At 34.9% G+C, this 288358-nt stretch overlaps 2 pseudogenes; one reads left to right on the top strand and one right to left on the bottom strand.

Annotated features, from left to right (window-relative positions):
- Positions 1-5605: 5605 nt before the first annotated feature.
- Positions 5606-25423, bottom strand: LOC143388126 (testis-expressed protein 9-like; annotated as a pseudogene).
- A 59097-nt stretch (positions 25424-84520) lies between these two features.
- On the top strand, positions 84521-274259 carry LOC143639974 (lipase member I-like; annotated as a pseudogene).
- Positions 274260-288358: the final 14099 nt, after the last annotated feature.

Here is a 288358-nt window from a genome sequence, read left to right as displayed (position 1 = left end):
ATATATGAGGAACTTATATACTGTTTTCCATAATGGCTCTGATAATTTATATTCCCACCAACAGTGTGCAAGTTTTTCTTTTCTCCACACCCTTGCTCAGTACTTGTTGTTATTAGTCTTTTTGGTAAACTCCATTCTAACTAGAGCAAAGTAGTATCTTGTGGTTTTTATTCACATTTCCATGATCATTAATGATATTGAGCATTTTTTCATATACTTGGCTTATATGTGTTCTTTGGGAAACATCTAATTATGTCTTGCCCATTTGTAAAGTGGGATTTTTTGTATTGTTATTAAATTGAGTTCCATATGTATTTTAGATATTATCAGATGTATACTTTGCAAAAAAAATATTGACATTCTGTAGATGTCTCTTCACTGTTGACTGTTTATTGTATAGAAAGCTTTTAGTGTATTCTAAGTTCATTTAACTCATTGCTTGTGTTTTTGAGGTCATATCCAATAAAATAATTGGCCATCACTAACCAGATCAATGTCTAGAAGCTTTTCCACTGTTTTCTTTTAGTAGTTTCTTAATTTTAGGTATTACATTTAAGCCTTTGATCCATTTTGAATTAATTGTTGTATATATTGAGAGATAAGGGTCTGACATTTCTCTGCATGTGGATATCTGACTTTCCTAGTACCAGTATTTTGAAGAGACCGTCCTCTCCCCATCATGTATTCTTGGCATCTTTGTTGAAAACCATTTGGTTGTAAATGCATTAATTTATTTGTGCTATTTTTTTTACCTTGGTCTATGTGTCTGTTTTTATGCCAGTACCATGCTGTTTTGGTTAATATAACTTTGTAATATGTTTTGAAATCAGGCATTATATGCCTCTGCCCCCCGTCCTTATGTTGGCTATTTGGGGTCTTTTGTATTTACACATGAATTTTAGGATTTTTTCCTATATCTGTGAAGAATATAATGGGTGTTTTGAGGTGGACTTCATTGATATGTCTCTTTGGGTGGTATAAACATTTTAATAATATTTGTTCTTCTGTGAACATGGAACATCTTTCATTTTTTTTCAATTTTTTTCATTCAATATTCTGTAGCTTTCAGAACAGATATCTTTCACCTCCTTTGTTACATTTACCTTTTTTTTCTTTGTTTGTGGTAACTTTTGTAAAAAAGGATTGCTTTTTTTTCCAGATACTTTGCTATTAGTGTATTGAAATGCTACTGATTTATTATGTTGACTGTTGTATCCAATAACATTACTGAATTTATTTGATCTAACAGATATTTGGTATAGTCCTTAGGGTCTTTATATATAAATCATTTGCAAATAAGGATAATTTTTCCTTTTCAATTCTTTCTCTTGCCTAATAAAATGCCCTAGCCTAGGACCCCCACTGGTATTTTGAATAAAAGTAGCACAAATGAGCTTCCTTGTCTTTTTCCAGAGTTTAGAGGAAAAGCTCAACTTTTCCATTTGGTATGATGTTAGCTATTTTGTCATATGATTTTGATTGTGCTGAGGAACATTCCCTCTATACCTAGTTTCTTCAGCATTTTTATCATAAAGGGATATTGAATTTTATCAAGTATTTTTTATGCATCTGTTGAAAGTTTTTGTTCTTCATTCCACTAGGGTGATATGTTTATATGTTGAATCATTTTGTATTCCTGGAATGATTTCCACTTGATCATGGTGAATAATGTTTATGTACTATTCAATTTGATATTTTGTTGATTTTTACATTTGGTTATGACTTTTCTTATTTTGGTATCAGAGTGATGCTGGTCACTCTGAGTTGAGTTTGGAAGAATTCCTTTTCTTTTCCTTTCTATTTTTAGGAACAGTGAGAAGAATTCCTATCCTTTAAATGATTGGTATGATTCAGCAGTGAAACCATCAGTGCTTTTCTTTGAAGACACTCATTATTGGTCTGTTAAGATTTTGTTTCTTCATAATTGCTTTAGTCAGCTTTTTCATCACGGTGACCAAAACACCTGACAAGAATAAGTAGAGGAAGAAAAGTTTATCTTGGTGGAATCCTACATGATCCCCTTAATTCTAGCATCTTGCATTCCTGCAGAACCACACAGTTGATGCCAAGGTCTCCTGCCGTCTTGAGCAGCAGTCTCTAAGGACTATGGCTGTAAGCAGCCTGAGTGGCTGAGCAAGGTGAAACTACTTCCTGTCCCACCCCAACCCTGCAAGCAGGGTTCTCGCAGGGTTTCTTCTCAAAAGAACTTTTGCATCCTTGAGCCTGACATGGTTGTCATCTTGTCAATTTCTGAGATGTCCTCAGAACATCAGTCTTTCCTATTGTTTCTGAGTAATTACCAGTGTCTCTTTAATAACCACACCTTCCTTAGCCCCAGTTTTACTCACACTTCTCTGACCAAGTTTTTCAAATCTTTGCTTTCTGCTCCTAATTATCACAGTAAACTTGGTTAAAAGCTTCCAGTAATATCCATGCCACTGCCTGAATGCTGTGCTGCCTTGAAATTTCCTCCATCAGATTAATTAGTCCATTATTTTAAATTCAGCCTCACAAAGAGTCTTAGAACATGGGCAAAATGTAGACAACTTCTTTAGACTGTAGTTTAATTTCCAGTAGAATCGTTCTCTGAAACCTCATGAGCCCAATCTTTACTCTCCACTGTCCTGTGGACATTCTAGTCTTATGAAACCCCACCAGATTCACCCATTAGGTTTGCATCTCCAAACTTTAGCAAATTCCACCCTCCAAGAACTAGCTCCAAATGCTTCCAAACCATGTGACCAGGTTAGTCACATCAATGACCCTACTTCTCAATACCGATTTCTGTTTTAATCAGTATTTTTGGCTGCTATAACCAAAAGAGCTGACAAGAACAATTTGAGAGAAGGAAAATTTTATTTGGCTGATGGTTTCAGAGGTCTCAGTCCATAGATGGCTGGTTCTGTAGCTCTGGGTCTAAGAAGAGGTTGGACATCATGGCAGAGAGTATGGTGAAGGAAAGCAACTCAGAACATGGCAATTAGGAAGCAGAGAATATAAACCCCAAAGGCCCAGTGACCTGTCTCCTCCTCCCAGTTAATCCATATCAGAGGATTAAGCCATTATACCTCTCATAATCCAATTGCTTCATCTCTGAACAATGGGAACACCTCATATCTAAACCATAACAATAATTCAATCATAGTAGGTTGTGTGCATCCAGAAATTTATTTCTTGTAAGTTATCCAACTTGGTGGCATATAACTGTATTAGTCTCATGATCCTTTTTAATGTCTTTTTCATCTGATTTTGAATCTTTTATTCATCTTTAGTCTTGTTCAAGTTTAGATAACTGTAATCTTTTCCAAAACCAACCTTTTTTTTCATTAATTTTTTGCACAGGTTGATTATCCATTATCTGAAATGCTTTGGACCAGAATATTTTCATATATAATATCTTGGAGGTGAAACCCTATCCTAAACATGAAATACATTTTATATTCCATATGCACATACCCTGAAGGCAATTTCTTACAGTATTTTTAACATAACTATGTTTTAACTACAACCTGTCACATTAAGTGTTTTTCATTTGTGGCATCAGGTCAGACAAAATGTCTTGGATTTTGGAGGATTGATGATTTCGGATTTTTAGAGTAGGGATATCCAACCTGGCTCATTTTCCTAGTTCCAGTTTCCCTTATGTCTGATCTTTATTATTTCCTTTCTTGTACTAATTTTGAATTGAGCTTGTTTTTTCTAATTCCTTGAGGTGCAATTTTGGTGTTTTGAACTATTTCCTTTTGAAATATGCATTTATTGCTTTGAACTTCCCTTAGAAATACTTTAGTTTTCATTTTTCCTCTCAAATTCAAGATTTACCTTTTCCTCACTGATTGCTGGTTATTCAGGAGCATATTGTTTAAATTCCGTGTATTTGTAAAGTTTCTGAAGTTCCTTCTGTTACCAATTTATAGTTTTATACCATTGTGGTTTAAAAAAAATACTTGATGTAATTTTATTAAAATTTGTTCTGTGGACTAATGTGATCTATCCTGAAGAATGTTTTAAGTGCACTTAAAAATACATATTTTGTTCTTGGATGGAATTTTGTTTTTTAGAACTGAAACTCAAGTTCAATTTTTAATTTTTCTCTCAATTTATCCATTGTTGAATGTGGGTCATTGAGGTCCTATACCATCTTTCCCTTCAGATCATTTAATAAAAACTGCTATATGTATTTAGGTACATACATATTTGACAGTTTCTTATTAATGCTCTTGATATTACATAATGACCTTTAATCTAGTTTGTGTTTAATGTGTACTTTGACATAACTATCCTAGTTCTCTCTGTATGAAATATGTTTTTGCCATCCCTTTACTTTGTGTACATCCTGAGTCTTATAGGAAGTGTACGGGTAGATTTTGTTATTTATCCATTTAGCTCCTCTTATTTGGAAAATTTAATCCATTAACATTCCAGATGATTATCATCAGCATTTACTACTACTATTTTGTGATTCTGCTTTGTTGATCTTCCATTCTTAGGGCCTTTGTGGCTGAGTAATTTTCTCTAATTGTGTTTTTGTTTTGTTTTGGTTTGGTTTTTTAATTAATTTTTTATTTATATATGACAGCAGAATGCATTACAATTCTTATTACACATATAAAGCACAATTTTTCTTTTTTCCCCCAAGTGGTGGTGCAGGGGATTGAACACAGGGCCTTGTACTTGCTAGGCAAGCACTCTACCAACTGAGCTATATCCCCAGACTCTAAAGCACAGTTTTCATATCTCTGGTTGTATACAAATATTCACACCAATTTTTGTTTTCATCTATGTAATAATGTCCATCACATTCCATTATCATAATTGTATGATTTGATTCTTTTTAGTGTACTACAGGCTTTTGCTTTGTGGTTATTAAAGAGACTTGCACATATTAATAAAACAGGTTATTATGTTAAACTGATTACTTTGATCACATAAAATTGCTGTATATTTCCACTTTATATATTTGATGTCAGATTACATCTTTGTGCCTATATACATCTCAGGCTTAACAAATTAATACTTTTAATTCTGCCAGTAAACCTTCTTCGTACTAAACATATGTAATTTATATGTTCCACCATTACAGTCCTCATTGGTTCTGGTGGTATTAGGAGCACTTATAGCAGGCCCACTTCAGTAAAACCCAACACTGGGCAGATGTCCCCTTGACTCCTAGTGCCATTTAGGAATTCATAGTCCCTGCAAGACAGAAGTCTGCTAGCCAGCGCAGCAGACTTAGATTATGTACAAACCTCATCAGTAGGCAGACAGACCTCAGTGCCTGTAGGTTTCGGGTGCCAAATATTACACCTGTGGGAAGGATCACTGGAGAGTCCTCTTCTACCATTTGCTCCATCTCTCAGGATGTAAAATATTTTTAAGTGCAGTTGTAAAATATCAAAAAGGTCATAAAAATTAAAAATGGTCATAAGAAATAGATTAAAAAATTCTTGCTGCTTTATTTTATACAATATTTCCTTTTTCATTAATAATTACATATGAGAAAAAGTTTTATATCCCCACATCTAAGTTAGGAAATCTTTGAAGATTTTTTTGAAATTAAAAATTTTAACTTTTTAAGTTATAGAGACTAATTGAAGTAGATCATTCATGAATTGTCCCATTCAAGTGCCTTCATAAATTCTTCTTCGGTGAAAGATAGCATCTTGGCAGCTTCAATGTGCATCTGTTTAAAAAGAAATCAATATTGTCAGACGGATATCCAAATATAAGTTTGAAAAACATGCATTCTAATAAGCAAATATTTGAAAAGCCTTTCTTATCCCAACAGTAATACTGAACCAACCTACCATTAAAATTCAATATTGTAAAATGCCTTATAAAAGAAAGTGGGAGTACTTTAAGGTTTGAAAAGTAAAATAGTCATCTAAATAGTTATTGTTATTGTTATTCTATATTTGGCAAATATTTGTACCAGTCCCATTTCCCATGTAACTAATTTACTTGCATGCTACATTATACAAGCTTATGTATAACAGATTTTATTTAGATAAAAATTTGTCTAAGGATACCAAAATGAAACAAAGTAAAACTCTAATACAAAGGTCCAGATAATATCTATAATCCTTCATTGATACTCACCTTCTGCCTTTTTAAAACATCAATTAATTTTAATTGTTTCTTAAACCCTATCATTAATTCTCCATTTTGTTTTTCTAGCTTCTTGTTTTCTGATTTTAACATTTCAATTTTTTTGTGTTCTTCATTTGCTATATCCTACAAAAGAAAAATTTCTAGTATGTAATCTTTATATTTTTTAAGTAAATTATTTTATTTCACATCAGTAATAAAAATTATTTTTAACTGAAATATACATGTTCATAAAATTTTCTTTGTATTACCAAATTACTGGAATTTGATAGCTTTAAATCATGATCAGGTCATAGTAAAAACTTGTATTGAATGAACTCTGGACAGGTAACAAATATTTGAACCCCAAAAATACATTTCAAGACATAGATGAATAATCACTACTAAGCAAAATATGATCTTTAAAGGATATACTGGTTGAAGACCTCATTCACCTAGTTTTTCCAGAATGTACTTAACCAGTTCATGGGTTCACAGGGATAGACCTCAAACAAAAACGGTAGTCTTGTTGGACTAACAGTACTGCCAGGATGGTACAAATTTCTATGTGGGAATCCTTTAAAAAGCCCTTGAAATCTGCATACATACATACATACATCTTTATAGGATAAGGTTCTTGGGAACCTGTTTAAGGGAACAGGTATAGTCTAAAACCTTAGTAGAGAATTCATGCACTGCTCATAAGGGAGACTACATCATAGTAAAATTGTCTTACACAATGCAAAAGAGAATCAGTGAACATAATCTCTCTGTATTTGAAATACTGAAATGTTTGCTCTTTCATATAATAATAAAATGATACCAAAAGGAAATCACTGATACTTTTAATTTTGCCAGTAAACCTTCTTCATACTAAACATTACATGATTTATATAGTCCTCCTTGACTGTGGTGGTATTGGGGGCACTAAGAGCAGACCCGCTGCAGATGTCCCAACACTGGGCAGATGTCCCAACATGTCTTCAACACATGAGCCTTTGAGGGACATTCAGGATCCAAACTTTATAGCACATTCAAACTACCAGTGGGTCAAAGAAGATATAACTATGGAAATTAGAAAATCAATACACCAAAATGTATAGGCTAGAGTATAAACATTGCTAATACTAATAATGTAATGCTTATATTAAGAATGAAGAAGATCCCAAACCAACCTAACTTAATAATTAAGGAACCAGAAATATCTCAAAGCTAGCAGAAATGGAGAATAATAAACATGAGATCATAAATAAGAGAATAAAAAAATCAAATGAAACAGTTGGTGCTTTGGAAAGATTAACAAATTAATGAACCTTCAGGTAGACTGATGAAGAAAAGATAAAGAGGATTCAAATACCTAAAATCAGAAATGAAAGAGGGGGCAATACAACCAATTTTACAGAAATAGAAAGTATCATAAAAATACTATGAACAGTGTAGCTAACATTTGGATAGCCAAAATGAAATTAAAAATTCTAGAAACTCAGCCTACCAAAACTGAATAATATAAATTCTGAATAGACCTATAATTAGTAAGGATACTGAATGAGTATCAAAACCCTTCTGATAAATAAAAGTCCAGAACTGTCTGGCTTCACTTGTGAATTCTACCAAACATTTAGAGAAGAATTAACACCATCTATCCTTAAATACTTCCCTAGAATTGAATAGAACACTTCTGTATTCTACAGAAAACTCTAAGCCAACATCCCTGATCACATTAAAAGAATTATACATGGTGACCAAATAGAATTTATTGCTAGAATGCAAGGATAATTAAACATTCAAAAATCAATGTTAACATACCATATTAACAGAATGGAGAAACCCCATACTGTCATCTGAATTGATGCCAAAAAAGTATTTGACAAGATTCAAAAGCTCGTGATTAAAAAATTAAAAACCCGGGAAGAAGGAAACTATCTCTACATAACAGAAGGCTATATGTGAAAAGACCACATCTGATATCATACCCAATGGTGAAAAGCCCCAAGGCTATGATCAGGAACAAGAGAAAGGCACCGATTTATGTCCCTTCTGCTTTACATAGTACTATAAGTTGTAACTTGACCAATTAGTACAGAAGAAGAAAGACATCCAAATTGTAAAGGAATAAGTAACATTGCTTTTCATAAACAACACATTCTATATGTAGAAAACCATAAGGAAAAACTATCATAATCGATAAATTCAGTAAAGTCAGAAATGAATTGTTTCTATACACTAACAATGAACATTCCAAAAAAGAAATTTAGAAAACAATTCCATTTAAAATACCATCAAAAAGAATAAAATACAAAGGAATAAACTTAAAATAGAAGGTAAAAAACTTACATGCTGGAAGAAACTAAAGACAAATACATGGGAAAAAAATCATGTGTTTATGGATTGAAAGGCTCAATATATTGTTAAGATGTCAGTAGCAACCCAAAGAGATCTACAGATTAAATTCAGTTTTTATCAAAATCACAGTAGTGGTTTTTGTAGAAATAGAAAAATCTTTCTTTACATTCGTAGGACACCTTAAGGAACCCCAAATAGCCAAATTAATCTTGAAAGAGAACAAAGATAAAGGTCTCACATTTCTTGATTTCAAATCTTACTACAAAGGTACAATATTAGAACAATGTGGTGCTGGCATCAAGACAGACATACGGATCAATAGAATAGAATAAATCTTAGAAACAAATGCTCATATATATATGGTCAAGAGATTTAAAAAAAAAGAAGAAGATGGGAAAAGATAATCTCTTTAACAGAGTGGTGCTGGGGAACTGAATATGCACATGCAAAAGAATTCTTTCCTGATCTCATGCTATGCAAAAATTAACTCAAGTGAATCAAAGACTTAAGAATAAGAGCTAATGCTATAAAACTCTTAGAAATCCAGGAGGAAAAGATCATATCATGGGATGTGGCAAGGATTTCTTGGCTATGTGACATTAAAAGTATAATAATATTTTCATTAAAGTATTGTAATATATTTCTCTGAAGAATACATATGAAGGGCTAAAAAGCACATGAAATGATGTTCCGCATCTTTTATAAATAATTAGGAAAATTAAAATCAAAACCACAATGAAATAAAGCCTCAAACCCATTAGGATGACTACTATTTAAAAAAAGAAAAAAAAAGTAGATGATAGGAAGTATTGGCAAGGATCTGGGGAAACTGGGAAATTTGTACACTCTAAGTGGGAATGTAAAATGATACAACTGCTATCAAAAACAATAGCAGTTCCTAAAAAAATTCAAAGATAATTTTCTCTGATCCTGTAATTCCACTTAAAAGAATTGAAAGCAGTTTCAGATATTTGTAGACCTTGTTCATAGCAGTATTATTAAGGACAGCCAAAAACTTGGACACAACCCAAGTTTTCATTGACACATGAACACACAAAATGTGATATTATAAATATAATGGATTATTTTTGCACCTTAGAAAGCAATCAGATTCTGACTCATGCTACATGGGTCAACTTTGAGTACCTACGTCAAATGAAGTTGATTAGTTACAGGAAGACAAATACTACTGTATGATTTCATTCATGTGAGGAAGAGTCAGAAAGCAGAATGTTGCTTGCAAAGGGCTGGGCAAGAGGGAACTACAGGGTTTGTTTTTGCAAGATGTAGAGAGTTCTGGTTATTGGTTGTACAACTATATGAATATATATAACAATATTTTATTTTAAATTTAAAATGTTTACAAGGGTAATTTTCATTTGTAGTTTGCCATAATTTAAGTGTTTAAATTTACTTAGTGGCAAAAAGGAAAGGATAGTGTAAAGAAAGTATACTGCTAAAAGGTTTACATTATTCATAAAATTCTATATTACCTGATAAGTTAAAGATGTATATAATGAATGCTAAAATGCACACACAGAAGTGGAGATGAGACAAAAAGGGAGATCATTTTTTAAAATTAATTTTAAAAAAGAACATAAGGAATAAAAACAAACAGCTAGTTAATAGATTTCATTCCAACCATATTAATAATCACATTAAATGCAAAGGTGTAAGTACTCTAATTAAAAAGTTAGAGACTGTCAGATTTTAAAAACAAGCCAGGCATGGTGGCATGCCTATAATTCCAGCAGCTTGGGAGGCTGAGGTCCTAAGCAACTTAGCAAGACCCCATCTCACTTAACTGCTGAGCCACATCCCAAGCCCTATTTTTTATTTTATTTAAAGACAGGGTCTCACTGAGTTGCTTAGAACCTGCCTATGCTGAGCTGGCTTTGAACTCGTCATCTTTTGCCTCAGTCTCCCGAGCCACTGAGTTTACAGGCCTGCAGATTTTCACAAATTTAACCTAATATTATATAAAGGGGATAACAATACATCTCAAGTGAGGTTCATCCCAGGAATATGTTTGTCTTAATATTTGAGAATCAACCAATGTTATTCGTCACATTAATAGGCTAAAAGAAAAATATATTATTATCTCAAAAGAACAAGAAAAAGGAAACTGAAAAGAAATCCTGTATGCCTTCCTGTTGAGATCTTCCAGGGAACTTTGGTCAGTTTTTCTATAGGCCATAAGTTAAAAATGTTTTTATTTTGCCAGGCACGGTGGCACAACAGCCAGTGGCTGGGAAAACTGAGGCAGGAGGATGTTGAGTTCAAAGCCAGCCTCAGCAAAAGTGAGGTGGGAAGCAACTCAGTGAGACCCTGTCTCTAAATAAAATACAAAATAGGTCTTGGGAAGTGGCTCAGTGGTTGAGTGCACACAAGTTCAATCCCCGGTACCCACCCCCACCCCTGAAAATTTTTTTATTTTGAAAGGGTTAGATGAATTTAAAAAAGAAAGCCAGTGGAGACTACACAAAAAGGAACCATACATAGCCTACAAAAGCTAAAATATTTCCTAGTTGGCATTTTACATACTCTGTACAGAAAATCCTAAGGCTTCAAGAATAAGTGAGTCTAGCATAATTGCAGATGTATACAATGTACTGAAGTTAAATAGTATTTTTCTATTTTAGTAACAAAGATAAATTTGAATTTAAAAAGTATTTATAGTGACATCAAAAATATGAAATACTAAGTGATAAGTTGACAAAAAATACACAAGACCTACATATTAATATGTATAAAATATCGCTTAGAGGAATTGATGGCCTAAAATAAAGATATTCTCTATTTGTGATTTAAGACACAATATTGTCCAATTTCCCAGAATTTATCTATGGATTAATGCAATGCCAATCAAAATTTCAACAGGAATTGTTGTGGAAACTGTTAAGGTGGTTCTAAAATTTATAAGAAAAGGACCCAGAATAACCAAGCAATTTATAAAAAGAAGAATAAAGATGGAGGACTCACTGATATCAAGACTTATATAGCTCTAATCAAAACAATGATTAGCATAAAGGCAGGCATTCAGACCAATTAAATAAATATTCCAGAATAGATCCATACCTATCTGAGCAATAGATTTTCAACAAAAGTTTCAGGACAATTCAATGATAAAAGAATTATCTTTTAAACAAACAGTGCTGGAATAAATACCAAAAAAAGCAAAAAAAAACCCCAAAAAAACCTTATGCCTTTTATCTTGCATCATAAGGAAAAACCCCAAACATAAAAGCTAAAATATGAAAGCTAAAAGATACTCAACTTCTATAAGAAAACAAGTATGTTACCTTAGGTTTAACAATATAACTTAGACATTCAACAGGAAAAAAGTGTATGACTATATAAAAAATTATACATGAATGTTCATAGCAGTTTTTGTAAAATAGGCCAAAATTAGAAACAACCCACTTGTCCAACAGTTAATGGATGAACAAATACTGGTATATTTATACCATGGGTAAAAAAAGTTATTAAATTAACTATTTTCACAGGAAACAACATGGATGAATCTCAAAATAATTGTCCTGAATAAAAGAAGTCACATTGGAAAAAAATTTAAAAGAACATAAAATTCTAGAAAATGTAAAAACAAGTTACCTTGGAATGGAGGATTGTAAAGGGACACAAACTTTCAGGGGTGACAGATATATATAATGGGTGATTATTTCATAGGTATACAGTCAAAATTCAATAATTTTACACTAAGTATGTACAGGTTTTTGTAAATTATATTACAGTAGGTATATTAAAATAGACATATTTAGTTAAAAGAGGCAAAAAAATAGTTCTGGGAGTTAGCTAAAGCATAATTTTAAGGGAAACTACCATTAAATGCTTTAGAAAAGAAGAATTTAAAATCAATGATCTAAGCCTTCAACTTAAGAAGTTAGAAATAGAAGAACAAATTAAAACCAAAGCAAGTGGACAAAAGGATACAATAAAGAGAATTCAGTGAAATAGCAAACAAATTATAAAGAAAATAAAGGCAAAAGTTGAGTCTTTGGAAAGAGTAATTGATAAATCATTAACAAGATGGATCAATAAAAAATAAAAACACAGGTCAATCTTATATTATGGTAAGTGAAAGAAGCCAATGAAATCAGACCAGTGCAGTCTCTGAGGGGCCTAGAAACAGAAACAAGAGCACTTTCTGGGGAAATATAAATATTCTATAAAGTGGCTCGTTATACAGATAAGTAGGACTATGATGGTTTGGATGTGAGGTGTCCCCAAAAGGCTCACATGTGAAACAATGCAAGAAGATTCAGAGAAGAAATGATCGGGTTAGGAAAGCCTTAATTCGATCATTGAATTAATCATCTGATGGGATTAATTGAGCGGTAACTGAAGGCAGGTGGGATGTGGCTTCAGGGTATATATTTCTATCTGGTAAGTGGAGTCTCTGTGCTTCCTGGTCATCATGTAAGCTGTGTGCCTCCACCATACTCTTCCACCATGTTGTTCTGCCTCATCTTGATCCCCAAGGAGTGGAGCCAGCTGTCTATGGATTGAGACCTCTGAAACCATGAGCCCCTAAATAAACTTTTCCTCTCTACAGTTGGTCTGGTCAGTCACAGCAGTGAAAAAGCTGACCAAAACAAGAAGCCCAAACTCAGTGAACTATACATGTGCAATCTGCATTTTATTGTATGTAAATTATCTCATTAAAAAATTCACTCAGCTCTGTCCTTCCAACTCTACTCTTTTGTGTCTTTGAAGAATTACACACATATATATTCACTATCTCCACTTCCTCACCTGCATTCATTTTTCATTTCCCATTAAATCTGTCTTCTTCCCTTATCATTCTACCAAAATATTTCTCGGTGATCAATTGGTGTGGTTAAGTACTGAATACTATTGAGTACTGAATACTCCTTAGAAATACTAGACTATTTCAAGGCTCAATCTGGCCTTGCTTTTCTCTTTCTCTCACTTATTCTGTATTCCTATTCAATGCAGACTTCTCTAAGTTTTAAAACATTTCCTCTTGGATTCCTCAGAATAACTTCAAACTTTATAATTTTCTTCCCCAGAATTGTTCCAGTGTTTCTTAATTCAGTGAATAGTACTATCCTCCCTTAAGCTTTCCTTTCCCACAGACTATATCCAGTCTATCACTAAGCCCTATTGCATTGAACCCAGGGGCATTTAACCACTGAGCCACATCCCCAGCTCTTTTTATTTTGAGACAGGGTCTTGCTAACTTGCTTAGGGCCTCACTAATTTGCTGAGGCTGACTTTGAACTTGTGATCATCCCACCTCAGCCTCCTGAGGTGCTGGGATTACAGGCATGCACTACTGAGCCTGGCTCCTAAATGTATTTGAGAACTTAACCCCTCCCATTTCTACCACTATCACTTTAGTCCAAACTACATCATCATTTATCACACTTACTCTTAACCAATCTATCTGCATCCATTCTGGCCTGCTTGCCAGATTCTCTTCCCTACAAAGAATAACTGTATAGTAGTTTTGCACTGCTCTTTGGATGAAAAATAAAATCCTTAACCCTGGCCTAAAGGATCTAGATGACGTCACCCTTTAAAGCTTCACTTTGTATCACTCCCTTCACATCGAATTTGCCTTTCATTAACTTGTCCTCTTTTCTTGTCAGAGAACCATTTTTACTTAGTATTCCTTCTGTCCATAATTATCTCCCTGGACACTTAACTCCTATATAGTATTCAGATCTTAGCTTACCCACAGAATTTCTCACAGTTGCCCCTTAATTTTGCTTGATGGGTTATCTAAACATCCAACTTCTCCACTAAAAGCTGCAAGACTTCAAAGAATATATTCAATTTTTATCTCCCTTCCATCTTTCAGCTTCTAATAAAGATCTGGCCAGTACAGTACTTATCAGGCCCTAATATTTCTAAATGAATTAATGATGAATCAGAAATTATTTCTTTGTAAATGAAGTAACATGGACTTTGGTGTCACATTATAAAAGGATTTCAAGTAATCATCAAATCAAATGTCCTGTTTTTAAGTGGAATTCCAGTTAAACCATTACTTTTAACATTCCTTCCTTCAGTGTGACTTTAGCAATGACCATTTGCTAGACCCTGAGGACATGATAGTGATTAGGACTAAGGTCCCTTCATTCATACAACACCTGGTTTAAATTAACTGACTTTTCATTTCAAAAGTTACTCTTACTTTAAAACCAAATTTGTTTCCTAATTTCTGTTAAGAATAAGTTTGTCATTATTTTTAAAAACAGATCTTTGGTTTCTGATGACTACAAAGTAATCTTGTCCTGTTTTATGGAAACATTAATATTTCCCTGTTATATTTTTTAAACATATAGACCTGAATAATTTTAATTGACTATTTAACAATAATTATATGTTTAATCAAAATGAGAGGCAAAGTAAAAAGAATTAAATTGAAAGAAAAAAACCTGCTCTCTCTCACACACAAAAACACATACAGATTAGACTCTAAGAGAATTACTATATAATCCTGAAACATCCCTCAAAGATAAATGTTAGGCAAAATAATTTTTAAAAAATCAAAGTATGAGCTGGGGCTGTAGCTTAGTGGCAGAGAGCTTGCCTAGCACTGGGTTCGATCCTCAGCACCACATAAAAATAAATAAAATAAAGGCATTCTGTCCATCTACAACTACAAAAAAATTTTTTTTTAAATCAAAAGTATAAGACACATAGTTTTTTGGAATTCTGAAATAAGTTACATTTTAAAAATCTGGCCACAAGTGTCTACATTATAGTACATAATAAGCAATATATTCACAAATATTATTCCAGGAATTTAAATCAATCAATCATATGCAGATCTGGGGTCAGAAGTTTATATGGTGAATGCATCCAAGTTGTTTTTATAGTGTTGATGGTTTTAGAATGAGCTAGTCACATAACAAGTCTTCATCACCTGAATTTTCAAGATGGCCAGATACAATGAGGAGAGCCATCTACTGGAAACCAATTTTTCTTTCTACTATTCTACTGTGGGCTAATATAAAGATCAAATCTGTAACCAGAATTGCAAATCCTGAATCACTCATGGTTACTCTTCCTTTTATTTTCTTCAAAATCCTTTTAAAATGCAAATTGGAAATATTCTAATATGCTAATTATTAAGTCCATAGAGATTACTTAATTTGCTCATCTGATACCGTCATTAATGGCCCATGAACATGAAATAGTTTGATCAAAATAGGATAAACAATCTCACAGATGATATTGTTAAAACTGTAGTCACTGTCATGTATTTGCCTCTGTTAAACATGTTGGAGGACTAATCAAGGCCAGTTCCAGTTTATTCCTATTGTTACTAATATAATCCAAAATGTATTATCTGCATATGAAATGAAGGTGGTTCCTAATTTCATCACATGTCATTGTTAAATTATTAAATATTGTTCTAAGGGAAGAGATTCTAATGGAGTATCGACTTTTGTTCTTTCAGGTTGACACAGAACAAAAAACTAACAGCCAGTATTTACAGAATGTACAGATATCTTCATATACATCAATACTTGAACCTTCATTAATTTAACAGCTACTTAAGGCATTGAATGTTAATCCTATGCCAAGCATTGGCTAGACCTTGGAGATGGGATCTTTCTAATAGCTCTGTGACAGTAGTTATTGAACTATGGTTTCAGAACCAGCAGCAGTATCTCCTGGGAAACTCTTTAAAGTTCCAAATTCTCAGGCCTCACCCTAGACCTACTGAGTCAGAAACTCCAAGGCTGAGGCCAAGCAATCTGTGTTTTAACAAACTCTTCAGGTGATCCTGATACATGCTCAAGTTTGAGAGCTACTGCCAAGTTATTGAGAGCTACTGCCAAGTTAAACAGCCCCTTGCTTTCTATACTAGAAAATTGAGGCTCAGAAAAGAATATAACCAACATGAGACATGAAACACACTTTTTTTCCCCACTCCTTATCCTGAGCTCAGAAAAGTGTCTGGCATATAATATGGGCACCCATAAAGATCTTTTGGATAAAGAAGTGAATGAATCCTCTAAAGAACTGTGGTATCATCCAATTAGGTAAGAGACCCAGCATATAATCCTAACTTGCTGAAAAAGAAAGATGTTGATTATAACATCAAGAATTGTAAGTCTAAAACTATTATTTTTGATGCTTGCATAAGAGGAAGTTACCAAAAGTGATCACTACCAAAACGATTTAATCTTTCCATACCTTGTTGTTTTGTCTTAATTACTTAACTCCAGTTTATACGTTTCTGCTTCTTCTAGGGCTCTATTCAAGCGGACTTCTGTGGTGCTTTGGGTAGAGGCAGCCTGTTTTTGTAGTTATTATCTTTTATTTTCTAATTCCTGCATAGTAAAAAAGATAATTTCCCTTTTTATATTTTCCACTTTTTCATTCCCCAAATTTTCCTGCAAATCCCTGCAGCCCCCCTCCACCTACCCCACTCCCACCCCCTCACAACCACAGCTAGTAGATGGGCTCTAAGTATTAGAGTTCTCAGGGAATTCTTGCCTCAAACTGGTATTAGAAAAATATATCCTAAAAATGTAATTGTGAACTAAATTCTTACTTTGTTTGGAATTTTCTCCCTTTATTGACCTACAACATTATAACACAGTCCGTATTTTTTATAAGCAACCTTTTAAAACTATAGAGTTTTTTCAGAAGCCTCCCCAAAGGCCAATGTAAGACATACACTCTCACACAAACACTGTTTTTGTGTAAAACTGGCAAAATGTGTCATTTAAGAAAATTTGCCAAATGCAAGACATTCTGTATTAGTCCTACAGGAAAATCTCAATTTTGAGCAGAAACAATAATTTATGAATGATGGTTTTCCATGTCCTAGATTAGACTTATATTTCTGCAAATAACCTAGGATATTCCATTGCATACAGTCAAGAGGCCAACATGAAGAACATAAAGAAACATGAACATACTGGTAACTTCAAACTCCACCAGAACTTGGTCCCTATCAGCAAGCCTCATCTCTCACAGATGTTACCTTCAGTAAAATCAACAGTACTTGGATTACTCCCAAACAGCCATATGTTTCCAGCCTCTGATCCTGATCCCTTAACCTACTCATTAAGACTCAGAGTTGTTCATTAGGACTTTCCCTCCTCCAGGAAGCCTCCTATCTCTAACCCTCACTATCCACCCAGGTTGCATTGGTTGCCTTTCCTTAGAGCCTCTAGGACTTCTTAATACACACTTATTACAGCACCTGCTACATGACACTAAACTGTCCCTTTGCTTTATTTCCTTCATTCCTTTATAAACTAGGTCCTTGAGGACAGAAACTGTCTTTATTTATTTCCAGCACTTCAGTGGTATATAAAAGGGACTAATGACATCTTTGAACTTATAAATACTTAACCCACTCTTTTTGTAGCCCCTTCAACATAAGGCCTAGTCTAGACCCTTACTGAAAGCAGAGACCCAATAAATACTGTAGAACTGAAATGATACAATAAAAACATAGTCTGTATTCTTTCATGATTTTTTTCTCCTGGATATATCGCTATATCATCTTTGAATACTGATCTTCTTGGCTTTGAGTAATTAAGGGGGAAAACAAAACAACACATGTTGTTTTTTATGTAGGTTTCTAAACAAATCAAACTGTGTGTGGATACCATCTGCTGTCACAGTCTTCTTCACAGCTTTGTGGGTGGCAGCTACGCTAAAAACTTATATGATTTATTTCATTGTTCACATGGAAAAGAAAAAGAAGTTCATTAGCTGCAAAGTCCACGGTTCTTGCTACCTAATTTCAGCCTTCTCTCACAGACCAGGGGAACCTCCTTCCTGCTGGTGATTTTGGAACCTACTTTGCAGAAAAATAAAAACATGCTTCATTACATGATGTTTCCCTACCAATTCTTTAATCAATACTGTCCCCTTCTGGGGAGACATGAAGAAGAAAAAGGATAAAGGACAGTGAGGAGAATAGTAAAGCAGGAAATAATTTTTTTTTCTACATACATAAAGCCACTAAAGAAAGGAAAACCTAATTGAAAACATTTCTGTGTTCAGTCATACTCTAGTATCGTTTACTAAATACAGACAAGATACTACTGGCATCCTAAAAATAGACAAAATTAATCTGTTACCCTCCAAAAAGCAGTTTATATACTGCTGAACGAAAGTTTTATTAAAAATCCCAAGTCTTGAATTTCATGTCTTAAAGAAAATAAAGCTAGATAGCGGGTTGGGGTTGTGGCTCAAAGGTAGAGTGCTCGCCTAGCATGCATGAGGCATTGGATTTGACCCTCAGCATCACATAAAAATAAATAGAGGTATTGTGTCCACCTATAACTAAAAAATAAATATTTTAAAAAGCTAGGTAGTATAAAGAAAATAAAATTTAGCTTTAAAACCCAATGCTAGGAGCTTCAAGAGGAAATAATTTACCACCCTCTCATAATTCTTATATCACTCATAAAAGACAGTGGGAACATGAGAGAGGTGCATGTATCAGCTACAGCACAATGCAGTTAATGCTGGGAAAGTGACAAAAGTTCCACAGTAATTTAGGTGAGAAAAATCAGATAAGGATAAATAACTGATCAGATCAAGTTTCAGAAACAAATGACGAAGGTAGAATAAGAATAGACTTGGAATGAAAATCCTGGCAGCTGTGGAAGATGTAGCAATGATGTAGGGTGGGAGGAGATGTGAGATCTAAACAGGTATTAAATAGAGAAAAAGAGAGAGATCATATGACTTGTTTGTATATTTATGAAAAAGAATCCAATAAATTTTAATTTTGCAAGACAAAGGCAGGATAATGGCAAGATGCAAAATCCTTGAATAGGAGGGTATGGGATCCACATACAATTAAAGGATCGGCTTTAAACAGAAGAGGTAGTAATCCATTATAACAGGGAGTACAATATATGGGTATAGAAGCAAAGAGGCTGGTAGATTTCATGATAGGATGATGAAGTTGTCTTTTGATTTTCATTTTCATAATAAAACAGAGGGCAAAGTCATGAACTCAGAGGCTGGAAAGGGTGTTGGAAAGTTGAAGAAAGAAGACCAACCAATAATAACCATCTCTGAAAGGGGGAAAAATGTATTAGAAAATGCAGTATGCTTGAGATTTAAATAAATAAATTTAATGTAGGATTAATTAAAAATAAGACAAATCATCAATATCAAGAATGAAAGGTGTCATTATTGTAAGTCATATAAGTATTTTAAATTATATTATAAATAAAGGAATATTATGAACAAATTTGTCAATGTGTTTTATTACTTAGATGAAATGGACAAGTTTCTTGAAAAATAAAGATTACCAAAGCTGATTCAAAAAGCAATATGAAGGTAGAATAGACATATGCATTAAATAAATTGAATTGGTAACTACAATACTTCCAAAAAGAAAACTCCACATGGTTTTACCTATAAATTTTATCTGATGAATTATATCAAACACATAGGTCACTCTAACAAAACAGAATCCAGAAATAGACCCACAACTATATGCAGTCAATGCATTTTCTACACAGATGACATGGTAACCAAAGGGGGACAAATTGAAAAAAAATTAAACATTGACTTTAACCCTCATACCATAAAATTAATTTGAAAGATAGGACATTATATAATTTTTATTTTACATTATACACACAAATGTGTGCACACACACTCAAAAATTGTAGGAGAAAATCCTCATGACCTTAGGGTGGACAGAGCTTTCTGAAGAGAATTAAAAAAGAGAGAGAGAGAGAGAGAGAGAAAATAATGTATAAAGTGCATCAAAATTTAAAACTGCTGTCTTTGGAAACATACTGTTAGGAAAATTCAAGTCAAGTCAGACTAGGACATTTTATTCACAATACATATACTTCTAACCAAGGGATTATATATAAAGAGGCATAAGGAACTCCTACAACCCAGTGTTTTTCAAACAGGAAAAACGGGTTCAATAGATACATAACAAAAAAAAAATATGAATAACCAATAAGCATATGAAAAGATGTTAAACATTAACAGAAAGGAAATAAAAAACTGCAATGACAAAGTACTTCACCTTTAGTAGAGCTAAAATTATTAAGACTGAAAATATCAAGTGTTGATGAGGAGACAGAGGAACTGAACTCATACTGTTAGTGAGAATGCAAAATTCAATTATCACTTTGGAAAACTATTTGACAGTTTCTTAAAAAATTTAATATGTAATTTCTATAAGACTCAGAACATTTATCCAACATTCTGATGCTGGATATGAATTCACAAAATATGAATCTACACAAAATACTTGCATATGAAAATCCAATGGCTTTATTTTTAATAAACTGGAAAAAATTTAATGCCCACATAAACTAGTGAACATATAAACAAAATATGGCATATCTTCAAATAAATACTACTCATCAACACAAAGAAATGAACCACAAAACATGTTATAATACTGATGTATTTAAAAAACATTAAGAACAAAAATAGCCAGATACAAAAATTGCATATTTATGATTCCATCTATATGAAATTTTAGAACAGAGAAAACAAAACTGTAGTGAAAGAATGCAGATCTTTGGTTGCCTGGGGCCCTGGTTAGAAATTAGAAGTTTCTATGGGGAAGCGGTACAAAGGACATTTGAAGGAGAGTGACAAATTTTCTCTATCTTGATTGTGATGGTTACAAGGATATGTTAATTCATCAAAATTCATTGACCAGGTGCACTGGCCCTTTCCTGGGAGGCTGAGGCAAAAGGATTACAAGTTTGGGGCCAGTATCAACAACTTAGCAAGACTCTATCTCAAAATAAAAAATAAAAAAAAAAGAACTGGGGGATGTAGCTCACTGGTAAAGCGCCCCCTAGGTTCAATTCCCAGTGCAAAGAATAAAATAACTTCATTGAACTGTATTTTTAAAAGTCTTATTGTATTTAATTTATTCCCCAATAAAGTTAATTTTTTAAAAAGATCAATAACAGGAAAAGTCTAATGCTTTTTGTTTTTATAATTTAGAAAATAATCCATCTGTCACTATCAGCTGCTAAAATAACTTAATACACAATTTAAAAATAGTTGATCTCATTTGTGGGGAGAATATAGACTTTGGAATCAAACAAAACAGTTTGAATTCTGTTTGCTTAACCACTCGGACTCAGTTCCCCTACTATGTAACATTAAAAAAAATTGTTCCTCTTTTTTCTCAAAGGAAAGGGTATAAGCAATGCTGCCTTTAAGAATATTTATTTGATAGAGTCCAGGATATAATGGATGACAAAGAGAGAATGGACATAAAATGACCTATTAAGAGGTTCAAAAATAGTGTAGTAATTGCTTGAACCAAGTGGTGACAAGAAACTGAAAAAGATGCATGAAGACATTTAGAAGAAATAATGCATAGGATAGGATATGAGAACAAAGAAAATATATGTAACCAAAGTTTCAATATTACTTGAGACTAAAATAGTGATAAGGCTAGTACTTGGGTGTGTGGTGACAAATGATAAATGGCAAATTAAAACACAGAATAGCTGGGCACAGTGTCACATGCTTGTAATCCCAGTAACAGGAGGCTAAGGCAGGAGGATCATAAGTTTGAGGCCAGCCTGGGCAACTTAGTGACCCTTCCTAAAAAGGGTTGGAGATATAGCTCATTGTAAAGTGCCTCTGGGTTCCATTCCCAGTACTGAAATAAATAAAAAGATAGACAAAAAAAAAATGGCTCAGGGTATGTCTTGGTGGTAGAGTACTTGCCTAGCACACATAAGGCCCTGGGTTCAATGTCCTATACTATCAAAAAAACCAAGTTGATCTCTCAGTCACAGCTTTTTTTTAGATTAATCATCTGTATTTCTTAAACTGACAGAAGTAAAATATGAACTTTACATTTTCTAATAACTACTTTGAGGAGGTTAAAAAGAAAAAGGCAAAATTAATTTTAATAATGTATTTCACTTAACCACGTATATCTAAAGTATTATTTCAACATGTGACCAATATAAAAAAAAGATTGACTACATTCTACTATCATGTGTAACTAATACGAATAAAAAAAGATTGAGATATTTTAAATTATTCATTCTTCTTTTATAATGTCTTTAAAATCTGATGTTTGTTTTATACTATAGCACACCACAATTTAGACTAGCTATGAATATTAAATGGCTGTCTTTTTTAATATTTATTTTTTAGTTGTAGTTGAACATAATACTTTTATTTTATGTATTTATTTTTATGTGGTGCTGAGGATTGAACCCAGGGCCTTGCACATGCTAGGCGAGCACTCTACCACTAAGTGACAACCCCAGCTCATAAATGGTTATCTTTTTGGACAGTACAGACTTAAACTATTAGATACTATAATCAATTTTTATTACTAAATATGTGGGTATACTGTGGTACATCCATTCACCATTTACACTACTCAGCAATGAAAGGAATGGGCAACATGGATAAATTTCAAATGCTTTATGGTAAGTGGAAAAAATAAGACTCAAAGGATATAGTTTGTGTGATTCTACTTACATAATATATACTGGAAAAGGCCAAACTATCAGTGATTTTCCAGGGCTGGGATTAGGGGAAGGACTCGACTAAATTCACAAGGAATTTCGGGGGTAATGGAATTGGTCTATGTCATTGATTATGGTAATGATTAAACAACTGTGTGCATTTATCAAAACTCACAAAACTGTATACTAAAAAACAAATTTACTTTATATGAACTATGCCTAAATAAATCTGATACTAAAATTATTACCAAAGATAATGTCAATTATACCAAAATAAAATGCCTAAAAATAGGCTCTCATACAAATATACTAAAGAGAATCATAATAATGTAGTAATGAAGGAGGAATATTTTCTTACTAAAATCTCAGTACATGCTATATTATTATTTTTATCATCATTAAGTTTTACAAAATAATCCTATATATAGTATTGTTGAATTTTTATTATCACAATGGTAAATTAATAGAAAAAAAATAAGTAGGAGTTCATTTAAAATATATTCTTTCCTTAGATATGACACTATAAGTTTAAACAACCAAAATGTTAGATAAAACTTCATGCTTTAAAGGATACCTTAAGGAATGTAAAAGACAACCCACAGGGGCTGGGGGCTTTAGCTCAGTGGTAAAGCGCTTGCCTCACATGTCTGAGGAACTGGGTTTGATCCTCAGCACCACATGAAAATAAATAAAGATACTGTGTGTTCATCTACAACTGAATAAATATTTTAAAAAATACATAGAGAGTAGTAGCAACATTATTTAAAAAAAAAGACAACCCACATACTTAGAGAAATATGTGCCTATTATATATCTGATAAGGGACATACTGCTGTATATAGACTTACAGCTATATATATCCTATTAAAGAACTGTTATTACCAATAATAAAAAAAACAGTTTTAAAAATGGGCAAACAATGTGAACAGCCATTTCTCCCAAAGAAGAGATACAAAGAGAAAATAAGCACATAAAAAGATGTTCAACATCATCATTTATTAGCGAAATGCAAAAACATAATAAGGTAACTACTTCACACCAGAAGAATAGTTACAATAAAAAACATACTGTAACAGGTTTTGGCGAGAATGTGAAGAAACTGGACCCCTCCTTCCACCTCTTGGTGGGATATAAAATAGTGTAGCCAGTTTAGGAAACTGAATAGTTCCTCAAAACATTAAACATAATGTCACTAGATAACTCAGCAATTTCACTACTAGCTATATAGCCGAAAGAAGTGAAAACATATCATCACATAAACCTTGTACGTGAATGTTCATAGCAGCATTATTCAAAATAATCCAAATGTCTAAATGATGAGCGAGTTACGGCTATATGATGGGAATATTACTGGCCAACAAAAAGGAATACTGATTGATGTTACAACATGGATCAACCTTAAAAACTAGTCAGTATTAAAAAGCACATATAAGTCCAAGTATATGAAATTTCTAGAATAGACAAATCTATTGAGACAGATAATAAATTAGTGGTTGCCTAGGGCTCAAAGCATTTGGGGAAAGAGAGGTCAGGTATGGTAATCAAAGGGTACAAAAGTATTTTTTTTTAGGTTATGAAAATGACCTAAATTGACTGTGGTTGTAGTTGTGTAATTCTATAAATATACTAAGCTACTAAATTATGTTCTTTAGAGGGCTGGAGTTGTAGCCTTGCAAGTGTCAGGCACTGAGTTCAATCCTAGCATCACATAAAAACAAAGGCATTGAGTCAATCTACAACTAAAAAAAATTAAATGGATGAAATATATAGTATTTAGGTTGTTTTTGGTAAATACTAATAACTGAATAACCAAAAGTGGTGTTTATACAAATGTTACTTTAGTAGTTTTAATGTACCTTTGGCATTAAGTTAGGAAAAATAGCAAAATCATTACCCTTTCTATTAAAGTCAACTGTTGTTCTAATCCATCACATTTTTTATTTGCTTCTTCAAAAAGATTTTTATATTTTTCTATTTGGGAATGTTGCTTATTAATTGTTCGTTGCTGTCTCACACAATCTTCTTCAAGGTTTTTTACTTGAGACTTTAAATCCTGCAATTAATCTTCCTAGTTACAAAATTAGAGATAGGGTGATAAAATGTACATGAGTTCATATCCAAACAAAGCAGAAAACAAAAGAGGAACTTCAGAATATGATCTTTGATGAGATATTTATAGCCATTTAATGAAGAAAAAAGTATATTCCATTTTCATCTTATAAAATGCAAGTCAGATAGCTTATTTGTGTTTAACAGCTTACCTTGTAAGTCTGAAAAAGAATTCTAATTAGTACACTTTTAAAACTTCTTTTGCTTTGTGATAATTCAACATCTTGGAATAAAGTTCTGTATTTATAGATAATTTTTAGATCAAAATGTAACTGAACAATAGCTAAAAATAAAGCCATTAAAATATAATTGAAACTGCCCCCAAATGTCTTTGAATGTTAGAGCATTTATTTTATGAAGTTTTAAAATCTTACCTTTTTATTGCATTCACATACAACATTATCCAATTCCTCCTGCATAACATGGAGTTTGGCTTTTAGAAATCTGATCTGTGCCTCTGTGGATTTAAATGATTGCACTTACTGTCTTGCTGAATTAATATATCAGCAGTTTTAAGACATACTGCTACTTTAAGAGGGAAAAATGCCCAAAATAGCTCAAAACAGGTAGATCCCTGTTAAGGGATACTAAAGTCATTAAATACTCCGAAGGCAAAGATGAATGAGATAAATCCCTCTCAACAGAAAGGAATGACAGGGAACTATTCACATCTCATTAGAACTGAGTTTAGAAGGAGGAAGAAAAATCTCTCCAGAGGATCTAACCTGCTCCTAGACTCTCATAAGTTTGCAGACTGAATTTATACTCAGTAAGGTGGTCCACAATAAACAGAATTTACAGGGGTCTCAGGACAGTAATGTCTTAAAGTGACTGACATAAACAAACACAAATCCTCTCTAGCAAAAGTCAGCTTTAAATCTTTTAAAGTAGCCTGTGCTCCCAAACTACCTTTTAATCTTTTACTTCAATACATAACCCAGCCATTCTAAGCAATCATCTAGAGTAAGGGAAAATTCTTCCACTTAGGTCAAAGATACTAAAAAAGGAAGATACTGAGAGTGGCAGGATAATTCAGCAATAAGAAAAAAGTGACATTTAAGATAAAGGTCATTTGTCCTAGTTCTCTGTTTATGGGAGCAGGAACATGTGGGCATGGGCGACTGTCTGCCCATGGTCTGGGCATCACTTTCTCGAAAGCATCTTAAGAGAGACTGATGTCATGTATAACTAAAAAGAAATTAAAAATTAAATTTGTGGTTAAAAAAAGAGACAGAGAGACTGAAGGGCAACTGACTTATGATTTCACTTACCTTCCCTACCACAATTACCCCTGAAAAGTTTGATTAGACCAATAAATTTAATAAATTTAATAATTGGACCAATAAATTTAATAAATAAATAAATTTAATAAATATCTCCACTATGACTGACCAGTTTGCAGTTCAATATCATTACACATACAAACTTGTAATTTTCCAAAGAATCAAGACAATATTATGATTATATAACAAAACTGCTAAATTTCAAATGACTGGAGGGCTAAGTGTGTGCCTGAATTCAGGACTAATTGTACTTGTTATAGTTCAGCATTAACTGTTCATACATACTCATTTGTCTTATTTATTGTTTCAATAACATAGCTGGCTCCCCTTATGTTATTTAACAACTTTAGAGCCACTCCAACACCTGGAGACTAAACAATATGCTACTGAATGAACAATGGGTTGCAGAAGACATAAAGGAGGAGATTAAAAAATTCTTAGAGGTAAATTAGAACATAGACATAACACATGGAAATCTCTGGGACACCATGAATGCAGTACGAAGAGGAGAGTTCATTGCACAGAGTTCATTCCTTAAAAAAGAAAAAGTCAACAAATAAATGACCTCACATTACATATCAAAGCCTTAGAAAAAGAAGAAAACATCAACAGCAAAAGCAGTAAAAGGCAAGAAATAATTAAAATTAGAGATGAAATTAAAACAAAAGAAACAATTGAAAAAATTGACAAAACAAAAAGTTGGTTCTTTGAAAAAATAAATAAAATTGACAGACCCTTAGCTACGCTAATGAAGAGAGAAAACTCAAATTACCAACATACGTGATGAAAAAGGTAATATCACAACAGACACTACAGAAAAACAGAGGATAATTAGAAACTATTTTGAAAACTTATACTCCAATAAAATAGAAGACATTGAAGGCATCGACAAATTTCTTAAGTCATAGGATGTGCCTGGATTGAACCAAGAAGATATACATAATTTAAACAGATGATTACTGGTATTATAATGCTTTTAGATGATCTAAACATAGTATTATTCTTACAGTGGTATTCAAAGGATTAATTAATAAAGAAAATTATATTAGAAAACTGATTATTGTACCTGATGATACATCGCTAATTCATTTATCCTCTGCATATATTGATTTAACAAGTAATAAATAAACTATAACAATAAATGAAAAGCAGGGAAACTTTCTTAATATTTTAGTCATGAGCTATGCAACACTTTCAGTTGAAAAGTGCTCAATAAACCCAAAACAACACTATAGTCAGTTTTACTTTTCATAATAGAAAATACTGAACATATACAGAAGTAGAAAGATAAGTTCATGAAATTATCACAAATGTCAACCCATCTTCAACATTTATGGACTCACAGTCAATGTTATTTCATCTATAATTCCACTAATTCCTCCCATCACCACATCCCATTAGATTGTCCTGAAACAAATCCAAGGCATCACAATAAATAGTTTAAATGCACTAAATGTTCCCCCAAATCATGTTTTGTTTTTTTCATACTAGGGATTGAACCCAGGATGCTTCAACACTGGGCCACATCCCCAACCCTTGTGTATTTTTTTTATTTTGAAACAGGGTCCTAATTGTTTAGTGCCTTACTAAGTTGCTAAGGCTGGCTTTAAAACTTGCAATCCCCCTAAACTACTAGAATTACAGACATAGGCCACTGCACCTGGCCCAAATCATTTTTTTTTCTAAGTAACTGTGATATGAAGAAAAAAAATGACAAAAGAAAATCTGCCTGTTCCAATGTCTTTACTCACACCTGAGAAAATGTCATCATCTTCAGGTAAGCCCTCTTCCTCCAGTTGCCCTTCAATTTTGCTAATGGTTTTCAAAAGAGAAAAGTCTGAGAAATCCTCTGGAATGGCAACATCATCAGCAATTTGTATATCCGAGTATTTCAATTTAACACTAAAATATAAAAAATATATATGTATGCATGTAGATAAAATGTGCATGTGTGTGTGTGGGATGTGTGGAGGTGTGTGTATATAAAGATAGAAATGCAGAAAGGAGATATGGTCTTGCCCAAATAACAGATCAAAATTATTACAAATGTCAAATTCATGATGCAATCTATGATTGAGACTTTCAAGGACTATATAAGACTTTTGATCTTTATAAAGCACACAAGCTAAGAGATGGCTTTACGAAGATAGTTGGTCTAGACGTTGCCTCCAAACAAATGAACATAAAAACTAAGTACTGAATTTGGCCACCTATATCAAATTCAGCCTGTGGCTTTTAATTTTACATGCTTCTGCAGAAGTAGTATAAAAATTGACATTGCCTGGCTATAATTCTACCAGCAAAGAATAATACTTCTTGAGAAAAAAATTATAGAATGAACAGTATTGGCTTGATCATCTCAACTTTTTTCTCCCACCTACAGAATCACATTGTAACCAGAATCAAAGTTTATCAAAAAGCTGGATTTTTTGTTTATTTCATGAAGTTGAAGAATAACTATGAAATAAATGGCCTTTACAAAGGCACTGAGTCAGGGGCAAGGCCTAACACACAAACACATCATCAAGTCCATGGTTCCAAAAGGCATTGGAATCCTGCCTAGAAAAATAATCCTTTCTTTAAAAAAAAAGTATATGTAAAATCTAAAAACAAGTTATCCTTTTTCAGTGATATAACATATGCTGGATATGTTCTTTTCTTCAGTATTTTTGTATCTCTCTTCTCACCCCTTTCAATTTAATTTTTCTCTCTTTTTAATAAAACTGACAAAGTTATTTAAGCCATTAAAAGACAAGAATCAAAGAGTTTGCCCGAATTCTAATATGATTGTCAGTTTGGGTAACAGATATATAAATATCATAACTTGCTAAAAATTAGATTGGTTGTTACAATTTAACCTCTTTCTTTACTACAAAGTTTCCTTTCCTAGACAGCCTTTGGGGTGCCTTTTTATGCTCCTAAGGATCATCTTGCATTCATTTCACCAAAACCAACAGAAGGTAAATTATAACGTACTACAGTCTTAGAGAATGCCAAGTCATTCTTATCTAAACATACATAATAATGTATGGCATTCTGTTAAACACTCAAAAAATGTTTCTCTTCAGATCATATATTTTCCCTTTTACAAAGTATTCATTAATTGCCACAAAACATTTGTGTAGAAAATGTTTTCAAATTATCAAATATGAATAAGATACATGTAGCTGTAACTTTATATATTTTTGGTATATATTCTATAAAACTAATAAAGAATGTAATACTTTTAAAATTGCACTATACCTTAAATTTGTTTTAATTCCTTTATTTGCAGAGTGCAGTTTGTTTTGAACCTTGTTTACAGAATCAATATTTTTGGTCTTTGGCTAAATGAAAAGAATTGAAATTATTGATTAGTCTAATCATTTGCCAGGGAAACCAATTTTTTAACACATTGAATTGCTGTTTTTCTACAAAAACATGCTAGCTATTTTCATGAAATTAATTCAATTGTATTTTCAAGAATCCCACAATTATGTACCTGGAAAAGACCTCTATATTATCTGGACCAAAGATTCAGCAATAAAATGAGTCCCAAAGATTCAACGATATTTAGCATAGTTAGTGGAATATTATATTTGGATGCTTTGTCTCAAGAAACCTAGTTTTCACTAATGAATGATTCTTTACATAGGCCTTTGTTGGCCTTCAAGTAAGTATGAGGTTCCCTTGGCCCCGATATTCATGGTAGGGAACTTGTAGATCCCAAGATACCCAGTACCTGAAAGAGTGATCTCTACACTGCAGATATTTAAATAAATGAATAAACCATTAAAATCACCTTCTTTGTATACGAGTATCTTTTGCTTTCAGGTTTTCTATTAGATTATGCTTCAGAGAGAAAACTGAAAAGCCTCAGGTTACAAACTCATTCCACTTGGAATTTCCACTGTCCTCCAAATTGTTCAATGAAATTATGAGGCAAAATGATTAATTTCATAAGCAACACTTCATGAATGCATCCCTTCTGAGTATCAAGATTCATACTCTACCTCCTCCGAGTTATACCCCATTTCTGTATGTTTAGGTATGTTAAGTATATTCTATTTCTATCAAGTTTTAGCCCTTCTCTGTATGTTTAAAAACTTAAATTCTACAGAATGTAATTGCATTCACAGAAAGTTTGATTTCATACCTTACTTTCTGAATGCAGATGAACTATTTCTTCAGACGATAAGAGACCTCTACACAAAAGCAAATATTACACATTAATAATAGATGATACTAATCTGAGACAATGAAATTCATCATAAATTATATTTGAAAGGAAAATACACAACTTTTGGTATAATTCTAGTTATCTACATGTTAATTTATTTTTAACAAATTATATAGAATTATAAATTTCTATAATTGATTTTATTTATTATATCTTTAGAACTATGTTCTGCTTTAATTCTAGTTATACACATATTAATTTATTTTGAATGAGTATCATTAGAAAAAAAGTGCTTTTTTGCTCCATCATATAGGTGCTGGCACCAACTTCCTTAACATGAGCCCCAAAGTGAAAGAAATAAAACCAAGAATCAATAGGTGAGTTGCCATTAAACTAAAAATGTTTTGTTCAGCCAAGGAAATGATTAAGAGCATGAAGAGAGAACCTACAGAATGGAAGTAAATCTTGACTAGCTACCCCTCCAATTAATAGGGGATTAATATCCAGAATTTACAAACAATTCAAAAAACTTAAACCTAAATAAATAAATAACACAATCAATAAATGGGCAAGACAACCAAACAGAAATTTCTCAATAGAAGCAGCACAAAAGGCCAATAAATAAGTGAAAAAAAATGTTCAACATCTCTAGCAATCAGGGAAATGTAAATTAAAACTATACTAAGATTTCTTCTCACTCCCATCAGAAAGTCAAAGAGCAAGAATGTGAACAACAATGAATGCTGATGAGGTTGTGGGGGGAAAGGAACACTTGCACATTTTTGGTGGGACTGCAGACTAGTACAACCACTCCAAAAAGCAGTAGAGAGATTCCTCAAACAACAATAGGGATGGAACCAACATAAGGCCCTGCTATCCCACTCCTGGGTATTTTACCAAAAGATCTAAAATTGGCATACTACAGCAACACAGCCACAACAGTATTTATAGTAGCACAGTTCACAATGGCTAAATTACGGAGTCAACCCAGATGTCCATCGATAGATGAATAGATAAGAAACTGTGGTGTATATATGTGATTAAGTTCTACCCAGCCATTAAAAAGAATGAAATTATTTGCTGGTTAAGGTATGGAAATGGAGAATATCATGTTAGATGAGATTAGTCAAACTCAGAAATTCAAAGTTGAATTTGAATTTGCAGAAGCTAGAGTAAAATAAAGGAAAGGGGGAGGGAAGGATGAGATTACATAAAGAACCAATCAAATACGAATTACCAGAAGAGTGAAAGAAGTCTGATAGAGGAAGGAGAAAGGGAGAGGAGAGGGAGATCAGCAAGGAAAAGTGGAGGATGGTGAATCAAAACTGATTTGCATGCATGTGTGAGTTTGTTGGGATGAACCCAACTACTACATATAACCGCAAAGCTCTACTTTATTTAAAAAAGGAAGAAGGAGAAGGAGAATGAGAAGAAGAATAAGGTGCTTTGGTTACATAATTCACCTTTGAGAAGATACATTATAATACCAATATTTGTATAGATAAAGGTAGCCCAAATTTTAAAGGATAGAAATTATAATCACAGAGGGATTATTCATTTTACAAAATGATACATACACACAGAGCTCGCCCAGACCCCCAAACCCAGTATTGGGTACTGAACCTAGAGGCACTCTGCCACTGAGCTATATCCCCAGATCTTCTGGGAGACAAGGTCTTGCTAAAATGCAGTGGCTGGACATGAACTTGTGATCCTCCTGCCTCAGCCTCCCAAGTCACTGGGATTCAGGAGTGTGCCCTCACAGTGGGCACCACAGGATTTTTTGGTTTGGTTTGGTGAGTACATTCAATGTTATTCTTCTAGTGCATTTAAATATTGATCAGTGTCTTTTTACTTATTACACTGTGAGAGAGCAGGAATCACATCTCCCTTTTTTTAGAGGGGGTACCAGGGATTGAACTCCTAGGCATTTAAGCACTGAGCCACACCCCCAGCCCTATTTTATATTTTATTAGATTCAGGATCTCACTGAGTTGCTTAGAACCTTGCTTTTGCTGAGGCCGGCTTTGAACTCATGATCCTCCTGCCTCAGCCTCCCATGCCGCTGGGATTACAGGCGTGTGCCACAATGCCCAGGCGAGATCTCCCTTTTCCACTACTCAATGACTAGTACTTGGCACAGTAACTCACTTATAAGTTCTTATATTGGCACTAAAATATATTTTGAATGAGCTAATACATTCAAAATATAATTCATTTTTATGCACATTTTATTTGGGGTTTTAAACTACAATCTACAGGCTGAATTAATCCATACCCATTCATTACATGTTGTCTATGCCATCTTCCTTGTACAATAGCAAAACTGAATAGTTCAACAAAGACTGTATGACTCACAAATCCAGAAATATTTACTATTTAGTCTATTATAGAGAAAGTTCACCTACCCTTCAATTTTCTAGAGCATCCACACTAATACCTCTGAAAATATACAACAGTATCTATCATTGTTATGAAATAAATTCCATCATATTACCTTAGAACTCCTTGCCATAAAAAGACACATAAAATTACTTTCCATCAGAGGCCACTACTGAGCTGGTCATGCATAGATTTTTTTTCAATATTAAACACAAAATATATTTAGATAATATTGACCTTTTAACTACTTACTAAAAATACCTTAGGGGAAAAAAGTTTACAAAATGTCTTAAAATTACAGAGAATAAAGATTCCCACATATGACATGAAAATACTTTCAATTACACAAATTTTGACTGTCCTCTTTAATCACTCTAATTTGGAATTGCTTACAATTTCTTCAGTACTTTTTCTGCACCTTCCATTCCACCCTAACCCCTCCCGGCTACCCCAAACACATACACATACCTATTGGCCAAATGATATTTAATATTAATAGTTTTATGTTTCCCTGAGGATTTAGTGTTATTACTTTGTTTGTATATTTCCATGGAAAATGAACTACAATAGTATTCTGCTTACTTTTGTACATTTTTCCTTGAAAGGTTTCTTCATAATGTGATTGAAATTATTTGTGTTGTAAATTTTACTTCCAGCAAACTGGTGGATATGTATATTTACTTTAGGAAAAATTAAATCCTGATTTCCTACCTTATTTTCTGCAAGAGTAATCCTAGGTATTCAAGAACTGTTATACATTGTTTGATTATAATTTTTAGGTGGGTTATTATTGTTTTGACATGAAAATGGATGGTCTCTTTATTTATCTCCCATTTTTCAATGATTCCCAATTAATCAAGTGCCATTTTTTACATGGTAAAAGTCATCTGTTCAAACAGTAGTATTAAGGAAAAAAATCCATCTGGTAAACAGGCATTTTCATCACTTTGCACTTAAGGAAAATCTTGGTAAAAGAAAAATCAACAGATTCATTTTCATGCTTATGCAGTCTTTCATTTCCTTCAACAGAAACTAGGAAGTCATCTGTTTTTACCATCATTTCAATCCTTTAGTGGATACAGGCCAAATTTGTAACTCAAATTTTGGAATTTTAAAAACTTTAAATATGTTTTTTCATAAGATATCACAGATCATTATATATAAGAATAAATGATTTCAAATTACATATACATACATATATATAAAATATATTCATTGATTTACCAAAAAAAATTACAAAAGCAACACATAAGATATTAAATTCTTGGGAACCGGGTCAGTTCTGTTTTTTCACTACTGTACTACTGGTATCCAGATATGACACTAACAGTGTTCAAACATTTTTTTTTTCAGATGGAGATACAATTTACACATGATAAAATATATCCATCTTGGGTATACAGTTCAATAGACTTTAACCAACCTACATAGTTACATAACCATCACAGCCACAAAGATGGAGAATATTTCCATCATCCCAAAAAGGTCCCATGTGCCCCTTGGTAGTTAGTCTCATTAAGCCCCAGACAATCACTAATCTGTTTTATATCCCTATAGTTTTTCCTTTTCCAGAATACCAAATATAGTCATGATCCTTGTTATAGTTTAGATGTGACATGTCCCCTAAAAGCTCATATGTAAGACAATGAAAGAATATTTAAGGTGAAATGATTGTTAAGACAAATTTTAACCTAATCAGTACATTAATCCCCTGATAGGGATTAACTGAGTGGTTACTGTAGGTAGATAGGGCATGGCTAGAGGAGGTAGGCATTGCAGGCATGCCTTTGGGGTATATATTTGAGATCTGGGGAGTGGAATATCTCTGCTTTCTGGGCATCATACGAGCCACTTTCCACCATAATGTTCTGCCTCATCTCCAATATGGAGGAATGGGACTAGGGACTAAGCCGTCTAGGGACTAAGCCCCAAATAAACTTTTCTCCTCTAAAATTGTTCTTACCAAATCTTTTAGTCAGAGCAGTGGAAAAAGATGACTAAAGCAAACCCCTTCAGGATGTTTTGGTCAATAATGGACTGAAAACACAATGGCATTCCCACAGGATTATAATGAAGTTGAAAAATTCCTATTGCCTATTAAAGTCATACTCTGAGATTTTACAGTAATGAAATTACCTCTGCATTCCTGCCATTAAATAATGTATGACTATAAATGGAAACAGATTTTATATGTTTTTGAGTCTGGTATCTATTCACTTAACAACCATATCATTGTATCAGTAGTTCATTTCTGTTTATAGTTAAGTAGCATTCTAGCACATGGATGTACCAAATTTGTTTATCCATTCACAACGTGATGGATATTTGTTTCATTTTGGGCAATTATGAATAAAGCTTCTCTTAAGATTCGCATGCAGGTTTTTTTCTTGGATTTATGTATTCTGTTCTCTAGAGTAAATATTTAGAAGACAAGTGCTGGGTATTGTACCTAGGGCTTTCTACCACTGAGCTGTATCCTCAGCCCTTTAAAAAACAATTACATTTTCAGACAAGGGCTCCTTAAGTTGGCCAGGCTGCCCTCAAACTTGCAATCCTCCTGCCTCAACCTCCAAACAGCTGAGATCATAGAAGTAGATCACAATGCTCTGCTTATCTTATAATTTTCCTGTTAAATTTAGTCATAAATATTTTATAGTTCTCTTAGTTTCTTGGCACATAAAAAGTTCATATGAAATTCAAGAGAAAAATTTTGATATATATTATTTTACTAATTTATTTTTTATCTCATCTTCATGTGCAATTTTAAAAGAAAAAGGTATTATACAGTATGTGAGAACAGGTTTAGATATATCAACTGTAGTTCAGTTCTCAGGGAAAGGATGTACTTTCTCTGTGTCACTGGACAAGCTGCTGAACCTCTCTAAAATGAATATTTTTAAATGAGGACAATAGTATCTATTTGCAAATAATACTTCAAGAGTTACATGACAGGGCTGGGGCTATAGCTCAGTTGACAAGGTGCTTGCTTTGCATGCACAAGGCCCTGGGTTCAATCCCCAGCACTACCAAAAGAAAAAAAGAAGAAGAGTTACATGACAAAGTAGGTAAAGTGCTTGCCTTTAATCTGACTAGCTAAGCCCATAATAATCATTTTACGTATTATTCTTCAAATTATAAACTTTCAATATTTGCACGCAAAAATATTTTATATAATAAAAGATTCACATAGATCCCTAAATTTGAAAATCAATCAATGGCATTTGAGAATTTGAGTCACTTACCTTGTATTAAAATCACCTTTCTCTTCATATGATTTATTTTGTATTGAAAAAGACCTGGCTCGTACCTCTTGCTGATCTCTCTAGTTAAATGAGTAAAGATGTGTCACAGGTTATAATAAAAATTCCAACAAACTAGGATATATTCAAATGCCTCTCTGAGCATTAATCATTTCAGAGCTGTCCATGTTTTTTTAGGATACCAAAGTATGGAATTTAACATCCTATGGTATGAAAATAGAGTCCGTTATATTATGGCTTCACTTTTCATTTATTCTTCAGTAAAACAGTCAATCTAAACAGAAAACTACAAATGGCAAGGCCCCTATATGTGCGATTCTTGTTTCCCCTCAACTACATTAGAGTCTTCCATCTTAAGTAGCATGCAATGGAAATTAGAGATAAAAGAAATGGAAAAAAATCCATTTAACTGGTAGAAAACTTGTCGCAAATCAGGTAATAATTTCATATTGAGATCACCATGAAAATGCTAAAAATGAAGTATCAGGAATAAAAACCTTTGGCAAATATATATCAAGAAATAAAAGTTGAGTAAGCAATTTAGTATGGCAAAAGTTATATTTGGTAAGTTTCTGTGGTGGGGGTGTGTGAAAATGTCCCTTTCCATTTCCCAAAATTTCTTCAGTATTTCTTCCCTGCTCCTTTTTGGGGAAAAAAAGTTCTTTTTAGAAAACTCTGAAAAGAAAGCAATCCTTCTGTACAAGTATGCCCCTGCTCTTCATATGCTGGCAAAACTAAAAAAGAAAAATATTTTTTTGTGAAATATTTAATTACAAATGCAACTGGCAAATCTGTAACCATTATCTATTACTTCAAATGTTATAATACACTTCTTATTCCTAAACTAATAAATAATGGATTTGTATAGGGCATTAAAATATTGCTAGATTTCTTTCCCTTCCTCCATCAACTCCATTTTTGAAGCCAGGGAGAAGGGGATTAAAGGAAGAATTATACTTAAATTTGGGTAAGAAGTGGTAAGTCTGAAAGCAGCTACTTTGCTCCTCTAAGGAGGGCTACTCCATCCTATCAATTAAAAATAGGAATGCTGATGCTTAAGGAGGAAGGTTTAAAGTAGGAATATCCAATCTGGTACCAGAATGATGAATAATATGCTTAGATATAACCTCACAGCATTTTTCCTATATATAAATGCAATTCAAATCTAGACCCAAGAATCCCAGTGGGGCTAGATTCAATGGCAAAATTTAAGAAACAAATTCTCAACTGAATATTTTTAATAATGGTTACAACTTTACTATAGAGATCACTTATTTCTATCCTTACTGAATTATTAGTGTTAATTCTACATAGCTACTCTCAAATACTAATTTTTTGGAACTAGAAAAGATTGTTAAATATTAGTGTTCTTGTTAAGGACTGGAGCATCTAAATGGAAAACACTCATGACTTTTAGAAAATGTATGATTACCCAAATACATGTACACATACCTATTCTTGTGCAAATATATTCACATTCAGTTTGTGATCATTCATTGAGTTGAATATAATCCTTTGGCTCCTTTTTTGAGCATATGCTATACATCATATTAAAAAGTTAAATGAGCACTAACCTGAAATTATTAATAAATATATATCTACTTACTATTACTTCCTCAGCTTGTCGAACCAGGTCAGCTGTTTTTGCCTCCAATTCTGCATTTAAACGCCTAAAAAGAGAAAATAAGTCAATAACTGGGTTATATTGTAATTCTAATGAAATTTGAAAAATTTAACTTCAGCAATTATACTTTAGAAAATGACCTAATCAACAAATGTTAGAACATATACATGACATTTATACCCTAAAATGATCACAGCAATTGGAACTTATCCCCAACCCTCTGTGATTCTCCCTCCTTTGTGGTAGAAACTTAAACACACTAAGTACTGGCCTTTCTGTAGCTCTTACTCCAGGTGAAATAATATATCTAATAAATTCAGGAAGAATAAAGTGGGAAAACTAACAGAGTTTAACTAGTCATCCTCTTGGGCATAGCCTATCTTTAAAGAATACAAATTACAAACTTGCTGCTTTAGAGATCCGCCCTGCTCCATCTGAGGATGGGTGTGGACCGGGTAGAGGAGGCTGGCTCTGGTCTGAAGTGCTGCTGTGATTGGGGAGATAAATCTCAGGGTTAGTGAGCAGACTAAACATGGCTTACAACTCAGCCACATACTGCAATATCAACTTCATCAGAAATAAAAGGAATTAATAAAGGACCTCCCCTTGCAACTCCTTTTTCCCATCAGTCTATTAGAAATTTAGCAAAGAACAGAAAGACTATTTACTTGGTCCAATCAATACCACAAGAATGACAATATCATTGAAGAAAATTGTTTTTAAAGGAAAAAATGTTCATAATCCTACTACCACCATCATCCAGTTTTAATATTCCTTTCCAATTTTCATCTATGGTATACATACAATTTTGTATGTATACCATACCACTGAGCCACAACCCTAGGCCAATAGTGTGGTATTTTAAGAAAGGTGTTTTAAGCCACAACCCTAGCCCAATACTGTGCTGTTTTCCCACAGCAAGACAGAGGGAATATGTTTATCTCTACATAAGTTTTAGCATTGAAATGGCTCACAATATTCCAATGAATTTCAGTTAGCATGTGCTAAATTCTGCTCAATGAGTTCAAGTCCCTTTTTTACTATTACAGATAAACACCACAATAAACACCTTCAAAACCATATGACCTTTTTCTCCTTTTGAAAAGGGCACAGTTCTAGACCTGTAGGCTCTTTTTAAACTATATGAGGGAGATATGTGGAGGAATTTTTCTTATTTATGTCAATCAGAAGTAACAACCACTTATAACCATAGCTCTCAGGAAATAGGAGGGGGTAGTACCATATTCTTTCTTAAAACAGTTTGATTTTTAAAATGGATACAATACCTTTATTTTATTTGTTTATTTTTATGAAGTGCTAGGATCAAACCCAGCACCTCACATGTACTAGGCAAGTGCTCTACCACTGAGCCACAATCCTACCCCAATAGTGTGGTGTTTTAAGAAATACTTTTATATCTTGAGATTACATGGTCAAAAGAAAAAATATCTAAGACATCAAGTTGCATTTAAGGTGCCATTATCTGATTTTTCCAATTTTCCTAATAAGAATCAGAAGGACTTAAATAGAAGCTTCAACCAATATAACTGATAGAGATGACTGAGACTACACTTCTATTCCAATCTATGAAAATGCCAGATAACATGTAATGAAGGAACTATTGCAAAGCTCAAACTCAGAAGGGGAATATGCCCACATACTAAGAATAAGGCAGCAATTCAAAGTGAGAGCAGTAAAAAGGAATAGAAGCCCAAAGAGCTGAGCATGAGTCATGAAGGGCTACACCTGTAAACACATGCTACAGAAACTCCACTCATAACCTTACGTGAGTAGAGATGAAGGTAGAGGCATGGAGGAAAAAGATTACCATGTGAATAAGTGGAACACACATAAGTGGAGTCATCTTATACAGGTGGTTCAGGCACACTCTGTCAATATTTTAATACAGAAGAAAGCTGCCCTGGAATGAAAGAAAACTCTTAGCTATCAAAAGTAAATTCAAGACCACCCTATAGGGATATTTTCTCATCTAGAATACATGGAACAGGACTCGCTCAGAAAGCAAACCCTGCTAAAGATGACTTCAAAGAGAAAAAAAAATCACATAAACAAGCCACCAAAGAGATGCAAAAATTAAAAGGAAAATCTTGTACCATAAGAACAAGAGATAATGAAACAATCTAAAAAAGGACTTTAATTAGAATTTTAATTTGAGGGGTGGGGAAGAAAGAATAGAAATCATTGAGGAAGACCCAGAAAATATTACAAAAGAATACTGAATTTGGGAAAGAAATAAATAGAAATTAAAAGATAGAATGGACATTACACAATAACAAAAGGAATCAAAACTTAAACAGGTAATAAAGTTTACTAAACAAAAATGGCCACGATTCTAAGATTTTTTTAAAACTATAATTATTTTAATATACCTCTAACAGAAACCAAGAAAGCTAGTACAAAATATGGTGATGATGAAAACTAAACTAAAATGAATAGTAAATAAAATTTCTAACTGTCCTTCCAAGAACACAAGGCACATTTACAAAAAGTGAACATGTATATGGCCACAAGTCTCAAAACAGTTTTAAAAATCAGTATCAAAAGCATTCTTTGACCATAGTGCCACTTATAATAAACTTCAGTTAAAAAAAGTAAACAAACAACTGTACATAAATTAAAACAACACTCCTAAATAATTACTACAAAAATAATAAAATATTTAAAAATAACCACAAAAGAAATTATACAGGTGTGTGTGTGTGTATTCATATGTGTATATGCATATATATACATATACAAAAAATAGGTTCTGGAATAGTTAAGGTGTAGTGAAACAAAATTTACAAAACCAAATATATTTATTAAAGAACAAAATAAATGAGCTCAACAAGTAAATTCACCACAATAAGAATAATTTATATTTCTATAAGGACAAATATAAAAACAGATGAGCAAGAAAATTATAGCTAGTTCTCTGAAAATACCAATAAAATACATAAGTCTCTTGGCAAGATGGATAGAAAAGGATGTATATATGGTCATAGATATAGTCAAGATTTACTAGTATACAATAAACTTGTGCCAATATATTTTAAAGCATATATGAACACTTTTCTAGAAAACTATCAAGTGAAATTTATTTTAGAAGCAACAGTACATCTAAATAGATGCATAATCATTAAGAAAACTAAATTCATAATCAAAAATATTTTTTTAATTGGGCTTCTCAAAATTAATAGCCAGAATAAGGAAGCTTTTTCTATTCTATACTACATTGCCCTAAACACAGGGGAGGTAAAAGACAATATATGAGAAATTATAAAAGGGACAAAACTATCTTAATTTGCATATGACCATCTTCATCAAAACTTCATGGGACTCTATAGAATGAAAAAGTTCAGCAGGGGAAGATCTCTGTCTACATTAGATATAATACAACATGCAAAAATCACTAATATTCTTACATATATAAGCCACTAGAAAAATGTCATTTTTAAAAAATCAAAACAACCAAAATTGTAAGGCACCCTGAAATTATATGCTAGATTTGTATGTAGTAAAGTGATAAATTATTAAATGAACCTAAAAACCATGTAAATGGAGATGTATCATTTTCATAAAAGATTCAATACATAACAATGTTAATTCCCTGAAAATACATAAATCCTATGTAATTGGGATTTATAAGGTGGAGGGCTTGTTCTATCAGCTATCATAATCTTGTTTTGTTCTCTGGTTTTATAATAGAGGCATGAAGTTTGGAGAATCTACCAACTGGAGTGATTAGCATGGTCCTTGGTCTAGCCTTTCCAATAGAGATTATTTCCTCCAACTATGTGACAGGAGCTTAAATGTAGCAGATTCTGGATTGAGGTCACTGGGAAATGCTGTGTTCTGCTAATTGAATATATATACCAATATGCTTAATACCAAGACAACAGATGTCAAAATACTGTTATAAACTTGCCTATAAGGATTGCCAAACATTTTACATTTATGCATGGCCCAGAAATGCTCTAGAAGTTTTAGGCAGAACCAGGGAGTTGCTCCCTTCACATGCCTCAGATTTGCATACCTTGAAGAATAGATAACAGAACAAGCAACTGGCCACTTTTACTATTAAAAAACGCCTACTAAAACAGAATATTTCCTATAGATTTCTGACTTTAATGAGGACTATATATCCTTAAGGACACACCAGAGCCAGCTGTAAAAACATTCTCAAATAACTAAAACAAATTAACCTTATCAAATTAGGTATTTAATACTATCTAGTGAATGGCAATGAAAATAACCATTTTGATTCCAGCACCAGCTGATAACTGTATATGGACAACATACTCAGCTGTTTAAGTACACTCTTGTTGAACTAAGACAACAAGGCACTTTTTAACAGGAAGAGAAGGATTGATCTTTCTACCTGCTGTACAAGTTGCCTTGTGTCTACTTCATCTAAAAACTATACACTCCAGTTTTGACTTTTTTATAGTTTTTTGGTTATACATGATTGGTAACTGTTTAAAACTCTGAAGACATTCCAGATTGTTTTTAATTTTTTAATTATTTTAAACTGAAAAGTTGTTATACTTTTTTTGTAAGGGTACATATGATGGCAAATAAAATGGACATAAATTTCGGCTTCAGTGGAATTTTCAGTCCAGTGAAGTAGAAATTTTATAAAAGTTAACAAGTGAATTCACTGTAACATTATAATTGGTAAGAAAATCAATAATACAATAAATAAAGAACAATAGGGTGATCTGTATAGCATGGTTAGAAAGGTATTTGGGGCATTATAGGTGGAAGGCATGTAAGACTGCCTGTAAGGAAAAGAAAAAAATTTGAGGAAATAAAGGCCAGTGAAACTGGAGAGTTTTAGGCCAAAAGAGACACTGACATACAGACAAGAGGTAGCTGGAGATAAAGAGAGGTAGAGGAAGGGACATCAAACAAAAGGATAGGAAGGACCAGATATGGCAAAGCTTTTGAAGTGCAAAAGGAAACCGCCGAGCTTACAGCAATGGAATGACATGATGAAAATAAAAGATTATACCCTAGCTGGTGGGTGAAAACTGAGGCATGGTGAGAGGAATGGGACAGGACCAATGAGTAGCAATGACACCTAAAACAGATAAGGGAAATCCTCCACTCACTCCACCAAATGTAGGTAAGAACATAATTCTTGTTGCCCTGAGAAATATGCTTTCAATTCAGAAAATGAGCCTAAAAGAAATTTACACAACTGTTAACTCTAGGAACTCGAAGTCAAGCGAAACACCCTACGCTAGAAACAACGTGGCAACTCCCGCTATCCTAACCACTTTCAACAACTCCCTCCCACCAACTAACGCGTTCACTGGGGCTCAATCTCCGCCCACTTCAGTAAGACCCTGGCGGGTTACTAAGGTGGAGGACCAGAGAGGGGGCAGGTGAGCGAGTTGATGGGAAGGGAATGCTGGACGGGGTGGTCCCGAAAGTTCTCCCTTCAACAGTAAAAAATACTCGTCAGCAGCCTCGTTTCGATCAAAGAAGAAAACTGCACCGCCGAATTTCTTACTTATATTCTTCCTCCCTGGCGAGGAGATCCTGTCGAGGTGTGGCAGGTTTCTGCCCACGCGGCGGCAGCGGAGTTTCCGGAACTACGGTCTCTGTAAAAGAGGCAGAGACTTTCAGACCCCAAGTTCACGGAGGATGGACGTCCTCATTCCTGCAGCCCATTCACCAGCCAGAGGTCTAGAAATAAACTGACCCGGAGACCAAGACTTCCACCCGCTATCTTTCAAGCGACCGCGACACCGTTACCGAGGCGAGGACACATCTTCCCGCGACAGTTTCACAAAGCCCGGCGCCTCCCGCGGGAGCGCCCACCCCTCCCTACTGCACCGCTCTAATGTTACCCGGGTGCCAAGCTCGGGCCGTGGGCGGGGCCGGCGCTCTGCACCTAAGCAGTTACCTACCAGAGAGCCGGCTCTGCCCTGGGAACCCAGAAACTGACTCGGTGCTTTGATCGACAGCAAGCGAAAGTTCTCAATTTGTAGGGTGGAAGGTCCATTTCTGATACAGCCAGCAACTAAAGCCTGTTGTGTTTTACAGCCAGTCCCACTCCCCCTACCTTTGGTTAAAAGACACTTTTCAGTAGAATTCTGAAGTCCAGATTTCTAGCTTTTACTTACTGTGGTTAAGGGCTCAGGCTCTCAAATCAGTCAGCCCAGGTTTACATCCTGGTTCGGCCACTTACTAGTTGACTTACTAGTTGTATGGCCTTTGATAAATCACTCTGTATCTCAGCTACTCATTGATAAATGGGAGAAAGAACAGTGCTCACCTCATAGAGTTATAAAGATCAAATTAACTCATTTAATGTTAGATTATGTATAGAGCAGTTTTTAATAATTCCAGTTAAAATTGAGAGTCCAGAAGCCCTTCATATTTACCGTCGACTGATTTGCAAGGGCGCCAAGACCCTTCATTGTGAATACTAGTCAAAAAACGGAGGACAACTGGATATCCACATGCAAAAAAAAGAATGAAACTGGGCCTGTAACTCATATATGTACAAAAATTAACTCGAAATGGCTAACAGATCTAAACTTCAGAGCAAAATATAAAGTTATTCAACGAAATCATAGGTATAAATAACCTTTATGACCTTAAATTACTTATGGATTCATTGATATTATGTCAAAAGTAAAAACAAAAAATGAAAATAGATTAACTGAACATCATCAAAATTAAGAACTTTTTGTTTCAAAAGATAGCATAGAGTAAAAACACAAACCACAGAAAGGAAGGAAATTTTGCAAATATATATCTGATAAGAGACGTGTCTAGAATATATAACAATCTGTTAAAATAATAAAACTAAAAAGATTAAACAAAAGTAAAACAAAAAATAAATGGATAAAAGATTTTCACTAGTTACTTCTCCAAAGAAGACATACAAATAACTAAAAATCACATTAAAAGAGGCTTGCTATTATAAACCTCTAAAAGTACTAATAAAGAAAAAAGAAAATTCACAAATTACAACTGTTCTGTATTCTTCCATGTGATGGTCACTCAAGAGGACACATAGGAGAAATCACGAAAACAAAGTATTATATTCAAAGACCTAAAAAGTGAGGCATGTCATGCCACACAGGGGTATATGGGGAAACCTCAGGTGGTGAAGAGGAAGAAAACATGATTGAGGGGATGACCTAAATTATAGCCTTTATTGGAGTTTCCACTGGAAAGGCAAGGCAAGGAAGCATAAATAGATGCAGTTTGAATAATTTTAGAAAGCTTTGCGGTATAGTCATATTTGCCTAGACTTGGCCCTAGGATGGTTAAAGCAAAAGAATTAAGTCCTCCTAGATACAGGAGCCAGGTGTCTAGATTGCTTAGCTTTTAGGTCAGAAGCATGCTTCTGGCTAAGCCCTTTGTTGTCTTTAAGAATTGACTTCCCCTAGGGTGGGTATCTCTCCCCAGTTAGAGAAGATTTTAAGATATCAAAAATTAAAATATACAGAAAATTTAAAAATATTAATATAATGCCAACATTATGAATGGGATAGGGTCAATCATCTCGTGAACTTTAAAAGGATAATAAAGGAATATTATGATCAACTCTATAACCCAAATTCAGTAAATTAAAAAAAATGGATCAATTTCTTGATACAAACTACCCAAACTCATACGGGAGAAATAATCTGAGTAGGCAAGTAAGTTAGTAAACTTTCAGAAAAGCACTAGGCCTAGAGATGTTTACTTTAGTTTTACCAAATACTTAAGGAAGAAATTATAACAATTCTGCCAATCTCTTCCAGAAAACAGAAGCAGAAGCAACCTCTACCTCAGAAGGGAACTTTTAACCCATCTTATGAGTACCAAAAGCTGTTAAAGACATTGGAAGAGGAGAAAATAAAGAACTGACATCTTTCATAAACATAAATGCAAAAAATTTTCAACAAAATATTAGCAATTAGAATCCAACAATGTATTTTTTAAGAAAGAATTACAACATGACATAGTGGGACTTGATTTCAAGTATGGAAAGATGTTCAGTATTCTAGAATCAATAATTATAATTCAGCAATGTAAAACATCAAGAGGATAAAGAAGAAAAAAAATCATATGTTCATATAAATGGGTGCTGAAAAAGACTTTGACAGACTACTGGAGCTACTGGGGTAGAAAATCTCAGCAAACTAGGAATAGAGGGGAATGTCCTCAACTCAATAAAGAACATTGTTATGGTTTAAATGCGAGGTGTTCCTCAGTAGCTCAAGTGTGAGACCATGCAATTCAGAGAAGAAATGATTGGGTTAAGAAACTCTTAACTCAACCAGTGAAATTAATCACCTGATGCAATTAATTGGATGGTAAGGGAAGGCAGGTGGGGTGTGGCTGAAGGAGATGGAATATTGGGGGCATGGCTTTGGGTTATATGTTTGTATCTGGTGAGTGGAGTTGCTCTGCTCTCTGATCATCATGTGAGCTGTTTCCCTCTGCCACACTCATCTGTCATGATGTTCTGCTATACCTCGAGCCCAGAGGAATGAAGTCGGCTATCCACAGATTGAAACCTCTGAAACCATGAGCACCCAAATAAACCTTTCCTTCTCTACAGTTGTTCTGGTCAGTCCTTTTAGTCACAGCAGTGAAAAAGCTAACTAAAACAAACATCTAAAAAAAAAACCCTACAGCTAATGTCAGACTTATTGGTAAGAAACTATTCACTTTCCTCTAAGATCAAGAATAACACAAGGATGTCTGCCCTCACCATTCTTATTTAAGATAATACCTGAAGTCCTAGATAATGTAAAATGTCAAGAAAAGGAAATAAAAAGTATACAGAATAAAAGGTAAAAAAATAAACTATTTTTCCCCGGTAACATGAGTATCTATGGAAAAAAGAATCAAGCACAACAACAAAACTAACAAACAAACCCTGCTGGAACTAATAAGTAAAATTGATAAATAAAATTTGATACATACACATATGTATATACACTATACACACACACAATGGACTATTATTTGCCTTAAAAAGGAATGAAGGCATGATACATGCCACAATATAGAGTTATGCAAAGTGAAATAAGCCAGATACAAAAAGACAAATATTATATGTGTCCTTTTATATCAGGTACCTAGATCTGGCAAACTTATATATAGAGAAAATGGAATAAAGTTTATTGAAGATAGGAGATAACAAAATGGAAAGTACAGAACTTCGCTGAGGACAGTGAAAAAGTTCTGGAAATGGATAGTGATGGATAATTGCACAACACTGTGAATGTATCTAACGCCACCAAGTTTTACATTTTAAAATGGCTCTAATGCTAAAAAGTTTTTAACCACAAAATATTCCAATAGAGGGGAATCATACAAAATACCACATTATTACTCCTCACTTATCAAGGTCATTCAAGACAAAGAAAGGTCATTCAAGTCTGAGAAACTCTTAAAACCCAGAGGAGGCCACAGAGCATAAAATTATATTCCTGAAAGAGTCCTAAAACAAAAAAGGAAATTAGATAAAAACCAAGAAAATCTGAATAAATTATATACTTTTGTTAATAATAATATATTAAAAGTGGTTCATTAATTGCAACAAATGTAACTATATTAAGGTAAGATGTTAATAACAGGGGAAACTGGGTTTAGGGTATATGGGCACTCACTAGTAAATTCTCAATTTTTCTGTAAATGAGAATACTTCTAAAAAGAAAGCCTACTTTAAAAATGAATTAAAAGTGTTTCTGCTGTAACAGAATTATAATCTAGATGATTTGGGGCACCTTCTTATTGTAAAATAACTATATTTTACATTTATCACACACACACACACACACACACACACACACACACACACAAACACTGCTAAACTTGAAGGAAAACATCCATGTGTCCTACTGACTTCTCCTCCAGATCTCCACCCACCCTCCCCCGCAATAAATGAAAATAATCTTTGGAGTAGGAAACTAAGAATAAAAGGAATAATGTAAATAAATGTCCATAGAAAAACTGTGTTCATAAGCAAGGCTATGTCAACAGTAATATAAACAAGCTAAGCCAGGTACAGTGATGCACATCTGTAATCCCAGTGGCTCAGGAGAATGAGAGTTCAAAGCCAGCCTCAGCAAAAGCAAGGTGTTAAGCAACTCAGTGAGACCCTATCTCTAAATAAAATACAAAATAGTTATGGGGATGTGGCTCAGAGGTTGAGTGTCCCTGGGTTCAATCCCTGGTACCAAACAAAAGAAAAAAAAAGTTGAATCTGAAACCTTGATCTAAGCTGTAAACTGCAATTTTCCAAAATTTAGGAAAGTAACAAATGCATAAATTCAAGCAGTATACTGTATCACAAGGAGTATAACTTTAAAAGTCTATTCCTAGATCTAGGATAAACTCCAAAACACAAAAAGAAATATGTGATTTTTAAAGCATCTGGAGAGATAAGAAGACAGACACTATCTATTGGAATACAAATAGAAGGAGGAGGAGGAGGAAGAAGGGGAGGAGGAGGAGAAATAGAAGAGGAAAAGGAGGAGGAGAAATTTAGACCAAAACCATATGGTTTAATAGTAATGGAATTCAGAAAGACAATAAAATAATGAGTGAAATCCCACAATAATAATAAGAATTTGGATCAAGTATTATAGGTGATTAACTATCCATTAATCAGAAATGATTGGCTGCCTTCTATCTAGTTTCATAGGTGGAGATAAACTTTACCTTCTTGGTAGATAGGGTAGGAGCTATTCATAAAAGGGATAAGCCTGGGTAAGAGAAAGGAAGCATCCTACTTCAGGAAACAGGGAACAGAGGGTGAATATTGCTATGCATTTAACAAAAGGGTGATATCTAAAGTAATAACAATAAAAAACACCTAAGCCACATGATTTAAAAATAGGAGGTGATCTAAATAGATATTTCTCAGAATAAGACATACAAATGGCCAACAGGTATATGAAAAAATACTCAACATTAGAGAAATGCAAATTCAAACCACAATGAGATATCACCTCGAATATGAATGGCTTTTATGAAAAAGACTGAAGATTACAAGTGCTGGTGAGGATGTGAAGAAAAGGGAACACTTGCACGCTATTGGTGGGAATGTAAATTAGTATAGCTTATGGAAAACAAGGTTCCTCAAAAAAATAAAATAGAGCTACCATATCTAGTAATCACACTGCTTGGTATATAACCAAAGGAAATGAAATCAGAATGTTGAGGAAACATCTGCACTCCCACACTATTTGCAGCACTATTTACAATAGACAAAAAATGGAAACAACCTAAGGCCCATAAACTGATGAACGAATAAAGGAAATGTGGTATATATACTATTCAGCTCTAAAAAATGAAATCCTGTCATTTGTGGCAACATGGATGAAACAGGTGATCACTGTGTTAAGTGAAATAAGCCAAGCCCAGAAAGACAAGTAGTGTATGATCGTACTCACATGTGGAATCCAAAAATGTTGATCTCATAGAAGTTGAGAGTAGAATAGTGGTTACCAGATGCTGGGGAAAGTAGAGGGAAGGATGAAGAAAGGTTAATCGATGAATGATAAGTTATAGTTAGGTGGAAATTCTGGTGTGCTGGTGTGCATGGTAGGGTGACTGTGGAGAACAATGATAATACATTTCAAAAGCTAGAAAAAAGGATTTGGGAAGTTTTCACCACAAAGAAATGACAAATGTTGGAGGAGATGGACTTGTCAAAACTGATCTTAAAATTATGCAATATACACATGTAATGAAACATTACGTGGTACCCCACTAATGTGTATGATTTTGTTTTATATGTCAGTTAAAATAAATTTAAAAGAAAAGAAAATTTAGATAATAAAAAGAATGTTCCATTATTAGCTGTTTTCCCTAGAATTTTCTTTCACATCTCTAACATCTAACACCCTTTCTGCATTTTTTTTTTAGTTTTTGTTTGTTTGTAGTACTGGGGGTTGAGCCCAGGGATACTCTACCACTGAGCTATATTGCCAGCCCTTTTTATTTTGAAACAGAATCTCACTAAATTTGCATGGAGCCTCTGAGACTCCTGCCTCAGCCTCCTCAATAGCTGGGACTACAGGTTCACACCACCATTTCCACCTACAATATCTTCCTTTATGCAGCCATAATCACATTACTTCTGCTGCTTGTCTAAATGTTAGTGTAAGATGACTTCCACCTTCAAATATATTAAAATTTGAAAAAAAAATGTATCTTAGAATTTAAATATAGAAGAAACAAATAAGATTTAAATTCTAGTCAATGAACCTTTTACTGTTATGTAATAATCTATCTCCAATAAAGCTTTTTTGGTTGGCCTATTGTATCTGTTAGAAATATACTAACTTAGCATCTTTTTGATTATTGATTTTCCTGGTATATGCGTCATTTTACCTCTAAGATCATCCCTGCTTTGAAAATTCAAGGGCTCTAGAGAGCCAGTGCTGGTGTTCAGAGAGTCCACAATGCTTGTAGCAAATTAGCAGAACAGTCACAGTTCCTTAAACATAAGACTCCTTTTTAAATACACAAGAAATGCCACTAGCGGCCCCCAGAAATGCTGGAGGAATGCTGCAAAAATGGCTTATGTCCTTTGGAAGCAGGTGGAACAAAAGCCAGTGAAATCTGAATATTAATGGAAGAATCATTCTTTGACCTAAGGAGATAATTCAGGCTACATACACACAGTGTATACAGATGTTTTAACAATTCCACTAAAATTTTAGCCTCAGTTATCACAAATCTTATACTTCACTACAAGAACACATTTATTTTGTAATATAGACTCTCATTGACTTAGTATGATGTTATATTCTAATAAATCCATCTTAAGTTGAAAATATTGTTAAGCTGAAAATGTATTGAATATCCCTAACCTATCAAATATCATATTTAGCTTAGCCTACCTTAAATATACTCAGACCACTTATATTAGCCTGAAGTTGAAGAAAATCATCTAACACAAAGTCTATTTTATAACAGAGTGTTAAATACTTCATCTAGTATTTTGAAGTCTGTACTTAAAGTGAAAACTGGAATGGTTATATGGGTGCACTTTAGCATCATCATAAAGTTGAAAAGTTGTTAATTTGAACAGTCTAGTTGGGGACTCTCTGGATTTATAACACTAAAAATAAAAGGAAACAAATATGAGGTTATCCATCTAAAATACAATGGAAAAACTGGGCAACAGGTAGAGAGAAATAAGGCCTCTGGGTCTTGCAAGAAAAAGTTCCTTACTAGCCTCAAGTAGGATATTCAAGGTAAAGTCGAATAACTAGAGGCCATGTTATAGGGAGATGGTAGAAGGCAGTCACTGTGCCAAATATGGTTAAGCATTTCTTTTGAATCAGTCCATATTCCATAATTTCAGGCCTGATTAACTAAATTACCTCAAGCTAATCTTTTTACATATGTCACTTTAAATTTTTATTGTATCAGCTCATTTACTTGAATTTTTAAATTTTTGTTAAATTTTTATAATAAATAACTTTAAATCATATTTTAATCATAACTAAAAATTTCTTTTAGTATTTTCTTCCTTATAAAATAATATTATCTTAAATGTCTTCAAGGAAAATAACCAAAATCAAACAACATGTACATGAGTTTAATTATGCCAAGTTTGTATTTTTAAAGTTTTATATTTCTCAGTTGAGGATGAACTAATAAATCAAATATACATCAAAACACATAAATTTGTTATAAAAAGATAAAAAGAAAAAGCAATGCCAATCCAATCAGGATAATAGGAGAAACTTAAATTTGAATTAATATTAGTTTCTAACACTAACCCTCAGAAAACTTGGAAAGGAACCACCATTTGACTCAGTTATCTCCTCCTCAGCATATACCTGAAGGACTTAAAATCAGCAAACTATAGTGACTCAGCTACATGAATGTTTATAGCAGCTTAATTCACAATAGCTAAGCTATGTAACCAACCTAGGTGCCCTTCAATAGATGAATGGATAAAGAAAATGTAGTATATATACACAATAGAATATTACTCGGCCATAAATAAGAATGAAATTATGTCATTTGCAGGCAAATGGATGGAACTGGAAACTATCATGCTAAGTGAAATAAGCCAATCCCCTCAAACCAAAGGCTCAATGATCTCTCTGATATGTGGATGATGACTCAAAATAGGCACAAGGTGGGGAGACTCACTGGATTGGACAGAGTGGCATGGGGGAAGGGAGGAGAAGGTGGAAATTGAAGAGATAGTGGAATGAATCAGACAGAACTTTCCTTCGTTCATATATGAACATATATGAGCAATGTAACTCAACATCATTTACAGCCACAAAAATGGGAAGTTATACTCCATGTATGTATGATATGTTGAAATACATTCTACTGTCATGTATAACTAAAAAAAAATGAAATTACCCAAAAAGAACTTATTTTTAAATTTTCTACTGTGACAACAAACATGCTTGTTTTTTCCCAATAATCTGATACAGAGTGTCACATAGTGAGAATACTGAAACAAGAGAGATACTAAACAAGGATAGAAGTGCCATCAGCCACTGCATTGTCTTACATCAGTATAAACCTATTTAAATAGCAAAGCTTGAAATGGAAAAGCAGTAATTAATGTCTGGGTGTGACTTTATCTAACACTTTGTTACTTAACACTTCCACCTTCTCCTCTTTGGAATTCCTTTTAAACCTATGCACATATCAACTTCCTGGGAATGAAGTTCATTCCCCAAAGCATGAAAATTGCTGCTTTTTCAATCTTGTCCACTTTAGTATAGCTTTAAGCTCACCTATAGGAATGCCTTCAGATGAAGAGCTTCCTCAAGTACTTCTTATGTATTTTTTCCTACTTAAGCACTAAAAAAGATGACAATGGTCTATTGCGGGAGCCATCAGCCAAGGAGGTATGACAATTTCCTTGCCAGTATACCCCCATGTTTCTTTAGTCGAAGTACTCATGAAAATAGGACATTTTGCAGCGACATTGCATGTAAGGTGACCTTGCTCAAGGACCAGGGCAGATCCGTGTTTAGGGTGTTCCCTGTTTAGCATAATGCGAGATTAGGGCGTTCCCTGTTTAGAATAGGGCGTATCCTGCTGCCTGAGTTCCTCTTGAGTTCTTAGGGTCAGACAATATATTTGGAAGACAGAAGCCCATGAGGTGTGGATTAGGGCAGAGAACGTGGATTTCCCCAGAACGTGTTTGTAGATGGCCGGTGTGAGTTCCAGAATAAAGAATTGCTGTTTGAATCTACAAGCTGTGTGGAGGCTCGTGATTTGTGCAGAGCCAGAGATTGCGGCATCTGGTGGCTCGTACGTGGAAAGCCCGAAGCTTGGGGGTAAGTGAAATTGCTCACCCCTGTGGGAAGGCGAGAGAATGGGTGACCATTTCAAAAAACAATGTGTTCTTCTTTTGATTTATTTTGTTTTTCTTTCAAGCTGCCTATCCCTAGAAATTTCTCAGGCAAACTGGAAAAAATGGTTGACTAAAGGTTTGAAGTTTGTGGGCCCTGAGGAAGAGAAAATTGATACAACGATTTTTTATTTCGTTTTTGTTTCATTCAGTTTCGGTTTTGTTTTGTGTTATCTTATTGGGTTGCGTTATCTTTATAGTAGATTAAAACAAACTGAAAAGATGTTAAGTAAATTGTTAGAGGTTCAGAACATGGAGAAAGACATTTTAGATCAAGCAAAAGAGAAGATCTCTCGAGCTAGTCAGACAGAGGAAGAAAATTTAAAGGAAAAGGGGTTGTTAGGAAAAAGGCCACAACAGGAGGCTGTTACTAACTCCGTTTTATCACAAGAGGGTGTAATTCAACCAACAGCCCCACTGATAGAGACAGCTGAGTGACCCTCAAACCCCGTAGTTGATAATTGAGATCCTGAGAGAGGACCTCAAAGATTAGCATGCCCTGTACTTGAACAGGTAGAAGGGCAGTGAATTCATCGTGCTTTAGATTTTAAAACAGTGAAGCAGTTAAAGGAGGGTGTAACAACCTATGGTCTCCAAGCTCCCTTCAGGGTAAGCATGGTCGAGTCCATTACTAACTTGGACATGACGCCAGCAGATTGGGCTAGCATGTGTAAATCTGTGTTAAATGGAGGACAATATTTGTTATGGAAGGTTGCCAATGAGGAATTTTGCACAGAGACAGCTAGGCGAAATGCAGCAGCCGGTTACCCTCAATGAAATCTAGAAATGTTGCTAGGGAAAGGACCTTATGAGGGTCAGTGGCAACAAATTGAATATGATCCTGCTATATATGCACAAATTGCTGCAGACGCAGTTAGGGCATGGAAGGCTTTACAAGGACATGGAGATTTACAAGGTCAGCTATCTAAGGTAATACAGAGAGCTAATGAACCTTACGCTGACTTTGTAGATAGGCTAATTAAAATGGCTGCCAAAATTTTGGGGGATATGGAACAAGCAATGCCATTAATAAAACAACTGGCTTATGACCAAGCAAATCGTTGCTGCAGAGAGGTTATTAGACCATGGAGACATGAAAATTTAAACACATATATTAAATTATGTAGAGATATTAATGAACAAGGGCAAGTCTTGGCAGCTGCAGTACAACAGGCTTTAGATGCCAGGCCAAAAACATGCTATGATTGTGAACAAACAGGACATTTTAAAAGGAGTTGCCCCATTGGAGGAGGGTTTAACATAACTAGGTATCAAAGAAATAGAATACCGGGTATTTGCCCACAATGTCGTAGAGGGAGACATTGGGATAATGAATGCCGTTCTCAAACCACAATAGAGGGTACTCCCTTAGCAAAAAACGGACAAGGACCAGGTATTTACCCACGATATCGAGGAGAAAGGCATCAGGCTCCATTGCCAAAAAACGGACAGCGGGGCCCAATGCTCTGGGACCCACAACCACAAATATATGGGGCAGTGGAGGAACCCAGCAACACCATCAAGGTAGTGCCCAGGATACATTGTCCATTAAATACCTCATCAGACAACCCTGAGGGAGCGCAGGGTTGGACATCTGCGCCTCTGCCAGAGCAGTACTAACTCCAGAGATGGGAGTTCAAATCATTCCCACAGGAATAAAAGGACCTCTTCCCCAAGGGACAGTAGGCTTATTATTGGGACGTAGTTCATCTACATTAAAAGGACTTATGATTAGTCCTGGGGTAATTGATCCCGATTATGTAGGTGAAATAAAAATTATAGCTAGATCTCCAAGAGGTACATCAGTAATTTCACCTGGAGATAGAATAGCACAGTTGTTAATAAGACCCGGCCTACATAATAAATTTCCTAGTCATAGTGTAAAAAGAGGTTCCAGGGGATTAGGCTCCACAGGTGTAGATTGGGCTATGCTGTCTTTAAATTTATATTCTCGCCCAATGTTAAAACTAAATATTCAAGGACACGACTTTAATGGGCTACTGGACACAGGTGCTAACCTTAGCATCATATCTAGTCGGAATGGCCAAAACATTGGCCATTACAACAAGCCACTCAAACGTTTCAAGGCCTAGGAGTGGCTACTAATCCCTATAGAAGTGCAATGGTATTAGATTGGAAGGATCCTGAAGAATGCGAGGGAACTATACAGACATATGAATTGGATCATCTTCCTATAAATTTATGGGGACGAGATGTCCTAGATCAATTAGTTTTGACGTTAACAAATAACATCAATCCTAATGCACCCACTACTAGGGCTAGACAAGGTTTTAGGAAAGAAAAAAGATTAGGAAAACAAGGACAAGTTATAGCAGCACCAATTCAAATAGATCAAGGAACAAACAGACATGGGTTGGATTTTCAGTAAGGGCCACTGAGACAATAAAAATTACTTGGAAATCAGAAAGACCAGTGTGGGTTCCTCAGTGGCCCCTGACTAAAGAAAAGATACAAGTAGCCCATGATCTGGTCAAACAACAATTAGCGGAAGGACATATACAACCTTCCATATCTCCCCATAATACTCCCATGTTTGTCATTAAAAAGAAATCTGGTAAATGGAGATTATTGCAAGATTTAAGAGCCATTAATAATGACATGGTTATTATGGGACCTGCTCAATCAGGAATTCCTCAATTGTCTGCTTTGCCAAAAACCTGGCATGTTTTAGCCATAGATATTAAAGATTGTTTTTTTTTTTCAATTCCAATTCATCCCGAGGATAGTCCACGTTTTGCGTTTACTATCCCTGCATTAAATCATGGAGGTCCTGATCAGAGATATGAATGGGAAGTACTCCCTCAAGGGATGGCTAACAGTCCAACTATGTGTCAAATATATGTTAACAAAGCAATCCAGCCACTTAGAAATCAAAATCCTGAACTACAAATATTTCACTATATGGATGATGTATTATTGGCACATAAAGATAAAAACATATTGCTGGAATGTTATGCCACACTTACAAACTTATTAAAAAATTATAATCTAGAGATAGCAATAGATAAAGTACAATTAAATTTTTCAATTAATAATTTAGGAGTTCTATTATCCTCAACCATGGTCCATCCACCAAAAATCCAAATATGAGTAGATCAACTCAAATCACTTAATGACTTTCAAAAGTTATTGGGAGACATAAATTGGATAAGGCCTTATCTAGGCATACCAACAGGAGAGTTGGGACCTTTATTTGATATTCTAAAAGGTCCATCAGATCCAAACTCACCTCGCATGTTAACTCCTAAAGCAAGAAAGGCATTAAAAATTATTGAAACATATATGGAAAATATACATTTGGATAGAATTGATATAAGTTTGCCTTTATTATTCATTGTACTACCAACAAAAAATATTCCTACAGGAGTATTTTGGCAAGAAGGTCCATTATTGTGGATACATTTATCTTATTCTCCTAACACTTTTCTTACTAGGTATCCTGAGGCTGTAGGACAATTAATACTCAAAGTAATAAAAGCAGCAAAGGGAGTGTATGGAATTTCTCCCAATAAAATTATTACTCCATATAGTATGGATCAAATTGATAAGTTAGCTAATGAGTTAAATACTTGGGCAATAATCATGTGTAAATCTAATGTTTCATTTGATAATCACTTATCATCTGATCCTTTGTTGTCTTTTTGGTCTAAGCATCCTGTAGTTTTTCCAAAAATGACAAGAAAAACCCCTATCATGAATGCTCCAAATATATTCACTGATGGGTCAAATAATGGTACAGCAGCAGTAGTTACCCCTGATCAAAATTTTACATTTTTAGTACCCAAACAATCAGCTCAAAAGGTAGAGCTTAATGCAGTTTCACAAGCCTTTTTGATGTTTAGAGATTCTGTATTTAATTTATTTTCTGATAGTCAGTATGTAGTTAATGCTATAGTATCTCTTGAAGATGCTGGTAGGATTTCCCCTTCTTCTACTGTTTTCTCTTTGTTTTCCACTATACAAAGTCTAATCTGGGACAGAAAAGATCCATTCTTTATGGGACATATTAGGGCACATACAGGATTGCCTGGAGCCCTTCGTTTGGGCAATGATTTAGCAGATAAAACTACACATGACATACATATTTTCTCTACGTAGAAGAAGCTACGAATTTTTATAAAAATTCCATGTTAATGCTAATACTTTACAAAAGCATTTTAAAATAACTAAGGAACAAGCCAGACATATAATAAAACAATGTCAAAATTGTGTGATCTTTTTACCACAAGTTAATCTTGGAGTCAATCCTAGAGGACTGATACCTAACCATATTTGGCAGATGGACGTCACACACTTGCCAGAATTTGGAAAATTAAAATATTTACATGTTACAGTTGATACCTCTTCCAGATTTTTGATGGGCTCCCTTCATGCCGGAGAAAAAAACTAAAGATGTTAGAGCTCATTGCTTACAAAATTTTGCCACTGTGGGTGTTCCTAAACAGTTAAAAAACGATAACAGTCCTGGCTATACCTCTACCTCTTTTAAACAATTTTGCTCATCGTTTGGTATTACTCATATAACAGGAATCCCATATAATCCACAGGGACAAGGCATAGTTGAAAGAGCTCATCAAACTATTAAAACGTATTTATTAAAGCAAAAAGAGGGAATTGGAAAGGGGTATATATCCCCCAAAGATAAACTTAAAATAACCCTTTTTACTCTAAACTTTTTAAATTTGGATTCATCAGGACTTAGTGCTGCGGAAAGGCATATGTATCCCAAAAGTGTACATAAGCCTAAAGTACTTTGGAAAGATATTCTAACAGGATAATGGAAAGGTCCTGATCCAGTGATTGTCTGGAGTCAGGGCTCTGTTTGTGTTTTTCCATAGGGAGAACAGCAACCGATTTGGATTCCAGAAAGACTAACTAAAATGATTTCTACAGATCGAAAAGAAGATGATTTGACTCAAATCCATAACAGCTGATATCCAGAACTCCAGCTTGGCCATTCTTACATCTGTGACAGTGATTAACCAGGATGCTTTTTTCAATATCTATTTTATTATTGCATTTTTCCCACATCATAAGGTTCTATTTTATTTATTTATTTATTTATTTATTTATTTTTTTTTTTTTGAGCTCATACAAACCTAGGTTAATGTTTTTCTGATCAGTTTTATTTTTTGACTGGAGTTTTTAAACATTGCAATGGAGATTTCACCTAGGTAAAGCTACAAGGCCTTTATTATTGTCTTATTTGTTGTACTTTTGTGTTTTGTGTTGTATGTCTGTGTATGCGTATGTCCATATTTCATATATAAGGAGCGCTCATGAAAAATGGATCCAAATTATTATTTTTTTTATTCACATGATTTAAATGGCTTAATTTAAATTAGGTAAACAGCTGTTAAGGATTGTTTTTAAAGGTGGTTAACAGATCTGTTTCTTTACTAATTTAAATCAGGTAAACAGCTGTTAAGGATTGTTTTTAAAGGAGGTTAACTGATCTGTTTGTTTACTTTCACCTTTCCTTTTCAATATATTTAATAATTCTTTTCAGGATAATTTCTCTTTAACATCATTGCCAGAATTTCTATCTTCATCCCAATGAATATAACTCAACAAGTATGCTCAATCAAGGAGTCAACTTACTTTGAGAGGAAACGGACTTTGGGAGGAGACAGACATATTGATAGATTCCTCCTCTTTGAACTGCTTGCAGAACTTGCCTGGACAATGTAACTATCGTTTAGTGCAGCAAATTGTGGTAATGCTGGCATATCTTTGCTGATGGTGTCACCAGTGATGCAATTTTTATTTCCTTGCCAGTGCACCACATGTTAATTGTGGTAATGCTGGCATATCTTTGCTGATGGTGTCACCAGTGATGCAATTTTTCCAAAGGAACTGTCAATTGGCTTGGTGTTGTGGCATTTCTGTATCCTCCTCCCTTCTGCTAGTGATGGTCTAAATTTGGGGGCCAATGGCTATATGCTGGACCGGTAGTCAGTGACGGGTATAATCCAATTGCAGTGGTATCAACCTAAGAAAGGAGGCTGATGCCTAAAGGTCAGTTTTCCGATGACGGGTAAGTACCATATGTTGAACTGGACAACCTACCAGGCACGGTCCTTAAGCCACATTACTTGTTGTTTATTAATCAGAAGGGGGGAGATGCTGGGAGCCATCAGCCAAGTAGGTATGACAATTTCCTTGCCAGCGTACCCCCATGTTTCTTTAGTGGAAGGACTCATGGAAATAGGACATTTTGCAGCGACATTGCATGTAAGGTGACCTTGCTCAAGGACCAGGGCAGATCCGTGTTTAGGGTGTTCCCGGTTTAGCATAATGCGAGATTAGGGCATTCCCCGTTTAGAATAGGGCATATCCTGCTGCCTGAGTTCCTCTTGAGTTCTTAGGGTCAGACAATATATTTGGGAGACAGAAGCCCATGAGGTGTGGATTAGGGCAGAAAACGTGGATTTCCCCAGAACGTGTTTGTAGATGGCCGGTGTGAGTTGGGGAATAAAGAATTGCTGTTTGAATCTGCAAGCTGTGTGGAGGCTTGTGATTTGTGCCCAGCCAGAGACTGCAGCAGTCTATAAAATACCTTCTTATCAAAGGTACATTCTTGGACATAGAGGAACAAGAAGCAAGAGTTTTGGTACTTTATACTTGGTACTTTAGTTGGAATAACATTTGAATTAAAGGAATACATGATGTCAAATACTACACAGTGCACTTTTGTCTTTCACACAAGGTATTATTAATCTAATATTGGTGCCTCATTTGAAAATCACTTTATAAAACCAGAATTTTTTAGAGCTCAATATTTCAATAACTATTAAGTCTGTTTAAGACATTTATTGAAACTAAGGATAATAACCTCAGGTAAGGTCTAATTTCTTTACATAGTCAAAGATCTACAGATCATTCAAGTGTGAGCCTGTGTTGGTTTTAATCCTCTGCTTGTGACATAGTTTTGGCTTTTTGTTTGTTTTGTACAGGGGATGGAACCCAGAGGCACTTTACCACTGAACCACATTCTCAGTCCTTTTTATTTTTTATTAAGGTCTCACTAAGTTGCTAAGGGTCTCACTAAGTTGCTAAGGTGGGCCTTGAGCATATAAACCTATCTCAGCCTTCTGAGTCTTTAGGATTATAGGAATGTGCTACTGTAGCCAGCTGTGACATAATTTTTTATATTTACAGGGAATTATACACCTCAATTTTTTGAGGGCAAACTGAGAAGCTTTTTGCCTATACTCTGATATTTCCTTGTTATGGTTTACAATGAGAATGTCCCCCAAAACCTCACATGTTGAAGGCTTGGTCCACATGCAGCAAGGTCCATACGTGGGGCTTTGGAAAGTAAAGTCTGAGTTCATCAGTGGATTAATTCCTCAATAGTTGAATGGACTACTGGGAGATGGTGAAAACTCAGGTGGGGAGTGTTTGAAGGAAGCAAGACACAGGGGTGTGCTCTTGGGGTCTGTATCCTGTCCCTGTCCCTTCCCCACACCTCTTTTTGCTTCCTGGCTCTCATGAGTTGAGCAGCTTTCCTCTGACGCACCCTTATGTCATGATGTTCTGCCTCACTGCATGTCCAAAGCAATGGAAGCAGCCAACCGTGAACAGAAACTGTGAGCCAAAATAAATCTTTCCTCCTCCAAGTTGTTTTTCTCAGGTATTTCTCACAGTGACACAAGGCTGACTAACACATTCCTTCAAAGTGCAAATCTGGCACAGGGACTTATGAAAATCCAGGTAAGGAACACCTAACTCTCAACCCAAAGAAGGAGAAAGGGAAGTTTCCTAGAGGAGATAATGTCTTAACTGATTCTTGACAAATGAGCAGATGTTCTTCAAATAAAAAAGAGAGGACCAGGTTTCAGTTTTTGAGTTAATTTACCGCCCCAATCATTTTGCAGATAACTATAAATTCTAACCACATACATTCACACACACACACACATACACAAGTGAGCACTAAAGAGTGATTAAAAGCAAGCAATTTATGAAAGAAAATGATACCTGAGTAAAGGGAATAGCATGGGGTGTTTCCCATTTTTATAACTTTTAGTGTGAGATCAATCTGCAATTGGCAAAACATGGGGTGCCTAAAACTCTGATATAAAACTCTTAGACTTTCTGAAACAAGAGAGCAGATATTGGCATGACTGGACAAGAGAATGGGAAAGCCACAAATTTTGTTTAAAGTTTACCCAGATCTCCAGTAAACTACCAAATTACACATGCATGGTCAGATTTCAAGCAGCTCAGCCAATTATGAATATCAGAAGTGAGATGTTTTCCAAGAGATAAAGTTTGCAGATTGAGTCTGACCAACTTAATTACATCATAAAATAAGTCACTGAAAAAAAAAAAACACAAGACAGACCTTAAACTACACTAAGAACTATAGTAGCAAAAACAGCATGGTATTAGCACCAAAATAGACCTGTAGACCAATGGTACAGAATAGAGGTCACAGAGACTAACCCACATAACTACAGTTATCTTATATTAAAGTCACCAAAAATATACATTTGAGAAAATATAGCCTCTTCAATAAATGGTGCTGGGAAAACTGGAAATCTACATGTAGCAAAATGAAATTAAACCTCTATCTCTCACCATGCACAAAACTCAATTAAAAGTGGATAAAGGACCTAGGAATTAAACCAGAGACTTTGTGCCTAATGGAAGAAAAGTAGGCACAAATCTCCATCATGTCAGATTAGACCCCATCTTCCTTAATAAGATTCCTATAGAGCAAGAATTATAACCAAGAATCAATAAATGGGATGGATTCAAACTAAAAAGCTTCTTCTCAGCAAAAGAAACAATCAGTTAGGTGAATAGAGAGCCTACAGCTTGGGAGCAGATCTTTAACACAAACACATCAGATAGAGCACTAATCTCTAGAATACATAAGGCACTCAAAAACCTTAACACTGAAAAAGCAAATAACCCAATCAATAAATGGGCCAACTGAACAGACACTTCGCAGAAGAGAATATACAAATAATAAACAAACATATGAAAAAAAATGTTCAACTTCTCTAGCAATTAGAGTAATGCCAATCAAAACTTCAGTATAGCATCTCACTCCAGTATAGCAGCTATCAAGAATGTAAACAACAATAAGTGTTGGTGAGGTTGTGGGGGAAAAGGCACATTCATACATTGCTGGTGGGACTGCAAATTGGTGCAGCCAATCTGGAAAGCAGTATGGAGATTTCTTGGAAAATTTGGAATGGAACCACCATTTGATCCAGCTAATCCACTCCTCAGTTTATATCTAAAGGACAGCATACTACAGGGACACAGCCATATCAATGCTTATAGCAGCACAATTCATAATAGGTAAATTGTGGAATCAACCCAGATACCCTCCAGTAGATGAATGGATAGGGAGACTTTGGAACAGTACTCAGCATTAAAAGAAAATAAAATCATGACATTTGCAGGTAAATGGATGGAGTTGGAGAACATAACGCTAAGTGATGTTAGCCAATTCCAAAAAACCAAAGGCCAAATATATTCTTTGATATGAGGATGCTGATTCATAAGGGTGATGTGGGTGGAAGCATGGGAGAAATGGAGGAACTTTAGATAGGGCAAAGGGGAGAAAGGGAAAGAAAGGAGGAAAGAGGGTAGAAAAGATGGGGAAAGAGCTAGACATCATTACCCTAAATACATGTATGAAGACATGAATGGTGTGAAAATACTTTGTGTACAATCAGTGACTTAAAAAATTGTGCTCTATGTGTAATATGAAATGAATTGCATTCTGCCATCATGTATAACAAACTAGAATAAATAATTTCATTAAAAAAAGAACTCAAGACAACTCCGAGTCTATACATTAGTATTTAGGTAATCCAAGATATAATACAAATTTACTTAACAGAAGAATAAATGTGAAAATGTGGTGCACTGTCAAAACAAAAATTCATAAACAGAGACTGACCTTGAGATTACTCGGATGCTGGAATTAGAAAACAAAGAATTTAAAGTATGTATCTGCTCTTTTAACCACTCACTCCTTTTCCCAACTCTCAATTTCTATACATCCAGTGGGAGAAAATTTATAAGCTTTCCTAGGAATATCTGCATTTACAATATTACCACTAATGTTTGGGGAAAAGTAAAATGATTCAAATAGAGAGATAGATCAGTAAACAGAAAAACAAATAAGATTTATCTATCTAGATAAACATTTTATCTAGATAGAGATATGGGGGATGGGGTCTAGGAGTTATTTTGAACAGGGACAAAAAGTACTACTAATGAAAAAAAGATTTAGCCTTTCTAAAATTCTGCTTTTGAGGTTCCAAGTATATTCTTAATTTTAAAGACAAGAAGAAAGCAAAGTTTTTTTATTAGTCTTTATATACACTTTATAATGTATATTTTCCTAGTGATTTTTTTTCTAATGACCTGTTTAGCTAAATATCCAATGATGATCATGTTCTACCTAACGTGGTAATGTTAGGGCACATATATACAATTCTTCCATTTAAAGTGGATTATTTAGTGGTTTTAGTATATTCACAGAGTTTTCATAGCCATAACCACAATTTTAGAGCATTCTCATTATCCTAGAAAGCCCACATCCATTAGTACTCATTTCCGTTTTCATTCAACTTTCCAGCTCCATAGCAACCACTAACCTATGTTTTGTATCTTAGCTGTCTTATTACCTGCCCTCTTATTTTGTTAGGTTTGAGTTATTCTTTTTCTAGTTTCTTGGAAGCTTTAAAAAATTGATATTTAGCTTTCTAATATGAAGATTCAAGCCTATCCATCTTCTCTGAGTTGTACTTTAACAACTTCAGACAATCTTAAGGAACATACTCAGTATCAAGCATTTCAGATATCTTCTAATTTCTGCAACAATTCCATCTCTATTCAATGATATGTGTATATATTTGGAGGGAAATAGTGATGCTGGGGATTGACCCCAGGGCTCTATGCATACTAGGTAAGCATTCTACCACCAAGCTACACTTCCAGCCCTAATCCAGAATTATTCAACATTATTTTTATAAATCTCTCTGAATTTTTTTCCTCTTTATCATAGAGTTTTCTTTACACAGTTTTCTATCTCCTGCTATGTTGCCATTCTATGTTTTCTTGCTTCAATATCTTTTTGGAAAAGCAAGTTGGAACATTATATGGCATCTGGATCCTTGCAAGTTAAATTGTTACACTTGGAAGAAGATTAAAATCATTTTTCTAAGTACTATGGCTAATTTTCTCGTCTTTCTCATCTGTCTGAATGTTTGGAGTTAAGTAACTTGGGAGTTTACTCTATTGGAATGTATGTATCCTGCTAAATATTGAAAAACAACAGCTGAGGAATTCCATTTTCTCTCTAGGAGCTGCCATTCTGGGTACAACTGCAGGGAATTTCTGGAATAGTCTCCTTAAAAAACCACATTTGTTGGACTGTAGCGGACTGTCTAGTATGTGTGAAGCACTGGGTTTGCTCTTTAGCACCACATACAAATAAAATAAAGGCATTCTCTCCAACAACAAAAAAAGAATATTTTATAAAAACCGCATTTGTCCTTATGGATTCTATTTCAGTCCCAACATAACCTTTTGCTTATATTCTTTCTTTCTTTTTTTAAAGTACTTTACAGTCTGTTTGGGAATTGATTACACTGTGCCTGTATTTAGGTGTGTTTATTTCTGCCACTCCCCAACACCAACCTTTCTGCTTCACAACAAAACCTTCCCTTTCTTTCTTTTTAACTAAATACTAAAGTCTCTGAACCATAATATTTGCCTTTACTTATTTTCTTGACCACAGATGGGTGGATAGAAGTTTGTCATTGCAAGTAAAACAAATGGCCATTGAGAAGACAAGTATTCTAAAGTGTTTACTTCTTAAAATCAGTTATCTGGATATAGCATTTTCTAAAATGAGCAGAGGCAACTATGCGTAGCTCATTTATTTATTGTCTATGTAAATTTTTCACTTTACCTCTCTGAGCTTTAGTTTCCTAATCTGAAAAGTGGGGAAAATAACACTTCCTCTCTTACAAAGATATCGTGAAAGGTAAGAGTAATGAATATGAAGTTTGAGGAGAGCGCCTGGAATATACAGGTTATTATTATGGGATCACAAGAGAAGTAACAACTGAAGACCAAGTTAAGTGAAGAGAATTGGGTGATATTTTAGTCCCAAGTTGAAGTTCTTGTTTGAACTTTAAAAACTCAATAATCTAGGCTTCATCAAAGTAATTAGCAAAAAGCTGAAACTGTGTCAATGTAGTAGAAATATCTCACATTTCAAAAACAAACACAGTTGATGAGAAAATTTGAGACACAGCCACATGATAAACTGGGAAATCAATATGAGCTCATTACTCAAAAAAAGAACCATCTTTTCCACTTCTATCTCTGAAATCATCAGCAGTTTTGCTTATCAGCAGCTCTCATGTGCACCTGGAATTAACATTAAAGATCTCTTATTAAAGTGAAATTTTTGTATTTGTGGTTACCTTTTTATGTAATTTATACTAATTTTTCTCTTTTGTGTGTCCTTATTCATTTATGACTTTTTATAAACTCAACCTTTTAAATTTATTTTTAAATAATAGTTGCTTATATTATTTTTCTCTTTAGATTATCAGGAGGCAATGGGACTATTGCATGCTCTTTCCTCTTCCTTGTATTTCTTCTCTTTCTTTCTTTAGCATTTTTCCTGGAGTACAAGCCCTCAGTAAAGCACTTGCACCTAAATCCATGCTTCCTATTCTAATTTAAAAAACCTCAGCAATGACACATTGGTATCAGGTACAAGCGAGAAATCAGAATCTCAGAATGATATATAGGAGTTGAATCACTTACTTGCCAGCTGTCAACGAGTATCCCATGGATGATGATAGGTAGAGCAATGATAGTTTCTGAGAACTTCTAGTATGATCAAGCAGTAAAATTGTTAAGACTATTTATGTTTTGTAAATCACATCAACATTGACTGGAAGGGGATGCACTGACTTTGCAATATCCTGGCATTTTGGAAGTATAGTAATAATTGTAAGCATTATGGAATTATGTTGCTATTGTGGAATTACATCAATGATTTGAAGACAAAAAAATAGGCCAAGTGTTATGATTTGGATATGAGTTGTCTCCCAAAAGCTTATATGTAAGCAAGAATAAGCAGAGGTAAAATGTTTAGATCATGAAAGCTGTAACCTAATCAGTGGATTAATCTACTAATAGGGATTAACTAAGTAGTAACTGTAGGCAGGTAGGTTGTGGTTGGAGCAGGTGGGTCATTGGGGCTCTGCCTTTGGGGTATATATTTTGTCCTTGATGAGTGGAGCTCTTTCTCTGGTTCCTGGCTGTTTGTCCTTAGCTGCTTTTCTCCACCACACCCTTTCACTATGATGTTTTGTTTCATCTTAGATCTAGAGCTGTGGAGTTGGCTGACTATTGACTGAACCTCTGAAACTGTGGGCCAAAATAACCTTTTTCTCCTCTATGCTATTCTTGTCAGGTCTGCTGGTGACAGCAATGCAAAAGCTCACTAAAACACTAGCGTAATTATTCATCAACTCAAAGCAAAGTATAAATTCTAAAGATCCTCATTGGTAGCATTTAAAGAAAATTTCATCTCAGGATTTATTCTTTTTAAATTTTTTTTAGTTGTACTTGAACACAGTACCTTTATTTCACTTATTTATTTTTATGTGGTGCTGAGGATCGAACCCAGGGTTGTGCACATGCGAGGCAAGTGCTCTACCATGAGCCCCAGCACCAGCCCCAGAACCTACTCTTAAGAGTAGGAATTTTAAATTTTAAATTTTAAAACTGGGTTCTCCAAGTTCTAAATGCTAAAGTCAGGGTGCTGAGAAGGGAGGAGTAAGACACTGAAGTTTGGGTGAGGATTCTGAATAGATCCACTTCAGAACTTTGAATTTCAGGTATGACTGAACCCTCTGGGTTAGAAATGTCCAACTCATTCTTGTTAGAATGAGGCTACATTGCTGGTTAGCCAGCTCCTTGCTACCCCCAGCATAAAAACCAGCTTCGTGCCCTGCCCATAGGAGAGCCACAACTGAGGCAGTGGGCCACCTCATATCTATTTGCCCCCTGTGTGGAAACCAGCCTGATACTCTATACTGCCGTCATACAAACTCCTGCCGCTGAGACACCAAGGAACTTACAGACATCACTGATAGTGGTTATTTCTGAAGAAACCTCACAGAGACAATGCAGTTAACCACTGAAAAGTCTTAACAATTTTGCTGCTCAGCATACTAGGAACAATCAATACTCTACTTACTATCACCAATTGGATACTCATTGACAGCAGGCCACTGGGTGATTCAAGTCCTGGATATCATTCTTAGAGGCATCTGATTTCTATCTCATACCTGATACTAATGTGTCATTGCTAGGGTTTTCTAAGATCAGAATATGAAACAGGGATTTATGTGCAGGTGGTTCACTGAGGGATTGTAATTCAAGGAAAAAAAACTAAAAATAGATTGCCAAGAACCAGAATCAAAACCAATGCATCTTACCAAAGTGACACCCTATATTGCCAGGTGGCCAGCACCTTTCCACGGCACTTTGGCCTGCTCAGAGGGATCAGCCTCTGAAGAACTTAAAGTCTGAAATAATTAGTGAAGAAAAGACAGAGTAAGAATTATAGTTTTAAAGGATGGAGCAACTGATAGGTTCAGCCCACACAGGAGCTGGAGATGGACAATTAGAAAATGGCTCCTGTGTTTTATTTAAGGGGGTGCATCAAAAGCAGGGATAAGGTTTCAGGGGTGGAGTCTTGCTTTATGATGTCAGTCATATCCCATAAGCCTTTTTGGGATATGTAGGCTTGACAGGCTGACAGGCATTTTGGCAGATTACATTCATCTCTGAGAGGCTGTGTGGCTGCAGCTGTGTGGTCATCTTATCTCCTGTGCTATGTGGGACCAGGCAGAGCAGAATAGGAATTTACATGTATTTGGGCAATCTTAACCTGGGGGATCGCCACAAGAAGGCCCCAATACCAGACTTTCCCACTTACTGGCTAATGCTGAAAAGGTTCTCACTTGTAGTTCATGAATGGCTTTCGACAATCCTAAGACTCACCTGCAAGTGAAAGTCTTTCCCTATGAAAGCTACTCTTTCCCCTATGAAAGTTGGAAAAGGGTACTGTTCCACCAGATGCACAAATATATACAGAGGAAACAAGAAACATAGAAAGCATGATACCAACAAAGAAACTCAATAATTCTCTAGTAACTAGCCTCCCAAAAATGGAAATTTATGAACAGCCTGGAAAGGAATTTGAAAAAAAATGATCTTAATGAAATTCAGTAAGATAAAAGAAAAGGGGCTATAGCTTAGTGGTAGAGCACCCAGAGGCACTGGGTTCAATCCTCAGCACCACACACACAAAATAAATAAATAAATAAATAAAGACATTGTGTCCATCTGCAACTAAAAAAAATTTTTAAAAAAGATAAAAGAAAATACAAATAATTCGGTGAAATCAAGAAAACAATTCATTATGTAAATGAGACATTCAAGTTAGATATCATAATAAAAAACCAGACAGAAATCTTAAAAACAAAGAATCCAGTGAGTGAAATTTTAAAAATAAAATTGAGACCTTCAAGAGCAGACTAAGTAAAACAGAAGAAAGAATTTCTGAATTGAAAAGAAGGCTTAAAAAAACCCAAAGAAAAAAGAGGAAAAGAATGGAAAAGACCCCTCCCCCCCAAAAAAGTCTACATATCCCAAAAAGGCTTATGGGATATGATTAAGCAAAACAAATATTCACATTATGGGAGCTCCAGAGGGGACATGGAGAAAGGCATTTAAAGCTTGTTTAAGAAAATAATAACTGAAAATTTATCAAGTCTTAAAGATGCAGACATGCAAATTCATGACACTCAAAGAGCTCAGTAGATTCAACTCAAGGACTTGGATGTAGCTCAATGGTACAGCACTTGCTTAGCAAGCTCAAGGTCCTTGGTTTGATCCCTGTCACTGAGAAAACAAAAAAATTGACAGAACAAAATATATTCAACTCAAAAAGGTCCTCTCTTATGCACAAAACTGACAAAAGTCAAAGACAAAAAGAGAATATGGAAGTAACTTACAGAGGAATACCAATTAAACTATCAGAAGATTTCTGAGCTGGAAAGATTGAGATGATATATTGAAAATGTTGAAAGAAAAAATCAACTGCCAGTCAAGAATACTATACCCAGAAAACTTATCCTTCATCCATAATAAAGAAATAAAGCTTTTCCCAGATAAGCAAAAGCTGAGAGAACTCATCACCGCTAGACTTGCCTTACAAGAAATGCTTAAGGGAATACATCAATCATAAATGACAAAATAATATTCACTTTCATGAAAACAAATGAAAGTATAAAGCTCACAGAAGGAACTAATCAACTTCAGAGTACTCGATTTCTATAATGAACATATAAAAATCTCTCAAATCCCTAGCATAAAGATTAAAAGTCATTGGTGAATAATAATCATAGCAATATTAAGGAGCATAAAATATAAAAATACATAAATTAGGACAACAAAATTATAAGTTGTGAGAAGGGGTGTAAAAATCTAGAGTACATGTGTGCAACCAAAGTTAAGGTATCAGACTTTTAAAGGTCTATTATAATAGTGGCACATGGTGGTGCATACCTGTAGTCCCAGCGGCTCAGGAGGCTGAGGGAAGAGAATCACAAGTTCAAAGTCAGTCTCAGCAAAAAGCAAGGCACTAAGTAACTTAGTGAGACCCTTTCTCTAAATAAAATACAAAATGGGGCTGGGGATGTGTCTCAGTGGCTGAGTGCCCCTGAGTTCAATTCCCAGTACCCCTGCCTAAAAAATAAATCTATTATAAGATTTTTATGTAAGTCTTAGAGTAGGCACGAAGAAAAAAGTAACAGCAGATACACAAATAAGAAAAATGAATCAAATCAAAGCTTAGCACTACAGAAAATCACCAAACCATAAAAGTAAACAAGAAGGAAGGAACAAAGAACTCCAAAACAATGCAAAAATAATAAATAAAATGGCAGGGACAACCCCTTACCTAATTGTTAGGGTATCTGGTGGAAATAACCACAAGAGACACATCTCTGAGTCAAGTAAAGGTTTATTGACAAAGAATATCTGCCAGGCTGCCCTTCTGCAAGGCACAGCAGCCTGCTGGGAAAAACTTCTTAAATATAGTCATGTACAATGGAGGGTTAAAAAATAACCCATCTGGTTCTGTGACTGTTACTTGACATCTTTGTTGTGGTTTTGGTAGTTAGGGACTCTTTGGGGGCTGGGCCTAATAGGAAGGTCATGCCTGGGTGGGCAGGTGTTGGTTTTCAAAATGGAGTTACTTTGGCCTAAGGACCTAACACTATTACTGAACATAAATTATTAAAATCTCGAATTAAAAAAATATAGAATGGATTACAAAATTAAGACCTAGTGAAATTCTGCCCACACCAGAATTATTTCACATGTAAGGACACAAATAGGCTGAGAAAAATGGGATGGAAAAAGATATCCTAGGCAAATGGAAACTAAAAGAGAACAGGGGTAGCGAAGGGCTATGGAAAATAATATTCCTATAATACATTCCCCATGGAAAAAAACCAGAAAGATGGTACAGCTCTGGAGGGAAATTAGCCAAGCATTGACCTCTCCAAGTAAATCCTTTCCCCAAAACAAAAGGCCCTGAAGGAAGGGGGCAGATGCTGGATGCTAGGCTGAAAACTTTGACCTTCCCCCATTGCAAATTAGTCCTAAATGGAGGCACAGAAAAATATTAAACCTCTGGGAAACAATGAATCCTAGAGAAAGAAAAGCAATGGGTGAGATTTGGATATTCATTCCTCAGAATCTGGGATCCTGTCTCTTCATATAACAAAGAGTTTCAACCCATTTACAACTGCCTTCTTGAGTTAAAGTTTTAACCTGCACAACTAGCCCCTGGCTATCCAAATGGCACGTCCACAGTTTCCAATGATTAAAGCACTCTGATTGTACCTCTCTGTAATTGAAAGCCATTTTTCACATCTAGAAAATAAGCCCCTACAGTGCTGAGTCCACAAATAAATAAATGGCTTCACTGAATCTGTTGAGGTCTGCATCCATCATGGATGCAGTACTATGGTTAGGATCTGAATTGTCCTCCAAGGTTCATATTAACGATTTAGTCTCCAGCTTGGTGCTATTACAGATAGTGAAAACATTAAGAGGTGGGGCCTAGAAGAGGCCTTCAGGTCATTGAGAATATACCTTTGAAGGGAATTATGGTGCCCCAGTTCCTTGCTCTCTCTCTTTCACTTCCTGACTATGAAATAAATAATTTTGCTCTTTTGTGCACTCCCACCATGATGGGATGCCTCAACCAAAGCAATGAGTCTAAACAATTAGGGACCAAAACTTCCAAAACTGAGCAAAGCTAAACCCTTTCTCCTTGTAAGTTGATTGCCTCAGATATTTGTTACGATGTTAGAAAGCTGAGTAACACAACCAGCCAAAACAATTTTAACAATGTTACTACAGTAATTAAGATGGTAAGTACCAACAAACATGTACATACATAGATCAATGGGAAAGAAAAGAGAATTCAGAAGTAGATCCACCTTTTTGGTAAAACTGAAAAATAATTAAATGGAGAAAATACAGACTTTAAAAAATATTTCTGGAGCAAATATATATATATATATATATATATATATATATATATATATATATATATTCCAAAACCTCTTCCACATAGCTCGGTACAATTGGGAGATGTTAGAAACACCTAGTGGGTGGAGCCTAGTGGGCAATTTTAGGTTTATATATATATATATATATATATATATATATATATATATATATATATATATGTGTTTTAACCTGCACAACTAACATATGATATGTATATAATATTTTATAAATACATATTTATATATAAATAACATAATATTTTATATATACATATTTGTATTTGTGTTATATAACATATGCATATGTATGTTATATGTGCAGAGATGCATATTACATATATTATATAGAAATAAATATATATATGACCCAAAATCCCCCACTAGGCTCCACTCTCAAAGTTTCTAACACCTCTCAATTGTAAGGAGCTATGTGGAGGAGACTTTGGAATTGATTTGTGGGAGGAATTTTGAGAAGTTTGGAGAAGGGGCCTAAAGAAAGCCTAGAATGCTGGAAGAAAAGTTTAATGGGCAATTCTAGTGAGGGCTCAGAAAATCAGACAAGAAATGTGGGTAGTAAAGGCTATGCTCATGAGGTTTCAAATAGAAATAAAGAATCTTGGAAAATGGACTAAAGGCTACTATTTTTTATACCCTAGTAAAGATTTTAACTGTATTACATCCATGCCCTGAGACATTGTGTGACACTGAGTGTAAAGATGATGGACTAATGTATCTGGTGGAGGAAATTTCAAGGCAGCACAGCATCCCGGGGTACTGCATGAGTATTACTGGATGTTTTTAGCTAAATTAATAGTAAGAATAGGAGCAAAGACCAGAGAGGAAATTTTTGAAAAATTTACAGCTTGATGACAAAAAGAATGTGTTTAAAGTTGCCAAACAGAGTGGTGATAATCATTGTTCAAAAGAGGATAATTGCTTTGCAGCAGGACAATAGGAAAGATACCCTGAAGTGATCTCAGGAATCAAGATCCTACTCATTGCAGGCTCAAAAAGGTATAAAAATGCATATTTGTTTCAAAGAGTTCCCAGGACAAAGTCTTTTGAGAAGAAAGCCCCAGTTTACTAAGGAATGCCTAGGGACATTTTTGCTGGCAAGGGACTCAGAGGCCAAGGCAGCTATGTTTCAAGCAGGTCCTGGTACAACTCATACTGGTGGCAGGACTTTTGTCATCTAGGTGATGCAGACATGCAGTTTGCAAAAGATATAGGCTTTTCCCTCCAAGCAGGCAAGAGTTCCCTAGCAAGATGCTGGCCACCCTGTGATATACACCAACTACACAACTGCACATTGGAGTCCATGATGTCTCTGGACTGGTGGTACTCAGATAAAGATAAAAATCAATGTTTGCAAATATGAAAAAAATAGATCCTAAATTGAGGTAGGGCATTAAATAAAATACTTGATGTTGAATCTCTAAAATCTAAATAGCTATATTTTTTTAAGATATAATATTTTGAAATCACACTTAAATCTGTATTAGTTGATGCTAATATTTCTAAACTGTAAAGTAAGTATGAATCATTGGCATTTGAGTGTGTAGTACTTTTCCCATATCTTTTTAGCATTTTTATTAAAAGCATAACAATTGAGTGACAACTGAACCAAGTATAAATTCATTGTTCAATGAGACTGAAAAAAACATTTTTCACAAAAATGGCAAAAATTTGGAACCAATCTAAATGTCTAATCAGGAAATTAATTAAATAAATTATGATATATTAGAAACATTTTACATTTGGATGTAAAAACCTCCAAAGAACAGTTAAGAATACATTCTGCATCCTTCAATAAAGATACTTGTCTATAAGTTTTTGTTTTGAATCTGTGATTACAGCAGGAAAACAACTTTCAGATAACTAAAGGGCTGATAAGTGAAAGAAAAATAATATGTATTCATCATGGCACCAACGAAACTTCAGAAAAAGAATATATTGGGTGGAAGTTAGAAGAAAAAGGATTTCTACTCAAATAAGAATTCGCTAGTAGTTAACACTGCCCAGAAATGAAGTAAAGTATTTTTGTGAAAAAAGCACTTCATTCAGCAACAAGTGACAATGTCAACACAGAGACTGGATGACCCCTTGTTAGGTACGACTGTCCTCAGAGATTTTTAATATTCCATTCACCCTGATACTTGACTTTCTCTTCTTAAGGGAACCTGGCTGCCAGGGAACCATTTATATTTTCTTATTATACTTGGAGTTTTGGATTATTGGAGACCTTGTGTTCATGGCTAGACACTCAGACAGGAGTAAGAGAATCACCTTAGTATTTTGTGCAAATGGTAAATCTAAATTCACAAAACATAGAGGTAGAGATTTATGACTCAGGATAAATCAATACATTTCAGTCTAAAAATGTTGACTTAAATGTTCAGACTATTAGCAGGCTCTAGTAAGACCATGAAATAGATATTATCGTATATATTCAATTCTGGCATCTTAAACCTCTCAAATGTAAGCCAGTGACCATCAAGAAGTGATCAAGAACTGAGTATAAAGCTCAGTGGTACATTGCCTGTCTAGAATACACAAGGCCCTTGGTTCAATCCCCAGAACCTTAAACTAAAAGGAGAAGGAGAGGAAAATTTATTATATATTATTAAAACAAAAGGAAACAACAATTTTTCCTTCAGCTAAATTCTGAGAGAGTGCAGAAACAGGAAAAAAGAGCCAATGTATAATACTTTTGCATCCCTAATTTTACTGAGTAATCTCCTAGTGTGGTTAAAGAAAAATTTAAAATGTGCTATCATTAAATTGGGGAAATGGGTAAATAGGGAGAAAGAAATGCGGGTGTTTTGCTGTACTTTTGGAACCCCGAATCTTTTGTCCTATCTCCCTGATAAGTCATTTCAGACTCTAAATCACATATCTCAGGTGTTTTGGTTTGAAAATATGGTTCTGTTGTGCACAATGAGATTTCTGGGTCACAAGACTCAGGACTTAATCTCTCTTTCAACACTAATTAGCTCATGCACTAACCTTGAGAAGGTAGTTTAATCTTTCCAAGCCTTCATTTTTCCATATGTAATATGAAGAAACAGATTATATGATTCTAAATTCCCTTACCATATTAGCATTTGTATTTCTATAAAGATGATACTCATTGATACATAGGAGAGAAAATATACTCATCTAGCAAAGAAATAAGGGCCTTAAAAAGCCAGCTGTCTTCCATGATGCTTTCCACACTGACTTAAGTCAATTTGATTATTCCTGATTATCAGATTCTAATGGAAGTTTCCAATGGCTAGAGAAGGTGATGACTATCAATCTCTGCTTGTGTAGTCTATGATGTAGATTTTATAATGAAATCAAGTTTTAGACCAAATTCTGCCACACAAATTCACTGTGTTTTTGTTTTTTTAGTAAGAAGGAACATATGACTATCGTGTAATCTTCCTAAAGCCTCACCTTTCTCTCCTTTTAAGCACCGGAATTTATGTGAACAGGAGGACATGGGTTCATATTTTCCAATAGGAACAGGAGTCAGCAGAGCTGAATCCTCTCTATGCAGATAACTGTGGCCGTTGGGGTATGAATGTCTCCCAGGGTGCATTGTGAATCCTTTGGCTCAAAGCCCAGTTTTAATGGCATTTCTTAGAGCTTCCCTGAAAATTGGTGTTTGTTTTTCAAATACAAAAAGGTCAACCAGGACAAAGTGCTAGTGGGAGATCTGCCACATGGAGTGAGTCAGGGTCTGAAGGCAAAACAAACTGGGCTGCTACCCCATATATCTTTTCCATTTGAGCGTAGCAATTTGTTTCTGAGCATCACACCAAATCCTCGCCCCACAACAACATGCCTTTATATTTTCTGGTCTACTGGCTGCACCTTGTCAGTCACATGTCATTTGGAAACCAATGACAGAACCACAGGGGCCCCGCAACAGATGTTGGATCACACACCTGCACTCCATTGCTCCAGGCCCAGTTCCCTGCTGGCTCCTACTCATTGGCCTCTCTGTTCTTCACCATGGTCATGAATTCCACTCAGTCAAAAATGGCACTTGCTGGTTCAGTCATGATGAGCAACAGGAGATCTAAAGGTTCTCCAGGGATTTCTGGTGATGGGATTCTCAAAAACTTCATGGTATTGGCCTAGCCATATTTCAAGAATGAAGAAGTTGACACTGTGGGTTTTGATTCATTCAGGTGCTATTAAGTGTTGAGGAATCTCCTTTCAGTAAAAGCTCTCAAGATGGCATGCAGGCAAGGTTCCCAAGGAGTGGCGAAAGGTCACAAGAATCCAGGCCCATTGAGGTCTAAAATATGAGGTTCCTGTGAGTTTTGGCTCTCAACTATAGCTGAGAAGGCTTTAACAGCAAAATCATGTGAAATCCTGGCTGAGATTCCCAGTGCTGTGGAGAAAGCCACCCTCGGCCTAGATCTCAGTTTCCAAAGGCTCCTCTAATGCCTGGCCTTCTAAAATCCCAACACAATTCATGGCAATAGTTCTCTGAGATCAGTTCCAGAACTCAGCCTCTAATGGCATCACACCAGAGTTCAAGCTGAGGTGGACCCAGTCATCTTTTCCAACCACCACACAAAAGACCACTATTCTAACAAAAACACTCCCACATGGCCCTCATCTTCTTCCATACAGACACTCATCATACCATTCTGGCTGGGGGTTTCTATAGGTTGAGCAGCCTTAGAAGGTGTGCAAAGAAAGCTCTCATGCCCATCAAATGCCAAATGTCATGGTGGTCTGGACATCCTCCCTGAGAAATAGGATAGATTAAATGGGCCTGTAGTTAATACTGCTCTGCTTGTCAAATTAGACACCTCCTGCCTGCCAGGGGTAGATTCTTTATGTGTACTGGACTCATGAAAAAACCTAAACACCTGTGTGCTAGTTACTGGAGGGCTTGCAACAACTCATTTGACCCAGAGGATCCCTGTTCTGACTTTATAGGGTTCAGGAGCCTGACCACAGGAAGGCAAGAGACTTCATCCAATAGTACACTTCTTTTTCATCCTTTTAGATTGAGATGGACACATGGGATTTTTCTTGAGTTTCCTGGGGTGCTGAGAATGTAATTCACAGCCACAAACAGGGCCAAGTGTCTGATTCAGACACAGCTTTTACAAAGCACTTTACTTAAAAGGCACAGATTAGGCCTCTTCATTTCCATTTGAAACTGTTTTCTTGAGGAGTCCCAAAGGAGTGCCCTAAGGCAAACACCGCCCTGACATTCAGGGGAACAGAACAATAGGGAAGAAAGAAGCCTGGAGAAAACTTTTCTTTAATTGAACACTGTGGCACTGACAGCTCCTGATCATGCAACTTGGGTTACTATCTATCCAAGCAGGGATTCTCCAGAGAGATCCTTAGAAGTCGTGCTAATTTTTGAGTTTTCTGAGATGCTTGGCATGCCCTTCAGCAATCCAGTCCATGGCCATGTCACAGAGCTTGAATGTGGTACACATCTTGGACACAAAACCTCGAACCCCTTCAGAGAGTGGGCAAAATTCATGAAAAATACAGGAACTTAGGATCTTGGTAGGTGTTGCCCATCTGCAAGGCAAGCAGCAGTCCATTCATAAATTGGCCATGAGGAGTCGTGCAAAGATTTCCACTAGACAGGACACATTTACGGCTGCATTCTTCTCTCTACTCTCTTTAACCACAAACCCAGTGGCATCCACTGACATAAAAAGGCTCACTAGTTAACAGTTCATTTCAAACCAACAACAACAAGAAAAAAGAAAAAAAAGTTTTTTCTTCATGTTCTCAGAACATGAGACAAAACGACAAATTGAAACACACACCCACTGAGACACACAAACCACCCCTGTATTTGGTCTGCATCTATCCACTCTGTCCTCTAACTGGTGGGTGAAAATATGTTCCTCAGCAGTGGCCTGTCCTGTCTCAGCTCTGGTCTCCTTGGCCATCTCTGTGTAGTTGTCAGGAGCCAGCAATGAGCCAACACTTCTTTCTCAGGAAAGGCCCCTGTTGAGACCATTCAAGGCATTTGGCTATCCACACATCACTAGGTACCAACAAAGAATGACTCTGGCCTTGGTACAGACAATCAAGTGAGCCCACTGGGAGTGGAACTGCCTCTGGATGCCTCGCCTCCTGGATCCCAAGTTCAGAGAGTTCCATCACCAAGGAAGTGAGGTGAGGTCACTTCCTTCAGGGAAGTGAATGAGGTCACTGCCTTGGCAACCACTTTGTCCTAACAGTTGTTTCCAAGGGTCCCATGAGATGGAGGCTGCCCCACCTTCCTGTGACATTTTCACAAGACATAAACGTCTATATACCCTAGGAGCCCGGGATCAGCAATCCACACAGAACTGATTGTGTCCATCTTCCCTGCATTGAGAAGACAGAGTCTGATTCAGCCTCATCCCTTCATCCTGACTGGGTTGTTGGCTATGGAAGATGACTTTAGACCTCACAGGTCCTACCTAGTTGCCTACATTTGCTCCAGGGATCATTTCTGCATCTACCTTTGAGCTTCTCAGCAGCTGTAGGATTCCCTACATACCTGTATGGCAAGATCAACTCAGGACCTGCTGTTATGTGAAAATAGATTGAGGGAACAGAGTATGGTTAAGGGACATATCATGTTCGATTTGGGTTAGGAGTCATTCTGCTGGATGAGTACAGGTAATGGGCAACTGGGATATTGATACGAATGTAAGGTGAAATGTAAGTATGAAAATAGAAAACTAGGTTAGATCTGAAGCACACAAGTTTGTTGGGCCCTTGATTTGGATACATAGTTTGAATCCTCTAAATCCATAGACAATGGCTTAAGATCTTGTACCTGGGACTACTGAATGTAAAAGAGAACTTACAGTGAAATAGAGAGAGTAGGCAGGATTCCAGTGTAGGGTAAGGAAGAAGAGTGAGTTTAGGATTTGGACCAAAGGCCCTTTTTGCAATCCAATGAATTTCTATTAAAGTGTAAATGGGAATGTCAGCACATGAACTTTGTGTCATAATGTATAAGAAAAGCTGCTTCCTTACCCCAAACCAGACATCATTGTATAACCTTGTGTGTATCAGCATATACAAGTTTAGAGGAGGACTTTTGCATCTTTTCTTTTTTACTTCCCATGTGCAACATGGCTTATTTTTCATAAGCAAATTTCTATGCTTGTTAATCCTCTCACACATCTCAGAATTTACTAGCAGGGATCCATGACAATCTAGAAACCAACGCATCAAATATGGTTGTTAAAGACTTTTTGGGAACACCCAAATTTATTGTAGTAATTTCTACATTGAAAAACTATTGTTACCTTTAAACAAAACTATTCATTGCAATAAATTTGAAATAGTTCTTTAATATCGCAGAACAGAAAATTGGTGGCATTATTCATTGAATGCCAATATTTTCAAATAACACCCTAGTGGTATTTGACAAAATGGATAGATAATTAAAATAAAGTGTGAAATGAGTCCCAGAAACAACTAATTATAGTGAAATTTATTATTAGCTTATTTCAAATACTAGTGCACCCTTTCGCTTTTTTTCCCCAAAAGTTAATTTGTTTAACCTTTTGGTATGATATTTTACTTCATTTATATAACATGATAAATAGTATGTTTTTTTTTCATATGCACTCTCTGATGCATCCTGAATATATTTGCATACCCCAACACCTTAGCGGATTTCTATATACATTATTCACTAGAGAAACAGTAGTTACTTCTGAAATCGATATTGTCCTTTTCAAATGAGGTCTTGCAGGTTTTTTTTAATATCTGAAATAATTAGGATGAACTTACTTCTAATTAGCATATAGTAAATTTCTGATAAATATTTGTGAAAAGGATGAAGAAATAATACGAGAATATATATAATCTGTACAATATGATATGTGGTATTTCATGTTTTCAGCTACAACTTATTGAATATTATAACAATCTTACTATGTGGGTAAGATGTGGGTATGATGAACCAATAATAAATAAAAATTGCATGCTGCATTGTTAGTAATTCACCAAACAATTTTTTTCGAAAACATACACTCTGATGTGTGGTTTTTATCCATTATTATATTATGAATGAATGAAGTTAAGTAAATGAATAATTGGAACTACATACTTGCTTAGGGTGCCTATAATTCATTGTTAAAAAACCTTTATCTATATAAAATTTTAATACTGTATCTCACATTGTGATTTCATGGAATTTTGATAAAATGTGCATTAATAATGCTGAAGTGTTTTATTGAATCTTATATCAGTTTATGAAATAAACATGCTATATGTGACTTCCTCAATTCTAAGTGTCTTATGTTTTAAGAAACTGTATGGACAATTCATATTAAAGTTAACATACTAATATCAATAGCAGAAGCACCACAGGAAAAAAGAAAACAAAGAATTGGGAGATCCCACCATTATAGAAGTAATTTTCTCAGCATCTTTTCAATGTACCATTATTGATACCAAAATTAATGAGCAACCTCTTCTCGTGCTGAGTGTGCATGATGCTATTATATAAAATGAAAACAATTGCAAATGTTTCAGATATGCATTTTACAACAGTATCTCACTGTGTTTGACCACAGCAAATACCTTCTCAGTGTTCAAATGGGTAAACATTTTTTAAAAAATTCAAGTAAAATTTATGTTAAACAATAACAACTATTTTTTCATAAGGAAACTGTCAATTTTTAGAGAGAGAAAGAGAGGGAGAGAGAGAGAGAGAGAGAGAGAGAGAGAGAGAGAGAGAATTTTTTAATATTTATTTTTTAGTTTTCGGTGGACACAACATCTTTGTTTGTATGTGGTGCTGAGGATCGAACCCAGGCCACACTCATGCCAGGTGAGTGAACAACCACTTGAGCCATATCCCCAGAATCCTGTCAATGCTTTTTTGAAAAAACATGACAATAAACTGTGCCCTATGACATAAAGAAAAGCAATATTTCTTCATTTTATTCCTTGAATATGCCAAGCATTCTTTGGCAAAATGCCACATATATATTTTTTTAATTTCACAGTTGTGAAGTACATGTGATTTTCTCTAAATTGCTACTTATTTAATATAAATTTGTTGAGAAATTATTTCTGCATGTGCTGATTGGTGAAATATAGTGAGGAATGGAAGTCATTTAAAACTCTATGAATTGCAATCTCAGAATGGTAGGAGGAAGCTGTATATAATCATCAGAAACATATTGAGTAATATTAATTTATTCCAGATATTTATTTCCCTTAGTATCCACTTTTCACATAAACTAGTGCTTTTAAATTGAGCTATTAAATATCATAGGAAAAGCCATCAGAACAATCAGAATAAGAAATTTTAAAGAGAATCAATCAAATCTAAACATCTGGTTGAAACAACTAGCCAATTGTTGAATCTTAGCTTTTGACTTTACTAAATTTCCTCCTATTTTTTTGATGATGACTAAGAGAAAGGTACTACTATTAAGAGCATGAACAGAACAATTTATGGCAATTTGTTTTTCTGAAACATATAAAATTGACTTGCTAACTCAGAATACAATCTATTGAGTATATTTTTATGGTAAAAAATGTATAACTACACAACATGAAGATTGTCCTTTTGAAAAAAAAAAAGAATGTGATGGTGAAAACCAATTTGGGAAGGTAGTATTGAATATTTTATAACAAAGAAAAAGCAGGGATATTTAAAATAGTTTTGATTTTTAGACTCATGTAAAAAAATAAAAGGTAGTGTCCAGTCTTGATGTGGTGGTACACACCTGTAATCTCAAAAATCATAGTGTCTGAGGCAGAAGGATCAAAACTTCAAGGCCAGCCTTGGTAACTGAGACCAGGTCTCAAAATAAAATAATGAAGAATTGTGAATATATGTGAGTAATAAATCACCCCTGCGTTCAATCCCCAGGACTATATAAAAGAGTAGTTTCCAAAATTTTCACCCAAATCAGTAGCCTCCACTCTATCTGCAACTACGTAAAGTTCTAAAAGGCAACTAAATTTAGCAATACCTACTACTAGTTGTCTGATATTGATCATAATTTTGAAATATATACATAGAAGACCCTTCACAAAGTATTAAGGATTCCCATTATTTTCTCCAATTGCAATGAGAGAGGGAGGAAAAACAATTTAGCTTATGGGGCCATTTCTTTCTCTTAAGGTCAAAGAGTCAAATATTAAAAGGCTTTAGTGTTTAATTGGTTATTATTTATGTAATCATAATGATATGTGTTCTGTGATTTCCTGCTTAATCTACATTGGACACTTTATTTTTTCTGAGTATCAGCATCTGTACATACCACTACACCCCACTCTATTATTTAATTGTTACAAGTCCCTGTGTTCATGCTTCATCAGTTAGTTATTCTCTTTTAAAAATAATTATGTTTTGCATTCTTTGTCTACATAAAATTTATCAAGTTTAAAAACCAGTAGGAATTTTCACAGATTTGACTTTAAAATAGTTTTCATCGCAAAACACACACCAGAAGTAAGAATGATTTCTTTGTCTAATTTATTAGCCTTTCTGACATCCAATATCAGGACATGAATGCTGCTCATGGAGGGATGTTCTTCCCATCAAGAACAATCAATACTTCTTTCTTCTATCCCATCAAATGTTAAAAAAATTGCACATTTTACTGTATTTCTTATGCAGAATTTGACTTTCCATTATTTGTGTTTATTGGGATTTTACTTTCTTTTTCCTCAATTTGCTTTTTCTGTATTTTCTAATATTCATTTTTGTGTGAGTGTGGTGAGGAAAATAGATCACTAGAATCTTCTAACTTTTGCTACATTCAGTCACTTGACTACTCACTAGCTAATATTTCTATTAAAACATCATTTTGAAGGTAGGACTGAGGTATGCTAACAAAACCATTTTCAAAGTCTACTGAAGAATCAGCATAACTTTCTTCAGCTCTGTAGTTACAGCCACTGTTTCGTCCACAAATTCAGCTCCCTTTGTTTTATATTTCTTCTATATTGAGTAACTCTCTTTGAAATGAGGTACAGAAAATAGCTTTTTAGAATTTTATCATTTATGAAAATCTATTTTTATTTATCATTAAAGGAAAGTCTGCTTCAGTTTAGAATACCAGATTGAATACTAGTTTTCCTTTAAATCATGAGGTTATTCTGTATTTATCATCTATAATCCATCATTAGTGATAAATACTTGGGTTCTATTCTTGCTTTCTTGAAGCTGACCATGGTTTTTCTTTTCAGGATATTCTCTTTTTTTTTTTTTTTAAGCGTAGCTACTTGAGAAATTCTGGAGATATATTTAGCATGTTTAAATTTTATTTTCTTGAATATAGCATTCAATCAAAGTGGAATATTTTCAGACCTGATTTTCTTTCCAGTATATACTTATAGGAAACTGGGCAAAATATGGAAAATACTATGTTTATTTTTCAGACACCAAAAAGTGGCATAGCAGGGGAGTAAAACAATAGCAACAAGTGCAGACTGGTGAAGTGAACTATAACTATATTTTTAAAAATTGTTCTTAATAAGTGCAGTTTGATAAAATGCTGTTAAAACTTTTGGGTAAAGGGGAAGTAAAAATAATCAAAGTATACCAGTGTAAGGAAAAACTTGAAGTCCGGCACCTGAAAGCAGTTTGTGTGGGAAACTTTATGTCACTTTGCTGAATTCATTTATTAGCTCTAATAGTTTCTTTGTAGACCCTTTTGGGTCTTCTAGGTATAGAATCATGTCATCTGCAAATAGTGATAATTTGAGTTCTTCTTTTCCTATTTTTATGCCTTTAATTTCTTTCATCTGTCTAATTGCTCTGGCCAGTGATTCGAGAACTATGTTGAACAGAAGTGGTGAGAGAGGGCATCCCTGTCTTGTTCCAGATTTTAGAGGGAATGCCTTCAGTTTTTCTCCATTCAGAATGATGCTAGCCTGAGGCTTAGCATAGATTGCTTTTACAATATTGAGGTATGTTCCTGTTATGAAGGGCTGTTTCTAAGTTTATAATAAGTATCTTTTGCTTCCCCTTGATCCTGGAGCTTTCCTGTTTGGGTCAACCCCAGTGGCAGATTGGAGAAATAGCAGGTTCCAAAATTAGAACCCAACGTTGCATTTAGATGTTAGGAAACTTCAGAGATCTCCAAATTGTTGGATTTCGTTTTTGCTTAAATGCCATAAGCTGAGCATAAGATGAGATGTAAAGAGGGACTCGACTTTTCTTTTAGTCATACAATGCATAAGCTGCCCTGGAATCTGGCGACGTTAATTAAAGTCATCGAAGTTGTCTTTTATGTTTCCTTATATGCTAAAGGTCCTCACTTCCCCACCATTATGTATATCACCAGTGCTCTCATGTCCCTCTAATACCTCCCTAGCTGTTACTATGTTCTCTTAGTATTATATACTAGTTAAATTTGCTGGATCTTAATCTTTGGCATTTTATTTTTTTGTACCAGAGATTGAACCCAGCTTAACCACTGAGCATATTACCATAGATAAAGATAAAAATATAGATAGATATATTTTTTAATTTATAGAGAGGGTCTCATTAAGTTTCTTAGGACCTCACTAAATTGCTGAGGCTGAATCTTTGGCATCATAATTCTTAATGTCAGACTCAATTATTTTATTGTTATGCTAACCATTTTGCTGATTTCTTCCAAGTGTTAACTGTGTTAATTTCTTGTGCCTTAAGCCAAAGAATTTCAATCTTTCTTGGCAACAGGGTTTTATAATTGTAGTCCTGAATTTTCTGAGCTTGCTACCTTTTTTTCATTCTAGTGACTCCCTGGGTATTAGACTGCATATTGATAATGGACTTAGAATTTCAACTTTCACCAGTGCCCCAAAGATCTACAGATCTAAAGAATCCTGGGACTCATAGCTTTATGTTGCAAGCCACCCTGACTCAAGTCATACCAGCTGAGGCAGTGTGCTCTTTAGGTTTTACCAGTTAGCATCAGCTGCTCGCAGGCATGATAACCCCAAATGAGAATAAATCCTCACCCTGACCAGAAGGGTCATATATGATGTGAATTCTTGTCTTCTGATGATCCTTCTTACATGTTATGCTCCAGCCACCTGGCTTCCTTAAATACTCCAAGTCTACTCGCACACATATCACCGTGGCTTACTGCTCACATCCTCCATATCTTTACTCACTTTCAGCCTCCTCAGCGGGAAGCACAAACTACTGAAAAGTTCAGCTACCACCTTAGCTAGGTGTGCTCTGCTCCCTGTTCCACTTGCTCCACAGCACTTATCTTGAATATTATATTTTTATTTGTCTCATACTTTCCTTCCACTAGAAAGTATATTCCACTACAAGGATTTTTGCTCTATTTTTTTTAAAGACTTATTTATGCACTAATAACATAAAGAACTATGACTGGCCCATAGTAAACTGGTGACTGGTAAATATATAAAATCAATAAAATATAATCTCACAAAGAATTAATTTGAAAAACTATCATGATAGAAACTCATATCTGAAAAATAGCTTTTATTTTATTTTCAATTTAAAAATTAGAGTACTTTTCAATAGATTTTGTAAGCAATTTTGTTTTAAGTGATTGTTGCCTACATGATTATATACACTTTGTGATTCTTGGGTACTTTTCTTCTTAGGTTTAGGTATCCAAGAGCCATTGGGACATATAGATTTTTATCCAAATGGAGGAAAAAAACAACCTGGATGTCCTAAGTCAATTTTTTCAGGTATATGAAATAGTATTTGCAAATGAACTATGCATGATTGGATATGGTGAAAGAAAATAATTTATTTTTTCTTTTTTAATCTTTGGGCAATAGTTTGATTTAATCTTTTTTCCCCAAGATTCAGCATAGTTATTGATCATAAATACTTTAATTTGACCCTGAGTCATTCATAAAGATTGCCAGTAGTCATATCATTTGGTTATGAATGAGACCTATTATGTAATGTTTCCAGTGATTTTAGTTCATCATTTTAAATGTTAGGAAAACTTTTAAGTTATTGAGAAAGCACCATGTAGCTAAAGTATCATGTAACACACATTTGATCTCAAAATTCAATATTCACCATCACCATTTTATTGTACAAACAAATATTCTCAATTCTTGATTGTCTTATATAGAGAGATAGATGAACAGCTGCTACAGGTGTGGAATTTGGCTCATCTTAGAGCCATGGTGATAAATATTCTTAGGTTCACAGCAATAATGAGTAAGACATAACACAGGGCCAAAAGCTGCTGAAGATAGACGAGTTTGGTCAAAGGGAGAGGATGCTAGACCTTGGGATAGGAAAGAGAGATCATAAAGTTTCAAGGTCATCTGCTTCCATAGGTATTTCTAATGCTGGATGGAAATCTTAGAGGTAGAGAATTAGAAGGGAGAGATATATACTAGTTATTAAATATGCTAGCTTTTTGTTTTTACAACCTGCTTCTATTGAAATTAAACATCCTTGCTGTATTAGTAATTACTTTATGAAAAATATTATTAATTTTCCTGCAAAAGATATGCTAAAGTTAAGTTTTTAATGGTACTGTTTGTTAAGGGGCTTGAGATATAACTAAATTGTAGTCAACAATTTCATATTTATGAGGTGCACAGAATTTAGTAGAACTTAATCTTCAGTTTTTCTTTAATTAATCTCAGTTTAATACATCTATAGTTCTTTTGCTTTTTTTCCCTAAAGGATTGGAATATATTAAGTGTGACCACCAGTGAGCAATTCACTTGTTCATGGCAACTTTGGAAACAAACTGCATTTTTGTTTCATTTCCTTGTTCTTCATACAGAGATTACAAGGCTAGCTTATGTGTGGACTGTGGCAGCTGTAAGGAAAACTCATGTCCTAGGCTAGGTAAGAGGAATTGGTATAGTTACTGTAATTCCTTTTGAAAATGAATACCCTAATTATTAGTATTTTCTGCTGAATTTAAATCATAAAATCAATTATTTGTGTTATATGTTAATTTGCTAACATTTTATGGAAAATTCACCTGTGGAGATGTGGTACTGTCAGAATAAATATTTTATTTACTACTAAATTTTAAAAGATAATTAATGAGAGAAATGGATCAACTGCCTTCATGTACTTAATATAGAGGGCAGATTTCAATGCTCTCATTATGACCCATGTTCTTGATAGCCAAATGGATCTAACTATTTATCATCAAATTATATTTATATTTAAATAAAGAAACTTGCCCATTCTTTGCAGCCCTGAGAATTTGTTTTTAATGTGAAGTTTCAGGAGCAAGTGAAGAGGTGTGAACTACAGATAGATTTCCATTTGGTATCAGCAAGTAGTCATGAATCCTACATGGTTCAGACCTTCAAAATCAATAAAACTTGGTAAGAGCATTTAGGCATTGCAGCTTCTGAAAATTAAAGTCTTCCAGTGGAAAATTATAAGGCAAAAAGAATGCATGTGAAAATAGAATGTTAGAATTTCAGGGACTGTTCAGTGTTTTCCAAAGAAAATACTAGAGCCTAGCATATAAACGTCCAGTCAGTATCAAGGAAAAATATTCCAGAAATGTTTCTAAAACCAAAGGAGCTCTAAGAGTAAGTAGTGATTACAAAGGCTGAATCCAATCATATGCAACCAGTTTTCTTTAGCAGAACTAAGATATATGGAAAATCTCTAGGCAGGTATGCATTACACAAAATTGTTATTATCCTAGTTCACGTCTGCCCACATGACATCATGTGGGTTCATTTTCTGCAGAGCTCTTTTTGGATTGTTTTTTTGGTCTTATTGTTTTTTCATATTTGACCCAGATTGGTTAAGAGCGTAAGTGGGGGCTGGGGTTGTGGCTCAGCGGTAGAGCGCTCATCTAGCACATTCGAGGCCCTGGGTTCAATCCTCAGCACCACATAAAGATAAATAAATAAAGATATTGTGTCCAACCAAAAAATAAATGTTAAAAATAGAGAGCATAAGTAGGAACTAAAGTTAAATGTGTGAAATCTCCACTAAGCATTCTTTCTACTTCATTCAAATCTCCATGTTAGAGGTAGGAGTTGAGGAACAAAGAAGCATTTGAAATATGTATGTGCATATATATTTAATAAATATTTAAATTTTATAAATATGGAAATCTGTTATATATAATACAATTCTATATGCATATGTGTACATTTATTAAATATGTTATCTACTATGTGACTGTGTATAGATGCCCTTTATGCTATTAACATATTTATATTGTATATCATATATATACATGCATATCATATGTGTATGTATGTATGCATGTGTATATAGGAAAACTGAGGGCTATACCCAAAGAACTAAATTATATGTTCATTTACTACATTGTATTCTGCAGAACTTACTAAAGAGTTACAAGTACAATTATGAATTCATAATATAGTAGTAAAACCTATTATAAATAGACTATAAGTCTTGTGACATGTTAAATTCTGATTAGACTGTTAGAGAGTGGATTTATTGATGAATCCTGAATTTGAGTTATTATTGTAGTTGAAATAAGTAGAATACTATACTTTTTTTTTAGTTGTCAGTGGACCTTTTTATTTATTTATTTATATGCAATGCTGAAGATCAAACCCAGGGCCTCACACATGCAAGGCAAGTACTGTACCACTGAGACCAGCTCCAGTTACCAATACCACATCATTTGAAAAATGTTTTTTAAATTATTAAAATCTATGGCTGTGATTATTGCAATGATTATGCTTATTAATTCTTTAGTTATATTTTAGTGATTTGAAATATGCATGTTATTTGATAGAAGTTCAATATCCAATGTTCTGTTTCTTAAATCTTAGGTTATGAAGCTGAGCTATGGAAAATTGGCTTAAAAGGAAGAGTGGAAGGATGGCCTCATAGGACCATTGTGTATTTGGATACTAGTAGTACAAGTCCATTTTGTAGTAAGTTGTTAACATTTTTAATAAATGAAAAAATATTATTTTTTTGTATTCCTTTAAAAAAATTTTTTTTGCACCAAGGATTGAACTCAGGGGCATTAACCACTAAGCCACATCCCCAGTCCTTTTTTATGTTTTATTTTGAGACAGGGTCTTCCTGAGTTGCTGAGGGCCTCACTAAATTGCAGGGGCTGGCTTTGAATTCAAGATCCTCCTGCCTCAGCCTCCCAAGCTGCTGGGATTATAGGCATGTGCCACCGTGGCTGCTGTAGTCCTTTTTATTTTATTGAAAATATGCTTTGCACTCTCCCAAATTCCATCACTTTAAAAAATTTGTTACAGATAGTTGAACAAATTTGACTAAGGACTTTATTTTTTTAGATAAGTTGATCAGATGCTTGTATAATATTTTCCCAAAGAAATGATCCTAGCCTCCTTCAAAATAACATTATTTGTTTTCCAGAAATCATTTCAGCATATAAATCTTAGGAAGCCTAAGACTTTTGTATATATTATTTATACCAAATTAAGACTTAAAGTGTATACATCTGAAAATGGCAAATAAGTAATAATCTCCCTAATATATTTAGAGTTAAATGAGAGAAAATGTGTAGAACAGGAGAGAATGTTATGCCAGTTGTATTACATAATTAACTTAAAGAGGACCCATGTAAGATAGCACAATTATTTTCTTTAGAGATAAAAAGCTGAAAGTGATTTATAAAGAAATCACTTTATATGGATATTATGAGGTTAGTTTCTAGTTAGTGGCATTGACTTTGGTGTCTGAGGAATTTAGGAGGGCCAGTTACTGTTAAGGTTTTGAAGTTGTACTCACTGTAAGTTCAAGACATTATTATTCTTTAAACCTTAATTGTATGTCCTGTTATACTGAATTGAGTCTGTCCACTAATGAATTAAAATTTTTATTTATTAATTTTAGATTTGCAAATAGAAGAACTAATACAGAGCTACACATCTTTTATCCAATTTCCCTCCATGGTAACATTTTATAATACTATAGGTAATATAATTTCATTAGCAGTATATGGATGTTTGTATAGTCCATCTTCTTTATTCAGATCTTTTCCTAAATTGTGTATATATGTGCGTGTGTGTGTGTGTGTGTATGTATAATATGTATACAGATTAGTCACATGTGTATGGTATGTCTCTACCACTACAGTTAAGATACTTAGCAGTTCATCACCCCAAGGATTCCTTATGTTGTGCTTTTATAACCATATATGCTATTTCCCAGCTGTCTCTGACTTCTGACATCCATTAAAATATATTTCTAAAGTTTTGTCATTTCAAAAATGTTATATAAAAGGAATTATTTAGTATGTGATTTTGTTGTTGACTCTTCTTCATGCAACATAACCTGAAAGGTCATTCATGTAACATGTAAGAATAATTCGTTCCTTTTCTTCTGTGAGTAGTATTCCAGAGTATGTAGGCACTATAGATTGACCGTTGAGCTGTTAAAAGAGCATAGAGGATGAATTTAGTTTTTGGCTATTACAAATAATGCTATTAAGAATTTTGTGTACAAAGTTTTGTGTGAATATGTTTTCATTTTTGTCACAAGGCTCAGGAGTGTAATTGTTGTATCATAAACTAATTGCTTGCTTAAGTTTATAAGAAACTGACAATTGTTTTCCAAAATGGCTATATCATTTTGTATTCCCCTGAGCAAACTATGTGTGATCTCTTTTCTCTGATTCCCACTTGGCTTTGTCATTATTTTTGAAATCTTACCGATTCTGATGAGCATATACTGACACCACATTTGACTTTAACTTGCGTTGCCTGACATGTGATTATATTGAATATCTCTTTATAAGTCCTTTTTAGGTGAAGAGTGTGTTCACTCCTTTTTGGCATTTTCCAATTGGATTATTTTTTTAACTATTGAGTTTGAGATTTCTTTACATATTGTAGAAATTATTACTTATTAGTTATTTGGTCTGAAAATATTTTCTCAGGTTCTGCAACTCGTCTTCACAGTTTTTTACTGTTTCATGTTAGTTATACATGACATTAAGATTCATTTTTACATAATTAAAAAAACATGGAATGTAAGTTACTAAAATTCTGTCTCCAGTATTTCCCCTTCCTCTTGCAGTTCCTTTCCTCTACTCTATTGACTTTTCTGCTGTTTATTTTCTAGGTTTCTTTTTGTTGTTGTTGTTAGTGTTTTGTGGAGATACCTGATGGTGAGATTAACGGTGATATATTCATATATAGGCATAGAAAAGTTAGGTTAGATTCATTCCTTTATTCTTCCTTTATCCTGTCTCTTCTTCCTCCCCCTTAGTCTCCTCCACCTAGCTTACCCATCTTTCTTTTATTTGATGGGATCCCCCCACTGTTTCCCACTCTCTCTTCCTTTCTTTCTCTCATTTTTTCCTCCTTACTTTGGGCTTGATTTCACATATGAGGGAAAACATTGGGCCTTTCACTTTCTGAGTGTAGCTTATTTCTTTTAGCATCATAGTCTCCGGTTCCATCCATTTACCAGCAAATGCTGTAATTTTATTCATTTTTATGGCTGAGTAAAACTCCATCGTGTATGTGTACCACATTTTCTTTATCTACTCATCTGTTGAAGCTGAAATATGGTTGGTTTCATATTTCAGCTGTTGTGAATTGTCCTTCTGTAAACATTGATGTGGCTGAGTCACCATAGTATGCTGATTTTAGTTCTTTTGAATATGTGCTGAGGAGTGGTATAGCTGGATCATATGGTTATTCCATTCCTAGATTTTGGGAAATCTCCATACTGCTTTCCATACTTGTTGCACTAGTTTGCAGTCCCATCAACAATGCATGAGTGTACTTTTTCTCTCATATCCTCACCAACACTTACTGTTATTTGTATTCTTGATAATTGCTATTTTGACTAGAGTGAGATGAAGTCTCACCATAGTTTTGATTTGTATTTCCTTGATTACTAGCAATGTTGAACATTTAAAAATAGATTTTTTTGGCCAATAGTATTTTTTCTTTTGTGAGGTGTGTGTTCAGTTCATCTGCCTACTTATAAATTAGGTTATTTGTTTTTGGTGTCAAGTTTTTGAGTTCTTTATATATATTCTTAATATTAATACCCTACCAGAGGTGTGGGTGACAAAGATCTTTATTGTGTAGGCATTCTTATTACTTTCCTTTGCTGTATAGAAGCTTTTTAATTCAATGTGATCTTACTTATTGGTTTTTAAGTTTATTTCTTCCTTTTTAAGGGGCTTGCTAAGCAGGTAGTTCCTATGCCAACATGTTACAGTGTTGGGTCTACATTTTCTTTGAACAGTTGGAGAGTTAAAGACCTAATTCTGAGGTCTTTGATCCACTTTTAATTGACTTATATGCAGGGTGAGAGATAGAGGCCAAGTTTCATTCTTCTACATATAGGATTCTAGTTTTCCTAGCTCCATTTGTTAAAAAGGCTAACTTTTCTCCAGTGTATATTTTTAGCAACTTTCTTTTGTTTAAGATAACTGTATCTACATGGATTTGTCTCTGTGTCCATTCTGTTCCATTCATTTTCATGTCTGTCTGGGTTGTCAGCACCATGCTGTTTTGTTACTATAGCTCTCTAGTGTATTTCAAAGTCTGGTATTGTGATGTCTACAGCATCATATTTTTTTTCAGGATTTCTTTGGCTGTTCTACATCTCTTATTTTTCCAAATGGATTTTAGAATTGCTTTTTCTAATTCTGTAAGAATATCATTGGCACTTCAATGGAGATTGCATTGAATCTTTATATAATGCTTTTGGTAGTATGGCGATTTTAATAATATTGATTCTGCAGATCCAAGAACAAGATGTAAAGTTCTTTTGGATATGTACTGAGGAGTGGTATAGCTGGATCATATGGTAATTTCATGATATTTACATCTCTTGCATTAGAAATTTTTATATTCTAAAGTCTTCTTCAGTTTTTTTCTTCAGTTTTCTATAGTTTTCACTGTAGAGATCCTTTACATCTTTTGTTAGATTCATTTCCATGTATTTTATTTTATTTTCTGAGGTTAATGTGGATGGGATAGTTTTTCCAATTTCTTTTTCAGTGGGTTATTATTGGGTTTATTATGTGTGTTGATCTTTTATCCTGCTGCTTTACTAAAACTTTTTATTAGCTCTAGAAGTCTTCTGGCTGTAATTTGTCTTTTCATCCTTTTCACAGTCACTTGCAGAGCAAAATGTTTACTCTGATAAGGAATGAATTCTATATGGATGCTTGATATAAATTTATGTTCTTCTTTTGCTGTTTGGAATGTATATAGTGCTGTTATGTTTTCCTGAATATATTATATATCATATTTACTTCTTTTATTTTTGCTTTATATGTAAAAATTTATCTTACCCCCATGGACTATTTTATTAGATTATATTCACAGCAATAATTTACCTCACAGATTCTTTGAATCTTGTCTTTTTATCTATCTTTAATACTTTATTCTGTGGTATTTTGCTTCCATTTATTTAATACTCAATATTAATTATAAATATCATTATTGCATTAACTATTCAATTTTATTTCCCAATTTTTTTTTATGTTTGTGTCTGGAGTTCTCCTGATCCTGCATTTCTTCCTTTCAGTGTTAACTTTTTCCTGACATATACCCTATCAGTGACTTTTCGCTAGTTGTCTCTACCAGTTTTCCTTTTTTTTCCCTTGAAAATATTCTTATTTTTTTCTCACTTAGAAATGAAAACATAGTTTGAGATAAGTTCTACATCAACATTTTTGTTCAGCTTATTGAAAATATTAATTCTCTTATGTTCATTCAAGCTGCTGCTTTTTTTTGGTTTTATGAACCTAATTATTTCCTGAAGATAATCTATCACTTTTCTCTTATTGTATTTATTAATTTATTTTGTTTTGGTGTTATTTTTCAATATTGATGCTCCCTTCAAGTATGGATTAATTGTTAATGAAAAAATCTGTGCTCTTTTAAATCAGAAATTCATGTGTTTCATATATATAGAAAATGCTCAGCACCCAGCTGTTTTTCAAAATTCTCTCTCAGAGCACATTGGACTCCTTTTTTCTAGAACTATATCATTACAATACTAGAGGACTCTTATGTAAATTGTTTGGGGTTCTTCATTAAATGACTTGTATTAATTTAAATTTCATGTTATCATTATTTTATTAACCTTAATACCTGCTGGGTTTGTACCTCAGTGGTACAATGCCTGTCTTGCCTTGGGTTCAATCCTTAGAACCTCAAAAAGATGTAAAGAAATGATTTAAAAAAAAGATTCATACAGGCACAGAACCAGGAGGTGTAATTTCCCCTTTGATCACTTCAATGATGAGGCAGGAAATTGAGGTCCCTGGATCTCTATAGGGACCTGCATTTCAGCTCTGTCACTTAGTACCAGGTCTCTTTTTCCTTTGTGGAGGTTGACACTTCAGCCTCACTTTCCTTCATTCACCCAGTTCTCAGGTCCCAGGGCTTCAACCCTTATGGCCTTGAATGTTTTTTTCTTCATTTGTACTTCCTCCTTTTGGGCTTGATTTTGTATTAAAATATATATTGCTCACCTACCACTTCTACATACTTATAGTAGGATGGTGGCTTATTCTGTAACATTTTAATATACGATGCTACCAGAAATTACCTGAGCCAATTTATGGGTGAGGTGGGTGAAAATCCTCTGCCTGAAGCTGGGCATAAACTTCAGAATAAGAAGTGTTCCTTTACATCTCTTGCATTAGAAATTTACAGGATGCAGTCATAAATGCGTTACTTTATTTGAGGTAATACTAAGCACAATGAATGATGTTACTTCTGGCTATTTAGTCGAAACAATTACCAGGAGCATTTATAACTTTTGTCTATCTCACAGGAAAATTTACAGATTTCACTTTATGTTTGAATATGTATATTGTCTTCTAGGGAAGACTCAAGATAACTGGCAGAGTCAGGGCTTCCTGTGTAATCCTGAAACTGTTCAGAATATAGGGGTGATTTCAGTAGTTTTGCCTCTGGAAGGTATACCATACTAAATTTTCATGAGGGCATTTTGAATAGGACCTACTGTGAACTTGCCCTACTACAGTTATTTAATTTAATAGAGTCATTTAATTTAATCTTTCAGCAGCCCCAAAAATTGGGGGTGATGGTAGTCAAGCAGATATAGCTTGGACTATTAATCAGATAATTAAGAAACCTTATCATATTTCCTTAGAAATATTATTGAAAAGTACAAATTGTTTAATTGGCCTAAATTTTGAATGTTGTTCATTTTTTGATTTGCAGATTAATTAGAATTTATTAGGTATTTGGCCAAATCCTAACCACAACCAAAACTAGGTTCTTATTCTTTGTTTTTAAGACTAGTCAAAAGTTGACAAACAAGTCAGGTGCAGTGGTACACACCTGAAATCTGAGCAGCTCAATAGCTAAGACAGGAGGATTTTGAGTTCAAAGCCAGAGTCAGCAATGACAAGGCTCTAAGGAATTCATTGAGAGACTCTGGCTCTAAACAAAATACAAAATAGGACTAGGGATATGACTCAGTGGTTGAGTGCCTCTGAGTTCAATTCCTGGTATTCCCTCCCTCAAAGAAAGAAAAAGCTGAGAAACAAGCAAAATATATTACTTAAGAACAAAAAGAGAGCTTCTAATGAATATCATTTAACATATATAATATAGGACTAAATTAAATAATATATATCTCTGTGTATTTGTATATGTACCAAAATTAAAGTTTAAAAATAGTGTGAATGGCCTTTTATATTTTTATTTTGTAGCTTATTATTTTGTTCTCAGTATAGTTGCTGTGGGTGAAGCTATGAGTGATGGCTACATTTCATTTAGATTATTAAACCAACTTGGAACCATTGAAAATCCAAGGCTCTATGAGTAAGTACCATTTCATGTTTTCTTCTTTCATACATTAAATGTTTGCTATCTTGAGTATCCAGTTTAGAAGATAGTCCAAACAGAGTAAATTTCTATCCAAAGAGTATTAAAATGTTAGATATTACAAGGATCCCATGTGTCAACTTTGGATTCTTTCATTTTAAAGAGGAAGATATTGAATATGAGGCTGAATAGCTAATTAATATTATAGAACTGGTTACTAACTCAGTTACAAGAGTACAAGAAGAAATGTTTTGTTTTCTCTCTGTCTTTTCATTCTTTTTTTTAAAAGTTGGATGTGGGCATGATACCTTATTTATTTTTATGTAGTGCTGAGAATTGAACCCAGTGCCTCACATATGCTAGGCAAGTACTCTACTGCTGAGCTATGACTTCAGCCTCATCTTTCCATTCTTAATTCCAGTATTCTTCCTAACAATTTTGCCTTCCCAATTTCTCCAGTTTTCATGCAACATCATGTTTACAGTGGCAAAAGTGAAGGTCCAGTGGCATCAGTTAATAACCAAGTGATGCCATTTTAGTATTTCAGAAAACCATGCTCAGCCACAAATTTCCTAAATAATAGGAGAGGGATGTTTTTCTTTAATCTTCTATTTAGCTTCTTATGCACGTGCAATTGTATATACATTTCTAATGTTATCTAATCATCTCAAAGCCAACTATCATGTGGGTTTCTTGAATTCCTGTGTGTTTAATAAATTCTTAAAGTAGGAAATTTATTTTCTCTCAAAAGTATGACAAATAGGTACATGTTAGAGTTGAAATTATGACTTTCAATATAGTGTGTTGGACTTCTGAAAAGCAATTAAAAAACAGAGTTGCTTTCAAAAGACTCACAGTTACCATGTCAGGTGATTAAATAAAAGATAAATTTTATTTTGCTATGGCTGCACTTATAATAGTTTGTTTTAACTTTTGAATGGCTATTGATGATATTGGAGCTTCAGGGGGTTTAGTTGGTATCTCAAACATTTGCTCCTGTCACATTTTAGGTAGTCCTAGTACCTGAATTGGCAAATTGATTAAGTCTAATGTGTGAGGGACCTCGGACCTGAGTATACAGTGATATATAGATTTATTCAGCCATTAACTATGAACTAGGAAAAAGTTTCTGCCAATTTTATTTGCACAACAATAGCAGTGTCTTTAATATTATTGTATTATTAACATTTAATTAAAATAAGAATAACATTAAAATATAAAAGGAGACACACTTTACAACTGATACAATGTTTAAGACAAAATATTTTAGACCATGCACTACACAAAAAAAATGATTTAAAAAAGTTCATGTTGATAAAAATCACTAAAAACCTCCATACTGAAGAAAAGTAAAGACCTTCCATCATGGGAAGCAATGATCATCCTCAGGAATAATATTCTTGGTTGAGAGTCAGGCAGTTTTTAAAAACTTTTGAGAAAAATAAATTTTTTAATATTAAAAACTCTAACATTAATTTTCTAAAGTTAGTAAAAGCATTGCAGATAATTTAATGGTAAAATGAATGTAGTAGGGCTGGGGATGTGGCTCAAGTGGTAGCGTGCTCACCTGGCATGTGCCGGGCACTGGGTTCCATCCTCAGCACCACATACTAATAAAAATAAAGATGTTGTGTCCACTGAAAACTAAAAAATAAATATAAAAATTTCTCTCTCTCTCTGTCTCTAGAAAAAAATAAATGTAATAATAATGCAAGAGTACCAATTATTCTTGTTCTTTTCCTTTTTTAAAGCTTTCTGTATTCACTTAAAAAGAAGATAAAAGAAATCAAATTAGAATTTTAATCCAGATTTTTTACTTTCATCAAGCCCAGGTCTTTTATTATAAAAAGCTTTAAAGCGTTATTTACCTAATTTTGAACATTGGTCAAATGTGTTGTCATTGTATATATATTATTGCAAAATAGTTGACTACTTTTTTGTAACATTGTATGTAATTCTAATTTGAGTATGTATATTTACGCATATTCATATAGTCAATTATTTAGTCTTATCAGAAATATGCTTTTTTAGCTTTTGTATGAATTTACTTATCTAACACATTATTCATCACAAATCTTATTCAGACATTTTACAGAGTACTAAAACTCAAACTGAAATAGTTTTATTGTTCACAAGGAAGTCACAGAATACTGGAAGACAAAGCCATAATTGCATCTCTGAGAATTCAGTTTTATGATAGAATATCACTAAGTTACTGTTAAAGCACAGAGGAGAAGCAAGGGAGCATTTGAAAATAAGGTGATGGACTCCAAAAACAGGGAGAAGTTATTTTCAAAGATAGGGAGATGGGAAAACACATAATTTAAGAATAGTGCACAGAGTAGAGTTCCCAAGCAGTTGCTTTGAATTTTTCTGGAAAGCAAACTTATGTCTTGATTTACTTTGCAAACATATGGAACACCATGGAGAAATGTAAAATATGGGAACATTCCATGGTAAAATCTGCCCATCTAACCCTGAATAATGGCTTTATTGTTTATATATTAATTATTATTGGGGATTTGAATTACTTTTTAGATGCTCTGGGAGTCACAGAATGTTAATGATCTTTTATTTGCCTTTCCAAAATTGAAACAGGAATATTTCCTCACTGTAGAAACTGTGTCATTTTATAGACTGGAGAATGAGAATTGCCTATAATTGTATCACCCAAGAATATTCACACTTAACCATTTTTAAAAAAAATAATCATTCCACCCCTTCTTTCTCCTCTTTTCCCCCTTTCTTTTGCTTTTCCTTCTCTGTCTTCTTCTGAGCCTCTTTTTTTTTTTGGTGGTTGTTGTTTTTGCTCATGACCCTGTGGATATATTTTTTTATTTAGCAAAATGTGTATCTTACCGAAAATGTGGTCTGCATCCTGATTGTTATACTTAGTGATATAGTGTGGACACATTTCCCTTGTGACTAAAAATCACTTAGATCTTATGAGACCAAAAGTATGAATATGCCAATGCAGGACTTTAAACAGGAAATACCAGTAATACAAGTTCAGATTGTAACAATTCCCTAGATGGATGAGCAGTAGGTAGATTAGAGGGAACGAGATTGGTGCCAAGAGTCCACAGATAGAGCTACTGCCATATTCCAATAAAAGATGAGGGGGCGTGGATCAAGCCAGTGGGCATGAAAAAGAAGTGTGAGAATCTAGAGGTTTTAAGGCTTACAAATAGTTATGTGGTGTGTTTTTATGTTTAAATGAACGTGAAAATCAAGAAAAGAAATCTATTTAGAGTAACTTCGTGTGTGGAGCTTGGTGATTATTTAAAAAGTGGAGTGCTATTCCATAGTGAGGTAAGACTTATTTGGGGATGATCCAATTTAATCATTAAATTAAAAAATGTTGAGAATTTTCATAGCCCAGGAACAATGCTAGGGATGGGAAAGAAACTCTTGGACAAATTGGATCTCTGCCCTTATATGATTTCAGCATATTGGTTTTAAATTAATGATAGAAAGAACACAAGTAGGTCCATCATCCCTATTTTCAAACAATTTTATGTACATTGAGTCAGGCCCTCTGCTAAGTGTTTAGAATATTGCAATGAGCAAAACAGAGTTGATCCTCTCCTCATTAAGCTTGCAGCATAGTGAGGAATAGAAGGATAGACAAATTATAAATAAGATAAAAGTAAAATCTGTCCAGAAAAAATATCTTGAGACAAATTTATACTCATGTATGGAAACTTAAAGTAGGGAACATGAATTAGTGGGGTCATTAAAACATTTTTGTGGGTATTTTTCATTAGTTGAGATCTAAATGATGAATAGGTCACGGCCCCTGCTGAATTCTAGGCTGGGGACCCACAAATGCAAAGAACTTGATGCAGAAAGCAGCACAAGCCACTCTGAGACCTGACAGGAGCTCTGTGTTTCAGAATAGAGGTAGAACAAATGAGAGGGGCGGGGAGGGAGAAAGATGAGAGAGAGAGAGCTCCCAGATATCGCAGGAACAAGAATGCATAGGCCATGCTCCAGAATTTGTAATAAATTCACTGGACAAATGAAAATCACTGAAATGTTTTCATTGGGAAGTTTGACTAGGGCCAAGACTGTATTTTTATTTTGGAAAAACAATAGACCACATTGGTTAGAGAGGAAATTGGAGAGGGGATTGAGTGCTATTGCAAGTATATATATAGGCAAGATACAGTGGTCTCCTGGGTAAGATGATTTGCAACGGAGATAGAAAAATGAGATTGGATTCAAAGATTAAAGATATTTTTTAGGTATGATTCATATTAAGCATTTATGATACACTAGATGTGGGGATTGGCAGGAGAATGGTATTAGTGATGAATCCTGATTTTTGGGATAAGGCAATAGATGGTAGTATGAATTTACTTATCCAACACATTAATTTACTTTTCCAACACCATAAAGATAATAATGCCCTTTAATATCATTAGGAAATTTATGTTTTTGTTTAGATTTTATTTTCTTTTTGTGGTCAGGGGAAGGTGTTGGGGAAGATGATTCATTTAGATTTGAAACTTCTAAGCCTTAGGCATCCTTGTGATATTCAAATGTCAAAGTGAAAACTGGTGGATATATGTTTCTGGACTCTCAATTTGAGGTTGCTACTTGGTGATCATGAGCAACCTGTCAGCATTTAAAACCACTGGGGTGGATGCAAATTGGTGGGAAATTAACATGTTCCTATATGGATATGTTGAATTTGAAGTATTGAGATCCAGAAAACTTCTTGGAAAAACATTAGGGAGATATTCAATGACATATTCTGTGAAAGAGGAGGAGGTGGCTCTGCTGGGAGGGAGCTGGGATAAACCTTAAGGATAATGATGGCATCCTTCTTTGGGACTAGCTGTTGTAAAGGAATAAAACAGGAGGGCAATAAAAATAAGATATGGTAGGAAATGTTTGTTCTTCAGTGTTTCTGTATGAGATTGTCACCTTGGTTTAAAGCAAGTCTTTCTTCTCTCAAAAGAGGAGCTTCTTTTAATAGAATTACTTACTTACTTACTTGATTAATTAATTAATGTTTTTACAGATTTTATTTCAATAGACTTTAAAAAACAATTTTCTCCCTTCTCTTCTTTCCTTTCTTCTCCTTAACTTTGTTTCTTTTCTTTTCCTCTCCTTCCCTTCCTTCTCTCATTCTTCTGCCCTGTTCCCTTTTTCCTCCATTTTGATCCTCCTCCCCCTCATATGCTGCCTCCAGTTTTTCTTTTTTTTTTTTTTTTGCTCTTAGTTTTATCTAAAGAGACAAAATGCAGTGGAGTAGGTTGAGTCTCTTTGCAGACAGGTAAATCCATGCTAATGCAAACAATTCCAGGGACACGGAAATGAAGAATTGGCAGAGAAGCACCAGTGAGGCTGTTGACATCCCACGTGCTTGTTAATCAGCTGTGTGACTTTAAGAAAGGCACCTGGATGCTCTGCTACTCACTTTTCTCATATATATAATAGTAATGCTCAGAATTCCTAATAAAAAGAGTTGTTGAAATAGTCATATAAGGTCTAATATGTGGAGCATTGTTAGAATTCTGGGTAAATCATGAGTGCTGAGGTAATTGTACTCACTAAATATTACCCTTAATTTTTCTTTTGAATTAGTTGAGACCTAAATGATGAATGGGTCATGGCTTTTATAGATTATCACTTTAAGTATGAAATCTTTGATAAGATTGCATAGAACAGTAGGGTTATTATTTGAACTTCTAATCTGTTTAAGGAATTGTAATATTGAAGTGTCCAAAGAAAGAAATGTAAAACAAATAATCTTAAATGTATAATCTAGGCACTCACTCAGAAAAACAAGATATATCACTTTTTAAAAAAATTTATTTATTTGCTCTTATCAGTTATACATGACAGCAGAATGCTCTTCCATTCATTATACACAAATGGAGCACAGTTTTTTACACCTCTGGTTGTACCCAAAGTAGGGTCACACTATTTGTGTAATCATACATGCACATAGGGTAATGATGTCCATCTCATATCACCATCTTTCCTATCCCTGTGTCCCCTTCCCTCCTCCTCTTTGCCCAATCTAAAGTTTCTCCATTAATCCCTACCCCTGCACCCCATTATGTATAAGCATCTACTTATCAGAGAAAAACATTTAGCCTTTGTTTGTTTTTTTTGGGGGGATTTGATTACTTGGCTTAGCATCATGATATTCTCTAACTCCACCATTTATCTGCAAATGCCATAATTTTATTCTCTATTATTGCTGAGTAATACTCCATTGTGTATATATACCACAGTTTCTTTATTAATTCATCTATTGAAGGACATCTAGGTTGGTTCCACAGTTTAGCTATTGTGAATTGGGCTGCTATAAACATTGATTTGGCTATGTTACTGTAGTGTGCTGCTGTTAAGTCCTTTGGGTATAAAACTATCCAAGGAGTGGGATAGCTGGGTAAAATGGTGGTTCCATTCCAAGGTTTTTAAGGAATCTCCATATTGCTTTCCAGATTGACTGCACCAGCAGATTGGCTGCACCAGCAATGTTTTATTGTACCTTTTCCCCCACATCCTCGCCAACTCTTATTGTTATTTATATTCTTGATAACTGCCATTCTGACTAGAGTGAGACAGGATATCTCACTTTTTTTTCCTCAAAAGTATTCCCCCAATATATCTGTGGTAATGTATTTATTATTATTATTTTATTAGGTTTATAGTAAATTACTGTTTAGATTATTTTAATAAATATTTAACAAGTATTTTATTTGGCCTTTTCCATATCAAATTGTTTTCTAAATCCTGCTTCATTAGGATTATACTGATTTTAGACATAATGTATGTTTAAAATCATTAATATGCAATTTTTTTATTTAGGAAGAGCAAACCATTTTATAGACTTCAAGAAGTCAATATTCTTGCTCAATTTTTCACTGATGTTGTAAATATTTCAAGCATTGGTTTGACATATTTTCAGACCTCAGATATACAATGTTCCACATGCAACTACAGGATTCAGAGTCTCATGTTAAAATCACTCACGTACCCAGAAAGGTAAGACCACTCAATTTTTATTTCAATGTGTCATCTTTAACTTGAAAATCCCTTGTTAAGTAATGTTGTAAATATTCATGTATAAATATTCAAGTATCTGTTTATTGTTGATTTCAGACTATATTATATACATAGATATTAGAGTGTTAAAAAGGTATGAAATAGATTTTTTTTTGGCTTGGATAAAATTTATTTTGAAATTGCATTACCTAAGCAAAGAAAATGCACACACAGTCACTTCCTGAGAAACAATAAACATGAAAAAGTGAGACAATGTGTGCCTTAGAGGTTTATCTATAGTTTCTTATTAATAATACATTTTCACAGAGTGGTTGAGAGCTGTTCTTTAGGTGGTGTCCAGTGATTGAAAACTATGATGAAACACAGGGTCACAGCAAATGCAGGCCATCATGACTTCTAGCCATTCATTCTTTCTCCCAATTTTATTAACCTTTGGTTGGGGAAAGAAGAAAGTCCATTTTCATTTGATGCCCCTAAGATTCTGGAGATAACTGGAGATTCAACACAAGAACAGAGTGAGACTATGGGATGCATACCACAACAGCATGAAGAGAAGCTGACGCTACACACTTTAGTTTTATAGTCATTATAGTCATCTCTCTTGTTTGTCACTTATGTCACTGTTGCCTCCATTCCTATTGAAATGTGACACCATCATGACCATCTGGGGTATATTGTCTTGGGAATCATCAGCTTAGCAGTAGTTTGCTTCAGCCCACTGACTATTCTTGATTTCTTATACTCACAACCACAGAGAACTCCTTGTCTTTGTGGTGGTGATGAAAATGTTCACCAAAGAATTCATATCTTCATCAATAACACTCTTGTGAAGGTATTAGGAACATTGAGGAGCTCCTTTGTGAGTTGGTCACCTGTCATTTGCATGTGTGAGTGTTTCCAACAGTAAGCATCATCTGAGAGCCAGTAGAAAAGCCATGTGTGGATTGCTGGAAATCTCCTTTCTTTACTTGTCTATGATGCTTTCTCTTCATTTATCTTTATGTACTTGTGTATTTATATATTTGATTTCCCAATTACCTTCCAATGAATGTTGACAATAGTAAATATGAATTTGTGGAGAGTAAAAATAAAAATGATAAGAATACAGATTTACATGAAATCTATATCAACAGAGAGGAATTGGGAAAATTCTCTGAAATATAGGTCATTTTATAACTTTGGGGGTAATATTTAGACACTAAAATGTCAACAAAATGCCATTATAATGACAAAAACTAAGGATTATTTTATTGTCATTTGTCTTGGGTTGAAATGTCTGCAAAAAATATATGGACATTTTTAGCAGGAACATTTTGCTTTATCATTCTCTACCAAAGTACAAGGTAATGATGGTGGTGAGACCATGGCTTGAATGACTAAAACTGTAAATATTTAAATCTTCAGCCAATCTCCGTATTTACTTTGTTAAAGATACAAGGTCTCCACTAAACACAAGCATAGAAATTGTATTTGCAGTCCCCAAAGCTGGGCTTAGAAGAGGTCAGAGTTGTTACAGCATCTCCTCTGTTCATACCTTTCTGAGTATAAAGATGGAAGATATAAATGCAGAAGTCTGGCGATTGTAATTTTGCATTTTGTCTATAGACTTTAAGGGATTCATATTGTCCAGGAATAGTCTTTTTTATTTGGTATCATAAATGGAAAGAAAATGAAGAATTTTCTTTTCAGTCCAGAAGAAGCACCCAATATAAATCCTGACAAGATACCAGGTGTTTAACAAGAATATTTGCATACAGAACAGCACACAAGCTCAAGATGAGCAAAAGAAATTTTGTTGCAAGCATGCATACAATAAAAGAAACCACTCAGACTCCATTCTTTGTGAGCATGGGTAAATATGGGGGTATACAGTCCACTTACTGTTTAAACTGAAATGAACAGAAAACATAAGAACATAGGTTCTAATACAGTGTTGAAAACATAAGAAAGAAAAATTTACAGCCAAGCTTTAGAAATAAGTTTACTTTAAAAATATTTATCAAGGAAATTACATAAAGTATTGCTCAGGGTTCTCACGATATTTAAGAAAACAAATTCAGGAAAAAACAAGTGAAGAATGATATGATGAGACAAATAATAGTGGTTAAAAGAGATTTGGCTGAGATAACTGAAATCAATGTCAAAATTGGTATTGGTATTGCAAACAGTAAAGAAACGTTCAATAATGTAGAAAATACATTATAATCTACTGAATAAGGAGATGTAAATAATTGAGAAAATCGGATAATATGAACACGGGAAAATAATTGAAATGCAAAGTGAATACCTGATGTCACTAAAGAGGAGACAGAAGAGAAGAACTCCATAAAATAAATAAATAAATAAAATAAATCTCCCTTCAGTAGAAGAAAAGAAGATAAAGATCTCAAATGGAAAGGCTGAACTAAAAAGCAGGAAACCAAGAGGCCAACATTTAGACTATTCTTATAAAATTTATTTTAAAATTTTGATGATAAAGAGAATTTTTCAAATATTCAAAGAAATCTTCAGGGAGTAGAAAATTCAATGTTTCAGCAAAGAGAGTTTTTATTAAATGCATGTGCAGGTTTAATGTGAAGCCAATAAAAAATATAATATTTGAATCTTCTAACCAATCTGAAATTAGAAATATCAAGATGAGCCAAGAAAGCTTGAGTAATTAGTATAATTTTTATAACTTTAAGTGTGAAGCAGTAAAGAGTTTATCGTTGCTTCCATGCAGCAATAATTTAAAAAGTCTGAAATTGGCAGATGAATTTAAATGTAGTTTAATGAATAAATGGAAACCCCCCAAATCTTATGGATGTTGAGGATAGCAGTGAAATAATGACACTATACCAAATGATTGACAAGTAAAAAGTTTGACATTTTCTTATTACACATCAAAATTAGTTCCAAATATAGTAAAGTATTAAATGTAAACTGGTAAACAAAGAACAGAAAGAAATTTAGAACATGTTTGTGTTTGCACTAAATTAAAGCTGAGATAGAAAACAAAAAAAATGTTAATCAGTTTGCCTATATAAAAATTTAAAAAACAAGTATGTATATGTCAAAGATACCATTAACAAAAATAAAATAAGCTTAGAAAATTTTATAATGTATATGATATTGGATGACTTTAAACTATATTTAATAATTTTTACAAAACCTATTAAAATGCATCTTAGTTGGAGTATGGAGTAAAGGACCTTAAAATTATTTAAAACCCAATTTCTCAGTCTATCTTCATTTATCATAGCCTAGATTCTTTGTCTTACACTCCACATCCAGTTTTGGTATTCCTTGTCCCTACCTTCTAATCATTCTCAGAATTCATCCATTCTTCCTATCTTCACTGCTGCAAACTCTATTAACCTGGACTCTAGAAATATTTTAATAGCCTCTTACCTGTTCTCTTTACCTTAGTCAAATATCCTATAATTTATTTTTTTCTTTTCCTTCACCACCATCCCATTTTTCTCCTTTTCTTGGTTGGGTATTAGGGTTGAACTCAAGGATGTTTTACCACTGAGCTACATCCTCAGCCCTTTTTCATTTTGAAACAGGGTCTCATTAAGTTGCTGTGGTTTTCACTAAGATTTTTGAGGCTGGCCTTGAACTTTCTATCCTTCGGCTTTGTTCTCCCCAGTTTCTGGGGTTCTAGATGTGCATCACTGTGCCTGGCCTATAGTTTGTTTTTAAAACAGTGCCCAGAGTGATCCTGTGAATGGTGACTTAGGTTCTGTTAAACTGACTCACTTAGCTCTTCTCAAAGGCTTTCTTGATGTCTTTGGATACCCTGGACTAATACTCCTTACTGTAACTTCTCCCTCCATGCTATTCCCCTGGTTGGTACCTCTACCTGGAAATTTCTGCTGCTTGATATGCCCCTGGCTAACTTTCTTGTCTCCAAAATTTTTCTCAAACATGGTTTTCTCAATGAAGCCTACCTTACCATTCTGTTCACAGTGTACCCAGCAGTCTTACCACTCCTAACCTACTTCTTTATCATTGTAGCACTCGTTATTTATGGTGAACTCTATACTTATTCCTTATTTTTGTTGTTTGTTTCTCCCTGTTAGTCTGTAAGAATCTTGAGGGAACTGATTTTATCTCTTCTGCTAAAAATATTTCAAGTGCCTTAAAATGTGCTCTGGACATATTGGTCACTAAATGAATGGTTATTGGATGAAGAAATGCAGATGTATATTGTCATAGAACAACTTTAAAAGTTGAAGTAACAAATGGTTAATAGTCATTTTAGAATTAAGGCAAGGAAACATAGCATATTTTTCTCAAGTTGGCAAAACAAAGTCTGTTATTGAATTCATACTGAAATTGCCTTCCTGTTTTACTGCTGGTAGGTATGTAAGCTTTTACACATATTCCAGAAAAAAATTAGTAAAATATATCAAGAACTCCCAAATGTTAATATATCATTTCGTTTTTAAGAATTTACATTTCAGAGACTTGGGTTGGTGTTTATGAGCATCACCTCTGCAGTCAGAGTGTCTGGGTTTGATCATTTAATTACTATTTTTCTCATCTTGAACAAATGAATTAATCATCTGTGCTTTAGTGTCCTTATCTGAAAATAGGAATAATAATATTTTACTTTGTAGAATTAAGAAGGTTGAATAGTATAAAGGAAATCTATAATAGATACAATATTTTAGATATTTAAACTATTGCCTGGCTATAGTAAGTGCTATGTAAATGTTTGTTAAAGAAAATATCAGAAATATATATAAGTATTTCTATATAAGAAATGTATGCACAGTTTGATTTACAATACTAAAATAGAAATAAATTTACTGCATTTGGTGGGATAATTGATACATTTATTATGGAATATCTATAGTATGAAATGTTAGGTAGTCATCAAAATGGGCCAATTAACACAGTATATTGTTTAATGATTTAAGTTTTTCAAATATAATCAATGTATTCCACAATTAGGAAAAAATTAATAAAATATATTTTTTTCTCTTGGGGGGACTTGATGAAAATAATTTAAATATATACTAATATAATAATTCTGCAAATTTAGTCTAAATATTTTTCTTATTTCATGTTAAATTCTCTGGTTACTTAAAAGTAGTTTCATATAGTTCAATAGTTTCAAGACTCTTTTGGAAATATACATAAGGCTTAAATTTAATGAAGGGCAAACATTTGAAGAAGAAGAGTCAAGAAGCTGTCTTTAATTTAGAAAATAGCCTCAGAAAGCCAATTTATAGTTACATACTTTGTGGTGAAATAGAGATTTCATATTTGTCCTTTAAACTTCATGCCCAAAACACCAAAGTACTCAGAAATTGTGGGAATTGGTACTCCAGATCTCTGAGGTGTATAAAAGTAGCAACTTTTGCAAAATCTCTGAAGTACATTTTTCCAAAATGTGTTCATACAATCCAAACCTTTCTATCCTCACTATCCACTTCCCCCCACCCCTGGTTCTCAAATGATGTGATCCAGTTCCAGGGGATTGTGGAGAGGTGGCTCAGATAAAGCACCCCAGTGTCAGTAGTGTGAGGCACATATACATGTGTTTTAGTAAGCTTTTTGCTGCTGGAAATAAAAGCCTCAAGCAATACAATTGAAGAAAAGGAAAACTTTGTGGGCTCAGGGATTCAGGGATCTCAATCCATAGACAGCAGGCTCCAAATCTCAGGCTCAAGGTGAGGTAGAACATCATGGCAGACAATTTTGGCAGAGAGAAGCAGAACTCACTCACATGATGATAAGAAAACAGAGAAAGACTCCACTTGCCAGATACAAATATATACCCCAAGGCCCAATAGCCCCAAAGCCCAACCTTCTCCAGCGACACCCCATCTGCCTTTAGCCACCATTTAATCCCATCAGGTGATTAATTCACTGATTGGATTAAGGCTCTCGTGACCCAATCATTTCTTCTGCGAATCTTCTTGCAATGTCTCATGCAAGAGCTTTTGGGGGACACCTCACATCCAATCCATAACAGTGCATTTCTGTATGGAGTGTAAGGCACACCTCAACAAAAAGAATCTAACAGGTTTAGGAGGCCTGAAATGGATGCTCTTCACATGTACCAGTACAATCATTACTAAATAAAAAGAAAATTAAGTCTAATTATTTTAAGAAATACAATTTAATAATCATATTAAGGGAAAGGGCATTTTATTTATATTTTACTTCTAATACTATTTGGTTTAAATCATTTTTTTCCTGTAGTTACATTACATAAGATTTTTTTTTACACCAAGTGCATTGGCACTTGCCTGTCATCTGAACCACACAGCTGGTTGAGATGGGAAGACTGTGTGCCCAAGGCTAGCCTGGGCCACTGGTGAGACCCACATCTCAAAAAAAAACAAAAAACAAAAAACAAAGAAACTAAAAAACCAAAAATAAAATTAATGATTTTTAAAATTATGAATAATTGCATAAAATGATAGAAAATAAGAAGTTCCACTGAACTATTGCACAGCAGGGTGACTATAAATAATGACAGTATTCTATATATTTCAAAAATCTGAAGAAATGATTTTGAATATTTCTATCATAAAGAAATGATGTTTGAGAGCCAGGCACAGTGGTGCATACCTGTAATCCCAGCAACTGGAGAGCTGAGGCAGGAGGTCCTCAAGTTTGAGACCTGTCTCAGCAACTTATTGAAACCCTATTTAAGTTAGTGAGACACTGTCTCCAAAAATAATCAATAAAAAGGGTTGGAGGATATGGTTCAGTGGTTAAACACCCCTGGGTTCAATCTCCTTTTCCTTTAAGAAATGATGTTTGTGGAGACAGACATGTTGATCCTGATTTAAACATTACATAGTTTACATATGTTTACACACAGTACTCCATGAAACAATTTTCATGGTTTTGTTTCTGTTAAAAGAACTTAATTTAAATTTAAAAAATAAAATAAAAAAGTCTCTCGTTAATTTGCCTGGAAGTTATTATGAAATAGTTTATGGTAGTAATTGTGTAATTGCACAGTGTAATCAACAATTTTAAGGTGGTAATCCTGAAAACTGAAGCATGTATATTTTAACTAAGTATTTTAAAACTATTATATTATTGCATAAATATTAAATCCTCAATTAAAATCTCAATAAAATTTTATTAAAAGTATATTACATATGTAGATAAGTGTGTTTAATAATCAGTCCTTCTGGTTCATAAAATAATTGCTTTTCTTACTATATTTGTCTTGTAATTTGTTCCATACATTTTCAGTTACATAATATGTGTAAAGTATATATTTTGTCCGTAGTGGATACTCCATCTTTTCTTCTAATTTTCTTCCTTTAACTGTTCAGTCCACAATTTACCTTTCCATACACGTCCTTGCATCTGTAAATACATAGTTCAATCAGCATACAGACCAAGATAAAAATTATATGAAACATATTTTCCCATTGTTGAAACTATCGATAAAATGATTTCCAACCCTATTCCCAATACTTCTGTTAATAGGTTTTATTGCATAACCATATAAATTCTCCTAGCTTCTTGTAAATATTGCAATTATTAGAACACTCTTGACTTCTTATCAAGGCTCTATTCTCACTTCTACCACTCTGGTAACTGCAGTGCTATGCATTCTAATCCAAGAGAGTTTGGGGTGATATAGGAAGACTGAGCAAAACTAAGAAATTTGGAAAAAGAAATCTTTCATTGATCGAAATTGCATGTCATAAGTAAGAATTTATCTTCAGAGTTATTTATCCCAACTTTAGTTTAACCTCTTCCTGCAGAAAATTGAAGTGACTTTTAGTTTTATCCAAGGTGTAGGTTTTAGACAACACACGTGATTTAAATGCAATATATTGTGCAACAAAGATGGATAATTTTAAATATTTGAGCACTAAAGATACATTTTTTGAGAATTTTTATATGATTGAACTGCTTTATTGGTAAATAATCATGTGAACATTTGTATATAATATGCTAAATTGCAGATGCTATTTTTTGTGATATTTAACACAAGTCTTTGGATTTATTTTGTTTTATTTAGCAAGGAGACAGAAATTCACTAGTGGAAAGAATATATCTAAGCTTTGTTAGCTACTTAATATATTCTAATATTCACTGCAGAACTTTTGAAAGTTTTAATTATATCATCCTTCAAATAAAAGATAACAATTATTAATATTTTGTCATATTAAGCATATAAGTATATGCATGCATGCTACAATTAAACCATGCATTTAATTTTTTATATTATGGTAGAAGTAGGGTCTATTTGTGAAATCATGCAGTCTATTTATTACTGCAATAGAGTCAGGTATTCACTGTTCCTGGGGACATCAACATGAACACAATGTATCCAAACTGTGCTGCACTGTGGACCAGGCTATCAGCCATTTTTTTCTTTCTAACTACAAGTTAATGGCTACATTGTATTTCACCTTTTGTGAAATATTTAACCTTATATTTCATTATTTTCAGATCCTTCATTTTTTACAATGTGCTATTATGATATACAATGAATGTATGTACATATATAACTATTTGCATTATAAGCAATTTTCTTCTTAAGTATTCATAGTTGAGAGATTAAGAAGGAGAAACATTTTCAAATTTTTCATTTCACCCCATAATGCTCATACCTTTATTCAGACTGTTGGAGAACCTACAGGTAGTCCCTGTTCTCCCAGTGTATTTCCTTCTTTAAGGTCACTTATTATAGTTGATAAAGGAAACAGAAGAGGCAACACAGATAACCACCATTATATTTGATTCATTATCAAATACTGTGTAAAATTAATTCACAGGTTAAGAAGTAGAGTGAAGTTATTGGGATATGCCCCAGTGTAAAAAAAATGCTCTGGTTTGTAATTTTAAATTTAATGTGAAATCTAAACCAGGGATAGAATATGAAAATTCACTACGTTTATGAAATTTGGAAGCAGTTGTTTCTACTCAGGAAAAAGATACCTAAAATACATTTTGTGGGTGTGTAGCAAAGCTTAACATTCCCTGCTGGCCGGAGATTGCTAACAGATGCTTAGATGAAAGTATGCTGTAAGTTTAATTACCTAGATAATTGCTATAACCCATCTAGTGGATTTTTCTATTTAGATCTGTCCATATAGATAATGTGCAATTAATGAGAATTAACACTGCCAAATTATTGTAAATGTGAGTTATAAAAATGTGATGCCTTATGGTCTAGATTAAACTGCAGGCACTCAACAATAATTATTTCTGTAATGAGTGTGATAGAGACTACAAGCACTCTTTCCTTCCAGACAGTTAAGTAGGACCTTAGAATTTAGGGAGTGAAGAATATACATGGCAGATGTGACCTGGGATGCCTTCTGGAGAATACTTGGGCTATGTGTCCCCCAAAACTCATGCTCCCAAAAGAGAGTACAGAAATCATTAGACGTGAAATGATTAGATCACAAGAGTCATAACCTAATTGGTAGATTAATCCATTTGATGGATTAATGGGAAGTAATTTAGGCAGATAGTGAAGGAAGTAGGTCATTGGGGGCATTCCTTTATAGTTTATGTTTTTTCCCCTGGCACCTCTCCCCCCCAGGACCACCAATCTTTCCTGACTCTACTTTCTGTCTTGAACTGAGCTGCTTTCCTCTATCACACCCTTCTGCTATGATTTCTGCCTCAACTTTGGCCCAGAGCTATGGAGTAGGCCAACCATGAACTGAGGCTTTGAAACTAAGCCAAAATAAACTTTTCCTCCCCTAAGTTGTTCTTGTCAGGTATGTTGGTCACAGAAATACAAAGTTGACTAAAACAGTCACAAAAACTCCCTGGTACTGCCCCTTGGTTTTCCACCCCATTCGCCATCCATCCCCACCCACTGACAACCAATCTGGTCTTGCCTTTTCCAGATATAAACAAAATATGTTATATTATGTAAATGGAATTGTATAATATGTTATCTTTTAGGTGTGGCTTCTTTCATTTAGCTGCTTAAAATTTATCCATATTGCTGCTCCCATCAATGGAATGTGTAGATGAATAGTGTTCCATTGGTGCAAATAGACCATAGTTCATTTATTCATTTACCAGGTAGAGGTCATAAGGCTTCCTTGAAGTTTTTGTTGTCTATTAATAAAACTGCCAAAAATATTTGCATGTAAGCTTTAATGTGAAAGTAGTTTTTGTTTCTCTTGGATAGCTATCTCAAAAATGGATTGCTGGGTGTTATGTAAGTGTGTATTTAACTTTATAAGAAACTCAGTGATTTTCCAGAGTGACTATATACCCAGAAGTTTTATTCCTCTCCTGCACCCAAACTGTATTTTATCAGTTTGTTGTGTTGTTTTGCTTACTTGTTGGTTTCATTTTAGCCCTGCAAATGGATGTCTAGAGGCATGTTGCCATTTTAAATTTGCATTTCTCAAATGAAAAAAATGACTTTGGTGATGTCTGACATTTAATTGAGGGTATTTACATATTAATTTAATGCAATAAGTGATATGGCTGGTTTTAATTCTATTATCTTGCTGTTTTTCTATTTATTTTTCCACCTGTTGTTTCATTTTTCCTTATTATCCGTCTTCCTTTAGATGAATTGAGTAGTTTTATGGTACCATTTTATCTCTTTGTGGGTTGTTAGACATGTATCTTTGTTTTATCATTTTGATATTTTTAGGGGTTTGCATTATAATATCTTGTTCATTATAGTTTATCTTCAAGTGGATTTTATCATTTCACATGTACACAGTAGCATACTTCCAATTTCTCACCCAGCTTTTATGCTGTTGTTGGAAAACATTTTCCTATACATATGCTAAAAACCTCCATTATACATTGTATCATTGTTGTTTGAACAATCAATTGAAGAGATATAAGTAGCTGGGAAAAATCACATATAGTTACCCACAGAGTTTCCATATCCGGTCCCTTCAGACCCCTATGTAAGCACACGCTTTTATCTGGTATAATTCTTCTTCCAAATTGAAGTAGCTTCTTTAACATACTTTTATACTACAGGTGTCCAGGTGGTAAGTGACTTAAGTTTGGGGTGTCTGAAAACATCTTGATGTTGCCTTCATTCTGAAAAATCATTTGAGTACAGAATTTACATTCATTATTTTAACATTTTTATACAATGCAGCATCTACCAAACATTGATCCTAATGAGAAACCTATTGCTCTCCTTTCTTTTGTTTCCCCTGGTGCTAAGGATTAAACCCAGATCCTTGTGCATGCTAAACAAGTGCTCTCCCACTGAGATACAGGCTCATCCCTGCTTGCTAATTCTTGATTAACTGTCAGACATTGTGCATTTAGTCATGTGGATTTTCTATATTTGTGTTCCTATACATTTTCTTGAGGTTTATTTTCAAGCTGCTGTTAAGTTATCTGCAGTCAAGTATTCATTTCTGGTCCTCTTTTCAACATGTAATTAGGCAGCCAGATCTGGCCAAGTGCTCAGTCTAGGTTCAATAACTTGCACTACTTTAAAAAAGACTTCTTTGTGTGCTTTATCTTGTGCCCTTGGATCATTGGTTTTTCCCACTTGGCAGGTAGGAACTGGCACTATTTTTGTTCCTGTCTTAGTGTTTAGAATCTTATCCTAAGTAAAACAAAAAAGTCTCAAAAAAGAGATTTTTTAACTGAAAAAAATACATTCCTTTCTTATAATTTAGTGTGATATATATGGATTAAAATATATGGATGAAAATTAAAAACTATGTTGTATTTAAATTTTAGGGGCTATTTATTTCAGGACTTCTTCCATTACATTCATTAAAGTTTATACTCTGTCAAGGTAATATGCTCATTTCTGTGAATTTATGGTCAGAAAAACATTGGAAATGTAATGGTATACTTTTTGAGATTAAAAAAGTAAACACAATATTCTTCTCAAAGTAGTTTCACATAGATCATACATTATCTTCTAAATTATGGTGTTTTTCATTTCATATTGTTTGGACAGAAGGAACTATTGATAATAAAATAAAAAGGTAGTTATATGTTTTGGTGAAATTTAACTTTGGAAGGCATTGCAAACCTGCTTAAGCTTTTTTAATGCTTTCAGAGGCTTTATGAAGTGTGGGATCTTTAATAATGGTGTGTATTTACTATGTTAACAATAGAATACATATCAATGGTCATAAGATTGTGCATTTTCATTCTATTGTAAAAAAGAGACAAAAACATACTTGCCTTCATATTATATTATAGATATGAAACAGAAAAAATTATTAAATGACAAAGGTAATATTTCTAATTACATGTTTACTGAACTTGATAAATTTAAAATGAGATGAGTCTAGGAAATTCAGTGCATTGAAAGTACATTCAGTGATAAGAATAGATGACAAGTTATCATAATTGTATATACATTTGTATGGGGAATTAAAAATCATTCATCTACTTATTTCTTAATGGAGAAGAATATAATATCAGCTTTCTCAATTATATGCCATTATTCTAAATATAGATGTGCACATTTTACTCTCTGATGGCTTACCAAAAAACTACTTTGCCAACATCTAAAAGATCTTCCACATTGAAACATTATTATTTCACATTTACTGTTAGAGTATTAAAATGGAATTTCAAATTGCCTTTATTAGTTCAAATGGAAAATACTGTACTATCCTTTATCAACTTCCAGAAATGAAGATGAACATCTATCTTTTATGACTTTTGTGACTTCTAAGCATGTGTAGAAATTTAATTTATTTATTAAAAAATGAATGATTTAAACATAAAATGCTCTTGAGTGTTTACAAAATGTGTTCAGTGGTATCTTAACCAACCTGGGAGGACCCTGGGAGCCATGGACCTTCTGAGTGAGAGCTGTCCATGCCACATTAAGATGAGCTGCCACCACCTCTGCAGTCCCTTTTCTTTAACTGGTGATGGTTGCTGATACAGATTTTTAAAAATTTATTTTTACTATTTTACTTTGTCTTTTGTTGAGATTTTACCACCTTTATTCATTTTAGCTGATCACTTTTTTGATAGTTTTTCAAGACATTAAAAGGAAAGTTTATAGCTTGACAAGATGCCTTATCTTGCATTTGAAGATACACTCTTCACGTAGTATACATATAATCTTTCCAAGAGAGATTGTATTGTTATGTCCATTTTAATGGGTGGCAAAGAAAAAAAAGGGACTGATTGAAGAATTTAGGCAAAATTTGCCTATACAATTAACTTCACTCTTCTTTTGAGGTAGTCATGAGAGTGGCCTGGCCACTTAGTGAATACAGGTTAAGCTATTTCAGTGTCCAACTATGTCTCCCATACAATGTGAACTTTCCAGTAAAGCAAAAAGTACATATGCTGAAACGGAGAATTTCTTCTTCATCAGTGTTATATCTTCTTCATCCCTACATGACTAAAAGAGATGTAATGTCTTTGAGTCTGTAGGTTTGTTGGAAATCTGTGCATTTGGAGAGCTAGTTAGTTACAGGCATAAACTATCCTAATACTTCTAAAAAAGGGAAATAAAATTTGTTCTTTTACTAATCAATATCTTTCTCTCTTTTTTTTTCTATTTTACAGACCACCACTCTGCAGGTATAATTTTACACTTAAAGAGGGAAAAGAAATATTTCTTAAACTATGTGCATGTACAGCAAAGAATATTTAAACTCCTTCTCCCATCAACTATAAACTTATTTGTGAATTAAAGAACTTTTAAATTAGAAAAATACCGTCATTCTTTCTTTTAGAATGCATTGTTCAATCAGATGCTTTGAGTTCTTAAGTAAAATTTTAAGAATCAAGAATATTAAAAATAAAAATGCATATGAAAAAATGTTCTGAATAGATTCTAAAGCAGTTTATTTCTCTTTACCTCATCTACTTCCTAAATCATATACTTACCATTGAATGTTTACCTCATATGTTAAAACATTTTCTAAAGGAAAAATGGTGAAGAACTTAGTGGGTTTCTTCTAATCAATATCATTGTACAACTCTGATTGCAATAATAAATTAATTTTTTAAAAAAATTATAAATTTGGGCTAATGTAATCTTTGTAAATATAAATACTTGGTACTTTTGGTAAAGTTTTGCAAATAAAGTATTTGCTAGTATGGAACATAGTAAATAAATAACATATAGGCCTCTAAAATTATGTTTAAATCCTGTGTTCATTATTTATTAATGTTGAAATCCTGAGTAAGTTAATTTATTTTAACATGTCTCAATCATCTAAGGAAATTTTGTGAAGATTGACTTAATAAAGAACTTCGAATAGTGTATGTCTATAATAATAAGAATGATGATAGCTATTACATATATTTATCATTGTGTTCTTGGAAAATATTAATTAGTTTAATATTACAAAAACTCATGAAGTTAGTCTTGTTTTCTCCATAGATGAAGAAACTAAGGCCTAGAAATGTTCACTGACTTACTGAGGATCACACATAGAACCAGAATTCAAACCTAAGAAGTTTGGGTTTATAGTTTTTTTGTTTGTTAGTTTCTTCAAAGTTTGATGAGTTTTAACCATATTAGTAGCCATATTTATTAATTATCACATTCAAAATAATAATATGAACATGGTTGAAATTTTCCAACTTATCTGTTCAGTTCAAGAATTTATGGGCAAGGTTCCCTCTCACTTGTGTTTCAATGCCCTGTCTTTTATGTTTTCCTCTGAAGCAGACTATCACCAATAGTCAGTATCTATAGTATTTATTGTCTACTTCAATGGTTTGCATATGCAGTGTTCTCCAATAAACTCAGGTAATAGACAATGAGGAATGGCCAGAAGTGAAAGGATTTGATTATGTGAACAGTGACCTAATCAGTGGATTAATCCATTTGATGGATTAATACTTTAAAAGGACTACTTACTGGGTGATAACTGGGGCATGACAGGAGGAAGTAGGGCTCTGAGGCATGCTATTAGGGATTACATCTAGTCCCTTGGGTTCAAGTTTCTCTCTCTGTCTGCTTCCTGGCTGCTATGAGGTAAGCAGCTTTCTTTCACCAGTCCCTTCTGCCATGATGCTCTGCCTTACCTGGGCCACAGTGCAATAAAGTTGGTCAACCATGGACTTAACCTCTGTAACTGTGAACACAAAACTAATTTTTCATCCTCTAATTTGTTATTGTCTCGTGTCTTAGACACAGCAATGAAAAGTTAACTAACATACCTCCTGTATTAGTTTTTCATAGATTCCAGAACAAAATACCGTATATTGAGGGGTTGAAGCAACAGAAATGTATTTTCTCAGCATTCTGGAGCCTAGGATTGCAGGATCAAGAGTTGGCAGGTTTGGTTTCTTGTGAGGCCTCTCTCCTTGAAATGCAGATAAATTCCTTCTTGTTGTGTCTTTTTAAGGCCTTTCTTATGTGCATATTTATCCTGTGTCTCTGTATCCAAATTTTCTCTTGTTGTAAGGTTGCCTGCCAGAATGGATTAAGGTCTACCCCAATGGCCTCATTTTAAATTAATCATTACTATAAAGGTCCTATCCTTAAATATAGTCACATTTGGAAGTAGTGAGAACTAGGGTTTTAACATATGAATTGAAAGGGTGTACACTTGAGTATGTAACACTTGCCATGAACCCTTAATTACACACTTGAAGGTGAACTGGGGCCATTGTGGGGTGCCCACCCGGAAAATACTGAGTGTGAAGTCCTTGAGGTATCAGTTACATGCTCTAGGAAGAAACACAAAGATGCTTCACTGTTTACCTACGGTTTTAAGAAGTGTTGCCTGCACCTCTACTAAATGACTGTACTTCAGGATAACAGCTCCTTTGATTTTTGCTGTCGTCCTTCACTCCATAGGCCCATGACTATAGTCCACAGAGATAACTTCTCTCTCCTTTCTGACACTGACATGTCTACTCACAGCCTTTCCACATTCTTAAGCAAACCCACAAACTCTTATGTAATTTTATTTTTTATAATGATACTCTCCATTAATTTTTGAGATATTCCTAGAAGCTTTTGAATCTCACAATGATATTAGAATAATTTAAAATAAAATAAAAATACTATAGATATGCTTCTAGGGATACCAGAAATGTTCCTGATTGCTTACAGTCTCTGGGCATTAGGAAAAACAGTAGCCTACTTTTCTCATAGGATATTGGACCACTTTATCTTCATAATGAAACTTCCATCCACAAGTGATTCAGTCTTCCAAGGATAACTCAAAGATGAAGATGTTTACAGATTTTCACATTGCCATGCCTTCTAACTTTTTTCAGGGTAAAAAATTGGCTTGAATAAAGAGCCTCTGGAGTTTGCATTTATGGTAGTAAGGGAAATAAATTCCAGTGACCCCTAAGTTTATAGCACCCAAACAGATAATGTACTCATATACCCCCCCAATAAATTTGCAAAACCTGTAGATTACAAAATGAATGTGAGGAGGAAAAAATTGCACTTTTGGGGGGACCATAGTGAAGCACAGGTATTCTAAAAAAATATCTGGAACAACAAATGAACAAGTGGCCATTATGTACAAAATATATTATGCCAGATTGCCTTGATGACATGATGCTCTAGGTCAGATCCAGAAACGTGCAAAGAGACTAGGTGATTTAATTCTCTATTCCTTAGATGCCTACTCAACCCAGGTCACAGAACTTGACAAAATACTACCTTTTAAAATCTCTCAAGAAGGCAGTTTGATTATATTTTTGTTAATGTTTTAATATAAAGTTATTTAACCTAATTAAATAAGACCTATTTTATTAATGGGACTTATTTTAATTGAATTATAAACTTCATATAAAAATGTCATTGATAAAGCGATCTTTGTTACTTTGGCTTTGAGGCTTTGATTTTTGCTCTTTTAAAAAACAACACTTCAAAACATTAAAAAGAATAATGTTACCTAGATGGCTATGTAAGGTTTCTAAGTTACTGAAAAATCACTTAAATGTGTGTTGCCAATATATACTAGGTATAATTATATTCGTGTATGTATAATTATAGTAATAGAATTGTCATGGCTTATAATATTTTTGGCTTTTGCATTAATCCTGTTATTTCACATTATTACAACAATAATAGCAAAAACACAACGAGTATTTACTGTGTTAGTTTTCCATTGCTGCGACAAAATACCTGAGAAAATAAAAGGAGGAAAGACTTTTTGTAGCTCGTGTTTGAGAGGTTTCAGCTGGCTCTGTTGTTTTTGAGCCTGATGGAAGGCAGAACATAATGTTGAGCATATGTACTTGGAAAGTTCTAAACATCTCATGGTGACTGGGAAGCAAGAAAAGAGAGGAGAAGAAGAGACTGGATCCCAATATCCCCTTTGAAAACATGCACCAATGACCTAATTTCTTTGCATTAGTCCTTGTATCTTGAAAACTTCCACCACCTCCCAAATGGGGCCATCAACTTGGGACCAAGCCTAAACACATGATCCTTTGGGGGACATTGAAGATTCAAACCAAAACACTTTCTGTGTACCAATTTGTACGTTAAGTCCTTACTTGGAACATCTCATGGATCCTTATAAATGCCCTATAGAGCATCTTCAGGTACTCAGAGGAGACAAAAAGGAAAAAAAAATCCTTTGAATGATTGAAAATACTGGAAAAAAATTGTTGTGTTTTGATTGTTATATATTAAGTAAATAATGAGCATTGTATAAATTCATGAATGAATAAATTAATAAATGGATGAACAAAAAGACAAATCCTCTACAAACAGCATATAGGACAACAGGGAGTTTTAAGTAATAGTGATGTGGCTGCTGTTTGCCAAGTGACAAGAATTTGCTGAATGTGACCATTTTGGCAAATTGACCGTCACTCATGCTGTTTTTCTGTTTGTGCTTTTAGGTTCTTAGGATTAAGACACTGCTAAAAATTCCCCAGTACTTGAGTCCTGCCCAAGATAAATATGACTTGCTTTTTCAAGTGACCTAATCATTGTTAGAGAACATTAAGGAATGGTTCTGGAGTTATGAGGTGTAGGACTGCAAAGCACAGATAACATTTTCATTCATAATTTTTTCCCTGTGAACATGTGGGATATGAAAAAAGAAGAAAATCTAGTAGATGAACAGCTGGTCATGCAGATGGTGTTGACAAACTGAATTTGGATTTCTGTATCATGGTTTAAGTTTTTGGAATGCTAGACTCTTGGCTTAAGGTAGAATTTTATCTCACAAGGACATGAAAGAATGTATTTGCATTCAGGCTAACAGTCATGATTAAAGTGCTTTAAATGGAACACAACATTGCAGAAAGTGTTTGAAGATTCAAAGCAACCAATCACTCACCCAGATTCACTAGGATTCTATTGAATACTCTTCTATGTTTCTTTGGTCCTCATTAGCACATTCCAGTTCTTAGCTTGGATTTGTCCTAACATCTTTCTTCTCAGTTGGGACCTTTCCTTTGCTGTTGTTGTGGATAATTTATCTGTCCCAAGCCTAATACTACATTTACCTTTGCTTCCTGCCCTATTTACTAGATATTTTTGTCCATGTCTGTGTTCTGGCCTGGATATTACAAATCTCTGCTAATTTTTCTGTATCCATCATGAGAATGTGAGCTTCCTGAGAGTAGGAAGTTTTAGATTGCATATATTTGTATTGTTAGGCCTCAGTGAATGGCTGGCTTATTATAAAGGCACCATAAATATTTGTTCGATGACAAATGCAAAATGAAATAAACAAAGCAGGAAGTTTTTCTTTCTTTTTTTTTTTTAATTTAGTAGGGAAAGAGTGGGCAGACACTAGCCATTAGAGGGTATTTAAAAGAACAAGATGTTAAAAGTAGTTCTGGTTGGAGGTCAGAGAGCTCTCATTGTACAGCAAATTGAAGACAATCTGTCTTAAAGACTTTTCTAAGAATGTAGTAAAACCAGATTTCAGTATTAGTTGATCTTAGAACAAAGATAATATTTAATAATAATTTGCCTTGGTATTTTGATAAGGATTGCATTGAATATGTACACTGTTTTGGGTAAGTATGGACATTTTTTTCATCCCTGTGCAAGATTTTTTTATTAGTTGTTCAAAACATTACAAAGCACTTGACATATCATATTTCATACATTTGATTCAAGCAGATTATGAACTCCCATTTTTACCCTGTATACATATTGCAGATTCACATCGGTTCCTCATCCACTTTTTTACATACTGCCATACTAGTGTCTGTTGTATTCTGCTGCCCTTCCTATCCTCTCCTATCCCCCCTCCCCTCACCTCCCCTCCCCTCTCCTCCCATCTTCTCTCTCTACCAAGGACATTCTTCACACATCTAGGACAAAAATCCTAAAATTCATGTGGAAGCACAGAAGACCCTGAAAAAACAGGGCCTGTGTGGGAAATGGGAAATGGGTGCTAACAGGAGTGATTGAATGAGACAGTGATGGAATGAGACAGTGTTGATGGTTTTACATGTTTGTTGAATATACTATCAACTACTAATTATAGGCTTTAAAAGAATGGACTGTGGGACATGTAAACTTTGTCTCAATAAAAGTATGGCATTAAAAAAATAAAAAATAAAAAAAATAATAATTTGCATTTAGAACTGAAAATTTAAAAATTATCCTGCATATATTAGTTAAGTAGTAAAGCACCAGTTAACATCTAAACACATAAAGAATGATAAACATCAGGTATCTCCTTCATAGTATTTCGGGAATAGAGATGATTGAAAGCAAGTACACAAAATTTACTGCAGATAAAAATTCTGAAATCACTGGACCTTTATCAGTTGAACTTGTCATACTGCAACATAATTTGTACTTTCCAATATTTAGTAAAGTTGTTTTACTCTTTATGACTTGGTAGAAGAAAGGTTCAATTGGAAAAATGTCTGTGGAAAAAGTTTTCAAGATGAAAATTGTTGAAGTGAATGAAGAATGGGGACTAGGGAAAGACTTAGCAGTAGAGCATGTGCCCTGGGTTCCAACACCAGCACCTCATAAAGAAAGAAAGAGAGGAAGAAAGATGAATAAAGACTAGAAAATGGGCTTGTTCTTAGCAGAACATTCTTTGAGACAGGGGCATGGGGGACCAAAAAGGGAATATTAGAATTTTTTAAAAATATATTGTAATTTAAAAATATTTTTTTTAAGTTGGTGATGGGCCTTTATTTTATTTGCTTAATTATATGCGGTGCTGGGAATCAAACCCAGTTCCTCACAAAACTGAGGCAAGTGCTCTACCACTGAGTTACAACTCCAGTCCCTAGAATATATTGTATTTTAATGATCTTAGTAAATATATTCTTCCAACTACACGACCCAGGACAATGCACCCAGCTCAGAAGAAACTTTATTACAAAAGAGAAGATTCAGTTTCACAAAATTAATGTAGTGCCTATCTTATTTCGTCCTCATTTCCCCATAATTGCCCTAAAAGTAACATTTAATTGATACTTGTAGATTTTATTATAGTTTTTAATATAAGGTAAAAAAAAATTTGAAAGCATTTCAAGGTTATGAAATGCTCCATTCACCCTTCTCTCCCTTCTCATAGAACAAGTCAAGAAAAGAGAGAATCTAGTTTTAAAAATCTCTGCAATCCAGGAAAATTAATCATAATCTTCCAAATTTCAAGAGAAGAATTTAAGCAATCAAACAAAAATAGGACTTCAAGATGAACAATATTGCCAGCAGTGTAAGCAGGTAAGAGACTGATGAACTACCTTAAGATTTATTTTCCAGTCAAAGGAATATTGTTATTTATCTACCAGCAAATAGTTGCTTTATGACATCAAGATAATTTCCACTGTGCATCACATTCACCCTGTTTATTTTACTTTGTACTCCTTCTAAAGCCACAAATCTAGGAAAATAGATTTAGGGCAGGGTTTAAGATGATTTGGTATGAAGTCAAAGTTAAGTAGTATACCTTCTGAACTATAAAGGAAGGAGTGTATGGGATGTGGCAAGAAAAATTTGGGCCAACTCTGGGACAATGTGACATAGAATGAGTAACGGAGGAGCCTTTAAATGCCTGCTCATTCTTTCATCAAATATACAATAAATGCTTATTATGTATTTGGTGGCTGCCTGGAGACATACCCATGAACAAAAGACACTAAATTTTTCACCTATGGAACTTGGGTTTTAGTGAATAAAGCAGAGAATGAATAAATTAACAAAAATACAATTTCAGAGGCTGATAGAGCAATGAGAGAAATCTGTTAGTAAATTTGTGATATTAGAGGAATAGAGTGGAGATGGTGAGGGAAATTCCTTTTGAGAAGGTAGTTTGAGAACAGAAGTTTGGAGGCCATGACAGAGCCACTACGATGAAGATCAAGGGCATAACACTTCAGACAGAGGGTATAGCAAGTATAAGCAGAGGAGATAAGAAAGTGTGTTGGGGGAACAAGATCAGCATAGCTGGAATATTAGCAACCCAGAAGCATGATTGTAGCAGTTGAGTCTGGTAACATACTGGTCATGTTAGCAGTTTGGATTTTATCCTAAGTAGGATTGAGGCAGGATGGTATCACATTAATGAAAACGTCCTTGGTAGCCAGGTAAGGTTGGAAGCAGGCAGCCATTGAGAATGGCTCCTAATGTCATAATATGGATTTAAATTTAACTAGATTGGGTGGAATGGGAAACAGGAAGATTTTGTGGGGAAATAGTGGGCTAGGAATAATAATTCAATTTTGGAAATTTAAGATTTGAGATGACTAACAAAAAAAGATCCAATGGAGATATCAAGTGAGTCTTCAGAAATATCAGGTGTGGTATAAGACAAGCAAAGTTAAATACTCAGGATTTTCTTCAGCTCATCTCATCTACACTAAAAAGTACAAAATATTTGGCATGCAGTGGACATTTCAACACTGGTTCCTGACAACTTGAAACAAAGACATGAACGAAAGAAATTAAACTCTGAGGGTGAGCAAGAAGAAACCATTTTCTTATATAGTTGACAACAGCCATACTAGAGATTTAGTAAATATGAAAATCAAAACAAATCTATACTCTTGCATAAGTATTCTGAAATAAAGAAGGGTGAAACCATATTAAAATTGGAGAAATAGATGAAAATTTTATATATGAAATATTTATTATGAAAAACCAATAATATTTTAGAGAGTATCTATACTGAGTTTTCCAAAACAAGAACACGCAGAGGGTAAGGAATGGATGAAAAATAGGGGGAAAAATCCAATGCACTGATATGAAAATGGAAACTGACAGAGATGTTAAAAGATTAGGAGAGTTATGGAAATATGTTAAGGAAATTGAAAATCAATAGCAGTTTTAGCCAAAAAGTAATAGGTACTACAAAATATATCATGAATGATATTTCAGAAATTTGAGACATGCTTTTAAAATGAAAAGGAAATATTGAAATGATAAATGATAAGTAGGAATGACAAAGACAAAAATTCCAATTTAAAGATAATTGATATTTCTGAACACAGTCAGAGTAGAATAGAAAACCATATATTTAAAATATAATTAAAAATACTAAAATATAAAGTAGTTTGACATAAAACATTAAGTGGTGTGGTAAAATTAATTAAACTTGAACAATTAATCATATCCATGCTATTCCTTTAAATATTAAGAGTAAAGAAAATAAACAGAAATTAAGTCAATAATTACTAAAAACATAATTGTGTTTAGCAAATTTTACACTACAGTCCAAATCCAAAGATAACCAGAAACAATCGAAGTTGAAGAAGGGAATTAGATGTAAAGATTGTTCTGTGGGAATGAAATATGTAAGACAAACATGTCATATTTATATATAAAATATAAATATATAAATATATGATGGAGGTGCAACACAAGAAAATCTCAATACTGAAGAATGAAAAGATTTCAGAATATAGAGATCACTATCAGAAAAAAAAAGTGTTGGTGGTGAGGGTTTCCTCCAATGAAATATGCATTTACCTAATTTTAAGTAAACATAAAATCAAAAAATGTACTTGAGCAAGTGGTATAATTAGTGACGTAACATAAAAATTAATTTAAATCTGGCTTTATAATTTCAGATGGTGTCAAGAAAGAAGGCTAATTGTTGAGACATGGAGAAGGGGAATTAACAGAACATTAATTTGCTCATAAGATCCAGAGGGAAACTATAAGTGAGATTTTGGAAATATAAATCCAAATAATTTTTTTGAATATTAAAAACATGAATAAGAAAGAGGAAAAAAGTGGACATTGTTTTTTCTTGATCTAATTGCTTTATCCACAAATCTGCTAACACATATCTCTCTGGCTATTCTGGGAAGATGGACTTGATATTATTCTGACTGCAGGATTCCAAAATCTCTATTTTTTTTCCTGATTTAATAAATATCTTGTACTTATTTTCAGTTCCCACTTTCTCTCTCTTTCTCTCTCTCTCTCTCTCTCTCTCTCTCTCTCTCTCTCTCTTTTGTTGTTTTCTCTCTCTGTCTCTCTCTACTGTGTTTGCACAAATCCTCAGAGAATTAATTCTTCTGGGAGGAAAAAAAATACCTGAAAGCCAAATTGTTCACAAGGAAGCAGATTTTGTCTACCACTGGTCACAAACTTATGGTGAAGCAAAGGAACTCTAAACCCCAGCTACTTGCTTATAATTCTCAGAAGAATAGGCAGAAAAAAAAACATGAAATGTTAACTCACTCCCCTGAAACCAAACAAAAACCATAGCCCATTTAGTAATAAAATGTAAACAAGAGAAATTGTTGAAAAACATAATACAAGATAGTTTAAAACAATATGACAACAGTAAGAACAAACATGTTTGGGAAAGAAGTAAAAACAGATCCAATTTAATGATGAAGAATCAATGCTTACACAAGTAGCATGCAAATGACCCAAAGTCATGGGATGTGAAATGATGAATAAAATTACTAGAAATGGATAAATAAATGACCCATAATTATAGAGGCATAAAATACTCTTTTCAGAAATTTTCAGATCCAAGGGTTCCCAAATGCATATAATGCATTTGGATATAGTGAACATGTGTCTATATATATACTTAGTACTTTAAAACACATAACAAACATTTTCTAGTATTTTAGGAAGTTTTACAACATTACCTTCCTGGTCAATTGGTGGTTATTAGGCTATAGGACTAAAGTCTTGATAAATATTCCAAAGATAAAATATTCACAATGAATTTTTAAACTATGATGACATGAACTAAAAATTTGTAATATAGAAAGATGCTGTTTTCACTTAGAAATTTAAAAGTGTTCTACCAAGGAACTAAATGTCAAAGAAGATATTGGAAAAGTTAGTAACATTATTAGAAAGTAATATGTATAAGAATATTATATAACTGAAGTGACCAGTGGTTCTCAATCAATTTCAACTCTAAAATTTATTAAGATAAAAAAATAATCCCATAAAAAAGCAAAAGAATAGCAACAAATAAAACTGTCAACTTATTTGGCAATACTCAAGGAGGATAAGAACACACATATGCTAGATACATTTAAAACTAGAAAAAAGGCATAATAAAATAAATGAGATATATTTTGATAAAAATATTTTCAACACAAATGAAACAGATGCCTTTCTACTGATAAAAATTACTAAATTTTTATGTAAAAAAGTCACAATTAGGCAGATGAATCACTTTATAAAAAAAATCAGATACTTATTAGTATTTGACCCAAAAAAGCCTTTGATCTAGAATTCTTTCCAACACTGAAAGAAGAAAAAAAGTTACACATTTCATAAAGAGTTCTAGAATATGATCAGGTGAAGTGTTTCACAAGTGAATCAAGCATATTTATATCGAAGGCTAACCAAGGGAAAACACATTTCCATTTTATTAGGAAATCTGTATTGACGATAGAAAATCAAATGATTATTTTGTTTGTTTATACCACAAAATGTATTTTATAAAATCTGTATTTTTAAGATAGGGTTGTTGTAACAAACTACCACAAAGTAGTACAATTGAAATTTATTCCTTTAAAGTTCTGGAGGCTGGGCTTCCAAAATCAAGTGTGGTGGAGGTTGGTTCCTTCCAGAGGGTTGCATGGAGAGTCTATCCCATGCCTGTGTTCTGGCTGTTGGTGTTTTAAGGAAATCATGGTGTTTCTTGGCTTGTATGTGTATCCTTCCACTGTCTGCCTGTCTTACATGGTGCTTTCTCTGCCTATGTCTGTGTGTGTTCTTTTTTAAGGGTCCTGTCTGGGATTTAGGGCCCAAAAATAATCCAGTGTGACCCCATTCGAACAAATTACATCTAGAAATAAATAAGTCCAAATAAGATTTTTGGTGAACAAGATTTTATACAGACATTATTCAGTAATGAAAAAAGAAAAAAATCGAAACTTCCATTTCTCAGAAAATGGATTTTCTCAGAAAATCCTCATTAAACGAGGATTTTAATATTTTTACTGAAAGTATTAAATATTTTTTTTAAAAGTTTCTTAGGATGATAAAATATATACCTTTAACATTTTCCACATTAATTAAGCATCAGTTATCCTTGAAATCAGAATCACGGTAAGGAATCTTATTATCACTGTAGTTTTTTTTTTTTTTTTTTATCTTGGTAATTTTTCCCAAAGCAATACACGTGAAATAAATATGTATAAATTCAATATACTTTAATAATGTGTATACATAATTATCCTCTGCAAACAATGCTAACACTGTGTCCTCCTTTTTCAAGTGATTTTTGTTTTCAGATGATAATACTCAATAGAATCAGTTGCCCTTAATTATGAATGGTAGGATATAAGAGAATGTTTAGAAATTAATATTTGCTTTATAGAATTAGTTAGAAAACTATACATAGTAAGAGAGATATAATTTATATTGTAAATAAATTATAGCATACCTGATATGTTATTTTTATGTAATATCAGTCGTTTTTTCTGTTTATAAAAATAATCATAGTGAATGACTAAAAGTAAAGCTCAAAAATCACAAAGTCCTTTTACTACCAGTATTTCTCTTTCTCTCAGTTCACAGAATATTTCCAAACAGTGTCTAGATGTAAAATTATGCATTAATTTTTTTGTATCAGCTTTGCTGATAATTTTGAAGAATCTAAAACTTTGTTGTCCTTGCAAACTAGCAAGTTAGTCTGCTACATTCTCATGCAAGAAGAGATTTTCGTTCAGAGGAAAAAAAAGACTATGTTACTCAGAGCAATTGTGCAGCCAGACTGTCCAACTCCCAGAAATCCTGTTCTCCCAGTGCAACACAGAGCTGCCAGCATGTTGTATCATAGCAGAGCCATTCCAAGCTTAGGAAACCAAAACCATTGTTTATGGGCAGTTCACTTGGCTGAACTTTTTCCCAGAGAGAGAATTCATCTATAATACACTGGACAATAAACAATATTTTCCTTTGCTCCAGAAGGAGGCACTTAAAAATACATATATAATATATATGTATATGTAGAGAAATATACATATACACACATATATATGTACATATGTGTATGTATACACACACACATATATATATATATATATTATGTGTATACCTCAAACAAATCTCCAGAACAAGGAGTCACTTTTAAATTTGCAAAATGCACAGAAATTCAAGAGACACAAGAATTGCTGTTCTACAAAATCCTGTTGTTTATTAAAAAAGCATTTTTCCCTGCATAATATACCTTCAGTATACTATCATATTCTGAAATAATTATAAGAATTATCCCAGATTTGAGATTCAGAAGGATATGGTGAATTTAATTTTATTTAGTACCACTTTAAATAGTAGTGATTGTAATAACTACAAATAAAATCATAAAAATAATGCTAATAATATTGCTATTATTAAGGAGACAATCACAAATTATTTTATTCTGCAATCCTAGTGTCATAATGAGCACAGGGATTATTTTCTACTGTAAAATTAATAGACAACAAAGAATGACATGAGAATAAATGTTTAAATAACAAATCTCAATTTAAATGGTAAATTTCAAATGTATGTAGAATAAGTGGAATTGTTTTCCCTTAAATGCTAGAATTCCAACAACATTAGAATCCCAAAATCAGCCAGGAAAGCTCTGTAACAGGAGATACCAACTGTTCTGGTGTAGGGAGCACTCAAGATTAAAGTCAATCCATCATCAAGGATACAAAGCAAAGGATGAGAAACCTAATCCATGATCATTTTTGCATCTGGCCTGAAGAGCCAAAGTCTCCAGAAACAGAACTGTTTTAAACACATCATTAAATAGATCATAAGTACTCTCCCCACTTCCTCAGTACAATTCTTGGCTCTATCCCTTACCATCCTGTACCTTTGTTCTGACTACTTAAACCTTCTGTGCCTTAATTTCCCCATCCAGAAATGGTGATATCAATCATAGCTTCTTCACTGGGTTAATGTAAGGGTTAAATAATTGAAAGTCTGGCATGTACTCAAAGAATACACAGAAATATAATAACTATTAAAATAATTAAAACCAGGGCAAAGTGTTTCCTTAAATATTACTTTGTTATTCAGAGTAAAAAACAACAACAGCAAACACCCATCATGGAAAGACTTGTGAATATTCAAGTATAGAGAGGACAATTTTTCTGAGGGATAATTATGGAAGAAATTTCACTTTGATTTTAACATGTATGGTAATGTCCTTATTTACTAATATCCTATGTTCACTCTGTTCTCTTCCTATGTAGCCAAGCCAGTCCAATATTATTCTCCAAAAGGTGACTGCCTCTCCAGATTCTAGTTTATCTACACACCCCATTTTACCATTGGTTCATTTCTCTTTTAAAATGCATTGACATCAGTTCAAGGTGATATAATTTATACAGAGTGCGAATACATGCTGCATGAGCATTCTTAGAGATCATGTATGTTTCAATCCATAAATTCAGAAGGGCATGTAATGTCCATTTTCTTCAAGCCCTTTAAAACCCCTTAATATCTATTTTAAGACCCTGTTCACCTGAACTGTCAGGAAAATTAGCCTTAGTCTGTTTTTAGAAGCTGCCTCCTCGGTTGTTCGACAGGTATTGGGGTGTCATCAATCGGGTGTTTCAGAAAGTGTCTTAAATGCATAGAAAGGAAGCTTATTGGGATATTCCCAACATATGTAAGATCGAAGCCCAAAGGACTGGGCAGAATCAGAGGTTAACAGAAGCCAGTCATACAAATGGCCTCAGCCAACTCTAGGGGATTTATTTTTAGTAGGTCCCCAAACCTCTCAAATTGGGGCAAAGTGTCCGGGCCTTTATAGCTCCATGGTGATCAGTTCTTGGATGTGGGATATTTTTGGAAAAACTTAGATGGGGAGAATTTACTCAAACTTGAGTTTTATTGCCAATACGCATCTGTCAAAACTCCCAAAAACTGAGGAAGGATGCTTTAATCACTTAGAATCCATTCAATTGCAGACCACAGCCTTGTTAAATGGAGGCCAAGCATGGAGGATGAATGGTGTGGCTGGCACTTGGTGCTTGATTATCTGTCACACAAGCTGCAGCTGGCCTCCTTTGTCAATTTCTTTCTGGCTTGTTTTGTCCACTAGTTCACTGCTGCTTTTTATCATACTTGGAAATGAAAAAATCTCACGAGTCTGTTTGTGGCTTCTTCTAGCTAGACAAATTCTTGTGGCTGCTTTTCTGGTATCTTTATACTTTGTAGGATGTTTTTAGGAAACTGTGCTCATGTCCCACTGCTTACCAAGGGGACTTTCTGTTTACTTTTCCTCTGAACCATGGGAAAGAAATGTAGGGATAGAGGGGTGGGAATTTTTTTTCCAGTTCAGGGAAAATCTTTTCCCCTTTACATTTGTGTACATTTTATTCTTTCTGACTGAGCCACCATCCTTCTCATTCTCTCAGAGAATTAAGATTCCAGAAAACAAAATCGAGCAAGTTGCAAGTTACAAGTTACTATTCTTTTCCAACAAAACTTTTCGTTCTATCCTATAAAGCAATGAGCCCAGAACAGATTTTCTTCTGGAATTGGGAAGAGGGTCTCGGGGAAATACTGGAAGAAAAAAAACTTTTAATTCTTAAAAGTTAAGATTGAAAAAAGATTGCCACTGTATTTTTACTATGGAGTATAAAAATGTAAAGAAGGAAACAGCTTTAAGACAGCTGAAGGAAAGACAGTCCACAGAACATTATAGCCCTATCATATAATCCATTTAGTTATGATTTCTGCTTTATAATTCATTTCCTTATAGAAAGGGACCAAGTGATTTCATTAATATATTCACACAATCTAAGAAGTACTTAGCATATAAAAAAGCCTCTGTGAGATTTGAAAATGACCTGAGTGTTCAAATAGCATTGTCATCCCCTGGTAAGTTTCACTGCTTGTCTAAATAAAAACTAAGTTCTTTGTCTTTTTCAGGTATAATAACATATATGCATATATATATTTGCATAATAACACTTGCACTTGTACTTAGAAATTATTTTTTATATCATTTACCTCCTGAGTTAGGTCTCATGCATTAGCTCTTTAAACCCACAGGATCTGTGCCATTCTATTAGAGATATCTGCTGATGAATTGATTATTTAATCTGGGGGTGACATTCATAGTTACTCTAATATAGATGGTGGTCTAGGTTATCACATTCTGTGATATATGCCACTTTCATTTCAATCTGTATTGAATTTTTACTTTTTTAAACAAGAAAAGTGATTTTTAATTTTTAAAAATATGTCCATTTAGCTAGCTAAATAATGAGCTGGATTAAAACCTTTAATTCCATTAAGCATCTACCTAGACTGAACTATATCAGGTCATTTTCAAACCTCACAGAGGCTTTTTTATATGCTAAGTACTTCTTAGATTGTGTGAATATATTAATGAAAACACTTGGTCCCTTTCTATAACTGAACTATACATTATCAAAAGCTGGCATATTAGCAAGGTAGTTTTACTATGTTAAAACTTTCTTTTTTCATACTATTTTGAGTTGGATTCTAGTGGGTTTATGGTAAGGTTAAGATTTGACCAGTAAAAAAAATAATATCTTGCCACAAGAGGGCAGCCTTTCAACATAAATTGTTTCTGAGTTTGTAGGCATCTCCTGGTATTTGAAGTTTTTTTTTTTTTTTTTTTTTTTTTTTTTTTTTTTTTTTTTTTTTTTTTTTTAATCTGCAAACTAAATTATGATAAATGATACAAGATGTTTAGGTAAATAATTCGTGTATGTTGTGCCTTTTATTATGTCTAGTTGACATAAGAAAAAGTTGACATAAGAAAACCAAAGTTGGTGTAGAAGATGGATTTCCTTAGCTTTTCCTGTTTAAAATACCAAGGTAGCAAGTTACTGTCTGAGGCTGAGTATGTCAAAATTCTCACATAGCTATATTCAAATCTACATCTGATCTACTCAAAATTCCAATCAAGTGAAGACAACTTGGAAGAACCAGAACAATGTATGAACCCAGAGAAAATGAATGACTCTGAATTAAATGGTTCTAATTTCCAAACTCACAAGTATAACAAGTACATTAATGCTATTTGAAGCTGTTTGTAAAGAGTAAATCACAAGATGTCTTGATCTCTAGGACATCTTACATGGGTACTCTTAGATCTGCAGATCTGATCCTCTTTCCACTGGTGATTGCTCACGGCAGAGCTGAGCCACCTGTATAAGGTTATTCCCACTTCCCAGGAACACCTCGCAGTACTGTACTGCCTGATACTCACCTTTCCCCAATTTAGTTTTCTGTAGTTACTAAATTGGAAAGTGCTCATGTGGTGCTCAGTTCAGAAGTCCACAAGCTGATTTGATGTAAATTAAACCATAAGAACTACTAGCAGCTGCTGGCAGAGAACATTGAAAAGCCCTCAGCCTCTGTGAGGTTTGAAAATGACCCCAGTCTTCAGCCTTACTAATGTTCCAATCTGCAACTGGGTTCACCTGTGGGCTCTTCTCTCTTCCCCCTGTCCAGAGTTGGTCATGAACCAAGGCAGTATTTAAGGAGGTCTACCGTTCAAGCCTTAGTTCCTCAACATGTCCGATGAACTCAGTCTAGTTGTGTTTATGGGGATATCCCCTTGTGTGTGTGTGTGTATTTTAATCTATCATATTCTATCCAGAAATTACTTCCATCTTCTGGTAAGTAAGCTTCTTGTCAAATCTATGTTTCTGAGTTTGTTTTGTTTCTTGTTTTAGTAGTCCAGTTATTCTCAATGTCTAAATGACTCAGAATGCATCTCTCTCTGTTTCTTCTGAGTTTCAAAACATAAACTTTCTTAATTCCACCTTTCTTTCTTAAATGAGAACTCTGCTTTCTTTTTGCCATTTGTACTCTACCAGGAGTACCAATCTCTGCCTGGATTTCCCAGTGGTGACTACTCTAAATGTCCTTTTGTGGGACTTTGATTCCTGTAACATAAATTTTCATCTTTCACATCACCAATCATCCTTTTCTCTTGCTCTGTTACTTCCTAGTAGCAAGGATAATCTTTATAAGACACAGAAGGTAAGTCAGTTTCAGTGTGTATCCACAATATGCTAAATCCAAACTCCTCCCTATTGACCCATCTGTGTTGATTTGTTCCACCAGTTTCTGATGCTCCTGTCCCGGGAGCTGAGCAATTGGTCCTAGAAGTGATACAAGCTGTGCAACAGACCTGCCTTATATATGGTGTTGCAGGAAATGGGGCAGGGCCTAATATTTTTATTTCTGAAAAATTTCAATAGTGGATGGAGTTTGAAGGCATTTTACTTGTTTTTCTTTTTGTATAGTATGTTAAGATTAAGAAAATATTTTCTTAATTATTGCAAGTGAAAATGTAGATGTCTTTAGTCTTCTAGACCAAGTAAGGGCTCCCAAGAGAGTTTGGAAATTTGCTGAGAACTCTAAGGAACATATTTTTTCCTGGAAAGAAAACTAAATTACATGGCTTTCTATTCTGTTTTAATTTAATCATGTATTTTAATATATATTGCAGCTTCAAAGCAGGATGTTATTTCAAAATATGATACTGAGAAAATAAAAAGATTTTATTCTGAGAAAATAAAAAGATTTTATTCTGACTTCTTATTCTAAAGGAAGCTAAGAATAAAGCAAAATTAAAAAGACTAAAAAGACCATTGTCTGCTGATGTAGTAGAATTACAATTACATGTGTTTTTTATTTGGGTATGAATGATAATACCTGAGGTAAAAGAAAAAATGATCAATTTTTTTTTAACCAGACATTTGAGGTTTAAAGCCTTGGTCAGGAGCTGAAGCATTTTGGAATTGTATATGAGTAGAAATTGTCCTGCTCATTGATTCTGAGTTAAATTACTAGGGAGATCAAAAACACAGGGGAATGGCTTAGATATCTAGTGATACCTGATCTCACCTCAGTCTAAGCTTCGAATTGGGGGAGTGCATTGTTGGCTGGGGGTTCTGGGAATCCAAGAATACTGATAAAAAGCAAGGTTCTAATGTACCCATAGTCCAGCTTGTGTAGAAGCCAGAGAAATAGTTGTGAGCTCTTGGAAGCTCATTGGCGACAGATGATCTCTTTGCAAGTCCCGAATGACATATGTGCATTATCAAGATTCTGTGGACTGGAACCAGTAAGGTGTGTTCCACAGAGCTGAAGAGGCCTTGTGTGGAGCTGCAGACAAGATTTTTGTTATCAACTAATAATTGAAGACTCAGATTAGTCCCTTTTTGTTATTAACATGGTTTTGGCATCCCACCCATCATGACAGCTTAACAATGTAGAACAGCCCCTCCCTAACCCCTGAAATCTGGAGTCAATACTGGGAAGAGAGCAGGGGAAGTCCTTAATTCACAATTTAATTTTGCCACCAATTGGCTACATGAGACATAAATGCACCAACCACTGTCATACAATTGTTGGCAACTTAAAATTGCAGCTTTTTAACTATGGTGAATAATTTTGCAATAAAGTAATTCTTGCCTTTATAAACTTACAAAATGACTGAAAACACCACAGCATATCAAAACAGGTATAAATGTTCATCACATTATGTTATTTATACCAATGATTCTTATCATATATAAAGCTAATCTTCATATGGGATTGGAATTTAAACTAGTGAGATTTAAGAGTCTATATTTTGCCTCCTTTAATAATGATCCTAGTAATTCACCAGTTTTGTTCTAAAATTTAAATATTTTAATGCATTTTTGAGGTTCATTAAATTCACTTTATTCTAAGAGAGAAGCTTATTAAATGCTTCTTTGCAAGAACTAAAAGGTTAAAGTACAAATTAATAGGGATTTGGATAGTTTATCAGTATGATAATATACAATGGCATTGAAAATTTGTGTACAATGGAAAACACTCAAATCTAACTAGACCATTTTTACCATAGACCATTTTTGATTCAACCTAGAAAAAAAAACTGATTGAAGCCAAAAGGACAATATTTTAAAAGGTCTATTAATACATGATAATACAAAACATTATACCTCGTTAATTAGCATTTCATAAATTGAACATAACTAGATAAATTTAGCATCTTATTACTGAAGGATTTTTTAGTAGAGCAGAGTCCCAAAGAAGTATCTATGAACCAGATATTTTTGACATTTAGTTTTTAATATCTGAAGATTGTTAAATTAAAAATTAAACCATTCTCTTCCTACATTGTAACAGGATTTATTTCTAAGTGATTAAGTTCTAAGTGGTTGAGAATTTTGTGGAATAATGTAGTTTCATTGTTGGAACCGTATTTCTTTGGTTTTTAGACTACTTTTGTTTCTAACTTAGAGCAAATTACCATATTGTTTGCTGCTGTGTATCTGGATCTAGAATATTACTGAAACCAATCAATCAGTTACATGTTGGTCAAATAAATAGATATCTTATACTGAACTAGTAATAGAGTGGTCAGGTTTAAAGTCAAGACTGGCTTTTACATAGAAAATAAGTTTGGAAAAATCAAACATGGTGCCTATGATTGGGTAAGTACAAGTTTAAAAGCCAGATTCACATTCAACATTAATGATGAATAGAAGTCATGATTGTGAATACTCTTTTCTTGACCTAATCTGTGAGGTTTAAATATTAAGGGTTTTATATTAAGTCTAGTATTATTCATAAGTTTTGATGTGGATGCATTCATTCCAAGGACAGAATATTTTTATTCCTGTTTCACTAAGCATTTTATTAGCAATGGATGCTGAATTTTGCCAATGACTTTTTCTGTGCCACTGTAACAGAACCTGACACCAGGTAACAGAAAAGAAGTTCATTTGGCTCATAAATCTGGTAGTTGAAAAGTCCAAAATGCGTAGAAATGTTATCCTGCTGTACTACAGCATGACAGATGGCACATGGCAGCAGCAGGTGAGAGAAGGAGAAAGGGAAAGAGTGGGAGAGCCATGTTACATGATGAGAGAGGAAGCAAGACAGCAGGGAGGGGCATATATATCCCTGTTTTATAACAATCTGATCTCACAGGAGCTAATCAATTCCTGGGAGTGCTAATCAAACTTGAGGAAAGTAACCCAGTTTCTCAAGGAAGACAAATCAATTCATTCTTGAAAGGATAAATTTACCATAAATATCCCTTTAAAGCCCTCACCCACTCAATGCTGGATATTTAGGCCTTGAGAAGAGTTTTAGTAGCATCATACCAGTGTGTGGCTATGGAATTGATCATGTGGTTTCCTTTATTGTATTGATATAATGAATCATATTGATAGCTTTTTAAAATAAAACATTTAACTCAAGTTATCCAAACAATTAACATTTTGACATATTCAATTAATTTATCATTTTTAAAGTAAAAACTTATCATGAGATCTAACACCACATTTTAAAATATAGAGTATTTTTTTTTCCTGTAGGCATAGTTTGCTATACCTGTTGTATAGTGATTCTACATTTCCCCCACCCCCAGATTCTGGAAATCAGCCTTCTATTCTGACGATGACATTGGTCAGAATGATTTCTTATATATCACACCAACAGCACAGCAATAAAATCAAAGAAAAAGAAATGCGGCAACATTAAATGAAAAAGCTTCTTCCTGGGAAAGGAAATAATGAAGACTGATAAGGCAACCTACAAAATGGGAAGAAAATATTTGCAAACTGCATATCTAATAAAGGGGTAATATCCAAAATCTACAATAAATTCCTATAATTTAAAAAGAAAAAAATAAACTGATTATGCAGTAGGCAAAGGAATTGAATAGACAATCCAAATGAGGCAAATATATGGTCAACAATTATATGAACAGATGCTCAACATCACTCTCTCTACTCAGGTAAATGCAAATGAAAACTGCAATAAGTGAACACCTCTCACCTGTTAGAAGATGCATACACCTGAGATAAGGGTTAGAAAGGATGTGTAAAAAAAATGGGATACTTGTAGGTACAAATATAAATGGTACAGTGCCTTGGAAAATAGTATGTATATTCCTTGAAAAGTTAAAAATTCAATGATCTAGCAATCACACATCTGCGTTCTTATCTGAAAGAATTGAAAATAGTATCTTAGTGCCATATGCACCTCTAAATTTCTTGCCATATTATTCACAATGGCAGAAAATGTAGAAATAAGCCATGTCTTCTGTCAGATGAACAAATAAAGGACACATGATATGAACACTCAATGGACTGTTGTTTAGCTTTAAAAATGGAGAAAGCCAGGCAACGTGAAACAATGTGTATGGACCTGGAGGACAACTGTACTGAAGTGAACAGTGCTGCCTGCTTTCACTTATGTGGGGTTTATACATCTATAGAAGCACACAATGGAATGGTGGTAATTTTTTTTCCCTCACTAGGGAATTTAACTTGGGGACACTTAACCACTGAGTCACATCCCCAGCCTTATTTTGTATTTTAATTAAAGACACTGTCTTACTGAGTTGCTTAGCACCCTGCCTATTGCTGAGGCTGACTTTGAACTTGTGATCCTTCTGCCTCAGCCTCCCAAGCCACTGGTATTACAGACATGCACCACTGCTCTGGGATGGAGATAGATTTTAAATTAAAAATGAATATTGCATTGCTTGGATTTGTAAGGTTTTAGCATCAGGATAATTCTGACTTCATAAGACAAGTTTGGAACTGTCCCCCTCTTTATTTCTGAAGAGGATAACATTTTTATTCTTTTAATCTGGAGAACAAATTTATTTTAAAAATAGATCTCAGCAAAAATAAAATATCCAAACAGGTCATTATTTAAAAAGAAAAAAAGATAGCAGAAGTTTGATTTTTGTCTTTCCTGAAAAATACAAAATTATCACTGTAATAAATTGTGAGTTATCATTTATCTGTATTTGAGTTGTTCATTTTCCATAAAAGAAAGAAAGAAAAAGAAATTGGGCAACATTAAACTAAAAAGCTAAATTATAAAGGACAATTTTGAATCATAGATTGAGGTTGTGCCTAATATTTAGACATATGGGTTTTATTCTTACCTCCAAATAAATACATCCTTAAGGAATGAAAATAAAATCGAGCATTTGCTTAATATAATTTGGAAGATAAAGTTATGCTCAGAAAGTGTGTTCCAAAGTAATATATTCTATACCATCACTTTTCTTAATGTTTTAGATTTAAAAAATTGTTTAAGATACTGGTATTTGAAAATAACAAATTATACTGATTATATACTGAGAAAAGCCATTATTCCATTATTTTCAACCCAAAGCAGAAGAAACATTCAAGGCAAATGACATTTGGTGATTAAGAAATGATTTTCTATTTGTAAAGTTGTAAAGAAACAGTATGAAAGAAAACTTGAGGCCAATCTGTAAAATTATGGTTGACCAGAAGCACTGACTGAACTTCCAAGAATACAAGAGAAAATAAGTTAAAGGTCCTCTTACTACAACTAGATTTGGCACAAAAATAAAAGCAGTAGTTATATAACCAGTTAGGGCTGAGTTTGTTACTTACAACTCACCTAGTAGCCCACTAGGTACTTTTCATAATAACCATATGTGTTTCATAAAATTTCCTCCCTAGCATGTTGTATTGAGTCAGTCTTATTCACAAGTTAGTTAATTTTTTTATTCATATTATTCAAATCAATTGTCCATAATACCCAGCAAGTAAGAATTATCCAAATTTACATCAAAACTTTTGATATTTGGCATTCTTTGATAACCAAAGTTGATGACCAAAACCATAGTCCTGATTAAATGCAGTGCATACTCAATATCTTAGTTCACTTTTGTATTTTCAGAAGTAGCTGTTGTTTACTTTGGCCACTTGAGATACAGATGTTATCTTAGTACTTAGATACTAAATATGTCTTTTGTTCAAACTTGACTGATCTTTGATTATGGAATATAAACTTTATGCCTCGAAACATTCTAAACTCTATTAGCTAATAGTGATGTCTCTATGAAACTTTGCATTTTCCTCCATTAACATAATGCATCTAGCAGTAACTACTCTTCAGCCATGGAGTTGGTGATTTAGGGAAATACCCAAATAAGGTAGCAAGAAATTGTCTGACTAAAAATTTTCTTTCTTAAAGCTTGATGGGAATTTATTCCAAAATATGTGTGTGTGTGTGTGTGTGTGTGTGTGTGTGTGTGTGTGTGTGTCTCATTTCCCCAAGCCTCTGAGTAAAATCAACAGTGCATGAAGAAGCAGCATTCTCGGGCTGGGGATGTAGCTCAAGCAGTAGCGCGCTTGCCTGCCATGCGTGCTGCCTGGGTTCGATCCTCAGCACCACATACAAACAAAGATCTTGTGTCCGCCAATAAGTAAATATTAAAATTAAAAAAAAAGCAGCATTCTCATTCTGCAAAGTTTTGTAGTGGAGGAATATCCCATAGTCTCCAGTTTAATAAAATTGGCATTAATCTGTAGTTTTGACTACATAGAGTGTTTCTTTTTTGGAAACCATATAAAGGGCTTTAAAAAAAAAAACTTAGGTATGTTTATTCTCCATTAAAATAGTCAACATATTTATTGTAGGTCTACAATTCTCAAAAATTATTAACAAAATATAAAATTAACATTAATGAGTAAATATGAAATAAAAGCAATTTCTAGTCATGACAATATTCTCACAGGGAAAAACTAGAAGATAGATTTGCTACTATCATTCAAATTTTACAAGAAAGTCTTTAAAACATTATTATGTAAACATTGCAGTTGACCTAAGTTACAGAGAAAATATTATATCAATTAATGTTACAAGGTCAAAAGAAGTCGTTTGTAAAATGTATATTCTTAAATGCTCCAATGGTTTAATATAGGTTTCATTTGGGGTTTCATCTGAAGAATTATTTTGTATTTTGTTTCTAAACCAACTACTATACTTCAAAACATATAAAATATTTATGCTTTTTTAAATCATGCTTCAGAAGTGCTTTACTCAATTGCAATGTCTGTTGTGTAGCATTAGTAATTAGGATATGTCCAGATCTGAAAAACACTGAAGGTCTTTGCGTGAGTGACAAAAACACTAAAAATCCTGAGTGCTGTGACAAACACCTTCTTTGTATGCCCAGGTTAGGGGCATACAACTATTGTGTGTTCAATGTTGTATTTCAATTACTGATTCTATGTGACAAATGCCACCAAAAAAAGGACTTGTTTGGCATGCGATATATTTGATGAAAGTGCATATTTTCATTGCACAAATTGTAAGCTCCAACCATTCATTAAAAAACTCAAATCAAACCCTTTTAGTAATCATATGACACCTTTGCATATTTGTGTAACATATTGGGCATTATTTGCAGAGCCTGCTTATACTATTTCCAATAAGAGAATATTAAACCAAAATTTTTAGGGCTGCATTCATCTTTTTCTTTTCTTTCTGTTCTTTGGATTTTCTTAAATGATGACATGTTTATCAATGATTCTATGGATATTCCCATGCCTCTTCTTGGATGTATTTTGCATCAAATGTAAAGAAAAGTAAAATCCCCAGTTTTAATACCATAACACACAAGAAAGCTGCCAGTACCAAATTTTATTTGCTCATTTTCTTTAGTCTGAATAGTTTCTGTGATTGTTACTGATAAAGAAATAGGTGTCACTAAATTCTTGTGTGCTATATAGCCTTCATGGATATTGACATCTGGGTGGTTTTTCAAACAATTGTTGCTTTGCATAAAGTGTTGAAAGTTATATTTGTTGAAATCAGAAACAGACTTGAAGGTGGTGAAAGTTATTTGTTGAGACCTCTGATGTTGACCCTTCTGACAATACTGTAGGTGTCAGTGGCCATTGTCATATTGCTTGGGACTGGTTATTTTCATCGGCAGCAAGAACTGTTGGCCTCTCTTCACCTAGACCCCGCTGCATGTGCCCTTCTGCTGGTATCATCTCCCTTTATTTTCTTAAATGTGTGAGCAAATTCACCAGGAAAATTCTCAGCATCTTCAATTTATTCATTTGTTTTCTTTACCTTTTATGTAAGTTATCTGACAAGTTTAGAGACAAAAGAAAAAGTTGAAATCAATGAAGTGCATTTCAGATTTAATCTGTGGTCTTTGTGATTTTCTTTATTAAGTTTTTTTCTTAATTTTTCAAGATATTGGATCTCTTTTTCAAGGGATAAAAATTGGTGTAAAATGATTCCCAGTATTCCATTGTCCTCCTACTGTTCCCTTTCTTCTTTAAAGATACAATCTTAATTCCTGGCAGTTTGTAATTTTTGCTTTCTTTCTGACCTCAGAAATAACTTGTGGCCATGTTAATTTTCTCTCATTTTTTTTAGATCATTGATTGTTAATCTTCATTTCCCCCCTTCTATTTAATTTGCTTTTCTTGTTTGAGAACTTTAGATTTTTTAGGTAGAAAATAAGTTATTTTTAATTTTTCTTTTTTGTATAAACAATTATAAAAAAACTTTCACTCTGTTGACATTATTCCACACACTTTGACATGATGTAGTTTTATTTTATTCAGTTCAAAATATTTTAAAATACTTTCTCTCTAGAGCTATAGGCTATTTAAAAGATGTATAGTTTAATATTGCAAGATTGTCACCACTTTTGGCTTAATTTTACTCATTTTTGACTCATTTCCATTAAGGCCAGAAAGCACACATAAGATTTCAGAGGTTTGAGACTTATTTTTTTAAAATTTATTTATTTAATTATTTATTTTTTATTTATATATAACAGCCAAATACATTACAATTCTTATTACATATATAATATGAACTCAATTTTTCGTATCTCTGGTTGTATGCATAGTATACTCACACCAAATTATGTCTTCATACATGTACTTTGTATATTTTGTGGTCTTGTTTGTGTCTGTCTAAATAAATGTTTCATGTGTGGTATAATTGAACATGTATTTCATGTTTTGTATAAATATCAATGATCAATTAAAATTTTTAAATTCTATTTAGGTACTCTATAAATTAACATTATTTATCTAGTTATTCTGTAAATTCACAATACAGCATTATATATACACAATCAAATAACATTTTATCATTAAGAAATATCAATTTATCTCATATTTCTTATTTGGATATCTACGTTTTAATAATATAATCACTTAGGGTCTCTTATGCTAACTGTTGCCATGATGTGATTAAAAATAATTGTATGTATATGTGCCCCACTTGTGTATTTGTTGTAGGCACTTCTCTTATCTGGCTTGACAAGCTGTCTTTGATCTGGAATGTTTATTTCATTTACATTTGGAGTTGTTTCTATGGTTTCATTTGAGTCTACTGTTTTGCTCTTTATGTCCTTCACTTGATTAATTGACCATTTTTTAGCATTCTGCTTTAATTCCTTTATCACTGTATGAGTCCCCTTTCATAGTATGGAATAGTTCTTTAGGAATTATAATAAGTAACTTTAGCCTATCACTGTCTGTTTAGAAATAATTAAGGACTTTTTCATGTAACAGGAACATGGATGCATAATTTTAACCTTTAGCTTCTTGTCTGTTAAACTATTAATTCAGAATGGTTTATTTACATTCTCCATCACACAGTGATTCCCTCCTATTGCACCCAAGCTTTCTACCTCGTATATTCTCTTTACCTAGAGCTCTGTACTGACTCTTTTTACTAGAACAACTTGCTGTCTTCATTGTAGACATCCAATTGTATACAGAATGAACAAAATTTCGTCAGGGGTCAAATACTGACTACCATGCTAATTCTTTTTTCCAATCCAATCAAATATATTTTAAGAATTTGTCATTGTCCTTTGCATCTGAATTAAATATGTGCTACTACATTTTGTAATTGAAACTTTTTGTATCAATGTTTGCAAACCCTCTCTATATTTAGTGAATTTTCCAAGTTCTCAATCTTCAAGCACTAGAATTGGGGATTAAATTCCCATTTTTACCTTTTAAGCAGATGTAAATAATCAGATATGTCCACACATTTGATAGTAAGAAAAGGGTTATAAGGCACTGTAGGCAGCTATCATTTTTAAAAAGTGCATTATAGTTATACAAAATAGTGTGCTCATTTTGACACACTGATCCATTCGTGGAATATAGAATTTTGTCATTTTAGTCCCCACTGTAATATTATTTGATGCAAGTGTGTGTGTCGGGGGGTAAACTTTCATTGACAATTTCTGTCTTCCGTGATTGTTTTCCTATGAGTGAATAGTTAATTTTATGGACAGAAATGGGATTTGTATGGTGTTAACTGACATTATGGTTTTATCCTTTTAAAAAATATATTGTAAATTCTCCTTTGTTTCTGGTACTATTACCTATACAGTATAGAATTTCATAGTTTTGTTCTGGTTTTGCAATCCAGCCTAAACTTATTTTGGTGGGTGAAACTCATTTTTGAAAAGAAGACAGAAATGACAATAAAGACATATAAGACAGAAATGACAATAAAGAAGAAAATAAGGAAATATATTTGTCATAACAAACAAATTAATGAAATTGTGCAAGTTCAACAATTCTCTTTGTAAACTACATTCAGAATTTATATTTCTCAATACCATTAAATTAATACCAAGCCATATCAGTAAATGAAACTCTTATGTCATGAGGGGTTTCCAGAAATGTGTAACAATAGACATTCAGGAAGAAAATGAACAGAAGGCCAAAGGAGGTAAATACCATGTGATAATCTAGGTGGAACCCTGTTGTGTACAGAGAGCCCTAATCCTCTTTACCATGGCATTTATAAAATAAAACTTAGATTCCTGTGAACTTGCTAATTAATATGACTTTCATAGACATTTCATTAAGCTAAATGGTTTAGGTTTCCTGTAGATAGACTGCATGTATTCTCATCTTTAACCTTTCCTTAATGTTCCCTAATTATAGATTTCACTGATTCTTAATAGCAAAAGAATGCAGTAGTTTATAAAGTTATGTTCTAATTTGTTTTATACTAATACATGAAGTGATTTTGTCTTTTATTTCACCTCTAGAGATAATTATGCATTCTAGGTTAACAAAAATTCCTAATGCTATCATTGGTTTAAACTTTACAATGAACTCATTATTATCATTTATTACTAGCTGTATTTATGGCAATATGTAGCTAATGAATTCTCAAAAATATTTCTTGAGAGGTTAAAGAGTATCTCAAGTAAATGCCAAAATTAATTTATATATCTGTATTTTCAACGAAAGTTTTCTTTTTAACCTCAACGGGGCACTAATAAAATTAGAATCTAAAAACTTTCTGGTTAATGAAATTGAAAATAAAAATGGACTATTTTTTTTTTTTCATGTGGTTAGTGATATGATTTTTTTAAAACAGTGAATGTTTAATTTTTAAGGGTTGTTAGCATCTATTTTATTCATAGGAGTGAGCTACTTAGTTGAGCATGTTGATTGAAAAAAGATGGTCCAAATTTCGATGTGTTTAATAGTTTCTGAATAGTTCAAGTCCAGAGTTACTAGTACATATAAGATCATGTGAACAAGAATTAAACATATAATATTATATATAATACATACATACTCTCTCTCTCTCTCTCTCTCTCTCTCTCTCTCTCTCTATATATATATATATATATATATATATATATAGCAAAAGAATGCAGTAGTTTATAAAATTATGTTCTATAACTTAAAATATATATAATATGTTTAAGGCAGACAGCTTTTAGTAGTAACCTTTGGAATTTTGCAGTCATATTGTGTAACAACAGAATATGTTCTGTGGAAACACATCCCTTGCCTATTTTGTCACGTGCAAGAATTACAAAGGCTACTTATGCAAACCTCATGGTATGGCTCACTGTACTTACAGGCTATCTGGTGTAGTCTTTTGCTCCTAGGCTACAAACATGAGCAGCTATTCCTGTGATGAACACTGCAGGCAATTATAACACCATGATATTTGTGTATCTAAACATCTGCAAACATAGAAAATGTTCAACAAAATATAGAAAAAAAGAGATGAAATAGGTATACCTGTACAGGGTGTTTATCATGAATGGAACTTGAAGGACTGGAAATTGCTTGGGTGGGTCAGTAGTGAGTGAATGTGAAGACTGTGGATGTTACTGTACACTTCCATAGATTCTAAAAACACCACACTTAAGCTCCTCTAAACTTGTAAGTAAAAATTTTTGATAATAAATTAATCGTGGATTACTATAACTCTATTTAATTCGTGCATCTCAGTTATATAGAGTGGTAGGTTTTATTTTGGCATATTTGCACATACATAAAAATGAAATTTGATAAAATTTTCTTCCCTAAATGCCCCACTGCACCTCCCAACCTCTGTGGTCCTCTACCCTAATGGCTGTACTCTACTTTCATGGCATCACATTTTTTTCCCCTCCAGCTTCCACATATAAGGGGAAAATACACCTGTCATTCTTGAGTCTGGCTGAGTTTGCTCAAAATTATTGTCTCCAGTTTCATTTTCCTGCAGATTATTTAATTTCATTCTTTTGTGTCTGAATTAAATCCACTGTATAATTTATAACACATATTTTTATTCATTTATCTATTGACAGCACCTAGGCTGATTCTATAATATGGATACTGTCAATTATGCTGTGATAAACATTTACTTGCCTGTATCTCTAAAATATGATGACTCTAATTCTTTAGCATAAATACAACAGAGTGGAGTGTCGGGATCACATGATAGCTCTATTTGCAGTTTTTTAAGAACCTCCCTACTGATTTCCATAGTGGCTGTAGTAATTTACATTCCCACCAACAGTGTATGAGATTTCCATTTTATCCACATCCTCTTAGTGTTTATTGTTATTCGTTTTCTTGATGACTGCTGTTCTAACTGGAGTGAGATGGAATATCAGTGTAGTTTTGATTGCATTTCCCTGAGGGTTAAAAATGTGAACATGCTTTCATATAGTTGTTAGCCATTTTTACTTCCTTTGAGAAGCATCTGTGCAGTTAATTAGCCCATTTATTGTTTGATTTTTTTTAAATGTTGAGTTCTTTACGTTCCTTATATAATATATAATGGATATTAATCCTGTTTCAGAAAAATACCTGGAAAAGTTTTTCTGTCATTCTGTTGGTGATTTCTTTGTTCTTTTAATTGGCTTGTTACAAAAATGTTTTTATTTGTACCTTTACTTCAAAACCTTTTAAAAATATTTGAATTTTTTCATAACACTTAAGATACAAACGCATTATTATCAAGTGTTATATACTGCACAAAACTGTATATGCTACACTTTTATATGGCTGATAGTACAGTAGGTTTATTTATACCAGAACTATCACAAATATGTGAGCAATATATTCATGATGATGTCATAATGACTACAATGTCACAAGCAAAAGAGACTTCATCTCATGGGATCACCATACTATAGGCAGTGCATCTTTGACTAAAAATTTGTTATGAGATTCATGACTGTTATAAATCCTATGCAACTGGAAATTAATTGCTTCAATTTGTAAATATGAAATACAAATGGAAATATTGCATGGCAACAATAGCATACAATTAAGTTATAAATCTTGCTTTTGAAGAAAATTCTTTTAAAAGTGCATGTAAATTGCTAGCAAATGGAATATACAGAGTTGACTAATAGGTAAATAAGCAAAGATTTCTGCTAAAAGCAAAGATGTTTGCAAATGCTGTTTGACAGAGATGCAATTTTTTCTCTTTTTATTGGATAATTTCCAGAAATATGTACTGCTTTAGAACATTGGACAAGGGATGGAGGCTATAGGCAAAAATAAACAACAAATAGAAACAGATGCTCAAATATAAGAATTTTTATGAGAAAATTATCAAATATTAGTAATTTCAAACACAGCTTTGCCAGGTAGTATTTTCTGAAAGTATCACAGCAGAGATGGGTTATGTGTTCAGGTAGATCTTATTAATGAAATAGGCAGTTAAGTGTCAGACACTTGAATTTTAGGAGGTGCATTGACATCCTAAAAAATACCTCTCCCACAGAGATTTTCTGGGGATGTCTAATTATCAGAAGCATAATTCTAACTGGCTACTTCCATGAATTAGTCTACAAAATATTTATAATTTGCTTTTCAGAAAGTTAAAAGTCCTGTTCCTACAATTTTGCAAAATGAATGTTTATCAGGACAAAATATTAAATAGTAAAATTAATTGGGTCCTACAAATTAAAATCTAGCCACCTTAGTTTTTTCTTCTTAATGATTTTTTTTTGTCTCTTCATTCATGTCTTTATACATGGAGCAATGCTCTGGAGACCTTTTTTGAAATTCTTGGCCACCAATATAATTAATGTACAACTAATTAGTCCACCCACAGAGGGCTGGTTACATTAAATTGGAAGCAGTTTGCTAATTGGCGTTTCCTAGAAGATAACCTAATAATAACTTTTATAAGAGAACAAAAGTTTTCATTTTATGAAACATGAAATGTAAGCTTCACAGTAAATGTAAAACTTCCAGCTGCAAAGTGATAGTTTGTAAATAGTACAGTGAATATGCCAAAGGACAATAGTTGCTTATCTAGCAAGTCTATGCAAAAGTTCTGGGACAGGTCCAGGTGCAGGCAAAGTTACACAGTACTTGACACTTGAGTTCAGAGTTCCTCTCTCCTTCAGAGGTATTCTACATATCAAAGAGATGCAGGCTGTGAGTACAGATTACTAGAATCAATAGTAGGGAATGAGTCATAAATAAGTAAATTTCCCTGTCCTGGATTTCCCAACAGTTTCAAAGTCAGCAGGTGTAATTCTCTAGGCCCACATAATCTTTTTACATAGCAAGACCAAGTAGTATCTGGTTAAGATGTAAGGTGTGTGAAGGTTGTAAGATGGGTCTAAATATATTCACTCAGATGTCTGTTCTCATGCTTATTTTAGCATTCAGTAACTAAGTTATCAGTGTTGCAGTAAGCAAGGAACTTAACTCTTATCAAGTTTGATATCAACCCCCAAGTTAGGTCATTTGAAAACATAACTACAGATTGCCTCACACAAAGGGACATACCCAATTATGAACATTCAGTGATATTTCTATATATTGAGAACTCCAGGCAGCAAAAGATACACACAGGAAATGGCAACCTGACTTCATTGACTTTTTACCTTAGAACTCATCTATAAATTTTTAACTCATAAGAACATAAAATAACTCATAAAAATACATAAATATATGGAAAACCAGGTGATGTTTCAAAACATGTATGCATTATATAATACTAGGTTAAACATTTATCTCCTCAATATTAATTATTTTTATGATGAATTTTTACCATTTCATCTAGCTTTCTGAAATGTATAGCATGTTATCATGCATAATCATCTTACTGTGCAATAAAACACCAGAATTTTTTTAATCTAACTTCATTACCCACTGACTGATAGCATCATCTCTTCCTTCCCCATATTATCCCTAGCTTCTGGTAAACACCATTTCATTCTCAACTTCTATGAAGTCAACTTTTTTTTTAATTTCACGTATGAGTGAGTTTATGTACTTGTCTTTCTAATCCTGGTTTATTTCACTTAACAACATGACATACAGTTCTTTCCATGTGGCAGTTGACAGTATAACCTAATTTTTTATTGATAAGTAGTAATGTGTTGTACACATGTACTATATTTTCTTTATCCATTTATTAGTTGATGGACACTTAGGCTGTTGCCACAATAAACACAGGAGTGCAGATGTCTCTTCCCTATGCTGATTTTATTTCCTTTGAATTTATATCCAGTAGTGGGATTGCAGGATGATAAGATGATCCTATTGTTTTTTAAGGGACTCCATACTGTTTTCCATTATGGTTTTGCTATGAAACATTCCTTTGAACAGTGTGGAGTTATTCCCTTTTCTTGACATTCTCCCCAGCACAAGTTATCTTTAGTCATTTGATGGTAGCTGTCCTTATAGAATGAAGGGATATATCATTGTACTTTTAACTTGGATTTCCCTAAATAGTAATGTTGCACAGTTGTACATATACTTGACAATTTGTGTCTTTTTTGAATGATGTCTATTGCCCATTTTTATGAGGTTATTTGCTATTGAAGTTTCTTATATACTCTGGGTATTATACCCTTGCCAGGAGTAGTTTGCAAATATTACCTCACATTCTGAAAGCTGTTTTTGTACTCTTGATTGTTTCCTTTTCTGTATAGAAGCTTTTTAATTTGATGTAACCGTATTTGTCAATTTTTGCTTGTTTCCTGTGCTTTTGGAGGCTTGTCTAAAAAAAAAATCTTTGCACATTTCAATGTCCTGAAGCATTTCCCCTATGTTTTCTTCAAGAACTTACATAGTTTAAGGTTTTACATTTAAGTCTTCAATTCATTTTGAGTTTTTTAAATGAGAGAAGGGTCTAGTTTCGTTTTTCTTCTTGTGTTTGTTTTTCTTTTGTACCAGGGATTGAATCCAAGGGTGCTTAACCACTGAGCCCTTTTTATTTTTTATTTTCAGAACAGGTCTTGCAAAGGTGCATAGAGCTTCACTAAATTGCTGAGCCTGGCTTGGAGCCTATAATCCTCCTGCTTTAGTTTACTGAGTTCCTAGGATTCCAGGCATGCACCAGAGCACCCAGCTAGTTTGGTTTTTTTTGCATTTGAATATCTTAATTTTTCCTGAACCATTTACTGAAAAACTGTTTTTCCTCTAGTGCATGCTTTCACACCTTTGTTGAAATCAGCTGACTGTAGATGTGTGAATTCACATCTAGCCTCTGTATAATGTTTGTTTGGTCAAGGTGTCTGTTTCATGCCAATATAATAGTGTTTTGATTGCTATAGTGTTACAGTATATTTTGAAATCAAGTTATATATACCTCATGGTTTTTTCCTTTTACATTGGATCTATAGATTAATTTTGGTAGGGTGGACAATTTATCAACATCAATTCTTCCCCTCCATGAACATTGGACAATATTCCAGATTTTTTGGTAATCAATTTATTTCATTGATGTTTTATAGTTTTCATTATAGAGATTTTTCACATTTTGATCAAATTTATTCTTAGGCATTTTATTTTACTGTGCCATCATTGTTAAATTACTTTCTTAACACAAATCAATTAGTACTGATTTTATATGCTGGTTTTTATATCCTGAAGTCTGCATAAATTTGTTTATTCTAATAGGAGTTTATTTATTTATTTTTTGTAAAGTCTTTTGAGTTGTCTACATAAATACATGCCATCTGAAATATCAGTTTCTTTCCTGCCTTTCAGGTTAGGTGCTCTTTATTTATTTCTCTTGCCTGATTGCCTGGCTAACACTTTTAGAAATTGTTCAATAAAAATAGTGGAAGTATCCTTTCTTGTCTGTTCCAGATCTTAGAAAATTGTCAGTATTTCCACATATAGTATAATCTTCGCTGTTGGCCTATTATAAATGGTCTCTATTATATTGAGGTATGTTCCCTCGATACCGTATACCTTTTTTGATGTGCACTTGGATTCTGCTTGTTAGTATTTTGAATTTTTACCTCTACATTCATGAAGGATGTTGGCCTGAATCTTTCTTTCCTTGTGCCTTTGCCTAGTTTCGGTATCAGGGCAATGCTGGCCTTCTTGAATGTGTTTGAAATAGAAAAAAGAAGAATTCTTAAGAATTCTTAAGAATAGTTGGTATTTATTCTTGTTTTAATGTTTGGTGGAACTCAGTGGGGAAGCCATCTGGACCTTCCTGGGCTTTTAGTTGATGGGAAGCAATTAAATTACTGAAAAATCAGTTGTTATTTGTCTGTGCAGGCTTTTATTTCTTCACAATTCATCATTGTCAAGATGTATGTATTCAGGAATCAGTTTCTTCTAGTTTAAAAAACTTGTGGGCATAAAATTGCTCATATAGTCTCCACTGAATCATTGTATTCCTGTAAAATCAGTTGTAAAGTTTGCCTTTTCATCTCTGATTCAGAGTTTTAGTCTAGCCAAAAGTTTGTCATTTTATGTATCTTTTTGAAAAATCTGATCTTCATTTAATTAATTTTTTATATTGAAGTTTGTATTTTATTTTATTTCTGCTCTGATATTTATTATTTCTTATTCTAATTTTCTGGGTTCTTGTAGTTTGTGAAGATATAGCAATAGCAATAGCAATTTGTGATTTTTTTTTAATGTAGGCATGATTGGTATAAACTTCTTAGTATTTCTTTTGCTCTATCCCACAAGTTTGGGTATGTGGTGTTTCGTTTGTTTCAAAAAACTTTCAAATCCCCTTCTTGATTTCTTCATGACTCATTGTTTTAGTGTAACTTGTTTACTTTTCATGTGTTTTCAAAGGGTTTTCTTCTTGCGTTCTGGTTTTATTTTTTGGGGTCAAAAATATACTGGATATTTCATTTATTCAAAATTTGTTGATTTGTTTTGTGGCCCATCATGTGGCCTATCCTGGAGAATGTCCATATTCTGTTGAAGAAAGTGTATTGCACAGTAGTTGAGCAGAATACCCTTGTGGTATGTTAGGACCATTTAGTCTAAGGTGCTGTTTAACTCTGCTATTCTTGATTCTCTGTCCAGGTGGACTGTCCTTTGCTGAAATTAGGGTACTAAAGTCCTCAAACATTTTTGTATTGGATTTTGTGTTAAGTATTTTGGTCACTGCAAGAAAAACCTGACAAAAACAAGCAAGAGGAGGAAAAGCTTATTCAATTAAGCTTATGGTTTCAGAGCTTTAGTCAGTCCATTGTTGGTTGATTCCATTGCTGTGGGCCCAAGTAGAGGCAGAAGATTGTGGAGGAGGACTCCTGCTCCATTCATGCCAGGCAGGAAGCAGAGAGAAAGAGAAAGTTAGAGGGGCTCCAGGAAAGATTCTCTTCCAGGGACTTCGCCTCATGATCCATCTCATCAAGCCATACACCACCTGCCTACAGTTAACACCTGGTTAATGTATTCAAACTAGGAAGGACTGATTAGGTTACAGTTTTCATAATTAAATGAATTTACTTCTGAACATTCTGTATTAACAAATGGGCTTTTGGGGGACATATCATTTTCAAAATAATAACATTCAGCACTCCCCCCAAATGGTCATGTCCATCTCATCCTGTACAGGAATTTAGTGCATCTTCAGGAGTTCCATAGAATTAATAGTTCCAGTATGGCCCAAAGGTCCAATTCCATAGTCTCACCTGAGACTCATGCAAATTTGGCTGGGAGCCCCTGTAAAAATCAAAAGGAATTTTCATATATCCAATACATAATGACAGAATAGACATTCTTTACTAAGAGGGAGTAATATGGGGATAGAATGAAAGGATGGGACCAAACCAACAATGAAACCTAGGTAGGCAAACATGTCCCATAACTCTACATACATATCAAGGACACATGGTGGCAAACCATGCTCTCCAAAGGGCTTGGACAACCTTGCTACTTTAGCCTCGACTATATTTTCAAATAGCTTGCCCTTAGTTCATTAATTATTTCTTCTATTTGACTTAAACTGCTATTGTGATGCTTTATGTCATGTTTTGATTTTGCTTAGGAAATTTTTCAATTTAAGAACTTCTGCTTGGTTACTTTAAAAAAAATTCTCAGTAAAATTTCTTTTTTAAAGCATTGAAAATATTTGTTTTCTTGAAGCCTGTTGGGATTCACCCATTTCAATGTTACCTAGATTGTTGTAGATATGACTTTCATTGGCATTTATAGAAAATGGAGCCATGCGTTAATCAGAGTTCACTGGCCAGGGTCTGCGTTACCTCAAGGAATGAGTCCCCTTTTTTCTTTTTGCTGTCATTGGTGAAGATGAGAACAGTGAAATCATCCAAAACAGTAGTTGGAACATTAATATCTGATGCTTTTGGTACGATTGATGTAATTATTGGAATCAAATGTGAACAAGTAAATATTCAGGAAAGCTGTTTGGATAATTATCAGTAAAGATGCTAAATAAGATATCTGGAAATGGTTGTTCTTTTGCTCTGCTTTTCTGTAGTTTTTTTTTCTAGTTATTTCCATTTCCTCTAAAGTTCCCACAGTATTATCTAACAACTAAAGAATTAATTAAACCTAGTATTGAAGTGGCTTTTGAGATTTCAACAAAGGATGTTTTTGCTAAATGATGATTGCCTAAAATGGGAGTTGACTTCCTTCATACTCTTGTCTCATCTTAAGATACTGTTGCTTTCCAAGGTTCTGGGATTTCTGAAAAATCTGTGAATTTCTATTGCCTACATCATGAAAATCATCTGGTATCAAATGAGAAAAAACATTAAAATTTAAAAACATGTGACTTTTTTTCTTTAGAGCATGCCTTCTCTAAATGGAGCAGGCATGGGTCTGTCTGAAAATTTTCTACAGTTGCTCTGGACAAATTTTGGGCTATGATTTTTCTCCTATTTGTCATAGATGATGTTTGAAGGATATATTTTTGTAAAATATATAATGTGAATGTGCTATTTTTGAGGGTCTATCATCTAGCCTTTTTAAATGTCAAATACTGTGCAATCAAGGAGCCTCATTAGAGGACTTTACTGACAACACATATACCCATGTACACATATGCATGGATGTGCACCACTGGATTAGGCAGGATGAAATGGGACTCGATGAAATTTCAAACTTGTAAGAACAGTGCAAATGCCTTGGTCTTTAAAGTACCAAGTAAAAATATCTCTATTTTATGTCCTTCTAATTAAGCTTATTTAGCCTTCTCAGGCACTTGGATCTGGGAAACATGCATTTAAAAAAAAAATCTGTGCTCTAGCATTTCCCTCTGCTTCTCCATAGAAGCATGGGTAATTATTTCAGGCCAATACTACTTTTTAAATTGAATATTAATTGCTAAATATAATTCCACAAAATAACATTTTTTTTTATTTTCATGAATGGTTTTATGCCAATGTTGGACAGAACCTGAATCACCATTTACACTTCTTATGATCTTTTGTTTTCTCAGTTTAAGGGCAAGATCAAAGCTGATCCCTTATTATATTTGTGAATCAGAATGATTTAAAGAAATTATGCATTTATTAGAAACACATACTCTAAAGACAGCATCCAAGATATACTAGCCTTCAAAAAGATAAATTTTGTATTCATAGTATTACAGCTAAACTTATATTTACATTTTTATTTATAATATTTTGTTAAATTTGGTGGGTACAATGGTAAGTACAAATAGCATGTAGTGGAGAAAAATTCAAGCACCCTTGGTAAACTGGCTCAACTAATGTTAGTAGAAATGCTGGGTTTAATAGTGAGAAACCTACCAGTCAAATTTGTTGAGCAGTTTTAGATATTGTTGTAGTCAGCATCTTCACCACTGTGATCAAGAGTCCTGATGAGAAGAATTTTAGAGGAGGAAAAGTTTCTTTGGGGCTTAGAGTTTCAGAGGTCTGCCTACGTGACTGGCTCCATTGCTTTGAGGGCCAAGTAAGGCAGAACATCATGGCAGAAGAGTGTGGTCAAGAAAATCAGCTTAGCACATAGCCACTAAGGAGCCATACAGACTTAGTTTGTCTCACCAGGGACAAAAAAATCCCCCAAACATGTCCCCAGTGACCCACCTCCTCCAGTCACATCCTCCCACCTGGCTAATCCATTTAAGTGGATCAATGCACTAATAGGTTAAGGCTCTCTTAACCCAATCATTTCACCTCTAAACTTTCTTGTATTATCTTACACGTGAAATTTTCCGGATACCATATATCTAAATCATAACATATGGAGAAGACTGTTGTCTGTTAATCAAGGAACAATGTAAGTGGAGGTGAGTGAAATCAGATATTTAAGTTTTGCTTTGGTTTCTACTAAGAAGAAAATATAAAAATTTATAATGCTTTTTTCCCCTTGTATGGCTATTACTTCTCAATGTTCTATGTAAACTGCTAGTGTCTTTTGGGTTTTACAAGATAAATGATTCATATTCAACATTTATTTTTGCCACAACACCAGGTTTTGTCCGGTCCTTTTATATTGTTTTCCTCAACCACATTTAACTAATGAAACTATCTGCTCCTAAGCTTTCTTTCATATACAAGCTCCCTTGACCTGAAAAGACCTGTCCCTACTATCACAACCATGTTATCCCATAATTTATTTATGTTCATGATTTTTTTTATTCTTTTGAGAACAGCTCAAGTGTCATCATTTTCAAAAAGTTTTCCCTAATGTTCCAAATCCAAATCAGGCACATCCTCATCAACTCCCTTAGATGTACCACTTGTGCATATTATTTGTTTACATAGTGCTGGTCTGGAAATTAGGAAATTAGCTCCTTATGGGCAGGTCCAGGATCCAGTTATTCTTATGTCCATATTGTCTAACTCAGGGTCTATTGCTATAAGCATACTGAGGGACCACAATGCCAGAGCATATAAGCACATGGTAGGGATATAAAAAGGTTTTTGAATAAATACAAAAAATTGGTTTTATTGAAGAATTCAATTAACTTGGCATTTCTATATAGATAAAAATCATAGGGAAAAACTAGTACAGAATAATAGAAAAGTTAGGATGTAGAGTAACAGAGCAGGAAATTGGTTCTTAGATGCTCAGATGCAAAGAAATTGTGAAAATTAATTGCTGACATGGGAAATGGAGTTGGCAACATGGACTAGTAGCCAGTATCTGTTATTTCAAGACATCCAGGAAACTGCATTTACCATACAACAAATTTGTGATTAAATGGAAGATTAGACAAGAGGCAGAAGACTTGCAGATGACAGACTTAAAAAAGACATGGATGGGGCTAGAGGCCATAATCTTCAAAAAAAAAAAGGTTATTTTTGCTCCAGGAAGGAAGACTAAGTCTAAAATGTAATAAAGGATAGATAATCAGCTGCATCATAATGTGTTCTGAGAACTCAAGACGTATGTGTTGGTTTTAGTCATCCCTGTGCTCACAATTTAGATTTTAATATCTTAGAAATCACATTTGTATGGTTCTTCTTGCATGAAATCAAAAATACAAGATGTAGAATGGTGGTGTCTGGGAGAAGGGGATTGAGAGGCCATGGTTTAATGGGTTCAGGGGTTCAATTTTATAAGATGAGAAGAGTTTTGGAGATGGATGATGGTGATGGCTGTATACCATTATGAATGTACTTTAAAAAACACTGAACTGCACACTTAAAATGGGTAAGATGGAGAGTTTTATGTTTTATGTTATATTGCCATAAACTATTGATAGAAATTGCATTTGAAGACATAGGCAATTTCAACAGCTGTATGAAACTACTCATCTGTGAACAGGCATCTCTGATTCCACTGTCAGGAGGTTAATGTCATTCTCCAAAATATGATAAAATTGATCTCACATGGCCGAGTAATGTGGGTGTAGTTATACCACCCAGGCAATAATGATATTATAATCATAATGATAATTCACATTTAACACACTTTACATTTATAACTCTTGGGAGAGTACTTTGTAGACATTATTACTTAATACCATTTTCTCCTTACCACATCTGTCTCTTCTGTCTCTGCTGACTTCAGAAAAATGTCTCTTCCACAACACTCTTCAATCATCTTCTTCCTTTTGTCAAAACTCAAGTCTCAGAGTCTCCAAGAAAATATTCCAGACAAGCCTCATCAGTTTCCAGTCACTGATTTGCCATTGTCCTTTGAGACTTTCCCCATCTCAATTTAACATAGCTTTCAAATACCTTTCCAGTAAAATGAAGTTGTTTATATGGTTTTGTATTTCTTCCTGTTGCCTTATGAACATTTATCTATATTGACATTGATTTCTATCTGGTCATGAACTACTCAAGATGAAGAAAATTGTACAAGATGGCTAATGTTTAGCAAGAGTCGGGTACAGTTTTAAATTTCCTACAAGGATAAATTAATGTAATGCTCACCTGTCCATAAAAGAGTCACAGATTGATGCAGATAGAAAACTGAGAGAAGTAAGGGAACTTTCACAAGGACACACAGCTACTTAGGACATGAGCTAGGTTTTAAATGAAGGCTACTTTCCCCAGAGTCTATGCTTCGGCCATCATTTTACTGCTTCTCTTAATTATACTAAAACTGTGGCATTAAATATCAACTAGGCCACTGATTATCTTGGAATACTGTACCTTGCTCTCTATATGACTCAATTTCCTACTCTGTACAATGATAAAGTCAGTACAGATCTTACAAATTCATTGTAAGAATTGTACAAAATGACACACTAAAAATATTGGAAAAATCTGGAAGAGGAAACTATTTTCTCAATTTGTCAATATTTTAATGACAGTTTATCAGTGACATACATGGTTTTTGTTAACTGAGTTTTGGCTTCAGGAATAACTGAAATGTTAATTGCTTACTAGTATGTTAGTTTGTTCCATTTATTAATATAACAATGTAGTTATTTAATTGTTGGCTATGTTCATTTTGCATTTCACTGTTTTTCTCAGCCAGAGATATTTTAGGCTTCTTCAATTATGAATGCATTTTGTAAGATTAGTGGAACGATTCTTATAGGTATCTTTATATCTTCCTTTCCTTAGTAAAACTAAGTTCTGTCATGCAGGAGAAAGAGGGTTTTGTTGTTTGTGCAATGGTTTAATATTCACTTTTATTCCCTGAGTAGTGGTTCTGATTTAAGTGGTGCTTAGAATGAAGTTTGCTACATAAATGCTTTCATAATTGCAAAACTTGTATTTTAATGTCTTCTACACACACACTGTGATTTTCTTTATTTCCTTCCATCTTTTACTGTTCCATAATCATGGCATTTGAAATCTCATTAAATGTTGTTTGGGGACTTTGTGGGAATGTCATCTACATAATGATGTCTCAAGTTTGCTGTGTCTTTAAGGCTTAATAGGAGATGGAATTTATAGCAGAGTAATAAGCATTTCTCTATAATGTGTGGGACTGGTATGACTTTGCTCCTAGAGGACAACACATTATGACTACTGTACACACACAAAAAAAAAAAAACAACAAAAAAACAAAACAAAGAACTTCTTTTAACTTTAATACAGAATTAATTGAAAAAAATTCTTTTTGACAAAATCTAAAATCTGAGTGCTAGACATATGAACTCTTATTTTCAGAGCATAGTTAGTTGAACAATCTTGATCTTCCCTCTGCCAAAAAAAAAAAAAAAAACACATTTGTTTTAAAAGCCCTTGTTTAGCCAGTACGATGGGGAGAATCTCTGTTGGGCATAGGGCCTAGGGAGGTCTCTTCCTATACAATAGCTCTGGATGGGCAGCAAGGAAGGTGGGTGGATATTTATCACACATATCTGCAAAGGCAGAAGGCTTACAAGAATGTGCTGAATTTAATCAAAATGACATAAAAAAAAGCTAAGAAATTTCTATATGTTCATTTCCCCCTGGGCTCATCTTTCAAGATAGCCTAAAATGCACTAGAATTTTGTGAATGTTCCCAAGTCTTCCTTAGTGACATCAAAGCAAAAGACACGGATAGGGCTAGACCTCAAGGATACCTGATTTTTTAAAAAAAATTTTTACAGTGTCAGAGATAGTCCTTACGGATGATTACTGGTTTTCTTCTTATGTAATGTTCACATGTTTGTGTTGTCATTTATAAGCTGAAACTTCTCAGATAATGATCACTTATTAAGTTTCAAACATCTTAAAAATCTCAGAGCCTGAATACATATGTGTGTACTTTTTTGTTGTTGGTATTCTGTGTGAGAAACCAGGATCTTTGCCACATTAGGAAAAGAAAAGTCATAGTTCCAGTTCCAAATAAATCAAAAATTTGATAGTTTTTAGTCTTTGATATATTATGAAATTGGATAATAAGAAAAGTAAGGAATTTGGGTTAAATTCAAACACTAATATAATTTTTTTTAAAGACATGTACAGAACAAAACTATGGTATTAAGTGACTCAATAAATTTATTTGTAGGGGAAATAGAGATGGATTTTTATTTCTTGTAAATAAGCTCACTTTTAAAATGAATATGCTTCATTGAAAAAGTCTTCTAGGACTCCTTTGGAAATAATGTGGTGGTTTTGAAAGAGTTGTGGACAGGATTGGAGATGCCAGAACCCTGAAGTTGGACATCTCTCCCAGGTTTAATAAATAGGTGGTGAATTCCAAAAATGCTGTGTATCAATGTGGCTCATATTGATCCTGAGCACAATTTAAGGAAGGTCCATTAAATGAGTGTTTTGAGAGCACTTAGTGATTTTTCTGCTGCCAGCTTTTTATCCTAAGAGCAATTGTGCCAAGTTTACCTCTTTGACATTGTTACCTGATTGATTAAGGGCGGCTTTGATATTGACAATATAGATACCTTCCGGCTAAAGTTATTGCAAGGCTGTTACAGTTTTTCTTGCCTCTAGCCCAGTTTTTCCTTCAGTTAATCTCAAGGAAGCAATGTTTGATCATGATACAGAAACTTGTCGGTTTGGCAAAAACCAACAACAACAAATGAAACTTAGACTGCTCTTTTCTCAGTTATTAGGTTATAATAATTTAAAATTTGCCCTTAACAAGAAATAGGGAAGTCTCCATAGCAGTCATGTGAATATCAGAGACAAATTCCCTGCATCTGTTTAATGCTCTTCAACAGAACTAATATCTTACTTCACCCTGCCAACTCTATGTAAATAGGAACAATATATTTTGTCTCAAATTACTTATCAAATGTCTTTCACATTATGGGGACATTAACATTTAATTGTTGGATAAGGCAGTGCATATTGTTATAAAACATAAAAGACAATATTGCTACATCCCTGTGAAGCCTTATCTATTTCTCTGCCTAATAGTATTTCCATTTTACACAGGTATTAGAAATGTGTTTTTCAATGGGACCTAGGATCATTGGTGAATAATCAAAGAGAATGGTGTTTAACTGATTGAATGGCTCTCCTTCAGAGAAAATTCTTGAATGGCCCTTTCACTATTCTAAAATGTTAGTGAAAACATAATGCCTGTATTCAATTCATCAAAAAATTAATGCCATAACTAACACAAAACAGAAAGAATTCAAAATCAATTTACAACCCCCCAAATATATGGTTGTGCCACAGAATTTGTGTTTAAATACAATATAACATAATGAAATTTCTATATCTGCACCCATCTATTGAATAATTATAACTACAGAGTTGAAAATACAGTGATGTTTATTGATTTCACTGGAAAATCCAATGTCAGAACTGCCATCACTGACATGATGATCTGGAGTGGCAAGAGCAATTGATATCTTCTGTTTTTTACCAATTTTACTCTACCCTTCATCTGTTTTTGTCACAATAGAAGACTGACCTGTGTAAATTATCAGTAGACTTCTTTTCTTTTTAGCTTCTGTTGTGTTCAAGAGATTGGAGGAAGGAGGAAATGGGTCCAGGATTATTCCCCAGGTCCCCAGTGCTCCTGATTGTGGTCAAGGTGGTTTGTTGTTACAAATCACTGCTGCTACTAATCCAGAGTTACAGTGCTGCTTATTGTGATTTTTCCACCTCTCTCCACTAATTTTGTAAGGAGTATCTCTGGAAATGAACCTTTTTTGCATTGTCTTACGTTGATTATGCAGCCTGTTTTACTGTTGAGACTGACAGCATACAGCTATTAGCAAAATCCTAATGAAAAGTCTTCCACTCAATTGTTTCATTCATGGAAAATTCACAATGTATGAAAACCAAGCAAACTAATTGGCATTTATGAATTAGTTCCAGTTACATCTGGGTTCAGATGATCAAAATATAGGCTATCCCCCTCATTACATTAGAAAGTTTTTCAGGATATATGGTAATAAGTTAATGAAAGTAATTAGCCCTGTTTGCAGGACACATAGCATTTCTCTCTTCTAACACTTGAGGTTCTTCCCCAAAGTTCTGAAATGCCCCACTTAACCTTTTGGCTAGGGGTATGGTCACATAAACATGTAATGCATCAGAAACCCTTAAAAATATGGGCAAAAAAATAAGAATCACATAGAAGGGAATCATTGGCCAACAATACATGATCTGTACCAATCTATTTGTTTGTAATTTGATAATAATCAGTTTTCCTCTACAAGTACTTGATACTTTGCTATTTGATGTCAAAATCATCTTCACAAGTGACAAAACTACTTTATTCCATTCTTTTGATAGTTGTAAGTAATTTCAATTAAAAATATTCTACACACTCAATATAATATATGCATTTGTGGTTTATGTGTTTATATCTGTGTATATATATCTATATAAATGCTTTTATGTGTATACTTGTGAAATTGCAAGGAAGTAAAATTTATTAACTCTCCAGATATAAGCATTTTAGTATCCCTTCTTCTAAGATATGAAATCTTTTATAGATACTTACTTTAATAATTTCACACAGAGAAATGTATTGTGCATCTTTTTAATTGTTTTCATCAAACATATAAAGTTTATATGGAGAATAAATTTCTCTCTGCATATATACACACACACACATACATATACACACATATAAATTAAAAAAGATAGGATGTAAAAATTTCTTAATTGTTCACCTTGGATGTAATTTCAGAATTAATACTTGTTTCAAAGGGCTACATAGCTTGTTAGTAAGCACAGTCAATTCTAGGTTAATTTACATTTTCACAAATGGAATATGAACTGGGTAAGCTATATAACATAATGAACACTGTATTTTCTGAAAGTTTTAAAAATATGTCTAATACAAAAAAAGTAAAATTACAATTTAATTGTTTATTTTTAATTTTTAATAATTTCACATTAACTAGTTAATATAGAAATCCACAAAGGATATTTTTTATTGCTTTTGCTGTAGAAAAATTTGATACTTGTTTTTAAAATCTCATTCTAAAACACTGTTGAAATATCTCCTTAATGAAATAGGACACAAATAATTATTACATTAGCATAATATAAAACTATATAAAGTTTAAATTAGAATCTCTGCAGCAATTCTACCAGCCTTAATTTTAAACAACTTAAAAAGGACATCTCCAAAATATTAATGTAAAATTGTAATTAGTTAAAGAATATTTATAATGCGTGATATTTTAACTGTTGAATAAAAATAAACACACATATTAACATATTAGCAGAGAAGATATAGGCTTCAATGTACATGAAAACAACGTAAAATTCAAGGCATGTTGTTATTCTTTTTTTCCCCCTATGCTGTAACTTGGCATGCAAGATCATATAATTTGAATAGAAATATATTTTATTTTAACCATATTTCATTTCCTTTAGCTACAAAACTATCCTATGAAAAATTTGTTTAAAGGTCAATTTGCATGTTTGAAAATCATTGTGTATAATTTCAAATATATTAAATATTGGATTAGATGTCATTTCATGTTGCTCATGACACAAAATAAATTTATCTTCAATAAGTTCCTGCTGATATTAGACTCTGAAAGATTAGATTTATTTAACTTCCTCCAATTTTAATTCTTGACATGAAGATTATGGAGACTAAATAAGAATGAATCAGTGGCTGATTGTGTTCCTAGAGTCATGATTTGATCACACATGCAAAAACTCTTAGCGTTCCTTCCCTTCACACACATACATAATCCCATGCTGACCAATGTAGATATTCAGTAAAGCCTTTATGAAATTTGTCTAATTTAGGCATTTTGTTTCTCAGGTTTTCTTTTCTTCCTACCATCAATACTTTCTAAAAGATGAACAAGTAGGAAAAACTAGAGAAAAATTTGAATCTAATTAAGTAACAAGCTCCCCAGTTTCTAAGAATTTGTCTCTCCAAATAGCTCTCATTTTCATTTCTTTTCAAGCTGTAGTTTTCTTTCCCTTTTCCAACCCCAGACTTTCCTGTTTGTTCTCTGTTTTCAGAGACACCTACAATGAAAAGACACACACACACACACACACACACACACACACGCCCGCATTCAATGCAGCTAGGAATTTTACATTGCTACAGAAAAGAAAAGTTGTCTGTTTATAAAAAGAAGGAAAAAAAAACAATAAAAATATGAAATAAGAAAGCACAGAAGGTAGTAACCACATTTAGATATTTATCATGGAATCATCATTATAATCCATCTGTTAAAATCCCACAGAGCAAGCTAGACATAATTGGGAAATGTCTCCTTATTTTATATATTTGGGATTTTAAGGCATAAAAGCATAAATTTTAGTTCCTTTTTTTGTATGTGGATAACCACTTCACTTGGCCTAAATGGTCCCCTGGTAGATGATTGAGCCTGTTGGGCTTTCAAAATTCTTCAAAATCTTTTATAATGCTTTTGTTATATTTATAATGTATTTCTATTTTCTGTTCACGTAGTATTTAACAAACATTTCATTAAGAAGCATTACATCAAATTATAAAATTTAAAAGACAAAAATGTGTTTTTACAAAAGTTTCTATGTAAAAGTAGTTACTATTCTTATAAGTCTTAAAATATTTCTATCCTTTAAGTGTAAGTCTAGCTTTGCCCCCAGGTGTGTAATGATACTACACATTTTAAACCTAAGAAAAATAATTGATTTTTATTGGACATTCCTTAACATGTTAGCTTTTGTAGATGCCAAATTCCTCATTTAAGTCACTGTGATGGCAGCAAGTCAGATTTTGGAGAACTCCAGAATCAAGTAGGGTCTCTTTGCTCATGATGAAAGTTGGCTCTGAGAAGGACTCTGCTGAGTTGCATGACTTGACAGGTGAGCTTAAAGGCTGGCCTGCTGGGAGACTTCCTTCAAGAGGTTGGGCAAAATTACGAATAACTTTCAACATGGTGGTTATGAATATGAGACTCCAACACCATAAGGCACTTTGCGATGGAGGAATGAGAGTTGATGAGTATTTAATTTGATCATCTTGGTTAGGTTAGGGAAGTGTTTAACAATTAGTCCCCAAGGGTGAATCTGGAGCGTGTGCTCAGTGTAAAAGCTTGCTGAGATCAATTAGAAGTATCCATGGTAAGCATGGGGGATGGTCACTCTGGACAAGTCATGTAGCTTTCCTCTTTGTAATCTAGAGTCTGATTTCTTCTTTATATTGTTCTATGAGTGTTGGGCAGAGAACAAGTTAGTTACACTGGAGAAGGAAAAAAGAAGTAAAAAAAAAATCAATGGAGGGTCACAGAAGGACTATTCTGCAGACCAGGGTAGAGGGCTGGAAAGACAAAGGAAAAGAAGACAACATGCCAAATAACCTCTATTTTGTGAGAGTGAAATTGTTGGCAAAACATATCAATAATTAATCAGAGGCTTTTTACAGAGTAAGCCTTCTAATAGATGTCTCCACAGCCGAAGTCCCTATACATGACCTGGACAGATTTTAATCATAATGAATTATTCATTTATTTAACAGATATTAAAATCAAGGCTTAGTTGTAATCTCTGAAGGGATTAAAAAAAAGAACAAAAGAAGGGCATTCTTCAGTAGCTGCTAAAACCCTAGCTGCTAAGAAATAGAGATCCCATTCACATGCCTGGGTCTCTGCTTTTATGTCTTTCTTTGTTCTTGTGCTGATAAACATATCATTTGGCTCATTCTCTACCCTTGCCATGGCTCACCCACTTGTATGTGAAATCTCATACTTCCTGCCAAGGTGTTTGCTTCTTTTCCAAAAGAATATGGTTTGGGTCAGAAGACTGGGTCTAAGTAATGACTGAATTTGTCTTGACTTTCAGAAAACACTCCAGTAGCCCAACTCCTTTGAATTTTTCTGTGTCTCATATATCAGGGGCTGAATAAATTGTTTAATTATTATATCAATGATATTTTAAGACTCTCATGCAAATAAATTCTGGTAGTAGTTTATTTTCTTACTCCAGTAACAAGTAATGCATTCCTCAAATACAGTGTAAGTGTAAATTCCATAACCCACTCTCCCCCAGTTTATTGGATTTTAAAACTTATCAGTTATTTTCTACTATTTAGATAAAAACTTAATATGACTGGCCAAAATTTCTTTATTCATAGAATTATCTGAATGCTTTCTCGATGTTCACCCAGATTGAAGATCTGTGTTTTTTTTAATAGAAAAGAAGCAGTAATTTAATAATTGTGTTAAAACTTGAATTATGTGCTAAGAAATGTTGTGTATTTCTTTCAGGTATCCATGATGAATATTTCTTTTTCTGTGTGATAGTATATGAACATGAAAAATGGTCATATAACCTTAATGATTTTCATTTAATAGAGTTTTGTGAAGTGACTTTAGATAGTAGAAGAATATATCATCTAAAATTACCAGAAAGTTTCTATCACCAAATGAGTCAAACCCTTATTCTGGAAAATTTCTTCAAGCTGACAGATGTAATCCCAAAGTTTGAAATAGGAACAAGGGTTAATTTGGTACATAATCACCCAAAATGATAAATGTGCATGGTTTTGTATAATATATCTATGATAATCCAAGGGAGTTGGACAATTTCTGATCTTTCACCACTGTGAGTCATTTCCAAGGGAATGAATATAAAATCTGAAATAGTCAAGTCTCCAAGGAGGCCTCAAACTACTCTTCTAAGGGAAGTGTCTCTAGAATAAGAACAAATATTTCAAACTGTAGGCAGTAACTTCCAAATTGTCTTCAAGTGACAATTGGTAAATATGTGGTTTAAATACATATGAAATTCCATATAACTCTATTTCATCAGACTTTATGAGAAAAATTAATAACAGTACTGGTGGTTTGAATGAGGTATTGATGGCTAAATAAAAATTGTAGTACTAACAATCCTTTTGTTACTATGTTACCCATTGCCCAATCATCTGTTATTCCTTTTTTCCCTTTAAGATACTTTTTAAACTTAGAGGTTTCATACATGCCTTAGTGTACACATGTAAATATTATTATAGATAATGCCTTTTGCATATTTTTCATTTGATAGATATCTAAACCCTTAATGTTTTTCTTTTTTATTGCTTTATTTTTATTAATTTTTAAAATTTGTATATGACAGCAGAATGCATTACAATTATTACACACAGAGCACAATTTTTCATATCTCTGGTTGTATACAAAGTATATTCACACCAATTTGTGTCTTCATACATTTTGTCTTCATACATGAATATGTTCATCATATTCCACCATTATTTCTAACCTCATGTACCCTCCATGCCCCTCCCATCCCTTGCCCTATCTAGAGTTTATTTATTCCTCACATGCTCCCCTTCCCTATCCCACTATGAATCAGCCTCCTTATATCAGAGAACAACATTCTGCATTTGTTTTTTGGGGATTGGCTAATCCACTTAGCATTATCTTCTCCAACTCCATCTATTTACCTGCAAATGCCATGATTTTATTCTCTTTTAATGCTGAGTCATATTCCATTGTATATATGTACCACATTTTTTTTTTATCCATACATATACTAAATGGCATCTAGGTTGGTTCCACAATTTACCATTGGGAATTGTGCTGCATTGATGTGGCAGTGTCCCTGTAATATGCTGTTTTTAAGTCCTTTGAGTATAAACTGAGGAAAGGGATAGCTGGGAAATTGTTGGTTCTATTCCCAGTTTTCCAAGGAATCTCCATATTGCTTTCCATATTGGTTGCACCAATTTGCAGGCCCACCAGCAATGTATGAGTGTACCTTTTCGCCCACATCCTCACTAACACTTGTTGTTGTTTGTATTCATAATAGCTGCCATTCTGACTGGGGTGAGATGAAATCTTAGAGTAGTTTTGATTTGCATTTCCTAATTGCTAGACATGATGAACATTTTATCATGTATTTGTTGATTGATTTTATATCATCTTCTGAAAAGTGTCTATTCAGGTCAGGGTCCATTCATTTATTGGGTTATTTGGTTTTTTTTTTGGTGTTTAGTTTTTGAGTCCTTCATATACCCTACATATTAGTGCTCTATCTGATGTGTGAGGGGTAAAAATTTGGTCCCAAGATGTAGGCTTTCCATTCACCTCACAGATTGTTTCTTTTGCTGAGAAGAAACTTTTTAGTTTGAACTCATCCCATTTACTAATTCTTGATTTTAATTCTTGTACTCTAAGAGTCTTTTTAATGAAGTCGGGGCCTAATCCAACATAATGGAGATTAGGATCTACTTTTTCTTCCATTAGATGCAGGGCCTCTGGTTTTATTCCTAGGTCCTTGATCTACTTTGACTTGAGTTTTTTACATGGTGAGAGAGGGTTTTAATTTTATTTTATTGCATAAGGGTTTCCAGTTTTCCCAGCACTATTTGTTGAAGAGGCTATCTTTTCTCCAATGTACATTTTGATGTCTTTGTCTAATATAAGATAGCTGTAATTATGTGGGTTAGTCTCTGTGTCCTTTATTCTGTACCAATCATCTACAAGTCTATTTTGGTGCCAATACCATGCCATTTTTGTTACTATTGCTCTGTAGTATAGTTTAAGATGTGGTATAGTGATGCCACCTGCTTCACTCTTCCTACTAAGAAATGCTTTAGCTCTTCTGGTTCTCTTGTTTTTCCAGATGAATTTCATTATTGCTTTTTCTATTTCTCTGAGGAATGCCATTGGGAATTTGACTGGAATTGCATTAAATCTGTATAGTGCTTTTGGAAATATGGTCCTTTTAATAATATCAATTCTGCCTATCCAAGAGTAAAGTAGATCTTTCCATCTTCTAAGGTCTTCTTTGATATTTTTCTTTAGGTTTCTATAGATTTCATTGTATAGATCTTTCACCTTTTTTATTAGGTTGATTCCCAAGTATTTTATTTTATTTTATTGCGGTCATTGTAAATGGGGTAGTTTCCCTTATTTCTGTTTCTGAGGATTTGTCACTGATATACAGAAATGCCTTTGATTTATCAGTGTTGATTTTATTTTATATCCTGCTACTTTGCTGAATTTATTTACTAGTTCTTAATGTTTTTCTTTATTGTGAAAAATGGTGCACAAATACAACATCAGGTAAGAAATGGCTAACATAACATTTATTCTTGTGACATTTAAATTCTCTCAATTCACCTGTTTAATTTATCCCAAGATAAATGAACATAACTATAATAATTATTCCTGCTAGGTAGAAACATTTGAGCGGTTAACTGATAAAGTACATTGTAAATGAAAACATGCTTGAGAGAGCATTCTGCAAATATTACTCTGACTAGAACTGCTGATTTTTTCAAAAATTGAAGATGCCTAAATCTGTCTTTATATTTAAAATTTGGTTCTTAGGAACATCTCATTACAATGAGTCAAAGTCCTGTTTGATCATTAATGAGGTCTTTTTAACACTTCCAAATAACTGCTTATGAGACAACTCTTTTGTAATAGGATATTGAAGTGAAAATTGCATATTTCCATGTAAGTAGAGTAAAATATGGACACTATCACACTCCATATATCCAATTAAATTGAATTTGTCTCTAAAAGAAAGGTTGACTTTTGCAGATCTCATCCACAAAAGGAGGCGTTAATAAGCTACAAATTTATTTTCACTTTTAAATGATTTCTTTTTAATTATAGAACAATGATACTGCAGTTTATGTGGAAATAAAAAAAATCAATGAGAAACAATTCCTCAAGGATATCATTATACCTTCAGTCATATTTAAGACATTAATGCTTGTACAGTGAGGACAGAAAGTCATAAACATCTGTTAAATTTTGCTCCCCTCCTTCCAGAGAGCTCTAAATTACATTTCCCTTGCTATCTGGCTTGTTCTCACGTATTTTTTATGTGAAACTCACCATAATTATTTATGAAAAAACAGCATATCTATAAAGTTTAAAATACACATAGTTTAGTTGGGAAAGAATGTGATGAATGAGTTATCAAAGTGATTTTATAGGTTCCCCGATTTACTCTAGAAGAAACAAAACATGCTTCTAAAAATTTCCGGGCACTAAGTACATTTAAGGTCTATTTAAGATGCCCTTAAGTTCTTCGAATATTATTGTCAGTAAAATGAGAGCACCTGATAATAAAACCATTATTCTTTCATATTCTTCTACCCCTCCTTATGTGTTCACAGAATACTGTCTCCATTCCTCTTGGCACAGTGTGTCTGTCTCCTTAGAGATTGCGTGGGTGTCGAGGGGAGAAAATGTGAATTTTACTTCCTGTAACGAAGGTCTCAATAATTGAAGTTTCGCATCAAACTTGTCATTTATCTTCATATCAATGTCTTGGAATTGCCAGCTTGTATCTATTTAGATTTTGTATTATAAAAAAAAAGAGTGCTAGCATTTGTTGGAACTGACTGTATTCCAACAATCTCTATTGATACCATGCTTTTAATTATTATTTTTTCAATTAATGTTCTCATCCTTATTTTTTATAATGGAAAAAGAGGCTTTGGAATATTCACATTTTGCAGTAGATTTCATAGTTTGCAGGAGGAAATCACAGTTGGAATTCATATTTGTCTGATTCCAAATGCACATACCTTTGTGTCTCCATGCTGAACAGAGAGAAATTGGACACAACCAGGGAAATACATTTTCCATTAAAAAAAAAAAGAAAAAGAATTATTCTGAAAACAAATGTGTAGCAAAATCTCAACTCAAGGCTAGGCTTCTAAGTGGTGGCATGGGTACCAAGGACATATGTCTAGTGGTATAATAACATAGTTAATATGAATATCTGACCAAAAATTTCCCTCATGATTTCCAAATCAGATGCTCAACTGCATTTGATGAGATTGCCATGAATCATTAATACCAGTCTGTGAAACAGAATTATGAAAGGAATATTAAAATTTTTAGCCATGACTATCTTGTCTAAACAGTAAAAATATATATATATATATGATTCCATTCTCCAGTAAGTCTTAACAGTTCAGCTTGTTCAATGTTATAAACTATGACACCTAAAAATTTATGAATGTTCTTTTAACTTTATGCTTAACGTGGTTGGCTGTTGCTTTTCTTGGGGCTAAAACGTTCAGATTTTCTGTCAAAGCATTTTGCTGTCTTCTAATTTCCATTTCTAGAGCGTTCTTTTATGGTGACACCTTGGATAAAATATCAGTTCTTCAGTTTAAAAATTTAAAGTCAAACGGAACTACAATTTAAAACAACAAAAATTCCCTTTACTGTGCTTTAATAAACTTTTAATCAATCAATTGATAATTTTGGGGGGGGTACCAGGGATTGAATCCAGGGGCACTCAACCACTGAGCCACATCCCCAGCCCTATTTTGTGTGTGTGTGTGTGTGTGTGTTTTTTATTTAGGGACGGACCTCCAAAAAGTATTGCAATTACCTGAGTGATAGGGTTGGGGAAAACATGATTTACTCTTATAAGATTTGCTTTTAGACTACCTGAGTTTATGTTAATGGTAAGACTGGTGGGTTGTGACATCTAAACTCACTGAATTGCTTAGCTCCTTGCTTTTGCTGAGCCTGGCTTTGAACTCAGGATTCTCTTGCCTAAGCCTCCTGAGCTGCTGAGATTATACCATGCGCCACTGTGCCTACCATCATTTGGTAATTTTTTAACCTCAGCACAAAGTAACTCTTTTCTATATAAAGGGAATTTTTGTTGTTATTTTAAATTGTAGTTTTAGTTGTTTTTAATTATATTCTAGTTGATGCCGTCTTGATCTCTTAGTTCCTTGAACTGTTCTGCTCCAAAGATGATTCACCTGAACTGTTCCTGCTCCCAATACTTCTGACACATTATGTGTGGGCTTTCCTCACACCAAGTGATTCTCCGACTCTTTGGGAGCTAATTGGTGTCCTACAATTTAATTTAGGTTCTGACACTATCTACTTGGAATTAGCATAAGACTCCATAAGTAAAGGGTTTAGTCCCACAGCACTGCCTACCACTTTGGATGCTATTCACAGGCTTCCTGTTCTTCTGAACCAATGGCTATAAATCAGGATTCCATGGACCCTCCCTCCAGTTCTACTTGCTAAATTAGTCACAGAACTCAGTTGAACACATTGTTTGTGTGGTTATTCATTATGAAGAAAAAGCTCAGGAATAGGCAAATGGACATGTTGCATAACAAAGTATGATGGAAAAGGGCACAGAGCTTCCATGCCCTATCAAAGTCCACCACCCTTCAAATACCTCAAAGTGTTCACCAGTCTAGAAATACTTCGTACTCCACTTTTAGTGATTTCAATGCAGGTTTTATTACATAGGCATGATGAATAAATTAGTCACCAATGGCCAATGATTTTATCTATGGCCACTCTTCCCTCTGAGGTTGGGATAGGGAGAAGAGGCTGACAATTCCAACTTTCAAGTAGTTCTTTGGTCTTTTTAGAGAATATTACCCAACCCAAAGCAATTTAGATGTCACAACCCACCAATCTTGTCATTAACATAAACTCAGGTAGTCTAAAAGGAAATTTTATGAAGAGCAAACTATGTTTTCCACACCCCTATCACTCAGGAAATTGCAGTGCTTTTTGGAGGTCTGTACCATGAATAGGAAAATATCAAATACATAATTTTGTCTTTTGTACAGGGAGTTGAACACTGGTGCCCTCAATCTTTGATCCACTTTTTATTTTTTATTATTTTGAGATAGGATCTCACTAAGTTACTTATGGACTCACTCAATTGCTGAGGCTGACTTTGAATTTGTGATCCTCCTGCCTCAGCATCCTGAGATGTACAGCTTACAGGCATTCATCACCACACCTAGCCATAATTTCTTTATATTACCATATACACCACCTTATATTGGTCAATCATTTCTATTGGATACATTCTAGGCCAGTGATTCTAACCAGTGTACATCAAAATTATTTAAATTTTATATAAGAGATTACAGAGTCCTGCTTTTGTAGATTCTGATTGGATAGATCAGGGCAGAATTTGAGAATGTGAAGTTCTAAGAAATTCCTGGGTGATGCTGAGGCTTTAGGTTCAAAGACCACATCTTCGGAATGTCTGTCCAACACACATGGTCAGTTCTCACAAGAGCAACTCTTCTACACTCATTTTCCTCCACCCCTTTCTCTGAACTCCTTTAGTCATTCCTGTCATTCCTTTAGTAATGACTTCCAATTTTTCTGGAACCTCCAAACTATTATCCCACTGATGCTGACTCTTACCCATTGATACACTTGTCTGTTTGTCAACCTAAATTCTATGGGCAGCCATTCCCATGTGCACTCTTTTTTCCCATTTCTCTCATTTTGTTGAATCCAACTGGGGAAGAAGAAAAATGCTGAGTAGATCCAAATTTCTACCTAATCCTAATCTATACTTGAGAAATTGGATGCAAAGTGCAATTTGAAAAACCACACTTTGAATTTTTAATAGACCGTGAGTGCTGCCTATCAATGCCTATACATGTACCTATTTGCTCTCTAATGTACCTACATTGCAGTTTTGCATCTTCTCCTATTTTGTAAACCTCTAAAACTTCCTCAGAAATTCTCACTTGGTTCTGATTCCCTGATAACATGGAATCAACCAGCAGAGAACTTTTTATGTACACCTAAAACCATTTATAACAGTATCTATTTATAATAGATATACCTATTTGTATCTATACTCAGTCTGTCTTCTCACCTATACTTACATGTTTACTATCTGATCCACATTTGTACATTATATAAGGTTCTTATTTTATAGCTGAAAAAAAAAGGATGAGGTTAAAATTGTTCCTTGTAACGTAGTTTAGCTTCAAACCCATGTGTTTCTAGAGCCAGAGATCAAAATTAATGCACTTCAAATGGGATGGGAAGATTCTGGATAGAGCTGCTGATTAAAGGCCTGGACAATTTCTCTACTATGAACCCTTAGAAAGTAGTCCTTCAGCAGTCTCATTTGGATTAATTCAGTCCATTCACTCCAGTGAGTTGATGAGGGTTTGGAGTTTAAAGGCCAATGAGCAAATATGTCCATTCAATGGTTAGAGATAAAAAATTTATTATGCACATTATCTTTTTTTCTGCCATTTTTAATATTAGACCTTTTTTCTAATTCTTTTAATTGATTTTATTATTTTTTAAATACATGACGATAGTGGAATGCATCACAATTCTTATTATACATATAGAGCATAATTTTTCATATCTCTGTATATAAAGTGTGTTCACATTATCTTAAAGTTTAATTTAAACCCATTTCACTGATTAAATGCAACTTTGGTAATAGTCTGCTAACATATTATTTCCAATATGTAGAATGGGAAGAGCAGAGAAAACCCAAAGATTTCTAGATGCCCAAAGTTAAAATTGAAACCAAATTCAGGGAAGAAAAGGGTTCAGAAACAGAAGTTTAAGGACATGTAAAATAAAGTTCAAAGATTTTAACTTTCTAGTAAAAATCAATTCTATATAAGAATAAATGATGATTGTCCAAAGATAGTAACATCATTCATATCAATTAATATGTTCAACAATAATGTATATAATATGTAAGTTCTCTTAATGTTAATAAAAACTTTATTCTGGAAAATTCAGAGACATATCTAGAAATATTATGAAAATGATAAAATTGTCAATGTAAATATCAAGCCAAACAACTTTTCACAAACAAATGAGTCCATGTGAAATTGCATGCTTGGTGACAATCATGGTGGCATTGGGTTTTGGTTTTCATTTTATAATGACCAGTCCAGCTAAAAGCCAGATTCTGAACTGTCAGAATAAATCTCAAAGAGATCATTATAACTGTAATCCAGTCTTTAAAAAAGGAATCCCCTTCAGTTGTTTCTTAAAATAACACACAGGCTCTATGTTAAGTATATAGATTTATGAAAAAAAATTTATAGATTTATGTCTTACAAAGTGGATTCTCACAATGTCTAGTCTGTTCTTGTGGCACTCTAACATAATTACTATAAAACATTTAATAAAAATGTATTAATAAATGGAAAATTTGAACTTTATGCACTGAATGTTACTTTGTATTAACAGCTCTTGAATACAGGTGCATATGAAAAAATGACATTTGTTTTAATACATCATAATATAGCTTTTATCTTCAGCTACCAAATTCCCCAATATTTCATTATGTGAGTAGCCTTTCATTGATCATCATTGCCTACCTACCTGTACTAATTCACCACTCCTTCGCCAGCAGATGCCTTTCCAGGGTTCTACCTTGGGATCAGTTTTATATTTTCCTGTATTTTTTTCTTGAGTGCCATCCAAAATTTTTTGGCTTTATCAGAGATTTTCACTTTGTTGATTGCTTCCTTTTTTTCCTTGTAGCTTTTCATAATTTACTGCAGTTATATCTGCCTAGGTTTTTAGTTCCCTACAGATTTGTTTTTAAGACTTCAAACTTTTTCATTTTATTTTTAGCTCATGGGACTTGCAGAAGTCTGCACCCTTTTGATTTTCATTTGCTTCATAATCATATTCCTGTGTTTTGTTTTTATTTTAAAATACCACAAAGTAAAATGTCTCAGCAGCTTGGTGAGTAAAATAGTTTATTTATAATTTTTACTTTTTGTGAGCTGTTTTCTTATAAGTTAAGCTTTTATGAACTGATTCTTTAAAAAAATTAAATTTCTTGGAGTCATATTTTTCACCATTCTATGCAATAATTGATGTCAATTTTTATTCCTATAATCAAAAGAAATAAAGAAAAAAATGTTTTAAGTAGTACTAAAATATTGATTTATTTAATTACTTTCTATTAAAGTGAGTTTAACTAGACATGGGAAAGCTTAAAAAGTATAATTTTTCTTTATTCATATCAGACATATTTTTCTGTCCTGGAAATAGATAATAACCATGTGATGTGCTGGCAAACTAACTAGGAGAGAGAGAGCAATGTTGTGATTTGTAGAACTTACCAATTTCTATTACAGAAGCACTTCCACTAGGGTCAGTTTCAAGTTACTAGAACTTTGGCAACCAGTGTACAAAACTTTTGAAAATATAATAATCAGCTCTCTCTGGTATTGGACACTGCAAGCCATCTCCAGTACAAAACCAAAAATTGTTGTTACTCTTTACCAATCCATTTTTTCCTCCAATGTGTGTTGAAATTTATGCCCTTTAAAAGACAAAGTACATACATACATATTTTGAAAACTTTGCAGTTCTGCTCATGGGTCCTCTTCCTGAGTACAATCAGAATTGAAAGGGTTCAGACTTTTATTTATGTGACAATTGTGTTTAATTTCACTATCTTGTCTTTTCTGACTTGGGAGACAGAATTTTTAACTACAGCATTAATAGCTTCTAAGAGACACAGGATGTGTCCTTGGAAATGTGCCTTGATCTCCAGTGATTCTCTTCCTGAACAACCATGTAACAGGTTTCCTTTGTTTAAAGATTATATGTGATTTTTGTACTTTCATTAGCAGCTATTTTCTTTTGGAATGATAAGAAGAGAAAGAAACAATGAGATTTCAAAGCTCATGTACCCTATTCACAGGGGAAATGGAGAGAGGATTTACACCGTTTAAGGAACAGCAAATGATTTCAGGGAAAGATGCAAGGAGGTCCTTAAAAAACTAGGGAATCATTTGTGATAAAGTCTCTTGACTTCAGAACTCTCCAATGACATGTGTTAATTTTCCCTGTTCCATGAAGCTCCTGGGTGAGGGATAAGTAACAATTGAGGATCTGCCTTTAGCAGGTAAGAGGACTTCCAAAAAAGCTTTTCGTTGCTGTTTTTCAAGTGCCCTCAATTAGAAGTATGCTAAAGTGGAGTTCTTTTCCTGAACTCCTTTAGAACTCTCCTTGATTGATACAAGTAGACTTATATAAAGGTAAAGTTCTATCAGGCAAAGTGAAGGAAAAAACTTTCTCTTGCTGCTTGCATGTATTTTGAGGAAGCAAAGTTTTCACATTTGTTCAATTTTTCAAAGTACAAAAATATAAGTGAATATCTGAAAATTTCTGCTGTATTTCTATAAAACCAAATTCAAGAAGTTGTCTTTGTAAGAATCGCAGAAAGGAAAGTGATTCTTGACTGCAGCTTCAATGATTCTTTGCCAATAGTTTATCTAATTAAAAGGCAAAAACTCTCTATTTCAGTTTTATATGCATCAATTGCCTGATTAGGAAGTAAATTTTGTAGCCTATATAATCTTGTGTCAGGAAACTTGTAAAAAATTACTTTAATTTCACTGCTGATAAGTTTGTGAATTTAAATCTCAGTGGACTGTGATGAATTTATTTACTTTGTGCTGACAAGACAGTCTCTTGGAGCTTTGTTTTCCAACTCCATTCTAAATCTGTAGCATATCACAGTCTCCTCATTATGCTTTGGATGTTATGGTAGATAAATGGTATCTTCACACAGATACATTCATTCTGGTATTGAAAGTGCCTACTTAACATTCTGCATGAATAGTTTTATTGAAAAAATATGTAGACAAGCCATTAATTATACACAGTGACTTGGAACAGTGCTTATAAAAAGCATAGCATGTCTTCCATTAAATGTATATGTTTTATACAAAGTTACTGAAAGTCTTCCTGAGGTTAAACAATAAATCTTAGAAATTTCACTGCTGTGCTTTCCCCAAAGGGAATTGTTTCTATGATACACACACAAAGCATCCACTCAGATCTTACCCCAGTTTAAAAGCAAGAGACTATTTTAATGCATTTTTCTGTTTGTTAAAAGAAATCTGCTTGCTGAGAATAAGTTTCTCAATTATCTTCCACAATTTCGTTTGTTTTGTAATAATTATTCATTCTATTTTGGATCTCCTTTAGAATTGGGAAATATCTTGAATTGAAGAAAATATGTGAGAATGCACCATGCCATAAAATTAAGTCTGAGAAGTGTTTTGTTACAGATTATACCTTGAATTTGAAGCACCATTTTATTTAAAGCACATGAAACATTTTCTGGCTCATTTATTTCACAACAGTATAGGATTTATTGTTCTTTTGTCTGAAAGGAGACACAGTAGATAAGTGCTTAGAGTTTTGACTTTGGTATTCTAAACTTATGAACTGAATTAATGAAAACCCTTCATATTCAATGTTTACCATTCTTTTATTATATGGTAAGAGTGCAAATAAATAGTGGGTACATGTATAAATAGAGGTACAAATGATTAAAATATATATTAACTTGATAAGTCTTTAAACATGCCTCAATTTTTTTTTTGTGGGGGGACTGGGAATTGAACCCAGAGGTGCTTTACCATTGAGTTTTGTCCATAGCCCTTTGATTTGTGACAGAGTCTCACTAAGTTACTGAGCCTGGCCTCAAATTTGTGATCTTCCTGCCTCAGCCTCCCAAAATGCTGGGATTACAAATGTGTGCCATTGTGACCAATCTTAAAATTCTTGGTATTTGATAGTCACATGGATTGAAAGCAAACATTTCTGAGGGGAAAATGGTTGAAAATCTAAAATGTATAAGTAAATTTCCCATTAGTATGAGATACAATTAGCATGGCTTTTGAGCAGGTGCTAGATATATCTTTAGAAAGATCTTTGGATGATAGGATTTCAAGAGTCCCTTCTATAAATGGCATTCTCATAACTGGTTGAGAGAATTACCCTCTTATTATTAGATTCAAATATAAAACATGGAAGAGTTAAACACCTCTCAAGGAGCCTCAGAGGAGGTTATCCTATATAAATATATGAACCATATTTCTTTTTTTAAAATTTTTTATTAGTTGCTCAAAACATTACATTGATCTTGACATATCATACATTTGATTCAAATGGGGTACATAATCTTATTTTTCCACATGTGGCCATATTTCTGATTCAAATTTTAATTAAAAAATTATCTTATTTCTTCCACATTAAAAATTGTACTGACACTGTGTTCTCCAAGCAGGAAAATCTTTCTTACCATCATTTTAGATATCCAAGAGCCAAAATATAATATGTCTTATCCCGAAAATGTTTTCCAGGCAAAATAAAAAAAAATAGTTGAAGGTACAAGAACAGAGATGGATCGATGCAGGTCAATGGATACAAAGTGGTAGATGTACAAGATAAATACATCTAGAGAGCCAAGGTAACTCATGGATCCTGTAGTTAATAATATTGTATCTGATATTTTGTTAAGCGTAGTTTTTAGATGCTCTTGCCACAAAAAATAATAGAGGTAACAATGTGAAATGAGGGAAATGCTCTTCTGCTTGACAGAATGAAACATTTTACTATATATCAAAACATCATGTTATGTACCTTAAATATATATAATAAGGGACTTGGGTTGTGGCTCAGCAGTAGAGCCCTTGCCTAGCATGGGCAAAACCCTGAGTTCAATCCTCAACACCACATAAAAATAAATAAAATAAAGGTATAAAAAAGTATATGACAAAATAATGCTTTTTGAGGTAGTATTTTGAATATATTATTTTGTTCATTTTGTTCTTCCATTAAAAAAAGGATATAGAGATGTATGAATCATGATATTCTAGCTGTTATAGTATATATGGGGGAGTTGCCATAAAAAATAAGGTAAAATCATTGACCTCAGATTGCTTAAAGTTGATCTGAAGGCTCTGAAGCTAATTTTTCAGTAATTCAGAGAATTATCCCAATGATACAAAAATTGTCCCTTCCAAGATAGCAGTGACAGCTTTGAAATATTTGTATAATTTTTGATTTCTGTCTCTATTCATTTACAAACTCAAATTTGTTTCTTTTTTAATTTTTCAGTAAATATATGAGGAACATTATTTAAATTCTCTGCTTTATATTTTGGTGACACTTATTTGCTCAACTTTATGGCTCCAAGGTTATGCCATTGTTCTTTCTCTTTGGCTTCTTCTTTTTAACCTACTCCTAAATTCCCTTGGCTGTCAGAAGCTGGCCTTCAAATTCCACTTTTTCTTTTTTTTTGGTTAATAATCACGGTGTTGGGAACATCTCTACATATGACTCCCTATGCCTATATTTTTAATTTTTCTTTTCAGCTACAGACCCATGTGTGACTACTTTCTGGGTCTCCCTAGGAAGAAGTCCCATAGTGCTCACTAGCTCCTAGAGATATCTCCATCTACATGTCTCCCATATTCTCTCCTCCAGCTCACTCCTCTTCCTTTCCTTATGCTGTTTATCAGGATACCATACATCCGACCATCAAAGCCAGACATCCCAGCTTCACCCTCAGTTCCTGTCTATTCATCTTACCCGTTTCTCCAGTTGCATCCATTAAGTCAACAAACCCTCCGGATTTGTCTTCTGGTCTGTTTCTCTTTTATCTATCATCACATTCCCTCATTTGGGTATGCTTTTCATTGCCTCTCATCTGGACTACATGAAATATTTCTTTGAGTTATTTTTCTCATATGTTTACTCACTTACAATGTGTTTTTCTTTGGTACCAGAAACTTCATATACCCCATCTTCACGGTGCTCCACCAGCCCTTTACATTCTTCCCAGATATTGCATCTTCTTCCCTCTTCCATCCTGTTAGCTCCATTTTATGATGGAATCTCCCAGAATCCTTTGCTCTGTGGCTTTCTTTTGATTTCGGCAAATAAGAAGCCAGGGAAGGAGATTGGGAATTGGATCAAAAGAAGCATAGATTATTTTTACTTCCACTCTTCTTCCCTAATGCAACTCTTGACAGCTACAGCTCCTGGAAAGAACTCTTCTGAGCCATTATCTCTCATCACGTCTCAGTGACACTATTTTTACTTGTTTCTACTTTATATATGGGAGTGTCCAGTGCTTCCCACTTGTTTCTGCTCACACGTCAGCAAAATAGCCCTGTCATTAAATTCCTTGAAGCTAAAACATTCTCTGTGTGTTATCTACTCTTTGCCTGATTCAAAAACTGAGCTTGCTCCCATCTCAAGGCCCTTGAACTCACTGTTCACAGTCTCCTCGAGCTGCTGCTGTTAAATATTTGAATGAGTTTCATACCATTTACATCTCTCTTTAAATGATGCCTACTCAAAATTGCTCTGCCTACCTCATCTCTAACCCCTGCCTCCATTATCTCCATCCCTGCTTTATTTTTTTCCTATAAAATTATTTCGTATACTAAATCCATTTTATTGGTTCTTTTTAGTAATACATTTTGATAAAATTATGCATGCATTTTGATAAAATTATACATTCATGTAATATACCTTATTGTAATTAGGCACCCAGTCTTATGGATGTACATGATGGTGGGATTCACTGTGGTGTATTCGTATGTGTACATAGGAAAGTTTCCTATGTTTTTATTTTTATTTTTACTTACTTGCTTATTTGTTCATTGACTTCTACTCTGGAAATGTTTGCTTCTTGAGAACAATACTTGAAAAAAAATAGGTGCTAGATAAAATTTTAACAAATTATTTTTTAAAACAAATGTTACTTTTATCATTGAAATTCAGGAATTGAGCTCTGATGTACAATTTTAATCATGTTGGCTGGTTTAGATTATCATGCTCTTTGCTCACTTTAATTTGTACTATCATTCTGAGAAATTATTTCACTTTTTGAGAATAGTTATATGTTAAACGTTTAATTTGAAGCAATTAAATCATGTTCCTGTAAATTATCTGTTATCTATAGCTATATTTTCTCAATCTATTTCACTGTTTTTCATTGCATTTCACAAGGATTTGAATAACTTTAGCTTCTACAGCATAGCATTGGAGAATATTGTTTAAATAGATCAGAAAAAATGTCAGGCAGATAGAATGATTTGTGTCATATGGTTGCTATGGCTAAACATTTCCTTCTAGAAATCCTGACTTCTGCTTTCTTAGTAGTGAGTGTCACATTTTCCCCTACTACCTGGTCCCATGTTCTTATTTTTTTAACTGAATACGAAGTCATCTTGCTTTGTTCTTTGAAGACACTATTAATTGTATTTACTGTCATCATTTGCAAAGTTCTTCTCTTAACTTCTGAATAAATTCAGAATCATTCATTGCAGGGCACTTTCAACAATATCTAAGACTGACTTTTTCAACTTTAGACTGTTTCTCTTGCCATTTTCTCAGGCCCTGTCTGAATTTACATTAACCCAATTTGTCCCATTGTCCCATATGTGAACTACCTATGAAAATATAAGTTGAGCAACACATAATACCACTTAGGGTAACTTCAGAAAATCATGGTTTTATAAATTTTTATTTTTTGTGTTTTTTCTTTTATTTATATATGATAGCAGAATGCATTGCAATTCTTATTATGCATTTAGAGTACAATTTTCATATCTCTGGTTGTATACAAAGTATTTTCAAATTAATTCATGTCTTCATACATGTACTTTGGATAATAACAATCATCACATTCCACCATCATTTCTAACCTCATGCCCCCTCCCATCCCTTCTAATCCCTCTGCCCTATCTTGAGTTTAACTACTCCTTCCATATTCCCTCTCTCTAACCCACTATGAATTAGCCCCCTTGTATCAAAGAAAAAAAATGACATTTGGTTATTTGGGATTGGCTAACTTCACTTAGCATTATCTTCTCTGACTCCATCCATTTACTTGCAAATGCCATGATTTTATTCTCTTTATTACTAAGTAATATTCCGTTGTGTATATATGCCACATTTTTTTCATCCATTCATCTACTAAAGGTATCTAGGTTGGTTCTACAGTTTAACTATTGTGAATTGTGCTGCTATAAATATTGATGTGACAGTGTCCGTGTAATATACTGTTTTTAAGTCCTTTGGATATACACCGGGGAGAAGGATACCTGGGTCAAATAGTGGGTACATTCCCAATTTTCTAAGAAATCTCCATAGTGCTTTTAATATTGGCTGCACCAGTTTGCAGTCCCACCAGCAGTGTATGAGTCTACCTTTTTCCCCACATCCATGCCAATTCTTATTATTGTTTGTATTCATAATAGCTGCCATTCTGACTGGAGTGAGAAGAAATCTTCGATTGGTAAGGTTTATGTTTCTCTAATTGATAGTGATGATGAACATTTTTTTTTCATATTTGTTGATTGTATATCATCATCTAAGAAGTGTCTGTTCAGGTCCTTGGCTCATTTATTGATTGGGTTATTTAATGGTACAAATAGAGGACACAGACCAACCCACAAAATTACAATTATATTAGACAAAGGTGCCCAAACCATGCATTGGAGAAAAGATAGCCTATTCAACAAATGGTGCTAGGAAAACTGAAAATCCATATGTAACAGAATGAAATTTAGCCCTTATCTTTCACCATGTACAAAACTCAAGTCAAAGTGGATCAAGGATTTAATAATAAAACCAGAGACCCTGTGTCTAATAGAAGAAAAAGTAGGCCCTAATCTCCATCATGTGGGATTACACCCCAATTTCCTTAATAAGACTCCTGTGGCACAAGAATTAAAATCAAGAATCAATAAATGGGATGAATTCAAACTAAAAAGTCTCTTATCAGCAAAAACAAACAAACAAACAAACAAACAACAACAACAACAACAAAACATCTATGAGGGGAAAAGAGAGCATACATCTTGGGAGCAATTTTTTATCCCTCACACATCAGATAGAGCACTAATCTCTAGAGTATATAAATAACTCAGAAAATTATATTTTACATATTGATTATTTTGAGAAAAGTGGTTGGTGAATGATTACAGCTTTTGAATATATATGTAAATATATAAGGGATATATAAGCTCTATATTATGATTTCTAACCTATTTTAATGCACCTGTGTCAATAATTTCATAGATAAATTTGAAGAATTGAGAATTTGGTATTACTGATAAGTTGGAGCACAGAAATATGAACAGTGGATACTGAATAAGAAGGTTTTATCCATATGGTACGGTTACCATTGCTTTGATTTTTGCTTGTTTTCTTGGGTTTTGTGTGTTTGTTTTATTGCTTTTAATTTTTTCTAAGTTTAAGCTTGTAGTCTTTCTTTTGCTTCCTTGCAAATGTGTCTCTTCTAGTCTTCTTTTCCCCCATTTTCATTATTCACATTTGAAACTATGTTACATATTTGCCTCAATGCTCCAACAGTGATAAGGGTGAATAATAACACTTTCCTGAGAATTTCATGGGTGTCACTCTATATTGTAAGCATTTTACATGCAATTTCAAACTGAAAAATGCTGAAATCTTTTCTGACTATGCTGATTTAATGTGATTCATCAGCCTCATTTGGTCTTTAGAAGATAATAAAAATACATTGACTATAAAATGAAGCTATAAAAATCACATCTTCCACTTGAAATCATGATAATCAATTTTATAGTCTCATTTGATATTTCATATTTACCTCAGTTATGAAACCTTCTTGCCCACATGTTACTTCAATTCTTTCAAAGATAGTCCAGTGCTAAAATAAAATATTCAGTCAAGGAATGGTAGATTTCTTACTGTCAGTCTTGTTTCATCCACAATTAGTGAAACAGTTCCTTATCATTTTATAAAATAACATTCTAGCCAGGTGTTATGGTGCATGCCTGTAATCCCACAGCTGAGGGAAGCTAAGGTAGGAGGATTGCAAGTTCAAAGCCAGCCTTAGGAATTTAACTAGGCCCTAGGCAACTCAGTGAGACACTCTATGTATACAATATGGAAAAAAGGATAGGGATGTGGTTAAGTGTTAAAGTGTCCCTGGGTTAAATCCCCAGTGACTAAATATATAAAATTATAAAAATTTGTCAACTCACCTTTATATCAAAGTAAAACATTGTCTTCTTTAAACATCCTCTCCAGTTGGCAATCCCTTTCTCCTTCAAATCGATTTCAATTCTGAAAATATAAAAAAAATGATTTAAAAACATTGTAAGTGACAAATAAACATTGTATATCTTTGCAGTATATAACATGTTTTAAAGATCTATACATTGCAGAATGGCAGAACTGAGTTAAATTAACATATGTATTACCTCCTATATCTGTCATTTATCTGTGATGAACACAGTGTCAGCCACATTCAAGTGTGGAATACATTGTTATTAACTATAGTCATAGTGTTATGAATGGAGCTCTTGAACTTATTCTTTCTGCCTCACAAAAATTTTGCTTCCTATGATTCAAGTAGTGATTTTCACTCAGTCATCTATATCTACTTCTCTGCCTTCATATCATTATATGATTATCCATGCCATTGTTTTTATCATGACTTTCCCTTATTGAAAAAAGCTGTACCCAAACCCAAGTTATTTGTCTTAATATGTATTAATTGTACATTTTAGTGGAGTACGTGTAGTGTGCATGTAGCATACACTTATCAAATCAGTAAAACTGGGATTTCCCCCTCCTTATTCCTTTCTTTGGAACTTTTGAGTTCCTCTATTCTAGATATTTTATACCACATTCTCTTACTTATACTCATTACACCTACTCACTTTGTCTTTTTCTCAGTATCTAAATGCCAAACTTGGCCAGAGGCTTTGGACTGAATTCATTAAGATTTTATATAATTATTCAGACATAAAATCACAGCACCTTTTGAATATGGAGTTCGGAGTCTCTGGGAGGTCTGTCAGTAGGAAATAGATCTCTTCTGTGGAATATATTAAATCACTCTGCAAATTCACTTAACCAAGAGGGACACAACCTGGTGAAGCAGAACTATAATTATTTCCAAATTGTTTTTTTTTTTAATGAAATGGCTTTCATAAAGGAAATGACTCTTCCAAAATCTGTTAACCTCTGGCAGAATGAAATATCCTAATCTCCTTGAGGAGACTAAATATGAAAGGATCGATTACTTAATTTCTTGAACTTGGAATGTCCTAAAGTTTCTCATATTTTTTATGAATTTTACTTATCATAACACTTTTCATGTCTGAAGTATAGTTTTATTAATGCTGTGAACTATGTTAACCTCTTCCTTGAAATAAGAAACCTAAAATTCACAGCATTTTGGTTGTTGCCCAGAATTATAACTTTTAAAATACATGTATGAAGATTTGAATTTTCTGTCAATATACCTTATACACAGAGATATAAAAAATTGTGATATATATGTGTATTAAGAATGTAAAAAAAAGAGTACATGTAAAAAAATCACTCTTATGATTTTATATTTTCACGAGTCTCAGTTTTACCTTATTTGTGGGTTGTTAGAAGAAATTTAGCTTATTATAAGCTATTGCATTCTGACCTGTGCAAAATAAAATACTTATAAGTTTTCCTTTTATATTAATTTGTCATTTTGCCATTGATCCATCTAACCTGTATTATTATTAAACAAATTCTAGCTAGGTGAGGACTGTTATAGCTACTCAAAATTTTGAGAGAATTAAAGAAATTATTATATAAAATGGGAACAAGACAAATCAACCAAAACTTTTACAACACTGCATATTTTAAGTTGGATATCTTAAAAATAATGTTTTATCAGTCTAAAGAGAGAACTTGACCCATGTTTCTACTAAATTTGACTTTATATAAGAAGGCATATTATTTTTGAGTCTGGTATTAAGCAAAACAGCTTGAGTGTATAGTCCATATCTTTACCTATGTCATTGATGAATGTATTGAACAAGTGAAGTCTAAAGTAGCCTCCCCAGCAGGCTACTTTTCACCAAGGGAGAAAAGGAGTAACAATGGAGGATTCAGGATGCATCCCCAATGAGGCAGATGTTATACAATACATACAATGTTTATTTGCACATATATGCAATGTTTGTTAATTTAAAATGTTTTAAAATCATTTCTCGTATTTTCTCAATTAAAATTGATTTGAAGGAGAAAGGAATTGCCAATTGGAGATTATCTTTAAAGAAGACAATGTTTTACTTTTATATAAAGATGAGTTTACAAATTTTACAATTTTATGTATTTATTTAGTCACTAGAGATTTAACCAGGGACATTTTACCACTTAACCACATTCTTAGCGGTTGTTTTTTTTTTTTTTTCCATATTTTATTTAGAGAGTGTCTCTCTGAGTTGCGCAGGGCCTCGCTAAATTCCTGAGGCCGACTTTAAACTTGCAATTCTCCTATCTTATCCTCCCTCAGCTGTAGGGGAGGGTTAGGGTTAGGCATGCCCCATACACCTACCTGGCTACAAAGTAACTTGTTAAAATGATAGATGATATCATTATGAACATGCCTTTTTCTCTACACAGTGCTCTCTAGTCCTGCCTGAAAACTGAAGCAGTCTGAGGTATGGGTCAGAGTGTGGGCTCTGAGAAGTAGCTGCACAGGCACAAAAACTTTCCCTGACATTTTAAAGCCTGGGTTACTTAACCTTTTGTGCCTCAACTTGATACTGGTACCCACCTCTTACCAGTGTTGAGAGAATAAAATTAATGTATACATGTAAAACACTCAGTAATTAAATGCAATGAATTATATTAATAATTACTATTACTATGATTATGATTATGAGCTCACTAAGGCCTTTATTAAAAGCAAAGCATAGGATGAGTTGATTCAAGGAAAAATTAGAATGGTAATGACTTTGGGTGGTATGAGTTACTGTCCTCTCAATTCCTTTGACAAGTAAGACCCCAAATTAGAATGTGGGTTCTCAAAATCTATATCCAAAGCAGAGAGATATGAAGTCTGAAAATGACTTAAAACTCTTCAGATAGTCAAGAGAATTTTTTTCTAAGTCTATAATTTATAAACAATCAATGGAATTAACTCTTTTTTTGTTGCAAGTATCTATTTTTGACGTTAGGGCATCCCTAAGTGCAAATTTATTTTGAGTTTTGGGCACAAATTCCTTTTGAGCTTAGAGATAACCATGATGACATTTACTCAGTCTTTCTCCAAAACTTGGCACAAAGTTATTTCAATTTTTCAGACTAAAATCGGTGTCTGAGTTTACATTTAACAGTTGCTGATAAATAAATCTCTCTCAATATAGAATCAATCATTGTGATTCTGGTCCTCTGAATATTTGTTTTTTCTTTTCTTTTTCATTTTACACTAAAATTCAGACTCCAATCACTGGATCACATATAACTCATCAAACAGAATAAAAAGCTATTTAAAGTAATATTCCATCACTAAGCTGCCTTTTGGGAAGTGTATAATTGGTTTGCTTCGCCAGACAATCAAATGCATGCAAATGTATTTAGTGCTTAGGACTTTCTTCCAGGTGGTCCCCAGAGTTCACTTTGCTAATTTTTTAACACTGTCAGTAGCAACTTTATTTATTTTCTACATTCATCATATCATAATAGTGACAAGAAATTTAATGTTCAAAAAAGAAGTCAAAGGTAATTTCTAGGCCACTATTTAAATTACCATTTAAATAATTAGCCACAGGCCTCTGTTTTGTGATGAGTATAGAAAATCTTTTGAATAATTCCATTTTCTTCCAGAACACTTTGAGGGGTCAAATATATTTTTCTCTAAAGTGTAAGTTAAAATATATTTTGCATTCTCTCTGATGTTAGTGTTTTTGGTGTTGTATGCAATGAACTGAAACACTGCATTACAAAAAGAAATCTTTATACAGTAGACATCTTGTAGGTCCCTGAGGAATCTATTCAATTAGTGTCATGTCTTGCCTCCCTGTACTATCAAAATTTACACAGAATTGCAGATGCTTAGAAATTGTATCTAATAAATCAGAAAAAAACATAAAATTATTTCCTTAAAAGATTTTAAAAAAGCAGGGGTTCTACATAATGTAAGTAATGGCAATAGACTAAGATCCTGACATTTAGTTGATCCTCCACAAAGATGTACTATCTGGATCTACTTGTTTAAGATTATATGGATATAATTTAATCAGATATATCAAAACCTACCTTGACTTTGAACCATTCTTTTGGACTTTTCCTCCATGAAATCTGGGAAAATCCCATTTCTTAGGGAAGAGAGGCCATCAATTAGATATTATAGGTTGAAATTCTTCAGGGGGATCATATAGGAGAGGATCAATTTCCTGCATGGATAAGAAATCATTAGGATTTGCAGTCACTCCAAAATTCTCATCTATGGAAGATATAATAAGTGAAGATGGGAGAAATCACATCTGTTGTGAAGTTTAAATAATAAGCAAAGTGCTATGACTAAGATTAAAATCTTACCAAGAAATAAAGAATAGAATTAAATACAGGCATAAAACAGGAAGAAGGGAACAAAGAGCTAAAGGGAATAGCCAATGAAAATTTATTTCTGAACTGTCCAATCCAACCTTTCTTGGTTAGTGATGGTGCAGTGTGTGGGTGAGAAGGCTTGGTTGAAAGAGACAATGTACTTTCCAGAATGGAAATTTTGCATAGCTATGTTCACATGCTTGACCCTGCCTCCTGCTTTTATCAAGTGCAGAGTCAAAGTTACTACTTGGTGTTGTTACTTCCCAGGTGACTACAGGAGTTCTGAACCCTTCCTTTATCTGTATTCAGACACCTTTAGATCCATTAATCTTTCCTTCCCATGCAAACATCCTTCCAGTTTGCCAGAATTTATTTTTAAGTATATAGACTTCTTCTGTTTTTTGGGGGAGGGAATATGTTTTATTACTGGCCAACCATTTTACTTTTCTCATGCTTTGTCTCTAGGCTCTATTCAGGAATGCTCCTTCTAGAAGTTTGCAATTTCAGCCTCCATCGGTGGTTGTTTTCATGTATGGTCCATGATTGGCTCTTCATTCATTTAATAACCCCCCTATTTGCAGAATTTTTGGTTCTTTTTTATATCATATTATCCAACTAGCCAATAGATAATGGAGCAGCTGGCATGTCAGATATTCTTTCCATTCCATGATCTAATTGAATTTCCTCATAAACATACTAATGACAGACATCTTGTTAAAGACATTGATATTTATTGGTATGAGTTCTTATTTTGGTAATACTTTCAGCAATACATGTCTAATTGTCCAGAATCACCAATAACAAACACATGAAATCTATGCATTCATGGGGCATGATTATCTGAATACAGAAAGATCATATTTCATATCAATTATGGTTATTCCACTGTACATCAGGTGACTCCATATATGTTCTAGAGCCAACATATTTAGTTTGGGTCAGGGAGCATCCTGACATGGTAAGGAAAGTCCTGGAGAATTAAATTGGTTGCCTTGGACCTCTACTACATAGTTTGTCTGTTTTCTTGAAATTATTAATAAAGTTGATAAGTTCTCTGATTCCCATGAGACTGGATATGCAATCTAATCCTTTTTGCATTATGGCACACACCCAATATCCTTTGGCTATTATTCATCAATGTCCTCAGTTCTAAGGCTGAAAGGTTATTAACATCTAAAGGAGTGAGATATTTTTATTATAAAAATCTGTCATAAGAAAACAAATCACTGTGGTTATTTGAAAGAACTTATAAGAGCACAGAAAGTCTTTGGTTCTTATTTAAAGCTAGTTAATTTTAATATATAACTCCTATTATCTCTCAACAGTATTCATCTAGAAATATTAGCTATTATGTTAAGATAGCTCCTAAAAACCTACTTTTTACTAGTTCTATAAATACAGGAGTGTTGTAAGACAACATTATAGAATTAGTTTCTATGTAGAAGTAATGATATGATTATAGTATATAATTGTGTAAAACAATTTACAGCACACATTAAATATTTTTTTAACCTAAAGAAAAATGAGCTGGTTGATTAATAGCTACTAAACACTACAGCTGTGCTAATGTTTTACAAGTGTCAACTAAATATTATTAACCACACAATTTTATCAGGCAGTAATTATTACTTTAGGAAATGAGGAAACAGATTGGGAGAAATTCGTTGATACTCCTCAGATTATATTCAGCAAACGAGAGAAGCTATATTTAAAATCCAGGCTGATAATTCACAGTCAATGATCTTTTTGATATAAAATACTACCTGATGTAAAAGTGATAATATGTATCAAGGAGGTAATTTAGAATTCTTGCTTTTGAATTTATACAATTATTGGAACACTTGGTAATGGTTTTATGGTAACTAATGTTGATTTCTTATGTAACATTCAAAATAGTTGACTATTTCACCATTAATAATTTAAACACATAAATGTTTGCTACAGACTCAACATGTCAAATTAGTTTCAGCACATTATTTATCATTAAATTTGCTATTTTAATTTATTGATTATATGGTTATATGTACCTCAGATTTATTTGACAAAATGAATTTTCCTTATAAATACATAAATTGTAAGCATAAGGAGTTTGATAGTTTTATGTTTAGACACAAAAGAATTTATATCAACACTAGGAGCCCATGCAACTTTTTTTCTTTTTAAAAAGATTGATATATTGAAAAATTTGAGAAACAGATTGAAATTCCTTGTGCTTTGGAATTATGGTGGCAGAGGCTAAGAGTTTGTAATTTGGCAGGGAAGGAAATGCTCAGGCATTTTGATTCTTTTGTGTTTGTTTCAAATCAAGAATTTTTTCCATGAACATATATATTTTTTTTAATTTTGCAGACATATATGTTGGTATGAATTTCTTAGAGCCTGATCTGCTCTGGACTTTCAATTAAAAAGTGAAAGTTTAGATATTGAAAACTAATCTATCACCTAATATTATTGATAGACCAGCTTTATCACTTTTATATTTTACATAAAATATAAAAACATGTTCAGGTGAGAAATGGAGGCACCAAACATTCACTTTCTCAGTATGCATACAGATAGCATAGTCCATGCAGGAGGCAAACTACCTGTGTGGGGAAAGATGGAAGGGAATTGAAAAGGACAGAAAATGTGATTTAAAAATTGACTTGGAGATGGGAATGTTTGGAAATTCTTAATTCAATGCCTTTCAGTAGTCAGAGTCTGCATTAATCAATCAGCTACTTGAATTCACTATTCCTTCCATGTCTGGTCCTGCTTCAGTTGAATGTTTTTTTTTATTATTATTATTCCTAATAGTATTAAATAACTATCACCAATTCAAAGTTGTCATTATTTTAGTCTTAATTGCATTAATAACTGATTTAGTATTTTAAAATTCCTGCATTTTAACTCTATGTCATATCATGTTTCAGACAAGTAGGTACTCAGATTACGACATTTTACAAATGGAGAAGAAGAGAGAGCTGATTTAATTTCAATTTACAATAGGAACAAATTTGAACCTTGGCAAAAATTTGAACTTAGGGCACATCTTCTCCACCTCTGTATTGGATAGCCTCTTGATCACTTGGTAGGTGACTTTTACTAGTCCATGGTTTGGGTCCTTTCAAAAACCTCATTAGAAAACATATTCATGGATAGGGTAATTTAAGACATGAAATCCATAATGGTTGTTATTAAGGAGAATTGATTATCTGGTGCCTGTGTGTGTGTTGTACCCAAGTCTAACTCAACATCTAAACATGGTCTGTGATGCCAGGGACTGAGCACAGTGAGCATGCAAACTAGTGACCTATTTATAACTCTATTCTGAGGGCTATACATGAATATTTTATCATCGATTACAGTATGTTTCAAGGTGATGAGATACCTCTAATGCATTCTAAATTAGCAAACTTATTTTACAATTGAAACTTTCCGTAATTTTTTTTTTCAAAATGTGTACTTTTAGATGAACAATATTACAGTAATGGTCGTGGTTCTAAGAGTAAAAGCAAAGACCTTTTAATTTGAAGTTGAGCAGAATAATTGAAAACATGGACACACTGAGGCATCCTCACTCTCCATATGGTCATGAATCATTTGGTAGGACTAGCTTCTCACCAGGATTAGAGGAGTCAGCACTTTGACTAAACCTATATCCTTATTATGATTAAAAGTAAGCTATGTATAAAATGTGGTTTGTGTAGGGAAACTTGATCATATTTTCCATACATTAATATTTGAGTTTGATTTATATTTTAACTAATTTTTAAAAGATAATTCCATACCTCTTAATATGTAAGGAGTGGTGCACAAACCATAAGTTAAATGTTTTCCTGTGGTTAATATTTCAAGCATTTTGTGGTTATTTATGACAGATACATAAATGTACATGACATACCTATTTGTTTTCATACTGGAGTCATCAAAATAAGCTTTTTTCCTGTTGGATTTCTAATTTATGGTAGGTAGTCAGATGTATCTTTTTGAATAAATAACAAGGGGTTGACTCACCCACACACCTTCTGCTGACATTATGTTGGTATAGTAAGATGAGAGGAGTTTATAAAATCCAGCCTGTGTACCATGATCAGATTCATGAAAAAATAATGTAAGTGAAAATCCCAATGGCAGTTAAAATGTCCTCACATTTAATATATTTCCAAAAGCAAGCACATTTTAGTCCTCCATCAAAATGTGGTAGGGTAGCTATGTTTTCACCACACCAATAACTAATGAACACTTTCTTCCTAGAACAGTAAATTCAGTAATTTTGTCTCTAGCCAGTTATTGCTATATCAGCTGCCTGACTGTTAAAATTATTTGGCTGATGCCAAAAAATTCTGTTAAATAAGTTAATATGTGTAACGCATTGCAACCAATGCCTGGCATATAGTAAGTAATATAAAATGTGATGTTATGTTTTTTTTTCTTCTCAAAGATTCATTATTTTCACAGATTTTAAGATGATACAATGTAACTAACTTTCCACATTTAAAAATTCATGCATTGACATACACAATTTAAAATATATCCATCAAATAAATAATCATGATTATTTCAGTTTTCAATGGTGCTACTTCTTACGAAAATGCTATTACAAATTTTATTTCTTATATTAGAATTAAAGCACTTGTGTCACCTCATATAAATTTCATGGGACATAATCATGTACTACAAGTGTGGCTACCTCTGTTATACTTGTGGAGGCATTGAATTTATAAACCTAAAAAGTACTGTGAAAATATTTAAAATTATGGATATCTACTTTAAAAAGACGACCTTAAATATTTTATATATCACTTCCCATTTTCTAGCAATAATCTTTTTTCCCAACATATTATGGGATTAGACACATATATGTTCATGGTTATACCTTAATGTTGCAACTAGACACACCATAATGGATAACCAAGGATTTGTAGAGAACTGTATGAAAGCTTGGAATACTGATAAATTGAAGGAATCCTGTGTTGTGCTGGCCAACGTAAACTATGGCTCAAGCAACTAGGAAGAAATATAATTTACATTTTAAATGTCCACCAAATTATATGCATAATGAGAAAATCACTAATAAACAATGTTGGGATAAATTAAATCTACTTTGTACAGTTAATATTTTTCCCAAAGTCTGATTTCTCAGTTAAAAAATGTGACTGAATTTTTAAACCTATCTTGAGGGTCACATTTTTTAAGTGAAAAATCAGACTTTGGGGAAAATATTAACTGTACAAAGTAGATTTAGTCCTAATACATTTTGGCTATTTTCTTCTAAATTTTATTAAGTAATTAAGATCTATGAAAAGAGAAATCTAACAAGGCATTTAGATCTTTATCCTTTTTTTTAAAGTTACCTTTCATTCATAAGATTCTTAATTTAAGTCAAGTTCGGGTGTCCTTGGTTATTGCTTATAGGCTTCACTTTGAAATGAGTGTAAGACTTGCTTGGCATTTTAGGTCACTTTGAGGCTAGCTTCATTAATAAACTTTAATTGTTTCTTTTGGGCTATATTATGATGGGTGTAAATATAATAAACAAAGTACAATATAAGATTCGTTAATGGACAGACTTCTATAGGCCCAGAAGTAGGTAGACTCTGCTGGGGTGGCCAGTGTTCTACCACTAAGCTATATACCCCAGTGCCTAGATGGATTCTATGATATAAAGTCCATAGGTGAGGATAAAGACATGAGCATACCAAATTCAGTCAGCTTTTCATTTAAAGTCTATAGGATCCACCACTTGAGATGGGTTTTGTCGACTTTAGGGAAACATTTCCATGACTCAAAACTGATTATAAACTGCCATTTAATATGTTGCCAATAAATTAAGAGACCTCCTCAAGGTCCCCAGGTAACAGGCAACCTAGAAAGCAATCAATAAGATGCAAACTAAACTGTAAACTCTGAAAATTGACATCTGCTTTGTAAGTGGATTAAATGAAGGAGCAAACAAGTCCTTGAATAAGAGGAGACTGAGAATAGCACTGATGTTAGCTCAGCTTTTGAAAGTTGGTCCTGAAATTTAGGGGAGTCTAGAGTGTGCAACTTTCTACCTGAGTGACACTGGTCATGTTTCTCAACCTCTCTTGAGTCTCATTTGCATCAAGTGTAAAACTGACGTAAAACTCATTTCACCCTATTGGTATTAGAAATAAATGAAGAATACTTAGATGAGTCTCAAGCCCACAGTTTTTGCTCAAATGGAAGTCACAAGAGTTACTGTAATTGTTCCTGTAAGAGTTGGGCATTAAATATTTTTTCACTGTAACTCTAGTAATGTTCAAACCTGGCAGTGGCCAAGGCCACAGTAACTTGAGATGAATTTTAGGCTTGGTGTGCTGGTGCACACCACGATATATAAAATTTGTCTACACTTGTAATCTCAGTGGCTTGGAAGGCTGAGGCAGCAGAATAGTGAGTTCAAAGCCAGCCTGAGCAAGTTAGTGAGGCCCTAATCAACTTAGCAAGATCCTGTCTCTAAATATTTAAGAGTCTGGGGATGGGGCTCAGTGATTAAGCATCTCTGTGTTCAATCCCCAGTATCAAAACACAGATGAATTTTACAGACTTTTTATCTGTAGAATTTGACTGTTCTTTATCTGCTTCCCTTAAAGTGTACAATTTAATCTCTTGCCAAACATAGCCTCTTGGATCTCCCTTCATTCTCTTTGAATGTATTCATGCTCTAAAAGGCATGATTGTTGAACTATTCTGCAATACTTCCCATTACCACCAGAGTAAAGGCAACTCTGTTTAACACATTGCCAAAACATCAATGTCATCTCCTGGTGGTTCTGCCCCTGGATCCATTTATTCTTCTCCTCTGTCTGGAACCTTCTGGTCTCCTCCACCCTTTCTCTTGACACCTAAGGAGCACCACATAGCTGTAAGCTTTGTGTACCATCAGTATCTGTCAGGCCTCTATCCAAATTATATGCTCTGAAAATATTTAAAATATTTATTCTACACTACTTCAGATAGGAAAGAACTGAATCACTAAAAATTTCTTTTCCAGGATCTTATAATTAAGATATAAACCTAGAAGAATCAAGTCTTTAGAGTTCAAGTTCCATTTCTTTTCCTTCGACTCCATTTCTAGCAGGCAACTCTAGTATTCTTTATGTCTGACATCACAAATTTGCCTGCTGTAAACAGAACCTAAGCCCAATTCTTGGCTTTAATAGGTTTTTATTTCAAACTTTTATTTCTATTTCCATATGCCTGATTCTAATTTCTATTACTTAATTTCAGCTCTAATCTAGAAGCCACTTTATTCCCTTCCACAAATTAAATTTCCATTAATATATACCAACCATTGCTTTTGGAACAATCTGTCTTTCAGATCTAATATTGTCTCTCTTCCTCTAAAAAAAAAAAAAAACTATTAAAACTTACTCGAGATATATCAAATTGCCTCCATCTGCAATTTTTTACTTATGTGCAATTAGATAGCCCCCATCATCATTCTATTCTCTCCTATATGATGGCACTCATTGGCAGGGCCTCTACCTTGATCCCTTTTAAATCAGTCTACCACAAACAATAATGAGCAGACAACCATTGAAGTCCTAGAAAGGTAGAACTTGCTGAGTATTACTGGTGCTTAACTTCATGACCACAAAACTCTATAACATAACCTAAGTAGCTATGCAGTCAAATTCTAAGGAGACATTTTAACAAATTATCAAAAATTTTTGAAGTATTTTAGCCCTTACAAAAAAATTTTTAACTGTCATAGTAAGCTTTAAACCTCCCTTTTCAAATATTCAATCTTGGAATTGTTATTAACAAAAGAGTCTGAACAGGGAAATTACTACCTCTAGGAAACAGTATAGTGTATATCAGATGCCATTTTCAAATAGCAGATTGAGTCAAAATAAATTATTAATTTAAGGGAACATACTCTGTGGCTTTACTATCTCTAGGAAGGCATATGGCCCAGACACCCTGCACTGCTCTCCTGTGCCTTTCCACACACCTTCAATAGCAAAATTCTATATCAAAGAAATGAGCTGCTAGAAATATGGAAATATTAATATGACATGCTAATTAATCCAAGTAAGTAGTACCATTGGCCCTGAGAGTTAATGATCAAAGGAAAATCACAATTAGTCATGTCAGATTAGGAAATTTCATAAGCCTTGTGCTTCTTACCTAACTAAATTTTTAGAAAGACACTTTCCTTGGAAAAGAGGATGACTATTTACCATATTTCAGACAGAATTGAAGCAAATTCATTGGCATGAAACCAAGAAAGATGAAGGAAATGAGTGAGAGTAAAATCGGGAGAATTACAAAGATTACTTAGCTACTGCTTTGTAACACATATTAACCAGTTTTATATTCCAAGTCTAAAAGAATCTAAAGCATCCAAGACAATTCTTCTTCATTTGGCCCCTCTTCCCAATATCCCCCACATTCAAGCCTTTGCTAATATTGGTGAACAAAGTAGAGTCAGCCAGGCGTATCAAATGTACCTTACAGAAGTCATCCGATTCACCATGATAAAATGATAAACATAGTTCAAAGATGAAGTTGTCACCAATTGTTTTCAAATTATACTCAAAAACATGAAGTAAGGAATTTAGTCAACCATATATTTAGCAAACATTTTACAAAATGAAATCTTCACCTTTTTTCTCTCTCTCTCACACACACACACAGACACATGGAAGGCATAATTTTATTGTGTTAAATAATAATAATGGGAAATGTATTCCCAATATTAATAGCATAATATTTGGCATTGTTACATGGTGGGCATTAAAAAAATCACAAGTGAAATTTACAGTGCTTACAGTTTTAATTATTTTTGGAAATTCATGTAGATGCCCAAATTCCCATGTACAGTCATATAATATGAATTGAACATAATCTTCATGGCCCTAAATTAGAAGTCTTAACTGAAAAAAAAAAACTGTTTCCACTTACAGAAAACAATTACCTTTAATTCCTTTCTAACTAGCTCAAATTCAGGCATTTTATTTTCTGAGTTTCTCAAATTTTTTATGGTAGCTCTGAATGGGGTGATGTCCAGGTATGACTGTAGAACCCTTCCTACAGATTCTACGGATTGTAGCAAGCAAAGCTGAGGCTCTGCAGACTTTATGGTAAAGAATGAGAACTGTGGTGGTTTTTATAAAATAGCCTCTGAAAATCCTTCAAAGCTTTTTCTGTTGATCAGTGTGGGTTATGTCCACTCCCCACAGTGGACTTGTGAGGGCCCCCATAAAGTAACTCCCTGTGTCCTCTGATTCTAAGCAACTTCTGCATTTACTCTTGGAATGACTTGCCTTGGGTGTACCTATCTGGACACAGCTATCACTATGGGAAGTCCCAAGCCACAGGGTGAGGACACATATAAGTGCTCCAATAGATAGTTACAATAGTTCCAGTGATGTGAGTGAGAAGACAATTCTAGATTATTCCAATCACTTAGGTCTGTCTAACTGAGGCCCCATTTATAGGCAGAAATTAGTTTTTTCTCTGCTGATCTATACTCTGAGAACCAGGAGTATAACAATATTTACCACTTGTTATAAAATTTAGCATGGCTATTATGCAGCAGTAGACATAAGAAGAAAAACTATTGAGATAATTCCACATACTAGATTAGCGTATTTAGAATTTTATATTATAGTTCACTTAATCTTTACCAGAATTTAAGTGCAGGTATTTTTAACCTGCTTACACATGAGAAACTGGAGTTCAGAGAAGTTAAGTAACTTTTCTGTCTAAAATACTGTACTTTTAAATTGGAGTGTTTAATTGAATACCAGGTTTGACTATGACTGAAAATTGCATTTTTAATTATTGATTTTTCCCAGTTATGTTTATAAAACCTGAAAAATGGATCCTATCCTCCTAAGTGGTTATTTTAATATTTTGCCACCTCAATATCCCAGATATTGACACACATAATTCAAATAGACGACCCATCATTTCAGTGAAAAAAAAGAAAAGACTTAACTGTCCCTACCTCCGGGATCTTATGCTAGTCTGATATATTACTTTTCTTAGTAGATACTTAGAATGCGCTTGTTGAATAAACTAATTAACTAGTTTATATTAACTGAGGAGTACAATTCCTTGAGTAGTGTGCTAACTTATTAATGCCTTCAAAGAAGAATGTACAGTGCTGGGGATATGGGGTAAATTATATTGTTGTATTGTGTGCTTGTACTAACATGTAGACAGATCCCACCATCATGTATGACTATAATGCACCATAAAAAATGAAATATTTATAGCAGCTCAATTCACAATAGCTAAACTGTGGAACCAACCTAGGTGCCCTTTAATAGATGAATGGATAAAGAAACTATGGTATATATATACACAATGGAGTATTACTTGGCCTTAAAGAAAAATGAAATTATGGCATTTGCAGGTGAGTGGATGGAGCTGGAGAATATCATGCTAAGTAAGCCAATTCCCAAAAACCAAAGGCTGAAAGTTTTCTCCAAGTGGATGTTGATCTGAAATGGTGGGGGCAGGGGATAAGGGAAGAATGGAAGAACTTTGGATTGGGCAGAGGGAAGGAGATGTTTTTGGGGGTGGGAAAGATTGTGGAATGAGACAAACATTATAATCCTATATAAAATTATGATTGCACGAATGGTGTGACTCTGCATCATGTACAACCAGAGAAATGAAAAGTTGTGCTCCATTTGTGTAAAATAAGTTGAAATGCATTATGGTGTCATGTACAACTAGCAGAATACAAAATAAATCAGTGCTTTGTGATTAAGTTTAAGGTTAGAATATTTCACCTGCTTTAAAGATATTTCAATCATAATAGATTAAGATATTGTTTAGGAGAAAAGAGCCTCAAGAAGAAGGCATCACAAAAGGTATAATAATAATTACTCTGAATCAAATTTAAGTATCAACTTCTTTCTCCAAATAAACAGGAGTCCATGTTTCTTAAAAGAAAAAAAAAAATTAAAGTGGCTAGGGATGTAGCTCAGTGGTAAAGTAAACCTATGTTTAATTCCAAGTACCACAGATGCACATACAAGTAATCTGTCGCTATCATATTTGCTTATTCTTGGTTTCTGTATATCATAAAATGATAGTGGTAGATATTTATTCCTTTAATTACTTAAAACTGGTAAAATATAATCCTCTTCAATGATCTTAAACTAAAGAGCATAGAATGGAGATGCAGGGTTAATCGGGAATATTGACCCATTTTTATGAAATGCACTGGATATTACTGCACAGCAAGAATGAATTAAAAGGTTAGATACAGAAAACACTTGTAGTGTTTTGGAAGCTATCTAAAATAATCTTTCTTACTAATGTTACTATAGGATGGATGTCTTATCCAAAATGCTTAAAAACAGAAATGTTTGAAATTTTAGATTTTTTTTCATATTTTTTATATCTTTTAGGGCTGAGACCTAAGTCCAAACACAAAATTCATTTGTTTCCTAAGCAATTTTTACATGTAGCCTTAAGGTAGTTTATACAATATTTTTAGCATACCTGTGTTTTGACTGTGAACTGACACCTGAGATCACATACAGGATTTTCAATTTATGGCTTCCTGTGGTGGTCAAAAAATTTCAGATACTAGAGCATTTTGGAATTCAGATTTTCAGAATAGAGATATTTAACCTGTATGGTCATTAAAATATTGCCATCCTAGAAGTGGTATTAATGTATTTATTGAAGACTATTTTGAGGCTGCTTTAATACCAAGACTTGTATAAAGATAAAAGTTCCCATGCCAATTAAACCAGTTCAATACATCTTCTCATTGCTAAATTATTAGATTAATGATGCTTTTAAGTGAAAAGTAGCTTCAGGAAGTCATAGGGGCTACTAAGGTTAAGCACTTAACTGATGGAAACATGACCATTCAACTCCGCTTCATCATGACCCAATCTCATATTGATTTTATTTCATAATGGCTTAACTAGGCATTATAAGATTTCATAGGAGAAAATTTTTCTGTAAAGATATGGGCAAAACAATTATTTAAAAAATACTTGGTCTATAGAGGAAAGGTCTTGAGAGATGAAATTCTATTACAGGAATGTGCTGCTAACAGATGCTTTCCAAAGACCTTTTACTAATACAAATGTTACTTGCAAATATATCCTATCAAATTAACAAAGATTAATACATTAAGCAACTATAGCAATTAAAATTGTTATATTTTAAGTGTCTATTAAATTGTGGGTTTATGATGTGCCTGCATAGCAATACACTTTCACATATTTCTCAAATATTTAAGAACAGGCACTGGATGGATATACAATGATATGCAAAACAGAACAGTCTTTGCCATCATGCTGGTTGTGATCTAATTGTGGACCAGGTACTAACCAATAATTTATACTAAGCTGGGAACAAATCTTAAATGTGATGTACACACTGCTGTAAGAATGTTCCTTAATAGGAATACAGGAATATTATTAAGTGAAGTGAATGGACGTTTATCAAGAAACCTCTGTACTAAACTGAAGTACTGCCAGATTCCACAGGGTTCTGATCAACCCCACCAGTGCTTGGGGAATCATAATCTGTGTCCAAACAAGGTTGAAAACCTTTGTCTGCTAATCTAAGTCCTCCCTTCCCTATACCTCAACTCTTTTCTGAGAATCAGGCTTAAGATGATTTTAAGAAAAATGAACTGTCTTTAAGTGAGATCTGACTCTTCACTCTACCACTGCATCCTGACTTCCGAAGGTACAAACCCCAGAAATCACTCATGTGATGAGAAGACATTTAGGACATCAGCAGTCTGGGGTTGGTGGACTTTCCTGTACTGGGTTCTGTTTTCCCAGTTCACTTAACATGACCGAAAAATGTCAAGGCTGAGTTTGAGTCAGTATGTCCTTTGTCATTTACAAAATTACAAATTCTGATTAAGACCGTGATAAGAAGGTGACACTGATGGACGTGTTTAAAATTGAGCTCTTATATGGCAATATTTTAAATTATGACAGCAGTTCTGAACTTCAGATCTTGAAATTATTGTTTGTATATACAATCTTTATTGCTCATGATGAATGAAAAATAGAATCAAGGGAATTAGGTAAAATTTACTCATTTTTTGAATATTTTCATTTGGTCACTGTAGATGGAAAAAAGAATAAAGATATTAGGGTTGATGACTACAGAAGCATATTACAAAAATATACAATGTGCTTGTGTTGTGAAAGATGTTTATGATGTTTATAGAGGTTATGCAGAGTGCATGAAGAAGAAAACCGATTACTAAGGTCAAAGTTGAAAGGCCTTTGTAAGCTAATTGAGGAGAGGTTTTCAAATGAGACAATAATTTTTAAGGAAGACTAAATTCATTCATAAAGGTCAACTTTTTTGTTTTTCAGTGTTGACAATATAATATACCTGTCTCATGCCCCATCTTTTAATCCCTGGGTAGCTTCCCTCTGCTAGTCTTCACACAACAATGGTACTTCAAAATTCATACTATAGATAATGAAACTAATTTTAATTTAGCATAAATATACTAAGGGTGATGAATCAACTAGAAGAAGGTCACACAATCCTTCAGAAGTATATTTGGCTTCTCTTCATTAAAAGTGAAATATTCAGAGCCACTGTGATTTAACTAAACATACTAACATTTTGAATTTTCACAATTTATTCTTGATTAATATTTAAGGGCATTACTTTTCATTTTCTTCTCAATTTCAACAAAGATTATTTTCCTTCCTTTTTGCCAATGCATTTTACTAAAATATAGAAGACAGATTACTAGTGATTTTTCTGTTGTGCTATGTAATTTTTAAAAACGACATTCAATTTTTTCAGTAATAAGCATGTTAATATTTTATATAGGTATATAATTCATAATTTCCAGAAATTGCTTTAGTGTTAAAAATGTAAAAATTACTTGATGTTGCCTGCTAGCAAATTATTTTACTCAGAAGAGGTGGGCCAACCTAGGCTACAACAGCTGTACCTTGTAGCACCAGGGACCATGGCTCAGTGTTTCTGTTCTGACAGTGTCTTACAGAAGAACAGAAATGTTCCTCCCTCTGGAGTTAGCTTATTCAAGAGGGCTCCAAGCCACAGCTAAGCTTTGTGTTTAAACTTAGTCAAACTTGGCATTGATTTCCTCAGCACACAACCCGCCAGGACTAGAAGACTGTGATGTCAGTTGATTTGCACATATTAAACTAAAATTTTCTTTACACCCAGGTTGAAACTTGGAGCAGCCATTCACAAACTCATTCTCTTTGAATGCTTACCAAACATTTTTTAGAAGGTGGTCTTGCCCTTTTTTTCCATCTGGTCTTGGTCAGGTATCAGGACCTAGGTCAAAAATTGAGTTATAACGCTAACTCTCAATGGTATAAAAGGTTTTGACTCCAGGTATACTTCTCCTTCTAAGTAAATTTGTGGCACAAACAAAAATGAACTCTTGACAATACTGTGACTCTGTTCTCTGTGTGTTCTATACAAGTGCTTGCTTATGCAGGGAATTATTGAAGTTTTCTTTGTGTCTACTACAGGAGCATTTTTCATAATTGTGTATACTTAGAAGATAAAGATCTTATAAACTGTAGAGTTTAATAGATACCATTATAAAGTGCCAATTATTCAGGAGTCCTTTCTATATTTGACTTTTCTATTTGATCTGTCAGAGGAATACTTTAAGTCTCTGAATACTCTATTTCTCCTTGCACTACTTGAAAATTTTTGTTTAATATATTTTTAAAACTGCATTATTTGGAACATAAATATTGCTATTTATAATTTTTGCTTCAGTGTCATATTATTTTATTAACTGTAATCCTGTTTCAGTCTCTATTTTTTCTTTGTGTATTGCCTAAGTTATATCTTTGCCTATCTCACTATTTGTGATATGTTCACTCATTGGATCTACAGGATAAAGTTGGTGTGTGTGTTTGTCTGTTTTTATAGCACACCTTTTGAAAAATTTTTTTTAGTTGTAGATGGACACAATATCTTTATCTTGTTTATTTTTTTATTTTTTATGTGGTGCTGAGTATCGAACCCCATGCCTTACACATGCTAGGCAAGCACTCTCCCACTGGGCCACACCCCCAGCCTATTTATAAAATACTTCAAAGGCCTGTTTTTTTTTTTTTCTTTTCTACTTTATTTTAATTAGAGATTTTTTTCAAATTTCTGGAATATGAGATTTTCCCCTAATTTTAATGGTTCCTCCTTGTTTTATTAGACTCCATTTAGACCTTGTGGTTTCACAGCTATGCCATCCATAGTTTTTGCTATTTTCCAGTAATTTTAAAGCATTATAGGCTTTTAAAAATTTAGTGATAAATTTTACACTTTGGAAATATTTAAATATGTATTTTCCAAACTTAAGCATAAAAATAAATAAATATTTTATAAAGTGAAAAATGCTGACACTTATGTGTCTTCTTTACCCTTTTATTGAGGGTACATATAGATTGAAAACTGGACCACAGATTATTGACACTGTTTCTACATACTTCCTGATTCTTTCAAATGTGATCTTGTTTTCAAAACCTTTTTCTATTTACTAATACATCATTAACATCAATACTTTCACGATAACCCATTTGTTGAATTCCTTTCTTTGATCTGGTCACTCAACTTTTGGGGGAAAGGGTTAATGGGTAATATACTTCTTGATTTTTGTTCGCATTAAGAAATATTTTTTATGATCTTAATACATAAATGACAACTATAGTAGGAATAGAATTTTTATTATGTATTTTTAATTCTCATATTAAAACATTGCAGACATATTTTAATGTATTTTGGCAGTAAGGATTCTAAGAAACCGGATAAACAACTACAATTACAAATTCTAATGAATTTATTAATTGCGAAAGTGTAGAACACAATATTATAAATATCTAGAAGTATAAGGTCACTAGCAAAGGTAGTTTTATCTAACTTTGGCTTTCATGTCTCTTCAAGTCAGTTTGGTCACTCTCATTGGAGTTTGTGAATTTATTTTCTTTCTTGTTTTTGAGTAAACTTGCTTCCTTGATTTGGAGCCTATTTTAGTGCTACATGGGGAAATATGCTCACTGAGAGAATCCACTATCATTCTGTAGTACTGGGAGATTTTGATATTTGATGGCTGCCTATAAATGCAACAAAATAATTAAAAAGAGAGACAACTACTTAAGTTTATCACAAATAAAAAAGAGGCCCGTCTGTACTTTAAAAATTAGAAGTTTGATGGACCAAAATATATGTATTCTGAGCACTTTGATTTTTTTCTTTTAAGTTGGCAAACAGATCTGGACATTCATCTGTCTAATACATTTATTATTTAAGTCTCCAGGAATGTAACAAAGTTTCCTATTCTCAACCAGAATTTTATTCACCACTCTTGTGTTCTCAAATGTTGCATTTATGAATTAATATGGCTTATAGTAACAAACATCTATTCCATTTTATTTATGGCTCAAACATGAGTAAAATCTCATGTAATTATACTGTATTCAGCGTTAAATGTTTTCTATGTGCTTTTTAAGTTCAGGGCTTCTGTTTCCAGCTAGTGGGAACACTGTGGCAGAGCCATTAGCTGTCAGCCATCTTTGAGAATTTTCTTTGTTACGGGAAGCCCCCTCACTCTGGGACCATGTCCTTTATAGGGTAGCCTTTACCCAGTGACTGAGTAATCTGTGAGAGATAAAGTTTCCTCTCCTTGTCCAGACTCAGACTCCTCTGCAGGTGCTGATGGAGGTACTTGTTGAGTCTGAATCATTGCTAGTCGTCTTCCTATTCATATTGCTTTGTTTTTCGCTTCCATTAGTTTTTAATCTCAAGTTAGTTACTTAGAAAACTTACAGAATATTAATTTCCATTCCATATTCTGGGACAACCCAACCCAACCTGGGACAAGCAATTAAGAAAAACAAACAATTCTTTGATGCTAGTATATTTGGAGATATTTTTCTTGTGTACCTTGAATCTCTCTTCAGCATGAGTGTAAGAGGCCATTGCCTGTGATTCCTCAAGATTCATTTGGTTTTACTGTTTAAACAGCTCATTGTCCAGTCAGTAATCATTTGTTGTGCCAGATTCTTAAACTAGGACTTTCAACTGGATGACAAAGGAGGAAAATCTCAATAAAAATAAGTAATGACAAGAATGGATGGGATATGGGTATAATAAATAGTGTGAAGGAATTCTGAGAGATAAGAATGGTCCAAAATAGTGAGAGAAAGTAGGATCAAGAAAGGCCACTTTGAGGAAATGACACATAAGCTAGGATTTGGAAGATGAAAAGATGACAGAATTTCAGGCAATGGGAAGAGTGTAGACAGAGGCCCTCTGACAGGAGAATATTTGGGGTGTGGAAATAACTGAAGGTCAGTGTGGCTGGAGCGTGATAAACAAGGCAGGGTTCCCCTGTGTGAAGCTCTACATGTGGTTAGGATCAGGGATCTGATGTAGGGTGTTGTGGTCTTCTCTCACAAACACTGGGAAGCTACTTAGAAGATTAGCCAGAGTGACTGGATGTGATGTCTCCTCTTTCCTCTTTTAGGTTATTCCTTTGCTTTCTAGAGGTTAGATGGAAGAGCTGGGGTGGGAGTGGGGTGGGGCATGCACAGATCCATTGGAGAACTATTGGACTTTTAACCTTAGGAAGTGACTGTGGTTTGGACAAAAGTGGTCATTATAGATGAAGTCTAACAGACACATTAGAAACAATTTCCAAGTTTGAAATGCAATAAATACAGATTGGTTCAGGTAGGAAGATGATAAAGAACGGATGATTTCTAGTTTACTTAAAGCTGCAGCTGAGAAATGACAGTATCTAGGGGCATTTATGAGAACACTTCAGGAGAGCAGGGGGATTTCTGTAACTATTAGGGAGGAAGTTTAAGGAGGCTGTTATGTGAAGGTACTTAATAGAGGGAAAAAGGACAAAGGCAATTTTGTGAGTAGTTTTTCAGAGTTCAGTAGTACCAGGTTCATCCTTCTCACTTGTGAGATGAGCAAATACATTCAGAAACCATAAACTTATCAAAATTATTTATCTAGCCCAAGGAATATTTTGGTGAGACTCTTTCTATATTTCCCAATTTATTTAAATAGTTATAATTATTTTAGAGGTTTTAACTGATTTTGACCTTATAAGTAATCATACATTTTAATTTAAAATTTCTAATTATTATAATTTCATGTAAAACTAAATCCAAACATCATATTGAAATTGAGCTACTGCAGGTCATTGTGACTGGAGCATGATAAACAGGACAGAGTTATTTATCAATTCTCAAGACAATCCTAAATGAAAGTTTTTGAAAGATAAATATATAGAAAAATCTTTACTCATAAAAAATAAGACAGTTCCAATTAATTGAAACTTTGAGCTTACAATATTTTAAAATACATACTTTGTGGGAAGTAACACACATTAGATTTATATGTACAACCAGAGTTCCAATGATTCTATCTTTATCATGGAAGTATTTTTAAAGCAATGAAATTGGAAAAGTTAGAGTATTTAGTAAAAAAATGATCTTTGCCTACAAGAAAATAAAATGGTCAAAAATAGTGAGAAGGTCTTCTTGTGGAGGATTGATTTAGCTACTTTGACAGGTGTTGGTGAAAAGTAAGTTAAATACTCATGAACAAGATGAGCAAGTGTGTGCTCAGAAATATCTTACCACTAAAAACAAAATTGCATTACTACCTTTGCTTTTCCTTTTTATTCATATTTATGTAACTGTCATCTATAGAAAGATTATGGGAATTTTAAAAAAAGGCAATAGTTAAGGAACACCATAGTAACACTTTGCTGAATACATAATAAAACATTTCCATCCTCTCTAAAAGCTTTTTAAAAATATGTGCCCATGACTGTACAGCTAGGAGGAAAGCACTTCTATGTTCAAGCTCTATTTCTTGAGGTTGATGATATTTTGCTGCTTTCTGGTCTGATTATTTTTGATTACTCATGATCTTCATGTATATTTACATTTTATGTATTGAATTGCTTTTTATTTTCAAATATTTTGTATTCAAAATTACAAAGTACTACTATATAACATAATAACTTATCTATGTTATGTGGAAGTTTAAATATGAATTTATCTGGTATTGACTGTTTAGTTTTTGAGGTCCCTAATCATTAATATTTTAAATAAAGTATCTAAATGTATCCCAAAATATTCTTGCAAAGTCTGCTGATTGATTCCTATAAAGCTTCTGAGGAGTATAGTAATCTTGAATAGTATGGGGATTTATATAAAGCATTAGGCCCCTGAGTTGGAGATTGTATCCCCTGATGAAGTAGAAATATAGTAATAGGAGAAAGAAAAAAATCTATAGATAGAGCAAGCAAACAAGCAAAAATTTTGCAGCCTGGCTAGTCATGTGACTTTAGAAAAGTTATGTGATATTTCCAGACCTCATTTATTTCATCTCTATTAAAGATGCTTGATGAACCCAATTTTCCAGGCATTCTACTTTGAAGATTATAAAATCTATGCTCAGGTGGTAAATGCAGTGTTTACACAAACATGACATATTCTGCTCTGAATACTATTCTGCATTTTTCTCAATCTCCTTTGAGAGATTTTAGTAGTTTCTTAAAAAGCCAGTTGATGAATAAGGATGATGACATTTGACAGGAGTCAAAGATGAAGGAGAAACAACACAAAGTATGCTCTGGGAAAAAAATAACATGACGAGGCTAGGGAATACTTACCCTCAACAGAAAGACCAAGGTCAAAACTTCCTTTTCAGAATCCATTCTGACTTTTAAAATGTCAATTTTCATCTCTGACTTCAAAGTAGTCTCGCTTATTTCTGGGTTTAAAATACATACTTTCCATATGCAACCTTCCTACAGGGAAATCTGTACTTGGGCAGTGCAGTCTAAGCCCTAATTAAGAACAATTAGAAGACTTACAAGGACTGTAAATCTTTGCCTATCTCTGATTTTAATGAGGTAATTTATTGTTTTGTAACACACAGTGAATTGTAGACACCTCTTTGTGATCATATTACAGAATGTATCTAAAGATTAAATACAAAACTGCACTTCCATGTTTCTTACACATGTCATTTATGACATATTTATGTCCTTTTTTTAATGTAGCAATTCTAATTCTTAGTTTTTAGGCCGTTTATGGATTTTTTTGTCATTTTAACATTCCATTTGAAAAAATTCTAGAAAAAATATCCAAGTAGAAACTACCTTGCTTCCAATACTAAATTCTTTACAATAAAAATTTATCAAACTGACAACAGTCTATTTTAGTTTTTGTATTTTTTTGTATCTAATCATAATTTCCCATGGATGATATTTGATTTTGCCCTTATTATTCCATACTATACTGTGTTCTGAAAATTATTGTAGAAGCTTAAAAAATAGGTCATGTACAGTTAATGATATACAAAGGAAACCACTCTCAGGAAGTGGAAGCAAATGTACTAACTATGAATTAGAGCTGGAGCTTAACAGTGAGGCAACCAGGGTTTCCAAATCTTGCTCATGATTTATTAGCCATATGACCTTGGGTAAGTTTTTTTTTTTAAAGATTTCTGAGATTGAGTTCGGTAGATAGTAATTGAAACATCATAGAATTATAACAAGTATTAGTAAGAAAAAAGAAATCTGGGAAAAAAGAATTTTAAACATTAAGCTATTATCTCAACCAGCTGTACCCCATTATTACAGTAAGTGTTGAGCCTAACTTGTATCTAACGTTTGGATGCCACATTCTTTTCCTTTTCAAAAATTCTCAGTTTTCTCCTAGAATAATGGCAAACAAACAATGGACATAATATATTAGAACTATTTTGTAGGTTTTAGTTAACCAAATCAATTTAATATTCACTATTTAAAGTGATCTGATTTATTTTCCTTAGGAGAAAACTGAGAACAGATGTGAAATAATCTCAATTTTCTAAAATATTAGCCCTTGCTGGGTGTATTTTGAATAGACACACCCTTTGAATGTCAAATGATTCCTTTGCAGACTTGTTGTTTTCGCAGTCCCTGTCTGATTTGCCCTCTTGTTTTCATTTGTGCCATTATGGTTACCTCAGTTCCATTTCTCTAAGTAAATTCTATAAGAATTTATAAGATTCTATCTTTTCTTGCGCATAATAGATCCACAAATGTATTTGGCATATAAAATAAATTGATAAAATATATAAATGTGTGCCAAATTTTAGTAAATGATACAGTGGCTCAAAGATTTATCCATTCCTCAGCTAAATATATTTGCTCTTAATAGCAATGCCCTATCCCATTCAAAGGCAGGGCTACAGGGGTGAAAATTTTAGCCTATAGGTGAAAGAATGTATAAAGCTGTGTTATTTCCTGGCAACAGTTCGCTGTTAAGGCACCAAAGCTTGCTTGCCTCTCCTACATGTTGGATCAACACAATGATTTATATATCTCTGAGGAGTAAATGAATACTCACATTATTAAAATAGATGGAAATATTCAAGAAGATTCAATAGAGATCCTAACCAAGGTTGTCTGTTTTCTTTATATTGTGTTATGCTTTAAGCTTGTAGACACTATGTAGATTCATGAATTATGAATAGATTTTCAAATCTGTTTAGAACAGATACTTTTATGATCTTCTTGTTTTTTCTAGAATGTTTGTCTCCCACTGCTTATTAGTACTCCCTTTCCAAGCATCAATTGGAAACAATATTATGTTGTTCCAAATATCACACACAAATAATATTAAAATCTAAAAATTAAAGCCCTTTTAGGAGATGACTTTTGTAAAAAAATGATTAGGTGTGAGATATCTCAGCTACTGTAGGGCCTACTTCTCAGCCTTTTGTCTAATATCTCAGAGGGTGCTAGATATGATAGCCCCTTGGATATTCTTCCAGGCATCTTTGTCCCTGTTCCTTCTAATTTCCGTTTTCTGATAAGAGCAAACACTTGAAAACTCAAATCTAATCACATGTGGATGCATATGTCACTAAACGATGATTATTAGTAAAAGATGAATTAAAGGCAAACAGTCTAAAGAGAAATGAGTGTGATGGCATAGGGTAAGCACATATCACTGTGTGGTCATTCAGTACCAAATATTTTCACTAGAAAATCCATTAGATGAACCTAAAAATTCAAATCACTTTAGAGAAAAATAGAATGAAATGTTTGAAAATGTTATACTTTAAGCAAGATTAATAATATGTATGGTGTTGAAAGGTTTGTGGTCATGCCTTCAAGGAAGTTAAAAGGTCAGAAACCACAAAAGTGCACGTGTGCTGTCATTGGCATACTTACTAATTTTTCTCATTATTCCCATAATGAGATGTACTATTTCAACAGAGACCCTCTCGAGAGTTCCTTTTAATGTTTTCAGCCAGGCAGTACTTTTGCTTTCATGTTGTGGCCTTGGCTAAGGAGTTCAAATCGACTTGTCATTTATTCAACAAGAATGTAAAGTTATTGTAAGAAATAGTTTATTTAATACTCTCCATAACTACACTCTAAACTCTGGATACTCTAAATGTATTCAAGGACTATGAAGTTTGAGCACCTTGGTACATCCCATATTTTGCACAGGGATTAGAAAAAGAATTATACTAGGACATTTTTTTTCAATGAAAGAAGAAATATATAAATGAAGTTCAACACAATGCTTTGCTCCCAAGTCTGATCCTTGGCTTTAGGTTAATAATGCATGGAATCATAAAATACTTGGGGAACTTCTCTCCTTTAGAGACTTATTTTTTTAATTGACAAAATGAAATATATGTACATAAAAGTTAAAAGAAACACAATTATGTTTTTGCAAATTGGTGAAAAATTTAGTAGAGCAGTTATGACCATTTATTCGACATTTTATAAACATCCTATTTTTTCATTGCTGATTGGTGGAACTGTAAGCGACCAGAACTATATACCAATTGAACATAAGCATTGAAAAGAAAGAATAAAAAGAGTATTAATATTTAAAGGGGAAAAATGCTTCAATTACCTAGACAAATCGGGGAAAGATTTACAGGTAACTCTACAGTGAGTATTGAAGGGTATGTTATAAATATGCCATGATCAATATGAAGGGAAGATAGGAAAATACATTGTAATTATATATTATTTTATGTATTCAACAGAAACATTATGTATAAAGTAAAATGTAGTTATTTATACCTTTATCATAGTCATTTAAAATTGCTTAAGCAAAATGTACTATTAATTATTTGATTGATATAAATGCTTTAAAATATCTACCTTCTGTGAATAAATTATCTGTTTTTCTAACTCTGAATTGCCTTAAAATATGGAGAAAGAGCCTACCTTGAATAATTTCTGGAATGGAGCATACAAATGAATAATCTGAATAGTTTTGCTCATGACAAATCTGGTTGTACTTGTTAAATTCTTCCAACTCTACAAAGAAAAATACAGAACTCATGGTGTTTTATTCCATGAAGAAAGTACTTTCTTTGAATAAGACAAATATATCATTGACATATAAGTAAAGTAAGTAAATTAATATGCTGCATTTATTAACTGTCTATTATTTCTATAGGCCTAAATAAATTTGACTTTTAATGTTGTTTAATATGCTGGAAGCTTAAATGTGTAATACATTTTTCAAGAGAGGTTAGTTGAAATAAATTACCATTGATTTTTAAAAATGTAATATGAATTAGTTATTGCATATTCTTAATAAGAAATGAGTGTGTATTTAGCTTGCTAAAGCTTCCCTTGTTGCAAAAAGATTACGCCTATTGCAGGCTTTTTGGAAGAGCTTATATTTGGCCTCTTAACTTAACATGTGTCAGCAAACTGTTTATGAACACTTTTAATATTATTTTTCTAATTCTGTTGGCTATTCTTTTTATAAGTGATCATGATGGTTAGCATGTATTTGAATTGCTTATTTAGTATGCTTCACTAGTCACAAATCCCCCTTGATTCTGGGTATTCATTAGTTTCTTGATATGCATTTGTTGAGATTTCTCTATTGGTTCAAGTACCCAGTGTCATCTAAGATGCATCAAGATATAACACACAGGTTGTGGATTGTGAGAACTACAGATTTCAGTTATTTAGGATCTGAAACTTAGAGTCTCTTTTCTTAAAATTACTAACATCGCTTCACAAAGTTGTGGTCAATGTAAACTAGGAAAAAAAGACTCTTATTAAAGAGTTTGCATGCAAGTATCAGTTATCTTCCTTTAGGAATCTGTATTGTCATAATTGTGAGATTACTGATTTAGGTTAGATTCTTAAGTAAACCCAGAATGTACAACCATAGAGAAAGGTATTCTATCTGTGAACTTTCCAGCCTAAAATTGAGCCATGTTAGTATCTGTACAGAAAATAGTGTAATTACAGATATGTCAAACTCCTCATTTACTTTCTGACACTTGAAAATGAGCGGAGATATTTAGGGAGAATTCTGAGGTTATTGATTTTTTAAGCAGTTGCCCAATCATCTATGTGTTTGAGGAAGTGTTAGATTCTAGAATTGCATAGCTGACTGCCTCCTTTAGCCTATTTCTCTAGTGACCAAAACAGGCATATCTGCAGCTCTGCTCATAAAAGTCCAGTAAGGGGACACACCCTGTGCACACTCCCTGCCCGGGAGGAGCCAGGAGCTCCCTCATAGCACAACGGACAGCTCCTAGGAGCTTGGAGGAGGGAGGGGACAGCTCCCTGCGCCACTGCCAGGAGGAGGGAGCACAGTAGCGGGCAAGCGGGGGATGAAGCGGAGAAAAAGGAAGCAAGACTCCTGGCTGAGTGGAAGAAATCTGGGAGTATTTGGAGCAGCAGTTCTGGGGGAGCTGTGCGGCAGCACTGTCCCCATTATTCAGGCAGACGCTGCTGAGTTTCGGAGCTGCTTCCTGGTCGCTCTGGGTGGAGAATGCTGTCTAGATCAGACTCCAGGTGAGTTAAGCAGAGAGGCATACCGAGGGGTTTGAAACTAGGGGCGTGGATTTGGGAGGTTACTCAGCTTTCCAAGTGTTGCCAGGTGTGAGAGATTTCCCAAAGTCACAAGTAGACTTGGTCTTGGCAGTGGCTGCATACACTAGGGGTGGGCGGATGTGCTGTGGGCGATGGAGATCCTCAGCCCTGGTGGGGAATTTGGATGGAATTCAGCTGAAGTGAATGGGGTTTTAAAAAATGTCCCAAAAGGCAGACATTATATGTATGTTGATATAGAAGCTATAAATGCAGAAATTAGTTTTTCTGTTCACCAATTTTGCCCTCCCCCCCCCACTTGTCTCATGCCCAATTTTCCAAGCCAAGTCAAAGGACTGGAAAGGTGTGGAAGTAGGAAATATGGGTACAATGGAACAAGAAAATTTGTCCTCTAAATCCTAGATGGTTCTTCTTTCACCTTCTAAGTAACTCTTTTGCTCTGTACCTTCCATAAGCTCATTAAAGGGAACTTCAGACTCTCTAGACAGGCTTTAAAATGTGCTTGCAATTTAGCTTAAAAGCCATATTGATTCACTTCATTCCTCTTTTGTTTCCAAATTGGTACCTTTCTGCATTTAACAACACAACTTTTAAGTGGCTGACTCTTAGGGAATGTATTACTCATTTTGAAAATTTTATGTCACTGAAGAAAATGATAAATTCACATTAAGAGGAAGGCAACATTATTTTCCTGGAAGGACTTCAGGAAAAATGATTGGTGGATAAATTCTGGGAATGAAATTATGGACTCCCCCACCCCCAAATTTCCTTAATTTATTTTCTTACACTTGTTTCAATTTTATATTTAATGTGTGTGTTGGGTGTGTCTGTATGAGAGAGACAAAATTCTTTAGGTATGAGTTTTAGAAATTGTTTTCTCATTAACACTAACTTATCACAGTGGTCAGTCGTGAGAGTTTTCTAAATATTTTGCTTTTATGTGGCTGAAGTCTCTGTGTATTTTAATTCAATATTTATTGGATGGACCTGGTTGAAGACTCCACTGGAGAATTGGTGAGTACACAATTAGTCAGATGGGCTAACATGCATTTTATTAGATTTGAAGTATACTGGTTATTTATCAAATAAATATCAGAATGCAATTGGGGAGTAAATTAAAACCTTTACATATTTGCTAAATTCTCTATCACAATCTGGTATCATTTTATGTTTAAGAACGCTTATGGGTTTTTCAAATTGACATGTATGCATCTACAGTTTTAGCAATAGAAATGTAATATTTTGCTTTGCTCTTCTTCCCTTAATGCCAGTTTGGATTTAAATACTACTTGAATATTTAATGTAAGCCAAGATTTTTCACACATTTTCCTTTTCTAATTTCTTACAGAAGTTTTGAGAAACCAGAAGTATTAGATCAATTTTGCAGATTGAGACTGTTATTGAGGGACTACTTTTTCTATTTCTAAAATCTTTATAAATCCGTAATTTAGACCAATCCTATTTATATACCTTCAAGTTTACTTCTCTTTCCAAACAAGTGAACAGCTACTTTTAATTGAGAATATTAAATGATACATGAATATCTCATATGAAATATATATATTCCTTTTTTGGAGAGGTACTGGGGACTGAACCTAGGGGTGCTTAACCACTGAACGACATCCCCAGACCTCTTATTTTTCATTTTGAGACAGGGTCTTGCTAAGTTGTTGAAGTCAGCTTTGAACCTGTGATCCACCTGCCTCAGCCCCCTGAGTCTCTAGGATTTCAGGTGTGTGCCACCATGCTCTGCCTCCTTGTCATGTTTCTAGTTTTACCTTACTTTAATTGTGCAGAAGTAGTTCTCATATTCATGTGCTCCTCACCTTCAAATAACTCCTAAACTAAAACTGAACATATGCTATTAATAGAAATAGATTAAACGATATTTACAAATAATTTTAATGGGGATAATTTATGTCTTATTATCAAGAAGGTAGCCAATTTTTAAGTTCCTTAGTGTGAAGTCAATACACATATACCTTGCTTTCAGAGTAAACTTCCAGACTTCATAATGAATATTCGTTAAGATTCCTTGGGAACATTAGAAGGTAATGAATATCTAATATAGGATTCATAAGAAAAGGTGAATTAAAGCTGAATGTTTTTATTTTTACTATGTGACAACATTGATAGACATATATTTGTGATTATGTTTGTGTTTGATGTGCATAGAGTCCATGTAAGCCCATTGTAACTCCTGAGGAGAGAAAAATTACACCTCTACACCACTGATTCAGCTTTTTTTTTAATTTGTTTTCATCAAGTGGCAATAATCTCTCAAGAACCTCTTTCAGTTGGGTGTGGTGGTGTATACCTGTAATCCCAGGGGCTCAGGACGCTGAAGCAGGAAGATAGCAAGTTCAAGGCCAGCCTCAACAACTTAGCAAGGGCCTAAGCAACACTCAGTGAGAATAAAAAAGAACTGGGGTTTTAGGATGTTGCTCAGTGGTTAAGCACCTGTGAGTTCAATCCCTGACACACACACACACACACACACACACACACACTCTAATAATAACAAAAATGACAAAATAATCCATTTTAATTTCCAAGAGAGTTGGTGAGTTTTGGGGAAGAGTGCATTTGTGTGTGTGTGTGTGTGTGTGTGTGTGTGTGTGTGTGTGTGTCTGTGTTACATGCTAAACAGAAAATTTAGGAGTACAAGAAGAATTTGAACAAGAGATAGGGAATACTTTGAAATTATTTTTCACATTATATATATACAATTTGTAGTTGTATTTGAGTACTAAGTATGTGGCCTCTAATTTTGCTTTCGATTTGAGGATTCTCTGTATATTCATAGCTCAAGTATTCTCAAATGAGTCAGTATAATTAATTCTGTGGTTCTTGTCCATATGAGCTTTCAGGTCCTGATATGAAAACGGTAACTTAAAATAATTTTCTGGAATTTTAAAATTTTCTCCTGGATCCTATAAAATATCTCAACAAGGTGTTTGATACCATCATTTTAACTTTTCTGAGAGAAGTGATCCTCTTGAGTGCCGAACAAAGCCTTATTTCTGTTCCTTTGTAATTTATTTCAGATAGTAGTGAGCAAAGCTAGAGGGGAAAGGAAAGAAGAGGATTAGGAGATAAAACATTTTATCTTTCAGGAAGGGGAAACAGACTGTTGTTCATCTTTATCTGAAAAATATTTATCTCTAAACATACATTTGCAAGGAAGTTTTGCATACACGTTGAAGTAAAGTATGTGGTCAAATTCTAGTGTTTTTTATTGCTTCATAGACAGTCAAAAATAAAATGAGCAACTGTGGATCAGTTATATCAGGGAATTATGGGTGACACTGTAGAATATGGACCAGAGTTATCCCAAATAAGGGGCACAAGAATGAGCAGTTTCTTTTTTCTTTTACAAATTCCCATTATTGGCACAGAGCTGTTTCAGAAACCAGGGACATTGCTAGGATTTCTGAACAATCTTGTACAGAGGTTGTGTCAGTTCTGTTGGCCCAAGAAAAATTTAGGAAAGAATCATGGCTTGCTTTTGACATTGTCTGGCCCAATTGCATGAAAATAGTGAGTGTGGACTGAGAAATATTGAGTGGCTCAGTGGTAAGGATGTATCATGGACTTCTGTTGAGAAAAATGAATTCTTTCTTTCACATATATGATGCCTATTGGGCCATAAATGTTTAGATTAAAAAATTACAGAAAGTGCAAAATTAGATTTTGGACTTTCTTAAAAGTGCCCCATTTACTTCATTGCTCATATTAACATGAGTGGGGTGGGCAGGACATGAAATGCTAGGGAAATGATTAAACATCTTCAATTCTAGTGTATATCCCTTTGTTCAGATGATTATTCCTTCTGGCACTTGGCATAAGGGAGCATTAGAAAAGATTTAATGTAGAAAAATATGAAGATAAGTTGCAGACAATGTTGGCAACTACAATTTCCATTGCAGTTGTTTCAATGCAAGAAATTTTTCATAACTACATTTTAGTCACTATTTATGAATAATGTAGGGGAATTATGAGAAAACTATGATGCTGACATTAAATTTTCTTAAAAATTTGTGAGTGGTATTGGTGATTAAAACCATGGCCTCACACAGGCTAAGCAGGCACTTCACCACTGAGATAAATCTCCAAAGCATGGTTTTGATTTATGAAATGGCTACATTACATAGAGATGAGAAAGCAGAAGATACCAAATAAAAGTTTTGCTATATGCAATTAATGGATTATTTGATTTATTTAAGCAAATATTAAAATGAATTTGTACATTTCAAATGTTAATAATTTAAATAATATTTAAACCTTATAGAAATCATAAAATTGTGATTTTGTATGAATTTTATAAGTTGTATCATAGGTATAGAAATGAACAATTGAATTAGTTTTTATTTTATTTTTTGAGAGAGAGAGAGAGAGAGAGAGAGAGAGAGAATTTTTAATATTTATTTTTTAGTTTTCGGCAGACACAACATCTTTGTATGTGGTGCTGAGGATCGAACCCGGGCCGCACGCACACCAGGCGAGCGCGCTACCACTTGAGCCACATCCCCAACCCTGAATTAGTTTTTATTGAGTGAAAAAATTTCTTCATTCTAAACAAAGATAGCAGTTTAATGTGAGGAATAATGCCTTTCTGGAGCCCAATATTTGCAACCAAAAAGGATACATATGTTGAACTTTATTTTTCTTTAACTGCAATAAAAATGAGTCATGAAATTGCAAAAGAGAAGTTCAGTAATTCTCAAACTGAATAAGAATATACATAAATTATAGTATACTTATTGGGTATCAGATGCTCACTTCGGTTTTAAAGTATCTCAGGTAGTCCTGGAAATAATTTGTTTGCATCGTGGGTTGATTAAGTGTCTCAAAGTCCTGAGTTTCCATGATCTTTTGCTGGCTATGTGAACTTGAGAAAAATGATAGTGTTTCCTCATCTCTACTTGTTTCCTCTATAAAATGGTAAGAATAATTGTATCTAAGTTACAGGTTCTTTATTCATAATTTGCTTCTTAGAATATTGCCAGATACAATAAGGGTTACATTGCTATTTTTTATTGCTATTATAATCTCCATATTTCTGCATTTTTAGCTATGTGAAATTGATCAAAATCCCTTATGTAGTCTTTGTCTATAAATGGAAAATAGAAGAGTAGTGACCATTAACATATTACAAAGATTAGACAAAATCATATCTGTAAGGGGCTCTGCACATACTTGACATTCAGTAAATATTTTTCTTGCCCTTCTACATATTACCCCATATGTCCCAACATCACATTTATGGAACAGCTAAAAAATTTAAATTGAGCAATAAATATTCTACTATGGTAAATATTGAAGTGTTTATACATATCTGTTCTGTGAAAATTAATAGGTGAATTATTAGTAATATTAACAAATGTTGAGATTATTAATATTATTTATACTAAATTCATAAGCTTAATTATGATTTTAAACCTATTTTAATGCACTTGTGTCAATTTCATTGAAATATTCACAGGACTGAAAATTTTAATAATGGGTTAATTAGATATTCTACCTACTATTTGCTTCCTCAAGTTTAATGTCAGTCTTGTACAAACATTGCCATCTACTACTTTCCTTCTGATGTTCTGTAACTATTAGACTAGAGAAATGTATAATGATTTTGTGGTATTCATCATGCTTAAAGGGGAGAGAAGCATTATTGAGTATAGGACAATTTCAATAAGGAAAGGAAAATGTTTATGCCACAAAGGACTCTACACACCCTTAAAATAGTTTTGTACTGTAGTTCTATCAGTATTAGGTGAAATTCTTGTCTTTGTTGTTTTCTATTTGTGGTACCATAATTCATGTCTGGATTTCATCTACTTACATATAATAATTTACTTTCATTTTTAACAAGAGGAAAAAATGGACACATTTTTAAAATATTGCCTTGAAAAGTCTTTAACTTTGTTGGCTAAAGATAACATCACAAAAGCATTGCTAGTGATATTCTGGAAAAGTAATATTTGAGTCTTTTTGGTATTGTCTGGCTTAATAGGATCTAATTTCAAGGTAACTTCTTTTCAACAAGAAAAGATTCTTATGTGGAGATATTAGCTCCATCAGACATAAAGTGTGGCAAAAAAATAATCATGAAATGGCAATATGGGAAACCATAAAAATGATGACAAAAGGGGAGAAAGTGGTTAAAAACCCTTCCAGATGAAAAATTTTTATTTTAATTATCTTCAGTTTTTAGCTGAGGAAATGAATGTAAATGAAACTACTGTGCAAATTAGTCCTATTTGTTGTCTATATGTACATATGTGTTATAAATACAAAATGGATGGCATATTATTTACCGTATCCTCTCTAAACTGTATATGTACATATATCATGAAATTAGACTACATGCGATATATACATATTGTGTACTTTCATTTTTGTATCTATTTTATCATTTAAGCAGCAGCAGAGAAAATAGATTAGTTTTCATTTGGTAATTTTATCTCATTTTGGATCTTCTAGTCTCATATATATATGGGTTTCTCTTGTTTCCCCTCCCTCTGTGACTAGACCTCCAAAATCAAAAATTATCTTTTAATCCTTGATTTCAAAGCAATGTCTCTGTAATGAGTGTGTAAGCATGTATCCTTACTCCTTAACAGAAAAGCCATTCTAAAACTAGTTAGAATGTAGTAGCACTACTGCAACTGTCAATCAGATATTCAGCAAATGCATTAATGATTGAGCAGACATTATTTCACATTTAGTATCTGGCATGATGTTGAATTGTAGAAATATAGCTATACACAAAACTTGGTCCCTATCCTCAAAGTTAAATGTGTAAGTGGAATAAATTAGTGTCTGAAAGTAAAGTTTTTACGTACTCCCTACTTCAAGGAGATTATGTTATATTGTTCACACCATATGAAAGCAATTTCTCAATCCAGTCTATGAAAGAATAGAAGGGGAGAAGTAGAGCTGTTTGTTGAGCTTAAATTTGAATATTTTTATAATTAAATTATTTCATATTATTTAATCTCAATGAATTTTGAAATATATGATAGTTGGTCTTTCAAATCAGTAGATGATGATTCACAAAATGGTGCTCATACAATTAGCATTTTGTAGTTATAACAAATGAAAATGAACTATTTGTAATTACTAATTCTAGAGTAGGCATCAGGTTCCTCAGAATATAAAGAAAACCACCATACAGCAAATATTAATTACACTATTGTGGTAAAAATAAATTTTCTAAATATATCCCTAGCCAAAGACAAACAGAAAAGGAAAACATTTATGGATTAAAACTTTTTAAATTCAACACTATTATATTTCAAAAAGTAACCTAGGTAGGTATAAAAAGCCAATGTAAAATTCAGTACAAATTATTTGCATATTTTACATGAACAGATTCAGCAAATCAATAAGGGAAGATTAGTTGTTTAACCAAAGAACAATGTACTTTGGCAGAAAGCATAAAGAAACTCATAAGCACTAATAAATATATTAGAATTTCTCTTAAGCAAAATGTAAAAAAATATGGGGATATTAATGTTTTTATTTATATTATAAATTCATGTAGTCATAAAACCTGTGATTTTCTTTTATAACAGTGATTTTGCCTGAAAGATTATTATGCCTATCATGAGCCTTTAAAATGATTTTTTAAAATGTACATTATTTTTAACCAAATATAATTTCATATTGGGGGAAATACTTTGTTTTGTAATTTTTTCTGTTACTAATAGAATAGGTATTAGAAGCATAACAAATACATGTTTTCATATGAGTAGGCTGTTTTCCATCAGTCTTTTTTTCAACTTTTTTACTTTCAAAAGTAGATTCAAACATCTGAGCACAGCCTTTGCTGCTGAAAACAGCCTTTCAACTGTAAGCACACACATCACTTTCCCTGAATTTCACTGAGGATGGGGGCCTAACTATCTTATCACGAACTATATTTCAAGAATGATTTTGGTTCTTAGTAGTACTGTACTCTGTACTCTGGGCTTAACTGGTTGAGAAAGAGGTTTTGAAAAGAAAGCTTGTTGGTGTATCTTTTTTTATGGGGAGAGCTTTTATTTCCTTAAGTGTTTTGTTGCATCAGTGTGATGAGTATCTGGCAGTGGAGTTTAGTGGAACAGATGCTTATTGTGATATATGAGATGAACATGCTTTCCTCAGCACGCATGGGCATGCAGTGCATCTGGCTTCTGCACATAAATGTCAGTTATGTTCCAAAATGTGTCTCTGTGCATTACACAGATTCTTAGGGGCAGACCCCTTCCTATTCCCTCATAAGGGGACTTTGCTTCATTATGAAGTTCAAGTTAGACTAGAAATTGAAGGATACTAAGTTGCACACTGTCTGAACAATTAATGTGACAATTTCATACCAACATCATAAATCTTGCAGAGAAACTCAATATGGGATGTGGGGAGAGGGTAGTTTCTGTGTGCATGAAACAAAAAAATTGTTGTATAGCAGAATATAAGTGTAAATGTGGCATGCATAACAAATGAAATCCAGTACAGAAGAGGAAAATGAGTGTAGGCTGAGGAGAAGAAAAAAGGTAAGATTTAAAAAGTAGGACATGTGTGTGAAGTGATGAAAGTAAAGACCATTATTAAGCAAGAGGGGGAAGAGCAAGCAAGCTGACAGCAAGGAGTTTAACTCATGTGCACATTCTGTAATGGGCAGAAATTGGAACTCTTGAGACATGGCAACTATAGCTCCTTTTCTATTTTCTATATAGACTTTAAAAAGACGATTTTACTTTAAAAAGACTATTTGTGGTTTGGCACAGTGCCACATGCCTGTAATCCCAGTGGTTTGGGAGGCTAAGGCAGAATTATGAATTCAAAGCCAGCTTCAGCAATTTAATGAGGCTTTAAGCAACTCAGTAAGACCTTGTCTCTGAATTAAATATTTTTAAAAAAGGGTTGAGGATATGATTCGGTAATTAAGTGCCCCTAGGTTCAGTTCCCAGTACCACAAACAAAAACTATTTGTGTGTAATGAGTTAACATCAAGAACATAAGACTTTTCTAGAATATACAAAAATGAAATTACATTCCAGTAGCTAAGTCTTTCAAAAACAGTTTTTGATAGAAATCCTTATAAAATGTATTATATAATTTGCTATAGATAGTGTTGCATTGTACATAATTTTAACTCTCTTGATCACTTAGTGCATCAGTAGAATAAAAACTCTGGAAAAATGTCCATATCCCAATCTCCAAAACCTGTGGATATGTTATGTTACATGGCATGGGACTATTAGGGTTGCAAGTGGAATTAAGTTTTCTAATTACCCAACTTTAAAATGGAGAGATGATCCTGAATTATCTAGGTGAGCCCACTGTAATCACAAATGATTTAACAGAGATTGTTCAAAGGGATCAGAGTTAAAAGAAGGTAGGATGATGGAACCAGATTGGTTAATGTACTTTGCAGATAGAGATGGGGATCTATATCCAAGCAATACAGTAGGTCTCTAGAAGCTGGTAAAAATAAAAAAAATAAAAAATTCTCCTCTGAAGCTTCTTGGAAAAGCAAAACAAAACAAACAACACAGATCTGTTAATACTTTGATTTTAGCCCAATAAGACCTGATTGGGGCTTCAAACTTCCAGAACCATTAGAAAGAGATATATTGTTTAAAATCAGAGTTTCTGCTAATTTGTTATTATAGTAGTGAGAAATTACCACATGCTGACACTATTGTTTGCTATTGGTTTTTTTTTTCTATAGTGTATAGTATTAAGTTTGCTGTTCTGGAGAGCAACTGAAATGATTTTTAAAGAGCCAATAATCACAATAAAGAAATCTGTATTTTATTTATTTATTTTATGAAAAAATATTATACAAGGAGTGTTCAGAATGAAGTATCTTTTGAAGGTTCATAAATTCATAAAATTGTTCTTTGACTACATGAACTTGAATGAAGCCTCAAAGATTGTATTGAATTACCTACAGTCTTTCTGAGATTATGAGTCATTGCTATTTGAGTTTAAGAGTATCATAATCTGGGTTCACTTTGACCAATACACTCAATGAAGGACAAAGTTGTAAGTATAGGTTTAGTTAATTGAATTAAAGACCAAAATGAGGCAACAAGAGATGCATTTATTTATTTGGCAGTCCTAAGGATAAAACCTAGGGCTTTGGGCATGCCAGGCAAATCCTCTACTGCTGAGTTATAACCCTTTCCCAGGATGCCTATATCAAATCCAATTTCTACTATCCATTCTAGCCATACATTTACTAAAGATTTGTACACAGATTATTATTAAGATGAAGATACAGTTTATTAATGAAATCAGATGAAATGTGCTATACTAATAAGAGAAGCTGCTGGAGAAGAATAGAGTGTAAAACTTGGTCATAGCTGGCAGTTTCCTAACCACAAGATCAAAGTCATATAAGCTTTTAAAAAGGTTGAGTTCATTCCAACTCTCTTACCTTTTATCATAGGTCCAAAATCTAAATTAGTATGTTTTTATACAATGGAAAACAATGCATTTTTAATGAAGCTTTTAAATTTTGGCACATTTTTTTCTATTTTAAAATTTTTATTTAAAATTTTGCACAAATTTTTTCTATTTTCTATTTGAAAATAGAAAACAAATCTTTCAAGTAGCTGATCATTAGGTATATAGGGAACTGTTTCTCCATAATGAAGAGAGGATTTGTAGCAAGGGAGTGAAATTCATAAAAGCTCCTAAAGTATGGAAAGGATCTGGTTGAAATTAATTGTATAGCTTCATGACAAATATCATCTTCCATACTTTTTATGACTATATTTTCTTTATTTTCCGGCATTTATGATTGATCTCATCAAATTCACAAATTAAAATGTTTTTGGTAACTTCAATAGTTGTGTATTTTTAAGTTCTCCAATTTCTTAAGACTTCTTTGTTAACAGTTATTTTGAGTATATTTCACTAAAAGCATATCTTCTAGGTTTGGCCTGTTTATAAGTTCTTGCAGTGTTTATAAGGAATAACATGTTTCAGAGGCTTAATCTAATTGAATCTGAGCAGCAAGTTGAATTCAAAAATAACTTTAATAAATCATAGATTCTGATTTAAAATGTCTCCATTAAGCATTTTAAAATAATTTAAAAGTTCACTAATATGATCATTATACTTGGCCCTAATAGTAAAAGTTTTTTTTTTTTTTTTTAGTGAAGATAAGTTGAACTTGACAGATATCATACACCAACTTTAAATGGTCATGACAATTCCTGTAACTCATTTAGAAAATAATTATTTCCAGAATCACAGTGCTTGAACCAGAAATGCAGTTTTAAATATCTTTAACACTTTAATTGAGAAATTAGCCTTATTTCTCCTTTGGCATGCTTTTTTCAGATAGGATTTTAGCTTTGAGTGTGAATAAAAATTCAGAACACTGAAGGAGCTGGAGGATAGGCAACAGGATGACCATGCCCTCTCTACATTCCTTACCCCTATCACTTAAAGAGCTTTATGGTAAAAAAAAAATGGAACTGCTTGGATGTAACACATAAAATTATGAGTTATACATATATTCATTGAGTTCAGTTATTTCCTGCTAAATTGAAAGAGTCCATTTCTCTCCTTCATTTCTTGAGTTTGGGAAAGAAGTTAGGAGTCTCATGGAGTATTTTAAGTTTATGTCCATTAAAATCAACACATAGAACCTGTGGGTGGAATTCATACCCTTCAATTTCCCATTGAAGAGAATTTCTCTTTGAGAGGTTAAATAGTTAATTGCAATGTTATTCACCTAATTTTTAACTGAGTCAATCAGCATGTCTAATTTTCTTTAAGACCATTTCTCATTAAGCTATTTTTCCACATAATATTAGCTTGTGATTACACATGATTCTATCAGGTAGTGCAGAATATATGTTGCACACAGAATACAGAGTAAAACAAAGCCTATTTATCATCCTGTTTCATTTTCCATATTCTCATGCAAAAAGCTGCTTATGCAATTTACCCAAAGCCATGGTGCCTACATAGAGCTGAGAGATTGATAATTCAGACCTTGAAACTGGGAACACCTAGAAATACGTGAAACAAAGCACATTCAGTTTTAATTTAACACATTCTAGTTTTTTCTCGCATTGTAGATTGTCCTAAAGGAAAATGTGATGCATTTGCTTTGCTTTTTTGGAATATAGATAAAGATAATGCAATGACTGAAGATCTGTGGCAAATGCCTATATGCTTGTCTATGAACCATTTAATAGCTTTTAAATTTTTTTATTTGTTTCCCTTTTAAGTTAGTGCTATGTAGGAAAAATCAGCAATTTAAAGATGCAAACTAGCTTGTAAAACCAAGTGTACACCTATCCATTTTGCAGATATTATAACTGACTATTTTTCTCTAAATTTTTAACAAGTATCTACTTACTCTCCAAAGAATTTGAGTCAGATGCTTTATTTTGGTCAGGTGAGCAAGAGTTTAGTCTCACTGTAGGTTACTTTTACTTGTTTTGAGTCCAACACCACTGGGTTACTTTGACATTTTGCTCCTGGCATAAAGATGACTCAGCTCAATCAGTTGCAGAATTGAGCCCTTATTATGACCAAGTTCACTTATTTTTTAAGCAGATGTGTTACAATTCTTTGAAATCTTTATTCTTGAAGAATATGGAATGTCTTGTTTACTTTCAGTGTACTTTCAAAAATATGTGTTTATGTAGTGAGCTTACTCTGCTCATTGAACAAGATGGAGTAAATTTTATAATATGAAGAGAAGTGATTTATAAGATTTAGATAATTTTGAAGACTCTATGCCATTGGGTTATATACCTTTGTGTTAAATCTGGACTCTTTTTATTATTATTATTATTTACTAAGCTACAAAGAACTGTCAGAAATGGCTGTTGCTATGTTCTACTTTGCCTTTTGAGTTACCTTCAAGTAAACTTGGTTGATATCAAAGAATAACTTTCCTTCTCACTTTCTTAAATCAAGACAGTTTTCTCCCCTCATCTTCCACATATCTAACACCAAAGGTTGAAAAGAGGATGAGGTAGTTGTTCTTTTTCCCTATTAGAACTTCCAGAGTGCTAATTTCTCCCCTTCTTGCAAATGATAAGATTACTTTGAAATTCAAATTCTCAGAGTCTTAGCCATTCTCCTTTCTTATTGTTGACTTCAGGAGATTTCCTGTAACTCTTGTCATTTAAGAGTTCAGATCCTTAATCAAAATCTTCAACTAAGTCTTGTTGTCAGTTACCTCAATGTCCAGATGAAAGAATCATGAAAATATCCTCTTCTATCCATTTTTTGACATCTTTATATCTATTGCTTTTTTTCCCTTCTACTTTAGTTGCTCCTTTTGTGAAATCAGATTTTCTATTCTGGCAGTACAGATGCAAATATCCCCCCTTCTGGCTGGACATTGTTCCAATATCATTTGCTACAATCCTTTATCCTACCTGAGATTTTCCCTAGCCCATAGCTTCTGCTGCTCCCTTATAATTTATCAGTACTCCTCTGTCTTCAATTTCTACAATTTTTACTTTAGATACCATAGTTCTATGTTGACACTCCTTTGCAAATATTCAGAGCTGCATTTCCCTGCCACAAACAGAACCAGTTTTTGCTTCTCTCCCTCTGTACACTTTTTTGTATTGATTCCCCATGTGTGTCACTCCAATTACTTTCTTTGTAAACACACTTTTGAAAAGATCTAAATGTCATTTCTTTTAAAAAGTATTTTATTGGTACATGTTATATGGAATAGTGGGTTTCACTGGGGCATATTCCTACAGGCACATAAAATAATTTAATTAAATTTACTACCCAGGATTTCCTATTTCTCTTTCATCCTCCTTCCCTCAGACCTCCTCACATCCTAACAGTTTTCATGAGATTTCCTCATTTTCTTTCTTCTCTCTAGCTTCTATAATGGAAGAAAACACATGGCACTTTTCTGAGTCTGGTTTATTTCACTTAACGTGTTCTCCCTCTCCATTCATTTTCCTGCAAATGACACAATTTTGGTCTTCATGGCTGAATAATACTCCATTACATGTATATACACACACCATATTTTCTTTATCCATTCATTTGTTGAAAGACAACTAGCCTGGCTTTATGACTTTACTATTGTGAGTTGTTCTGCTATAAACACGAGAATATATTTATCCTTAAAATATGCTAAAAAGACACTTCTCAAAAAAAGTAAAGATAACTAACAATGATAAGAAAAAATGCCCAACATCTTTAGCCACCAGGAACATGAAAATTAGAACTACTCTGAGATTCTTTCTCATTTCAGTCAGAATGGCAATCAGGGAGACCACAAATAACAAAAGTACTGATGAATTTGTAGGGAAAATGGAAACCTTATGGACTATAAACCACTATAGCCACCATGTAAATCAATATGAAAGTTCCTCAAAAATCTGAAACCGTAACTACTACATGATCCAGCTATTCTCTTCCTTCATGCTTACCCAATAGAACTAAATATTAATTTTATAATACAGTGCTAATTATTTTCATTTTGAGATTCTCTTCTAGACCTTCTCTTTGAGAATCCATTGCTTATTTCAAAACAGCATTTGGGTAATTCATATAATGTGCTCTATATTTATAAACATCAGTATGGTATACCACCAACCATTCTGACATCTAAGAAGTTCTGAGTCATTTTATTCTTTTACACATGCTGAAACTACCTAATTCAATAATCCTATTAAAATGTGATTCCAAATAGATTCAGTTTCTCTACTTATTTTGAAATAGTTATGTAACATGAATAAGTCTTGTATAACCAAGTTAAGATCATCTATTTGATATTTCCCCAAAACTCTTGTCTGTTTACTCCCTTGATCAACTTTGCATGGGCACACACTTTGTAATAATTTCTCTCTTACATTGCATTTATGCTGTTGTCTCCCTTTCCAGAGGGAAAAAAAAATAGGTGTGCAGGGGCCCTGGCTTGCTTCTCGTTTACCACTGTAGCCAACTGGTATCATATCTGTCATGTATTTGTTAAGTAAATTAAATATATACCATTAGGTCCATTAAAGCCCCCACTCTGTTCACTTTGTCATTTCCAAGGCTCAAAGTTTCCTCATCCTAACTTAATAAAGGAGATATAGGACAGATAATCTTGTTTCGGGATAGCTCAACTTTAAGCTTGCTTGATAGAACATCAGGGTAGGCAGGTATGGTTTTAAGTTACTTCAGAAGTTCCTATGTAGAGGAGGAATTTTACTCTCCTTCTCTGAAAAGACTTGAAACCCCTATGACTCCTATGGGCTCTAAATTTTTAGGGTTATTACTGCTAAACTGTAGGTTTGAGTTTTTTCTGTCATATTCTTTAAAATTATCCAGATCTGACTTGTCACTATTTTTGTTGTTGTTGTTGTTGAAAATTGTCACTGAATAAGAACTTCCATTAAGATGATGAAATTAGGTTTATATGAAATCTTATGTATCTGTAATCTTCATATATATACAGTTTTGTAATCCAGTTATTCCTAACATCAGAATGAAAATGATCACCTGGATGATTTATTATGGTGCATATTCCAAGGCCTCACCTCCAGAGGTTCTGATTTAGCTTGTCCTCAGGACATGCTGCATGTATAGGTCTTTCATTTTATCAGACATACTGGATTGCTCTGAAACAACATTTACACACCTTACTTTGGAAGACAGAGTGCATGTTATGGTACATTTAAAGATGTCTGATTATTAATAATAAAAAACTAAGTGGTTCATAAGATTTCTCTGAGCTAATGACATAGCACAATTTTAATTACTTTAGAAATCACAGGAATCAAGAATATTTTTTATTTCTCAAAATTGTAGAGATCGAATTTTTAAGAAATAATTTGTCAAAAATTAAATGGGGTCAGTATCTAGGCTTTCTGCCATTGTCTGGTCTCTCTAGTCTAAGCATGGTGTCTTAGAATGTGAAAATATAACCTAGTACTCTATCTACCTGTAATTTTCATATACTGCTATATTAATTGGGCATATATTGAACTTTGCCCATCATTGTTAAAGTATAGGTATAGTTTGAATTGAGATAAGCTCAGTCTTTGAGAATTTATTAATGTCAAAGAATACATTTTAAAAATGACTCAATGGCACCTAGTCTAAGGACAATGTTAAAGTAAGGCTCCAGTATATATCTTAATCTAAGTTATTACTGAATGTAAGTCATGAGATGGCTTCTAATGAAAATTTTCCATTGAAAAAAATCAATGTTAATAACTGGAACTCGAGAACTCTAATGGGCTCTGCTGTGTTTTTCTGGCTTACATTGTGTTCCTAATATGCTGAGAAGAGGAATTGATGACCTGTGAGCTATGGTCACTTCCTGATCTCATCTGATTCTTTGGTCTCTAGTTTTAAAAGGGTGATCAGACAGGTTGCTTTCTAATGGAGAAATTGAGCAAAAGGAACATCAACCTGGAGTCTCATTGGCACAGCCCTGCTCTCATTGGAGAAGCACTTTGATAAAGAGGCCTGTTGCCAAGAGAGGCACTTAGAAGAAAACTGCTATAGGGAAGAACTTCTTGAAAGAAGCTACTGAACAAGCTGATGCTGGAAGCTGACCAGAGCTACCTTCTTCAGATGATAATGAAGTAGCATTACTGCTCTGGTATAGAAATAGACTCTAAGAACCAATTTTCTCCCTACATAGTATACCCAAGCTCATTGGCTATGTTTGCTCACTGGGAATGAAAATATTTAGATGGTCTACATGAGAAGTAGAACATTTGGGAGTGGACAGAAGAGATTTTGAAACTGGCTGCAGATATCACCTGCTCTGTAATTGAAGCTGCTCTACTAACTGGAAACTTTCACTGGCTTTTGTAAAAAGCCAGGACTAAATTCAGGACACTAAATTCAGGACTGCCCTTTCTATTTGGCACCTCCAAATACAAACCATCCCTCAGACTAGGTGGTTGCACTGTGGGCATGATGGTTTCTGCACAGTTCCTGAGCTGTCCAGGCATAGACTTCTGAGTGGCAAGACCCTAATCTAAGCTCAAGAAACTCTGTATATTCACCCCTGGATTCTCTTGCTCTAATACTGCTAGGTATCACCTGATGCTGTCCTGATCTCTATACCATGTGCATCCAGATACTCCTGATGTTCACAAACAACTGCTATTTTAAAAGAAAAGAGCTGGGGGTGTTGCTCAGTGGTAAAGTGCTCTGAGTTCAATTTTCAGTTCAAAAAAAAAAACAACCAAAAAAAAACTCATGTTCATTTGAGAATTTTTTTTTTAAATTTTTTTAGTTGTTGATGGACACAATATCTTTATTTGTTTATTTATTTTTATGTGGTGCTGAGGATCGAACCCAGGGCCTCATACCTGCAAGGCAAGGGCTCTACCATGGAGCTATAGCCCCAGCCCAAGAATATGTTTAAATATATCATAAAGTATAAGCAAAAACAGTACCACCCTCAAATTAGAATCATCCAGAACTCCCAAGCCCAAAGAAAACTATAAGTAACATTTTCATATATCATCTTCTAAATTTTTAGCCTGCAATATATATTAAGCTGAAATTTGTAGGCTTACTGACCATTTCTATTCTACTTTGAAGTTGCTCCTTATTTTCCTTCACCGATTTTTCCAATTCAGATGCTACTGTATCTGGAACTAAATTTATAGATTTTTAAGAAATCATTCAACAAAATTTACCCTTTAATTTTCATACCGTTCAAACTCCAGGTTCACACAGCGATTGCTGATGCAAGACCATTTTGTTCTACCAAGATTATGACATCATAGGACTGGATGTAATTTTGAACTCATTTTATGTCTGTGATGTTCTGATGACTTAAATACTCAGAGTTGAATGGGTTTTGCCCTTTGGTGAGTCGCACCCCAGGGTTTTAACAATATAAAATCTCACCATCCAAGGCTAGTTAAATGTCCACTTATATGCTGGTTTGTTTTATTATGTTAATGTTATATCTAGCAAAGATACCCACACAGTGAGCCAAAATTAGACATTTACCTCAGAAGGTATTCCTCCTGCATACCATTTATTGGCTATTCTCTATCTTCCCAAACAGTTGACTATCCTTGTTCTGGGGCATGATATATTAAGATCTTATTTAGTTTATTAAGGTCTTATGCATGTAAACATTTATTGCATCTATGTGCGACCCCATTTATATTTTCTACCTAGCCTTCTGCTCTTTCAACTGTGAAAGCTTTATGACGTTGGACTTTATCAATTCTAAGATTTTTTTTGCACATGTTAAACATTTTTTCTGAAATAGGGATGATTCTTACAACATGACGCAGAGCATTAGAAATTTGTATTTTTTTTTCTTTCTTTCTATTGGCCCCTAAAAGAAGGCTGTATATTACATTCAGTCCTTCTTGTGTTCCTGGAGATATTTTAATATTTGGTAGAAGAAAAGATTCTTCTCATTATTGCTTCTCAAGTTGGATCTATTTTCATTTGTATTTTTATTCTTGTTCCGTTAGTGTAGATTTTCTAAAAGTGTGTTTTTATTGTTTTGTTTTTGTTTTTTTTTAAAAAAGGCCATTTTCACATTATCTAATTTTGGCTTTCTACTTCATCTGAAAGAGTTCCTCACTACATTCTTATGGTATGTGTTTCTGGTTACATTGTTCAATTCTTTAATTTTTAGTATTTTATCATGATTTTTATTATTATTACTTTCTCCATGTGCAGCTTATATAGTTATGTACTGAACAGAAGAGTAAAATACTTTCATGCTAATTTTCATAAGTGATGCTTATTTAATGTTTTCTGGAATTTGTCGCTGTTTTCTATAGAACCAAAAAGAAAAAGAGTCCAGCTTCAAATTTTTAAACAGTTGCTTTGGATGTTCACGGTAACCTCCACTAATCAATCTTTCTTTAGGTCTTGAAGTAATTCCATTTTATTTCTTTATTATCTATTCACAAAAGACAAGAAAATTACCATGTTGGATTTTTCTGCCCTTTTCAAACAGTTCATTTAAGAAGATTTGGTTTTAGAAGCAAATGATTGTTATTAAGTTATTATTACACTCAACATCTCATTTTGTCAACTATTTTTGACATTACATTTGCAATAATTATTTAAAGGCTTTTAAACTCCTTCATTAAATCTCTTGGATTGTAATTTTCCTCATTATTGATTTACAACATTTTACTAACTTTTCATCTGTTACAGTGTATTTAGCTTTATCTTAAAGAAGGGCATATACATGGTAGACATTGTTAAGCACTTACATCTCTGAGGATGTTATTTGGTGACCTCATTACAGGGAAGGGATTTTTGCTGTGCATTTTTATGTTTCACAGGTAACAACATCAAAATTCTAAAGACACTGTTCAATTGCTGAAGTTGCAATTAAATATTGCAGTGGAGAATTTGGAGACCACCTCCTCCGGTGGTTTGTCTGTGGGTAGTTTGCTACATTTGCCTGAATGCCTATAAGAATTCTTGCTTTGGTGTGAGTCTTTTCTGGGAATATTTTGGTGAATTTTATAAAAAATAAAAAAAAAACTCATCATTTTATTAGCTGTGGAAATTCATGGATTTTTTTTTTCCTTTAATGATCCTTTCTGTTTCGGTTTCTCCTTTGAGAGTGTCCCAGATGCTTATTTTAGATTTCTCTTCCCTAACTTCTACTTTTTGTCTAATAATGCCACTTTTTGTCTAATAATGGTTTGTTTAAATAACTTTGTCTTTCTCCTGTGTTTTTCGGAAATGGCATCTGAATTTTGCTGTACGTGTGAATGGTTTTATTTGATGCCATAGTGATTCTCCTCTTTACTGCCTCTGGCATACATTTAAATATGCTTTTGCATTTTAGTTTCCTGTATCCACTACCTTTATCTTGATGAGCTTTGGAACACCCCCCCCACCTTGGTCTGTGTGTCTCATCTTGCTTTATTTTTACCCATCCTGCTTCTGTTTAGTGTTTGTTCTCATTTACCCCCAATACTTGCTGTTCATGTATGCAGACACAACTCTCTTTTTGTTAAATTTGGACTTTAATTCAAGCTGAAATATTTCATTATTTACTTCTGGTATCTTTAATAAGTCATCTTTTTTGAAAAGACTCTTCAATTTATGCTTCATAATAATATTCTAGTCTCCCTACATCATCGAACACATTTGTGTGTGTGTGTGTGTGTGTGTGTGTGTGTGTGTGTTGATTTTTGTCTTCTTCTTAGAGTGAAGATCTATCCTTTTTATGTTCTTAACTAATGAGCGGAGCACCCTGGTACCTCACTACTCTATTTGATTGTGAATCTCATCTTCTTCTTAGATCTATGTCTGAAAGTTAGATTGCAGTGGACCATTCTTCCAGAGAAGGAGATCTAAGGAAAACCACCTCCCCTCTCTTTTTTCAGTAATATGAGACTATTTTCCTGCACAAATGCACACATTTTCTTCTCTATCCAATTCTATCAGCTTTTATATTTAGTGGAAATTCCTCCCATCTTCTAGCAATGGGCTGTCTGTCAGTCTTAATTTTTCAGCCATGTGAGTTTTCCTGGGTCTTGATAGCAATTTTAGAGGGCAGTTGGGAGGGACCACCTCCGGGAGAAGGACCCAGATGCCATTTTAAACAGAAACCCATGGTTTAGTTACAAACACTGAGAAGGGCATCGCCAGGCCAGAAGAGAACATCACTGTTGATTCTTCCCGTTATGGGCTGATGGGAGTCCTACTGGGTAATGTTGTCTTCAGAACCAAATACTGAGCAAGAGGAATAATGCATCTCCTTAACCCTGAATAAAAATTCCCCAAAATCCAGATTGGCATGGACTTTTACAGATCTCTTTCTGGGTTACATGGCCTAGAATAACATTGGCTCAAGTTGGGTATTCTTGTATGACAAATTAAGATGGCAAAAGTTTATATTACGGTTGGATTTTTCCTTTTTTTTCCTACTCTTTGATGATGTCAAAACACTTGATTTTATTTTCCACTTCTAAATCATCTTCACACATTTAAAGATTCACTGCGGCATAATTTTCACAAGATGAGCTCAGAAAAAAAAAATAACCATATCCCTAGCCCTTGCCTTTGTGGATTTGATTGGACAGACCCATTTTTGATGAGCACATCTAAATAACACTAATTCCCCGGCTCAGCCATACTTTTAAAATTGTTGTCGATTATCAGGGTAGTGGATAAGGTAAGATATTTTGTCTTCTTGTTTCCATTAGTTGACTACAGTTTCAGATGTTTGTAACCAAACATTAGCTACATTGAAGACACTCTGCCCTTTGACTAGAGCAGCATAACTATCCCTTCTAGAATTTGTGGTACCAAGGGTTCTGCTCTCTCCTGATTGGCTAAGATACAGTGCAAATTATTCTTACAGTAAAAAATATCTTCCACGATATTCCCCAAGTAAATATCATTATCTCTCATTATTAACTGTAGGAAGATGCTGGTTTTCTGATATACCTAAATAGGAAAGGTCATAAGAGCCCGAATAACTAACGTGAATCAACAATGAAATCGAAATTGCCATGTCTTCTTCTGTCCAGTGAAGCTAATTCCACCTGTTTTACCAAATCAGCAGGTTTTTGGAAATGTCAATTGGTAGAGGTATGTGAACGTGATTCACGCATGGGCTAAAATGTTCTTGTCTCCACCTATAGAGTTTCTATTATCAGAAGTTTCACAATTTTGTTATCTGATTGAAAACCAAATAATCAATATGGTTTCACTGAGGATTATACTAAGAACGAAAACTAAGCATCTAACATATCATAAAGAAATGTCTTTTTGCTTTTCTACTTTTGAGGTAAATATATTGGTATTTAATAGTTCAGCGTATACTGCAAGTTTTTTTTTTTTCCAAAAAGTGTTAAAACTGAGCACTACTCTGCTTTAGATCAGAGGAATTCATTAGTCTCATAGAAGGTGACAGGTGTCAGTTACTCCTTGGTAATTTATTCTACAAATATCCATGTACCATATTCATTCTTTCAATACCACTTTAATGGCTTATAGACTTTGACTGGGGTACTTCCTAATTAAGCATATTTGCAAAAGCCATAGTTTTTATCATCAAATCATTCTTGATTCAGACTTTGGGCTTATGATTGTTTCATAATTGCTCAAATTTTTAAAAATTTAATTAGCTTTAGATGGCAGAACAGATGGTCTGTGAATCCAATGGTGCTACATCTATGTGATGATATACTTTGGTTCTGTCTAATGGGATAAGTCTTCTTTTCTAAATTTACTCATTAAATAGCACTCTCAGTTTTTCATAGTTCCCCCACCACCACCCCAATTTGTGTCAAAAGTAATGCAAAATATAAATGAGATTTTTTTCAGATTGCAATCTTGACCAAACACAGCCTCAAATATAAAAGTATTAAATTTGATAGATCAGTATTTATATATTTAAGGTAATGCATATTCCTGTAATATTAACCCAGTAACAGAAGAATGCCCCCTCAACCCACAGGATGCAACCAAATCATTTCCTAATAAAGTTTGGTAAGTTCCTAATACATGCTAGATTCAGGGGGATTCATGCTTAAGATCATGAATCTGGACAATCAGTACAGTTAAAGATCTCCCAGTATATGATTGGGTGGGGTAATCAGATTTTAAAACACATTATGCTGCTGATCACATAATAATAAACTGTCCAAAGAAATAGAAGCAGATGACTAAGGAAGTCTAAACAATAATACGAGGTCGGGGAAGACTTCTTCAAAGAAGCAATGATTCTGCTGAGACTTGGGCGGTGAGCGTCAATAAACTCAGTCATGAAGAAGGGTAAGAGGTACATTCCAGTCACCGAAGGTTCCATGTGGGTCAGGAATATAAAACAATTGCATGGGCCGAATGCAAGAAGACTTGGAAAATCTCAACAGCCGGACATTTCCGGTTGAAGTAAAAATGCTACTCACCATCTGAGGAGTGCAGTAAAGCTATAGGAGTGTTTCAAAAGAGGGGCAGTATAATCATACTTGCTCCTGAGGAGATCCCTTGGTTGATTTCAACATGCAAATTGAGGTCAGCTGATATCCCTACCACACAGACACAGGAAAAAAAATGTATAATAAATAGACCATAGCCGAGAAAATAAAGGAAAAGATCTCTCAATGCCAGCATAAAGGAAAGATGTCCTCATGATACATATCAGGAAGATGAGACCAACAAATAACTTCTAAGAACTATAACAAAACACCCAGAAGGAACAGGACGTGATCTTTGAGCCTGGTTGAGTGGCCAAGCTGGAATTTGTATTTATAGAAAGCAAGGACATTGGAAGCCCTGCCTTCCACGTATTAGGGCCAAGAAATAGGCTAATATCTGGCCAGAGAAATAATATTGAAAACTAACATGAAAACTACTTACCGGAAACATTTTCATGAATACCATGACACATAGAACTCCCATCATAAAATATAAAATACCAATTTAAAACATAATAAATAAGTAAATAGCCTTTCATGAAGGCTCATGCAACAAAATTCATGACCAGAACTTAACAGAATAATTTGGGGAAAAATGGCAAAAATGGGAACGTTTATATATACTAGAAGGAGTTGAAATCATGACAAAAGTGTGAAAATCATGAAGAAGGAACGGATTTTAAAATGAATGAAATAAATATACCTTCTAGAATAGAGAAAATCATCATTACAATGAAAAATTTTAAAATCCTCCAACAGCCAGGTATGGTGGCCCGGGGCCTATCATCCCAGCAGCTCAAGAGGCTGAGGTGAGAGGATCCTAAGTTCAAAGTCAGCTTCAGCAACTAAGCAAGGCCCTAAGCAACTTAGCAAGACCCTGTCCCAAAAATAAAAAATTAAAAGGGCTGGGGACATGGCTCGGTGGTTTAGTGCCCCTGGGTTCAATTCCTGGTACAAACCAAAACAAATTGAACCTCAAACAGCAGATCATAGATTATAAAAGAGAATTATTTTTAACTACAAAGAGGACCATCTTTATGAATCAAAGAGACAATATGGTGTGGAAAATAGAAGAATAGTTTAATCTGAGATCCTGGATAGAAAATAAAGAATAAAGGAGAATAACAAATATTTGAAGAGATCATTACTGTGAATTATCTAGCATATACAAAAGGAAGAATACGTATTTTGTTGGAGAATGTCAAAACAAGATTTTTAACAAAGGAAAGCAGAACAGGCACATCATCATGAAACATACAAACACTAAAGGCAAAAGATGAGCCCTGGGGTTTGGCTTACCCCGTATGGTGAATGGCAGAACCATTCACAGAGACAGAGCAATGGAAGCAGAAGAGATTAAGGCGGTTAAAGTCAATCTTGAACTTGTTAGAAGCCAGTCAGGTGGCAAATATAATAGGCAATTGAAGACCCCTATAAGGACCTAAACCCAGAGGTCTCCAAGGACCGAGATAAAGTCCCGGACTTTCTGGAGATACCGGTAATGACTCACAGAAGTAGAAACATCTCCAGAAGAAACACAGCAGGATTTTCAGACCAAAAGAAAAAAACCCAGGAGGATTGAACTCAGGGGCACTCAACCACTGAGCCACCTCCCCAGGCCTAGTTTGTATTTTATTTAGAGACAGGGTCTTGCTGAGTGGCTTCATCCCTTTTTCTTGCTGAGGCTGGCTTTGAACTCACGATCCTCCTGCCTCAGCCTCCTGAGTCGCTGGGATGACAGGTGTGTGCCACCCTGATTGGCGGGAGATGCTCTCTATTCTCCTGTATTGGCAATTTCTAAGACCATCTCATAACATCCTAGTCATCTGACTCTCTCCTCCTATCACTAACTATTAACGTCAACACACATTCTTAAGTACATGACCAGGTGTAGACGTCAGGATCCTTAGGAATAACAGGTATTACATCCACTCCCTTTGTTTCTCTAAAAGTTTCAGCAATGTTACCCTCTAAATTACCCTGCAAATGGTCTCTGTAAAGGGCCAGGTAATAAAGTTTCTAGATTTTGTGGACCATAAGGTCTCTGTTTAAGCTATTTCAGGTTTTCCACCAAACCATGAAAACAGCCATCTACTACACCTAAAGAATGAAGACAGCTGTTTTGCAATAAAAATTGATTTATAGAAGATAGCAGTGAGACACAGACCATAAACACAAGAGACGTTCAGGATTTGCTATAGTATACGGGCTGAACTGTTTCTAATACTTTTATTGCATGCATGTAATATTTGCATGCACAGCATTTATTTTCATTTCCTATTTCTATTAGGTTAAGTATATATATGTATCTATGTGTATATATATATATATATATATATATATATATATATATATATATATATATATATATTTGTTTTTAGCTAAATAAGGTAGACAAAATATTAATAAATGCAAACTATGCTAGAAAATGTAAATTTAATTAAGAAAAATTTCACTACAAACTTATATAACAAGAGTATAGACAGCAATACTTCAATTAGGGCATCTGTCAAAGGAGAAATGACACATAGAAAAGCAATCTGATTGAGAGAAGGGAAACAATAAAAGAATTCATGGTCCTTGTAATAAAACCAAAGTGTCATTTTTCTGGAAGTTCCAAGACATTTTAAAAAATACTCATGAATAGCTCTGTGAGGGAAAAAGAAGAAAAAGGGAGATAGCCTTCCAAATAAAAATGTATGTGTCCACATGTATAGGCATGTGCATTCACACACACACACACACACACACACACACACACACATACATGCACACGTACACACACTGTTACAGTTATATATATATATGGTGGCTTTAGGAATTTTCATAGAGAACAAACCTAAAACCTAGAAAAAAAATATGGGTTATAGGATTATTTTAAAGTATAGTTTCAAATATATACATACTAAAAAGACTCTGTGAATATATCCTGTTTTGTCTCTTTGCTACAACTGTATTACAGTGTGTTTTAAGAAAACACATGGTCTTCCAGACTTTCAGGAAAATGGAATAAACATACACTTCTCTATATTTTTCACACTAAGAATAGCATATAAATATTTTATATATATATATATATATATATATATATATAGAGAGAGAGAGAGAGAGAGAGAGAGAGAGAGAGAGAGAGAGGTGTATGTGTGTGTGTCTGTGTGTGTGGTGTGTGTGTGTGTGTCTGTGTGTCTGTGTGTGTCTGTGTGTGTAAAGAGAGGGAGAGAGATGGAGAGATTCTCAAAAGTGGAGAGAGAAAAGCAGACTGGCTGGGGACTTCAGGACCCAGGGAACAAACTGATTTTCTTCATTTTCTTTTTGGCCTTATAAATCCTACACAGCAGGCTGAAAGATCCAGCAACCTGAAAACATTGAGCGGAACAGAGAATAAACAAAAATGCAAACCTCCTCCAAGTCTGCCCGTTCAAAGTCCCAGGAAATGAGTAGCCTAGGAAGAGAGAGAACTCTGAGACTATAAGGGTCTTACTCTATTAGGGTTAGAGTAACACTATAGAAAACAACCTGTGGACACCCACCCCTCCACACCCAGCAGAGGTAGAGTAGGTGCTCTTCTGTTGCCAGACAGTGCTAACATGGCCCATCACACATCCCCATCAGCAGTACCAGGGTGGTACCCAAGAAGAAGGCTGAGTAGAGACCTCGGACATTTCATCTCCTTGGTGAGGTAGGAGGTCCACAGTCACCCACAGTCCCTGTCCCTGAAGGGTGCGTGGAAAGCCTGGACATCATCCCCTGTCCTACCTGCGTGGTTTTAGAGGAGGTCTAGCTGATAGTCACTGTGACTTCAGGGAGCCTCGTTGTAGCAGGAGGATGCTCTTCCAACCCTCCTGCCAGGGTGGTATCCATGGAGACCTGGACAGAAACTGAGAGTCCCCAGCCCCACCCAACGGGAAGGAAATGCTCCCACTCCAAGTGGGGAGTCCAGATCTCTACTCCCACCTGTGATGAGGATTCACCACCCGTTTGTTTTTCTGCTAGGATGGTGGCAGAGTACCAGGTAAGACAAAATACTTCATGTCCTAATAAAAAAACATGTCAGAGATTTGATTTAGTTTCACTCAACACACCAAGACCAGAGAATCCCAAACTGAATGAAGAAACCAGTCAGGAGATAACAACACCTAGAAATAGGGCTGTGTGGACCACCTGACAACGATTTCAATGATTGCCATAATAAAAAATGTTCTTTGGAGCCATTATGATCACACTTGAAAAAAACATATTTTTTTCATGATACTTGTCGCAATTACATTTTAAAACATGTATTTGCAATCAAGCGGAGAAGATTTGTGCTCTTTCCTAAGAATGTGAAACCCATGAGGGCCCACACAATGTCAGATTAAATTCACCACCAAATCATCAAATTATCAGAGGTCACCCAGAGGCTCGGAAGTTGAGACAGGAGGATCACAAGTTCAAAGCCATCCTCAGCAAAAAAAGGAGTTCCCAAGCAACTCAGTGATACCCTGTCTCTAAATAAAATACAAAATAGTACTGGGGAGGTGGTTCAGTGGCTGAGCGCCTGAGTTCAATCCCTGGCACCCCGCCCTCTGGAAAAATTATCACAAGTCAAGAGTCAAGTACATTAATGGGCATAGGATTAATAATGCACATTTAGTTTATTATCAATGTAATTGATATAATATTAGAGGAATGAATAATCCTGGTTCTTCTTATTATTTTTATGTGATAATCTTCCCTAAGAAATTATGTGCCATACACAAGAATCCTCAAAAGTCAGATAAAGATCTTGTTCAATGTGAGAATTGTACATGGAGAGTAGAGTCAGGTTTTAACAGCCCACTGACCCAGTAATGGAGATTAGTTCTTGTTGTGTACTACATATCTTACCTTGAAATTTCAGCAAATATATTAGCTAGAAAGTATATTAGTTGCTAATAATAACAGCAATCGGTAGTACTTAGGTACTTCCTGTGATTAAGTTATTTTGACTTCTGAAACATTATCTATTGATCATTCAGATGAGAAAAAATAAACTTCATGATACTTAGGTTTGGCATTTGTTATGGTTTAGATGTCAGGTGTCCCCCCCAAAAAATGTCATGTGTTGGTGCAGGAATGTATATGGCGTCATCTGTCAATGGACTGAGACTTCTAAAAGCGTGAGCCCCAAATAAACTTTCCCTTCTCTAAGTTGTTTAGTTATATATTTATGTCACAGCAATGAAAAGCTGGCTAAAACCTTAAATGAATAGATATAGTTTTAGTAACTACTGTATATATATTAATGTAAAACTCATTCCCTGTAGGTCTGTGGCTGAAATGAGCATATTTAATGAAAAGAATAGTCAGGGGCTTTTAAAACTGGAATAATGTGCAGACACTTGTTTAAAGAAATCAAGTCAACTAGGAATAAAACTTATTTTATATGAGAAATATGTGAAACAGAAATCTTGCTTATTATTTATATCACTGAGCATACATCACATATCTTCACTTTGCTACAATGTACTTAAGCAAAATAAGAGACTTTCCTATTACAAGGGTTAAAAATTGTATCAAAATAGGATTAGTTCTCATTGGGAATGGTACATCTGATATTAAGCAACCTATGCCCTTATTTTTTTTTTCTTTTTGTAGTTCTGGGGATTGAACCCAGGAGAGCTCAACAATTGAATTACATTTTTGGCCCTTTTTATTTTTTATTTTGAGACAGAGTCTTGCTAAGTTGTTGAGGCTGGCCTCAAACTTGAGATCCTCCTGCCTGAACCTCCCAAGTCACTGTGGTTGCAGGCATATGTATACCATGCTGCCCACCTACTAAGCTCCTACTTCACTCTTGAGTAAATAATCCTGATTTGTTTTACATCTTATCATACTATATCAAAATAATTCAGGGTAATTCTGCCATGTTCATAAAGATGTGGAGCTGTAGGATTGTTCATTTATCTCAAATTGCCTCCCACCCCGAAAAAAGGCATCCTTAGGAATTATATTATATCCAACTTAATTCTGGAAAAAATAGTCTTTTATTTTTCATCTCTCTGAAAACAAATCAACAGAAAACACCCAAATCTCCAGTATGTGCTTTTATGAAATAGGAATTTTCAGTAAAACTGCCAAAGGCAGCCTAAGATCATGCTTCAACTCCAGAAAAAGTACGAATATCACCCACCAATGATTAGCGTCCTACCTGAGCTGGGTAGTATCTTCTCTGAGTCTCATCTAACTGTTCCTAATTCCACATCATCTTAAGTCCATCGAAACAGACTCTTTTTTTTTTCTTTCTCATCTCTCCAAAGTATTTTGCTTCTTTACCATTTTAAGAAATGACATTTTGCCTTGTTCTTTGATATCTGTGGAAATGATGACCCTGAGCCCTGCTACACCATAGCAGGAGCTAAGAACAAAACAGAGCTCTGTAAACATACCCAGCATATATTGATTTATGGAAGTCTTAATTATTCTGCACCAAACTGTTGCTTCTTTTTTATTTCTCAGTTTTCCACAAACTATGAAACCTTTAAAATCGTATTTTTCTGTGAAGAAAATGACTTCATTTAAGTGTATCTTATTGTAAAAAAAATCCAGTAATGTTGTTATGATTCTATTTTAATATTCTAATGGGTTTTTTTAGACTTAATAACTTAAATTACCTTTTGTATTCTCAACAAGCATATAGCGGATTCTAACATAAGTGAAAATGCAATGTCGGTTGTCCAAAAGAGAGAAAAACTAATTTAGGATCATACTTTAGGAAACTGGTTATGATCTCATTTCTAGTTAACAATCTTTTAGTCTTATAATGGCTTCTCTTTTGGTTATTGCTTTGCTGGAAGATTTGCTAATGTTGTGGGATATTGAAACCATAACAGTAATTCATAGAGCAAGCCAAAGATGAGAAGGAATTCTTCGTGCCTCTGAGAGTAAAAATCCAAGGTATGGAAACAAAATGTGCAAAATAGCACCAATTACCCTACAGGTTTGCTGGGCCAAAACCTTCTAGAATATTGAGAATCAAGCTTTCAGGGGTACGATGGTAAATATGTGTAAATATAACAAAATTTAAAAATTTGATTATGTAGCAGATGGAATCCATTATTTTTTTTTTAAATGGCAGATAAATTTGTTTTGTTTCTCCCGGTGGAGATTTTTGAGTATTTAATTAAAGGCCTCATTGCCCGATCATTAAATTCAAAGAAGCATATCTAATGTGAACACTTAAATGTAATCTCACTCATTAGTCTTTAATGAAGAGAAACTTATTCTTTCTCTAAAGAACAGCTGTAAAAATAGTATCTGTCACCTACAAAATTATATATTCCCCGGATTATTAATGTGCATTTAGTGACTTTGAAATATGTCTTTGTGGTAGTTATGCGGCAAGCACCTTTTTTTTTAACCTTTTTTTTTTTTTTTTAATTTTACCTGTAAAACGGTGAACTGAAGTCAGAGAACCTGCACTTCAGGACAAGAGACTGAAGCAGATACATAGTTTTCCTAGGTACAGGTTAACTGATTGGCATGAACCCATTTGGATTTCTATACTGCACTTTCTCTTGGTGGTCCTGGATCTTATTTTTTTTTTTAATTTGTTCTAATTAATTATATATAACAGTACAAAGCATTTATGCACTTTGATATACCATACATAAATGAAATATAATTTATCATTTTTCGGGTTGTACATGCTGTAGAATCACATTGGTCATGCAGTCATGTATGTGCATAAGGTAATAATTCCTTCTCCCATCCTTCCCCCACTCCCCTCCAATCACTGTCTTCTACCTAATCTAAAGTACCTCTGTTCTTCCCTAGGGCACTCCTTGCATCATGAATTAGCATCCACATATAAGAGAAAACATTCGGCCCTTGTTATTTTTTTTTAGGGATTGGCTTATTTCACTTATCATGATATTCTCCAGCTCCATCCATTTACCAGCAAATGTCATCATTTCATTTTTCTTTAAGGCTGAGTAATATTCCATTGTGTATATGTACCACATTTTCTTGATGCATTCATCTGTTGAAGGGTACCTGGGTTGTTTCCATAGATTAGCCATTGTGAGTTGGTCCTGAATCTTGATAGCAGTCTTTGTAATGCCTTGGTCATAAAACCTCTCATTAGAGAGTTAAAACTCATCTGGGGCTCTTTTTACTAAGATCTTGTCAACAGAAAATTGACTGTGATGTTGGTGTCATTTCCTGACTCTGCAGGATGCAACTCAGAACATGGTACAGCAGATTGCCATCACCAGGGCACAGACTTCTCACTACCTCTATCCCCCATCTTCCGCACCACCATTATCACAATCACCACTGTTGTTTTGAGAGAATGTATTTCGACCTACTAGGTCCTCACTTCCTACACCCCATGCAAGTAGTTGACCATGGAATCACGCTAGTACTCTCTTTTTGAGGGGGTGTAGGGGGGCTGAATTTAGGGGAACTCGACCACTGAGCCACCTCCTCAGCCCTATTTTGTATTTTATTTAGAGACAGGGTCTCACTGAGTTGCTTCACAGCTTGCTTTTGCTGAGGCTGGCTTTGAACTCACGGTCCTCCTGTCTCAGCCTCCTGACCTTCTGGGATTACAGGTGTGTGCCACCTCGCCCAGCTATGGTAGCATTTTTAATCCACTACTTGGATTATTCTTAAGGAAGTTGAGAATTGGCTTTGCTGTTGCCCAAAAAAACCTTTAAACTTATTTTTAAAAGCCATCTATTATCTGTACTTACCCATTTGCATATTTTTGGGTTGGTGGATCAAAAATCTGTATATTTTTATGGAACATGTTAGAGTGTATCGAGGAGATTCATTCCTCAGTAAGTACAGATTTGCTGTGTTCTTTTGCCTTCACATGGGATGGATAAGGACAGGGTGTTCAGCACATAAATAAGAATGAGAATTACAAGGGGGAGCCAAACAGACATCACCTCCTAAGGCTGCCCTCGCAGATGGGTTACCAGTGCTCAGAAAAAATATTTCATATGAAGCTGGTTGCAGTACAGTGATGCACGCCTGTAATCCCAGCAGCTCTGGAGGCTGAGGCAGGAGGGTCTCGAGTTCAAAGCCAGCTTCAGTGAAAGTGAGATGCTCAGTAACTCAGTGAGACCCCATCTCTAAATAAAATACAAAATAGGGCTGGGGAGGTGGCTCAGGGGTCGAGTGCCCCTGAGTTCAATCCCTAATAACAAAATAATAATAATGATAATAATAATAATAATAATGATAATAATAATAATAATATGAAAGATCAAATGCTCATATTATTCATAACAAGGTGATTTGGGTTATTGTATTTGGTAGCCCATGACTTCTTTTCCTTTTCTTAATGAGGTTGGAGAATCTCCAATTCCAAGCTGAGTTTCTGGGGCTTCAACTCTTTGGGTTTGTATTTATTTATTTATTTATTTATGGTACTAGTGATTGACCCCCAAGGATGCTCTACAATGAAAGACATCCCCAGGCCTTTTTTTAAAAAAATTTACTTTAGAGACAAGGGCTTGCTTACTTACACAGGTTGGCCTTGAACTTGTGATCCTCCTGCCTCAGCCTCCTCAACAGCTAGGATCACAGGAGTGCGCTGCACCTGGCTGGTGGTTCTCTTAAGATGCTTTGTTTCTGCTCATCAGGAAGGTTTTTGTGGGCCTGAAGTTGTTCTAGATGGTGACTTCATGAGATATAAAATCAGACCTGCATTTGGCGCATGGATTCTTGTTAAGGGCATGCATTGTGTGAACTTCTCTGCTTGAATCCAGTGCTCTGTGAACACTGTTTGATTTTCAGGACGCAGCAGCCTGGACCACGTCTTTGCCGTCCTTCGCTGCCATTTGTGATAATCCAGCTATTATTGAACGCTGGGTCTAATGGTCCCTGAAGGTCTCTTTTCCTAACTCTTGACATGTTTAAGAAGACGGGCTCAGATGCAGAAAACCCCGGGGAATGCTACAGAGGTAGACTCTCCTTTACTCAGGTGTTCCTCTGCCAAAATGGTCTCTAGGAAGAATAGATTCAAGCAACCTGCCTCACCTTTGCATCACTAGAGCCAAACCGTGTCTCTTTCTGTGATTAAATCACACCTTCCATTTTCTCCTTTATGCAAATTAGACACTAAAAACTCTGTCCCTTCTTTCCTGAGAACCAAGTCAAGCAAGTGTCTGATTCTCTCAGCTTTCTTTTCCAAATCTATTAGATGGTAATAATATACCCAGAAAAATTAAAACTCATGAAATATAACAGTTTTTCATTGAAAACCCTTATATTTTAAGGAACATGTAGTATTGTGGGTTAGATGTGGTGTCCCCCCAAAAGCTCACGTGTGAGACAATGCAAGGAGGTTTAGAGGGGAAACCATTGGGTTACAAGAGCCTTAAGGCAATCAGTGAATTGATCCCTGATGGGATTAATTGAGTGGTGACTGGAGGCAGGTGGGGTGTGGCAGGAGGAGGTGGGGTATTGGGGGGCATGGCTATGGGGTATTCTATATATTTGTATCAGGAGAGTGGAGTCTCTCATTCTGCTTCTTGATCAGCATGTGAGCTGCTCCCCTCTGCCACACTCCTCCACCATGATATTTGGTCTCAACTTGAGTCCCAAGGAATGGAGCCTGCTGTCTATGAACTAAGACCTCTGAAACGTTGAGTCCCCAAATAAACCTTTCCTCCTTTACAGTTGTTCTGGTTGGATCCTTTAGTTACAGTACCAGAAAATGCTGGCTAAAATATGTAGTTAAGAAAACAATAACTTCTGGCACAAGAGACAATATAGACATATTAATTATTGTATATCATTATCACTACAGATTATTAAATATAAATTATATTTATTATTATTATTATTATTATTATTATTATTATTATTAAAGTAATTGGAAACATGGTTCTTTCTAACTCACAGTCTAGACAGAATTAAACCCATGTACTTTGATGTAACTTACTGTATGATCTACAGTAAGTACAGGAAGAGACAAACTATTGCAGAATTCTGTACATACTGGGAAGTAGTCTTTCAGCCATCTTTCCATAACAGAGCTACGGACTTGTGTGACTATAGCAATAAAAAAAATGAGTCACACAGGCCACAGCAAAGTATGTTTGTTTAGCACAAATCTGTAAGATGAAGGAAGTAGCAATGATTCACCTTGACTACAGGGAATGATTTTTGGAAAGAATAAAAATGTAAGTAAAGAAAGACGTGTTATTTCCAAGCATTTAAGAGGCAATTATAGACAATTCACAGTTTAAAAAAAAGAAGAAGAAGTATGCATTTGAATGCTTATGAATAACAAATGTGACTTATTCAGGTAATAATAGGTTGTACCAAAGTTGGTAGAGTATTCTGTCAATATTAAGAAGGACAAATACATCCATGCTTAGCTATTTGAAGAAGAAATTCACTTGTGTATTTTTAATCACTCCTCCAAAAGCATAAAAATGTACTCAGTAAGCAAGTTGATGGTCCTAATCAGGGTCAAATTTTTAACAGCAGGTCAACTGCTAACATATACAAAGGAACCCACACAGCAGTAATGTTAGGAAAAAAAAAATGTGAAATTCGCCTAAGCTGCTACAATTTGGGGACAAAGACATTATGCTTCAGTGGTCTTCAGACCCTCAATTACCACAACAAAACAGCAATTGCTTTGGGCTAGGGCTATTTCATGATAGGTGGGTTGTACATTTCTCAAAAAAAAAGATTTTAAGGTGCTTGTTTATATATATATGTATTTTTGCACTAGTTTAACCTTTCTCATTGACCTAAAAAAGTACAACACTATTCTGCAATTGTTACTGTAAAACTAGCTAAAGAAATGTGCTGCTCTGAACTTGCAGGTAGAGAATAAACTTAGAAGTTTTAGGACATTCATTTAAATACTCAGGAGATGTGTTTTTTTTTGTTTGTTTGTTTTTCTTCAGAAGTTACCTCAAAAACAGAAAAGCAAATGCTGCAACTCTTCCTTCTTCAGTGCTCTCCTGGTAAAAAATGTCCTTTACCTGAAGAGTTAGGGTTGTATTTATATGCCCTTTGGTTTATAAGGTTCCATCAAAAGGGGATCACTAAGCTAAAACCATGACGGTGTAAAAGGGCGGGAGCCCACTGGGAAACCAAGGTAGTGGTGAAGGGACCACCCCCCCACACCCCAAACCCTGAATCTTGCCATCTACTTAGAAGGATTTTAGATGGTTGCTTCAAGAAACGGGCATGAATTTATTAAAAGGGATGGGAAAGAAAAAAGGGGGCACTCTCGAGAGAGAGGGTGGACCTTTCAGAAAAGAGAGAGCATGACTCTCCTGCCCTCCAGTTTTATTGGGGGGTCCCAGAGAAGTTTCTGGAGAATGCTGCCTGTTTCCACCTCTGGATCTTTACTGACAACAAGATGACATCAGACTTTCGAGTCTCCCCAACCATGACCGTTCTAGGTCATGTTGGCCCGTGCTGACCAGTTCTGATTGGAACCTGTTCTTACAGACTTTGTGGTTAGGGGGAATTCTTCCTGTCTCCCTGCATTCTGGGATCTGGTCTGCATAAGGATCACACAAGTCCCCCTTGCAGAGTAACGTGTGTTCTTTGTAGAGTTAGGGGGTCTTTATTTCTTCTGCAGGTGACAGGTGACTCTCTGAAGAATGTAGCGTATCCTGTGAACTTAAGCCAGAACAGGGATGCAGGTAAATTGCTTCTCAAAGGTGAAAGCTTATGGGGAACAACACAGTGGGAACAGTCTATGGAAGGATTTCCCAGCCTCATATTGCAACCACTCATGTCTGTCTGTCCCTATCAATGGGATGTGACACACAGGCACCAAGTTCAGTTTCAAATATTTTCAATGTCTAAAGCAATCTTATTAAAAATAAGTTAAAGAACATTCACAAATTGGTTTTTCTTCCATATTAAACTTTCCTAAATGATGCATCCATTATTATAGTTCATTATTATTTATTAGTATCATTAATTATGCTATTAATTATTAATATTGATGATTGTAGGTTATTGTCAATCATAATGAGAGATGTAAAGCTACTTCTGTCTTACATTCTTACCTATTCTTTTAATTCCTTCTATAAACTCAGTGCATAAAACATGTTTTGAGGTAAGAGGGATAGATATACTGACTTCTATGATTCTCAAACTGTACTCTCCTTTTTGGTTTTTAGTACCGGGGATTGAACTCAGGGGCACTCAACCACTGAGCAACTTCCCCAGCCCTATTTTGTATTTTATTGAGAGAGAGGGTCTCACTGAGTTGCTTAGCATCTTGCTTTTGCTGAGGCTGGCTTTGAACTCGTGATCCTCCTGCCTCAGCCTCCCCAGCCATTGGGATTAGAGGTATGAGCCACCACACCTGGCAAAATGTATCCTCTTAAACTCTGAAGAGAACAGGTCAGAGGAGCAGCCCAGTCTTATGATTGCATGATCCCTTCCTATAAAGATTTTATCAAGCATTAAAATGTATCCACTTTAGACAGTGAAGAAAATTTTTTAAAATTTATCATGTTGATTTTGAAGGTACATAGCTGTGAGAAACCCAATTTTTTGCATATGATTTCTCAGCAGTCATGATGCATATGCGGAAATTTTTGCAAAGTTAGAAAAATCGAATCCACACAATGTTCTCCTGAGTCATGAAATTTTCAGGGATAGTTAAGTGGATAAAATATATTTTGCAGCCATTCAAAGAACAATTTATAATTTATAACATGAGGTTAACTTCTTGTCATTTGTCGACTGTATCTCAGTTCTCTGAAGGTGTTTCAAAGCTTGTAGACTCTGGGTCTCTGAGACCTGCAAGAAAACACCCTTCTACTTACACCTCTGCTTTAACTAGAACTTATCAAATCAGGATCATTCAACACACTGAACACCTGCTGGAAAAGTAATATATATTTACAACTGGGAAAGATTGACATAGAACTCTGTCGACTCCTAAATGGGGAAATATGATAATGCTGACCCCTGTTTTGAGAAGACAATTTAGAAAGTCAGAAATAGGGAAACTTTTGTGAAAGAAATCAGCTTATTTTTTAGGAAAAATTATGAAGCTATCACTGGGACATTTCATTTATTCAGATTCAATGCAGTAAACTGCCTTCCCTTCAGAATATGCAAATTATCTTTGGGATTTAAATGCTGGCCAGCTAAATTACTTAGGCAATTAAAAAAAAATCCAATTCGGACTTATTTTGCAACACAATGTTCTTTCTCCTGAGGTTTCAGCTCCCAGGGACTCCTGACATCCAAGGTCTGAGAAGGGGAAGTAATCAGAGATGAGTGGGAGGCACATTTTTATCTCTATTAGAATACCAACTCTGTAGCCCTATTTTGTAGATAATTAATGCTATGGAATATATCTTAAATAATTGCAAGAAGTCAATTTGATTCTGGTGTTATTTTGCATAGTATAATAACTAAAATTTACAATGATTATATTGTATATTTCCAAAAGGCCAGAACAGAGGTTTTAGAGTATTATTTTTAGAGACAAATGAGATATGTTCATGTTGATGGGATGTTAATCATCGTGATTTAATCATTGCACACTGTATACATGCATCCAAACATCACACTCTACACCATAGATAACGTACAATTATTATGCATCCAACCTAAAGAAAGTTTGAAAACTCCTAATCGCCAAGTCATAAAACGTAGCTAGTTCAGGATACAGTCATTCATAAAATGATCCTGTTGATAGTTGTATAAGGCCCAAATGATTTCTCAATGAGCTCTGCCTTCTTTCTGGTCTTGGGTTGAGAACATACTTCCACAACTTTTTTTCTAAGTCTGTGTGAAAACTTGCACTACAGCTTTAGATAATTTCAGTCCTTGGTTGTGTTAAAGGGATATGCCTGCACTTTAAATGTTCTTAGAAGGAAACAAATTCCTTTCTTGAGTTACACAAGGTCATCAGTGACTCTATGATTTCTCCTACAGAGTGTCCGGCACTCAAGATTACCAGACAGGTTAGGAAAGATAAAAATGTTTATCACAGGTGGGGTAGGTGATTGGGAATCTGAGACATTTATAATAACCAATATTGGAAGAGTGTAAGTTCTACTTCCATTACATCTCTCCTATCTGTTCCGTTCCCCTTTACATAGCAATTGCAAATTTGTGAAAGACATATATCACAGCAAGAGGGGGTGCTCCCTAGTTAACCTAAACTTTCCTGAGAATACTTCCCATTTTGTAATAGCACCAGAACGAAGACATCTACACAGAATTCAGGATGGGGAGAGAAATTAGAATCCAGAATTGAATAAAATGACTTAACAATGGAGGGGAAATTCCCTAAAAGCAGTTAACTCCAGGTAGAAAGATCTCAAATATGTGCGTGGTGGCTTCAGTTCTCAAAGCTGGTTGAGTCCCAGGCTGCAAAGGTACACGGTAAGAACTGCCCTTTAAATCAGAGAGCAACGTGGGGGTTGGTACACAGCTAAGCAGAGCTATCTGCCTCACACACTGCCCAGTGCTAGGGGACAGAATGTTTGGGTAAAATCTTGTCAACTTGGAGGGGCTTGAGATTACCCGACTAGAGACCACATACCTGGACAAACAACAGCACCCTGGAATTGGTGGCCCATGAAGGAAACCCACCTGCACAAGTGGAAACCCACCTTCAAATATGGCTAATGCCAACTGCCTGTATGCTTCTTCTTTCCATGAAAAACAGTCAAATAAAAAATGTCCAAAATATTCCAGCCACCATGTACAGCACAGAATAAAATGGTGTAGTCCTCTAAAGAAGCCAAGATCTATGAGCCATAACCAAGAGAAAATGAGACACACACACACACACACACACACACATAAATATATATATAAAAAAAATAAACAAATATATATATTTGTTTATTTGTTTATTGGTACATTACATTTGTGCATAATAGTTGGGTTCATTTTGACATAACTGCACATGCATGGAATTATTTTACCCTGTTTCAGTTTCCAATGTTCCTCCCCTTCCCTGTCCTCCCTCCCCCAATTTTTTTTTCTTCTACCTACTGGTCTACCTTCCACTCATTTATATATATTTTTACTTGGTACTTTATAGATAAACAAAAGAGTGGAATGGATCTTCTGCCCATAAAAGTTCATTGCAGTTTTATTCACAATTCCAAACTGGGGAAGTAAACAAAGTGTGCTTCGGCATATCTAGAAAACGGAATGTTATTTAGAAAAGAAAAGAAAGAAAGAAATGAGATAGAAATATAAAAAAAAATCTGAAATGTATATTGCTACATGAAGGAAACCAAAGGAAAAGGCTAGCTATTCTATGATTGCAACATTATAATGTTCTAGAAAAGAGGGAACTGTGGAGACAGTAAAAAGATATGTGGTTTACAGAAAAGATAATGAGGTAGCACCAAGGGAGTTTTTAGGACAGGGAACCATTACTGTGTGGTTCTGTAATGGTGGACGCATGTCATTTATATTTGTCAAAACCCACACATTGTCCAATTCTAGGAGTGGACCCAAGTGTAAACTATGGGCTGTAGTTAATTATGATGCATCCTTATTACTCCACCAATTGTGATAAATGTGCCACACATTTATTAATGTAAGACTTTAATAATAAGAAAAACTTGTGTAGATGTGTGTGTATGTTGAGGGAAACATGGATGCTCTCTATTTTCCACTTAGTTGTCTCTCTTTTTATTTTTTGGAAGACTGAGAAAGATCTAAAAGAAAAAGTGATGATTTTGAAAAGTCGTGCCTATCTTCTGAACCGTAATACAGTACCATATGGTTTAATAAACATGTACAGGGACTCCTAGGACAATGGAGCAGAAGAAATCGTTGATGAGATAATGACAGAATAAACCCAAACTTCAATAGAATGATCAACCCCCCCCCCAAACCTGAGAATCTCAGAAAACAAGAAGCAGAATCATTTGAAAGTAATACCATTTATAGGAAAATTGTGGTCAGAGTACTAAAAGCCAGAGTAAAAATGCAAATCTTCTAAAGCCATCAGCAGGGAAAAATAAATAAATTAATAAATAAAAGATAAATAAATAATAATAAACACTACTTTCAGAGGCTTTGGTTGATTTACAACTGACATTAGAAAAAGTGAAGTCAGAAGACAACAAACTACTCTTAAAATTGGGTGGGGGGAGAATAAATCCAGAATAAATCCCAGAATTGTAATTCCAGGGAACAAGGACTTTCAACAATCAAAACATATAAAGAAAATTTTTCAGAGAAATAAAAGAATTGGTAAAAATTTGTCCCGAGGAGATGTAGATTGAAAGGCGTCTCCCACCTCTGTGGGTGGCAGTAAAACCATCCAAGATGTGTCCAGGAAGATAGATTGCTCCAAATGAGACTTAAAAAAAAAAAAAATAACCTCTAGAAGACTGTGGGTCCCGGAAAGCCAATCAAAACGAATGGAGGGTTTGAGAAGCTCCCTTGAAATGGAATCAGGAGCGACCAAAAACGGAAGCGATAAAATTAAAATACTAAAAAAAAAAAAAATGCCTTTCCATCCAAAATAAGGCAGGAAACAAGGAAGGAAGAGATAAAAGATGGATCAAACAGAAAGCCATTGGGAAAAAAGTGTGGTTAGGTTAACCAGCTAGGTAACCAGGTGAGTATGTGAACAGATCCCATTTCAATTCAAGGACAGAGATTGCCCCCCAGAAGCAGAAAAGTGTTGGGGAGAAAAGGGAATTGGTAGAGGAAGACCCCTATGAAAGATGGAGACTGGGCAGGAACACTGGGAGAGCCCCAATGTAAGCCCTGTGTTCTACGAATCCACTAACAAATTACTTTCCCATGATGATGAGATTTCATGTCTTTGGGAAAAAGTTTGTTCCGTATATTCAAGAAAATTTAGAGTGCTCGCATATTCAGTCTCCTAAGTCTTTTTGAAACTGGTGGGTTCTCTTTCCAACTTTGAAACTTTTTGTTTTTCTGTGTATGCCAGACATTTCGAACAAGTTTTAATAAGGCATTTAAACATCTTTTCCAAAAATGCGTGTCTCTTTAATAACTGCTAAGAAAGCCATTACTTTTTTTTAATCACCCTTTCAAGAGCAGAACTAGATAATGGAGTTAAACAAGCACCATGTTCTTCCTTTAAGATTCCCAGGTAGATGGCTTCTTTAAATTTCAATTAATATTTATTTGCATTCTTGGAGTGGAAAAGCTTTAGGGGTTTCCTATAATTGCTTAGATTGACTTTTCCTGGACTTAAAAATTCAATGCCTTGCCTCATGATTAAAATGGTTTCAATTACATTTGTGGCTCAAGTTTAAAAATCTATAAATTACATTTTTCCTTTAATAAGAATTACGTACTGGTTTTTCTCTAGAACCGATTAGAAATCTTGACCATGAATGTAAACGGCTGATTTAAAAAAAAGGAAAAAGAAAAAAAAAAACACACAAATAGCCTAGATATTTCAGATGAGGGGTGACCTTGGAGGACTATGATATCATTACCAGTTTCTAGTTGTATAGATGTGGTCACCTAAAATAATCTGTAGGTCTGACTACATTACAGGGAGGAGAACAGAACGGAATGACAGAAGTGATTGGCAATTACCTGACCTGGCTTCTTTCCTGGGGTGGCACTAACTAACTGGGTGACTTCCCGTTTTTCACTTTTCTCTCTGCAGGTAAGGGTTTTATGTACATTGTCTCCTAGTTTATTTCACATCTGATTTTTTTTTTATTTTACCTAGGATTGAACCCAGAGGCCCTCGACCACTTAGCCCCATCCCCCAGACCTATCTTATATTTTATTTAGAGACAGGGTCTCACTGAGTTGCTTAGGGCCTCTCTGTTGCTGAGGCTGGCTTTGAACTCACGATCCTCCTGCCTCAGCCTCCAGAGCTGCATGGATCACAGGCATGAGTCACCATGCCTGACCCTGATGTTCTTTAGGAGTGCATACTTTTTATATTTCTGATGGTCTCTTCGACTTTGTCACCATTTAACCCACTTGCTCTTGTCTTTGGGGAGTGTCCAGCTCTCCAAGTAGAGAATATCAAACTTGTATCTGCAGTAAGAATTACTTGGAGGTATTCATTAAGGTAAAGATTCCTGGGCCCTACTCCTATAGCTACAATTTAGTCGGTGTGAGGTCAGGCCCAGTGATATGCATCTGGAATCATCATGCTAGGTCAATTTCATCAGTGGTCCTAGATACAAGAACCTCAGAGCTAGGAACTTCGTATATTTTATTTTATTTTAGTGGAGTCTATTATCTAACCAAGAGAAGTCTAGATCGTGCATCATGTCAATGGATGTGGAAAGGATTTGGTTGGGTTGGGACATGTTCTACAAGCAGTGTCCATGGCCTACATTCAAATTCATCAATTATTTGAACAAAGTGACGGAAGAGAGGACTTCAGGGTGAGGGTGATGTTATAAGCTGGTTCAACTAGATAACTGGTAAGGCCTTTCCCTTTGAGACCAACTAAGGACCATGAATGAGTGGGGGGGGTGAGTTCGAAAAATACTCAAGACAGTTGTTAGTTTGGGACATGCTTGCCTATGAAGCAGCCATATGGATCTGTTTTGAAAGTAAATAGACATAACAAGTCTAGTTCTCAAGAGAAAGATTGGGAGTGAAGACAGAGATTTTATATTTATCTGCACATAGATTGCAAATGGCCCAAGAAACAGTAAAATATCCAACCAAAAATGAAGAAGCTATCAAACAAGTTTTTTTTTTTAAAAAAATGGAAAGAACACTTACACATGTAAAGTAGTCAATATCTGTATTTAACACACATGAAATCATCTGGATGGTTTTGTGGTTTCTTAGAGCAAAAAAAAAAAAAAAAAAGGATTCATATTTTCTTAAACTGCACTGGCCCCCAGAGTCTGATTTGTAGTAAGTGTTCCTTGTGATTCCCATGGAAGGATCTTTAACTACATTTTCAGAGACACTGAATTGGAGACAGAGGAAGCTATTATTTTCCATCCCATAGATAGATGGATCAATAGATTTTCATGGATAGGAATTCGTGTTTGTTCTTATAGAACTTTGCATGTGATTGACCTTTTCATATCATAGATCAACCATCTGTATTTGTGAACTGTAGTAACCTTCTTCCCACTGCTAGATTAAGAACTGAGAAAGGCAAAGTGTCCTATTGGTCCTGTGTGTGTCTCTACATCATTGCTTCCTAGTGGCATACTGGGTGCTTAGCACATATAAATACTTAGTAAATATTAATTGAGCTAAATTATAGGGGAAAAAAGTTCTTGATAGATGTTATATTTTTTCCTATTCTTTTTCATCCATATCCATAATTACAGAATAACTCAGCATTAGTGAATGGGAAAACCTGTCTCGTTTCCCTCAGTCTTTCATGTGTTAGATGTGGGTATATGATCCAATTTCCTAATTGGTACTTCAGGGTCATAATAATAGAAACTGCTGAGTTATCACTTTGAGCAAGGGCTGACGCTATCATTCAGACCACCCATCTTACTGATCAAAAATGGAATAAAGTGTTTTTTGTTTTTTTGTTTTTAAATATGCTTGCAAGTATTCAAGGGCTAAGCATGAAAGCCAACAACATAAGCTTAGACTTGGGGGAATATTGTTTCTCCTAGGCTCCTCCTGGGTAAATGGTGCTGAAAGATTAGAAAAGTTCTCAATGTTCTTCTCAGCCTCATGGGGCGACTGGAGTCTGGTCCACCAGAAAGGGTGTCTTGGTAAACCTGTCCTGCTGTGGGTTGGGATCCCCCCGGGAGGACCATTCTTCATGAGGAGGGATGATCTAGAATCCCTACAACAGGGTCAAGCTGAACTGCGGTTAGTCGCTCTTTCCCCTAGTCACCTGGCAGAAAGGAACAGAACTACTGAGGGAAATCTTGGGGAGGCTGTATCATGCCAAGTCTCAAATTATTCCCATGACTTTTCATTTACCAATCTCTTATCATGAATATAAAAAAAAACCTAACTGTTCAAATGGGGGACAAACCCATCCCATGTAAAGCAAAAGAGAAGACAATAGAAAAATGGAGCTAACTCACGTGGATCTGGATCATGGAGCTGTGAACCAGACTTAAAAAATCATGAAGGTCAATTCCATTCTCAAAAGGTAGAATTTCACATTTTGCTATAGAACCAATAGAGTGGGAAAGACAGCGATTCAAGTTGAAAATTCATGAGTATGAGAAAAAATTAGGTAGGGTTGGAAGGAAAAGAGACTGAAAATACAGATCACAAGAAAATATCCAAATGGAAAAACTAATGAAAAAGGAAAAAATACAGAAGAGAAGGTTATACTCCTTCTGGTATAGGGTAGGGGGAGGTGTTGCACAAAGGTCATCTGAGTTCAAACGGGGAATATAGAAAGAATCAGACAGAAGCAATTTTTGAATATATTATGCATGAACATTTTACAAAGCTTTAAAAAAAAATATTAAGTCTCCCCGGTTTGAGACACTACCAAAGATATGGTAGATTGCAAACGAAAAGAAATAACAGAAATTCCTCCCATCCCTGAATTGAAACCATTCACCAACATGACTTAGTCAATTTATTCTGTCAAAAGTGGAGCCTGTTAATCCACCCCTTTGAATTTGGTGTGGTCTTGTGGTTAGTTTTCACTGGTATGAATGCGAAAGCCGCATTGGTGTCAGAAGACTGAGAACAGACCCCCATAGAATGTAGGGCCCCCATATTTCTACCTGTGGCCTGTCATGTGAGGAAACAGAGGCCAGCCTCTTCAGGATGAGAGACCACATGAGAAGTGGCCTGACAGGCAGCCAGGACTATCAGACACAGAGCTGTGCAGCCCCAGTTGACCAATCACAGGGTGTAGCTGTATATATTTCCATAGTGAGGACAAACAGAGGAACTGTCCAGGTGAACCCAGCACAAATTGCTGAGCTACAGGATGATGGTGAAATAAAGTGATTATTGTTTTAAGGCACTAAACTTCAGAGTATTTATTAGGAAGCAACCGATCATGAAGTTGGTTTCTGTGTTTGTTAGCTTTCCGTTATTGTAATAAAATACCTGAGATGATCCACTTAAAAACAATAAAGGTTTGTTTTGTTTCAAACTTGAAGGTTTCAGTCCATGGTGTGTTGCTTTTGAGTCTTTAGTGAGGCAAAACATCACAAGAAGAGCTAAGATGATGGTTAGGAACAAAGGAGAACAGAAGAAAGGGAGTTGAGGTGCAATTATCCCTTCAAGGTCACACACTCAGTGACTAGAACACTTTTTATTAGGTCCGTTCCTTTTTGCATTGCTGACCTCCCAGTATCACCAAGTAGAGGACCAAGCCTTTAATAAATGTGCCTTTGGGGGACATTCTATATCCAAAGCATAGTGAGACATAAAAGTAAGCCTCCTCTGTAATAAAAACAGAACCCATGCCAATGGAATGGGATTCGGTGTAAAGACTGGAAAACTGGAAGAAGATCACGGTCTGACCAGGAGAGTCAATGAGGAAACATGTTTGGCAGGTGAGAGAAGCGATGAACTGTGTAATTCAGTCCCGGGTAAACTACCTGGAGGAACCAGGATCCAAAGGAAACCTACAGAGTTTATTAAGAGACCTGTATAATAAACACCGCCATCTTGGTCTAAAAGTTGATCCACCGAGAAGAGTCTCCGACAGAAGGTTGAAGTGTCCATCTGCAAGTGGGATTTCTAGGAAACACAGTGCACCTAGGACTTTCCAGGTTGTCACATAAAACTAAGTCTCATCTCCCATCCTTCCAGTGAGCATGACATACTCAATGTAAAAGTTGGTCTCAGAGTAAAGATAAGACTCCTGGGTGTGGCTGCAAGATGCAATAGTAACACCTTAGAAAGATTTGGGAAGAGGGCCAGAGAACCCTCTGAGTTAGGCAAACTAATTTTAGTATAGATGCTTCCCAGCTTCCTGACATAACTGGAGTAGAGAGAAATCTGTTTTAAAATATAGATGTCACTCCCACCTATCCCACTCCTTGGTTTGTACCCAAAGGACTTAAAATCAGCATAGTACAGTGAGTCAGCCATGTCAATGTTTATAGCAGCTCGATTCAGAATAGCTAAACTATGGAACCCACGAGGTGTCCCTTGATAAATGAATAGTTAAAGAAAATGTGAATATATATATATATATATATATATATATATATATATATATATATATTCAATGGAATATTACTCAGCTTTAAAGAAGAATGAAATCACGCCATTTGCCAGTAAATGGATAGAGTTGGAGAATATCATGCTAAACGAAATAAGCCAATCCAAAAAAAGCAAAGGGCAGATATTTTCTCTAATATGAGGATGCTAATTCACAATGGTGGGGGGGCACTAGAGAAGAATAAAGTTGCCTTAGATTAAATAGAGGGAAGTGAAGGGAGGGGTGGGGAGAGGACATGAGGATAGGAAGGATAGTAGAATAGAACAGACATAGTTACCTTATGTACATACATGACTGACCAGTGTGATTCTACAACATGTACACTCAGAAAAATGATAAATTATACTCCATGCATGGATGATATATCAAAGTGCATAAATGCCTTCTACTGTCATGTATGATTAATTAAAACAAATTTTAAAAATATATAGATGTCACTAACAATGGGGTTACATCCCAATATACACACTGTAAGTGGAGATTATCAGGAGTCAAACATTTATCTACTAGACATAACCTACTGGACATAATAGTTTAGCAACCCAGTTGTTGCTTGTTGGTTGTCAGTTGTTGGTTGTTTACCTTTTCTCTCTCGTGACTGACAGGTAGCTGTGGTTCACTGCCGCTGAACAGAATCTTGAGAGAACTAAAGTCTGACTGCTAACCTGGACAAAGGTCAGAATTCAAAGTAGTTTCTACTGAACGCATATTGCTCTCACACCATCCTCACATTAAAAGAAAATCACACGACAAACCATTTGTAAGTCAGGTACCATCTGCGGTGGTGCCCATGGTTTGGAGGATTTGTAGCATCACTTCATAAGATTCAAAGGAAACCCACAAAGTTTATTAAGAGACTTGTATTAATAAACACTGCCATCTTGGTCTAGAAGTAACTGAGAGTCTCTATTCAGTATACAAGGCAGCCCCTGAAACTTATCTTTGTATGAGAAGAGAGTGTTGAGAAACACATCTATAGCTGTAAAATGGATCACTTCCCATTGGAAATGAATGCTTCTGCACAGGGTGAAGTCAAGAGCCTCAGACAACCATGGACCCAAGATCTACAGAAAAGGAACATAAATGAGCCTCAATTTAGAAGCATTCTCTGCATCTGGGGGAAGAGAAACTAATAAAATTGGTGTAGTTTTATTTTTAAAAAATCGTTGGACCAGTAATTGCTATGCTTCTCATTGTATTTTCCCCTTTTGAACAGGAGTATCTGTCTTACCATTATATTCGGGATATATAGAGCATTACAATTAAGCTGTCCCCGAATTCAGAAGAGATGGCACCTAGGAGCCTTGTCAGCATGAGAACTGGGTGTGGATGCTCCGATCCAAAACTCTGAGTACAACGTTGTCACTGAATGAGAAGCTTTTGCAGTCTGCAGAATATAGGAGCATATGTTGTAAGTAAAAGGAGTCTAGGTAATTTGTCACCAGACAGCATATTGTTAATAATATCAGTCGCAGCTCCCTTTCACTCACATATGTATACCTCTTTGTAACATAGCTCTCCTAGTCCTATCATTGAGGGATGGAGTTTATTACTGCATCACTTGAAATCAAGATTTTCTCGATGACAGGCTTTAACCAACAAAATGTAGCAGAAATGAAGGAAGGAAGCCAGGATCAGCCTTCCCGAAATGGAGAAACCACAAATGTCTGTCTCACCCATGTCTGACACCTGACAAAGAAGATGTCATAAAATATCCTATCCTGGTCAAAGTTTTCAGATGAGCCATATGGTCAGGACCAACAGAAGGATCAATCCAAATTGCTGACAAAGAATCTGAACCGATAAAGGGCTATTTTAAGTCCTTAAGATTTGCAATGAATACAATTGCAATGTGGGCAATGTATTCTTCAAGTATAAGACAAACAAAGATATGATAGGCAATTGGAGAAGGTTCACTAACAGAGTATTCTCAGTGTAGGTGATTCTCAGTCAAGGCATAAATGAAGGGGGAAATGAAAAGAGTCAAACGATGAACATGTGGGTCAATGTAAATGAACACTGATTTTGTAAAGCCATGGTAACTGTGCCTTCATATATCAGATGCATAGGAGATGGGCACCTGTAAGAGAGATTAAAGAGACGGAGACATGAAGTTAAAAATCACAGTAGTAATAGTAACCAGTTGAGAGGGGGGGAACACATCTAGTTAAAATGTTCTAAGCTTCTTAATTACGAAGCTTAGAATAGAGAAAAGTTACAGGGAACTTTGAACTTCATATGTCAGGGATGAATTTGTAGTCTCTAGGGTGACTTAGAGGAGCAGAGTCAGAGAGTGGGTAACTATCAAACTAATAGAGGGAGAAATTGACTGATTAAAAGCAATTAATCCAAAAGAAGGAAAATGTCGGGGAAGAAGATCATAGAGCCGGCAGAACCAGTAGAAATGTGGTGGGTTTAAACACAAGCACGTCAGTAATTGCATTTGATGTAAATGCACACAATTTCTATAAATAGAAAGACGGTCAGATAGGATTACAAATAAAACTCAGCTATTAATAATTATAAGCAACACACTAGAAATACAACAACACAAAATGTTGGTAAGCCATTGAGAGAGAGAGAGATAGTCCTTTGGGAAGAGGAAGGGCAGTAATCAGAAATGTGAGTGAGTGAATTTCTATATGCCTCCAGGGTTCTATTTCTCCATATCTTTTCTAGCTGCACACATACTAAATTTGTGACGATTTATGGCAATCTGCATATATGTTTGTGCACTTTTCTAGAAAGTCTTCGTTTCATAATTTAAAAAGCTAACCCCCCACACACACACATTTCCTAGCTCATAGAGGCAGATCAATGGAGAGAAGGCATAAAAGATTAAGCTTACTCCCTGACAGATCAAGAGCAGGAAATGAATGCATATTAGGTACTATTTCCCTTATCTTTCGCAATTCCAATGAATGTGTCAATAATGTTTTCTGATCTGATGAAATTATTCTTGTATCTATTTAGAAGAATCAACCAACAAAAATAGCCAGGGATTTACAGTGAAAGAAGAATCCAATGGTTTATTTGGGCTGGGCATGGTGTCAGGAGTCTGTGGTTTCTTGGGAGGATGAGGCAGGAGGTTCACAAGGTTGAGGCCAGCCCCAGTAATTTAGTGAGACCCTCAGCAGCTTAGTGAGATTCTGTCTCACTAGAAAAAAGAAAAAAAAGGCAGGGGTGGGGGGTGTAGCTTAGTGATAATGCACCCCTGATTTTGATTCAATACCAGAAATCAAAAATAAATTTTAAAATATTTAAAGGGCTGGGAACGTAGCTCAGAGGTAGCGGGCCCCTGGGGTCAACCCTCACTCACACAAAACAAACAAAAGAGCAAACAAAAATGGCTTATTCATTCTAACAAATATTTTATTTTTTTAATAATGGTACTAGGTACAAAAATAAAATGAGTAAATGAATAAGTAAACTAGATATATATTTACATACATGTTTCCTTTTATCAAATAATAAATTAGCATCTCTGGTTTCTTTAGAAACAGATTCGTTGGGAAAATAGAATGTGCATGATTTGCCATTATTTTAATTTCCGTTGCACAGGGTCTGTTCACCTGATCTCCGCCTGGCTTCTGGTCCGGCTGCTGATCAATTTCCTGATACTCTCATGAGAATAATCGTATTCTCACCTTCTTAAGAAGTCTCCTCTCTTCCAAAAGTTTGCGACCATTTTATTGAATACTTACTGGTCCTCAAAGCATGGCCTTTGAGTAAAATGTTTCCAGTCAAGTCCTACGTTTTGAAGGGTTCCATGGAACATCTTCAGGGTGTTTTCTTTTCCATTAGCCATGTTTTTACAACGTTGAAAAGGTGCAACCTTCGAAGCAGAACTGATGGCCTGCATTTCATTTATTGTACCTTTCCACACCATAAATGCTGAAATGCATCGTACAAAGATGTTGGTAGAATAGCCAACTAACTAATAAGCAAAAGCAATATTTATATAAGCAAAGAAATCATATGCCAAACAAAATCTAAAACAGAATGATTAAGGAGATACACTTGAAAATAAATCTTCAAATAGACCTTTAAAATGTATTTTAAAAATAAAAAAATAAAGAAAACAAAATATAGACAGGTATTGATGTTCCCTTGAAATAAGAACAGTTTCTTTTCTTTTTTTGTTTCTGTTAATGAAAGCATTAACAAAAATAGCATTTTTGCTGGGTGTGGTGGTGCACACCTGAGATCCCCAGGACTCAGGATCCTGAGGCAGGAGGATGACAAGTTCAAGGACAGCCTCAGCAAGAGACTGTCAGTGAGATTCTGTTTCAAAGCAAGAAATTCCAAAGTTTGGGATGTGGCTCAGTGGTTAAGTGTCCCTGAGATCAATATCCAGTATCTGCCTCCCCCCGCCCCCCACACACAAAAAAACCCAAAAAGTGTTTTTAAAATGAAACCTTTATTGAGCTGTGTTTCAAATACAATATGCCATCACCAAAAACAGTGTCAGGATGTTTTCCTCACCACAAAATAAGTCCTGCAGTTTCTTTATTTTTGAGTGGGAAGGAACAACTCAGGGGTGGAACTCAGGGATACTCAACCACCGAGCCCCATCCTAGCCCTATTTTGTATTTCATTTAGAGACAAGGTCTCACTGAGTTGCTTAGGGCCTCACTTTTGCTGAGGCTGGCTCTCAACTCACAATCCTCCTGCCTCAGCCTCCCGAGCCACTGGGATTACAGGTGGGGGCTACCATGCCCAGCTAAGCCCTGCATCTTTAATATATAAATAAAATATATATTTAATATATTATAAGCCCGGCATCTTTAATATGTATATAAAGATGTATATAAAGATATATAATATACATCTTTAATATGTATATTAATTTGTATATAAAGATGCAAGGCTTATAATATATTTATATTTAGTTTCAAGTGAACATAATTTTATTTATTTTTTGTGATGCCGGGGATCAAGTCCAGTGTCTCTCACATGCTAGGCAAGCGCTCTACCACTGAGCCACAACCCCAGCCCCAGCCTAGCATCCTTTGTCTATTACTCTCCCATCTCTCTGTCATTCCCAATCCTTAACTGTCTTCACATCCATTTTCTTTCTTTATGAATTTCTCTATTCTGGACATTTTATATGAATGGAATCATATAAGATCTGATCTTTTGACTCCTTCTTTAACTTAGTATCAAGTCTCCAAGTTTTCTGGACAAATATTCACTTTTATGAACATATCACTTCTTTTTTTCTTTACTGGATCCTAATTGGGTGGTTACTTGGGTAGTTTTCACTTTCTGGCTCTCATGAATAGCGTTGCTATGAATCTTCCTGGACAAGCCGCATTTCATTTATTGTACCTTTCCAAACCATAAATGCCATTTGGTTCTGTTGCAATAATTGCTATCACTTTATTGACCTTCATTAATTGAGATGAGGGTGTCATGAGGCACCCCTCCCCGTATTTCTTTTTTAAAATTTTTAGTTGTCAATGGACCTTTATTTGATTTATTTTTATGTGGTGCTGAGGATCGAACCCAGTGCCTCACACATACGGGGCAAGCGCTCTACCACAGAACCTACCTGACATTTTTGTTATTTTTATTTTGTTTTTGTTTTATTTTGTTATTGTTTTATTTTGTTATTGTTTTGTTTTATTTTGTTATTGTTATTTTTAGTATTAGGGGCTACATTTTTCTGCTGCTTTGCACACCATGATTTTTTGTTGCCACCTAGATATTTTAAGTGAGACATTCTCACAACCCTGGAGTGGTGTTTATTGTGTGTTCTCTTCCTGGACCACTCTACTGGAGTTCATTTCCCTTATTGTGTGAGTGTCCTGCTCTTGCTTCTTGAGATATCCAGTGGCATGGGCAGTGTCCTGCAGTGACAGTGGTTTTTAGGGTGACTCTTCTTTTCTTTTTCTCAAAACCACCCCCAGCTTCTGAGCTCTTCTAATTACCTCCAGATGAATCTGTTGTTTCGAATAATGCCTTGGGGCAGACATGGCTCCTCCATGGACACTGACAATTACATTTGAGTTTTGAGATCAGTGCTTGCTTCTGTCCTGACCCCAGCTCTCCTTCCTTCTTCGTTTCTATGCTAAGCTTACCGGACTGTGGTTTATATCCTCTCTCTCTCTCTCAGGCAGCTAAACATCCTGTTCCTAATCACTTTGCATAAAAAAATTTATTGCGTTTGACAACACCCTTTGGATTGAATTTCCCCCAGGCTCTGTTGCAAGTGAAGTCACTTTTATTCTTGTGACCTGCCTCTCTCCCCGGATAAAAATCTCTGAGCCATGACTTTGGAACTTCTCTGGGGTCAGCAATATGCTTCTCCCTGAGCGACATCTTTCATTTGGGAGGGATCTCACTGCGGGCCGCGGGCTCTACTAATCAAGCTTCGACGTGGAATCTCCCACTTTTCAAATGAGTTGGGGATGAGGTCAATGTGGGCTGTATGATTTTTAGCCAGTCTCTGTGCCTGAGACAGCAGCCTCTGCACCTTGAGTAGGACCCAGGTGGAAGAAGGTATCCCTGTCTTCTTGCTACCTAGTGTCTGGAACAGGTGCTTGTGAGTGAGAAAAGAAATGCTAAAACCCTTCCTCTTCCAGAAACATGCCAGATTTGGGGTAAGGAGACCTGGCTTCTCGGCCTCACCTACCCAGATTAGATTCTCTCATGCTGACCTGAGGAAGGAGAGGTCATGGTTCAAATGCCACATGGCTATTTTTACTGAATTTCACTAGATTTTCTTGGATAAATGTTGTATCTTCTGATGTCTACTTTTAAGACCACTAGAGACTTTAATATCTTTCTCTCTAATAACTTTGACCTCCAGTTATGCCTATACTGCTGGAAAGGGGACCATTTAACCCTGTTATGGCTTTTATATGAAGGGTTCCCCAAAAGCTCATGTGTGAGACAATGCAAGAAAGTTCAGAGGTGAAATCTTGCATTATGAGAGCCTTAACCCAGTATGTGGATTAATCCACTGATATGGATTAACTGGGTGGTAACAATAGGTAAGGGTGTGGCTGGAGCAGGTGGGTCACTGGGGGTGTGCCTTTGGGGTTGATATTCTGTCCCTGGTGAGCAGAGCTCTCTCTGCTTCCTAGTGGTCATGTCCTGAGCTGCTATCCTCCTCCATAACCCTTCCACCATGATGGTCTCTCTGCCTCATCTCAGGCTGAGGGCCATGGAGCTCACTGTCTGTGGACTAAGACTTCTGAAGCTGTTATCCAAAATAAACTTTTTCCTCTCCTGCATAGTTCTCCTCAGTTCTTTTGGCCACAGGGATGAAAGCTGACTGAAACAACCTCCTTACCTTGCCATTCTGGAAGCCAGAACTTCTGAAAACATACTTTTAACCATATGACATCAAAGATAGAAACGTGAAGAAGGAGTAATAAATTCGAGGCTATGAGGATGTCAGATATCGTCTAGGTTTCCAAATGTAAGTGGGATGCGGGAGAAATATTTACAACGAATAAAAGTTTCCTACTGAAAACTTTGACAAATATCTAGAATACCTATGAATGCTGAATACATGAATAAAGAACCCCAACTGGCAATTAATAAAATACCTCCAACACAAAAACATATAAAATATTTAACCTGAGTCATGATAAAAGGGAATGGGGGGACACTTGACATCCAGCAGTTAGAAATGATATAAAGAACCAGAAAAATATACTGTGATGAGACAAATAAATTGATACATACTTTGGCAAAGTGAATAAACATCTAAAATGTGCATAACCTTCCCGTGTTGCATTCTTTTAATTTTAGAATGGAACATAGTTTGATGTGTAGGTTTTGGCTGTGTAAGTATATATCTGAATATGTTGATTTTCACCTATAATTATTATTATTTCTCAATATTTTTTGTTTTGCTAATCAGAGATATACATTCTGGAGGTAGGGAGATAGCAACTATCAAGTTCTTATCAGATGTCCATCTGAGAGAGTCCATTAATTTTTTTTTCTTTTGGTGCCCAGGATTGAACCCAGGGGTGCTTAACCCCTGAGCCACATCCCCAACCATTTTTTCATACTTTATTTAGAGACAAGATCTTGCTGAGTTGCTTAGGGTCTCACTAAATTGCTGAGGCTGGCTTTGAACTCATGGATCCTCCTGCCTCAGACTCCTGAGCCACAGGAATTACAGGCATGTGACACTGTGCCCAGCAGAATCCATTAATTTTATTTACCATGAATGATAGAGGCTTTGTTAATTGGCACAGTTGAAGATATTGGTTATAACAACTGCAAATTTTCATTTTCACTGCTAAAATGAATGGGATTGAAGACCTGGGTTTGGCTAGAAATAGCACACAGTGAGTTTGGACCTTACAGAGCATAGTGTGAGAATCTGGTGGTTCTGAGAGCCTATTTATTTGGGAATGGTGCTCTGTGCTTTGGATTCCAACCAACCAGTTTTTTGTGTTGAACAACTTTCAGAGGATTTTGTTACCTGACCCCGACTTAACCCTTTTAACCAAATCCTGGTCTTTTAGTACTGTTGCATCTGCCTGAAGTGTATCTTTCCTTCCAAGGGCTATTGGAAAACCTGTAAAGAGATTTATTAAGCCTACAGTTCAAAATACTGCTTTTTTAAAAATAAGTGTCTGTTTTTTTCTTGCATATGCAGAAATTAACCATTGTTTTATTTTATTATAATTTGCTACATTATTTTTGGGGGGTGGGTACAGGGATTGAACTTAGGGGTACTGGACCACTGAGCCACATTCCCAGCCCTATTTTATATTTTTATTTAGAGACAGGGTCTCACTGAGTTGCTTAGCACCTTGCTCTTACTGAGGCTGGCTTTGAATTTGCTATCCTCCTGCCTCAGCCTCCTGAGCCACTGGGATTTTAGGCATATACTACCATGGCTGGCCTACTTTTTAATTTTTATTTTATATATTTATTTATTTATTTACTTCAGTACCAGGGATTGAACCTAGGAGCAATTAATCACTGTGCCACATCCCCCAGTGGATAAAATTCTTTTTATATTTTATTGAGATTCAGGGTCTTACTGAGTTGCTTGAGGTCTCACTAAATTGCTAAGGGTGGCTTTGAACTTGCGATCCTCCTACTTCAGCCTCTCTAGCCATTGGGATTATAGGCCTGACACACCGCACCTGGCTTGGTATATTATTTCGAGAACCTGAAAAATGAGGCTTAGAGCCTTCACCTATCTTTAATTGTTGGAGATCATCAATGTGTACCAAAAAAGAAGGAGACAATTGAGTAAAACCACTATACCTATACCATACTGACTGGGTAGTTCAAATTCTATGGGATTTATTCTCAGGAAACAATTAATGGTATGTGTAAATTTTAACTTTGCCGTGTTTACCAAAGAGCTGTTTATCATAGCAGAACAGAAACAATTTAAATGTTCAACAATAGAGAATTGATCGAGTGATTCGTAGTATATTCTAAAATGGAATATTAAGCAGCTTTAAAGTTAAAATTGGGGCATAGAAAAGCTAGTGAGAGGAGAAAATTGGGACGTCCCCGATGTGGACAAAATGGTATTAAAACAGCATATTCGAAATGAAAAGAAGGAAACACATAATTACGGTGTGTGCAAGGAGTGTCACTTGTTTTGGATACAATTGAAAGATAGGTGATTCGATGTAGTCTCTAATATTTGCTCTTTCATCTCCCAGTACGAGGCCTTGAAAAAGTGTGTTCTGTGAATCACTTGCTTCAAAATAACTTGGCTGGTGTGCAAAAAAGCACAGACCCACGTCCCACAGCTGGTTTATATGAGCAGAGTATTTAGGGAGGTTCACTAGTTATCTGTTGCTATTTCACCAATTACCCTAAGACATGGAGACTGCAAACAGCACACTTTAATTTCTCCACGTTATTTATAGGTCTGGGATCGACATAGGTACTGGTCAGTGATTCCTGGGTCATTCTGCTGAGACTCTGTCATTATCTTGACTCAAGCTGTTGGCCAGTGATCCAATCACCCTAATTTCACTGGGACTGGAGAATTCAATTCTGAGCCACCCACATAGCTTTTGGTAAGTCGGAGAATTTTCTGCTGTACCCATTTGCAAGATTACTAGCAGACTTTGGTTATTTGGCACATGGGTCTTCCAGAGACTGCCCGGGAAGTCTTCACAGTGTGGTAGCAGATGACTTGAGTCAGATTTTCCTAACATGGAAGCCAGAGTCTTTGTGTGACCTCATCTTTGGAAGTGACACCCATCATTTCAGGGTTTCAGTAACAGTGAATCAATAAGTCTAGCCAACATTTAACCCAGGAAATAAATAAGGGTATGAATACCAGAAGGCATGGATCATTAAGGACCCACCTTATAAGTCTCATCACGTGGTCTGAGACCCTGGAATCAGCAATGTCATCATATCCTCAGAGATTCATATACAACCCCTTTATTTTCAAAGTCCCATTCACAGACTCAATTTTCAATGTCTCGTTGGTGCATAGACTTCGAATTTTGTTTCTTCTCTAAGAATATGCTATTCTTGGAAGCACTTTTCTTAATTTCTTTCCTTTTTTCTACTTTTTTTTAAAAATAAAACAGGGTTTATTTAAAAATGGGTAACATAATCTTCTCCCAGGAGAGAGAAGAGAAGGGGACCATTGCTGGTATCCCAGTATCCCAAGAACTGAGGGGGTTTGGCCTGTTTTATACACCCTAGATTTTCTTGGTTCCCCTGTTCTCTTCCCCCTTATCTCTCTCCTTCCTGAGCATGTGATTAGATCCAGGAGATGCTCAGGTAGGATGGGCTCAGGGGCCAAGGTAGAGTGACCTGGGCATATCACCCTGCTTTTCTGAATTTCTAGAAGTACAATTTTTTTACTTCTTCTTTACCCTTAACTTTACATTAGTTCTCCAAACTCTCCAGTTTGTGAACAAGTGAATGAAGTAGAAGGTTGCTCAAAAACAGCGTGCTAAATCCACTTTAGAAATAACCAAACAGTGAATGTGGTGTCCAACAAACCCAAGAAGCCTTTATAATTCTAGTCAATATTTTATCTGTGGGAGACAGATTGTTAAAAAGTGTATGTCTTTGTCACAATCACATATTTTAAATGATTGTGTAGAAATTGAGTATTTGTAAATGGGATCACACATCGACGGGGGGGGGTGCAGCTGGCCTTTAGAGACAACCTTTGAGATAGCTGATATTCATTGCTTAAAGATTCCACCTTTGCAAATTTGCCTACTTGGCAAAATGTGTTTGTAACCCCAAAGTCAATACTGAAAGCATCCAAGTAGACCCTCACAGACACAGAGAGGTGCTCAGAGGACACCCAGGGGGCAGTTGGAAGTCTGAGTCTCCCCATTGCACCTGTTCCCAGCTGAGGTCAATCAAGGTCATGCTCAGCCTTCTTATTTCAGTTCTTATCCTGCCAAGAAGTCTTCTTTGTGCAGGACATTGTGTACCCCCCCCACCACTTTGGAATTTCTGCGTCTTTTTGGGTGGTAACTTTGCTATTTTAAATGAACCAAGGCATAGTGTTGGAGAGCTGCCTAGTGTTCCTAAGCACATGTGTGACATGCCTTATGAAGAAAACAGGTGTTGGATGAGCTGTGTTGGACCAGGGGCGTAGTGTTGCTGACCCACCTTCAAGGTTCATGAACCAACCATATTCATTAGGTACGGCATCTTTATCAGAAGACATAAAACAAGGGGTGTGTGTTGATAGGTTGATAAAATCCTTGTCACCAGGCACGCTTTGAGGAACCTAACCCTCTGTTTTTCTCTGGAAGCAATTCAGTGTTAGGAACACCTTTAGAAGAACATGCCCACTGAGAACAATAAAAATCGGCTCTGAATACTTTTGCAAAGTAAAGTCCTCTGGGGGCTATTCTGTTTTTATGAGTTTTGTATAAAGAATCCAATGAAATCTGGAAAAAAAGTTTGAAAGAAAGAACAGAGTGATTGATTCCTAATTCCACCTTACCACGCTTCAGTTCCCTGGTAGTCGACCGGCCCTGTTCATAAAGGAATCTTGGCTGGGGTGTCAGGCCGATAGTTTACTTTGACTCTTTCTGTCAGTCTGTGTCACAACCTTCATGCCAATTAACTGTGCTTTTGTGTGCTAATTCTCATTATCTCTCCATGAGGCCGTTATTATCCCATGTCCTTTAGTTTGAAGCTCAAGAGTAAATCAGTCACCTAAAACAATGGCATTGGAGGAAGCTAGTTCCCCATAATCTGGTCTGAAAATGTCCTTCTCTGAGTCCCATTTTACTGTATTCCATTTTAAATCTGAACATGAAGCTCCCAGGAACATAAATCCTTATAAAAATACGGCCTTGTCCATTGTTGGTGGAAGCAACGTGGAGGTTATGTTTTAAAGACAGGGATGGGACAGCCAGGATGGTTTAGAGGTGAAGAATCTATTCAGACACCTCATATATTTTGAGAAACTAATTATAAGATGCAGGTATTTTTATCCGAGTCACCTCTGCCATCGGTTCACCTTATCCAAGTCATTTAGAACCAAGAGGGTGGTATTTATGAAATTTTTTAAAATCCCTCCAGATGCCAGGAATAAGGAGAAAATCAAATCAAATCAGATATGGTCAGAAGAGACATATTTCTTTTCCTGGGATGCTCTTTTCTTTCCCCTCCTTTTATATTAAATCCACACCTGCCAAATCCCCAGGATGAGTGCAGAAGGCACAAGAAGGGGGAGAGGGAGGCATACTGGTGCCCTTTCTGAAGCTCGCAGAACTGTTGCATGCTGAGTAAAATCTGCTGAATGTATTCCATCCCTGTCTCCAAAAAGTCAAAAGCATTTTCCGAGTTGATTTCCCTTAAGAGTTATCGGACCTCAGACGGGTTTAATGAGTGTAAGAGGTGACCTTGTATCCAAATAGGTACTCCCATATTAAAAGACCTGGGAGTACAAATCTCACCTATTTGTACACATAGTTATTCTGGAGGGTGGGATGGCGGCTGGGGTGGGAGTTATTACAACGTAATTCATTCACACACTAATACAGAGCGGAGTCCGGGAGACTCTGGGTGCAGGGGTATTGAACTTGTTGCTGGCAGCGTTAATTGATTCATTCTGAGCCTTTCTCCCCTGAGAATCCCAATCCCAGGTTCCCTGAGCAAGCCACTGATACACAACCAGGGTCCCCCAACCCCGGATATATGTTCAGATGCACACGTGTGGAGATGTTGTGAAACCATCTCCTGGCTGGGGCAAATCCTCTTAGGAACACTCCCCACTCCTGAAGCTTGCTTTCTTGGCAGAGGTGGCCTTAGCATCTTTCTTCCCTGCAGGATGGAAAAAATGGGACTTGATTATTTGTTGCATTTTTCAAGGAGATTCTGTTCTTTCTGGGGGGGGGAAATGTTGGGGAGCTATATCGATCAGGCTTGGCATTTGATCAGTGGGGTCATATTGGTCAAATGAAATAAAAAAAAAAAAGCCTCCCAACTGAATGTCTTACTGACATCCCTTCAACACAACCCAGATCTGTCTCTCCAAATATTCAGTGTCTGTGTGCCTCACGACACAGTCACCATGGAGTAGATTCTTAGTATGGGTCATGCTTAATTTCCTGGTACCTGCAAGAATACCATGTTCTGCATATAGGAAAGATGAAAGGGAAGAATGAGAAGACAGAATATTTTTGTCTGAAATTGAGGAACGTGATTAAGAGCACTGGCTTGAAATCTTCCGAAAACTTTGAAAAGTGCTTCAGTCTCTGATCCCACTGGGAGAACATGACAGCCTCTCTTTGGAATTTTGAAATTTTGCTGAGAGTCTGAGTGTGCTCATGCTCTGTGCATGTACAAAGGAATATTTTCTGGCTAGTTAGTTTTTGTTATGTGTGTACACATACACAAAACTATATATTGATCTGTTGACTTTCAATGGGCTAGTTGCAGAAAAAGGATCTGAAAAAAATCTCAGCACAAGTAGTGTAAGTCACAGACAGATCAAGTAGGAGCACAAAGCCATTCAGAGGGAGTGAAAGCCATTCATTTTAAGCAGTTATTTACCATAGAAAGCACATCACAAATATTCCTATTTTATAACAGTGCCTGTATTAGAAAACAAAATGCAGAAGGTGGGGAGGGGTGCATACAATACCCAAGTTTAAGTAATTAAAAAACCTGGGAAGTAGGGGGGACTTCTTTTCTTTAGCATTAATCTTTGCACCCATGGTAAGACACAGAATATCAAATGGTGAAATTTTTGATACCACAATACCTATCACCAAGTGTGGGTAGGCTCACTTTTCAAAAATCAGTTACGTTTTTTAAAAAAGAAGACCAAACAAAACCGAATCCAACACTGTGCAGCCTGGCCCCCAGCTGCTGTATGTGTTCGGGGGGAGCTGAGTATTTGTTTTCTTACTGTGGTAAGTTTAAAAATAGTTTTCCAGTTAACATCCATTCTACATAATGGAGATGTCAGGGTAGGTTTACATGATTGTGTAAATGGTCAGAAGTTGTTGATGTAGTCCCGAGATACTGAGGTGCTGAGCAGGGAAACTGGGGGTTCGGCAAAGCCTCTTGGGGCTTTTTCTCTGGGAGAGAAACGCAGGCTCTCTTGAGGTTGCTGGAAAAGCTGAGTTAGACTGAGCTAGCTTTCCTCTGCCAGTCAGACTCGCTTTGCACAGGGCTGGTGAGGGGCTGGATCATCGCTGCCAACCTCTACTTTATCCTGAGGTTTGGAATTGGAGTGAAGGGAGCTCTTTCTCCCAAGAAACGGTAGATGCAGGCTGGAGAATGACCATGATAACGTCATTATTCCCTGCACATGCTTTTGAATAACAAGCCTTTGAATGTGCCCACACACCACAAATTGATCCTTGGGCTTCTGTTTCCTTGCGACGTCTCCTCTTCCCTACATACATTGCAGCCTGAAAGCACACTGCAATAGGGTGACAGGTGCAGGTCAGTAAGGCTGTCTGGCCAATGTCCTCTGCCTAAGGACAGGCAGATAAAAAAAAAATCTTTCAAAAGCCCCCCTCTTTCTCGTCTTCAGTGCCATCCGCCCACACCCAACCTGTACTCGGCAATACTCAGCCCAGAAGCACAAGTATTTGTTTCCCCTTAAAGATTCCCCGAAATCCGTGTCTCCGGAAAGCCCGAGGTTTTGGGTACCTCTTTAGGTTGCACCTCCTGTGCCCCAATACTCATTGGAAGGACATTCCGCTGGTGTACCCCTGGTTGATACACCCTTTATGATACCTCTATATTAACCAGGCTAATAGTCTTCACGGGCCTGAGGATCAGGTAAAGCTCCCTCCGCCAGTTTCGTGCGTGGGGACCCGGGGGCCGCCTCCCCACTGCAGGGCCAGGCAGGTGCTGCGCCCTGCGCACGCCTCCTGGAGCCTCGCACTGAGCATGCCCAGCTCTGCCAAGCGCGGCTCCCGCCCTCCCCGGCCCTCGCCCCGTCCCCGCGCGCCTTTCCCTCAGAGGCGCAGACAGCTGCTTTGCAGAACTCCGGTGCGCCAGGTTTTTGGAGCCGCCTGGAGCGCAGGAAGGGAGAGGAGCACGACACCAGACACCACGGGGTTCAACACCGGGATTGGTTGCAAGTAGGGAGCTTTCGCCACTACACCGGGGACCCTCGGACTGTGACTGCACCGCGCTCTGGAGAGGCTGTCCTCCGCTCTCAGCGCGGAGCTCAGGTGCTGAGGTGAGTGGCCAGCGAGCAGCCAGCCGGGCTCCAGCCTGCGCGTTCGCTGCGCAGGCATCCAGGTTCCCCGGGTTTTGAGTAAAGGGCAGCGTCCTCTCCATCTGCGAGAGGGTGACAGGGCTACCCAGGGTTCCGAATCCTGCAGGGCTGGACAGGGGCTGTGGAGCTCCGCCGCCCAGAGCCAGCCAGCCAGCACAGCAGGGTCCAGCCAGCAAGGCGCTGAGCGCCCTGACCCTGGGTAGAGGCAGGGCCCCAACGACGCCTCCGTCACCCCGCGGCGACCCTTCTTCTCTCCTTTTTAGTCTGAAAATAAGTTTGTTACGCTGCAAGGCAACCACAAAATAAGGAGCCTAGAGCCTGGAATGTTCCCGGAACCTATAAAACGAGAGCATTTCCAACTGGTTCAGGCCGATGCCCTCTCCACATGCCCTAGCCTCCGTGCGCCCTCGGGTTCTAGACCGGGGCTTCCTTCTGGTGTGGGTTCCTGGGGTTTGCTCCAAAGACTGCCCCCCAGAAAGGATAGCGAACTTGAGCTGAGGTGCTGAGGTTCGAGGGATTTGGACCTAAGAAAATCTGATCTCCGTGGCCGAGGTAGAAGCAGACACTCATTTGGGGAGCGCCAGCGGCCATGCCAGGCTGGATGCTCAGCACGGCCAACTGCATCCACCAGGTCGGTGCTCTCGTGGAGGCGGCTTGGTTTCTCCCCAGGAGCTTGTTGGGGGGACATCTATTTCCAACAACTTCTTGGCTGAGGGGCTGGATTTTCAGTTTCTTTTAAGAGGCAAAGACCACCAACCGCCTGCTTTCCTCTTCCCAGACAGTAGCAAGATGTGCGCCAGGCCCCCCCCCGCAGACACTAACCTGCTAGCTCTCCTTCTGCAACAGGGGGTGGGCGGGGGCGACCGAAAACCTTGGTTTGTGCCTGGTGTGTGTCTATTTTACTATTAATGAAAGGCGTGGAGGTGGGGGTAGGAGGCTGTGGACTCCTGGATCTCTGGGAACCAGTCAGAGAGTCTGATGCATGAACACATTTTGCAGCACAGCGGAGACCTGCAAGGAGGCAGCTTCGCACAACCAGGAAGATAAGGTGTTAGATTGCTGGCACCGCTGTCTCCAGAATTGAAGCAAAAAGGCTTGAGGTTGTGTAGGGCGACCGAATGTGACCCATCACCTTGGATGTGTGTTCTGCGTGCAAAGAGGTTGGCTGGGATCTTGGGGTCTCTGGGAGGTTGATTTGTAAGGAGGAGTCCCTGGGAGCAAAGCTCCTGCAACTTTTTCTAGTTTTCCTACTGGAATCAACACAGGGGCGGGGACATGTTTTTCAGAAAAAAAAAAAGTCATTTAATTGCATGGGAAGCTCCTGCAGTTTGCTGTGTTGGGAGCTGGGAATCTCAAGGAATAACAGCCACATAACTCATTTGTTTGGACACTACTGCCTAGGATAATTTGGAATGTGCTTTTATTTTTGCAGGTTGAGATTTATGGTTTCTGTTCTTCAGGGAGTATAAGGTAGGAGCTTAGAGACTGGTTTTCCCCTTTAAATAGATCCAGCTAGCAGCATTTCAAGTAGTACTGATTAGCAACTCTTTATGTCTGTGCCCAGGTGGGCGAAAAAGAAGTGTGTCACGGAGCAGGCAGCTAGAGGTGATTTTGGTGCCATTCTGGAGAAGATTCACATTTCACCCCATACATTTATTCTTGCTGTCTTCCTGTTGACTTCATTCAAGACTGTGGAAATCTCCACTATGGGGTTGTGGGAGTTAGATAAGATTGGCAGGGATCAAAAAAACAAGTTCTGTGAGAATATTACTTTTTTGGCTACCTCCTAAAAAAGGCTAATGATTTTGTTTATTGTTTGTTTAAACTGACTTCACCTGCCCTGTCTGGTTGAGGAAAGATCACGATGATAAATCTCATTATTTTTTTTTTCAGTGTGGATCCTGCCAGTTGGTTAGCAAGCATGGAAAATAAATAATAAATAAAAACTGACCTTTTGAATGGGGGGTTAAAATACTAAGAGACTTTACCAGTTGCTGAAAGCTTTAGGTGAGAGCCAGTTTTAACTGAGGTAATTTTTTTTTAAATTTGCAGTCTGTGAAACCTCTTTCAGTTGGTGCCTGGTGTGTATATTTTACACACCTTGGAAGACCTTCCGTGCAATTGGGAGTGAGCTTAGCCCCTCTTCCCTTGGTCACTTCATATTGACAGGTGATTGAGTGATAAGAGAACAGAACTTAACTACTGTTGGATTTTGTTTTTCAATCATCTCTCCTTTTTTTTTTAACTTCTCTTTCTTTCTGTTCAGAAGTAGGTCTTCTGATTTTTTTTTCCTTCTAAGCACTCAATATTTTGGTGCAGATTCTTCTGAAAGGTTCTCAGATTATTATCTCTGATCCTGTAGCCAGTTGCAAAATTGCTAGCAATCTGTCTCCTGTAACAGGTGGCTTGAGAGTGTTCCTGTCCTGACTCACGGGTGGCTGGAATTAGGTTTAAGAGATAAATGCACTCCAGAGGGGTCATCCTGGCTGTCACAAGGTGGACACAAAGCTGAAGGACATGGAGTTGTAAAGACTGAAATACCAGTGGCAAGGAGGTCATAAAGGAGGGACGAAAGGGCACATTTGGTGCTGTGCACCCTTGGGCGGAGGAGGGCAGGAACATAGACACCTGGATCCAGACTTGGCCTCAGGCTGAAGGCCTTCACAGTATCCATCAAGATAATTCCATAGCCCTAATATCCTTAGCTGTAAAATTGGGACAAGATCTATTTCAAGGTGTGGCCATAGGGGCTGGGTAGGAGAGGATAGGTAAAGAATTTGGTTGTGTTAGACTGGCTACTTTATTAGCTTTAACAAATAAGCCCCCAAAGTATATTGCCTGCTATGTGGAATTCTTTTATTTCTCATTCATGTAAATTCCCCCACGCCAGCGATGGTAGATGGTAGAAGCATTCATGGAAGATTCAGTTTGATCCAAGGTGCACATTTGCCCTGTCCAGGGTGACCACCTGCTAGCCTGCATCAACTCATTGGAGTGCGAGAGACTTGGAGGATGTTAATTGCTCCCACCTGCAAGTGGTGCATTCACTTTGGCTTGTGTGCTGTTGTTGGCTAAAACTCAGGTCTGTGGGGGTGTATCAGAAGGAAGGTTGGGAAATGTAGTCCAGCTGAATATTTATGTATGTAGCCAGTATTTTTTTCCAACATTTTCTGATATTCAATTCCCATGTGTGACATTGCCCCTATGCTCAATCTATGTTCCTTCCCATTCTTCCTCTAACTACTAGTAGAAAAAAGTGGCATATATATATATATATATATATATATATATATATATATATATGGAATAAAATAATAAGAGGAGCAGCTGATATGCAGATATGTGCACAGTGTTTACTATTTTGAGATGCTTTCCTGATCTCTTTGCACTCCTAAATAGCAATTGCTACCCTCTCTGCAGATGAGGAAAAAGCAGACAAAGTTAAATCAAGCCTTCTGTTCAACATAGCTAGCTTTGGGAGAGCTGGGATTTGAACCAGCTTCTCCGTGTCCAGAGTTGATTTTTTTTTTAAATATAGGGACTTTAAAGTCCTATTGTGTTGTTTTTGTGGCAGTACTTACTTAAGCCATGGAAGTGCCTTTTCCTCTTGCCTATATAAAAAAGTTGCCAGGATAATTTTTTAAAAATCCTAAAGAAGAAAAAGTTCACGTCTCATGTCTCATCTAAAACATATAGAGTGCAGTTCGATATGATGTAAGAGGATGTTGAATATGGTCTAGAATCAGGAGCAGATATTTGAGTTAGGACCACTCCACCCCCGAAGTCCTGTACTAATTTGGTTTCTGATACACACACTGTCAACATCTGTGCCCAGCATGGTCACCTTTCTCTTAAGCTTCTGTTACTAATAGCCCTGTGCTGCCCCTTTCGTGCGACTGTATGTGAAGATGAATTTTCCTCTTCCGTTCTCAGCATAAGTAAATATCCTTTCTGATAAATCCGCAGCTAAAACAGCCTGTCCAAACTTCGCTTCTGATCAAAAGCATTACTCTTCATATATCTCCAACCTCCCCCAATGGAAAACCTCCCCTCTCTTGTCGTCTCAGCTTTGCCAAACTTTTTTTTTTCTTATTTTCTTAAAGTATTTTCTGCATGATTGAAGGGACCTATCTCCGTCACCCTCGGAGGATCTTCTAAAAGAAAATCATCTCTCTGGTTCTCGTCCTGTGGTCTGGCTTGCATTAGAAGATCTTCTTTCTCTCCCATCGCCTGTTATTTTTTCCTCTTTGGTAAACATAATGATTTACCATTTGGTCCAGTGACAGCAGAGAAAATATGCATCAGCCACTGGTGAGAACCGACCTTTTGTCAAGACGGTTGGGACATCCTCACCGTTAATTCAGATCAACTCCCCACGTGGGTTGCCGTGTATATTCTGTGTGCTTAGGAAGCACCTCTTTCCCCCAGGGCCCCCTGTTCATTTTCTCTTGATTTCGAAAGAAATCTCCTTTATTTATTTATTTTTTCTTAAAACTCTCTTCTTTCCCTTTTTTCTGACTTCCATGCCTTGTGTGTGTGTGTGCGTGCGTGTGTGTGTGTGTGTGTGTGTGTGTGTTGCTAGGAATGCAATTCAGGGCCTTGTGCATGCTAGCCAAGTGACCTACCACCAGCTACAGCCAGCCCGGGCCTGTGCCCTCTTCAAGCCCCTACTTGTGATTTCGTGGGCTTGGAGAGAGAAGAGGTTTTTAACGTAACTTCTATCATATTTCCAGACTCCGAAGAAGCCAGATTCCATTGGGTCTTGAGACAGGTGAACTGTCTGTTATAGCCAGCTGCTATATCAGAGGGATTCTAAATACTCAGTGAGTCGAAATGATTTTCCACTGCTCACTCCTGTGGGGTGGTCCAGGGTGAAGCCATCGTTCCTGACCTGGTGACTCTCCATGGGGTCACTCAAGGAATGGAGTCCTTCAAAAGCCGGTGGCTTGGTCCTCCTCAAAGTCCCTGGAGTCATCATCTTTCAGCCAAGGTACAGGGTGTGCAGAGAAGCCTCTCTTGGGTGGTTACAGACCCAGCCTGGGAAGGGGCTACCTGGGCTCCCACCCGTATTGTCCTTGGGCTGAACTGTCACCTGGACTTTCTTTGCCCTGAGGGGCAGTTGAGAAGCAGAGTCCAGCTGCATACCTTAGAAGAAAGGGAAATGTGTTTGGGGAGTTCAGGTGGGATGGCCAGACGTGTCTCCATTTCCCTCTGGAGGTATGGAGCGAGGAGGGCGTGGATCCTAGCACTTGGCCTGATAAATACACATTCCCTGTCTTCCTTTGATCTTTGACCTTTAGTATGGTCCCAATCTTAGGGCATATGGTCTGGGTGAGATTCCATCTCCAGGGGCTGACCTGGGGGTTTGATGGCTCTGAATTCATGAACTTCCCTTTGAAGTAAGCTGCTTTGGGCTGGATTTTTATTAACTGCTTCAAGTCCATCCTGACTCATTAGGTGAAGAAGCAAAAAGAGGAAAGAGTTCTGGATAAAGATGAGAGGAGGGTCATTTTTGTTTGGGTTTTCCCTTTCAACTCACCTGATGCATCCTTAGGTTCTAGGCTGGGCAGCAGTTCACTGACCTGTCTGTCATGAGTTAGATTCTCAGTCAAGACCCTTTGGCCACCCGCTACCTGGGTAGGTAGGTGTGTCAGTCCATCCTAACGCTGAGGGTCTTGTCTTCTCAAAGTTTTGTTCTCTTCCTAAAGCTATGGAGGAGAAATGTAAAAGGACACATTCAGGCTTTTTTTCCCCTCTTCCAAGGGAGACTCTGGTTCTTAGATGACACTTTCCAAACTCATTTCCCCATCCCTTGTCCCTCCCAGTGTTACGGCTCAGCTGGACCAATCCATGCATGCCTCTGCAAGTGGACATGTGATGTTTTATCTTTTTCTTTCTCTTTCTTTTTTTTTTCTGTTCCTTGAGGACATGGCCCCTCTGGTCTGGTCCATTCTGGCTGTGCATTTACATGGTATTAACTACAGTTTGCACAGTGCATGGCTCTAGTGTCACCTTGTTCAGCCTCTTTGAGTACTATCGAGGCATAAAAAGTAGCTCCCTCCTCTGAATCTGTGCTCACCGGATTGGTTTCCATGCCTCTGATAGGATACCTGTCATGGGTGAGGGGACAGGAAAAGGGGACAATCCTCCTTTCTTCCCAGTCAGGACCCAGGGGTTCCCAAGAGGCTGGACATTGACTTTTACAACCCAGGAAAATCCTCAGCCATCTGGGACAAGTGTCTCCCCTACCGCCCACAGTGACCTTGCTTCTGTTGCACACGACTCCCGTGAGTGACATAACGGGTGGGTTTCTTGTGACAAGTGGGTAAGAGCTTGAAAACCGGAGTCAGACAGAGTTCTGACCAGTGTAGACCCATTTCACTACCAGCTAGCTGTGTGAGTGTGGGTGAGTTAACTCGCTTTTCCAAGTTTCAGTTGTATCCTCTGTTGAATGGGCTCAGATGCATTCTGTAGGATGGTTCAGATGCTGAGAAAATGTCATCAATCAGGTGATTATTGTCTGGAGACACCGCTGTGAAATGATATGTGCCTATAGACCTGGGGATTTGTGAAGATGATGCATAAGGAGAACACTGGGTAAATCCCAGGAAGTCTGCAACAAACAGCCCTGTTGTTGATTGTTGTCAATCACCTTTACATCTCTCTTGCCTAACCACGGACACTGGAATCATCACTGAATTTGGAATACACATTCATGGAGCTCTGATCATCCGAGTCTGTGACCAGAGGAGCCAGCAGGTCAACAAGACTGACCAGGAAGTATTGGCAATAGTCCTTTACTCTGTGAAACTTAACTTTGCATGAATCGACTATACATGGGTCCCTTTTTTTCTAGACAAGGTTAGATTTTTTCCCCCTTGCTTCCTAAGCCAGAGTTAACAATTTTCATGTTTTTTTGAAAGATAAATGATTCTCCTGTGGGGGCCATGTTCATTTCCTCTTGCAACCCTTCCTGCGCATATTGGCCACTATGAATTACATAAAGGTGGGGGGCTTGGGGAGGAGAATTCAGTTCATGGTATAAATGTGGGTTAGGATGGTAGGACCATGGCTGATTCCATAATGATCTCCAGTTTAAAAATAATATATGCAGATTCCCTTTGTTCTCACCACACCAAACTGGCCTGTTTACCTTGAGGCTGAGCTTTTGTACGGAGCGGTATTGTGCCCTGACAGCTGTATTAATAGAAATCTGGAGTATTCATGTTGCCTGTGCCTTTTCATGGAAAAGGTTTTCATGGAAATTTCCAGCAAGGACAGGTGCTTCATGTGGGCATCTAATGAGATGGTCCATTTTTGGAAGAGAGGGAAATCAAACAAAAAATACGATATGACTTAAACCGTCCCTCTGTTCTAGGAGGCTTGATTCTGGGCTCTTGCCATTGTTTTTTTGCGTTATGTGAATTTGCTTTATCGTCGGAATTAGGATAGCTTTTCACCCACCAAATGTAAATACGAATGTTGGTGTCTTTGGCGACTCATTTGATTAGCTGTTTGCTAGCTATTGATTCTAGACTTTGTGCAGATTAGTGAATTAATTGGGGATTCCAAGCCCTATGCTCACTGTATTTAATTCCGGCAATGACATTTGTTATAGAAACATGATAATTTAAATCACACACCTAACTCCTAGTAAAAAGTAAAGTATGAACCCGGTTATCTGGAATTCTCGAATGTCAATAATTGTAAATAATGGTTTGTCTTTAATACATCAATATTTTTTTAAAAAAATGGAAATCTTTGAAGAATCTTATTTCTTTTCTGCTTCAACAAGTAACTAAATATAATTTACTTCTGGGTGACACTGGATCATTAGAGCCTAGACCTTTCAATGGAATTGGCCTGAAATTGAATCCTTGTTCTTACCCAGATGTGTGATCTCAAACGCATTCTCACCTTTCCTGGGGGTAGTTTTGTAAATCTCTACAGTGACATTCATCATGCCTGTAGCCCACAGAGGTGTTGCAACTGTTAAATGTTCTACAGTTAAGAGTTTAGTACAGTGTGTCTGGCATATGCTAAATACCAAGTAAATTAGTGCTTTTATGTGTCTTTGCAACTTATACAGAACAGAGGGTGTGTATTCTGTCTATTTTATGGAATGAAGAAATGTTTATATCATAGATTTCTTTGTGTTTTTTTTTTGTTTGTTTGTTTGTTTACATTTGTCAAAACCATGAATGTTGGCCAGGCTTGGTGGCTCATGCCTGTAATCCCAGTGGCTTGGGAGGCTGAGGCAGGAGGATCGTGAGTTCAGAGCCAGCCTCAGCAACTCAGGGAGGCAGTAAGCAACTCAGTGAGACCATGTCTATAAATAAAATGCAAAATAGGGCTGGGATTGAGTGCCCCAAAATTCTATCCCCAGTACCAACCGCCCCCCCAAAAAAAACCCCAAAAACCAACCAAACAAAAAAAGACGACTGTTTCCCCAGTCCTGTGACAGGGGGTTGTGCACCAGAATACAACTGTGTGGCTGAGACATTGTTACCTAAGCTGGAGATGCTCACCTGCTCTCTTCTACCTGTCAGATGGTCATAGCTGATACCTGGTTTGGGTGAGGTAGCCTTTTCTATTTGCTGTCATTGGAAAAGATGAAATTCAAGTATACTTGCTGTTCAGACTGTGTTCATGGTAGAGTCTGAGTAAGGCGGGGGAGGACCTTTCCACCCCCCCTCCTGACTTGGGTGAGAAAATAGCAGTTGGGATGCTTCTCATCCATTCCCACCAAGTCTCGGCTTCACCTGTTCTGATCATACTGTCACATGTATCTGTGAGGTGTTTTGCAGATGACTCATGTTCGTGAAGATTCCTGTGACTTGTACAATGTTGGAATTCTTACAGGGCAGTCAACCTTATTCATTTATCTTCTTTTTGGTGGGGCTTGGTACCAGGGATTGAACTCAGGGGGACACTTGACTACTGAGCCCCATTCCCAGCCGTATTTGGTATTTTATTTAGAGACAGGGTCTCCCTGAGTTGCTTAGGGACTCCCTTTTGCTGACGCTGGCTTTGAACTCGAGATCCTCCTGCCTCAGCCCCCCGAGCCGCTGGGATGACAGGGGTGCGCCATTGCGCCTAGCTCATTCATTTATTTTCTTCAGCACATTTCAAAGTCTTGCTTCCCGTTACTAGAATCCAACTTAAAACTCCCCCACTTATTTCACCAGTTCTTTTTTTTTTAATTTGAAAACCAGGGTCAGATTTCCTGACCCCCACAACGGTTGTACATACAGTTTCCCAGTTGCGCTGTGTACCTGCATGCACCATGTAGCAGGAGGTCATTGTGAATTCAGTTTCCTTAACTCTGTTCAGTTCCTTTATTAGCAGCAATTTACAAGAGTACCGTAGTTTACATAATGCGCTGTAACCGAAATGAAGACGTTTTTGAGTCATCACTGTTACTTGGAGTAGAATCTTTTTCTGTTCCTCTGAATTAATGAACTTTTATGAATTTGAGTACATTTCTCATCATGCGCCTCCTGAAATCCGTGGACTAAAAACGGATGAGAAGGAACCAGGTAGAATACATTATTCTCAGGTATAATGGAGTCCGTGTTGGAGGTTGGCATCCCGTCTCTGTGGATGGAAAACAGTATTTTATGTGCTGTAAGGAAAAACTGTAGGCAAACATGGTGATTCAGAGTGGCTCGATGATTCAAATAATGGCCATGCTACTGATGGTTTTATAACTTTGGTCCAAGTTCCTGAATCTTTCTTTGCACCACTTTATCTCATACATATAATGGGTCTATTCCTGAGGGATTGTGGAGATGAACATAAGTTGATTGTACATACACAAAGCCTGGTGCCAGGTGCATAATTAGATGATCATCTCTCTTGTTTTGTTTTGTTTTCCTTTGGCACTAGGGATTGAACCTAGGGGTACCTAACCTCTGAGCCTCATCCCTAACAATTTTTATTTTTTATATTGAGACTAGGTCTGGCTAAGTTGCTTAGGGCCTTACTAAGTTGCTGAGGCTGGCTTTGAACTTGCAATCTCCTGCCTCAGCCTCCCCAGCCACTAGGATTAGAGGTGTGCACCACTATACCTGGATAGACCATCTCTCAGTGCCAAATGTATACTTAGGGTTTTATCCTTTGCCAGTATGTACTTAGCATGACACCTGTGTTGTAGTTTAACTGGGTGAATGTTATTATCGAAAGAATTACAATTGCATTCTTTCAAAAATACTCAGCACCATGACATACGCCTACTCTTGTGTCTTTGTCCACCGGATGGACCATGGAGTCTCCATCGCTGTGGAGACAGAGGGAGACATTTCCATAGCCAGGTGTTTTATGGTCAACCTTATTACATAGCAAGCCACTGGATTAGAACTGGGATAGGATTAGTCCTATTTGAGATTTCATTCTGGGAAAAAAAAATGGTTTTTGCTATGGTCAAGAATCTTATTTATTGAGAGGGATGAATTACGGACTCGGCTCTAATCTGTATTCCTTCGGCTTCGGCTGCGGTCCATCTTGGCAGCCCGCAAAAGAAATGTTGACATGTGACAGTAGAAACAGAAAAAATGTTTCAAGTTGCTTTCAGTCAAAGGCAATTGATGTTTTATAAAAGATTTACAATTAAAAAAAAGGTTTTCCTGGGCCTGGGGTTGTGGCTCAGTGGTAGAGCGCTTGCCTAGCATGCATGAGGCCCTGGGCTCTTCTTTTTGGTGGGGCTTGGTACCAGTGATTGAACCCAGGGGGCACTCGATCACCGAGCCACCTCCCCAGCCCTATTTTGTATTTTATTGAGAGACAGGGTCTCACTGAGTTTCTTAGGGCCTCACTTTTGCTGAGGCTGGCTTTGAACTCGCCATCCTCCTGCCTCAGCCTCCTGAGCCACTAGGATTACAGGTGTGCACCACTGTACCTGGATAGACCATCTCTCAGTGCCAAATGTATACTTAGGATTTTATTCTTTGGCAGTATATACTTAGCATGACACCTGTGTTGTAGATTAACTGAGTGAATGTTATTATGGAAAGAATTGCAATTGCATTCTTTCAAAAATACTCAGCACCATGATGTACGCCTACTCTTAATGATAAATAAATAAAAGGAAGGTATTGGGTCCATCTATAACTTAAAAAAAAAAGTTTTCACTACAATACTGGGAAATGAAATTCTGTTTATTCCAGGGGGAATAGCAGTCACTTTATGGGTACTTCGGATTGCAAAACTTAGCAAACCAATAGTGATTGGTTTATTATTATTTTTTAAATTAATTTTTATTGTAGGTTGTTCAAAATATTACATAGTTCTTGATATATTATATTTCACACTTTGATTCAAGTGGGATATGAACTCCCATTTTTACCCCATATACAGATTGCAGAATCACATCAGTTGCACAACCATTGATTTATATATTGCCATTCTGGTGTCTGTTGTATTCTGCGGCCTTTCCTATCCTCTACTATCCCCCCTCCCCCATCCCCTCCCCTCTTCTCTCTCTACCTCCTCTACTGTAATTCATTTCTCCCCCCTTATATTTTTCCTCCTTTACCCTCACTTCCTCTTGTATGTAATTTTGTATACCCCTGAGGGTCTCCTTCCATTTACATGCAATTTCCCTTCTCTCTCCCTTTCCCTCCCACCTCTCATCCCTGTTTAATGTTAATCTTCTTCTCATGCTCTTTGTCCCTACTCTGTTCTTAGTTACTCTCCTTATATCAAAGAAGACATTTGGCATTTGTTTTTGAGGGATTGGCTAGCTTCACTTAGCATAATCTGCTCTAATGCCATCCATTTCCCTCCAAATTCTATGATTTTGTCATTTCTTAATGCAGAGTAATACTCCATTGTGTATAAATGCCACATTTTTTTATCCATTTGTCTATTGAAGGGCATCTAGGTTGGTTCCACAGTCTTGCTATTGTGAATTGTGCTGCTATGAACATGGATGTAGCAGTGTCCCTATAGTGTGCTCTTTTTAGGTCTTTAGGGAATAGACCGAGTAGGGGAATAGCTGGATCAAATGGTGGTTCCATTCCCAGCTTTCCAGGAAATCTCCATACTGCTTTCCAAATTGGCCACACTAATTTGCAGTCCAACCAGCAATGTACAAGAGTACCCTTTTTGCCACATCCTCACCAGCACTTGTTGTTGTTTGACTTCCTAATGGCTGCCAATCTTACTGGAGTGAGATGGTATCTTAGGGTGGTTTTGATTTGCATTTCTCTGACTGCAAGAGATGGTGAGCATTTTTTCATATACTTGTTGATTGATTGTATGTCCTCCTCTGAGAAATTTCTGTTCAGGTCCTTGGCCCATTTGTTGATTGGGTTATTTGTTATCTTATTGTCCTTGTTTGTTCCTTAGTTGCTTTCCCCATATTGCTTTCTATATTTTGAAAACCTTTGAAAATTTATCGACGGTGTTCCACTGCGTTTTCATTCCCCCGTCCCCACGGCCATCCATCAGGCTCACTCTCAGCAGAATCTTAATTCCTTGACAGACTCATAGCCATTTATTTATGTCTCCTACATTCTAAGTGGTGGCTTTTGTTGTAGGAATTGGCCTGACTGCCGGCTTCTAATCATTTATGCCCTGGTATTTTCTGAGTGAGAGGCTTCCCAAGATAACCCACATGCTACCAATTCTGTGTGATCATTCTAAGCGCCAAAGTATCTGTGAAAATCCTAAAAAAAATACACTTTATTTCATTGCCCTCCACAGCCTAAATTACCGGGGTTAAGTAGCTGCGGCAGGTGGAAGAGTTCTTTTGGTTCCATCTGAACTTATAATGCAGTGAATTGCTCATCAGTGGGGACCATTGGATTGGTTGCTGATTCCTGATGTTAGGTACCCTGCATCACACTTCCCCAGAATCTGCGTTCTAGCTCCGCCAAGGTCTAAGCCTGGAGTCTGTGCTTAGAAAAGAGGGTGATTCATGCAAGACATCTGTGTGTGTCTGTGGTCTGGCAGTTGCTATGGTCCACCCGTGGGCATCTCCTGGGAGAGGGTGAGTAAGGCGAACTTTGTTTCTCACCCTAGATCTGCTGTAGCAGCGCCTTCCCTGTTTAAGGTCCTTTGTTTACAACATAAAGACAGATGGGCGTTCCTTGGTGTCATGTCCTTAACTAACTCAACCCACTAGTTTACTAAGTTACTAAGCCTAAATATCAAGTAAATATGCATTTTGCTTAAATGTGTAGTAAGGACCCAATACTGTAGACTCAGATAAGTTTGACCTTGGCCCAAAGATGGTCAAAGTGTATGTGGTGTGTAGCTATATCTATGTATCTATGTATAGATCTGTCTATCTGTATCTATATCTTTATCTATATACACACACATATCAGACTATATATATATATATATATATATATATATATATATATATATATATCTCAAATGTGTGTGTGTGTGTGTGTGTGTGTGTGTGTATGTATCAGACCAAAATACAAATAGAATATAGTCAACGAGCCGAGCATGATGGCTGGTGGCACACACCTGTAATCTTAGTAGCCGCGGAGGCTGAGGCAGGAGGATCATGAGTTCAAAGCCAGCCTCAGCATTAGCAAGCCACTAAGCAACTCAGTGAGACCCTGTCTCTAAATAAA

The sequence above is a fragment of the Callospermophilus lateralis genome, unplaced genomic scaffold (assembly GCF_048772815.1).
Source record: "Callospermophilus lateralis isolate mCalLat2 unplaced genomic scaffold, mCalLat2.hap1 Scaffold_103, whole genome shotgun sequence".
Taxonomy (NCBI): domain Eukaryota; kingdom Metazoa; phylum Chordata; class Mammalia; order Rodentia; family Sciuridae; genus Callospermophilus; species Callospermophilus lateralis.
This window is presented reverse-complemented; position numbering and strand designations above follow the sequence as displayed.